The 238,212-nt window shown below is 43.3% G+C and overlaps 1 protein-coding gene and 3 long non-coding RNA genes across 5 annotated transcripts; 2 read left to right on the top strand and 2 right to left on the bottom strand.

The window, feature by feature from the left end:
- Window positions 1-13,640: 13,640 nt before the first annotated feature.
- SH3RF3 (SH3 domain containing ring finger 3) lies at window positions 13,641-220,945 on the top strand. 2 transcript variants are annotated; one of them, XM_081907377.1, is made up of 10 exons: window positions 13,650-14,388; window positions 146,530-146,802; window positions 155,081-155,176; window positions 172,323-172,676; window positions 183,440-183,540; window positions 188,698-188,868; window positions 191,549-191,796; window positions 193,514-193,848; window positions 213,621-213,958; window positions 219,489-220,944. In XM_081907377.1, exons 1-10 carry the CDS (start codon window positions 13,714-13,716, stop codon window positions 219,655-219,657), a joined length of 2,760 nt encoding a protein of 919 aa, XP_081763503.1. In that variant the 5' UTR covers window positions 13,650-13,713; the 3' UTR covers window positions 219,658-220,944. The 2 variants fall into 2 exon arrangements, with proteins under 2 accessions (XP_081763504.1, XP_081763503.1); XM_081907378.1 differs by lacking the exon at window positions 172,323-172,676 and having other exon boundaries at window positions 13,641-14,388; window positions 219,489-220,945.
- Window positions 147,930-160,550, bottom strand: LOC309367868. The gene is made up of 3 exons (XR_014167402.1): window positions 159,905-160,550; window positions 157,870-157,969; window positions 147,930-148,636 (listed from the first exon to the last, which is right to left on the bottom strand). It is a non-coding gene; the product is annotated as an uncharacterized lncRNA (long non-coding RNA).
- Window positions 193,701-230,262, bottom strand: LOC309367866. Its single transcript, XR_014167400.1, has 5 exons — window positions 228,705-230,262; window positions 208,263-208,373; window positions 205,096-205,360; window positions 198,367-198,508; window positions 193,701-193,817 (listed from the first exon to the last, which is right to left on the bottom strand). It is a non-coding gene; the product is annotated as an uncharacterized lncRNA (long non-coding RNA).
- LOC309367870 lies at window positions 224,479-226,295 on the top strand. The gene is made up of 2 exons (XR_014167404.1): window positions 224,479-224,727; window positions 224,802-226,295. It is a non-coding gene; the product is annotated as an uncharacterized lncRNA (long non-coding RNA).
- Window positions 230,263-238,212: the final 7,950 nt, after the last annotated feature.

Raw genomic sequence — 238,212 nt, 5'->3', positions numbered from 1 at the left:
CTAATTGTCCTAAACAACAGATGAGGTGGTGGACCTGATTGTACCATTTCGGGTACAATAGGTTGTACCACTTCAAACTGCAGGTGGAGATTAAGACAAGTGACTGCTTTCTTTCTTTATAAAAAAAATCCATGTAGAATTATGTATCAGAGAGAAAGCAAGGCCCATTCTCTCAATGATGTTTGTGAGTGGGTTTTTAAATTTTATTTTTGCTTCCAATGAGGATTAAATCCTGTGAGGTCCTACCTATCACCTGAATTAGCACAAACAATTGTAGAAAGCAGCCTTCCATGGTTATATGGCTAGGTATATCAGTGGATGAAACATGAAACCGCAAGCATCTAGTTGTTTTCTGACTGGAATTAAGTTTTGTATTTTTGCCTTTTCGATAATGAATTGAATTGCTATAAAAAGATCTGTTTGTGCTTTATACCTACATTAATGAGTCTGTTGTTAGCTGCACAGTAGTCAGACTAATTGCCCAAATGAATGCTTTGCCCCTGGCTCTAAACTAACTAGTAAAAAAAAACACCTTCCAGTGGGGGTACTGATAAATGTTTCATGCTCACATACTACAAGGAATCTAACAGGACAATTAAGTGCAAATCAGTTCACTTAATTCCCCTGGTGTACATAATGCTATCGCATGTTCCTGGCATCTTCTTCACAGTAAGAATTTACCTTCTGAGTTTTTCATTCCCAATGAAAATAAAGATCTGCCCAAAACACCATTCACATTCCACCTTTGGCACATTCACCAAAGTGTACTCCCATCTTTTCAGTGCCTCATAATCTAGTCTGACAGAATCTCAGTGTGTTGACCTGCAAGATCTGTCAGGGATGCCCTAAATGGTTTGGGATGAAGTTCTTTTCAGAACCACCTTCTCCTGCATAAACTGCCCCCCCACTGGATTCATAACCAGAGGTCTTGTTCCATATCTTGTTGCCATCGAAGTACCAATTGGCTGGGTGCTCATATTGTGGAATTTCCTTTCCTAGGAGGCCTGATTAGCCTTCTCATTACTGGTGCTTAGATAAGCTTTTAAGACCCTTTTCTTCCATTGCACCTTCAGTTTGTTGGTTATTTATAATTCAGCTGATACTTTGCCCTTCCTGTGGGATGCCCTGAAGGTTTTTGAATGGATAAAAGGTAAAGGTAAAGGACCCCTGACAATGGATAAAAGGTAAAGGGACCCCTGACCATTAGGTCCAGTCGTGACCGACTCTGGGGTTGCTGCCCTCATCTCGCTTTACTGGCCGAGGGAGCCGGCGTACAGCTTCCGGGTCATGTGGCAAGCATGACTAAGCCGCTTCTGGCAAACCAGAGCAGCACATGGAAACGCCGTTTACCTTCCCGCTGGAGCGGTACCTATTTATCTACTTGCACTTTGATGTGCTTTTGAACTGCTAGGGGATAGGGGATTCAAACCACCGACCTTCTGATTGGCAAGCCCTAGACTCTGTGGTTTAAACCACAGTGCCACCCGCGTAGACAGCCTTTAAAAAAGAAGTTTTTTAATGAATAGATGAATGTAGATCCCTGCATATGCTGCGCTGCTCTGTTCTCTTTTATAAAATGAAGGTCACAACCGACATTGCTGCACTGGCAGAATTTCTATGTTATTTATTCATTTATTTACTACATTTATATCCCTGCTTTCCTCCAAGAATCAAGGTGGCATGCCCAGTTCCCCCTCCCATTTTATCTTCACAACGACCTTGTGAGGTAGCTTAGGCTACGAGACTGCGTCTGGCCCAAGGTCACCTCATGAGTTTCATGGCTGTGTGCGGATTCAAACTCGAGTCCAACTTTCTACTCACTGACTCTAGCTTTCAAAAATATCAGGAACTTTCTTCACAGGTAATGCTATGACCAGTAGTGCTGTGCCAAATTCGCCGGGCTTGTTCTTTTCTTCTTCTTTTGCTGCAAAATGTTTGTGTGTGAAAACGTTTGCAAAACCTCCTACTTCCCACTCTCTTTTTTTTCACATTTTGTACCCCTTGTTTCCTTTCGAAGCCGGTGTTCCCTTTCTTTATTATGAACGTATAAATTTCATTAAGTGCCACTCCATTAAAAAGCACTCAAAGCAATTTACAAAGCGCAGTCCCACTCGCACATACAAAAATAACTTTCTCAAGCTGGTAATGGGCCGTCTCCATTTTACACTTTGCAGATCTTGACTTTTAAGCCTTTATTTCAGAAAAATCTTCAGAAATCCTGCAGACCTGAAAATTATACAACAGTGTATTCATTAATTTGTAAAAAGGTAGTTCTGAATTACATGAAAAGGAACTGGCTGGGTTTGTATGTGTCTTCATTTAATGTATTTTATGCTTGCTTTCCTTCGTTCTTCATGTTTGAGGTATATAGCAAATTGATTTTTAAATTGTACGTAGCAAATTCGTGAGGGAGCTAACCAGATTCAGAATGGTAAAGCTCTGGGTCCAGACTCAAATAAAACTCATAACTGATTTCCCTACAGAAATGTATGCATTTCAGAACACTGGCTATAGTAGCTCTTGTTTGATGAGTCAGTCGGTCACGGAAAGATTTGATTTGAATTTTAAATGTTTTGTATGGCATAATGAGACATTTTGTCATTTATTAGATGAAGAAACAAGTTTCTTTCCTGTAGAGGAAATAGAGGCCATAATTTGCCTTGCCTTAATTAATGGGGCTAATTTTGCTTTCAAAACTTAAGTCAAAACCAATTACAGCAACAACTTTATAGGAAACACAGATAATTATTTAAATTAGAAAACATACTTAAACTTGATAATTTTGATCTTTCCACTGCTTGTACGATAAAACATTTATCACCCACTACAATTCAATTAATAATCAGCAGGAATGCTAAAAACGGGTGCATTAAGGCATTGAAATATGACTGCGTTTCTGGTTTTAATGTTTAATGCGTCATAAATGTTGCACACGGAACTGGTGTGTACTAGAAATTACCTTATTTTTCTCTCGGAATAATTGAGCAGAAAATGGCAAATCACATTTTACTAATGTAGTTTAAACAGGAATATTTACAGATTATCAGGAAGTTTAAGATTATAGCTCTGCTTCAAATGGTGTCGTGTAAACAACCATGTATGCATACTGTTTAATGCTCCCCAGTTCCCTGAGCAAATCACAGGGCCAACTTTGACAAGGTCACTTCCTTTCTGCATAGAGTATCCTGAAGATGTATAGTGCCCTTTACAATAAAGTGCTTATTTACAAAAGTTCTGGTTTGGCAGATCAGAACAGTGGCGTAGCGTGGGTTGTCAGCACCCAGGGCAAGGCAAGTAATTTGTGCCCCCTAACCCGTGGATCTGCGCCCCCTAACCCGTGGATTTGCGCCCCCTAACCCTAACTCCCAGATGTTGCGCCCGGTGCGGCCGGCCCCCCCTGCACCCCCCACGCTACGCCACTGGATCGGAAGGAAACCTTTAAGCAGGCATCACTTGTCCACAAGTAATAGTACAAGATGAGTTCTTTAAAAGAGGCCCCGTGGATAGAGAGTACACATGTTCCATGGGGCCTCTTTTAAAAGACTCACCCTGTGACTTACGATCTGTGTGTGTGGTTTTAGAGCTGCATGGTCAGAGAAAAAACAATTCTGTCCAGGGCTGTGAAGACTGCGGAGAGAATAATTGGGTGCACTCTTCCCACTTTGGATCAAATCTATGCTTCCAGGTGCCATAAGAAAGCTGCAGAGATAGTGCAGGATAGTGCGCACCCCGGAAATGATCTCTTTCAGCTTCTGCCTTCTGGAAGAAGGTACAGGGTTATAAAGATTAGGACTAGCCGCCTGAGAAATACCGTAGTTTCTATCCAAATGTGGTTTTGATGTTAAACGCTGTGTAAGGAGTCTCTATGGAAGTATATTGTATTTAAAAACGGGGTATCAGAGTTTTTAGGGGGCTAACCAGGTTGGGATAGCTGGGATGGCAGGCTTGTTGGTTTTTTAATGTCTGATGTAGATTTTTCTCAGTTTCATTGTTCTATATGGGACAATGACAATAAAGAGTATCATATCATCGTATCGTAGTACAGTACAGCTGTTTTAGTATCAGTACCTCCAAATGCAGACTGTTTGTTCTAAGTGCAATATTGCTTTTTTCCCCTCCTTAGGACAAGCACATCTTAGGTATCTCAGCCCCCGTTACAGGTACTCCCACCTTAGTTAGGAGAGTACCAATGGGAATAATATTCTCTATTTTTGCAATACCATGGTCTATGCAGGCTTAATTGGTTTGCCTTAACCACAGTTATCAACAAGAGGAAGGCAATATGTCCATGAAAAATGTGGTCTATGAGTGTTTTGTTTTTGTTTGTTTTTTTACAATCATGTGGTATATAAATTTCATAAAATAAAATACGGTGAGTGCCATCATCTCCCTAACTGAACCCATATTTTTAATTGTAACAGGGAAGATTTCTTTTTCTTTTGTTTTGTTTAAATTTTTATTTATTGACACTTATTCAAAGTTATACAGAGACACATACCCATTAAAAAGTGTCTTTTGATAATATACTGAGATAAAACAGCTACTTAATCTTAAAAAAGAGCAAACTCAGAAGGAAGAAGACAAAAGAAAAGGAGAAATCTAAAGAAGAAAGCAAAAGGAAAGGAAAAGAAAGAAAAACTAAAAGAAGAGAGAGTAAAATAAAAGGACTTCTGGCTCTCTGCAGTTACATATAATATTCATTCCTTAAGATCCAACCATTCTATCTTCTATAAACCAGTATTTTTTCAATATTCAAATCTTGATATTACAAGTTCATTTTCTCTTTCATGCAAAAAGTCCGTAAGAAATTTCCAGTCCTTGACAAATGTTAGTAATGATTTTTCTCTAATTACACAGGTTAGCTTAGCCATCTCAGCCAAGGCTTTGTTTTTCTGATCCAAGAATGCCCACAACCTGAAAGCAGATTCTGAAGCAAGCATACACTTTAACCATATGAATATTAAGAAGAACCAACCACCTGATACTGAGATACCTGTTCTACATCCAAATTAAAGTTCAGGTGATTGGTTCTACGTAGTATCAAGATGTTCATAACAGCACCTAAGAATTAATCATAGGTTTAAGTGATTGTTTAGTAACATTCCATCACAGGGATGAAAGAACAAGACAGCAGGGTTTTGCTTTGCTTTCAAAGCAGCAATTGTTTCTACTACTTGATATAAAATTGCTTTTTTTTTCATTCAGGAGCCGTGATCATCATTTGTGCATTTAAAGCAGCTTACAGGTTCTGAAGTGCTCTACAAATTTTAATTGGTTGTTAATCGTGGCTGCAGAATAACACTTTCTTATAATTGTGTGCAGTGGTTTCTGTCTCCAAAGGGCTTACAGGAAATAATGCTTTTAGTAAACAATATGTACCAGATATATTGTATTGAACACAGATAAACAACCTAGCTCACCACCCAAAGGCAGCAAAAAATTAATGCTATTATTTTAAAAACTCATTTTCTTCAACATAAAATATAATAACATATGAAGATCAAATAATATTAAAACAACATTTTTGGACGTTGTAGGTCGTAACAATGCCGTATATGGCTTAACATTTTTGTATGCTCAATTTCTCTTTAAACCTTTAATCCCAGAATATCCATATTTCTATTAAAGGAATGTGTAGCGTACATGTTAATGATTGGAGGCCTTTGAAATAGCTTGGAAGCATGGACCGATGTGGGAAGGTGCTCAAAATGTGTGAGCATCTCTTTTCAAGGACCTGTTACTCACATTACTTAAATAGTTTGCAAATAATTACTTAACACTTTGGTAATTTGACTCTGGGTGTTTTGCCAACTGAGACAGAGAAAGTGTCCTATTTAAAATAAGCATTTTCAGTAATCCCATTTCCTCCAAATATTATGAGACCAGCAGTTTGTTTACTTCTCTTTCTGACATCCTCTAAGCTCGTCTGGGCCTTCTTGCCTTAAGCCAGATTTTCTAAACATTTGAAACTCAACTCTCCCATGTCCATTTACTGTACCTTTTGGATCTCTCCAATTTAGCACCAGCAATTTGTTCCAACCTGGATGCTCCAGGATCTCTCTGGGACTGTGCTTTGGTTTGGACTTCGGAAACTGGACGTGTGGACTGACCCTGGACTGCAGACCAGATACTGACCTGCTGCCAGGTAGGTCAGAAGTTCAGGACACCTTGGCTACAAGAAATATTTTCTCTGCTGCTTTAACCCCACTCCCTTTCTTTTGAAACCAGCCATTTGCCCCTGTAAATTAAAGGTCCCATGCCAACTCTGCAAAATAGTGTGAGCGATCCGTTTCGATTTTGGAGGGACTCAGCTGTAACTTGTCCTGCCCATGTGCAGCTGGTAGCTGGCAGTGAAAGAGAAAACGCAAAAGAACTGAAGTCACGAGAGCTTTAGTCAGCCTTGCCAGGAAGGAGAGGACCTTGCAAGGATTTTATTTCCCACAGTCTTAGTTACACAGTCGTTACTTTGTCCCTGAAGGCTTCTCCGCCTGAAGGGAACTGGGGGTGCAGGCGTCAACTGTTTCCAAGGCCCCTGTGAACAATCACATCTGCTCTGTGAATTTGAACTGTACCAGCATGCTTATAGCATGTATGGGTGAATATTGCTGTTTTCAGGGCTGCTACACACAATGTGAGATGCTTGTCACATTTACTTAGAAGAGTTTGGATTTGATATCCCGCCTTTCACTCCCTTTAAGGAGTCTCAAAGCAGCTAACATTCTCCTTTCCCTTCCTTCCCCACAACAAACACTCTGTGAGGTGAGTGGGGCTGAGAGACTTCAGAGAAGTGTGACTAGCCCAAGGTCACCCAGCAGCTGCATGTGGAGGAGCGGGGAAGCGAACCCGGTTCACCAGATTACGAGTCCACCGCTCTTAATCACTACACCACACTGGTGGTGTGGTGGCTGTTTTTCTTGCACATTAAAACATTTATGGCTGGAGCAGCCAACATGGTTGGACTCCAACTTCCATCATCCCTGATTATTTACCATGCTGGGTGGAGCTGAGGGGAGCTGGTGTCCAACAACATATCGGAGGGCACCATGTTGACTACCCCTGATTTATGGTCTCAAATTGGGCTGGGGGGAAACTGCAAAACCTGTTTATTACATCATGCAACCCGTCTCTACTTTGAGGGAGAAACTAACAGAAAGTGGAAGGGAATTGTGAATGAATCAGAGTAGGCAAAATGTCCATTTTGAAGATGAAAATGCCCTTCGTTTTCTCTTTGGCATGAAATGTATTTCTTGTTTTCCATTATAACCCCTGCTCCGGAAAACTGCTGCTACCGAACAAACTGCCTTGCACCTGCAATAACACAGGATGCAAGAGGAAAAGCCTTGCTCAGATCTGCAACATTGAAGAGGATCAGATATGCCTCTCCTGTTGTTAGTTTTCATTGCTAATGAGCTGGCACAAAGAAGCAGTGGGGACGTTTACTTTAAAAGTACATTCCATATTAGTTTGTAGTGGAGCAAAAAAAGGGGGGGAGCAGTACCATAACTTGGTTTAAAGGTGGGGAGGGGAATCCTGGTTCCAAGGAATGTTTGCTGAATTCTGCTCACTGAGCACAGTAAAGTTTTTTTTCTTGACTTTCAGGCTTGGTGGGGCAAATAGATGTTTGTTCACTTGCCAACACACCCAACACCATAAGGTTGGCAATAGAATCGATGGAGTAGATTGTATTAACCAATCCTTGACAAAGGACTATTTCATCATTAGCACTAACACAGTATATTACTTATCTCCAAAATGCCTACTTCGAAATTAGATCTGGGCTGGATCTACACTGATTTTTAAAAGCACTAAAAAAAAGTAGTTATATAGCTCTCAAGGCAATTTTCCATTGACAGCTGTACAGCACCCCCCGGTGTCACATTTTAATAACATTTTTATAACACATTCATAACATTATAACTCATTAGTCCCTGGTGCTGTGATTGCTGGGACAGTTTTGAATTCTGAGAATTCTTGCATTCACTTAGTCACAACTTTGACATGAAAGGCAGTCTTAAACTCAGATTGCAGCATCATTTTACATTTAGCAATTGGGAAGGGCAATCTTTAGCCCAGTTGCTAGGTAACACGCTTCCATTTTATGTCCACTGTGAAGTCGTCTAAGGTGAACAGCAAGTGCTATTCCTTGCCCTTCCTACTTGGACTTGGTTGTTTGTGGAAGGCACACTTTCACCAAAATCCCACATCACCAGAGTCACTCCCTGCTCTTGTGCATCCATAGTTCTAAAGATACGGGGGCAGAGTAATGTAGTTCCATGTCGTGAGTATTCACATTTGAGCTATGCTCCCTTCCTGGGGTTTAGACAACCCAGACGCTCTGCTGTGATTGGTTAACTGGGATCCTAACCTCAAGTATATCTGAGCAGCACAAAGTTGCGGGCAACTGTCGTGAGCTCTGCATTGATCTGCATGGTATTTGGTTTTGACAGCTCTTTTTGTGGGCATAATTTTACCTAGCCCTGTGAGAGGGTGGGACGCTAGCTAAATTAATTAATCATTTGCTGTTTCCCTGCTATTTCCCCTTACATGCTTGTTTCCCTGTTTATGTAATCGGTTATGATGGCATCCTATATATCTGCTCCAGAGGACGTCTAATGTCACATAATCAGGACTCCTATCTGTGCAAAAGAACTTTCTGTTCCTCTTCTCGCTGAAGCCTCTATGCTTCCAAAATGCTTTGCAGCAGATCAGGGGGGGGGGGGGCATGGAATATTGTAGGAGGGGAGAAGAGCTGTCTGAGCAAACAGTGAACCCTGTTGAATGTTGCTCTATGATGCAATCATATATTCATTCTGCTAGTATAACGTAGGTCACAACGTTGCCCTTCTGCAGTCAGCGTGACTCAATGATAGGATAGAGATAGGATAGGATAGAGACTCTTCATTAACAGCAGAACTGGGAGTCTAGTGACTTTGACAACCTTTAGCATTTGCATCTTTGAGGGAAATGAACTGAAATGCAAGTTCTCACATTTTGTTACACTCATCTCTAGTGCTCTAATCTCCCTCCCCTTTTGGAAACAGCACGTATCATTATCCTTATATGTTCTCCAGAGCTTTTGTTCCTGAGATTGACAGTTTTACTGAGATAGCACCTAAGTCCTTGATACTTGTATTTCACATTTCTCTGTACATCAGTATTATTTATAGTTTATCTTATTGGATAGTTTGGCCTCTTTCTGCAAGGACATTGCTGAACACTAGTCAGCAACAAAGGATCATCTGACTGTTAAAAGAGAAGCAGCCCTGGTGCTAGCTGGATCCCATACCTGAAGGCAGTGAAATCTACTCCAGCAAATGTGGTTTGAGGAGCAGACAGTTTCATGTTCCTTCAGCTCTGTACTTAATTGTCGTCTCAGAAACAATATCTTACTGTGATTACCATTGCACTGCGTGCCAAGGCGGGGGCTTATCGATATTAAACGAGAGACAAGCAGACAATGCGACTGTGTGTGGCCATTATTGCACGCAGACGTCGTTAGTGGATGATTTATTAGGAGTGCTACTCAAGGGAGGAGTAGAAGGGTGACTAAAAACCACCAAATGTTTTCTGTGCACAGGAAGATTGGATGACATAAAGCAGTGATTCGCAAGACGATAAAGACCTGAAAATGTGGTTTTGGAATATCCTCTATTCCAATAATATTTTTGCTACTAAATAAATCATGGGTTTCGAGAGAGGGCTGCCCTCTGTCTATTCCATGTCTCCTTCATCCACCTTCCCTGCTTCCTCTATATTTTTTCGCATACGAAAAGGTCTTCCATGATTTTCCCCGAACTCCTGGCAGTGATAAAAAACTCTGGGTCACACCACCCTTCCTCAACCTTTCCAGACAAGATGGTGTGGGTGGTGTTAGAATGAAACACACTGCTCGGACAAGTCCAATAGTTTCCAAGTCTGGTTCTTGTTAATAGTATGTAAAATAAATATGAGAATATTGAAATGCATCAAACTGTGTTTTGCTTCTGTTTTTCTTGGCAGAAGGACTTGTGTGCTAAACAAGAAAAGGATTTAAAAGCGGGGCTATAATGTTGTTGTTGTTTAGTCGTGTCCGACTCTTTGTGACCCCATGGACCAGAGCACGCCAGGCACTCCTGTCTTCCACTGCCTCCCGCAGTTTGGTCAAATTCATGTTCGTAGCTTTGAAAACACTGTCCAGCCATCTCATCCTCTGTCATCCCCTTCTCCTTGTGCCCTCAATCTTTCCCAACATCAGGGTATTTTCCAGGGGGTCTTCTCTTCTCATAAGGTGGCCTAAGTATTGGAGCCTCAGCTTCAGGATCTGGCCTTCCAGTGAGCACTCAGGGCTGATCTCCTTAAGAAAGGATAGGTTTGATCTTCTCCTCCAGCACCATAATTCAAAAGCATCAATTCTTTGGCGATCAGCCTTCTTTATGGTCCAGCTCTCACTTCCATACATCACTATTGGGAAAACCATAGCTTTAACTATACGGACCTTTGTTGGCAAGGTGATGTCTCTGCTATAATATATTTTAATAAAAGAAATAAATAAACACGGATTGTATTTATATAGTCTGCGGGACTAAATGTTACTATTCAGCGAATAAATCAGAATTGGATTATTATTATTTCTAAATACATTGCAGAAATATTTCAGTCAGATTTCAGGACTTCTCAAACGTAATTACTTTGCAGGCCAAGGCCAGTGTTTTTGCATTAACTTGATCATAAGTATATCACTAAAGATTGCAAGGATATGCAACACCACAGTCTGTTTAGCTGAAGCCAGCTAATTAGGTGGAAATCAGCATTAATTTTTAATAAATAATACTGCAAGGATGGTTAGCAGTATCAGGCAGTTCGCTAAGACAGTGTTTCCCAACCGGTGTTCCGCGGCACACTAGTGTGCCGCGAGACGTTGCCTGGTGTGCCGTGGGAGTCACTAAGGCTTGTGCGGGCAGACACGTCTCTGGCCGCGGGCGTGTTTTGTGTGTGCGCTCGTGGGGACGCCGGAGCCGCCTTGCTTGTGGGTCGGGAGCTCCGTCGGAAGAGCGCACTCCTCGGTGTCTCTCTCTCTCTCTCTGCCTCCGCCCCGCGGAAAGCCTCTGCCTAACTTGGGTCTCCTCGCTGGCGCTGGCCACACACACTCACTCCGAAGTAGGACACGGCGCCATCTCCCCCCCCCGTCGAACTGCAAAGGAGAGAAGAGGCTGGGCTGGGAAGCGGAGTAGCCCTCTGGATCCGCGTGAGGAGGAGGAGAACGCAATCTGCACGGACGCTTAGAAAACAAAACAAAAAAATATGGGGGGGGACATGCTCGTTCTTAAGCTGGGCGGGGGAGTGGAGTGTCTGTGGATCGCGGCGCCCGCCCGCAGGAATCTCTGCGCGCGGTGCATAATTCATGGGCAGAAGGTTACCTATTCCTTCCCAGGCGGCGGGAGCAGCAGAGCGAGCGAGAGAGAGAGAAGCAGGGAAGCACCTCCACCCACCCCGCGCCCTCCTTCCCCCCCGTGTGCACGCTTGGGCTCCGATCACGGGAACGGACGGGGTGGGGGGATGGACGGTGGCGCTTAGCCGCCTCGGAGCCAAAGGGGGCAGCCGCCCGCCCGCCTGCCTCCCTCCGCCGTGCGTGCATGCGTGATGACTGCCAGCTTCCAGGGGCTGCCGTTTTGTCACTGGTGTCACTGACGCGGGAGGGGGAGAGGCGCGCCGTTTAGATGGGCAAAACAGCCAGGAAAAGGAGGTTTGCACAAGCATTACGGAAGTTGCACCCAAGGTGATTGCGGGGCGGGGTGTAGTTTGAAGGACGATCTTGCTTTCGGGGGCCCAGGAATTTCCCATCTGCTTGCTGTTGGCGGGAAGGGGGGGGGGGCTTTTTGGAATCAGCCAGCCATTTTAAAGTGCTTCCCGACAGAGACAATTTTTGGGTCGGGAGGAAGGGGGGGCTGTGGCCCAGGTTGCGCACTGAATAAAGTATTTTATAATTTTTCATATTTCTGTTTACTTACTATTTCATAATAAAGTAATTATAAAATACTTTCTTTGTGTTTATTTGATTCCTATTAAAGAGAGTTACTTTATATATAGTCAGTATAGGCACAGAGTTAATTTTTTAAACATTTTCTAATGGTGGTGTGCCTCGAGATTTTTTTCATGAAACAAGTGTGCCTTTGCCCAAAAAAGGTTGGGAAACACTGCGCTAAGAAATGGGAGGGGTGGAGAGGAGTAGGGAAATCTTTTCCATCAGCAACAACACCAAATGCTGTTTACGCAGAGCTCCACCAGGGGGAGGCCCACTGAAAGGAATCTGTTTTCCTCGTCCGATCTGAACAAACTTCTGCAAACTTCCCCATCTTCTCAGATTGCTTCAGGGGTACGTATTTCCGTTGTTCTGACGCTTGGCCTGAGATCGGGCTCGAAGAGGGGGAAAGCGCCTCCTCCTCCTCCCCACACCCCGGATCACGATGACCGAGGGAACACGACGCAGTGGCGCAGCACTGTAGTTACTGCACGAAGTTGGAATTTTACAGCTTGTCATCCTCCGGATCGGGTTCCCGAAACCTCCTGCGGGAGCTGAAGGCGTTTGAGAGCGGGACCCAGCAGAGAGCAGTAGCTGGCTGGCGCTGCGTCTTCCTAGACGAGAGACGTTTCTGGTGGTGCCGGAACCCCATTGCGCAGCAGCAGCAGCAGCAGACTTTTCTCCAGGAGCCGCTTAGCTGATTCACACCGCTCACAGCCTCCTTCGATTAGCAGCAGCAGCAGCAGCATCCCTTGGGGGATAATAGCACCACCGGCCATCGTGGGAGGAGGAGGAGGAGAGGGCGGGGACTGGGCGGCTGCCCTGCTGCTGCTGGCGAGTGTTACCAACAGGCCAGCTGCAGCAGCAGGCGCCAGGAGCTCTCAACAATGCAGCGCAGGCAGCCCTCGGATCTCGGAGCAGCAGCAGCCGGGGAACGCGCCCGCTGCTTCTGATCCTCACGACCGAGTCTGATCCAACTCGTCCTCGCGGCGATCGCGCTCGGAAACAAGAGGAGCTGGAAGTTGGAGAAGGGGGCTCTGCCGTGGGCGCGCGCGCACGGGTGGCTGGGTGCCTCCCTCCGTTTCTCCCCAAGGCTGTTCTTGCTCGCCTCCCCTTGCTGTCCCTCGGGATATTTGGGCAAGAGGCGAGCCCGCGAGAAGGAGTGATGGAGGCCGCCGTTGCCATCGGGTTGCGATGATGGGAGAGCGACGGAGGCCGAGCTGGGCTGCAAGGGAGACGGCGGGACGGGGGCAGCGCACCAAGCCTTGAAGGAGGAGAAGCAGAGAGCAGCTTTTCTCCGGAGCCCGGGAGGAGCGCCTTTGCGCGCCAGCACTTCGCCCTGAGCAGCAGCGCCCAGAAAGCGCCTCTTCCTCCGGCCGCTTCTGACCCAGCCTGGAAGGGAGAGAGGCGGGAGCCCTGAAGGGAACAGGTGCCGCCAGCCGCGCCGCCCCGAGAAGGGAGCCCCCGTCGCGGCAGAGGGCGGAGGCGACGACGGAGCAGCGCGTGGCTCCCTGGAATTATTATTATTATTACCACCCGCCTGCTTGGAGAGGGGTCAGAAAATAGGTCTCCCAGTCCCCGCCCTCTGGTCCTTCTGACAGCCCCCCCCCCCCGCGGGCTGGGCTTTGGGCTCGCCGCCGGCCCGCTTCTTGCTCCTCCTCAGCTGCCATGTGTTGTGGCTGCCGCCTGTCGCGCGGCCTCCGCTGCTGGTCTCCATGCTCCTAGGGGCGTCCTGGCTGTGCTCCTCCAAGGCCGCCGCCGCCGCCGCCGCCGAGAAGCGGGCAGCCGAGGAGAGGCGGAGGCGGCGCGCTGCTGGAGGAGGTGGCGGCGGCGGCAGTAACGGCGAGGGGCCCCCAGCCGCCGCCGCCGCCGCCTGCGGAGGGGCCATGGACGAGTCTTCGCTGCTGGACTTGCTGGAGTGCTCCGTGTGCCTGGAGCGCCTGGACACGACGGCCAAGGTGCTGCCGTGCCAGCACACTTTCTGCCGCCGCTGCCTCGAGAGCATCGTCAGCTCCCGCCACGAGCTGCGCTGCCCCGAGTGCCGCATCCTGGTGGGCTGCGGGGTCGACGAGCTGCCCGCCAATATCCTGCTCGTCCGCTTGCTCGACGGCATCCGGCAGAGACCCCGCGCCGCCGCCGGCAACGGAGCCCCGGGGAGCCCCACAGCCCCGGGCAACGCGCCTGCTCCCTGTGCGGGCAACCCCGCTGCAGCAGCAGCGGGAGGAGGAAACAACCCTGTTCCCGCCACTAACCCCGGCTGTCACCCCGTGGCGGCGGCTGCTACAGCGGCCTCCCCAGGCTCCCCTAGCAGTGCCGCCGCTGCAGCCGCAGCCTCGGCCGCCGCCAGCCTGAGGGAACTGGCCGCCGCTAGCCGGAGCGCCCTGCTGAAGGTAAGCCTTTCCTTTTCCCGCCTTTTTTGGTCCTCGGTCTCCGCCCCGCGCCAGCCAACAAGCTGCCTGTTCACACGTGGCTCAGTTGTGCTTATATAGTATATACACAGCCATGGGGGCCAACTTGAAAATATGTATATATTTTGGGGGGGGAGGTAAGCCCAGCCCTGCATAATTGTTCACAAGACACACAACCACTTGAATGGCAATGACTTTCAACTGGGGGGGGCTCAAATATTTTATTGGGGGGGCACAAAGGGACCTCGGCCCCTAGGAATTGGCTGCTATGGCTTTTATATGTACAGCTCCTTCTTTCCACACCTTTCGTCCAGGACTTTGATGTGTCCTTAATAGAAACAACAACATAACAATGACACTGCTACCAACTATACATGTTGGGCTGCCCCCTTTGGCTTAGCTAGAAAGCAGGTCTAGTATGTTGGTTAGCTAGCACTCCTATTGAACTTTGAACATCTGGGGATGAATGATTTTAAGAGGCGTCGGGGGTGCCAACTTGACTAAAATATTGGGGGGAGCAGGGCAGTTAAGCACCGCCCTGCATAATTGATCACATGATGTGGCACATGCGCACCCTTGAACTTTGGGGTGGACCCCCTCAGATATTTTACTGAAGAGCTGAAGGGACCTGGGCCCCTAGAAGTTGGCTTCTCTGAGTTTTTGTCAACACAGGGTAAGGGCATCTGTGGCGTCTAGGTTGTAGGGGAAATATGATGTCCCAAAATTCCTTACCACTAGGCAAAAGGGCAAGCGGATGCACTGGGAGACTTTGGCTCTGGTCACTTTTAAGAGTTGCCGTTGCCACTTGAAGAAGCTCTGTAAGCTCTCCTCTTGGTCCGAATAAAGATACCGTTTGGCTGCCTTGGTGGATTTTGTGTGCGGTTGTTTCTTTTAAAGCAGGACCTACATTTCATACGATACGGAGCTGCAGAGCCAAGACAAGCTGCACCTGACAAAATTCTTTTCTGTGCAATTATGATATATATATAGCAGCCTTGCCGTGTCTTATATCTGTGCCACTTCATCCGACTTGCCCGTTGCCTAGTTATGGATGCTTTGTTCAAATCGTGCATTAGTTACCAATGGCCTTTTTCAAATAACAGAGGGCATGCCTGCACGCTGCTCTGCCAGTGATATAGCAAAATAGCATTGTTATCGGAATTTGCATCACATACTCTTTCAGAATTTACTGCCTTTCTCCCATATTCCTTTTTCTTTTGCTCTAGTGCGTATGCAGTTCTGTGGACTAGCCCTGAGGGAACGTTATGCCTTTGTTGCAATGTGCTATACTGAGATATTCCTCAGGTTTCAGTAAGATGGGTGGCCAAAGCCTACATTAATTTGTATTTGTGTAGGAGTGGGGGCTGCAAGAATGTGGCACCATTTCCAGTGTGTTAACCTGAGGCAAGCGCTCTCCTTAAGAGTGATTAAAGACAGGTGTTTATCTTGTACATCGCTTGCCCCTCAAAATGAGGGTGGCTGAAACAAGTTCATGTTACTCTCCTGTTCTTTTAAAATAAAAATCAGGGTGCCAAAATTCAGGATGTTGAGTGATGGCGTTGTACTTCGTTAATTGATGGTCAAAACTGTACCTCTGTTGTAAAGAGCATGTGCTTTGCATCTAGAAACTTCAGTTCCTGACACCCCTGCTTGAAAGGTTCAGGTAGCAGGGGCTGCAGGCAATGCACAAATAGACAGCAGGTACACACCGGGGAAGCCTTTTTGCTGTCCGAGACCCTGGAGAACCCTGCCAGTCAGAGTAGACAGTTCTGGGTGGGATAGACAAATAGTCTAGTCTTCAGCTTCCTACGTTGCTGTGAAGCAACAATACAACTGCGACATCACGTGCCAGACTTCTCACAGCTCGACTTAATTTCCTTCCTTCACTGAGTAGGGTTCCATGTTAACTTGACATAGCCATACCACATTGTGTGGGACTGCCCTGGCTGTAGAATGCAGTGACAGTCACTGCAAATCGAAAGTTGAAGGGTATTGGGTATACATGGGTGGATGAAAAGAGCTGCTACTGAAGGAATACTTGGACATACCGGCTAAAAGTGCACATTTCGAAGAAGTTTGCTTTCTACCTTGTTGTGTGTGTATATTTTATATACATATAAACTATTTTTTATCATCCACATTGTTAGAATAATATTGTAAAGAGCTTTTAAAAAATAATAATAATAATGAAAGTTTTGCAGAAAGCTCTTTGTGATGCTGTGCGTACATCATTGCCTGACCAACCCATGCTTTGTTCGATGGAACATCTTGCCTGGCTTTTAAAGTCACTGCTTGGCTGCCGTGATTGATGGTTGCATTTTAATTCCCTTGCTTGGGATAATGAGTGCATGAACACAAAAGGTTCCATGGAACTGTTTGTTTAGCCTTTGGAATGACCTCACAGCTTTATCTTTGAAATTGATGCAGTTCTCAATCCTTACAAGGTTCATTACACTGAAAGAAATCTGAACTAATCTGGTGTGTGTTTTTAAAGGAGAAATCAGCAGGCGATAGTAATCTTCCTTACAGCTGCTTTAATACAGATGGTTAGCAACCTTTTCTGAAAACTAGATGGAGCACCTCTGTATGTATTAAGCAACACAAAAATACAAAGATAACTTGACAGCAGAAGGCAATTATTTGCCAATTCATAGCCTTTATCTTGGCCAGTATTTCAAAATAGTTCCCCCCCCCCACTCTTCTTTATAATTTGCAGGAAATAAATAATGATTGCTCTTCTTAAAGATGGAATTAAGAAAGCTCATTCACTTATTTGACAGAAAAATGAATAGGAGTTGTAGGTGTTGCACTATGACACTTAATTGAAGTCCAAGGTCAAATGGTTTTGACCCTTTACCTTCTTTGCCATTTGTTGACCTTTGAATTCCTACCATTCTCACCTGTCTTTAGGAGTATTTGGGTGTAGAAACAGTTAAAAAGGGGAGAAGAAGGCGGTTATCCACTGGAGGGTTTTATATCACATCCAATCAGCATTTGCTATGGATGTTTAAGTTGGGAGTCTCAGAGCAGGAAGCTGTACTAAATGCCCTTCATGGTGCCCTGTAGTTTCATGCATCTATGAAAAGCAAGGAAATGACTCCTAACTACAAGACAAACTTTCTAAACTAGCACAGTGCATAACTGTGAATATTGGGAATATTTGCCAGCCATCTGCTGTACAGATGACAGCTATAGTGAAGGGTTTTGTGTGTGTGTGTTTTGCATTTTGCTTCTTTCAGATTGGGGGTTGGGCTCATCCACTTCTGTCATTCTTTCTTTGTTCGTCTTAGAGCTTACAGTGAGCAAAATCATATATTTATCATTGATGTAGTTAAGGAAATCCAGATTCTTATCACTGAGATTTGCAGTTGATGTATAAAAATGCTTTTGTGTTTCTTAACTATTTGTTGTTTTGCTTGGGCTACTAATATTGCGGGTTTAACATTCAAACATTCTTTTTTATCGTTTGGCAAATCTTTGTACTTGCTGAAGCAATAACTTTCCATACTTAGCCAAGACCACAATAACAGGCCTTCCTTTCTACCTGATAATGTGTATATTAGCTTCAAAGTTTTCTTGTTTAGCATTCATCTGATGAAATACGTTAAAAGAAGCAGCAGCAGCCCTGGACTTTTATTTGCACTTTTATTATTTATTTTCATTAAAGGGTTCACTGGGAAATGGAGACGTGTGCTTGGAAGATGTGTAACACATTAAGTTGTTAGATCTGCAAGAAGAGCATTCTTACATTGCTAACTTTCTGTCCATTGAGTCTTGCTCCCCTCCTCCCCGCCATATTGCTCTACTTTACTGATATGTCTTTGATCTTTGTGTGGGAGATGAAAGACTTCCTTCATCATATACCTGCAGTGCCGTGCAAAGGTGCGTGCTGCTATTCCTGTGTGTTGTTTTAGCAATTCTTTGAACCCCAGCATTTATTCTTATTTCAACTTTCATCTTACTTCAGCCATGAACTCACAAAATGGCCTTAGGCAAGTCAATATCTCACAGGCTCAGTTTCCCATCTGCAGTATGGGGCTGACCTACCTGTAAGACTCTTGCATAGATCATTGAGAGGACATGTATGAACAGGTCTGTTTCTCCTTCTCCCAAAACAATATGGCGCCCCATGAAACAAAATGCAGCCTGGGAAATATGCAGTATGACCTGCCACCTGTTTGATAGCCCCTCTCCTTTTTCTGTAATCCATGCATATCACAAGAACAGAAAAGTGATCAAAATGTATGGTGTAAGTGACGAGAGATTTCAACTTAGTTGGCCACAAATTCAAGAGGATGTGATAGCAAGCCTGCATATTCTACTTCTTTTGGTGCCAGGGTGCTAATATTTAGGAATACCAGCTTACTACATGTTCTTAAGACGGGGGCTCTACATGCTTGTGGGCAGATTGAAATAGTGTTCATTAATACCAGATTCAGTTGCAGTCCCACAGGGCAAACTTTTCATTTCTCCTCTTTATCGTGATTTAACAGATAATTTCTAGAGTTGCTCTGGCTGTTGGCTGACTTTCCAACAGATCACACTAGACAAGATGTTTTGAGTTGTAATGGAAGAGTTCCGAGAGTGTGCAGGTGAGATGAATCTAAGAGGCTCTGGTAAATCTTGTGAGACTTATCCCACAATCCATTTAGTCCATTGATCAGGACTGTCAATTTCAGTCAGAATAGAGAAACCTATGTGATGATTCTGTGTTCTGTTTAGATCAAGACACAAGAGGAGTAGAAGGCTGCTTATAGGGGGAGTCTCTCTAGTTAGTCATTTGTTATTTTTTTTATAAAGTTCATTTTAACGTTTTCTGGTACATGTTATCCAGGGATTGCTGGCAAACAATGAGTCTTCAGCTGAGGTTGCAGCTGATTTGTTTTTGGGTGAGACTGATATAATTATTACTCATTGTTTGTTTACACCATAAATGTGCACTGTACTCTGCAGAATAACAATAGGAAGAAAGGGGTTCAATAATTTTACATTTGCAGCACCTTAAAGGTAAAGGTACCCCTGCCCGTACGGGCCAGTCTTGACAGACTCTAGGGTTGTGCGCCCATCTCACTTAAGAGGCCGGGGGCCAGCGCTGTCCGAAGACACTTCTGGGTCACGTGGCCAGCGTGACATCGCTGCTCTGGCGAGCCAGCGCAGCACTCGGAAACGCCGTTTACCTTCCCGCCAGTAAGCGGTCCCTATTTATCTACATGCACCCGGGGGTGCTTTCAAACTGCTAGGTTGGCAGGCGCTGGGACCAAGCAACGGGAGCGCACCCCGCCGTGGGGATTCGAACCGCCGACCTTTCGATCGGCAAGCCCTAGGCGCTGAGGCTTTTACCCACAGCACCACCCGCATCCCATTGCAGCACCTTAGAGAGTGGCTAACATTTTAAACCTCTACAATCAAAGCACAATTTCATCTTTTATCTTTGTTGACTTCCCACCCACCCCTTTCCATTGAGTAATTGTTTCTCTCCTGCTCCTGCACCTTACCTTCTCTTGGTCAAATTATAACCACAATATTATAATCTAATTACTTCTGTTGTGCCACTTCCTTTTTTAAAAAATTCCATTACTGATTAGGTGATATTTTTGCTCATATAATCTCTTCCTTCTCACGCATACAGTAGCCCCTTCATGGCATCCCATAACATGGGGGGGGGGGTTGTCTTCTGGTGCTATCATTCTTTTTAAAATAGTATTGTAGGGATTTCCGAAGGAGTTCCTGGAATACAGTACCATGTCCGTTTTGTAAGTTTGCTTTTTGGACCATGTACTCCCCAAAGGTGCAATTTGTGGGACGTTGAATTGTCTTTTTGAAACCACTTGAAGTGTTAATTATCCCATGCTAATTGGAGATACAGTTGTACCTTGGATCCCGAACGCCTTGCAAGTTGAACATTTTGGCTGCTGAACGCCACAAACCTGGAAGTGAGTGTTTTGGTTTGCGAACATTCTTTGGAACCCAAACGTCCGATGGGGCTTCTGCGGCTTCTGATTGGCTGCAGCCAATCGGAAGACACACTTCGGTTTGTGAACGTTTTGGAAGTCAAATGGACTTCCGAAATGAATTCCGTTTGACTTCCAAGGTACGACTGTGCATACTTATGCTGCCATTTAGCTCCTCGGCTAGCTACACCCCTCCCCCAATAGATTCTCCTGCTTATATTTAAATGTTTTAATGGGATTTTAAAAACTGTGTGTTGTAATAAATTCGTGCATTCGGTTTTTATATTCTGTAAACTACCGTACTTATAGGTCTGTTTGCCATTTAGCCATAAAGAAATTTAATAATATAATAACAATAACAATAATGGTTGCAGATGGGAAAGACAGTGCACATTCCTACACAGCTATGACTGCCTTTTTACATTTTCTGTCTTTTGGCGCTGTAACACATTTGTTATCATGGACCTCAACAACGCTAACCCTTGGAAGAGAAGCTATTGCTTTCCCTTCTCTCTGCTGAAATATGATAAGGTTTCCAGAAGAAGCTGGGAGCAACTGCGGCCGCAGAAGCAGCTGTAGCAGGAGCAATTGGTTCCAAAGGGAGCATGCCATGAAGCAAGGATTATCTCCAGAATTGGTGACTTTTCCAAGTTTGACTGGGAATGGGTCTACAGTTGCCAAAGTGGTTTAGAAGATTTACAAGCCAATGCTGGCAATAAATTATCACAATCATTTCCCCCCCTCTGTAGATAGCTGATATGGCTTTGCTCATGCTCTACCTCATGTGAAGAAAATTATGGGCTATGAAATGGACAAGAAGCAACTAGCTGGAAAATACTTCTGCATCATTATGTAGAAAGAACAATGGTGGCAGCCTTAGGTAACACTATTCTGTGTTTAGGTTTATAGTGGAGAGGTTGTTGATAATCAGGAGGAAGCTGGGTTGGTAGAGATCAGTTTGGGATCAAGGTTGTTGTTGTTTGAATGGGGGAGGCTTGATGTGATAATGTTCTCAGCAATTTGTCTAAAGTTGTTGGTTACAGCCTGGATCTACATAATAAGTAGCCAAATATTTTGTTTTCATAAACACATTTCTCTGCCTATCTGCTTGTTCTTTATTCTAGTTGAAACTCTTAACTGCTGGCCTTCCCCCTGCTGATTGGAACATGCAGATAAAAGTGCAATAATAATAATATGTATCTCAGTAATGTGAATTGGGAGGAAAAACACATAAGCCAACTGCAGAATAATATGGTATGTTAATTTGTTTGTTTGTAGAAACCATTTTCTGCAAAGTCACTAAAATATCAGACAAAATGATCTCTTAAACTGACTAGCCAACAAACTTCTGTTCTGCTAATTTTGATGGAGAGATTGTATAGCTCAGGGGTGGCTAACATGTAGTTCTTCAGCTATTGCTAGACTATAGCTCCAGAATCTCTGCCAATCTGTCATGCTGATTTAGGATAAAAATAGGGGTAGGCCCGCTACAGTCAGATGATTCTGTAAAATATGGTCTGGAGAATCAGGAATAAGCAACAATGAGCCTTGGGCTCATGTGTCCCATCCCTCCTCAGCTTCCTTAATGTGTGAAGGAAGAGATTAGAAGCTTCCACTTCCAGAAAGCAGCAAACCACATTTTAGCTTGGAATCCTGGTTTGTGCACACTCTATGGTTTGTGCAAACCAAACTGTAGTTTGTAGCATTGGGATGAAATGGCAGAAATAGAAGCTTCTAATCTCCTTTCCTTATGCGCAGGAAAAGAAAATGAGTCCAATCTTTCTGCTACTGTTCCCAGTCTGCATGTGGTTTGGAGGACCATCTGAACTGAGCCTTATTTTAATAGCTTTGCTGGTATATTTACATGGAGGTATATTTAGTTATGAGTGAATTATAGCCACAGACCAATGAAAGTTGATACAAACAGAATAAATTGCACAATAAGATTATGGTTGGATATAACCCTCAGCTTCTTTTGACATAGGTTGCTGCCCAATCTTTTTGAGGTAATGCACCAATTAATAACAGACTGCAAAGATGGATCATTATTGACATTCACTACATTAGGATTAACCCACAGGTGAATAGTGCAATTCTTCTGGATTCCAGAACCAAGTTCACTTAATAAAGACAAAACGCATCTTCTGTTTCAGCATTAGCTACCAACACTGAATCTGGGTGGTCAAAGATACATAAAGGTTTCTAGTAATAGAATTCAAGAATTCTTTCTTGTGTCTAGGAAAGTGTAGCACAAAAATGCCCTTAAGCTATATTCTATAGCAGTTGTAAGCAAAGTAGCTTGAAGACAAGAAAATGATCATGAGGCGAAGCCTGAATTTTGGTGCCACTGTCAACCTGCTTAAATGCTTTGCCAGTATGACAGCAGCAGGATAAAAAATGTAGGGCAGCATTGATGAGGCTTGGGAAGGGAAAGTCGCTTCTGGGTGTATTGTTGATATATACATCAGCATTTACACACGCACCCCTCTCCATTCAGGTTGCTCAAAATGCTTTATAGGTGCCCCTCCCCCCAGTGATTTTAGTATGTTATCTGCTCTGGAAATACTTATATTGAAAAACGGTCTCTTTATGTGAAAATAAAGCAAATATTGTTTTCAGGTGGTCTTTCTTCTAGGCAACTTAGAGGACCAAAACTTCTCAGCACTTTAAGCTTGTCTTCTGGGTTAGATAGGTGTGTGTGTGTGTGATTAATGGTTTCTTAGCCATTTGCAACTGCAGTGTGTGAATTCCAAAACACATTGGCAACTCCACAATTTAGCACGTTTAACCAGAGGTTTGTGTGATTTAGCATGCTTTATTATCTTCTGCTGGAATCAATGGAATGTATTTTTTTAAATGTTCAATTTTACCAGGATTTTCTTGTTATCCCAAAATTAATCTATTTTGTGGGGAGGGAGTAGGAAGAGGGAGAAACCAAGAGTATACCTGCTTTGTTTTGTCCTCCCATCCCACCCCCATCTCTCTTCCTACTTAGTTGAATGAATCTGATCTTTATCATATTCATTTTCCCCCTGCTGTATAGCTTCAAAACTGAGATAAGATTGAGATGTAAGATTGAATAAGTGCTCGCCTGCTGCCTTCATCACATATATTTAGGCGGCAGGTGGAAATGTTTCTTTTCAACCAAGTCTTCAGCTAATTAAACAATCTATGGCCTTTTAAATGTGTTGGGGAGATTTATATCGTCAACTTCCCGTGATTTTTGACTGAAGGGCAGTATATAAAAATTATTATTATTATTATTAGTTCTGCTGTCAAATCATCCATAAGGAATGCATTAAGAATATAAATTGCATTATTTTTTTAAGATTAGGACTCGCATTTCTCAGTCTGAAGGTGGATTACAAGCCTGAGCCATTGTTTTTTTGTGAGCCCTTTGTGGAGTCATATGCGGATACACCACTGAGGGCCCGATCGGCATCACCTGTGCCAAACATAAGACCCATTGCTTCATCTATATAGGTTTCACTAATATACACTAGGTCAACCCTTTCATCCTGGTTGCATGTTTTTTCTTATTTATATTTAATTCTATAAAATTATCCGACACAAGTTTGCTGGGTAAAACGTAAACATTTGCTGCTATAAAATAGAACCGGGCCAGGTCTGCAGCTTGTTAAACTTAGGTTTGAGAAGGATTTGATTTCATAGAAGTCAGTTTATTACAGCTTTGTTGCATTGTGGATTGTGTTGTAACGCTGTTAAGGATTGAACAGCTTTGTTCATGAAAGATGGGTAAAAAACTTTGTTCCATTTCCTCTGCTATCTGTAAATATAAAGAAGGGGATAAAGCGATACACCAAAAACAGTTGTTTCTCGGCAAAATTAAACTGTGAATGATGTACAATACAGTGGTACCTCGGGTTAAGTACTTAATTCGTTCCGGAGGTCCGTTCTTAACCTGAAATTGTTCTTAACCTGAAGCACCACTTTAGCTAATGGGGCCTCCTGCTGCTGCTGTGCCGCCGGAGCACGATTTCTGTTCTCATCCTGAAGCAAAGTTCTTAACCCGAGGTACTATTTCTGGGTTGGCAGAGTCTGTAACCTGAAGCGTATGTAACCTGAAGTGTATGTAACCTGAGGTACCACTGTACAACCCTCTGCATGTCTACACAGAAATAAGTTTTATTGACTTCGGTGGGACTTCCTGCCACCGTACAGCACTGAAATGTTAGTGAGTTTATGCCTTAGAAATATAGTTTCATACAAAACCTGTGCTAGCGTTGGTGGCTGCTGTCCATTGGGTGGGGCAGAATGCAGGGAGAACAACAGCAGGTTCAGCCAGGGCCAATGACAGAGGGGTGCGCGTGGCGCTGTGGTCTAAACCACTGAGCCTCTTGGGATTGCCGATCGGAAGGTTGGCGGTTTGAATCCTCGTGACGGAGTGAGCTCCCATTGCTCTGCCCCAGCTCCTGCCAACCTAGCAGTTCGAAAGCATACAAGTGCAAGTAGATAAATAGGTACTGCTGTGGCGGACGGGTAAACTGCTTTTCTGTGCGCTCTGGCTCCCATCACGGTGTTCCATTGTGGCAGAAATGGTTTAGTCATGCTGACCACAGGACCCGGAAAGCTGTCTGTGGACAAACACCAGCTCCCTTGGCCTGAAAGCGAGATGAGCGCCGTACCCCATAGTCGCCTTTGACTGGAATTAACCGTCCAGGGGTCCTTTACCTTTTTACCTTTTACCTAATGACAAATTAGTAAAAAAATTCTAGTTTTGTAAGCAGGGAGACAGGCAGATGGGGGTTGTCTGAGGGCAGACTGAGGATGGTGGGTGGACCTCATTTGCCCTTATGAACCAGTCTCCACTAACTATGGTATTTTACTTTATTGATTTGCCACAAAAATTACAATAAACTATCTTCATTTTCCCCACCCACACCCGCCTGGTTTGTCCACTTTTGCCATGGATTCTGGCCCACATTGTTTTGGGCAGGAAGCATAAGGAGGAACTGCCTGCCAAGTCAAAATAACATATGTTCCAGATTTCTTCTCCACACTAAGTTTTGATCAGCTAAATATTTATAATTCTGAGCAATTGTTGATATACGTTCCCCCCTTATTTAAGAAGAACACATTTGTTTAAAAGGTAGAAGTATAAAATACAAACATAAACCTCTAACGTCAATAAATATACATCTTTCACTACCACCAACTTGCCCCAGAATTCCAGTGTAAAGGCTGGCAAATTCAGTACAGCACTAACATTCAGTGTGGGCATGTCAGGAATTGCTTCATTTGGCATCAGGTCTCTAAGCATCCCCTGGTAAATGAAAGCAGGAAGAGATTGCTGGCAAGATTGTCATATCTCCTTTTCAGAGTGCTCTGGTTGTTCCTTACCAACACTGCTTCTTGCTCTGTCCTGACCTTCCCTGAATTTATATCCGCTCTAAATTCTGCCATACTGTTTGCTTGTTCCCTGCCCATTCGTCTTTCACTTTTCCTTATCTTTCTCTATATGTACTGCTTCAGACCCCAGCAAATGTGAATTACAGCAGGTGATATTTATAACCCGGCTTTCTTTCTTGACAGGACAATCCACTGCACAGCATCTTTCTGTTCATTGTATTTGGGTTTCCTTGAGACTCCTATATGTGCTTCATTTAAATGAATTGTAGTTGCATAGCAGTACTTAACAGTTGAGAATGTTTTTAAAGGTGGCATTGGAAGCTGATTAGCATTCCAATATATTTGAGTTCATATATCAGGTGGTATAAATGGGTGTCATATAATAAGTTCAATTTAGGAGTTCTGTATACAGTGGTACCTCGGGTTACATACGCTTCAGGTTACATACGCTTCAGGTTACAGACTCCACTAACCCAGAAATAGTACCTCGGGTTAAGAACTTTGCTTCAGGATGAGAATAGAAATCGTGCCCCGGCGGCGCGGCGGCAGCGGGAGGCCCCATTAGCTAAAGTGGTGCTTCAGGTTAAGAACAGTTTCAGGTTAAGAACGGACCTCCTGAACGAATTAAGTACTTAACCCGAGGGACCACTGTACAAATTAAAGTCTTATATCAGCAATATGAATTGTAGAAAAATGCTAAATTAAATTATTAAAACAGTAATTGCATATTTACCTGGAAATAAGTTCACTTGGACACAGTAGGATTGACTTCTGAATAGATGGAGTTAGGATCGCACTGTAAACTTGCAACCCTGTGTACACTTACTTGAGAGGAAGACCCATTGAATACAGTAGGACTTCCTTCCAAACAAACGTGTGTAGGATTGTCTTGGGAGTTTCATTTTGTCTCCATTGTTTCTTTTATTCTACGTATTTATCGCAAGAGTTTACATCTGCTTGCTTATCCTTGGCTGTACTAGGCTGTACTTTACTAGGATATGTAAAGGAACCTCACAGGTTAATTACCAAAGAAAGGGGATCATCTGATGTAAACACAAACTTTTTTTTCAACAGTGGTTCACACATTTAGCTATTCAATAATATTGGATTGGAAAATCACATATGTAATTTTAATACAGTATGGTCCTGTTCTGTGCTTTCCTTTATTTGGGGGGGGGGGACATTTCTCCTGAAAATTTGCTTTGAAGCCAGTTGGACTTGTGGTTGGGTATAATTGTAATTTTGGCTTGATAAGGGTCTGGAGTGGAGTAATTCAATAGGTGCAATAGTCTTTCATTGAACTTGTCAGGCTTCAGCAAAGATAACAGTCGTTCCTGAATTGGTATTGTAGGGAAGAAAACACAAACAACAAAAAGGTCAGAAAGCTGAGCTTCGTTTAGAAGCAGAGCACGCAGAGCAGCTTATGGGCTCACATATGGTTCGTCTCTGCTTTTCCTATCTATAGTTTTATAATTCTTGTTTCTCTTACACTAAGGATTTCCTTGAAATATACAGTGACACCAGGGCGTAAAAGAGCATAGAAGCAAGAACAAGACTGTCTGTAGGCATTTTTTGAGGCTAAGCATGGCTTGATTTTTGTTTGTTCACAGTGCAGAGATAACACAATGAAAGCTCATTTTCAAAATCAGATTAGCAGACCTATTGTGAATCTTGATTACAGCTCTACCCGAGGGCTCCTATTGTGCAATGAAAATAGACTATATTTGGGAAAGATATAGCCTCTTTTCTCAGCCTTTCTTCTTAAGTGTTCAGCATGGGAGCACAAAGTCACCCTGTTATCAGTTTCCAAAAGCGCTCACTAAAATTGCACATTCACACATATCACTAATTTGTTAAAAATATGTTTCTTAGTGTTTCCTCTAGTTCTATTCTTAAGAAAGCTAACCTAACACTTTGAATTGATCAAAGTATTAAGCATAAGAGGCGAGGGGGGGGGTCTTTATAATATCATGAAGTATGTAACCAAGGATATTCTTATATCCTGCGCAAAGTGGAAGAAGGACAGTTTGAATGTGGGAGAGCCTCATATTCCGGGCTGTGTGCGTATGCTGAAATTTAACAGGAGCACAGATAAACTGCATGGTGTACCCACACAGAATTCAGCTGCCTGAGATTTCATTGAAAAACAGTAGATTTTTAAGCACGTATAGCTGTGTACGTGGATCATGCCTGCTGAAGCAGCTAGAGAACGTGCTGAGTAAGATTTTCAGTGGGTAGGGGTGAGGCATCTATAATATATACCGTATATGTGACTAGCAAAACAAGAACAGTGTTTGTTAAACAGAGGAACTGAGGAGAAAAAAATGAGCAACAATATCATCAATTTTCCACACAGTTACCTAGGAGCAAGCCCCATTAAACTCAGTGGGAATGACCTCTGATAGGATTCTGCTGTAAGAGTCCTGATACAACCTTAATTCCATACTGAGCAATAAATAAAAGGAGAAGTACACTAGTGGAGAAATTCTGATGGGCAAAGCTTTTCTTCATTTACATCATACTTTCAATATTGATCCAATATGTGAGTTCAAACTTTGTCCATCCAAATAACTGCCTTTATGGGAATTTTCCTCAGTATGGAACATTTTTGCTCTGTCTTGTCCCCTGTCTTCCTCCAACACTCATGGTAAATTTCAGGTTTACTGTTCTGTTGTCACCAAGCATGGAACAGGCATAAAGAGGCAGAGAGCAGCGTGTATAATAGTTTGCATGGTTTAATTGTGTATTGATTGCTTTCTAGAATATTCATGAGATGTTGGTAAGATATGACTGTCATTGCTATAAAGAATACAAGTTTGTTTTTCATGTCAGCAGTTGTTTGCCAATCAGATGCTCAGCCACAAAGTTTACTTTGCATTGGATAGGCGAAGCCTGTCTCAAATTTGCCTTACTTCTGCTTTGTTATTTGCTATTTGCTGAACAATATTAATACATCTTTCTGTTGAATGTACATGCAGTGTCTGCAGAATGGAGACACTCACAAGCAGTCTTTAGTTTTTTCTAGTGAAACGATATAGATACAATTGATTGTAACCTGTAGTTCTGTCCTCAGCAGGTGGAAAATGCTGGATGAAAGTTAGGGTATTTCTCCACAAGAGCTTCCTATACTTCTGGCACTTCAGAGCTAAACAAGAGGTTCAGCCAATCCCAGAAAACAGAAGGTAAATTGTGACATACAGGCCCAGTTCTCACATCACACTAAATCATAATTTTAAACAAACTGTGGCTCAGTGTGGATGGATGAGCAATGTGGTGCTCTGTGCTATTAAAAAGTTCTCATGTACTTCTCCCCTGCTACTGTTGTGCCACATGTGAAACAAGCCAATCTCTGACTTTTTGTGTCGTTCAAACATGGGCTCATCATGGTTTGTTTTCCCTTAATAACTTGGTTCCCACTTATGGTTTGTTTGGAATGAAACAAACCATGAGCCCCAGTTCATATGACAGGGCAAGCCACACCCAGGCTTATTTTGGGACCAGGGTGGGACCACTGTTGGATTTTTTTGCACAGCATAGAGCAGCCTTCTGTTCCTTCACATTAAACCATAATTTGTTTTAAACTATGGTTTAATCGTGACATGCAAACCAGGGCACAGTTTACCATATTGACATCAAGTTCTCTTCACCTGTGTAGATTGCACTGAACACACTCTGCTGATATGATGAACAGAGTGGTGAGCTCGTGTGGTAGTAGTTTAAGTGTTAGAGTAGGGTTGGGGAGTTCTGGGTTCAAATCCCCACTCAGCCATGAAGCTCACTGGACCAGTCGCCATCTCAACCTAGCCTACCTTACAGAGTTGTTGTGAACATGAAACATGGAGGTGAGAACTTGAGTCTTGAGCTCGTTGGAGAAAAAGCACATTTAAGAATGATTAATTTGATGTATCAGCCCTCCACACAAATCTGGGTGAGAAATGTATGTTGGCCAAAGACAGGCACCAATTAGAAAGCTGCTGATAGTTTCAGGTGCTTTTATTGTGGCATAAAGGTCAGGTGTGTGTCAGCATTGACTACTAAACATCTAGTTAAAGGCAAGACCTGTAACAAGGTAAGAAAAAATATTTTAACTTGACTTACTTATTGTCCTCTTTAATATCATAATTCACTTAACAATAAAACGGAGCAGTACAAAGGGAATTATCATTGTCGATATCTTTCAGGGGCTCCAGAATGACTTTCACTAGTTTAAAAAATGATGATTTTAAAATTCTGACTTCTGTGCATGAAACCAGTAATCATGAAGAAATACTGTGTGCTCAGTTGCCACAGAACTATCTGCCACAGAGCTATCTGATCTGCCCAAGTACTCCTTTCATGTTCTGGAATTAGCATTGAACATTTCTGCTGCCATGGCATATGCACAGAATTCGCATGCTCATAATTCCAGTCTTTCCTCATCAGCATATATAGCAGTGGTGATGTGCTATTAGAATTTGCAAAAAGAAAAAAAAAAAGGAGGAAAGAAAGGAAAATCACTACACAGCTGTGGAATTTTTAGGCATGGATGATTTTACAGTAAAGTACAGTCAAGCGAGTGTCTTTAAGTGGCTTCTCATAGCTATCTTTCCAGTACTTTAACCAAACAATTTCCGGTCCATGAATAAAATCAAGACTTTGCAGGGTTGTTTAGTCTGGGCATTTGGGAGTTTGGAGCAGTTAATGTGTTCCAGAAGGTTAACCACTAAGAACTCCCTTGTCTGGACAGCTTCCTCCCACCCTGCTACTTTCAGATGGGCTGAAACTCATACAGGCAGGTAACACAAGTCTTTGGTGCTCTTCAACATAACATGAAAGAGACCAGTCTTTGGCAGTGTGAAAGCTAGAGCATATTTCCTGTCTGTACTGTTACCTGGAAGGGAATAAAAGAGAGCGACTGTTTCACAGTTATGATTTATTTTCACATCATAAGGACATTATATGACTCCGAGTATGTGGAAGGCTCATTTTTGTTTCCATAAAACATTAATCTGCAGGGCACAAATATATATATAGCTGACCCCTTTAGGAAGGATAACGGCATTAATTTTCAGCTGTTCATGTGAAGTGCTAATTTTCTCTCGCTAATAAAAAGCAGAAATGAGATTAGCACTCTTACAAACTGCAAATAGGAGATAATAGTGAACATCCGTGCCCATAAGGACTCAGCTGCACGAAATAGCACTGTGGTACTGAGTCTACTGCAGCCATGTTGTTGCTTAGGATTTCATTAACACCATGTATCAGGGATACAGTTTTCTCATTCCACCAAGAATTCATCTCTGCACACTTTGCAGGCTTCAGTGTGTCGATTGACCTGCAGCTCAGCACCTGTGCAGGCAAAAGAATGCTAAACAGTTAAAAATTGTTCCTAGGCTGCATGGTAGCCCATGGTGAAATGGGTCCGTGTGGGTCCCTTTATGGCAGCGGTAAGGAATGCCATGCTCTCCAAATTCTGCAGGGCTCAACCGCCAGCAGCCCCAGCCAGCATGACCAGTGATTGGCGATTATGGGAGTGGCATCCCAGCAACTTCTGGAGGGCTCCAGGTTCCCACCCCTGCTTTACAAGATAGTCAGCTCCTGACAGTGTTGACAGTCTGATATGTAGGTGTGCAGATCCTCATAAGCAACAGAGTGAGTGCCGCTTGGTGCTAAATGCAAGGCTCTTCCCTGTTCATTGTGAGGGATGATAAGGATGATGATTATTGGCACCACTGGACCCAAGTTGTGAACAGCGTACATCTATCCATTGCTATCTTTTGGAGTGACACCAAGAACTTACTTGTGTGCTGACATAGCAGATCTAGAACTGGGTTGTAAGTTCCTAATCAGGTGTGTAAGAAGACCTGTCAACATTTGCCATTAGCGATGGTTCCACTGGGAGCAGTGGTTCATTTTTAAACAGCATCTTCCCTTGTACTTTTTCTTTGTTAACCTCATTTCTGGGCTTCCAAAGAGTTGCGTCCCCGCCCCCCATTTGCTTGTTTTGCAGTTGGCTGGTGCATATTATTTAGCGAATGAAGCATGACATAAAACAGAATATTTATATTTTTTAATAAAAGATTCATTTTCCGTTTTGTGTGGCATTGCTTCTTGGTCTCTTGTGATCTGCCCACAGTGTAGCTCCTGAATAATTAAATACAAGAACTTACGGGGGCCTAGTGTCACTTTGCTGGAGCAGCTATGTTCCAGTCTCACATGCTACCAAGCTCACTAATATGAATTTTCAAGCTAACGTTAATATTTTATGGTATACCAATGCAATTTTATTCAGGTTATCCTAAAACGCCGTGCACTTGACGTTGAACCCTGAGCGCTGAGATGATTACACTTCGTAAAGCCTTCATGCTTCACTTACATGATCCTCCATGTTTTATTACACGCAAAGTTATTTGCCACAATTAAGAATGGATAAAGCTGTCATTCTCCTACCCCAGTTTCTCATTTGTCTAATCTTTTCTAATTCAGTTCTTCACAGTTCTCCATCAGTTTGTGTTTTGTTTTATTTTTTGGAAAGGTCCAAAAAAATCTAGCGCAGGCTGACTGCTGAGGTCCTGGTGTGGCCAGTTTTATATGGCCAGGGAACGGACCAGAGGGAAGAGGTTCTCCCTCAGGTCCGCTCCCAAGCCCCATCCCTTGCACACCCACGATTGGCCAGAGGGTCATCCAGGAGCATCCTGGGCTGTTGGTGTCACAAAAGAAGGCAGAACTGCCTTCTCCCATCATACCAAAGCCAAAGCAGGGAACCTCGTCCCGCCATGGCCATACTGGAACCACAGTGGCCACTCCCAGTGAGGGCGTGGTGGGAACAGGCATTCTTGCACACATTTGGCTGGGGAATTGCATGACAAAATTTATGTTTCAGTTTGTGCATTGTTCTGGCAAGTGCAAATTAGGCAATGAAGTTAGAACTGAGTTAAATATCTCCCCCACACCTAGCCACAATGATTTTAAAAATGTATAAAGTACAACAAAGACTATTGCTGCAAGAGTCTTAACATGATCATCCCTGTGGAACCTGCCTATACCTGGAATTTGTCATGTTTAATGTGATGTTATAAATAAAAAATGAGATTACTCGGCAAGTGGTGACAGATACCATTTCGTTCCAAATCACGATTGTCTTCGTAGAAACTTTGTGAAAATTATTGCACACAGAGAACACTGGTAACAGTTTATTGGCTAGACTTTATTGGTATGGAAATTGTTGTGTCACAGGGTTCATAACAAAAATGCAGAAATGCAAAAAAAAAAGTGTTGGTTGACGTAGTTGAGATATGTTAAGCTAGAGGTTTTATTACATACTTATTCCTCAGAACTAGATTTAGAGGAAGGGAAAACATTTCATAAAATAGATGATTTAGAGCAGTGTACTCTAGTAAAAATCTGCAGCTCCATTGTTGTCGTTTTTTTACGGTTGCCGAACTGTGGAAGAGAGACCGGATTTCTGGCTTGCAATCTAGCAACCTCATGAGATTGTAACATCTTAAGTACAGCTAGTGTTCCAGATTGGAGGTAGTTTTTGTAGGATTTTTGGAAAGGGAGAAATGTCAGTGGTGCTACCTTGAGACTGAACTGGACATTCATTCCCTATCATTTCTGTATTTTGGCCATAATGAGATGACACTGTAGTTAAGTAAAGCCATTTGCTTTCTAATTGGTCTTTTCTTTCACACTTTTCTTCTTTGTTCCTGTCTAATGGAGCTAACTTATCTTTTGGGGCAGGGGCTTGGGTAGAATTATGGATATAAGAAGCAGAGAGAGCAGCTTAACAATAATGTCTTGGACATCATTGGCCGCTCTACCGGGATATACAGAAATTGTAGCTCTGAGCTTTGCATGCAGAAGGTTCAAAGTTCAATCGCTTGGCATCTTTGGTTGTATCATAAAATAGGAGATGGTAAGCAAGACCTCTCCTAGACAGTTGCTTCAGAAGAGTGAAAATTACCAGAAAAATAAGAAATCAAGATAACAAACCTTTATGGTTTATTGAATATGTAAATAAATTGAAAACAGATGAGGACACTGGCAGGATTATTGTAATAACCTGCAGTTTTATAAGAGTAAATAATTAAAGTAGGCGAATAAAAGAATACGTTGAGTTAATTTAGAATATGCAGGAAAGGATAAAAACAAATCTAAGGAACCGTAGAATGGAGGAGGAAGGAAGGCAAATTTTGAAATGTTAAAATGACTGTAAAACTATTCAAATGTATATAACTGAAAATCATATACAGTGGTACCTCGGGTTACATACGCTTCAGGTTACAGCTAACCCAGAAATAGTAACTCGGGTTAAGAACTTTGCTTCAGGATGAGAACAGAAATTGTGCTCCAGCGGCACGGCAGCAGCAGGAGACCCATTAGCTAAAGTGGTGCTTCAGGTTAAGAACAGTTTCAGGTTAAGAACGGACCTCCGGAACGAATTAAGTACTTAACCTGAGGTACCACTGTGTGTGTGTGTGTGTGTGTGTGTGTGTGAATGAGAGTCTATAGACTTGATGGACAAATAGATTGAACCTATTTACCGAAAGTACAGCTTTTCTACTTTTGGGCAAAATTTCAAGATGGTAGTGTAAAATTCCAATTGTAAAATTACCATTGCAAAAGGTAACATGAGATTCCCAGATTTAGTAGTTAAGAAAACTGCGTAACCACTTCCTCAGTATTCGTAGCTAATAAAATCATAAATTCAATGGCAGTCCCCAAATTTAGATCTCCCTCTTGATTGTCAGCAGAGAATTCGGTTACTGTGCTGCCATCTGTGAAAAATAACTCTTACTACTGCCTGCAGGTTGGCTTTTTATTGCACATGCCATCTGGCCTGCTACTGATGTTGATCTTGAATGTTTGAAATGTTTTGGTTCATTGTTCTCTGAGCATTCTCCCTTCCCAGTTTTGCCACATAAAACTGAAGTAAGGCTCTAGTGAATCCTCTTGCAAAAGTGGGCTGTAAATCACCTGCAGAATGTGTATCAGCAACTGGTAATTTGGGGAATTGCCAAGCGTAAACAAGGGAAAGATCTTGTCTTATACCCTTGCAAGGTGCATATTTATGACAAGAGTTCAAAATCTTATATAGTAGAAGTGCATTGATATTCAAAAGGGATATGCAATGGTGGCGTTTCAAAGCACTAAGTAAGTAGGGGATGCTCTTAAATAGAATGACATTTCATAGAATTTTCATTGATAAAACCACATTCAACCCATACTGTGAAGAGCGTATTTAGTTGAACATTCGCTCTCCACAGCCTGTTCACTACATGCAGTAGAAACAGGAGTGGGCTTACTTATATTCTTCTCAGGTGTAAGATCAAAATCTTTCCAGCCTCTAACTGAAATACACATTAGAGTTGTTCAGTGGAATCCCTGATCTGCAGCTTGTGTAGAAATTAATTCTCTCCACTTCAAAGCTTTACTGCAGGACAGTCTTAAATACTAAGATAAATGTTACAAATGAACAAAGTAACACATTGGAAGTAAGCAATGAGTTACAGTCCTTTATGCAGTTCAATAAACTTTCCTCTCTTTTGACCCAGAGGGAGATCCTAAGCTTGTTACTCATTGCAGAACTACTTTGCAACCTGCTGCTGCTACTAGTAATCTCCAAATACACACAGAGGCTCCTCAAGTTTCATCTTCCTTCTGTGAGAGCTCTGCAGCTTGTGTTTCCTGAGATGAATCATCAGGTAGCTTATCTCTCTCTAATGGAAAAATACCAGCCTCCCCTGACGCTTTTGCCAGAGTGGAAACTTTTCCCCCCAACTTCCCATTACAGTGGACGCTCGGGTTGCGAACGTGATCCATGCGGGAGGCACATTCGCAACGCGTAGCGCCGCATCTGTGCATGCACAGGTTGCAATTCAGCGCTTCTGCACATGCGCAAAGCATGATTTAGCAGTTCTGCACATGCGTGAGCGCTGAAACCCGGAAGTAACCTGTTCCAGTACTTCTGGGTTTCAGTGTGTCGGTATCCCGAAAACGCACAACCTGCTTTCTTCTGAGAGTTTTATAGGCAAACAATATTGGAAGGAGGAGGAAGAATGATAAATTCTTTATATTATTTCTAATAGCAGTTGGTGCTGTCTTTGTTTATATACCACCTTTTATCACTTTAAAGAGTCTCAAGGTAGTTCACAATATAAATGTAAGACAAACAAAATATTAAACCAGCTCTACACTAAGAAAAGATGCAAATAAAAACAACAATAACAACATCACAGCATCAAAAGCAAACAGATGAAATTCATGGATTGTAAGACTACCAGTGGCTGCTAGTCAGAATGGCTGTGTTGTGCCTCTGTTGTCGGAGGCAATATGCCTTTGAGTACCAGTTACTAGCAATCTCATGTGAGGAAAATGCACTCAGGTCCTGCTTGCGGACTTCCCATTGGTTGGTCATCATGAGAACATGATTCTGGGCTTTGGCTTGATCCAGCACGGCTCTTCTTGTCTTATGTTCTTGCATCAGAACACCTCTAGAAGCCCCGTGGAATAAAAAGGACTGACCTGCCTTTATAAAAACTTGACAGGGTGAGTTTCGTTCCTAGAGGGCAGCCACAGCAGAAAATTGCTTTGCTCCTTGCTACTATCAACATGGCGTCAGAAGTACAGTGGTACCTCGGGTTACATACGCTTCAGGTTACATACGCTTCAGGTTACAGACTCCACTAACCCAGAAATAGTGCTTCAGGTTAAGAACTTTGCTTCAGGATGAGAACAGAAATCGTGCTCCAGCAGCGTGGCAGCAGCAGGAGGCCCCATTAGCTAAAGTTGTGCTTCAGGTTAAGAACAGTTTCAGGTTAAGTACGGACCTCTGGAACGAATTAAGTACTTAGCCCGAGGTACCACTGTAGTTGGTCCTGAAGAACTGCAACACTTCTGAAGATAGTATTTTAATTTGACTGTTTTCTACCTTGGGGTATGACTTTGGATTCTTTCTTTTTCTTTAGTAACACAAAACTTTCCATAAGTATGCTTTATTATTTATAATATACCTCTTACATGTCAAAATGGCTTCTAAGCGGCGTACAAGTATAAAATAAATTAGCACTGGTGTGATATGTGCCCACTGACCCCTCAAGACGCAGCATTTTGCATTAGCTATAGCTCCCGCATAACAGAATATGGCCCAACCAAAAGTATCACCCTAATCCTAAGTATGCTTAGTGCAATACAGTAGTCAGCAGATTTTTGTTTTTATTTATTTACTACAGCTTGTTGTTGTTTAGTCATTTAGTCGTGTCCGACTCTTCGTGACCCCATGGACCAGAGCATGCCAGGTACTCCTGTCTTCCACTGCCTCCCGCAGTTTGGTCAAACTCATGCTGGTAGCTTCAAGAACACTGTCCAACCATCTCGTCCTCTGTCGTCCCCTTCTCCTTGTGCCCTCCATCTTTCCCAACATCAGGGTCTTTTCCAGGGAGTCTTCACTTCTCATGAGGTGGCTAAAGTATTGGAGTCTCAGCTTCATGATCTGTCCTTCCAGTGAGCCCTCAGGGCTGATTTCCTTCAGAATGGATAGGTTTGATCTTCTTGCAGTCCATGGGACTCTCAAGAGTCTCCTCCAGCACCATAATTCAAAAGCATCAATTCTTCAGCGATCAGCCTTCTTTATGGTTCAGCTCTCACTTCCATACATCCCTACTGGGAAAACTATACGGACCTTTGTCGGCAAGGTGATTTTTACAGCTAAAGACAGGCAAATCAGCAGATAATATCACGCTGTTGTTAGAGATACAGCTGGAGAGTCCAGCTGAAAAATTGATGTCCTGAGCTCCTAACACGCTTATGCAGACAATTTTATTAAACTGGGGCTTGCTATAGAGTAAACTTAATTGAATAGAACTTACTCTTAGGAAGTAAGTGTGCTTAAGAGGTCAGACTTTGTGAGCTTAAACATTTCTCTCCTTCATCATGAATCACCCTTGGACTTAATATAACTCATATTCAAACTCACTATCATGCTTCGGTTATGTCGAATAAATGTTCATTAAAAATGAGCTCAGTGAAGTGAAAGCTGGCTGGTTGGAGATCAAAGTAAAGTGAATGAGATGATTATGCCAGGATACCAATACTCTCTGAGACTCTCGCCATTAATTCTGGCAAGGCTCCCACTTTGGCAGCAAGTAGTGCTATGGTCTCTGAGCTGAGATGAGAGAGAAAATTCAAGTTTTCAATTTGGCACAATGACAGCCACAGAAATTACTGGATGTTGAATGAAGCTTCCTGCTGAGCACAGTGTCGTATCACATTTCCAAAGATGTACTGCAGCATGAATTGAATTGTGCTGTTGGGAGAAGGTATAAATTAAACACTGGTCTATTTCAATTTCATACTGTTCTGCTCCTCGGAGCATAAATTCTACCAACACATCGATGTCTATATGAACTTATGTACAAGATTACTTAATTTATACTATTCGTATTTGAACAGTAAATTTGGAGGTGAGATGGCCCATGTATAAACGGTGGGAAAGCACCAGTTTGACAAAGTCCAGTCCACAATCCTGGGCACGTGTAACTGAACACAGTAAGATTTACTTAGGTGTAAGGAGGCGCAGGACTTGGCTGTAAAAATCTCTTTACGATACTCATAGTAAGAATATCGTCTGAGATTGAGAATGTGTGTAAAATGAAAGAAATGTGAATTTGCTACATATTTATTTGAAAGCGGGAGAGGGAGGAGATCCCCTTTGTAATTTTAAAAACTGTTATTCAATGTAATATTTATTTAGTTTTTTAGTTTTTCTGTGAACATTCTCGTGGTTAAACATAGAAACTGAGGTGCTGGCTTACACTTGGAGCTTTCTGCATATGAAGTATCTTCTCTGCCACTGAGCTGTGGTGCCTCCTCAATTTATTCCCAAGTTTTGGAGTAGGGTTTCCTTTTTAGGGGAATGGGTTGCGTGCGAGGATTCTTTTGACTGTGATTCTAGTGCTTAGCAATTCATAACAGTAGATAATTCTGGAAAAGATAAATTCTTAGTTGAAGGTTCCCTATATATAATAACCTGGGGACGCGGGTGGCGCTGTGGGTAAAACCTCAGTGCCTAGGACTTGCCGATCGCATGGTCGGCGGTTCAAATCCCTGCGGCGGGGTGAGCTCCTGTCGTTCGGTCCCAGCTCCTGCCCACCTAGCAGTTCGAAAGCACTCTTAAGTGCAAGTAGATAAATGGGTACCACTTTATAGCGGGAAGGTAAACGGCGTTTCGGTGTGTGCTGCGCTGGTGCAGGCTCGCCAGAGCAGCTTCGTCACGCTGGCCACGTGACCCGGAAGTGTCTGCGGACAGCGCTGGCCCCCGGCCTCTTAAGTGAGATGGGCGCACAACCCTAGAGTCAGACACGACTGGCCCGTACGGGCAGGGGTACCTTTACCTTATATATAATAACAACAAAAACAAGCATAAGCATTTTTTTTCTTTTGCCTGGATGCTGTCACCCAAATGTGGTAGACAGGTTGTGGTTATGCAGCGACTGGCACCACACAGGATTGGATCCTCTTGCTTACCAGCTGGTAAGCAAAGAATCCGATTCTGTGTGGTGCTCCTTTGCGAGCGGCTTGCCTGCAAGAAAGCCACTCGCGAAACAGTGTCTGCACCCCACAGGATCAATGCGACTTTTCAGTGTTGATTCTGCAGTCGGGCATAAAAGAGAGCCATAGCATTGGGCTTATTTTCTTCCAGGAAGACACAGTCACTAGTCAAGCGGTTCTCAGACCTTTTGCATGGTTTCCCTCCCTGCCTGCCTCTGCTTCCTACCCCCTGTCAGCCATAGATTGCTCTGACCTTTCCAATGCCCAAATCCTTCAATTTACCTGATTTGGCTCAGGCTTCAGGCCTCTTTTTTTTTTTTTTAAAAAAAGATAAGTACAGAGGCCACAGAAAGGTTAATTCCTCTACTTCTACAGCTTAACATGTTTAGATAGGTAGTTATAGATATACATATATAAATGCATACGTTGGTTTGGCCCTTTATTTAACAAAAGTATTAATTCAAACACTCAGTGACAAATCTGGAATCCACTTTCAGTTCTTATTTCATCTGGTTCTACTTAGTGGAGCATTTAGAAAACGAAGAGGAAAAATAATATCCAACTCACACAGGGGGAAACCGCTTTGCTGTCATGGGGCTTCTTAAAACCAGTAAGTGCAGAAGGAAGAAAGATTCAGCACGCAAGACCTCTGGTAGGGTTAACAGAATTCATCTGTCTGCAATGCTAATGACCCAGAAGACAACACAGGGTGCTGACATGCAAACGAGAATGGCAATGATGAATGTGGAGAGTGATCACCTCTCCTAACAAATAGCCATATCCATGAACATAGCTCTGTGCTTTCCTGACCACAGCTGGAGCCAACGTGGGGAGTCTCTATGGGTATTTTGTGGCACATTAAGAGGCTTTTAGATCTCTGTTACTAAAACTCTCCCCCACCCCAAATAAATAAATAAATAACTTTATGATTTAGAATATCCACAAAAAGTCTTGCAGAATGGACTAGAAACGTATTTTAAATTCTTAATCGCTTGGTCGCAAGTGGCCAGTAGCCGGGTGCAAAATGCTCCTAGCGCCTGGTGAATTTTGAACAGTGCTGCTGGCCCCACCTTAAATGTTGTGCAGTTTCCCTAGCCTAGCTGTGGCACATACACATTGCACATAGATGTCTGAAGCAGGTAAGCCTATGGACATAGACCTCTAAGTGCATAAGGTAGCACACATTCTGAAAACCCAATTGCACAGGCTTCTGGGGTGTATGAAACCTTATGCGGTAGCTCTCATAGAGTGAGTAGTATTAAAAATCCATGTAAAACTCTCTAGGTTGCCTAGATATTTGGGGTTTGTTGTCATTGATTGGTGTATGACACTCTATTTTAATCTTCTATTTTAATCTTACCCAGGTGAACCCTGGGTGAAGTGTCCTTCACCAAATCATTTGGTGAGCCAGCTGCAACCTTCCCTGGGAAAGGTTTATCTGCAGTTTAAAAGGGTAAAGGTAAAGGACCCCAATAGTTAAGTCCAGTCACAGACGACTCTGGGGTTGCAGTGTTCATCTCGCTTTACAGGCCGAGGGAGCCGGCGTTTGTCCGCAGACAGTTTTCCCTGGTCATGTGGCCAGCATGACTGAACTGCTTCTGGCAAAACCAGAGCAGGGCACGGAAATGCCACTTACCTTCCCGCCGGAGCGGTACCTATTTATCTACTTGCATTTTTGGCATGCTTTCGAACTGCTAGGTTGGCAGGAGCTGGGACCGAGCAATGGGAGCTCACCCCGTTGCAGGAATTTGAACCGCTGACCTTCTGATCGGCAAGCCCAAGAGGCTCAGTGGTTTAGACTGTTGGAATTCTCTGCCCGTCCTGAGGTATGTGCCTATCTGTTCAGGCACCGGCTGAATTCCTTAGACCTCCCTCCGGCGACTCCCGGCAGGATAAAAACATACACGAGGTCCGTTCCGGCGATTTTCCTCAGGCTGTGAGGAAAACACACCAACTGCTCCTCTCTCCCCTTTGGTGTCCCCAGGGAGGGGAAAGAAGCAGACAGAAATCTATTTACATCTTTTATTCCTGTCTTTTACTTCAGTACAGAGAAAACATGTCTGCACTCATCAGCAGTTAGAATAAACTCTACCCATGTCCTTCCAGCACAGGTCATATGACAAACCCACTGAGCTAACATCCGGTGCTCAGTACAGAATGGACTGCCCCTTTGTTCCCATGGCAACAGTCACAAACTTCCTGTTTGGCTTTCCAGCCACAAGCAGCAGTCTTGGCTGCTATAGCCTTTGCTTGCTGCCGCATTGCTGCTTTAGAATAACATACTCCCCCTAAAGTATCAATGCGTGCTGCGAGCAAAGCGTCATCCAGAGAAGAAAACAAACAGTTGTTATACTTATAACATTCCCCTGTTGTTTCAGTTCCACCCTTGGAACTACCCGCCACTGGTTTTACCAATGTACCTCTCTGGTTGTGTGACTTCCAAGGAATGAGTGCTTCTGCATTACCTTGGTTAGCAACTCTCTGTTGTGCCTTTGTCTCTGACTCAGACACAGCTTCAATTTGACCTTGGTCGTTTACAACAGCAACACATAAGTTAGCAAACTCTTGTGAATACCTCTTGGGTGGTACACCCTTCGTTGCTCTCTCAGACCTACGTAAGAGGTGCTGTTCTTCTTTGATTTCTGGTTCAGCCTCTGAACTCTCTGGAGAACCAGTACTAAGCTTAATCAGTGGTTCATCCTCCTCTTCTGAGGGTCTAGTCATTATCTGAGATTTCCTCTCAATGACCGTGACAACTGAGCTGTCTGAGCTATCGCTGTCATCATCAGTACTACTGAACTCAATAAGATCAAACTCATCATCATCATCATCAGAATCATCATCACCTGTGGGAAATGTGTGAACAATCACTCTCTCCTGTTCAGGAGCACTCTCTAGAAATTTTGTGAGAATCACCTTTCCAGATTCAGACAAAATTACTCTGTAGAGACCCTTTTCATAACCCACAAAAATGCCTCTGGCATTCTTTACTCCACCTGGAGCTTCTGTTCTCACATGAGACCCAAAAACCTTGAAATGGGCAACAGAAGGTTTTCTGTGGAACAGTTTCTCAAAAGGAGAACTTCCCAACTCTTTTGAAACCTTTCTCAACCACGTGTAAGTGAATGACATTAGCGATTCAGCCCAGTACTCATGTGGCAGATGTGAACTTAGCAATTGCGCATGCATTCCCTTTTGCAATTCTTTGTTCACTCTACTACAGACACATTTGTTCCAAGCTTGTTCGGAACTAGCAGTTTTGTGTCTAATCCCTTTCTTCTTCAGGAACCTCTGGAACTCCTGTAAAAGAAAAATTGGCTTCTCATCTGTGCAAAGACAATCTATGTCAGCATCATGCATATTTTTAACCTTGTCACAAAACTCTTTAAACCTTTCTAAGGCTTCTTTCGGTCTCTCCAAAAGATAAATCCAGACAAAACCTGTGAAAGAATCAACACATATTAGGTAATACTTTGCATTGCCTCTAGATGGTGCTAAAGGACCAATCACATCAGCATACACCCGCTGAAAAGCCTTGTCGACCCTCGAGGTCACCTGCTTGGTGTTCTTCTTGGCTACACCTGTAAAAGAGATCATGTTAGAATCACAAGAATTACATTTCATGTAATCACTTTGATCAAAAGTCAACAAATACAGTCCATCTTTCTCTTTGGCAGAAAGATACAACTCTCCATCTTTGTAGATCTCGCAGTTCTGATCATCATAGGACAGTTTTAGTCCCTTCTTGGCAATCTGCGAAACACTGAGCAGATTGTACTTCAAATCTGGAACCAAATAAACACTGCTTATAGTCAAGTTCAGACTTTCAAGATACACAGTTCCAATTCCGGTTGCTTCAAGCCCTTGACCGTTGGCTAGTTGCACAGCGAAGCTTTGCTTCTCAAACGTAGAAAATAGTCCTCTGTGTCCTGTCATGTGAACTGTGGCTCCAGTGTCTAGGACAAAGAAGTTTCCCACCTCTGGTGTGGCTTTTAGCGACATCAAAGCCTTTGCAGTCTTTGCCTTTGGCTTGGTGTGACCTTTGTCTGACGCTTCTGACTTTGTGGAGCTCGCCTTAGCTCCTCTGTTCTTACGTGGCTTCTTACAGTACCGCTGAAGATGCCCAATCTGGTCACAATTGTAGCATCGGACAACGTTTAAAGCTACGGCGTCTCCTCCAGTAGCAACAGCAGTAGGGGCGTTAGAACTCCGTTCTTGTCTCCCCCTGTCCTTCACTTCCAGGGCGGCAAGTCTGTCCTGTTCATTCAGAACCACGGCAAAGACCCTCTCCGAAGTCAAATCCGCTGCTGGGAGAGACCCCAGCTGACTGGCAACTGTTTTGTAAGTCCGATTCAGGCTGTTGATCACCATGAAGCAAAACACTTCCTCCTGCAGACGGAAGTTGCGTTCCACCATCTGTTGACGCAGAAATTTCATTTCCGTCAGGTGCGCTTGAACATCTCCATCAGGCGCAAGCCTCAGGTTGGTCAGCTTCTCAAAATACAGCAACGCTGAAGAACCTGCATCTCTCTGATGTGTCCGTCTCAGCGTGTCCCAAACATCTCTCGCGTGGCCTAAATCTTGTATGTGGATCAGCTCCGAATCTGACACGCACAGAATTATAGCAGTTCTGGCCTTCACATCCTGTGACTCCCAAGCACGCGTTGGTGCTGCTGGAATGGGGTTTTCAATCACCCCAAACAGTCTCTGATTCTGCAGCAGGGCCTTCATCTTAATAGACCAGGATGCATAATTGTCACTGGTCAAAAGGTCTGGAGTAGGCAGGCCTCCCCCCCTCTTGGCATCCATTTTGAGTCCTTGCATTGACTCTCAAACACAAGCCTCTAAAATCCAAAAGCTGGCTTGTTTACACTCTGTGCACCTGGCAGCTCTCAACGCTGGCTGCGTTGGAATATTCCAAGAGCTCTTTAGACTGTGTAGTCAAAACATTCCATTTTAACTTTCACTTCTCCTCTCTGAGGCATGGCCTTCACTGAAGGGCGTCGCTTAGCAACAGTGCATTCCATCCCTTGGACAGGATTAACCACAGGAATGTTTGGAATGCGGTTTCTCTTTTGACTGGAGCTGTTTTGCCAAACGTTTCTCCCTCGAAGCAGAGAATAACTCAATCTGCATTCACACTTCTAAGCCCGAAAAACTCATACCTGGGCTCCGTTGCTTGGCTTTCAGATTCTTCTGGTCAGCTTCTGGCTGCAGAGAATCAGCCTTCTCACCTCAGGCTTCCATGGAGGCCACTTCTTGATGCAGAGGTCGATGAAAACAGCAACCGGCGTCTGCTACCACTGTTGGAATTCTCTGCCCGTCCTGAGGTATGTGCCTATCTGTTCAGGCACCGGCTGAATTCCTTAGACCTCCCTCCGGCGACTCCCGGCAGGATAAAAACATACACGAGGTCCGTTCCGGCGATTTTCCTCAGGCTGTGAGGAAAACACACCAACTGCTCCTCTCTCCCCTTTGGTGTCCCCAGGGAGGGGAAAGGAGCAGACAGAAATCTATTTACATCTTTTATTCCTGTCTTTTACTTCAGTACAGAGAAAACATGTCTGCACTCATCAGCAGTTAGAATAAACTCTACCCATGTCCTTCCAGCACAGGTCATATGACAAACCCACTGAGCTAACATCCGGTGCTCAGTACAGAATGGACTGCCCCTTTGTTCCCATGGCAACAGTCACAAACTTCCTGTTTGGCTTTCCAGCCACAAGCAGCAGTCTTGGCTGCTATAGCCTTTGCTTGCTGCCGCATTGCTGCTTTAGAATAACAAGCACCACCCGCATCCCTTACCTGCAGTTACCTGTGCATTAATAATACCCATGCCTGACTGCTGCAATACGTTTTACGTGGGGCTGCTTTTGAGAACATCAGCCCATTCACAATATGGTGCCCAGGTTGATAATGGGAACTAGCTTTAGTTTGTATGTCCTAGTTGTTCGCAAAAACCAAGATCAAAAGGACCCCAGGGTATAACCTGAAGCAACATGAGACCCACCACCAAGTTGCAGTTAAGCAACTCTGGGTAATGGTAGTTCCTTGATGGAAACCATCTCAGAACTTGAAGAATGATAGGTTATAAATGTAAGAAGAAAAATAAATTACAAATAGTTATTGGCAATCCTCACTTGGAGACATTGCTCAAACAATGGTTTCCTAGTTTGGATGTCACAGAGAACTGCTGTTGGAGCAAACTAGGAAGTTACTGTTTAGGTAAAAGAAAAGAGAAGAAGGGAGTACCTGAGCTCATTGATTGTTTAACAGCCTCCATCACATAGTTGGAAATATTAGAGATGTTACATCTCAGTGCAGCTAGTGTGTGTGTTTTCTAGAAACACGTGGTCTGAAGTGAACTACTAATAGCAATTATTCCTTTCTTTTTTTCTTCTTGAAAGTCTTTATTTACTGTTTTAAATGCATGACATATAAATAATCTGCATAATATCACTTGTTAAACGTGATCTCAGCTTGGAAATGATTTTTAGAGTCAGGATGAAAATGTCCCTAATTGAAATTTGGGCAATGCATTGATGGTACTTGCTAATTGGTTGTCATTTTAGCTATGCTCTGGGGGCCTATGAGCATCATACTGAAGTTTTGGAATCTATGTGTTTACGAAAAGTGCCAGAAAGCTATTTGTGGGAAGCTTTGTTAAACAATCAACAGCCTTTATAACAACATTTTGAATAGTCTTTTTACAATATACCAATGCACAATTAAATTTAATTGTCATGATTAACATTACTAAGCAAAAGTGCTAATGAGTCTGGGAAGCATCTGTATAGGTTTCTGATTGCTGATGCATCACAAAACATTTTGCACTGTGTATGCACCTTCTGGGGGCCACAGGAAGACAAGGAACCTGCTTTAGCAACAGAAATACCTATTACTGGCTGTTGCTGGGCTAACAAAGCTTGTGTTTAATTTCATGTCAACAATTTTTTATATATATAGTTGCTTTAAAATTGAATTGCAAAGCAAAAGCTTTTTATTGTGCCAGCATCAATTATAATTGCCACATACAGTGGTACCTCTAGATGCGAACAGGATCCATTCCGGAGCCCCGTTTGCATCCTGAGCAGAATGCAACCTGTGTGTGCGTGGGGCGCGATTCACCACTTCTGCGCATGCACGTGACGTCATTTTGAGTGCATGCATGAGCGGCGAAACCCGGAAGTAACCCGTTCCGTTACTTCCGGGTCACCACGGAACGCAACCTGGAAACGTTCAACCTGAAGAGTCTTTAACCCGAGGTATGACTGTGTAATAAGTGTATGCTTTATAAATTTATGTCAAATGCTCCCCATTTCCCCAATTCATGGGAATCTCAAGGACATTTATAAAGGGTGATTTGGATGTTGAGAACACTATATTTGTGTAATACCTGTTTTACATACAGGCAGAACATGCACATAAGCTAATAAAAGCAGAACACAACACAAGCAAATTAAAAGCAAACAACAAAACTGCCAATCTTGCATCAGGTTCCCAAAGCAACAACGTGCTGCTAACAGTCCGGATGAATTTATAGCTCTAGATCAATCTTTCTTCAAACTATTTATCTTCTCCTCCCATTAGCTGTTATTGGCATTATATTCTAGCAGTGGAATAGAGAGCCCCCATCCATTAAGAGAAACACATCTGGTCAGTAAGGAAAATTAACACCTCTTATTCATGTGCGTGGACTGACCATGTGTCTGTTTGATGAAACCTTAGTGATACGCCCATTTGTGCTGATCGAGACTGCAAAATTCATAAGCATGGTTTCCAAGTAGAGTTGTCTGAGAAACAGAATTCTGTTGTTTGGGTTCATGGGGCCAGTGAGTGGATACCTTGGCACTCTCTTTGGCCCTGCAACCCCGCAGCTGGTGTTTGATTGGCAGAGCCCACCGCTGCTGAAGAATCCAGGGAGTCTTCCCCTCCTGCGGCAACTAGGTCACCTCCTCTGCTTTCCCAGAACACACAGTTAAATGAAGAAGGCAGAGCAACAAGAGACAAAATGGCAGAGCCTTAAACTACTGAGGAAAGAACCAAGGGAGGAGCCTTAGAGAGTGGCGGGAAGGCAGGGACCTTCAGTCCTTGCAACGGCCTCATTGCGGCAAGACCAGCTGGGAAGAGTTGCTGTGTTCACCAAGCCTACCTACGCTGTTTTGGTTTCTTCAAATAGTTAACTTCACTATTCACTATGGCGGTGAAGGTCCTGTGTAAGTGTCTGGAGGCGGTTGGAGGATGGATGGCGGCTAAAAGATTGAGGTTGAATCCTGACAAGACAGAAGTACTGTTTCTGGGGGACAGGAGGTGGGCAGGTGTGGAGGACTCCCTGGTCCTGAATGGGGTAACTGTGCCCCTGAAGGACCAGGTGCACAGCCTGGGAGTCATTCTGGACTCACAGCTGTCCATGGAGGCACAGGTCAATTCAGTGCCCAGGGCAGCTGTTTATCAGCTCCATCTGGTACGCAGGCTGAGACCCTACCTGCCTGCAGATTGTCTCACCAGAATGGTACATGCTCTGGTTATCTCTCACTTGGACTACTGCAATGCGCTCTATGTGGGGCTACCTTTGAAGGTCACCCAGAAACTACAACTAATCTAGAATGCGGCCGCCAAGACCATATAACACCGGTCTTGAAAGACCTACACTGGCTCCCAGTACGTTTCCGAGCACAATTCAAAGTGTTGGTGCTGACCTTTAAAGCCCTAAACGACCTCGGTCCAGTATACCTGAAGGAGCGTCTCCCCCTCCATCGTTCTGCCCGGACACTGAGGTCCAGCGCCAAGGGCCTTCTGGCAGTTCCCTCGCTGCGAGAAGCCAAGTTACAGGGAACCAGGCAGAGGGCCTTCTCGGTAGTGGCACCTGCCCTGTGGAACACCCTCCCACCAGAAGTCAAAGAGAAAAGTATCTACAAAACCTTTAGACATCTAAAGGCAGCCCTGTTTAGGGAAGCTTTTAAAGTTTCATAGGTTATTGTATTTTAGTGTTTTGTTTGAAGCCGCCCAGAGTGGCTGGGGAAACCCAGCCAGATGGGCGGGGTATAAATAATAAATAATAAATTTGTTGTTGTTGTTGTTGTTGTTATTCACTGACACTGGTGAGTTGTTTTTTTTTTATTGCTTACCTACTCATGACTCCAGAGCATCTCACCCATGCTCCCTGTCAAACCTGGCAATGCCTTTGAGTGCAGCAACCATGCTCATGCTGGCCACAGCAGAAGGTGCTGGTGGGCAGCTAATGTTTGTTGCTTCAGGCTGGCACAGCAGAGAGGCTTGTCTGGCTACTGGACTGGCTTGGGATCCCACAGACCTGTGAGTTACCCAGCTATACCGCTCCCCGCTTTGCCCTATGGAACTGTTGGTGGGCACAGCAGGGCCCTCTGGTGGCAGAAGCTCCCCCCCCCACATCCCAAACAGCAGCACAAATCAAGGATTGGGGTTGCTCTGCCCTTTTGCCTAGTATTGTGCAGTCCTCGAAACCAGGCAAGCTTGTGTTAAGCTGTTTTTCAGAGTGGTTTTATAGATAGGACCTCGTACTAAAGCTTTATGATTTGTTGATCAATCTTTGTTGATTACTTTGACTATTTCAACACCTTGTCCTCGATCAATAAAAACATAGCCAGAGGCATTTCTGCTTAATCTTCCTTTTTCCACATAATATCTGATTTCTTCCCTTTCATAATGAATTATGCATGCCTGAATTGTCCTCGGTGTACTGGCGTTTTGTTTCCACCCGTTGCTCATCATAGTAATTGAGGAGATTTGTAGTACGTATACAACCAGAATGAGCTCATCTGTGCTTGCATTATATGTGTTCCTGAGCATATGTGGCTACTAGTCTTTTGGCATGAATACTTGACTACCAAAAAGATTTTTATTTTATTTTTTAATTAAACAGGCTTGTCTCTTTGAATATGTAAGAGAAGTACAAATGCAACTATGCATGTTCTGGCCTGTTCCTCCATTTCTGCCTATTTTGTGGCAGAATTGGAATTCTGTCTGCTGCAGTGGATGGGCAGTGGCATCTGAGCAGGGGTGCCAATGGAAACGCAGAACAGGAGGAGCCATGGCTACATCATCTTTTCACAGCCTTGTCACTTTTAAAGGGAAATGCAGTCTTATCTAGATTGTAACCTAGCAACACTGCTCCTGCGGGGAGGCCAGAGGCATGTGGTATGGGATGCTGCAGTGGATAACTGGGTTGAGTGAAATCCTGGCAGGCAAGGGAACAAGCTGATTATTGCCATTTGATTTGAACTATGGTCTGTTGGAACAAGCCAGGGTCGGAAACCAGTTTGAATTAACCATAGTTTGTCGTTCATAATGGCAAACCATGGTTGCTTTAAAACAAGACACGAATGCTTCCAATATATTCCTGAGGTGTGTCCTGTAGGAAGAGGGGAAGGCTGAGGCTTGAGCAGACTTCGTGGCACCAAACTATGGTTTAACATGTTAGAACCAGGCCAAGATAGTGTCACAAGTCCCCTTACCACTTCAGACAGCTTGTTTCTCCTCTGTAAAGTGTTGTTTTTATGTTTGCAAGCTGTGTAATTTCCCTACCTGGACTGCAGATCTCCTCCCAGTGTTTGATAAGACCTGGTATGTTGGGGTATGACAGACAGGATGTCTTTCCTGAAACAATTCTATCTGTATCCTTTATGTGAGTATGGGATATAATTCTGCTGGTTGTAAAGTGGTGCTGGAGCAATGCAGAGGAGCAAAATGAATGTTTTATCATTTATGTAAGGCCTCAGAAATGATATGATTAAAGGTAGAGAAACCAAATATTGCAAAATAAATTTAGCTTGGGATATTGTACAAAAATAGCTAGGGGGAAATGCAGTCTGAAGCAGAAATTGAGTTGCACTCCAAGGGAGAGGTGTTGGACATGTAACTTTCCCATTTATTCAGTTTTGAAGAATGAATCCATAGCGGAACAAGTACATTTTTTGTTGTCTTGAGAGAAATTGATAGCTGCAGGTAAGTGGCGGAATTTAATTTTGCGAGAAAAATATAAACTACTGTAAAAAGAAGAGAAGATAAATTATATACAGTGATGCGCCCACTTAAAAAAGAATCACAATCCATCAAAAGAGAGAGAGAAATCAATCCATACTTTCAGATACTGTTTCGTTTTAACTTGAATTGCACTAGCAGGCTTTATCTAAATGTCTTCCGTGAACATACCACCTGTTCAAGATGACCCTTATTTGTTGCTTTTCCAGTTGCTATCTTTTTATAGGGGATCAATATTACTTTTGATTCAATTTTTGCAGGGACAATTTGCTTCAGCTGTTATTAACAGTTCATTTGGCTCAAAGATTTTTTTTGTCTCCGGTTAGCTGAAATTTTAGGACGCACACTACATGTTTATTTTATTCTGATCTTGTAGTCTGGATTTGCATGGATAGCTATATTACAAGTGCATAATGCAAGTGTTATGCTTAAGCTATCTTGTACAAATCATGGTTTCATTATAGTTATAGCTGTTCTAGAGGCCTGGGAAATGGTGCGCTTTGAATACCTTCTCATAAGGAATGAGGTTATATCATTCCAACTACTGCTGCTGCCACTGTTAGTACTTTAATATTTGAATCACTTTCTGATTTTTGAGTATGAAGGAAATGTTGCAGCAGTTTTTTGTGTGTGCTCGCTTTCCCATGTATATAGACTTCCAGAGGTCACCTTTTCAAGGGCTTGCTCAGATAGACACTTATTAAGTTTCAGCACTGCTGCTACATCAGATGCTTCTAGCACTAAAGACTTTGTTACAGGTTCTCATGAGCAATATGTGCAGTATGGTCAAATCCTTGGCTTATTTTTTTTAACAGGGAACGAAAGGGTTCCAAACTACTTGCCCGACTGAATTTATTCATACAGTAAGTCAAGAATGTTCTGATGCATTTGATGGTTGCTTGTTCACATTGCCTCTGACTTAGGGGCCAGAACTTCAAACAGATATCATTTCTTTCTAACCATATTGACCCAAGAGCAGATAATTATTCTCGACAGCTAGAACAACTGTAGCTAGGAACCACAAAAAAGATGTTCAACTAATGCTCCTCTGCTGGGCCGTCCAATGCTCTGTGCAGAGACTGAATTCTCTGTTCTGCAGTAATAAGGGTAAGGACTAGTGTATAACTCATAATTCATTTATTTGAAATATGAATTATCTGACAAGTTTCAACAGAAACCAACTTACTGCAAAGCATACTTGTGTTTCTGAAGGAAATAATCAGAATCGGACTGAATAGGCATTATTTGCTCTACAGAATCACACTTAGAGGCTGTGCTAACCAGAGAGCAATGTGTTGTTGGATAAACAGATTCTCACGTTTATCTATATATTTTAGAAAGTTGGTTGTTTGCCTGCTTGCTATGCATTTGGATACATCTTAAGATATTGTAACTGAATTTTGCATGATCGTTCCTGAAATCAAGTAGCAGGTAGTTTCTTTGGGTCTATTTTGGATACATTTTGGTGCCTTTTTGAGCAAGATGAGTAACTGAACATTTCAAAATGCTGGGTATGAGACTCCTAGTATACTGTAACTTAATGCTGCGTTATTTCTGATTCACCAATTTGAACAAAATTGTATTAGTTTTGCTATGTCCTGATGGTTATTGGCTTGTAGGAACATGGAGGTGCATCAGTTTCTTCTCTTTTTGTCTTCCAAATCTTTGTCGATGTTTACAGCTTTTTACATTAGTATTCATCTAAAATTTTGCATCCAGTGCTAGACCACAACATTTGAAAATGTCCTGTAGTTTCAGTGAAACAACTTCTTTGTAATGTTCTCACTAGACTCTAAGCCTATTGAAATCTCTGGGCTTAACACTGCATTGGGTTGCAGCCAATGTGTTTTTCATTCTATCATGTGTCTTCTGGAAGATGTTTATGTATTCTCATGGAGTTGAGAGGCCAGTGATCTTAGATACGGTTACGGTTCTGAAAAACACACACACATAAAACTAGAGAGAAAATCAAGCTTGTTTCCCTCTATCCCAAAATGAGAGAAAGGGGTTGAATACTTTTCTTTCTCCCGTTTTCTTTCTATAGCTTTGGAATCCTGCTTTGTGCACAAGCCAAGATTTTGTGGGTTTTGGCAAGCCGCTCATACCTTGTTCTCCTTGGATGTTTATAAGTACATCTCAGTATAGGTTACATTTAGATGGAATAAGCATGAAGTATAAAGGACCCTCTGAAAAAGATATTTGCGGTGCTAAGACATTTCTTGACAAGGGAGTAGGTAGGAAGGAGGGATTCAAGCACAGTATCACATTTTCATGTTGTTATTTCTTTGTCCCATAATGACATGAATGCATTGATTTAAGCTAGCGTATTAGACTTCATCATTTTGTGAGGCCCATTTACCTTGCGGTTTCCTTCAGTTCATTTGCAAGGCATCATTAGCCTGGAATTAGTAGGAAACGGAATTGCATGTGGCTTGTATGAGTTATTGGATTGTTCAGGTACCTTAAACCACAAACTAGCTTGTGGGATATAATATACAGAGGCAACCAAGATTCAATTTAATAGAAAGATTAAACAAAATAATCCTTTATATCTGAATTTCCTCTTAACCTGAAAGTCTGCTTTCCCCTAGAGACCTTTAAATTGTTTCTTGTAGTTTGGCATCTGTGCTGCACCCAAACTGGATTGTAGATGTTCAAAAGTTAACATTTCTACTGTAAACCACCTAAGCATACAGACTTGGAAGTAAATCCTTCAGAAATCAATGGGATTTACTTCCGTGTACCTAAGCACGGTTAAGATCAAGCTTTGAGAAATACAGTGCCCACTATTTTCTCGGGGCACATTTGGGCTAGAGAAGGGCTAAGATGATGGCAAACAAATGAAATCACGCAAACTTGGTGTCAAATTGCTTTCCACAGACATAGTAAACACCTGGTTCTGAAAAGCATATTGTGTCTCATTTTGTGAGACTCCTGTGGTTTCCGCCAGTTGTTTTGTAAGAAATCATTAGCCTTGAATTAGTAGGAAACTGAACTGTATGCGGCCACTTCAGATATAAAGGCAGCCAGAGACTCACATGACCATATGGTCTTCCTTTTATATGAAATTCCTCTACATAGAATGCAAGTAAGCCAGGAATAGAACCTAGATCAGAACTCTTCATGACACCTGGTTTTCCATATGAGTTAAAATTTGTTTTTTGATGGGGAGGAGAATCCTGTTGTGCGAGCCTTCATCTAAAACAGGAAGTGGTGCAGCTTGAAAATAGGTTTGTTAGCTAGGTAAGAACTAGGTCATGGTATTAGTCAGTGGTGGCAAATGTTTTTGGTCAGAATGTCATGTCAGATCTAATGCATGAGGCGGTTACCCGGTTCATACATCACAGTAAATTGTGGATCATGGTGATCCACAGTGCTGAAATCACAGTTGCTCTGCTCCCCCCGCCCTGCTGCCCCCATGCTGCCAGTGAATAAGCCATGGTGTGGCTTGCTGTGTTGTCTGAACTCCTGGCTCATGGTTAGTTTTCCTTCAAACAAACCACAAGTGGTAACCAAGGTTAGTTCTCAACTTACTGCTCATGGTTTGGTGGGGGGAAATGAATCACTAGAACAAGTTTGGATGCTACAAAAAGCAAGACTATGGTTTGTTTGTTGGCAATGCAGCAGCAGCAGTAGGAGAGGAGCAAAGTGCCTGTGATTTCAGCTGTGTGCACCAGCACTCTGTTCATTCACATTCATCTCTGATTCAATGTGATGTGTGGACCAGGACATAACCAGCCTAGCATGTACAACATTTCATTTGAAGGTCTGCATTTGATTTTGACTGCAGTTCTTTCTACTGACAAGGCACAAATCTGAGCATGAAAACAGCACAACTTGTGTATAGGCCTGATTATAGTGTTAGCATGTGTCCTCCTTTACACTTGTATATTGCTACACAAGTAAACCCAAGGAACAGGTGTTGCGGTTTTAAACTAGAACCATGGTACACCATGGCAAAACAGGTATTTCAGAGAAAACGAGTGAGTAACTGATGGTTGCAGTTAATTGTTTCCTGCAGTTATGTGGGAGTAGTGATAGGACAGAAAAACACACCCCTCCTTAGTTCCCTCCCTGTCATAGTTTGCGAGCCTTTAGTTAGTTAAAATTTAAAACAGGATATGATTCTTAGTTAGGCACTTCATAATACATAACATCACATATCAATATTTCTTCAGAAGTGTTTTGATGGTTCGTGTTTGGGAATTACCTTTGTGAAGAAATCAAGGGAAAGCTTTCTGTACAGCGCTCCCTTTTGTAGTTTAGAAGCTCAGATTTAAGACTAGTTTTTCATTAGCAAAGCCATTTAAAACAAAAAAACCCTGTTGATTCCCACTCCCCTAAACGAACTTGAAGTGCTTGAACACTTGCAAAAATCACATCAAAAGGCACATAGAGGACTGAGAAAACAAGTCCATAAATTGTTCTCATGCTTCTCTGCACATAGTTGCACATACCCAAAGAAATTGTGTTAACATGAAACGAATATATTGTGGCACACCACCCAAACTCCGAGTGGTGTGAGATTCTAGACCCTTGCCCAGGGTTCAGTTTCCTCAGACTGAGGGACAGCAGAGACTGTGGTGTTTTTAGGATATATAGTTTATTTACATATCTATACAGTCAGAGCCTATGATGGAGGGGCTCCCAGCATTAACACCCCAATCAAATCCCCGCGACGGGGTGAGCTCCCGTTGGTCGGTCTCTGTTCCTGCCAACTTAGCAGTTTGAAAGCATGCCAGTGCAAGTAGATAAATAGGTACCGCTCTGGTGGGAAGGTAAACAACGTTTCCGTGCGCTGCTCTGGTTTCACCAGATGTGGCTTAATCATGCCGGCCACATGACCTGGAAGCTGTACGCCGGCTCCCTCGGCCAATAAAGCGAGATGAGCGCCGTAACCCCAGAGTCGGTCACGACTGGACATAATAGTCAGGGGTCCCTTTACCTTTAGGGTCTTGCTACTCCCATAGCCAAAAACCTTGCATTCCAATGGAAATCAGGCATGGCTATGTCTGTCCCAGCTGCCCAGCCTGCAATCTTGCTTCTGTCTTCTAGCTCACACACACCACTCCCAACTCTGGCTTTCCCACCACCACTACCAGGAAGTTGAGGGAAGGGACCCCACCCATTTTCTGCATGGCATGGAGCCACGTCCTTTGTTACCTTCATGGTCCATACATAGAGGGCCATTACCAAGAAACTCGTCTGGCTTTTTCAACAATTTGAATCCTTGCTTAGATTTGAATACTTGCTGTATTCAGGGATTAGAAGGGCCTCAGGCCTATAGGCTACTGCCCCCACCCCCCACTCCACAACTCATAACAATATTTTATTCTTCATTATATTTGTATCATTCCCTTCCACCAGCATCTTCAAGGTATTGTACAAGGCAAGGTAATTTGCACATATGGAGCAGATTTTTTTTTTTTTTTAAAAAATAACCTCATACAACATTCCTCGCAAGCTGCTTTCACAGGTGGAAGGTTATTTTTGAGTGTAAAATAGCTTCTCTGGAGGAGGGCCATTTCAACACTATCTCCAAAGAACCATTTCAAGGCAAGGCCAAATCAATAGCAAGCCAACTAGGAGAGTCTGACTAAAGACACAGCTTGACCTCAGTAATCCAAAACCCAAATTATAGGGTCTAATCATAGCAATAGTCTTTCCTGTCATGTATCTCTGGAATTAAACAAAGGTATCACTAAGTGGAATCTTTGCATACTGTTCTCACGTTTAATTCAGTACTATATACCATAAGGGATAAGTCTCAAATCAGATGTAATCTGATAAAAGGGGGAAATGGGATCTGTTTGAATACCATATTTTATTTTATTTTTGCAGAAGGATCAAGGATGTTCCCTTGTTCTTGTTTTTAGAGCAAATGGTGTTGAAGGCTTGAGATAAATACACAAAGCTAATTATGTTTCCCAGACTTACACTATAATTCTTGTCTTGTCAGAAGAATTGTCTGCATATATAAAATGGGACTGGAAAAGAGCATGTTGTTGGCATAACTGGTTATTATATTGTTTTCATAAAAAGCATATCCCCACAGTATTTTCATTATTTCTGGCTCTACACATTTAGCTTGCAGCTGTGATTTTTTTTTAGCCAGTATGTCCATCCATGAGAAACTTGACTTAAATGACTGTGTCTGCTCCTTTCATCATTGTACAGCATTTACCCTAGTTGGCCCATACATTTCTGTAGAGTTTCTACAGAGTAGTGAATCTGTCAGCCATAATTCATCAGCTGTGGAAAATAGTTTTGCTTGCCTATCTTCTGTGGGACAACCAGTGTCATATAACAAAAACGCTTAAGTCTAATTAACACATGAAGGGGTTAAGACCATAGAGTCACCTGTCCTGCCAGGCTTAGCTGGGTCACTCCCCCTCACCTTGGGAGGAAGGTAATCAAGCCTATTGTTCTCTTCACAGTCTACATGAGAAGCTCAGCATGTAAAGAGGTCTGAGCTGGTTGCTCTAAGCTCAGACCACATGGCCCGAACAAGTCATTCTCGTGTTTATATAACAATAAGTTAGGAGCTTTCACCACTGTAACTAAGCCAGGTTTTACTGCCTATGTTTTCTGGCTGATGTATGGAAAAGTACACGGACCTGACGTTTTAAACATTATTTTAACATTTCTTATGTACCTGGGAGTAATTCCTCAAGCCTTCACTTACAAGGTCCATTGAACAAGAAGGTTATTCCTGTTTCCCACTCACCACCACAGTATCTGTTAGATTTGTGGGTGGGGTGGGGAGAACAGGAGAAGTCACTTGCCCACAGAAAGAAGGAAGGAAAACAACAAGGGAACATATGAATATATAAAGTTGACTTACACCGGGTGAAACTATTGGCCCATGTAGCCCAGTACAGTCTAATTGACTGACAACAGCTCTCCACTGCCCCAGGCAGAGTACTCTACTAGCATTGTTACATGAGATCCTTAAAAACTGTGGCGCTACCACTGAGCTGTGCCTGCTTTCTTCCTCCAATAAAAACATTATTACTGTGAGGATGAGTAGGAAACAGCGATAGTGTTAGCAAAGGCTAAGGGAAGGTTGAATGGAGACACTTCCTCCACAGTGTCTTTCAGACATAGTGGCTTTCAGAATTAGTAGCCACTACAGAGGCTTGGAGGCTTCTATAGATGTAGTGTCTCATTAAAAGGCTTACATGAGAATCAGAGATGGGGGCTTCTGTGGCCCTTCAAATATTGCTGGAGTCCACCTCCCATTAGATCCAGCCACATAGGTGCCAACTCCCTGGAGTCCTGAGTGCCCCAGCACCCACAAAATTCCCCATAAGGGGGCTGGGCACCCACAAATTTTGATACCCGGGGCCATGCACACTGTATGGCACCCACGGCCCTGGGCACCCATGGTCACAGGCTCTCCTGTCCAGCCAGCAAGGCTAGTGATCAGGGATGATGGTAGTCATAGTACAACATCGTCTGGGGGACGACATGTTTTCCCACCCTTGATGTGAAGCAGTCCTAAAAGTATGGAGTTCCCCGCAAACCATTTTGATAAATAAAGACTTTGTCCTGTATACTGAGCCTTTTGCCGTTTGTGAAGCTGTTAATGTTATTTCTTGAGCCAAATCCCTGGGCACATCAAGCTGAGGTTTGAACTTTGTGCCTCAGAGCCCTCTCCACCAGTTATGCATGATTATGCAGGTCTATTCTCCAGGGGTTTTGCTGAGTTTATGAATATGAAGGTACAATAGAATATATCAACTTTAGAGCTTATTTTATTATTCTGTTAAAGTCTTGATGAATATTTCCTTCTAAAGCATGTGCCTAAATAGTAATTCTTTTTTCTCAGTAAAAATAACATTACATTAATTCTTGCCATGGGAATATGTTAGCGAACATGTTTGCTGTAGGTAATCTAGTTATGGATACGGATTTCTGGGCAAGTAGCAGCACATGGCATAGAAAAGGTCAAAATCATTTGAGGTATAAAAGTTGTGTTTAACTGAGCAATGCAGAAATGAGATTCATTACTTGCAATTAATCCTCAAGGTTCCTGAATGTCAACTTACAAAGTCAGCCGTAGATGCGGTTCATGGGAGGTAATTAATATTTGTTATTGCACTCTTTTTAAAAGACTGCAGTTGAAAGGACTAGCCTGTGTCTGTTTACGACCAAGGCAATTTATTTTTGTGATAGTATTCTCTACAAACCCATAAAAAACATTTTCCTGATAAAGGTGCCTACAGTTTGGTAGCAATTATGGTCTCCCTTTGTTGTTTTCTTATGATTAGTACATGCTCTTTTAATTAAATGGTATTAATTCATAAATATAAATCAACATATATACCAGGTCAGGGCAAAACCTGGCAGATCAGATTGGAGCATGGAGGATATTGAGGTAAAACAAATGTCAAAATCTCTGTCAGGCCAGAATGAAGCTTGTTGGCTTTTCAGACCTTGATAGCTAGGTGCCCACTGCAATGCCTTTTCATTGTTGTGGGTAGTAAAATATAATGGTTGGCCAGTCCCTATAAAAGAAATATCTCTGGCTAAGAGAAGGCCCAGTGCATATAGAATATATGGGACAAATTCTTAAAGTTGTGTGTGTGCATGTCAGTTATTCAGACTAAAAAACCGAAAATAGTTAAGGAGTACCCTATCAGTGTTGCTATTTTTGTCGTCATTAGGTTCATATTAGCAACATGATGTAGTGATAGTTTATGTTGGTGTAGTTCTGAATCCAAAGGTTCCTCATGCAACTGGAAATGCACTTCCATTCACACAGGCAAAGGTAAAGGACCCCTGACAGTTAAGTCCAGTTGCAGACAACTCTGGGGTTGCTGTGCTCATCTCGCTTTACAGACCGAGTGAGCCGGCGTTTGTCCACAGACAGTTTTTCCAGGTCATGTGGCCAGCATGACTAAGCCGTTTCTGCCACAACGGAACAACAAAACCAGAGCAGCACACAGAAACACCGTTTACCTTCCCGCCAGAGCAGTACCTATTTGTCTACTTGCATTTTTGGCGTGTATTCAAACTGCTAGGTTGGCAGGAGCTGGGACCAAGCAACGGGAGCTCATCCCGTCGCAGGGATTTGAACCGCCAACCTTCTGATCGGCAAGCCCAAGAGGCTCTGTGGTTTAAACCACAACACCAAAGCAGTCCCCAATTCTCTCCTCCTGCTGAAGCTTTCTATGTCACATTCCACTCTGTTCTGGATGGTTTAATTTGGGAGTGGAGAGTCTGTAGGAAGGTGGAGGGGATAGGAAAGTTCTGCTGCATGGGTGTTCACTCGTGCATCTTTGGATCCAAGCCACTGAATTCATATCTGAAAGAAAAAGGGGGAAAGCGAGTTCTGTAGAGTGCCATCTCATTCCCTAGTTCCTCTTGTTGTTTGGGAGGCCTGATTGGTAGAGCACATGCTTTACATTCAGAAAGCCCCTGGTTAGTTTCCATTTGAAAGTGTCTCAGCCAGTTGCAGGGCTAGCGGAGGCCAGTGCCTGAGATCTTAGAAAGGCGCTGCCAGCCTGAACAGTTGCGCAACGGACTAGGTTGACCAATGGTCTGACTCCATATAAAGCAGCTTGATAAGGTCGATTCAGGATGAACAGAAATCTGAGCTGAACTGAAATGTTGATGATTATCAAGAACTTTATTGGGGTGGAGAAAATGGAAAAACCTACCACCAGTGAGGTTTTGTCTCCCCACATTTCCTTTCACACACACACACACACACACACACACACAAGCACACCATTGGAGCAATTCTGCGGCTGTTTCTCTCTCTCAGATTTATGGCTGCAGCATGTGTTAGGGAGGGCAGTTTTAGCTGAGGATGCTGAGACATTATCTTTCAAATTTCTACCTGGTAATCATCCTCCATGTCTTTGTATTCCCGAAAGTGATGCTGTGGCAGTGACTTCCTTTGAAGGTTTCCATGGCCTTTTCTCATTTTCTCACAGCGTTCTTAAGTCACGTGAAGGCAAAATGCATAACGAAGAAAGCAGCACTTCATCCAAAAAGCATACTGAGCAGTTAGGGCGAGCATGGAAACACTGAATGAATTTGTCACAGCTAGCAGTGTAAAATGAAAACTCTTGTGGCAACTGTTCTTACCAAATAAGGAACAACTGGGCTGGATAATATTTCTTCACTAAATATGGAAAGAACCCCTCCCCAAACCAACCCCCTCCATATACATATACTGAGATGAGATTTCATAGGAAAGCTGGAAAAAGACTTTGTGGTTAACCTTTTTAAAAAAGGGGGGGGGGGAGAGAACCCAGTGGTTTGATGTTTTCCATTATCTTCTGACAAAAGAGAAATAATAAACTTTCTTTTTTAAAGAAAAAAGCAACATTCAGTGAAGTAAACAAATCTTCTCTTTCAGTGGTACAAAAGCATATGTGGCCTTGTTTGCTATTTAATCTCAGCGAATTCACTGTCAAGTTTTTTCCCTCCCCCCTCCTCATCTTGCTACAGGGAAATAAGAAGTGGGAAGAATAGAAAAATAGAAGAAACAGGAAAGAATAAAGTGATAGGATTAGAGTTGTGTGTCAGCTGGGCAAGAAACTGTTTAGATTTGGTGGGAAGCATTCTTGCTTGTGGTTGAATCAATTAAAATCATGAGCCCATTTACCGGCAGAATTTACAACTTTTTATAAACCCCTTTTAAGGGAAGTTGCCTTTTAGCCACATGATCAGAAAGAAATGAGTACTGTCTGTATAGATAAGATTATTTTTACATACTCAGTCATTGTACCTGCTGTACACCTGGACCCTTGTCCGGTTCATACGTTGCTAAAAGGGCAGGCCATTTTAAATTTCATTTAGCATGGAGACCCTTTCTCCTTTTAGATAGGTTACACTATCCTAAATGAATCTATGCTTCATGTAGATGTTTCTGGGTGACATGGATTCCCTACACTACAGCCTTTCCAATCTGGCTTGAGACCTGGATATAGCTTTTGGACTTGGCCACCCTGATTGATTTCCTTTATAGGAAGAGAGATAGAAGGAGGGTTTATTGTCCTTGACATCTCTGCAGCTTTCGACACCCTGTTACCCTCCTGGTGTGACTGTGAGTTGGGTGTTGTTTTGAAGTGGTTCTTGTTACCACAGAATAGCATTGGGAAACTCTTGTTTGGCCCCATGTCATTTATGAGGTTGGGTCCTGCAGAGTTCAGTTTTCTCTCCCCATTCAGTTTGACATATATATTAAATCACGGATAGGTTTGGAGGACAGTATACTGTTGACACCTAGCTCCATTCAGTTTGAATGAGAAGATGCTGTGCAAGTACTTCACCAGTGATGGTCTGGCTAAAGGCTAATAACCTGAAGCTCACAAGGTGATGGTTCTGTGTGTTGGCATCCTTTTACTTCATAGCTTTCTCCATAGGGTCGACTCAGAGCTAGCGCAGCTACTCCAGTATGATTAAAAGGCCCATCTAAAATCTGCCAAACATTTCAGTAAATCAGCTCTGCCTCCTGGTGTACTTGTTCATCCAATGCTGTGCGAGTGACAATTACAAAGGAAATTTGGGGGAAGGAAAGGGATGCAAGCTTGCAAATTCTATCTACACAAGTATCTGCATAATGTGATGTAGGGATGTTATATATTTTTTATTGCAGAACTATACAGTATCTCCCTGTGTTATTGTAGTCACTTTTCAAAATTATTCATTTCAAAGGTAACTCAAGCTGCCCCCACCTCCAAGAATGTAACCAACTTGGTGCTCCTGCGGGTATGAAAGAGGTTTTGAACTGTCAATGGAAGAGGAAGTGAGGCAGCTTTTGCCCAATTCCATTTCCCCTTGCACCACCTTCCATGCTTTTCTGGAACTCTCTGGAACTTATTTTAGAGTTGCCTGGGGCTTCAAATAATAATACACAGCATTGAAACTGCTTTGCAACCTGATATACATCAAAATCATTTAGCATTCTACTCTGTATTTTGTTGATGTTAGAAGCATCTGGTGGAAAAAATGGGGTATAAACTAAAGAAAACAACACTGGGTTTTGTTGTAGGAGAAGCTGATACTGTGAAAAGCAAAGGTGGCATAGAATAGACCTTATATTTCTCAGCATAGGGTAGACATGTGTACATTGTTTACAAGCTACAGGCACAGCTGATCTGGTGCTTGTCCAGGGATCCACGAATTTGGCTGGTCTTCATAGCTAGCTGTTACTTGTGGCTGCTCCCATCTCTACCTCTTCCCTGAATCCTCTGGTATGTGTACAGGATGTGTCCCTTTGTGAAGGGAGGGGTCAGCTTTGCAGAAAACTCAGAAACAGCAATATTTTCTACCCTCCTTGAGTGCTGCAGCCTCCCCCTCCATAGTTGATAAGTGGCAATTAGGCTAACCAACTAATTGGTTTTTTTCTTTGTTGTTGTTTAGTCGTGTCCGACTCTTCGTGACTCCATGGGCCAGAGCACGCCAGGCACTTCTGTCTTCCACTGCCTCCCGCAGTTTAGTCAAACTCATACTGGTAGCTTCGAGAACATTATCCAACCATCTCGCCCTCTGTCGTCCCCTTCTCCTTGTGCCCTCTATCTTTCCCAACATCAGGGTCTTTTCCAGGGAGTCTTCTCTTCTCATGAGGTGGCCAAAGTATTGGAGCCTCAGCTTCACGATCTGTCCTTCCAGTGAGCACTCAGGGCTGATTTCCTTAAGAATGGATAGGTTTGATCTTGCAGTCCATGGGACTCTCGAGAGTCTCCTCCAGCACCATAATTCAAAAGCATCAATTCTTCTGCGATCAGCCTTCTTTATGGTCCAGCTTTCACTTCCGGTTTTTTTCTAGGAGACAGAAATGGAAAAAAGAGAGAGCAAAGGAAGGAAGGAGTGAAGAAGATGAGAAAGAGAAAAGTATATTGGCAGGGAATTAGAAAAGGAGTGGCTCTGCTCTCTGGTAGTTTTGGCCTTCTGATAGCTGACTCCATCCCTGCCCACGCCTGATTTTTCACCCCTGTAAAAAGATTACATCCAAGGGATTTCTGCCCTAAACATAAAAAAGATTCCCTTATACATTCAGTACAATCCTGTGCTTCAGGAAAATCAATATATGATTGTAATCCTGTTTCTTTCCTGGGGGGGGGGGGGAGGGAACCCAGTGCAATTGAAGCATGCATTGGAATGAAATATTCAGATATGGTGCTTACATTTCTAAATACCATTAGCCGCTTCGAAGCAGGAAATTCTTTTCAACGCATATGTATAACAAGCGCTTTCTTGCTTCATGCAATTAAAAAATGTATGCCATTTTTTCTTGGGGGGGAGGATAGGTATTAATTGTGATGCGGCTTTGAAAGAAAGAAAGGAAATTGCTAAGTATGGGGTGTTATTTCTGTCACTGAATACGCCTTAAGTGAATGAATGACTAGCGCGGCAGTTTTTTCTGGCAGCTGGAATTTCAAAAGAAATTGAGGGGAAGAAAGGTTAGCGATTAGAAAAGAAAGGCCTGACCTCTATTCCAGACTTAAGTAAAAAAGTATGAGAAATACTCCCCTGAACTGCCAAAGCCACCTGTGGATTAGAGGCAGTGGTAGCAGTTAAGCTGTCATTCACGGAAATGGAGGGAAGGCAAGAAAGGTAGCTGTTTGCTTTAAACGTCTTTGGGAGAGGAGGAGGAGGATTTCCATGACAACACATAGCTCAAAAGCATGCAAGCCTCGCAGCCAACTGTAACAAAATAAAATAAAAATGCCTGTTTCTGGAATTCTTGTCAATCTTGGTGAGCTGGGCTTTTCAGCTCAGGTACTGAAATTTTCCTGTTACATTACCAAGCAAGAAGTGCAGTGGAAGATATTACAAAGTATAGCCAAACCATCATTTCCAGCCTCGTTTGATCCAGTGTTTGGACAGTATGGCTTAATCCAGACGTCATGGAAGGTCAGTCTCAACAAAAACAGGAGCATGCTGCAGACTCATGCGTGTAACCTTCTAGTAAAGGTAAAGGGATCCCTGACCATTAGCTTCAGTCGTGACCGACTCTGGGGTTGCAGCGCTCATCTCACTGTATTGGCCAAAGGAGCTGGCGTACAGCTTCCGGGTCATGTGGCCAGCATGACTAAGCTGCTTCTGGCAAACCAGAGCAGCGCACGGAAACGCCGTTTACCTTCCCGCTGGAGCGGTACCTATTTATCTACTTGCACTAAGACGTGCTTTCGAACTGCTAGGTTGGCAGGATCAGGGACCGAGCAACGGGAGCTCACCCCGTCGCAGGGATTCGAACCACCGACCTTCTGATCAGCAATTCCTAGGCTGTGTGGTTTAACCCACAGCGCCACCCGCGTCCCTATAACCCTCTAATAGATGTGTGCTTTTTGTAAAGTCCAGTGCTGCCAATAACTTCTTTACCATGTTGGGTGTTGTATAAAACCAAATTCAGAAATGTATCCCATCTTCCTGACAATACAATAATGTGGGTACCCATTATTATAGAAGTCTCCATTGTTCAAGGCAAAGTCACGGCTGATTCCAACCTTCCTCCAAGCTTTGTGCCCTTCAGCAGAGCCATTAGGTGCACTGAGGTGATTGCCACTGCTGAAGAAGTGATGCTGGGTAGAAGGTGGCCATTGTGGCTCTGGACTCTTGCCGCTGCCACAGCAGCAAAGAGGTGGTGGCAGCTGCAGTGTGCAACATCTGAAGAGCAGGGGCAGCCCATCCCATTTCCCCCCGACAGAAAATGCGAAGATGCTTAGGGTGGGGGAAGGCAGCTGCTATAGGAGTCGCTCGCTCAGTGTGGCAGAGTCACAGCGGTAAACTAGCAGCAGCAGCAGCAATGCCGCCACTTACTGGGAAGGGGAGGGTCAAGATTGTGGTGGGATTGGGGCTACATGGTGCATGGGTAGAACCAATTCAATCTTTCCACTGGCATGTTGTACAGTCATAATGTTGCTGCAACCTCACCCCTCCTCTTCCCTGCCAAGAGACTTTGGATTCATCTGCTGGACCTACCACTACTGGGCTACAACTCCCATCATCTCTGGCCATTGGCCACCTTGACTGGGGCTGATAGAAGGTGGAACCATAGAATTGTAGGGTTGGAAGGGACCGTAAGGCTCATCTAGTCCAACACCTGTGATGCAGGAATATGCACACGAGGATCAAACCTGCAACCTTGGCGTTATCAGCACCATGTTCTTACCAGCTGAGCTATCCATACCAATAATATTTGGAGGGTGCCAGACTAGAGAAGGCTTACTTATTCACTCTTTACCTCTAGGATCCATACTCTTATTTTCTTCTCATGGCCTTGGATATGCTAACTAGGGGGAGATAGAAAGGGAGAGAGATCCACATTATCACTCTGTTCATTCACTTACCAGCTGCTCATGCTCCCACACTGTATATTGACATTTTCCCTCCTCTCTTGTCTCCTTCCTTTTGGATTAAATTTATCTGGTTTAGCTAGCCAAGGTGCTCATTGTTCGTTGAAATACCATTTTCATTAAATAGCAAGTCTGGAAGCAGTCTATTCAGCTTGACATTGGTAGATGCTTCCCAGATTTTACAGTATACAGATAAGAATTAGGCCACACATACCCCTAATGCCGGAATCTGTTTTGTGAGCACAAATGCAAGTTACAATCCTTAATTTTTCTTCTTCTTTTCTCTTAGGGTGTTTTGTGGGTTTCTATTTTCTTTTCTTTAGAAAGCATCCTAACAAAAACTTGCAATGATTTATGTTTTCGTTTCTTTGAAAGGACACTGGTTCCGTTTTTATACTATCTAGATGGCCATCAAGCATGGGGATATTTCTCATATAAATTATTCTGTAATGTCATAGCACAGCACAGAGAATAGCACTCCCATATCTTAACAACGCCTCATCTTTTAATGTACAGGGTAATAAAAAGTGGAAAGATACTGCTATGCATCCTTGGATTTAGTAACTTGCCTTAGGGCAGTGAAAGTTTTTTCCCCCCTGGGAGAACAGAACAATTTCGCCTCCCCCTTAAATCATTTTGTGACAGATAAATATATGCAGGTTGATGCACCAATAATTTTTTCCCTTTTGATACTTATCTGTAAAGTAATTATAGCAGCTGCACAAAGCAAAATGACTGCAAAAAATGCCATGTGAAGCCTCCATTTACTGTTTGATGTCTCTTATATATAATTGAGTTTTCATTTTTCTACATTTCAAATTAAACATTTACAAACTTTGAAATATCCAATGACTTCCCTCCTTCTCCTTCCGGTGTTCATATTACATATCATACTTTCCTGCATATTCTACTGTAACCATTCAAATCAATTTTCCACTTTTACATCAATCCAATATTGTTTACTCTGTTGAATTTATATTAATGCGGCCAGAGTTTTCAGCTGTGTACAGTTATTTTTCATATACAGTGGTACCTCATTTTCCGAACATCTCTGTTGATGAACATTTCAGTTTTCGAACACTGTAAACCTGGAAGTAAATGCTTCCATTTTTGGACATGCCTTGGCAGTTGAACATGCCACGCAGCTTCCACTAAGTGCAAGATCCTGAGGCCTAGCTGTCAGCTATCAAGTTTTTGGTTTTTGAATGTTTCAGAACTCGGAACGGTCTTCCGAAACGGATTACGTTGAAAAACTGAGGTACAACTGTTTTTGAATGTTTCAGAACTCGAACGGTCTTCCAGAACGGATTACGTTCAAAAACCGAGGTACCACTGTATTCAATAAATATTTTCCACTCTTCTTTAAATATACGTTCTTCTTGCTCTCTTATTCTCAGTGTTAAACCTGCAAGCTCTGCATATTCTAACATCTTAAATTGCCAATCCTCTTTACAACAAAAAGGGCTGGGTTTTTATTGGGGGGGCATTTTTTTCAACTCATTATAAATCATTTCCCAATATTATTTCACCTTTCTACATGGCCACCACATATGAAAAAAGTTCCTCCCATTTCTTTACATTTCCAACATGTATCCGATTCTGCTTCATATATCTTAGCCAATCTACTGGGAGTTAAATACCATCTATGAATCATTTTGAGGTAGTTCTCTTTTCAGAGAATAACACACAGTAAATTTCAAATCACTTCTCCAGAGTTTCTCCCAGAGGTTTAGGTCTATATCGTGTCCTATATCTATTGCCCATTGTGTCACAGGTGCTTTAACTAGCTCGTCTTTTGTTTCTCAGTATAATACAGTGGTACCTCAGGTTACATACGCTTCAGGTTACATACGCTTCAGGTTACAGACTCCGCTAACCCAGAAATAGTGCTTCAGGTTAAGAACTTTGCTTCAGGATGAGAACAGAAATCGTGCTCTGGCGGCGCAGCAGCAGGAGAAGGCCCCATTAGCTAGAGTGGTGCTTCAGGTTAAGAACAGTTTCAGCTTAAGTACAGACCTCCGGAACGAATTAAGTACTTAACCTGAGGTCACACTGTAATGTCTTATATTTTAACTCTCGTTTTGGCTTGTCATACATTTCAGTACCTAACAAAGCCCGGCATTTAGATTTTCCACAGAACATTGCCTATATTAACCATCACTTGCTTGATTTGGACCATCAACCGGGATCAAGTGCTAAGACTGATCCATCATCCCTCCCCTCTCTTCCCTTCCCCCAGGAGCAGGCTGACGCCAGCACAAAGATCTTGGTTTGTTTAACTTAGAGCAGAGGCAGCCAATGTGGTGCCTTTCAGATCAGCTTCAGCTTCAGCCACTATGGCCATTGATCAGAAATTATCACAGTTATAGTCCAAAACATATGGCAGGCACCACGTTGGCTACCGTGACCTAGGGTTTCATGCTGCATCTGAACCAAGGAACTCTGGTTTAATATTAGTTAGCAGACTATTGGTTAACAAACCAGGAAAATCACATCATGTTTTGGCTTATGTTTCTGGTTTGTTAACCAACATCAAACCAGAGTTCTTTGGTTTGGATTTAAACAGATGCTGTCGCTTAGTATTTCAGCAACTTTGTGCAGAAGCTGGCATGTGATGGGAGGGGGGAGAAAGGAGGAGAGCTCGGTCCTGATAATGGTTTTTATTTTATTTATTATGAATTAAATTTCTATAGCGGAGAGATGGGAAATGAAATGGCATATCCTGGAAGAGGTCATGGCTAGCTGGCTGGAACCTTGGACAGAAATTGTCCACATTGCAAACATTTTGTTGCGGGTCCAACTTGTAAAGCCCTATTTCTAACAGGGGAAGAATATTCGAGCCTGAGACATAGCCTCAGTCTCATGCCAGGCACCATAATGTAGGATTGTATTGCCTCAATAGGATTATAGATGGCTAATTGCATAACATCTAATTTATCGAGACACATACAGTATATTAATCAGCAGGGATATTACAGATTAATATTTGTGGCTATCAAAACTGGAGAGAAGCTTTTCCTTTCCATTCTTTAGCCAATATGCTGCTGTGCTTTTCCTCTTTGTGATTAACCCTTGCTATGGATTAAAAAATAATGGTTTCTAATTCAGTGTATAAACACAGTCGTATTTGTGGCTAGGATACTTGATTTCACAATCAAGCATTAAGCTTAAACAATGCTATGAAAAATGTAATTTAAAAATGCTTAGATGAATGGTGTAATATGTGAGCCTTCGGTGCTATTAAAGAAAAGCATATTGTTATATATTTAATAATATTTAAGAGAGCCATTGCTGTTGCAGTTAAGACGATGAATACTTTCATTTTGTTCTGATCCTTTGATGTCCATTAAACCAAATGCTGCAACTAAGAGTGAAAATTAAATTTACCACAACTCAAAGCAGCACAAGACCATGTCTTTAGGAAGAAGCTAATGTACTAATTTTAATATTTGATAGGGAGATTAGGCTGAACAAATTCAAATAAAGCTGCCAGTTAGTAAAGTGAGATATCAATTCTGATAAGTAAACCAAAAGAACAGTTAAGTGAATAGAGTCCATCTCTGCACTGCCAATTAAACCTGTTCTCCATGTTATGAAAGACACATTTTAAAAAAAGCAGAATTGTTCATTGTGTGTCGATCCTTATGTAGCCAAAACCAGTAGGTGAAATAATTCAATGGCAGACCCTGGTAATAGTAGTGCTTTAAAATGGAACGGTTTGTTCCAGGTCTCACTTGAAGCAGTAGCACAGCCAGAGAGGTGCTATGGGTGGGACTGGCTTCCCAACACAGCAGGTTGAGAGGGGGACCGATGGGGTGAGTGGGTTCGGGTTGGTGCAGTGCATGGTGCTGGAGCCAATCCAATGTTCCATGCACAGCGCCAAGTTTCCCATGTCTTGTTGCCCCCTCTCTCAGTTAGTGGCACCAACCTGTGGTGCTGGGAAGCTGGGAGAGCATTTGAACCCCACCTAAACTGCCTTACCACCCACTACTGACTGTAAGGGGGTTTTATGGTGGCCATGAAGCCTCTGGCAGTGGTTGGCTGAGATTCCCTAAAGTTCCTCTTGGAGGGTCTCTGGTTGCTATTGCCTAAGCTGCTTCAGTCCTAGAAAGGACATTGGGTAGTTAGAAAGAGTAAAAGGTAAAGGTAAAGGTAAAGGGACCCCTAACTATGAGGTCCAGTCATGGTCGACTCTGGGGTTGCGGCGCTCATCTTGCTTTATTGGCCGAGGGAGCCGGCATACAGCTTCCGGGTCATGTGGCCACCATGACTAAGCCTCTTCTGGTGAACTAGAGCAGTGCACAGAAACGCCGTTTACCTTCCCGCCGGAACGGTACCTATTTATCTACTTGCACTTTGACGTGCTTTCGAACTGCTAGGTTGGCAGGAGCAGGGACCGAGCAACGGGAGCTCACCACGTTGCGGGAATTCAAACCGCCGACCTTCTGATCGGCAAGCCCTAGGCTCTGTGGTTTAACCCACAGCGCCACCTGCGTCCCTCCTAGTTAGAAAGGGAAGAAGCAGCAAACCAAGGCAAATGGAAATGACCCTTTGGGTCCCTTCCAATTCTACAATTCTATGATGCTGTGGCTGTCTTACGCTGTCAATATGCCACAAATTTCCTATACAGGTTGCACAGTCTAGTAAAAAAACCGTTGTGGACTTGTACCTTTCGTGGGCATAGTTGCTGAATGTTGTTGCCCATGTTGAGATGTTAACATGGGCAAACACTGAAGAAAGAGGATATCTTAATCATGCAAAGATATCTTAATAGTTTGTTCTCTCCTTTTGATATTATCTCATGAATATTTTGAACAAAGAACACAAACCTTCTCAAAGTCTGTGTAATGAACTTGTTTCTAAATTCACAAAGACCTTCTGCTGTGAAAGCAATTGCCAAGATATACCTCTGCAGTGTTCACAGCAGATGGGAAAGAGTGGTTTCCTAGCCTAGCTAACCATCGGGAGGGACTCTGTGCCAAGCCATAATTGTGCTGATTTGTGTACAGATTCCAAAACCTGTGTTTGATATGCAGACTGTGACGGCATGAAGGGTTAGAGTTTTGGCAGTGTCAGGAATGCTCCCAATACATATGGCAAACAATGCACTTATTGAAAAGAAGAATTGGTATACGTGGCTGAGAATTTAATGTCATACTTAATCCATCACCCTGCTTCTTATCTTCTAAACACTTGTGTATACATTGCCATCTGTCTTTGTGTTTTAATCACAGTTGCTATTGTGAATGGGTGTTTTCTCCGCCTCTGCATTGTTTAGCCGAGTAAATAAAATCATATGAAATTTAACTGTTTCCTATACCGGGGTGGGCAGGCTTCTGGCGTCTCAGAGCTATTTTGGTTTTTTTACTAGATGCCTAAGATCTACCAGCCAGTGCGAAGTGCAAAAGACATATACAGTGGTACCTTGGTTCTCAAACGCCTTGGTACTCAAACGCCTTGGTTCCCACATGCCGAAAACCCGGAAGTAAGTGTTCTGGTTTTCGAACGTTTTTCGGAAGCCAAATGTCCAATGCGGGTGTCAGTTAGTGTTTCTGGGGCGCCTGCACCAGTCAGAAGCTGCGCCTTGGTTTACAAATATTTCAGAAGTTAAACGAACTTCCGGAATGGATTAAGTTTGGTGCTTTTGTTTTTGCTATTCATTTTGCGTTTTTGTTTTTGAGGCTTTTTCGGTTAATTTGTTTTTGTGACTGCGTGGAACCCAGTTCAAATACAGATTGATTGATTGATTGATTGATTGTGTGACTGCAGAAATGGATAAAAGCCCCCCATCCAAACAATGACCATCATCGAGCACAATTGTTTCCGAGCACAATTCAAAGTGTTGGTGCTGACCTTTAAAGCCCTAAACGGCCTCAGTCCTGTATACCTGAAGGAGCGTCTCCACCCCCATCCTTCAGCCCGGACACTGAGGTCCAGCGCCGAGGGTCTTCTGGCTGTTCCCTCATTGCGAGAAGTGAGGTTACAGGGAACCAGGCAGAGGGCCTTCTCGGTAGTGGCGCCCACCCTGTGGAACACCCTCCCTTCAGATGTGAAGGAAATAAGCAGTTATCCTATCTTTAAAAGACATCTGAAGGCAGCCCTGTTTAGGGAAGTTTTTAATATTTAATGCTGTATTGTTTTTAACATGTGATTGGGAGCCGCCCAGAGTGGCTGGGGAGACTCAGCCAAATGGGCGGGGTATAAATAATAAATTATTATTATTATTATTATTATTATTGGTTCAGGTAAGAAAAAATAATAATTTTAATTTTTATCATCTACAATACTGTCTTCTTTATTTTATAGTACAGTACATTGACTACTGCTTTCATTTTATGGATCAATGGTCTTGTTAGATCGTAAAATTCATGTTAAATTGCTGTTTTAGGGGTTGTTCTTAAAAGTCTGGAACGGATTAATCCGTTCTGCATTACTTTCTATGGGAAAGCACACCTTGGTTTTGGAATGCTTTGGTTTTGGTACGGACTTCTGGAACGGATTAAGTTTGAGAACCAAAGTACCACTGTACTTAGAGATAAAAACAGGGTGCCTCTGAACATATAAATTTATATTAAGTAATATAATATAATCTCACTGTCATTTCCTTGGAAAGTTCACACCTCTAAGCTTTCTTCATTTCATCTGTTGCTGGTCATTCAATGGTAGTGGGGCTAGGGAAGGGTGGAGCAGCCTATCTAGTACTGTATGCCCAGCTCTGCCAGTTTATGCCAGCCATGATGCAAAGGTGGAAGGTTTGTTTATTTGTTTTGGTTTTCCCTTTTTGCTACACCAGCTCTAAACTGGCATAACAACCACCACCACCACATTGGGAATTGGCCCATTAGATCAAGGGTCAGCAAACTTTTTAAGCAGGGGGCTGGTCCACTGTCCCTCAGACCTTGTGGGGGGCCGAACTATAATATTTTTTGGGGGGATGAACGAATACCTATGCCCCACAAATAACCCAGAGATGCATTTTAAATAAAAGCACATGTTCTACTCATGTAGAAACACCAGGCAGGCCCCACAAATAACCCAGAGGTGCATTTTAAGTAAAAGGACACATTCTACTCCTGTAAAAATATTCTGATTCCCAGACCATCCTCAGGCCGGATTTAGGAGGCGATTGGGCTGGATCCGGCCCCTGGGCCTTTGTTTGCCTATCCATGCATTAGATTAAGTGTAATCAAGCAGCTGTTTGAGTTATGTTTATTGGAAAATACAAAGGGAACACAGGTCTGTAATTGTTTAATAGTCCTAAATATATGAAATATATATGACATCTGAGTGGCTCATCAGAGTTTGAACTGTGGTCAGGGCGCTGGAGTAGACTTTATAACTCAACTGCTTAGTAGATAAAGTCCAGGCACTTTATATTTAGAAAACTTTGAAACTAAAAGGGCTATTGTGGCAGCAAACAAAGCCTATCTATTTGCAGATCTAAAATTTCACAAAATAAAGAGTTATGTTTGTTTTTTGTTGTCAGACATTCCAGATATAACCACCACTTGAAAACAAAAATGTAAATTTATTCTTATCCATCATCCCTACTCAAAATAGTCATGTACCTCTGATCCTGTTGTTCATTTGTTAATTAGAAGGGTTTATTTGAAGGAAAGGATTCATTTTCTCCCCTGTTATTTATATATTTGGTTGTTTTAACAACAGTGATATGTTTTGTAAAGTCAGTTAGAACTAGGGTTAAGGATAATTGTTTTGCAATAAGAAGAAATAGTCTTGAGTACTTTTTGTCATTTTTATTCAGTCAGACCAAATTGACAGATTCTTGGTGCAGATGGTTAAAATTAACACAGTAGACCTCTTTTGATTTTTAATAAGGACATCTTGACAGAAGACTTTGAATTGAATGGTACAAGAGGTGGCAGCAATTGCATTAAATTTGCATTTTCCCCCCCTGTCCAAGCTGCTAGACTTAAAGAAACAAAAGCACTCAAACTGTTGTGGTATAATCTTTTTAGAAACAACCCTAACGGCAAAAATCCAATTAATGAGCAGTCGCAAAATTTTGGTTATCGCCAGATTAGAAACAACCCCCTTAGATCACATTTGAATTGAGCAATACATCTTTCCCCTCTTCCAATTTCTGAGGCTTATTGTCCACTTGGGACTGATGTCACACATTTATATGGAAATTGTGTTCCTATTTATGACACATGGAATTTATGCAGCTAGGGTTTACTGCATATAGCAGAACTATAAATAAATTCTCTGCGTGAGATAACATTAAAGCGGGGGGGGGGACATTTCTCACAAAATGTTAATTGAAATATATGGCTTTTGACTGATTACCTGCGGAAAACATTGATGATCATTTTTATTGTTTATAATTTTAAACTGAGGAATAGAATGCTTCTAAATGCTCCTTTACAATATGCCACTTAACACAGCAAAGAGTTTGACTGGCAGGTTCAGCTGGCAGCTGTGACCTATCCGGAATAGCTATATGTCTCCCTATTAATCTCTCTGGAAACTCTACTTTGCTTAGTCTCTACATTTAAGCCTAATTAAAGCTCTCAACTTCCCACTTGGTCTATCTGAAATTCTAGTCATTTTATTAGACCTACATTGTCAGAATTTAAACACGCAAACTTCAAGCAATAAATTAGAGCGCACTAATACACCCAGCATTGCATTTTTGTCACTAAGAACAAAAGCTTTTGCTGCATATTTTGAAGGAAAATGGGGAAGGGAAATGACAGAGGAGTTAATAATGTATCATCTTTTGTTAGGTTATAATCACCATTAATTGCATCCCACCTTTCACCCAAGGGAGCATGCATAGTTCTTTCCTTCTTGGTTTATGTTATGTACTGAAGTTCTCACCCTGGGTCAGCAGGGGGATACTGTAGATAGTTTTCACTCAGATCCACATATGCAAATAAAGGATCGAAAATGGCGTTCAGTGATTGGATAGTTACAGAAAATGGTTACTGTTGTGTTCTAGTGGAGCTCTATATAAACAGGCTGGCTGACCCTTCAGTTCAGTTCTGTTCTGGCCTGTGAATAAACAAGAGCTGTTTGAAGAATCGCTGTGTCATCTGATATGTTCACCCACAACTTAACAGTTTATCCTCACACCAACTTGTGAGGTAGGTTAGGATAAGAGACCGTGACTGGCTGAAGCTCCTCTTGTAGGTTTAATGGATAAATGAATTGTAAACTGACACAGTAGCCTCTATACCAAATTGGCCAAGGCCATACCTGGTTTTTGCAATTTGGCTTCTTTGTTGTTGCTGTTTGGTAATGAAAGAGCAGTGGTGTTACTAATCTGCCCTGTATCTTAGGAAGCAGCACACCTCCAGACTGTCTGTATTTTGTGGGAGGGGTTCAAGCACATACCAAGAAATTAAGGTTTGATCAGTTAAAATGGATTAAAGCAGCCTGTTGCCCTAGTGCAACAAATCCACTTGAACAAATAAAGTGTCTTTTTGCATCATTAGGAAGATGATGGGGAAAACGCAGTGTAAACTCTGAAATGAATAAATTATTAACAGGAAGATGTCTAAAACCCCACAAACAAACTGGGGTAAATGCAGAACCAGCGCTTATCTCCCCACAAACAAACCAGAATATAATCTGGGTTCAATGTAAACTTTGTGTAAGCAAATCAGGATGAATGTTCAATAAATAGGTTGTTTGGAGAAGCAATGAAACAAGAATCATCACTCTTGATGACTACACTCATCTTATGGCACCTCAAAATCTTCCAAACCACATTGACCAGAGACAACAGTGGATTCAAGTGCCTTGGATAACAATAATTTCAATTCCACACCTTCTGAAAAAAGTACTTCTTTTTGGTTGCTTTTGTATTCATCATCCTATCCTAAAAGTAGAAAGTATGTAGATGAGAAGTGCTGATGAGTGGTGTTCTCCTAGTAACTATCTAGTTGTTGTTGTTTAGTTGTTTAGTCGTTTCTGACTCTTCGTGACCCCATGGACCAAAGCATGCCAGGCAGAGGGCATCAAAAGTGCATATTATTTTTGCAGATGGCCACAATGTTCTCTCTGTCTCCACTACGCCCTAGTACTGTGCCTTCCTCTTCAGTGATTTTTAACAGGTGAATTTGACAAGGAAGCAAAGATGGCATTCCATAAAATTCATGTAGCACCTTGCCATTGCGTTGTGCTTTTACCTCAGGAATTTGCCATTCTGCTTAGCTACACAGCTCCAGACACACAAATAAAATAAATGATCTTTATGTTTCAGGACCAAGGGACAGAGCAGTGGATCAAGTGTACTTGAATAGGAAGAACCGGGTTCAAAATTCTATTTGGGCGCAATGGACCAGATGGCAAAAATAATAATAATACATAGGAACTTTTAAAATTGCAAAAGAAATCATTTATTGGGACAGCATTCAGATTGGCAGAAGTTGGGGGATGGGGCATACTAAAAGTTGCAGCAGCCAACTCAATACATCCCCCGTACTCAAGCTGATCTTACTGGAGGACAAACCACTCTGGGCACCACATGCCACTCTCCTGTAGGATCTTCAGAGGCCCATATAGCTGCTGAGACTTTTCTTCAGGCTTTGAGAATGGAAAGAACCATGTTCCAGCCCAATAGGAAGTGACCCATTAATTGTGCAAGACACTCTGATGACAGTATGGAAAGGCTACTGTTACTGTTACTTTTTAGTATGTGACTTCAGTGAGAAGAAACCTATAGTGTTTTTAAAGAACAATGGTGCTTAAATCTTCATTACAGCTTTTCATCACTATCTGAATATGTGGTAGGTGTTCAGAGCAGAGTTCTGCGATTGTAGCATTCCACAATTTCTTCAGAGAAACTTTTTGGCTAGTTTGCCCTTATTTTTCATTAGCGTGTTGTCTGAGTTCCTGTCGGAGGCCGTTAAGCTACTTTAAGATTACTGTATGGAAGAGCAAAAAGATGAAAAGGTCAGTGGGATTAGAGTACTATGTTCCAATACCGTAGCAGCCGTTAAATTTCTATATGCAAAATTCAGCAAGAGTTGGCTTTCAAAATGTCTTAAGAAAATAGGGCAACAAATTGGATTGACAAGAACAACATGCTGAATGCAACAGATTGCATTTTAGACAGCTTGTTGAATAAAGCTAACCCTTTTAATAGTTGAGTCTCTAAGGAAACTTGGCAAATCGTGGGCTGCCATTGAAAATTATTTTTAGTGCTGATGTAAAAGCATTCTCACTTCTTTGAACCATGCTATCCTCTTCAGTCTTTTACAAAACCAGTAGAGTAGCTTAACTATAGATAGTGAATAACTGAGTAAGCTGCAGTGATGTGTTTTTCATTGACTAGGAAAATGATGACTTCGTTGAGGTTGTACACACTTCGGAATGAGTCCCATTGAGCTCGGTGTGGTTTACTTCTGAATAAGATTGCACTTTGAGTCATCTTCACTATATCAGCTGAATTCAGGGATGGGGCATTAGTTCTTCCCAGCATAATATCATGCCCAAAGTCACAGAAGAAATGGGAGAGGGGTTAGTGAATGAAGTGATGATAAGAGATGGAGAGAGGAATCCTTCTGCAGGCAGGGCCAGTCCATGCCATTTTGCCAGCCAAACCCCACTACTGACATTGTGCCCCATATGCTGCTACCTGCTTGGACACCATGCCACTCTATACAGCCCCCTCAGTGCAAAGCGCTCACCATTGTTTTACATGGTATGTTCCATAAATTATTGCTGAATGCATAGAAGTAAATAAAATAGAAATACTTTTTTTAACCTATTTAAATTAATGGAAGACCAAACTAAGCCCCTGGTCATCAGCAGCAGGAATTAACAGAGTGGCCTAGCCGCTACCACGCTCACTGGAAGGACAGATCGTGAAGCTGAGGCTCCAATACTTTGGCCACCTCATGAGAAGAGAAGACTCCCTGGAAAAGACCCTGATGTTGGGAAAGATAGAGGGCACAAGGAGAAGGGGATGACAGAGGATGAGATGGTTGGACAGTGTTCTCGAAGCTACCAGCATGAGTTTGACCAAACTGCAGGAGGCAGTGGAAGACAGGAGTGCCTGGCGTGCTCTGGTCCATGGGGTCACAAAGAGTCGGACACGACTAAACGACTAAACAACAACAAAAAGCCACTACCACATCCATGCCCTCTCTGCTTGCACCAGTCAGGAGAGAAGGTCAGGGGCAGGAAAATACTGACCTTACCCTATGCCAGTTCCCAGGTTGCAGGGATGGTTCTGGATCTGGTTAATACCTTCCTGGCACAGCCCTGCCACCTCCCTGCTTGAACATTTGCTGATGCATTTATAGGATGAAAAAGAAAACAAAAGCTGTGTTGCAGATTCAGTAGACCAGGATCTTAGTCTCGTATTTTGATAACAAAAATTCTGCATTGCCGCGATATCAGGCATGAGGCATTAAATCCTCATAACACTCAAACTTTTATGGGAAATGTTTGTTTACAGTAAGAAGCAATAAACATTTGCTTTTCTCTCTAAGGAAAGAATGACAAATGGGATGGGAACAAAGGAGGCACTAGTGACTACAGGCAACAGCCGTGCTAGTAATCAAGATTTGTTTAGTGCAAAATGTATTGAAAGTCATATAATCTACTAAGCAGATCTAAAAGAAAGCAGGATAGCCGTTGCTCAAACAGGATGGTTATTAAGACCGATGGAGAAGCAAAGATCCTTAATTCCTTTGTAGTCAGGCACAATGAAAACTTTAAACGTCTGCAGTAAAAACAAAATGTATCACCAGTCAATTGATGTTCTGCCTTCAATATATAAATACAAATAAATTTAAAAAAATTGTCTAGTAGCACCTTAGAGACCAGCTAAGTTTGTTCTGGGTATAAGCGTTCGTGTGCATGCACACTTCTTCAGATACACTGAAACAGAAGTCAACAGACCCTTATATATAGTGGGAGGGTGGGGTGGGGTTTTTCTCAGAAGGGTAGTAGGAGATGGGTGATATGACACAGTTGAAACAATAAAATATGAATGGCTTCATTTAAAAAAAGGGGATGAAAACAAGCTGCACTGCAACCAAGGTTTATTAAGCTTTCGATAGACTGGGACAGACATATAGGTAAAGGGATTCCTGACCATTAGGTCCAGTCGTGGCCGACTCTGGGGTTGCGGCGCTCATCTCGCTTTATTGACCGAGGGAGCTGGCATACAGCTTCCGGGTCTTGTGGCCAGTATGACTAAGCTGCTTCTGGTGAACCAGAGCAGTGCACGGAAACGCCGTTTACCTTCCCACTGGAGTGGTACCTATTTATCTACTTGCACTTTGACATGCTTTCAAACTGCTAGGTTGGCAGAAGCAGGGACTGAACAACGGGAGCTCACCCCGTCGCGGGGATTCGAACCGCCGACCTTCTGATCTGATCGGCAAATCCTAGGCTCTGTGATTTAACCCACAGCGCCACCCGCGTCCCAGGGACAGACATATAGTAAAAAAAAAAAAAAGAAGAATAGGGACTGTTGACTTGGTGGTTTTTTTTAATAATCAAGTGTGATTGTGGTCCCGTTTAGATGTTCTCTCACACAGTGAAGGGCAGAGTGAGATGCTCCAGCCTTCCCTAATGTATGTCCCCATTGCCCTCCAAGTGTTGGAAGGTGAATATCTGTAGTGGGGAGCCCGCTGTACTCAGGGGTCCCTATGTGATTTAGAATTGTAAATGACCAGGACTGGGCACAGAGATTTGCTGGAGGGAGCAGGGCCAGCAAGCATGTGCCTTTACAGAGTTTTAAGAACTCTGCCAATATCTATGTTGCAGCAAATATCAAAAAACACATTATTGGAAGGGAACCAGTTTTTGTACTAGCCCTTTAAAAATGTAATAACTGAAAGTTTCCCTTTAAGCACTGGACTCCCAAAATATGAATGAAACTTGAGCAACAATTTATGCAGATTTTTGAAGAGTGAAAAAAATAGTAACTGTTAATGAAGCACGGATTCCCAAACTGTGGTCTTCATTCAGGTAGACCATGACTCTGTGAGTAGCGACTGTGAATCGTGGGCGAAGCATATAAAATGCATGCAGGTCTCACTTTCTGAACCCTTGTTATGTGAAAAGTCATTGATCTGAACACAAGGAATTAGCATCCAAACCTTGCTATACAAACCATAGATTCAAGCATCCACACAGCTGGAGTTTTGCCACTTCCTTCTTTATACTTGCTGGCCTTCTGCAGCCATTTTCGGGCAGAAATCATGCGGGGGGGGGGGAAGGGTGAGAGATTGGACAAATAATAGATTAAAAATGCTCCCATTGAAAATAATGGAAATTGTCAGGTCGTTATGCAAATGCTCACCTAGCAAGTAATTTCCTGGGATCGCATTGTGCTTTGAAAGTGGGATCTCCATGTATTCATATTGTTTTAATTGTATTTCAAGTGGGAAAGCTTGGAAACCATTGGAATACAGCTATCATCTCCCCTTTACTCTAGTATCTGTATTCTCCTGCTCTGCTTAACAGCTAATTGTCTAAAGGTTTAAAGTTACTGATTTTAACTCAATTTAAATGAAAAGTTCTAGCCACAGTCACACAGGCAATATCCTGGTCTACTTTGCCCAGCATGCCTTGCTCTGAAGGACCCCCCGCCCCGCCCCCATCTTTCCTCAGGGTGAGGTGGGGAGCCCAAAGAATTGCCAGCATAGCAGCCACATGAGCAACAACAAAGCAATTAACAGAGAAGTAGTGGCAGAAAGGAGGAAGGCAGGCGATGACACTGAAGAGTCATATCCTACCTGCATGACTGGTGGGCGAGGGTTGGCTTGTTGGCTCTGCAGACTAGTGAGCAAAGTGGGGGCGGGGGCGGGGACTGGAGGCACATATTTGACACTACCCCTGCAAACCACCTGAGGGAAATGCCTCATTTTGCTTAGGACTCCTAAAGGGTAATTAGAGTATTTTGTCCTTTGTGTCATTCTTCCAGGTAAACAGCTAGCTGTTCAGTAGTCAACACTCTCCCTTGAGACCCATTTTATCTTCCTTCAGAACTTTGCAAGTCTTAACCCAATACCTTTTGTTCTAGAAGTCTTACCTCCCACTGCCTCAGTCCATGTGTCTTGCTGAGCTGTTGAGAGAACTTGATGTTTTGAATCTCATTGAATGTGCCTTGTTTGAATTGCCACCACTTGGAATACCACTGGTGTGGGCCAGCCGTAGATCCCCCACATTTCTTGTTTAGTGGGCATCAAACTTCATTTGTTCACTTTTTTTTGGCCTAGATAACACTTAACTTGCTGTGTGCAAGGGAGAAATAGGATTTCCCTTAGCCTGCTATAAAAAGAATTTCTTAATTAGTAGGTCTTGGTGTGCTGATGTTTGAACACATGCAAATCTGTTGGGACAGAAGAGAGGAATCTTCTGATGGAAATAACTTTCACATATATTTTCATCTTGTATTCCTTTGTGTATTCACTGTGATTTGAAATACTGAAGAAGAAAAACGCTAAGAAAGGGAAGGTATAACAGTTCTGCTTTATCTTCCAGGTTCCATCTGTATGCAAATTAACTCCCTCACTCATGCCCACCATATTTTTAAAACACACGTCTTGCTCGTGTTAACCTTTCTCAGAATGTGTATTACAGTGGTACCTCGGGTTACATACGCTTCAGGTTACATACGCTTCAGGTTACAGACTCCGCTAACCCAGAAATAGAGCTTCAGGTTAAGAACTTTGCTTCAGGATGAGAAGAGAAATCGTGTTCTGGTGGCGCAGCAGCAGCAGCAGGAGGAGGCCCCATTAGCTAAAGTGGTGCTTCAGGTTAAGAACAGCTTCAGGTTAAGTACGGACCTTCGGAACGAATTAAGTACTTAGGCCAAGGTACCACTGTATTTAAAATATTTTTAAGTCTAGAAGTAGAAAACTTTCATATATAACTCTTGACATGACTTGGGGCTCAAAGAAGCTTCGATTGCTGCTTCCAGGGTCTTGAGTTGGGGGTGATTAGTGTTTGTTGATGATACCAACTTGTTCAGGGTGGTGAAACAGAAAAGGGATTGTGAGAAGCTCCTAATGCACCTCTCCAAATTGGGTGAACCAGCCCTAAAATAGTAAATACAAGCAAGAGTAAAGTGGGGCAAAAAATAATAATCTAAACTTCACTTACACATTTATGGGGTGTGAAGTAGCAGCGATTACTATGTGGTGATAGTAGATAACTTGATGAAAATGTCAACACAGTTTGTGGCAGTTGTGAAAAAGGCAAGTTTCACTCTTTGAATCATTAGGAAAGGGATTGGAAATAAACCTACCACTATCGTAATGCTGTTATATAAATATTTGTTGTGACCACATTTGATGTACTGTGTACAATTCTGGCCACCCCACATGGAAAAGGATATTATAGAGTTGGAAAGGATTCAGAAAAAGGAAACCCTCAAATCATCAAAAGGCTGCAGCAACTCACCTATGAGGAAAGGTTACAACATTTGGGGAATTTTAGTTTACAAAAAAAAAAAAAAAGATGTCCAAGGGGAAATAAGATAGCTGTGTGGAATATTATGCATGGAGAAACTAGATAGCGATTGTTCGTAGGCTTCACAGTAGCTCGTGGCTACTGTGAAAACAGGATGCTGGAGTAGATGGGTCTGATCTAGCAGAGATCTTCTTATGTTCTTATGTTCTTAGTGAAGTTGCTGTTGTTTAAAAGCTAGGATGTGACCAGAGGAGGACAACAACAATTTCCAGGTGCGGACCCTGCTAATCGAGTCATATGAAGAAAGGTTGAAGGAACTGGATATGATTAAGATCATATCACCAATAGGCATCTTCAGATGAAGGTTTGTCACATAGATGACAGAGCTTTTTGTTTGTTTGTTTTTTGCAGCTCCAGAGGGTAGGACTAATGGATTCGAATTACAGGAGATGGATTTGCACCAAACATTAGGAAGAACTTATTGACAATGAAAGCCGTTCAACAGCAGAACAGACCTTTCTTAGAAGGCTTCTCCTTCCTTAGAGGTTTAAAGTAAGGTTGGATGGCAAAAACATTTTCTGCACCGGGAGAGGAGTTGGAATAGATGGCCTTAGACATCCCTTCCCACTCTGTGATTCTAAACAACCCAACTTTGGGATTAGACTCGCAGTGTTTCCCAACCTTGTGCCTCCAGCTGTTTTTGAACTACAATTCCCATCATCCCTGACCACTGGTCTTGCTAGCTAGGGATGATGGGAGTTGTAGGCCAAAAACATCTGGAGGCACAAGGTTGGGAAACACTGGATTAGAGACACCTTTTTTTGCTTTGATAAACTAACATTTTCCTTCAACACCCAACACACTGCCAATGAAGTAAGGGAAAGAGGTTTGCAGTAGCAACTCTTGTGCAAAGTGACTTGCAGGCTAAACTAGACATGACAACAGAGATGCTTGAATGATCTTTAAAAATAGCGGCTGCAGGTATCCCCATTCTAGATTAAAGTGCTATGCACACAGTTAACTCTGTTCCCGTCTGAACTGCTGGAAATGCCTATTCTCCATCCCCAACTGCTTGGTTGAACTCTTACATTTCCGCCTGGGTAGAAGCAGGCTTGTGGCAAATTGTCCCCTACATTGTTTGCCACCCAATACTTCGCAACTTCAATTTTGGTATGACAGCCCACATTTTCTAAATATGGGTTAAGCCATGCTGTGCAGAATTGCCCACTTCCGCAGGGTTAAAGAGTTGGCCAATATACCGGTACATCTTTTTCTCTCCAGATATCCATCTCAGGATATTAACAACTTAATAGGACTCACTTAGCTTCATTAAAACCAATTACCATTTGTATGCTTATCCATCAAACTTTATATCTTCCTTTTCTCAGTCTCCTGTTGATGTTTTTAGTTTGCACAGTTTTATTTCCTCAAGCAGACATCAATTTAATTTATTTTTATTTTTCCTTTCATCATTGTTATGGCTGAAATTGTGAACCTATGAAATTAGAAGCCTGTAGCTTGCTACAGTAGAATGAATAATGTTTTTGTGAAATCTCACAGATTCTGTATAACAAGTTGATGGGAGATATTAGAAACAGTGGATATTTGTTTGTGTAATATAGCAATAAAAAAAAAAATCACGGACCTGAGTATTTGCATTTTCAGTCCTCTAAAATACACCAAAATATAGGATGGATTGTTAGTGGGGGGGAGCTAATGCTATTCTAGGATGCATCAACAGAAGTATAGTGTCCAGGTCAAGGGAAGTAATAGTACCACTCTGTTCTGCCTTAGTCAGACCACACTTGGAATACTGTGTCCAAGGCTGGGCACCACGATTTAAGAAGGATGTTGACAAGCTGGAACAGAAGAGAGCAACCAAGATGAGCAAGGGTCTGGAAACAGCCTTATGAGAAGTGCTTGAAGGAGCTGGGTGTGTTTAGCCTGGAAAAGAGACTGAGAGGAGATATGATAGCCATCTTCAAATATCTTAAGGGCTGTCACATGGAGGAGGGAGCATGCTTGTTTTCTCCTGCTCTGGAGGGTAGGACTCGGACCAATGGTTTCAAGTTACAAGAAAGGAGATTCTGACTAAACATTTGGAAAAACATTCTGACAGTCAGAGCTGTTCAGCAGTGGAACAGACTCCCACGAGAGGTGGTGGACTCTCCTTCTTTGGAGGTTTCTAAACCGAGTTTGGATGGTCATCTGGCATGGATGCTTTAGCTGGGATTCTTGCATTGCAGGCAGTTCTATTATTCTATGATACTGAGTAGTTTGCTAAGCGGCAACTTTCCTTCTAAACACTGCAATTACTTTTTAAAACTGATTGTTCCTTTCCTCATTTTTAATTTATAAGTAAAACAATATAGGTAAAGGTAAAGAGACCCCTGACCATTAGGTCCAGTCGTGACCGACTCTGGGGTTGCACGCTCATCTCGTTCTATAGGCCGAGGGAGCTGGCGTTTGTCCACAGACAGCTTACAGGTCATGTGTCCAGCATGACTAAGCTGCTTCTGGTGAACTAGAGCAGCACACGGAAACGCTGTTTACCTTCCCGCCGGAGCGGTACCTATTTATCTACTTGCACTTAGACATGCTTTCGAACTGCTAGGTTGGCAGGAGCAGGGACCGAGGAACGGGAGCTCACCCCGTCGCGGGGATTCGAACCGCCGACCCTCTGATCGGCAAGTCCTAGGCTCTGTGGTTTAACCCACAGCATGTGTGCATAAAACAATAATAGTTTATTAGTTTGATGTACAGTGGTACCTCGGGTTAAGTACCTAATTTGTTCCAGAGGTCCGTTCTTAACCTGAAACTGTTCTTAACCTGAAGCACCACTTTTGCTAACTTGGCCTCCTGCTCCTGCCATGCCGCCGGAACACGATTTCTGTTCTCATCCTGAAGCAAAGTTCTTAACCTGAGGTAATATTTCTGGGTTAGCGGAGTCTGTAACCTGAAGCGTATGTAATCTGAAGCGTATGTAATCCGAGATACCACTGTATGTCCTCTTGTCCTTTCTCAGGCAGCTTTGTGGCCAAACAGACATACATCAAACTAAGATGTATGCCCTCTTCTTCAAACTATCCACCTCCTCAGCCATCCTGTGCCTGTTACGTGTTATCAGTATTATGTCCAAGTATGATATGATTACTTAAACCAGCATTAAAGGGATATTTTTCCTTACATAACAACGGTACTTTGCGGCAGTTCCATTTTCTGTGCCCAATTGATTCTTGCCTGAAACATAAGCTCTCATTCGACTCAGTGTGTTGAGACTACCTTTAAGAAACCCAGAGGTATATCACAGACATACATATTTATGAAAGTGAAAATATTTTAATGTTCTTTTCAGTTTTGAAGGAATTGGAAGAGTATGGCCTTAAAGCAAAATTCATAGTTTGGATTAAAGTGATTTAGCCAAGTCCTCAAGTCCTTCTAACGATCGATGAGGACAGATCACAATCCTTCATGCTAAACAGGCGGGTGAGACAGATTTATGCTGCTTAGCTATATCAGTTCAGATATTGTCTTTTTCATTGCAGGTAACTTCCATAACTGTCCCATTAAAAAAAAAACAACAACCTTCAGATTGTCTTGTGTATCTCAGACAATTGAAGGTCCATCCCATTTGATAGAGAATTAATCCAGGGAATTGAGATCACAGCAGGGGGCTACACAGGAACGCTGCTGCTGCATCTACCTCCCTTGCCAAGCTCCTTCCTCTGTGCCTCCCTAACATGATTAGCGCTGTCAGTTTTGACAGAACTCATCGCCTGCTATGTGGTTGAAAAGGGAGATGAATTGAATGCCTGGATAAAGTCTTGTGCCTCCTTCCCTTAACAGGTAATGGGTGCACCCCAGGTAATGTGTCCACGTTCCCAACATGAACCTTTTGTACAGGTGGTGGTGAAACTCTCTTAGTGCGAACCAGTTTTTACATATAGATTGCTTTTGCTGGATTAGGATGATAGAATGGTATCACAGAAAGCGGCACAGATTTTCTAAGTTCAGAGCAGATGGAAAAGCTAGTTGGTATCAGTTTGCATAACCACTTAAAACTGAATGCGTTTTCATAGTGGTTTTCTTAGAACACTTCAAATTATTATTATTATTTATTAAAATGTGCTGCGGACCTGATGCTATCAGCTTGAAAGTAGTTGCAGAAATGCAAGGCACCACATTTGTCGTTGCATCCTTTCATGCCGTGACAATTACACAGCAATCCCTAAAGGTCATATCAGAGCTTGGAGAACATTTGGCTGGCCTTCCATGCCTCTATTGGACTTTGAGTGCTCATTGGGTATTATGGTCAGGGAGTTCCTGGTGTACTACTCTTGCAGTGCTGGACATGTTTGTGCCTCTATGGTCCATTTCATGCATTAGCCACATAAAATGGACTCCATGGGATGATCAGGAAGAAAGGTAACACTCCTGCTCCTCACATCAGGCATACCACTGGCTGAACCATTTCCATGCACTTGTGTGGATCTAGACAGTAGACGATATCATTTACTTTGGCTCCACTGCTGTTTGAAGCTGATGTGAGAAACAATCCATATCTATCCTGTATTTACTTAAGAAACACTGCTGTTTAATGCATTTTCCTTCAAACCAGCTTCTATCTGATTTAAAAATGGAAGCCACATTCTCCTAGTAGTTAAACAAAGGTGTGTACATTTGAGAATAGGCGTTCAGGGGAATTGCAAGTAGGGGGGAACCAAACAGGTAATGTCATTGGGTGAAGACATGCCAGCCTCCTCTCTGATGTATACAGCAAACTTGAAACACAGTGGGGGAAACAACCTCTCTGCAATCTAGGCTGCTGGTGTGTACATAGCCAAGTCTACAAGTGAGCAGCTCTTAATGTGTAGGCATCATTCCTTCAGATGCCCATGGCAACACATGGATGTTTAGGGCTATGTCCCCATCATTGCATGGGTTCTCCTTCACATGGGTACTGTGATTGGGCAGTGTGTGTGTGCGTGGGAGAGAGAGAAGCTACCTTCTTAAATAGTAGCACCAAATTGTCAGACTGGGAAAAGCTATTAGCACTGGTTTAATTCCATTAGTTTTAATGTCACATTGGTGTTATGACCCTTATTATATCTGACTGTATGGCTTCAGCAGCAGAATTTGAAGTCTGGGAATCAGGAAATACACTTTTCGTCCACTCATTTGGAATACTATAAAATTATTGATTGCATCAAATATACCATGGCTGGGTTAGTTGCATGTTTCCTGAGTTTGAAGCTAAAGTTGCCTCTTTGTATGAGAGAACCACAGGAAGAGATGGAACTTCCATTGTTAGGTGATACTCAAGTGGTGAATTTATTACATACAAGGAGGAGAACATCCCAGGCAATAAAGTTCAGCAGAATTTTAGAGACTCATAATTGGTTCTTAGGACAACTTCATTTTTAGCAGTAGTTACCCATCTCCATAATTTCCCAATGCTAATTTCCCAGTTGGTGTACACAGAATCATCACAGGGACTGGTGAAAAATTCAACCTCTCAAATGTATATTAGATAATTTTCTGGTACCAACAGCTGTGTAATTATTTGATAAATACAAGATTTATAAAGGATAACCTAATCTGCATGCATCATTAAAAAAAATTTTTTTTAATAGAATATGTGATGGATTGCTTGGCTTGAGTTAGGAAATATATGAAGGCAAGTGGAACCTGAAACAAAATGTTGCAGAATGGAGTGCTTCTGTTCAGCTTCTAGTCTCTCCATTTCATTTATCACCACCCAACCCAGTTATTCATACCGAACCCCCCCCCCCCGCATCAGGGCCTGTGAGCATGCACCTTGAACTATTTTGAGGTGTTCCCCCCCCCCAATCCTAAACGTTTTCTCCACTTTTGCAAAACCTAGGGTTCCTCCCAGATCCTATTACCTCATAGTTCCATAAGGGCTTGAAGAATTGAGATTGCTGCTTGAGGTGGGTGGCCTGCAACAAAATGTGTGTGAGAGAGACAGGGCTGTTTTAATTATATGTGGTGCCGGGGTGTAAAGATTTGCCCAGTGTCCTGTCCCCCCAGTTTGCCCAGTCCCGGGTGTGCAGGAGGTGGAGCCGGTTGGCCGCCTCAACATCTCGCTGGCTTGGTTGCCCCCGAACTTGTGGAGCAGAGCCGCCCACAGCAGAAGAGCCCGCTGCGGCGCTCTTACTGACTGGTGGGCTCTTCCCCGGACTCTTGGCCTGTCGCCCCTGAGAGCCTGGCGCCTATGGGTAAGACGGCCCTGGTGAGAGAGAGAGCCTTCAAAGTTCCCTCTGATCAGGCAGGAAGCTGCCCAGAGCCAATGGATACAGTGGTACCTCTGGTTACGTACTTAATTCATTCTGGAGATCCATTCTTAACCTGAAACTGTTCTTAACCTGAAGCACCACTTTAGCTAATGGGGCCTCCCGCTGCTGTCACGCCACTGACGCGCGACTTCTGCTTCATCCTGAAGCAAAGTTCTTAACCCGAGGTATTATTTCTGGGTTAGCGGAGTCTGTAAGCTGAAGCGTATGTAATCTGAAGCGTATGTAACCCGAGGTACCACTGTAGTTAAATGCTTATATCTATGCGTCTTTTCCTCTCTCCTGCTTTCCCAGCTACTTCATTCAAGCCTTCCTCCCATCTGGTTTTCACTTCAACAGCCAACCAGCATTTTGTGAGCAATGAGCATGCTCAGGTCCCATTGGACTGCCTTATGGGGTTCCTCTGCCTGGTGCCCCCCCAAAAAAGAGATTTGTTCTTGTGCTTCTGTGAATGTTGGTGTTACTTCCAAGTCTGCTGATGCCTCTTCCTTGTGTGGGATGCTACCATAATTGTGTGTGCAGTTGTATAGGCAACACTTACTCAATATAATTTTTCAAAATGTGTTTGTTTACTCATTCACTTGAGGCATTTATGTACTGCTTAATCATTAACATACAAGCAATGTACAGTGGTACCTCGGGTTAAGTACTTAATTCGTTCTGGAGGTCCGTTCTTAACCTGAAACTGTTCTTAACCTGAAGCACCACTTTAGCTAATGGGGCCTCCTGCTGCCGCCGTGCCGCCGGAGCACGATTTCTGTTCTTATCCTGAAGCAAAGTTCTTAACCTGAAGCACTGTTTCTGGGTTAGTGGAGTTTGTAACCTGAATCGTATGTAACCTGAAGTGTATGTAACCCAAGGTACCAGTGTATTCTGTTTCAAACATCCAGATTAAAAAACAAAAAACCGGTTAAGATGGTGCCCTTAGATTTGAGCCAGTTTACTCTTACCAGTGTCAGTGAAAGCAGTGAAGTTGACAGTCCTGATCGTTTCCATCATACTGTTGGAGCTCAGCAGATTAGTAAGGACATTGCCACATACGCAACCCTGACATCACAGTGACCAGGGAGGGGCACACAGATCATTGTGCCTGGGCTGGTGTAGGTCCCAGGCCAGCTCAGCCCTGACCTCAAAAGCTTAGTTTTGGTGCTTTCCAGTGACTATGTTCAATGGAAATCCCATTCAGCAGGCAGAAGGCAGAGCTTCAATTCAGTGGAACGACACTGGTATCAACTTCGCAGGCAGCAGGAGGTCAACAGAGGAGTAGGACTGGGCAGGCAGATACCTCTACTCAAACTAACTGTGCGCCCCAGTCCAACGAAAAGAGGGTTACATTGCTCTGTCCATCACCTAAATTATAAGTGATTCCATTTGAGTGGATTGCCTGGTTTTAGGTTCAAAGCAAGAAATCTTTAAAATCCTATGTGCCGTTCAAGTGTTTTATTGAATTCTTATTTTATTTTATTGCCATTCATTATGTAATATTTGGAATACCTTAGTCTAAATTTGAACAGACATTCCTAACTTAACAGAGATTGTATATCAAAAAAGCCTGTTTCAGTAATCTTGGCTATTTGACTGATAATGTCAGTTTTACATTTCCACTATATTCTCAAACTCTGATAGAATTATTGGCATATGTGAATAAAAATGACAGATGTATACTTTCTAGCATAAAAACCCAAATGATTTATTATTATAATTTTGACTATGGGCTTTTTAAATCCGCAGAAATAAAGCTTGATATTAGGAAAGAGATATAAATCTTTCGTGTGACAGGTTGAAACGGCATAAAACATAACTCACATACCAATAATAGCAGTTCTTTTTTAAAATCCCCATTCAAAATATGTATTTCTGTACAGCAGCAAACACAGAACGTCTCACCTTTGCCTCAAAAGACACTTCAATTCATCGTCTTTTGTATTGCTTTGTTGAAATCCCCTTTCTGTGTTTTTACTGAAGGTAATCGTTTCACCCAGAGCACATCAATTATAAATGTGCATGCATCACTTGAAGTTGATTTGCATGGTTATTGCGGTGAATAGACAAAAGAACAAGCTACCGTGGAAGGCTTATAATGATGAAGGCCCCACTTGGACCCTACCTTGATTTATGCTGTGGAGTTCGGGAGGCAGGATTTCACAGTGAAGCTTTTGTGGCAACATTAAATGGAATGACACAACCTTTGTACTGTTTTATGTGCTCAGATGCAAAGTAATGAGACTTCATCCAAAGTCACAGTGACTGTTAAGGAGCTGTTTGTATAAAAACTACATGCCCAGAGTGTGGAACACCATTTTTTTTTTTTTTATTAGAACCAAATGATGAGATATATATATAAATAGTTAGTTAGTTAGATAGATAGATATAGATATAGAGAGAGAGAGATAGATGATTGATAGATAGATAGATAGATAGATAGATAGATAGATAGATAGATAGATAGATAGATTAACAAAGGTAGTGTTTCTTGAAAGCATAAATCTTGGGCCGTTCTTGGTTGCTTGCTTCTCGCCCAATAAATACATTGGGGTTTATAAAGATAATATATTTGATAATATATTTTACACAACCTATGATAGTGTCCAGAATTATTGCTTATTAGAATGCAGCTTGTCTTCGGGACACTACTTCATTGCATGCAGCATCTACATGACAGAATTTGTTTCAATGCGGGCAGCTCAATAGAATGTGAATTAAGTGACAGTGATGGATTTATTGAAAGACCTATGTTGCTATGGTAATATAAGCAAGGCCTGTTACACTGTTATTAGTCATTTGAGTAGTCCTGGACAGTTTGTATGGACAAGGTTAGGTCTTAGTCTTGACATCAGAGTTAATTTTAGTTGGTTTGCCAGTTTCCACTATCTTTTTCATTGTGTGTGTGTGTGTGTGTGTATGGACCCCTGACCATCAGGTCCAGTCACGGACGACTCTGGGGGTGCGGCACTCATCTTGCTTTATTGGCCGAGGGAGCCGGCGTACAGCTCCCAGGTCATGTGGCCAGCATGACTAAGCCGCTTCTGGCGAACCAGAGCAGCGCACAGAAATGCTGCTTACCTTCCTGCCGGAGCGGTACCTATTTATCTACTTGCACTTTGACGTGCTTTCGAACCGCTAGGTTGGCAGGAGCAGGGACCGAGCAATGGGAGCTCACCCCGTCGCGAGGATTCGAACCGCTAACCTTCTGATCGGCAAGCCCTAGGCTCTGTGGTTTAGACTACAGTGTCACCCGTGTCCCATAGATACATATATACATACATACACACACACACACACACACACACACACACACACACACACAGAGCCTTTTCAATGTTTCCTTCCTTTTAATCCAGTGCTAGTTTACTATTGTACCAATTGCAGCATTTCTGAAACCAATAAAGCAATTTCTGGCTTTGAAAATAAAGCACAATTCAGTAAACATCTGCTGCTCTCAGTATGCATTGTTTCAATAGCTCTGCAACAGGTGGCTCCAGAAATGCAGTTAGATTCCTCTTATCTCATAATTGCAGCTAGATTAAAGCAGGGCACAGAAGTAATTCATCACTGTAACATGAAAGGATGTGAGTGGAGAGGAGGTGCTTCTGTGAAGTCTTGCAAAATCAATAAAGCTATCCATTCTGACCACAGAAACGTGCCCTTCTCCTGCTATGGGTGAGCTTTATGTGTGGGTAAGTGGCAACATTTCCCTCTTTTTCACAGCTTGCTACTGTGTGCAAATTGAAGCCTACAGGAAATAGCTAAAATAAAGTGTTAATAGCCAGTGCCTGTCTTAAATATTTTTAAACATCTGATGTAAAAAACACGATTTCTTTCCCGATTTCTGTTTTAATGACACATTAGGGGCCTTCTTCATACAAGTTTTCTACTCATAGTTTTTTGTACTCTATATAATACAACTCTGTGTGTGGCATGTAGTGCACATTTCTTGCCTTTTTTAAAAGTTACGCATAAGCCGTGATGAGAAAATAACTCGGCTTCTGCTGGCATGTATTTTAAAGGAAAATGTGTACTGAGGGTCTGAATTTGGTGCCAGAGTTTTCAGACAACCATTAGCACTCAAGGATTAGAATGAAACCTGATGTGTTAAGGCAAATTCTCACATAAACAACAGTGGTCTCCATTATCTAAGACAGAGCTTCTGCTCTCAGTGAAGCTACAGGTGTGCTTTCCTTAGGAGCAAAGAAGGGAACTTTCACAAAAATATTATACAGTGGTACCTCGGGTTACATACGCTTCAGGTTACATACGCTTCAGGTTACAGACTCCGCTAACCCAGAAATAGTACCTCGGGTTAAGAACTTTGCTTCAGGATGAGAACAGAAATCGTGCTCCAGCGGCGCGGCAGCAGCAGGAGGCCCCATTAGCTAAAGTGGTGCTTCAGGTTAAGAACAGTTTCAGGTTAAGAACGGACCTCCAGAACGAATTAAGTACTTAACCCGAGGTACCACTGTAGAAGCCTAGCACTATGTCCTTTATGTGGGGTGAATGAGGAGAATTTTTCCAGTGTTCCAACTTCTGAACAAGGAGTTACTATTTTTCTTGTCTTGAATTTGATAGTTCAAACCCAACCATGAGGGTTATAGAATAAGGTAATAAGACTCCTCTCTGTTTTATTTCTAGTCAGAAATCCAATTTGTCATGGTTGAAATCCTTTTCAAATTATTTAACGTGTGTTGTTTGAATAAAACTGATTTTTTTAAACAAGCAATTAGCCAATTGCCATATGCTCTGTCTCAAATCCTATAATTTCTTAAATATAATTTCTTTGATGAACATGGACATTGCGCAGTTGTGGGTTGCTGTTACACAATGGCCTTGCATCGCCATCTGAAAGAAATATCAGCTTGGATATACACATATAGGCAATGCAAAGAGTGTAGAATTCTTCCATGCGTGCACACACAGGAGAGCAATATTTTCTTCTAATGACAACATCTCACACTACATTGGGTGCCTCTGTAAAAGGGCTCTCAACCCAGGGAAGCAGGGAGGGTTTAAAGAGCCTGGGGATGGGTGGAAAGGATTTATGGCTCTGTTGGGTTTACTTTGCAATAATAGGTTTAGGATCACAGCATTAGTGTTGTTAATGGCATCCATTTGTGGTATTTAAGCTACTTTTAGAACCACTATTTAATTTCTATTAGTATTTATCCTGCACTGTAAACAGACCAGCTGTTTATTGTTCTTACAAAAATTACTGAAACTGCAGCTTTCCAAGATGCCTGGCAGTTGATACCAAATAGTGAAGAATTCATCTGATTAATGGGCAATTCTACAACCCCCACGAACATTCATCCGTGTGGATGAATCCACCTGGGGCTATCTTGACTGCTTTTGTGCCATTTGGGTGCTAGGAGAGCATACAAACTATCACATGCATTCATTTTTTTCCTGCCCCATTATGGTCACTGGTCAATTGGGTTTTGCAGACTCTTGCATTGTTTCAAAAAGCAGCACAGCTTGTCTGGACAGAGAGTGTAGCGAGACAGAAATATGTACGGTGACCAGGTACAAGGAAAGGCGTTCCTGTATCTTCAATTGCTGCATAGAAGACTGGTTTTTAACATGTTCAGTTTGTCCTATAGGGATGAGAAAAACTTCAGAGGTTGAAATTCATAAATTGTAGCATTGGAAGGGACCCTGAAGAGTCCAATCCCTGCAATGGAGGAATCTCAAAGCTTCCATAACATGTGGCTATCCAGCCTCTGCTTAAAAACCTCCAAGGAAAGAGAGTCCACAACCTCCCAAGGTAGTCTTTGGGTTTGGACAGTCAACCAGCTACAAACCCAGCCCACATTTTACCAGTTTCTTCGCAAGAATATCATGGGGGGACTTTGTCAAAAGCCTTAGGGAAATCAAGATGCGCTATGTCCATAACACTCCCTGATCCAGCAACCTTGTAACTCTATAAAAAAAGAAAGAAAGGAGATTAGTCTGCCATGACTTGTTTTTGAGAAACCCATGCTGGGTCTTAGTAATCACAGCATCCTTTTCTAAGTGGTCACAGACCAACTGTTTAATTATCTGTTCAAGGTCCTTTAGTACCCTTGGGGTGCCACACATCAGGCCTTGGATATCTGAATTCATTTAAAGTGGCTAAGTGTTCACTTACCACCTCGTTAACTATATGGGGATGTAGCTCCCTCCTTGCGTTGTTCTGTTATTGGCCAGTTATGGGCACTGCTTTACTTTTGGGTGAAGACAGGTGCAAAGTAGGTGTTAAGCACCCAATAACATTTTTCCGTCTTCTTCACTCAGATGACTTACTATATGCTTGTTCTTCCTTTTGCTTTGAACATAGCCAAATAAACCTTTGACAAATGGTTTTTAACCTTTCTTGCATGCCGGAACTCATTCTGAGCTTTGGCCCACATGACCGTCACCCTGCAACTACTGGCTACTCTTCTTTCATTTCTTATAAATGCCTTTCTTAAATCTCAGCTCATCTGTAAGCTCCTTATGCAGTCACACTGGTTTTCTTAGATGCCCCCCTCCTTTTTCTTGTTGGAATTGCCTGCACTTATACCTTCAATGTTTCATCTTTAAGAAACTCTCATCCATATCCTGGACTCCCTACTCATTTTCTCCAGCTGCTTCCTACTTTCTTGCCCTTTAGCAGGGTCCTGGAGCAACACCTCCTAAAACCCTGCAAGAATAGCCTGTGCTGCTGCTGAGAAATTACTAAGCCTTCTTTCCCACTCGCAGGCTGATCAAATGTTTTCAGGAAGTTGCTGAGAGTTAAGATAGAGTGAGCCCAGCTCTGTTCACTGTAGCCTGGACAAAGCCAGCTCCAGCCATATCCCATCGGTAAAAGAGAGGCTTCATTTCTTTCTCTTCCACCCCTTCAACTACTCCAGTGCGTCGGGGTTGTTCTCCCCATCAGCTTCCTGATAACTCCTCCCCCAACTCACTTTCTCATTCAGCCTGGGTTCCTCTTAGCAGTACCCCACTCCCCTCAGACCATGTGTTATAGCAGAGCTCATGGCCACACCCACAAACAAACTCACCATGAAGCCTCCACACTGCTAAGAAAAGCAACTAAGGTTGCCATATTTCAAAAAGTAAAATTTCTGACACTCACAAAGTTGTTTTTAATAGAAAACCACCCAAACTGTTAAGCCTTTGTAAAGGTGAAGGTAAAGGGACCCCTGACCATTAGGTCCAGTTGTGGCTGACTCTGGGGTTGCGGCGCTCATCTTGCTTTATTGGCCGAGAGAGCTGGCGTACAGCTTCCGGGTCATGTGGCCAGCATGACTAAGCGGCTTCTGGCGAACCAGAGCAGTGCACAGAAACGCCGTTTACCTTCCCGCTGGAGTGGTACCTATTTATCTACTTGGACTTCGTGCTTTCGAACTGCTAGGTTGGCAGGAGCTGGGGCCAAGCAACGGGAGCTCACCCCGTCGCGGGGCCATACATCTGGGTTTTCCCTGAAATTTTGCCAATTCGGCAACATTCCCTCCCCGATGCCATTTTAACACCCCAAAACCAGGACATGTCAGGAAGCCTACAAGGAACCAGCCTCAATCCTAAAGACACAAGTTCACTCTCTTCAGTCTCTCCCACCAATCCCTTGCTAAACGCCCCTGTTTACAAGTCCTGTTCATGAGCTTCCAGAGACTTCAGTCAGCTAAATAGAACTGCCAATTCCTTCTACTATGCAATTGCTTCATTCCTGGCTTGTTAAATAACCACTGTTAGAACCAACCACAGTTCCCTTAATTCAGATGTAATAGGAAATCTAGCATTAAAATTGAAGCTTTCCTTCTCCCCTCCTTACATCTGAAGGGGTGACTTTTCATGCAGGCCTGTAATTGAGAGCCATGTTCTCCATACCTACAGACACACCCACAAATATTATCTCTCATTCACACACCACAAGATCTTGCACTAAGCTGTCAGGCCCCTTGCTAGTTTATGCTGCTTATTTTCATGCTTTCATTTCCAGATAATCTAAGATTTACACAATTTTTGCCTCTGGAGAAATCAGGCAAAGCTCAACAAGTTTTAGAGGGCTGGAAAGGGTTTGTTTGTTTCTTTGTTTTAACATTTTCCCAGCCATATGCTCAGAATGAAAAATAAATAAATAAACTAATAAACTAAGCTAGTATTTCTTCAGTGAGAAGAGTTACTGTGTTCCTGTTCCAAAAATAAAATGATCGGAGCCAACGTGTATGTAAACCTACTCCACATTCTCATGTGCAGTAAATTTGGCATAGTGGAACTCAATGGACCTGAAACAATATAGTACAGTTGTTCATCACCATAATCTTATGGTGGGGAGACCGAAGGGAAACACAGCCCACACCTGTTTGCAGAGATGACTTTGGCTGTATAAATAAGCATACCAGCTGGTTCCTAATCAGCTGTGATCACTCTGACATATAATGTAGATTGTTCACGAGCTTGAAAATGAATTTTGCGACTAGCCAAGCTTCATTTTATACTACACTGTGGAAACATGCGTGAGAAATGGGCAGCAGCGGTGTGGCACAGATGCTCAAATTCAGCTTGCTGCAGTGATATCTTTACTCAAATCAGCATTATTACCATGTTGTTGTTTTAAAATGTGAGTCATCTATATTTTGATGCCTCCTCTTCCCACCCACACAAAAAATGCTTCTTGTTTGAGTCTTAAAGAACTAATTTGCATTAATTGTCATGCTTTAGGAAGCAGTTGGTGTTAGTCAAGTTGTGTATCTCTCACAATGATATATTCACTATAATTGCACATGTTGGTGGTTTTATGCCACTGTACTCGCTATCATTTCATCCAGGAAATCCAGAAAACTGTAGAATGGTGAGGGTGCTGATAATTCATTCCTAGCACAGCACAGAATTAAAGTGACCAGAGTTTTCTTTATGCTGTGTCTGTAGTGCAGATATGCCTTAGGTGTATAGTACCTCGGTAAAAAGAAATGCCAATATTGGTTTGAAAAGGCTGTGGGAATTTGCAGTCAAAATAACTTTTCGCCTTTTGCTAAATAAGGGTATGAAGGGGTTAAAACCCACAGAGTTCCTGATTACTAGAGAGGGTGCTGTGTGACATCACTTCCCTTGAGTTCTGTGGTGGGGAAAATACAAAAGGGTGAGCTTCTCTCCGATTCTGCACATCTGTGTAGTCTCACTAAGCCAAAGTTTGGCTTGGTATGTTGTGTGAACTAGTTAAGCCAGTTCACAGTAGAGAGGAGATTCAAACTGGGAGCTTCCAGATGTGTAGTCCAGTCACTTAGCCACTATGTTACACCACACCAGTTCTCATATTACACTGTTTGTGTCTGAAATGACTGCTAGATTACTGTACACGACTTGCGAGTTAGCTGGACCGAAGTTAGCGACTACTGTTGCAACCAAGATGGTGTATCTGAGAACAGTACCTTTTTCTGTGCTCTTTCTTTTTTGGCAAAGAAATCCCAGAGGATCGTGCCTTGGCACACTTATCATTTAAAAGTATGAATTCACTTCCCAGCCCCCAATAATAAACATTAAGGCTGGAAAATACTGTTAGGATTTATCTGCCTTTAAGCCAGGAATAGATAAGAGTTCCCTAGATAAGAATCGCTGTCAATATATTCATCATGGCAAACTATATGGATGGATTTTTAATCAGTGTTCTGAAGGTATTTTTGTGCTGCACATTTCTGTTCCAAGACAGGGAGGCCTAACCTGTGTTGTTGAAATCACTCTGGTTTCGTCTTTCTCCCTCAACATTTCTTAAAGCTTTGTTATAGTTAGATGCATCAACGATGCTGAAAGTTGAAGAGTTCAGCTACAATACTGAGTGTTGTTGTTTTCTAAGAAAGAGGCTTCATTTTTCTGTCTTTTGCCTTTTGGACAGTTTGATGCTTTTTTAAAAAAAAACAAAAAAACAAATGTTGATTGTTCCTGGATCATCTGGTCAGAGCTACTTCCAGTGTTAACATAAAATAAATCTTTTAAAGCCTATGGAGTTTACAGTGGATTTGCAACCACAGCTGAGATCGGGATCAGGCTCTAAAGCTCTTCCAACCCATGCACTAACATTTTCACAGCAGTTAATCACCTTGAGGTAAAGAGCTTAAGTACACATTTTACGAGTGCTAAGTAAGGACTTGTTTGGCTGTTTAGTCTATTATTATTTTGCTGTTCATCTGTGTAAATTTGATTTAGAACAGATCTGTGGGTACCACTGTTCCGTAGTACTTGGATTTGTTTGTTTAGCAGATGTTCTTCGATAAAGGTGTGTGTTTTTGTACACCTGTGCAAGCACCCTTTAACTTGCATCCTCCGTAAAGAACTTGGGGAAACGCGAAGAAGAGCTGAGAAGAATAATGGATGACTTAATAGTTAGGAATACATTTCAAATGTCAGATGCAAGGTAAATCTCTCTCTCGCTCCCTCCCTTTCTCCCACTTCTTCTTTAGTGAGGAGTTTCAAATAATATAGTGCTACATCATTCCTTTGAGGCTAAGACTAAATGAGAGCTTGAAATACTCCCTGAAGAAAGGTTAGGCTTCCCTATTAGTTGAACTCATTTGTATGCGCAGAGTTGTCAAATTTCCATCGTGCGCTCGCTCACTTTGATTCACTTTTCCCGTTCTCGTGTATCTGAGTGGCAACATACTAAAAGAGCAAGAGTGTCACAGATGATTAGAAAGAACAAATATTCCAGGCAACATCCTAAATTATCTTTTAGCAGGAGCAGTGCTTGCTGGAGGTTCTCTCTGGGGCTGTGAAGATGATTCAGTGAGCTCTAATTGAAACAAATATGTGGGGAAGAAAAATACACTTTCTGGATTAATGGTGCACAGAGTTATATCCTCAACCTGGTTTCCTTCGGGCTTTCGTTTTAAGCGTATGCACACACACAGCTGACGACGATTCTGCAAAGCAATTTCCCACATTCTCTCATGAATTAACAGACATGATCAGCCACAGAGGTATTTGCCAGAAAAGAGGATGATTAAGATAATGTTTATCTCATGCAGTTCATTACCTGCATTACATTTTTTAAAGTAGTCATTACAAGATAATTTTCGTAACGTGGTATTATATGCGCAGCTGGGAAATGTTTTTTAAGGGGTCCAAACTGCGCATATAACGTGCAGCCTTTTAAAAAGCTGCACATTTTTGGGAGGGGTGAATGGTGGCAGCAGGTGATGGGGCAGTTTAACCCTTTCCTACTCTAAACAGCTTTTTGCACATCAGGGGAAAGATACAAGCACCCTATCGTTTCTCACTGTTGGGCAAAAAGCATGGGAGGGAGGGCAGTCAAACTTGAGCAGAGCATAAATATGAAGGGAAAGGGTTAAGCCGCTTTCCCTCCCTTCTGTTATTCCAATGAAACCCACAGTCTCCAGAGGCTGCTTTTATTTATTTATTTTAAAAGAAACACCAGGATAGAAAGGCACATGGCTCCATATAATGCATAGTTGGACTGCAGTAAAATGTATTGAACAATCAGCTGTGTTTTCCCCAGTGTAAAAATAGCTTTTTGTGGAGAGAAAGCCCATAGAATTTAATGAGATTTTTTTTTTGAAGAGTGAACCCATGCACTTTGTTTTGTCTTTCATTATTTGCTTAGGGAATGTTCTGTATTCCCATTGACCCAAATAATGAATGAGATCATTCCTTGAAAACTTGGTATTAGAATATGGCTTGCATTTGAGTTCTACACAGATGCACATTTGAAATCTTCTGGTTCCTTTAAGAGACTGCCAGTAATTGCACCAGCAAATCAGTGCTCAGAATGCAATATTAGGTGCTTGAAGAATAAAAATAAGAATGGATGTCATAATTATTTCAGCCATTATACTGGACTTGCAGGGTGACCTAGGATATTATGCCCAGTGTAGGAGCATTTTCAGATATCCAAAGGTAGGACAGAATGGGGATTGCAGTTATGTAGGGTTGTGTATGGAAACTAGGAGAGGATATATTAGTTAGATATTATCCTTACTTATCTCATTTGTGAGTATAGCAGAGTACCTCCCTTTGCAGCAAAACAGAAAGCTTTTGATTCAGCTGGTTACAGCCTTTTTGATGAAGCAATGCATTGGTGCAGCCTGGATTCTTCTTGGTATTTCCCCCTTTTATCCCACTTAAAACAACAATAGCACAAAAACAGTATTCTTAGAATAAAATAATAGTGTATCACAGTTCACTTTCAGTAGCAATCTGTAGGCAGGCTTAGGTTGCAGTTACAGGTACATATATATATATATAAGGACAATAGAGTCTGAATCTTTTGACCTCAGGCTCAAGAACTAGCTATCTCTGTAGAGATGTAGTGGCAGCAAGGTGGAGAGAGAGAGAGAGAGAGATGGCCTTGTTAGTAGCCTTTTACATAAGTTATGCCCATCTCTACCTGGCCGCACCCAGGGGGAAGTGGTTCCCGCAGGTTTGACAGGAAGTCCTCCCTGTTGGAGCCACATTCCGCTGAGTGCCCCTTCTAGCAAACAGGAAATATTGGACTTGATTGCTCTTTCTGGATATCCCACAAGTTACCCACCATCTAGACAGGATGGAGTTGGTGAAGCTGTTGTAACGCCCCTAAGCTATATTGGTGGGATTGTAATTGTTACATAGTTTAGTAGTTTGGACAGTACCCATTTGTCTTGTAGAAAAGGCCGTCATGACTTCCTTGATGCGTGCCGTGGTGCACTCCATTGCAGTTGTTTTTGTCTAAAATATCAGGACATTTCCGTCCACCTAATGCTTAGGAAACGCCGTGTACCTTCCCGTCGGAGCGGTACCTATTTATCTACTTGCACTTTGATGTGCTTTCGAACTGCTAGGTTAGCAGGAGCTGGGACCGAGCAACGGGAGCTCACCCTGTCACGGGGATTCGAACCGCTGACCTTCTGATCAGCAAGTCCTGGGCTCTGCGGTTTAACCCACAGCGCCACCCGCGTTTCTGTGCACTGCTCAGGTTTGCCAGAAGCGGCTTAGTCATGCTGGCCACATAACCTGAAGCTGTATGCCGGCTCCCTCGGCCAGTAAAGCGAGATGAGCGCAGCAACCCCAGAGTCTGCCACGACTGAACCTAATGGTCAGGGGTCCCTTTACCTTTACCTAATGCTTAGGAATGGCTGCTGCATCTGTGTATGTCTAGGATTACAGAACAGCAAATCATTACTCAAACACGCACACTGCTTAAACATAGACACACACACACACACACACACACACACACACACTGCTTAAATACCTTCTTTCTAAAATATTGTCTGTGTGTGCAGTTCCTTGACCCCTCCACTCATCAAAGACAACGTGTTTTGTATAACAGGTACATTTGGAATTTGGGGTGGGGATAAAATGAATAGATCATTAATATACCAACATTTAAGAAGGATGCCAAGACGCTGGCTCGAATTCAGATGAGATGAAGGTGAGAAAATGTCTTGAATGCAAAATCCTAAAGTTGCAAACTGGGTTTGTTTAGGTTGAGGCAGACAACATTAAGGGAAGCCTATGATGTCAGTGTTCAGATATTTCAAGGGTTCTGAAATAGAAAAGGGGGGACAACAATTTTCTTATCAAAGCAGGGCAAGAAGCAATGTTGTTAACCTATGTAGGGGCTATAGGTCAAGATGTCCAGGGAGGATGTGGGGTGCACTTTTAAGGTAACATTGGATTGGCTTCAGGGATATTTGTGTGTATAAGATGACTTGCTTAGTGACAGGGTGTTGCAGTAAATGATCCAATGGCTCCCTTCCAGTCATGCAATTTTATAATTCCCTGACTTGTCTATATACTGACAGAGTTTGAAAATATCCATTCAAACTTTAAAAAAAAACTTAAGATGTGTTCTAGGCTAGGATCAAGTTGGAGGAAGAGAAACTGGGTCATGTTAGAATAAATTGTATTCTGCTCTGATTCCGCTGTCCCTTTGCATAATATAACAAACAAAGCAATAATACTGATGGAATGTAGGAGAGCATCCTGTTGTTCCTATTGACACATCATAAATATAATCAGTAGATCATTTTTGTTTCATTCTTCTACCCACCTATTCTTAATTCTACTTCTTACCCAAACTCATTGGGAAAAACAAAATGAGTGCATGCATACTTTTTTTATGTCTGTCTGGTCGGGAGGAAAGGCATCTATGGGGCGAAGAAGCAACCAGAAATTTATCAAATGCACTCATTCTGTTAGCACAAGGATTTCTCTGCTTGCATGTGCCTCATGCACTCTCCCCAAATCTGCTATGGAGGGTTGGGGCATCCCCAGAACAGACTTAGAGTCCTCAGGAGGGCACACAGGTAGAAGAGAGGAAGAGGAATTCCATTGCACAGCCAATATATTGTGCACAGACATTCTGTCCGTTTGTTGAATGCTGCCCTATTAGTGGAAGTGTAGAAACTCGTACCTACTTGGATATAAATAAAGAGGTGGCTTCCCAAATACAGGATAGCTTGTGAGTGTTCAAATTACCCCAGAGGGTCTCTGATAAAAGCAAAAGTGTGGAGTCAATAAAAGCATTCCCAATAAAAGCTCCAGTGGCATGCTCTAAACACAGTTACTATAATAAACCTTTTAGCACCAAGCTATCCCAATTAACTGTAATATCTTCCACCATTCGAAACCACTCCCTTACGATCTTCTAAAAGGTTTAGGAAGGTGAGAGTACTGTGCCCTCTCATTTACCCAATTGCCACATGGCTATAATAGATTTTTTTTTTGTTTCAAATTCAGCACTTCCTAAAAGTAATGACCCTTGGTAGCAAGACTGCAGAATGATTTTCTACTTTATTAGAGATTTAAGTCAATGCAAACATCCCTTTTGATTGATGAGCTGTATTAGAGTGGGTGATTCTCCTCTGCACCTTTTTGCATGACTTGATTTTTTAATATAGCACTAACTTCAGATGGACTATGACTTTCTAATGAATGGAGCAAGCTGTAGAATAAATCATATCCTTAGCAAAATGTACTTTGCTAACACGTGCACTCCTCAGTTTTACCCCACTAGTATGCAATTTCTTCCTTTCAATATTTGTGCTTCAAAGTCTTGAGCGTTGTTATGAATTATGGATCCGGGACTGTTTGATTTAATGGGAAGAATTTATTAAAATCAACTGTTCTTGGCCTAGGGTAGCTTCATTCTCCTCTTAAGTATGGAAAAACCATGCCATTGTTCATTCATAGATATTTGAATTACGTTGCCTACCTGTTCCTTGAAACTTTGCAGATATAAGGAAGTTAAAGAAATGATTATGGTTTTTAATTTTCCCGTTTTAACAAATAGTAACATATAGTTATACAATTTCACATCTAGTTGGCATCCGACTGTGTCAGGAGACAATGGAGGAGTGCACCTTTGGAGTGAAGTCAAACTGTTGGAGAGTTACAGCACCTGTTGTGGCTGTGGAGACTGATATGGGAGAGACATGTTTTGTTGCAGCTGAGGCAGATGAAGGTATCTGGTTGTGCTGCTGCAGATGCACCATAGCATTTCTTCTCTCTGCACTTCTTGCGGTGGTCATTCCTCCTCTGGCCACTGCTACAGATACACAACGTGACTGTTTCCAGGTGCTGCGGTCATCTTCAATTTTTAAACTTCTACTAGTACTTTTCAAACTGGACTATTCCCACCTCACATTCTTAGCAGGGCCAGAACTGAATTACACTCAGGTCCTGCTTTTGAGGTTCACATAGCCATCTGGTGGGCCACTGTGAGAACAGAATGAGTCATTAGCCTGATCCAGCAAGATTTTCTCATGTTCTTATGGTGGTCATAGTCCTGGTGTGAATGCAACCTGGTTGCACCACAACCATTTGCACTTTAAGACCCAGTAAAGACCAGTCTATTGCCCAACCTGGTGCCCTCCAGATACCGTATCCTACAACTCACAGGAGCCTCATCCGGCATATCTGCGGTTAATGGAAGTTGCTGGCCAAAACATCTGGAGTGTCCCTGCTTGGGGACTGCTGATCTACATTAAGAGTAAAAAATGGATGTGGTTATTAATATCAGATATGAGTTCATGCTGTAATTTGACATACAAAAGCACTTGCCGGTAATAAATGCACACAGACTACTCAGTCAACCACTCCAGGATAATGAGGATTGACTGAGTGGCCGGAATGTCTTCATTAAGTGGTAAGTTATTTTATCAGAATAAAATATGCTGCCACAATCAACATCATGTTCGCTCTCAGGTTAGATAACTTGGGCTGATCTTCCACCCTCAGATATAACAAGCCGATTATGCCTCTTGCCCTTTATCATGCTGGTTATAGATCAATGTGCAGACAGGAATTTAAAAGATGCCTTCTAATCTTAATTTGCATAAGTATCTCTGTGATTGTACTCTGTTTGTCACGTCTGGGTTCGCGTTCAAATGCAAATAAACCAAACACATTCTTTCAGGCGTAATGCGGCTTTCTCACCAGACTGACTCCTCAGAAGGCATGCAGGGACCAGGGTGCTCAAGATCATTCAGGCTCTAGGCCGTCAAGTTCTGAGGCCCAGGGAGGGATGCAAAGGAGGCACCTACGTAGTAGAAACCATGTGCATACTCAGTAAAAGAAAGAAAACCCAAGCTGTATTAGAGGATCCAAGGGACTATTGTTGTTGTTGTTGTTTAGTCGTTTAGTCGTGTCTGACTCTTCGTGACCCCATGGACCAGAGCACGCCAGGCACTCCTGTCTTCCACTGCCTCCCACAGTTTGGTCAAACTCATGCTGGTAGCTTCGAGAACACTGTCCCACCATCTCCTCCTCTGCCGTCCCCTTCTCCTTGTGCCACCCATCTTTCCCAACATCAGGGTCTTTTCCAGGGAGTCTTCTCTTCTCATGAGGTGGCCAAAGTACTGGAGCCTCAGCTTCATGATCTGTCCTTCCAGTGAGCACTCAGGGCTGATTTCCTTAAGAATGGAGAGGTTTGATCTTCTCGCAGTCCATGGGACTCTCAAGAGCCTCCTACAGCACCACAATTCAAAAGCATCAATTCTTCGGCGATCAGCCTTCTTTATGGTCCAGCTCTCACTTCCATACTATGGGACTATACTAGGGACTATAAGCAGGGGCATAGTCACAGGTGGTCTTTATGTGTGCCATGAGCTAAAGACCCAAGTAGGGAAAAGGGATCAGGGCCTGCATTTTATTATGTGCAGAATGACAACGATTGTCAGAGAACCACAACAACATGGAGGTATAGGTAAGTGAGTGGACCCAGAGGCTACATACCCACTTTGGCACAACTCATCAGCATAATTTATACAAACACTTTAATAAATACATAATAAACCATAAAAAGGCAAGCAAGGACTTATTTGGGGACAGGGCAGATTGCTCAGACTGAAGAGGAAGTTCCAAAGGCAGGATCATGCTCAGGCAGGCTGGCACTTCAGTCTATACGTCACTAGTGATACAGGATGAGGTAAGGCAACAGAGCCTGACTGATGAAAGCTCTGTTTCCACCTTCCACTCCATGCTTTACATCTCTTGCTTAATAGCAAGCAACCCAGTGGCCAAATCTCCCTAATATGTAAACCGTTCCATGTCAAGGCCAGTTTTGATATAGGACTGTTTTCATGCAAAGTATTCCCCACATGCATTGTGTAGGTGATATAGCCCTACAAGAAAAGTTTATCGTATCACAAACAAACATTTGAACCCATTATTATTATTATTATTATTATTATTATTATTAGTGCTTTTTTCTAAAAAAAAAAAATGTTTAGGGTACTCTCATTTTCTTATGCATATTGAAATATTGCCCTTCAACGAGGCCAATCTTAGATTCACAAAATGTTTAGGGGTATGTGTACCCCCAGAAAAAAGCACTGGTTATATTTCCAAAATTTCATATATACGCTCCAAAACATATGTTTTTCATTGTTTTTCCCCAACTTCCCCTCCCATTTTCCATGTTGTTCTTAATTTCTTCCCCTTGCTGTACCCTATCTTATTTTATCTCTCTTATATATAATAAACACCATGCAATAATCTCTCATTCCTTCTGTTGCTCATAGTTCAAATCCTGCTCGCGAATTCATCGTACTGTAATATTTCTTTAAATATTCCGAAAAAGGCTTCCATACGTCCCCAAAACAATCCTCATTAGGTTCTCTTATTTTTGCTGTGGACCAACTTCTAATTTCAGTTTATGAGACCTGGTGATGCGGACAGGACTCCTGCAGTGATGCAACTGGCTTCCTGCTGTCTTGACTGCTGCCAATCCTGGCTGGTGAAAGCCACTCAGGTGGGGATGACTGGATGGGTCCAAGGTGTGGTGAATGACAGAGTGGTGTCTGCTGCCCTTAAAAGGCATTAGTGAGAATGGTTTGCATTAAGATAGAGATTTTATGCGGTGTCCCATCGTAAGCAGCATTTAATGATTCAAATTTAAGTCGCCTCACTTTTCTCAGCAAAACGTTCTTGGTGGAAAGCCATATATTTTGAGGACGGTGCTTCTGAGAGGGCAGGTCATCTGGGCTGAATGTCTTTCACGTGGAAATTAATCTTCCTGCCAAGAGCACAAGGTGTATGATAACCTAACCTGTGACAATTCCAACAATGTAATAAATGGCACTTCACTTTTATTTACTGATACTTCGCTCTGATATGAATAGAATCCAACCAAAGAAATGTTAAATTAGCTCCATCATGCCCTTCTCTGTCAGCAGGCAGTGAATTATTAGCAATAAATAACTTCTGAAGGGAGGAGGCTTGCAGAACCGCCTGCGCTATAGCTCTGTTAATATAAATGAAGGGATTCTGTTTAAGCTGCCCATTTTGAAATCTGGGAGGCTACTATGGGGAAATGGCTCTTTAGAAGATGGGAATAGCATCTCTACAAAATTTTACTTAGTTTTGCCTCACCCATAGAAGTATAAAGTGGTACCTCGGGTTAGATACGCTTCAGGTTACAGACTCCGCTAACCCAGAAATAGTGCTTCAGGTTAAGAACTTTGCTTCAGGATGAGAACAGAAATCGTGCTCCAGCAGCGTGGCGGCAGTAGGAGGCCCGATTAGCTAAAGTGGTGCTTCAGGTTAAGAACAGTTTCAGGTTAAGAACAGACCTCGGGAACAAATTAAGTACTTAACCTGAGGTGCCACTGTATGTGAGAATCACCTTCCTGGATATGACCAAGATCTGTTGAACCCAGCATTGTTTTCAGCCAAATGCCTCTGGGGGGCTCTCACAAATAGGACTTTCCATGACCCACTCCTAGCAGATTTCCCCTCCTTTCTTTTGGCCAACAATTCAAGCTGCTGCCTATGTTCATTATCTGCAAGGCTTTGCCCTGATTCTTTCCTTACTCAGTTTCTGAGGGGCAATGGAGAAACTCAGTGCCCCGTGTGAACTTGACTGTGTCCCCTGCAGTATGCCTGAGAACCATCGGCAATGTTTTTGAGAGCCATTGATGTGTAAAGCCTAAAATATTAAGGGTTGTGTTCAGCTAAGTTTCACTTAGTGTGAATGAACCTGTTTAAATCAATGGAGATAATTTAGGGAGCGGTTCTATACACAAGAAGCTGGCACAAAGCAAGCAGGTGTAAACTGAGCCAAGGCGAAGTTACACCAAATCCAAACTCTGTTCCAGAAGCATGGCTACCATTGGTTGAGCTGGCCTAAGTTTGGCAGGAGGAAAGCAAGACTTGAGTTGTACCGTTCTTTTCGCTGGCTTAACTTATGCTGGGTTGCCCGTTGACATGACCAAGCTGAATCGACATAGGATCCATCTCAAGCCCCTATCCTTGGTCCTGTCCCCAGAATGTTCTTTTTTCAGGTTCTATGCAGGATTAAGATCCATCAGGCCAGCTGGGTCCCATTTGAGACAGGATGGGGGAGATACACCAGCATATTTCCACTTGAGCTGAGGGTGAGGGAGTTAAGCTGGCACAGTGTTGCTGTGCCAGGAACCTGTCAGCTTAGCTGGAGATCTGCAAGATCCTAACCCCCACATCCTGACAGACCTTATTACAGGATTTCTCCCCAAGTCATGTTCATTAATTTCACTGGTTCTGCTCTGAATAAAATGTCACTGGAGGCCAAAATATCCCATCACTGCATGAAAAAACTGAATGATTAGAAGGCAAATAACTCAGCTTGGGTTAGAATGATAGAATCGCAGCTGAAGGCAAACTCAATGCTTTTGAGAGGGTGCCCTAGAATGGGGAGCCTTTGGCCATCCAGATGTTGTTGAACTCCAGCTCCCATGTCTATAACTGTTGGATGTACTCTCTAGAGCTGATGACAATGGAAGTCCAATCTAAAACTGACTCTGCCCTAGACTATACCCAATACTGTTCCTCAGGCACACACCGCTGAAGAAGATCAGGGACCTTGACACTGAGGAACATTGGAAAACAGTGCCTCAAAGTTTGGAAATGTGTGAATTTCAAAGGATTGCTGCATTTTGGTTCACACATTTGAAGTGTGAAGTAGATTCACATTAAAACGCAAACCAAACTGAATTTCTCCTCCATCCCTGGGGGGCAACCAATATAGAAAAAGCTGAAACCCATGGGCATTGCTAGAGAGTAGCACCAGAGGCCAGAGGCCTGGATCTCCTGCCACTTAACTTAACCCAATAATTGGGGGGGGGCATTCTAAAGGAGAAAGAAGGTACTGAGGAACACTTAAGAGGAGAACTTCTCAGGGTGGGATGGTTCATAAAGGTACTTGGTCCAAATTCTTTTCCATAAAACATTGCATAAATGAAAACTGTTTGCAGACCTAGAAGAGGTTTTCAGAGTACTATCTCCTCTCTCACTTATTATTCTTTTAAAAACAAACCCTATAAATTCTTGGGGAACTTTCAGGTCTAAATTGCATCTTACCCGTAAAAGGAAAAGTTCAAACATAAAAGCCACATACATGAAAGTGCTGGAAGAAGCACCAGAAATGACAGCATACTTCTGGAACAGAATACAGACAATGTGTTCATTAGACTGAAATAGGCAAGACTTGCCAATCATAAGTAATTTTACTGAACTAAAGAGGGAGAAAGAATAATCTTGGGTGTGTGTTTTTTTTCTTCCCCTCGAATCCTAAAACACATAAGTATTAATGTATGTTAATTATTTCCTTGCTTATTCCACAAAATGAAGCTGGCATAAGGAGGAAAGAGAAAGTTTTCAACAACCATTAGCATAAATCAGGAATTCAAATCTGGGTGGTTCCCAAGTGACCCAATTAAAATATTATTCCATCTTGCCTTGTTGAAATTGTTTTAGAACTTGAGCAGATTATTTTCTTGGCTTCCACTTCGATAGCAAAAATGATTACAGTTGCAGTCTCAACCAAAACTGAATTTCTTGGCCTTTGTGGTCCAAGATCCCTGAGTTATGTTGTCCTTCATAACAAGCTGTTCCTTACTTGCAGATAACTTTGAACAGAAGCAGAACATGTCATGATATTGGTTGACTGATGGAAATACAGCCAATGCCACAATAGGCTTTATTTTTAGATAACAATTTCTAATACATTTCTAAAATCTGTCCCGGGTATCTTCTTACTCTGTTAGAATTTAAACCCATGCTCCCAACCTCAAAGTAATTTAGTTGGTACAGCATCAGCACAATAAAGGAAAATTAATTCACATTAATTTTCTCGGAGAGTATTTGCACAGGAGTTACGCTTTCTCTTGGAAAAATTAATGATGAGTTACTCTGGGAATGGGGATGGAAGGTTTCCTCTGAGTATTTTGAGCTTGCACACCCCCGTCCACACTTACTCACCTTTTGGAAGCCTCAACCTCACTCTGGTACTATTTGTTTCTAAGCAGAAAATCCAGGGTTTCTTGCATGCAGTAATCTTCATATAGCCCATTGCTATATATAAGAAATCTGTTGATTGGGGCACTAATTCATCACTAGGACTAGGGTGAGCTCCCGTTGCTCTGTCCCAGCTTCTGCCAACCTAGCAGTTCAAAAGCACGCCAGTGCAAGTAGATAAAAAGGTACTGCTGTGGCGGAAAGGTAAACGGCGTTTCCGTGCACTCTGGCTTCCGTCACGGTGTTCCGTTGCACCAGTAGCGGTTTAGTCATGCCGGCCACATGAACTGGAAACCTGTCTGTGGACAAACGCCTGCTCCCTCGGCCTGAAAGCGAGATGAGCGCCGAAACCCCATAGTCGCCTTTGACTGGACTTAACCATCCAGGGGTCCTTTACCTACCTTTTACTATAGAAGAAAATATTGCTGACCTCTCCAAAAACGCACACACAGGGAAACACCATTAGAACAAAGCAATGACTCTTCCCAAAATGGTTGGAATTATGAGACTACTATTTCCTTCTACAAATCAAATGTGAAGCAATAAGTGTTCTTCTCTAGGGAGCATTCCACTCACCTATATGGATTGCCCCACAATTTGATAACCATTGTTTTAGGTATGGGGATTTTGCAGGTATTAGGAGCAGAAAAGCCCGAGAAATTTAGTTCAGTTCAGAATGGTAAATTGCCCTTGGGATTTTCTTCACCAAAATTTAGCTCCAGAAACACGCTAAAATGTCTTGCAAATGCATATTTTAGGATAATATAATGTAAAATAATGTATATCTGTGATACGATACATATTCAAACAAAATTTCCATGTGTATGTGGCTTTTTAAAAATAACTGATTAATGCAGAAACGAGATGCAATGGACTTATGAATAAACACATGCCAAATTGACGTAGAATGGAAATACAATGATCCTTAATTAGGAAACACGAGAGAGTCTCCAAGGAATCCTAATCCTCCCTGGAATTTTCATCCTTCCATTCCAGGTGTTTTATGCCCTTGTAGAGGTAGTTCCATCTTCAAGGAAAAGGCTTTTCTCTGATTTGGACTGGAAAACCTCCAGTGCTTATAGAGACTCCAGTGCTTATAGAGAACTCCCCTGCATGTAAAAGCTTCTCCATTCACTTGTACAGATAGGATTGGTCCATCGCTCATGAATGAAGAAAACGGGTCATCATTCTTTACTCTTATGCACCTCCATTGTAATTATTTATACTTAGGAGCTGCAACTATGTCCCACCTCTTCTTAAATTGCTTCCTGGTAGAGTTGGCACTTCTTTTTCTGCCCCTGCTCTCGTACACATAACAGCCACCATACAGGAAAAGAATTATCTGGGTGAATAATTGTTTCAACACGTAATGACTGCATCGACTGCCAGCATTAAACATGAAAAGCACTTTTCTTTCTAACATTTCCAATCATAATAAGGTTCTCTAGATTATAAGTTCCCATGATGTAATTCTGTTTGCAACACATGCTCAGAGATGGGGCAGAGGGAAGGATGGACAACCAAGGGTGCATAGAGAAGAATATGGGCAATGGAGTCACATGTGAGAAAAGCTTGCTTGCCACTGGGAATGAGGATTGGCCAAAAGCCACATGGAAAAGGTGGGCTTTGAGGAGGGATTTGTGGAAGGGAGAGAGGTGCTACCATATACATGTTCAGGGGGACAGTAAGCCATGGGGTTGTGCTCCTGGTCCCCATTGGATATAAATCCAGTTGTCCCCATAGCCAGATTAAAGCATTTTGCAACTCTCTTCTTAATGTCTTCAAAGTGTTTCCTTGTAAGTACCCTATTTTTCACCAGGCTATTTCCAGCATGTATCTTGACTTGTGAATTGATCAAAAACATTGAGAAATTGATCGGAGCAGTGTGAAAATTGCCTTATATGATCCGTCGGGGGAACAGTAAAACAGCTGCTGCTTAACACTCCTGAAGGATAATGATATATTTTTTTCCACACTAGGGGATACTTAATGTTGGTAAAGTGCTCAGTAATGGGCATGATCCAGCCAACACAAAGCTCTAAAATGGGGACTGAGGCTGAAGCAGCCTAGGATCTGTTGGATCCTGAACTAGCCCCACAGCTGTCATGTGATGGCATTGGCCTGATCACTGCAACAACTCCAGGCTAGTGCAGTAGTTTGCCACCCTCAACCTTTTGCTTCGCCCAGCATGGCAGGGCTGTGGCTGTGGTAGTAGCCCCACTGCTCTGTTATGCCCCACTGGGCGGTTCCAGGGTTTGGATTAGACCCTAAAACACCATTACTTAAAAGAAGAAACAGAGCAACGATACCCAGCAGTCAGAACCATGGTTTGCACCTGTTCATCGGTAGCTGGGCATTAAAGCTTTCTTCTGGGGGCAAAGACTGTAGAGAGGAATAGTAGTAGTTTGCTGCTGAAGTTGCTGCTGGAATAAACTACTGATAGTTGAAAAGATACGTGTGTGTGTGTGTGTGTGTGTGTGTGTGTGTGTGTGTGTGTGTGTTAATAATGATTTGGGCGAGAATATCCTTCCTTCTAATGTACCCTGCAGCTACTAGTAACTAGGGATCTATTTGGTGTCAAGGAAAGCCAGTAATGTGAATTGGCCCTTAAAAAGTGCAACCTGCCCTATTCACCTCACATCATGCCGTGTGGTGACTAATTATGTTGTCAAAAAGCCTGACATTTTCCCAAGACTGCTGCAAAATGGGTTCTTGACATACAAGCTGCAATTCTCAATGGGATGAGAGACGTGTGCTGGAGCAATCGTGGCCACTGAATCTTACTGTGTGTGAGTGAGAGAGAGAGAGAGAGATAGTTGTGAGGAGAGAATAATTTTTGAAAAACTTTACTTAAATGCAAAGGTCACGGTGCGAAATACAGTTCAGTTAAAGTTGCAGGAATAAATGGAGAAGTGAGTGGTTTATTTCTCCTGGCAGTGTTGTTTTATTAGACTTGAGAACTGTGTAGTCCCCACTTACACAATTATGGAGCTTGGTGTTGGACTGAGAATTAAGCAATCTAAGACTCTTCACCACATGTGTTTTTGTATGTGTATATTCTAGTATGAGAAGCAAAGGCCTGGGCTAGAAATAGTGGCTGGGTAAGTATGGCTAGGGACGCAGGTGGCACTGTGGGTTAAACCACAGAGCCTAGGGCTTGCCGATCAGAAGGTTAGCAGTTCGAATCCCCGCGGCGGGGTGAGCTCCCGTTGCTCGGTCCCTGCTCCTGCCAACCTAGCAGTTCGAAAGCACGTCAAAGTGCAAGTAGATAAATAGGTACCGCTCCAGCGGGAAGGTAAACGGCGTTTCCGTGCGCTGCTCTGGTTCGCCAGAAGCAGCTTAGTCATGCTGGCCACATGACCCGGAAGCTGTACACTGGCTCCTTCGGCCCATAAAGCAAGATGAGCGCCGCAACACCTGAGTCGGCCACGACTGGACCTAATGGTCAGGGGTCCCTTTACCTTTTTAAGTATGGCTTGAGTCAGCAGAAGGTAAATCAGAATCTACTGGTAGATAACTCAGTGATTAGAAGTAGATCAAAAAGGATTTCTGACTCCCAATTGTTGTTTTTTTAAATAATGACAAGAACAAAATGATTCTTCCCCTGTCTCTCATTCAGAGATTTCCTGGAAGCAAAAAAACCCACAACTGTGATGTATGTACCTTCTTGTATGTTTTGCTTATGTGAATATTAGGGTATTTAGTTCTTAAGCTTAGAAGTATCAATGTTGTGACTATTTTGTCATGTAAAACTGAAAAAAGAGAAAATAGTGTGTGTAAAGATTTTCTTTAGCCAATATGATAACTCGAAAACTCCTTATTTCTCACTTCTACTAGATATTGTTTCTACTGCAGTTGAATTGAGCCTAGCTGTTATGACATCATTATCTAACTCGTTTTCCATTGATTATTTCACAGCATCATGTCCTTGATGGACAGCTGACATTTTATAAGAGTTACCTATTCAGCCTTAGGGACTCAGCAGAACTACAATGGAACACAAGCACTGCATAGGGTGCAAGTTGGTTTTCTTTCTTCTTCTTTTTTTGCAAGACTGAGCAAAGCTGAATGCAAATTATACTGAACTATTTAAACTTTTATGTCTATGTTTAGTTTCCAGGCCAATTCTATGTAGACATTTCCATCAATGATTGTCTGCCTGCTCAAAAACTAATTAAGTACATTAACAATTGTATATAAACACAGAAATTAGTCAAAATAAACTTAAAATAACTTCCCCACCCCCGCTAATCTACGTGTTACTTTATTATTTGCATCTTATTTTTCTTTATGTATAAAGCTGTGGCCTTTGATTTAGAAGTCCCAGTTGATATTAAAGCTGTTCCTAGTCTATTGCCCTTTAACAAATGTTCAGTTTGTTTTTTGACGTGTTTCCTGAAGTATGATTACATCTAACTTCTCTTTATATAACCTAAGGGAAAAAAACTGTTAACAGTGTTACTCAGCCCTTTCACAGTCACAGATCCTATTTAGATGCTGTTTATCTTGGGGGGGGGGGATTCAAGTACTTTATTAATTCACAGATTAATATTATGAATACTTTCAGATCAGAACATTTTATGAATTAAAATTGCAAAATAATGGCAATATTTCCACCAAGTGAAGTTTGGGGTTTGCTCTGCTCATTTTTACACCAGTCCTTACACCAGTCTATTGTCCCACCCTGCCTGAAGTCGTCAACTATTGTTCCTCTGCCTAAAAAATCCACAATCAGTAGTTTGAATGACTACAGACCAGTTGCACTGACTCCAATCATCATGAAGTGTTTTGAGAAACTGGTGCGCCGTCACATTATTTCCTGTCTTCCATCAACTTTTGACAACTACCAGTTTGCATACAGGGCAAATAGATCCACAGAAGACGCTATCACCACCACTCTCCATGCTGCTCTGTCCCATCTGGAGCAGCCGGGGAGTTATGTGAGGCTGCTGTTTGTGGATTTTAGCTCTGCTTTTAACACTATCCTCCCCCATAGACTGGTGTCCAAGCTAGAGGCGATTGGACTCTCCAACTCCACCTGTCTCTGGGTTTTGGATTTTTTGTCAGAGCGTTCTCAGAGGGTTAGAGTAGGGTCACATATGTCCACAGCCCTTAGCCTTAACACCGGCTCACCACAGGGTTGTGTGTTGAGTCCCCTGCTCTATACTCTCTATACGTATGACTGTACAGCCATCTATTCCAGCAACAAAATCATCAAGTTTGCTGATGACACTACGGTGGTGGGGCTCATTTCAGGAGGGGATGAGTCCGCCTATCGGGACGAGGTGGAGCGGCTCTGTGTTTGGTGTGGAGAGAACAATCTGGCTCTTAATATGGCTAAGACCAAGGAATTGGTGGTGGATTACAGGGAAAAAAAGGCGGACATTCAGCCCTTGTATATCAACGGGGAACGGGTGGAGAGGGTGGCGGAATTCAGGTTTTTGGGAGTGACTATCGATCAGGGCATGACTTGGAGCGCAAATACCACTGCTCTGGTGAAGAAGGCCCAGCAGAGAATTTATTTCCTCAGACTTTTAAAGAAGAACAATCTGAGTGAGAGACTGCTGGTGTCCTTCTACCGAGGCTCCATAGAGAGCATTCTCACATACTGTATTTGTGCTTGGTTCTCCAGTTGTACAGCTAGGGAGAGGAAGGTGCTCCAGAAGGTCATAACCACAGCCCAAAGGATTATTGGTCATCCTCTCCCATCTTTGGAAGAACTGTACGGTTCCCGTTGTCTTAGGAAAGCAAACAACATCCTGCAGGATTCATCTCACCCGGGATACAGTCTGTTTGCACTACTGCCTTCTGGCAGGAGATATAGAAACATCAAGTCAAGGACAAATAGACTGAAAAATAGTTTCTACCCAAGAGCTGTGGCCTTTTTGAATGCTGTAACTCGATAGTGTGACCTGGGAGTTTGATGGGTGTGGGTGTGGGTGTGGCTGGAATGTGGTTTGTTTGGTTGTTGTTGTTGTTTTGCTTTTGTTGTTTTTAAGGGATGGCATCCAATTTCGTTGCACTTGTGCAATGTTGCACTTGTGTAATGACAATAAAGAATCTATCTATCTATCTATCATCTATCTATCTATCTATCTATCTATCTATCTATCTATCTATTTTTAAAAAAATGATAAACTGCTTTATACAGCAGACTTACTCATCTTGTGGTTTTGCTAAGCATACCAATGGCTTCTCTTTTGGAGCTAGCACTTTCATGGCATAGTTGAAATTCTATGCCGTCTCAGAAGCAGAGCAAAAAGCAATGAATACCATTAGAAGCAAGAGACAATACTTAGATTAATTTCCTGGCAACTCCTGTGTTCTCCCAGGCCAAGGACATAGCCTTTCCACCTTCCTTTGCTGTGAGGGCAGGTCCCCAGTGCCGTTCCTATCTCTTTCACCTCAGAGAAGCAGTGGCTACAGAACCAGACAAGTGCCCTTTAAGGAGCACTGCCAATTTCCTCCGGTAGGTTGGGCAAACTGGAGAACAGCCTTCAGGTGGCTATAACTCAGAGACAGGGAAACTGTGGCCCTGCAGATTTTTGGGATGCAAAAGTCAACATGGCTGACTGCCAGAATTGATAGGAGTTGTCGTCAAACAGCACCTACAACAGGTGTGTGGGGGGGGGGAACCTCTTTGTCTACACAGGCAACATGCTTATCAAAATTCCACTCATAGTCCAAATTTGACAGATGGATGGAGCCTCCCACATGTCAGTCACATGCCACTTGGGAACCTGCAATAGCTTCAAAACCCTTTCACTGTTTCCAAAGGGCTGTAACATAGTGCCTGCACTCCTGTGTGAGCCTCCAGAGCATCAAATAGGAGTGGGGTTGTCTGCCTGAAAGCCCTTTGCAAAAGCTGTCTTTGAATATTGCTTGAGCTATGTTTAAAGGTGGGGAGTCTGCTTCAAACAGCAATTTTGCTAGGCTCCCTGTGCTCTTGCCTGAGGCTACAGAAGTGCTCTTTGAAGCAGCATGAGTGATGTTAAAAGGAGGGGGACATTGCATCAAAGGACCCTCTGTCAGAAGCACTGGGACTATCTTAAAGTGCTTGGCAAAAGCTCTCTTTGAAGCAGCTCCGCACATTTCCTTTAAGTGGGCAGGGGAGAAGAGAAAGAAGCCTCCATTCTACAGGCTTCTTTGTCCTCTCCCCTACTTGCTCGCTTAAAGGAGAAGGCTCTGCCCATCAGTCGGTGTCACTAGTTACAGCTGGTGGTTAGGTAGGTGTGATTTGGGCGAAATGTCCTCATGGACACCTGGCAGACCAAGACTGGCCTGTGGGTGAGAGGTTCCCTACCTTTGACCCAGAAGGGTCACAGGTTCCCCATTCCTGCTTTAGTCCTTTGCTGAGACAACACATCTCTTTTGCCTGCAATAGGGAGAGAGCTGTATCTATCAGATATCACTAGGAACTCTCCATGGTCCTGACAGCTTTCATGAAACTGGACATATTTGGCCAACATTCTTTGGAACCTGGCATTCTTTGGAACCTCTCCTTCTAAATGTAACATACTAGGAAAGGCAAGAGTTGAACAAGCACCTAGTAGTAGGTCACACTCTTCCAAGCACAGTGTGCAGATCCTCCGTCTGCAAGAACTGAAATTCATGCCATGATCCCAAACTAGATGATACTCTGGACATATCCCTAGTCTGAACTATTGAACTTGTGGGGTTATGGTTGAGATGGATACAAGCAACATAATCTGAAGAGTGATTAGCGAACATGTCTCAATGGGCTTCTGTCTTCTTACCAAATACTTCCCTTCCTCTGCAATGTACCCAACATCACCCTGGTTTTCCCACTGCGCCATCAGAGCCTTCACTGGTTGGTACACTTCCACAATGGAATAAATTCACTATGCCAGTGTGCCATTACATTCTACTAGTCCAAGGGCATTTAATCCCAATTCTATCCCACCAAGTAGGCATAACTTAATGATAGGATTGCACTGCAAACTATGGCAATTAGCTGTGATTCTTTAGTGCATGTTACTGTGTATCCTTGGTGCTGAACAACTTGTCCAGTATTGTCCTGTATATTCATTGGCCATGGACACATTCTGTTTCCTTGGGAAGTAATTCAAAAAGAGATCACAGAGTTTTATCTCATTTTGTGTTTGCTTTTGCTAAACGTAAAAATCAGTGTCTAAATTAGACTAGATATGTGGCCTGATTAAAACAAAGAATAGAGGTGAACTCCAAGACATAGTACGAAATATTTTTCTTACTGAGATCATATATGCTATTTTTAAGTTCCTCTTTTTTTTGGAAACTGTAGCCGTAAATCTGAACATGATTTATTTTTGGAACAAGAGTCAGTACAGCTTTATTGAAAGGGGGATATGTTGCTGATAGTTTTATTATAATCAGCAATAAATTAGGTTAGCTCTGTCACTCTTGTTTTAAATTCTTCAATCACATGTCTATAATCATTCATTCCCCTCCATTGTCTGCGTGTGACCTGTGAGGCAACTTCCTCTGGCGCTTGAACTGGATTTCTTTGCTGTGTGCAAGATTTATGATGGATTTAATGAAGTTAGTTCTGGCATGACTTCCCCACTGAGGAAATATATGAGCAGACTGATTCACACATTTTCAAAGAACATTATCGGAACTGAAGCTGAGTTTGATTTAAAGAAAGGCTAGATTTGGGGCGATGGAAAAGAGACAGAGAGAGTACAACTAAGAGCCAGACATAAGCTAGGAAGTGGATTTCTTGAATTCTTTGCCAAATGTTCGTGCATCTGGCTCCTGAAAAAAAAAATCTAAATAAAAGTAAATGCTATATTTTGACAATCTCTACGTATCTGGTCATGCAACTCTGTGTACACACATTCTGAGAGCCTTTGATGTACACAGAGGGATAGGAAAATCTGTCAATTTTTATTTCACTCAGTTGCTCAATTTTTTCAGTCCTTTGCATCTCCATGCCAGTTTTTGATTTTTTAAAAAAGACCTCATGAAAATTCATAAACATGTTACTGCATGTTTCTCTTGATGTTCACAGCTTTTGCAAATAACCCCCCCCCCAAAAAAATGCATTTTTGTATTTTCACGTCTTTTCTGTAGACTTTCACCTAATACACATACGATTGTGCATGTTATTTGGCTGTAGACTTGCATTGTGAAATTCAGGGAAGTACAAATTTTGAACTATCGTTTTGTTTTGGTTTGCATATTGTTTTGGGAAGTGCAACTTAGGTTTGCGTTTAAATCACTGATTTCACCACACCTCTCCCTTATCCCTGTGACACACACACATCTTATTACCCTAACACAACACCCAATATCTCATACTGTGTTTATTTTAGCATTAGAATACGGAGCATTGGAGCATATCAACCAATTGCAAATTTGTTTACCTTGGCCAGGAACTATTTTTGCAGTCGATTGGTTGCAACTTATAGAAACAGAAGTGGAACCTAGAATGGGATCTGGTATTAATATTAAGACACCTTGGACTGTGTGTTCCATATTGTGGGCACCAGAACCCCATCACTCCTTTCTTGGGGGATGGGATTAGTGCAGAAGTTGCTCAGCTAGGTGGAGAGGAGCTGCTACACAATAATAATAATAATAATGATGATGATGATGATAATAATAATACAGGTAATAATTTATTTATACCCCGCCAATCTAGCTTTCCAGCAGTTGGCTTGCAGTTGTTTAACAGAGTGTGAAGGTAGTGGAAAGGTTGGCTTGGAACAGATTTGGAGCAGATATACCAATGTAGCCAACCCATAGCTCCTACTGGTGTGTTTACACTCCTTGCCTCCTTCCTAGCCTGGTAAGCAACAACAAAACTATAGTCGTGGCTTTGCCCCATCCAGCAAGCCACTTCTGGATCAATGAACACTGTTTTACCTTTGTGTAAACTGTTCTTGTTGTTGTTGTTGTTTTTTACTGGGTAAACCTAGGGTTCCTTGGAGGTTTCTCAACAAAAAAATCGGTAATGGCAGACAAGTTATCCTGAACAGCTACTTACTACTACAGTGAATGAATGAATGAATGAATGAATGAATGAATGAATTTATTACGGTCATAGACCAGAAAAAACATAAAAACAACAATAGTTTACAAAGGGAATAATGGTGTCAATTAAAAATTGTAAAATTATACATAAAAGCAATACACATATGCACACACACCCACACCCACACCCACACATACACATACAGTGGTGCCCCGCTAGACGAATGCCTCGCAAGACGAAAAACCCGCAAGACGAAAGGGTTTTTCGGTTTTTGCGACGCTTCGCTAGACGATTTTCCCTATGGGCTTGCATCGCAAGACGAAAGCCCATAGGGAAATCTCGGGGACCTTTTTTTAAATGCTGGGGGTGGGGAGCAAAGCCTTCTCCCCCCCTCCGGACTTCAGAAGAGGTCCAGGAAGGCCGGCGGGGGCGAAAGGCTTTGCTCCCCACCGCCAGCATTTTAAAAGCGGTCCGGGATAGCAGGGAAGCGCTTCCCGCTATCCCGGACGGCTTTTGAAGGCAGGCAGGGGGGGCAAAGACTTTTGCCCCCCCTGCCTGCCTAACCGGGGGCTTTTAAATCGCCCCGGGACTGTCCGGGGCGATTTAAAAGCCCCCGGACGGCTTTTGAAGCCTCCCCCCGCCGCCCGGCTTCGGGGCATCGTCCCGATGCCGGGCGGTGGGGCAGGAACGCCTCCCCCAGCCGCCCGGCATCGGAACGATGTCCCGAAGCCGGGCGGCCGGGCGGGAAAGCCTCCCCCCGCCGCCCGGCTTCGGGGCATCGTCCCGATGCCGGGAAGTGGGGCAGGAACGCCTCCCCCAGCCGCCCGGCTTCGGGGCATCGTCCCGATGCCGGGCGGTGGGGCAGGAACGCCTCCCCCAGCCGCCCGGCATCGGAACGATGTCCCGAAGCCGGGCGGCCGGGCGAGAAAGCCTCCCCCCGCCGCCCGGCTTCGGGGCATCGTCCCGATGCCGGGAAGTGGGGCAGGAACGCCTCCCCCAGCCGCCCGGCTTCGGGGCATCGTCCCGATGCCGGGCGGTGGGGCAGGAACGCCTCCCCCCGCCGCCCGGCATCGGGGCATCGTCCCGATGCCGGGCGGTGGGGCAAGAACGCCTCCCCCAGCCGCCCGGCTTCGGGGCATCGTCCCGATGCCGGGCGGTGGGGCAGGAACGCCTCCCCCAGCCGCCCGGCATCGGAACGATGTCCCGAAGCCGGGCGGCCGGGCGGGAAAGCCTCCCCCAGCCGCCCGGCTTCGGGGCATCGTCCCGATGCCGGGCGGTGGGGCAGGAACGCCTCCCCCAGCCGCCCGGCATCGGAACGATGTCCCGAAGCCGGGCGGCCGGGCGGGAAAGCCTCCCCCCGCCGCCCGGCTTCGGGGCATCGTCCCGATGCCGGGAAGTGGGGCAGGAACGCCTCCCCCAGCCGCCCGGCTTCGGGGCATCGTCCCGATGCCGGGCGGTGGGGCAGGAACGCCTCCCCCAGCCGCCCGGCTTCGGGGCATCGTCCCGATGCCGGGCGGTGGGGCAGGAACGCCTCCCCCAGCCGCCCGGCTTCGGGGCATCGTCCCGATGCCGGGCGGTGGGGCAGGAACGCCTCCCCCAGCCGCCCGGCTTCGGGGCATCGTCCCGATGCCGGGCGGTGGGGCAGGAACGCCTCCCCCAGCCGCCCGGCTTCGGGGCATCGTCCCGATGCCGGGCGGTGGGGCAGGAACGCCTCCCCCAGCCGCCCGGCATCGGAACGATGTCCCGAAGCCGAGCGGCGGGGCGAGAAAGCCTTTGTCCCCCCTGCCTGCCTTCCCAGGGGCTTTTAAATTGCCCCGGACAGCGGAGAAGTCCTCCGCTGTCCCGGGCGATTTTAAAATGCCGCCCGCCAGAAGAGGTCGGGGGAAGGCGTTTTCCATAGGAACGCATTAATTGATTTTCAATGCATTCCTATGGAAAACCGTGCATCGCAAGACGAAAAACTCGCAAGACGAAGAGACTTGCGGAACGAATTAATTTCGTCTTGCGAGGCACCACTGTATATGCACTACAGTATATGTATAGACTTAAAAAAAGGGGGGGCTTGTCCAGGGGTCAAGTCTTTTACTTTTTTACAGCTAATGCCCTCCGCTTGATCGCAGCCGCAGAAAATTTGGCCACTTTCAGTGTTACTTCTGGGTTTTTATCTCCTAGTAGGATTTTCAGCCGCTGAGATTCAGATCGACCTGGAAATTTCTGAACGATAGGGGAGATAAACAGTGACCTAATATCCCCGTAAAGGTCGCAGTGTAACAACACATGTGAAGCCGTTTCCACCTCTTTCAGACCACATGGGCAAACTCGTTCAGCATAGGGTGTGCCCTCGTATCTGCCCTTTAGTAAGGCAGATGGCAGTACATCAAATCTGGAAAGGGTAAACGCCCGCCTGTATTTTGCGATTTGTAGATCCAGCAAATATGGTGTTAGATTAAACCCTTTTCCATGATCTTGGATAGCTGGATATTTATCTAACTTGCTCATATGGTCCTGAAGCTCTACATCTCCTATTCGCTGGCTCACCATCCTTTTAGCCTTTTCAAAACCTGAGGCTATAAGTTCTTGTGGGGAAAGCCCCAGGCCCTTCAATTTTTCATAAAGCGACAATCTCCATTTAGACTGGAACGGGTCTAGTAGAGTCAATGGAGCCACTCCCACTGGGAAAAATATGAGTTTTAGCCAGAAGTGAATCTTCAGGATCCATATCCTGGCATTAATAGGGAGTTGACCTACCTCCAGCCTGATGGCTGTGTTGGAGACACAGGTAGGTAACCCTAGTAGGGAGCGGTAAAATTTAGTTTGTACAGATTCCAGGGACTTGAGTTTTTGACAATTAAATATCTGGGTGCCATACATCAATTGTGGAAGTATTTTTGCAACAAAGACCTGGGAGGCAGCAGGAACATATTGACCTCCTTTTCTGTAAAAGAATCTTATGATAGCTCTGGAAGATCTTTGCGCATTTACAATGGAATTCTTAATCTGATGGCACCAAGATCCCTTTTCATCAAAAATTATTCCAAGATATCTAAAAGATGTTACTTGCTCAATAGGTTGGTTATTAATTTTCCATTTATGTCTACTACTACAGTGGTACCTCAGGTTACAGACGCTTCAGGTTACAGATGCTTCAGGTTACAGACTCCACTAACCCAGAAATAGTACCTGGGGTTAAGAACTTTGCTTCAGGATGAGAACAGAAATCGTGCGGCGGCAGCAGGAGGCCCCATTAGCTAAAGTGGTACCTCAGGTTAAGAACAGTTTCAGGTTAAGAATGGACCTCCAGAACGAATTCAGTTCTTAACTCAAGGTACCACTGTATTGATCTTCCCTTTCAACATGCATCTACAGTGAAGAGTTGATTGGGGGGGGATGTTCTAGGGGTGCATTGTGTTTGTACCCTAAAACTTGCCCAGAATAATCTGCAGTACGTGGGAGTTTGTGACGGATGCTCAGGGATTCCTAGACAGAATAAGTTTTCCCCTTCTTTTATGAATCACCCCCTATGAAACATCCCAAAGCAATTTAACAAGACAAACATCAACAATAACAACATATCAATGCAATTTCTAGGCCAAGTTTGAAAAGAGCTATACATTTATCTCTTTTACTACTTCTCAAAGATCCTCTGGTTTTAAGTTGGAGGTGTATGAGTTTTCAAAGGCTTTGACATCCTGTTGTAATTGATTACCAATAACCCTACAAGCAGTCTTAGTTCGCTACCCTATGCAAAGGCAAGGCAATACACGACAGAGTAAAGTTCTTACAAATTTTAACGTAAGACAAAGAACATTGTCAGTCTGATGCCATTTACCTGGATAAGCAAGAACTTCACAACTGTTTCTTTTAAAAATCTTTTCTCAATTGCTCAAATACTTTAAAAAGAAACAAAAAAAGCCACCCCACCAAAACAAGAGTAGTGCAGTGAGTGTACTTAACATGGTTTTTCCTTCTTAATCTTTAGCAGTAATTCGGTATAGAAGGCCGATATTTTTAACCTCATCTTGGCCATCTGTGGAAGCCCTGCTCCATGTTCTCTCTCCAGTGCAAATGCATGGATTAGCACTATTACTTTCATCATCATCATCATCATTTATTATTTATACCCCGCCCATCTGGCTGGGCTTCCCCAGCCACTCTGGGCATCTTCCAACAAAATATTAAAATACAGTAATGCATCAAACATTAAAAGCTTCCCTAAACAGGGCTACCTTCAGATGTCTTCTAAAAGTCTCGTGGTTGTTGATCTCTTTGACATCTGGTGGGAGGGCATTCCACAGAGCAGGTGTCACTCCTGAAAAGGCCCTCTGCCTGGTTCCCTGTAACTTGGCTTCTCACAGTGAGGGAACCGCCAGAAGGCCCTCGGCGCTGGGCATCAGTGTCCGGGTAGAACGATGGGGGTGGAGACGCTCCTTTTGAAATCATAGGAGCAAACTCCTAGGGGCCATGGGGGCTTCGGCCCCTACAATAAAATATTTGAGGGGGCCAGACCCTCACAAAGTTGGCGGCACTCCCATTTAAATGGTGTGTGTGCACAGTGTTGTGTGATTGATTATGCAGGGCAGGACTTACCTGGGCCCCCACAATATTTTCTTCAAGTTCGCGCCCCTGCTTGAAATATTTACTGGGGACAATTGTGTGTGCACAGATAGAATTGCACTAGTTTTGTTAACCTCGCTTAACTTGTGGGAATTTAGCATGGACCAATAATACTGTGTTTGGTTTTCGCTGGGAGCTTGTAAGTGCCACGGTAACTCTATGAAAACAAATGTGTCTGTACTATAAGCTAATGTTTTCAAATTTATCTGCTGGAAACAGGCCACCTAAGAGCATTTGAAAGTAGCTTGCTTACTTTTCTTTCTCACTAACGCAACATAAAAGAAACCAAGTTGATCCTTTTACCTATTTTGAATATTGTAGGGACACGTGCGTGAACACTTTGAATTAGCATGATGCACAACAGGATATGGACTTTCCTTCTAGTACATAGCATATTCTCTGGCCTAAATATGTGCCTGTTAGTGAGATCCCCTGGAGTGTGAAGCGCCAGGTTCATTATCTCTTGTTATATAACCCAGGAACTTACTCCAGATATCCAGTAATAAATGGCTGTTGCATTAAATTTATACTCTACGCTACTGTAGTCAAAAAGGGCACAATCACAGTAGATACCACATACCGGCTGAATTATGGCAAGTGAACTGTTAGAAAATCATTGCTATTATAGAAAGCTGATTGCACTCAGTAATATGAAACTAAGCTTTTGGTGAGAATAAGCATGAAAATAAAAAGGGGATTTTTTTAGTTGTGTGTTCTTTTTTTAAAAAAATAGAGTTTACGCTATGCTATTGTGGTTGCTTTGTAATGGGGGTCTTTCATTTTTATTGATTTTCTTCCCTCTGAGAAAAGAGAACTGCTGCTTTTGATCTTTGTGGTCAATTTATAAGCTTTTATTTCCATCTTGCTCATTTTCTTTGAAATTGCACGTCAGTCCAGGAGATTTGTGAGTTTTCCTCGCCATATTTGGGTTTCCTTTGTGGAAAATAGGGGACTGCACACATAACGGTGTGTGGTGTGTTTTGCTTATGACATTGTTTTTCTGCTGCTTTCTCCTCCTCCATGAAACAGAATGTCACACAGCTCTCCTCAAACCCAGTATTCTGAAAGAGGAGAGACCACAGGAATTTGCAATCTTTGTGAAAAATCTGCTCATTTGCATATTTAGTGGCTGAGGAGAAATGGTTGGGAAGCCGCAGTTAGCAGAGAAATTATTTGCCCCAAGACACAATCAGTGTAGGCTTCACAGTCAAGTGAGCACAGAATGGGTGCTTTTGCTTCTATTCAGCTTTGGCATCTAGCATCCAAGTTAGCCAGTACTAGACTATAGATTTCAGGCCAGGCTTGGGATGGAAGGAGCTGTCACTTTTGGTTCTCTTGCTTCTGCACATTTCTGAAGCAATTTGTAAATTTATTTGTTTTTTAAATCTGCATTTTAGTGCCATTTTTCTCCTAATAAACAAATTTTTGTATGTGGTTTTGACCACACAAATGCAAACTATTTCTTCCAATAGAAAGCATTTTAGTATGTTATTATCACCAATATATTCATTTTTATGCACGGTGTTAACTGCTGTATACATTTTTGCAAACACTGGTTGTGCGTAAAACTCCACTGTAAAATTCATATAAGTGTGAGTTTTCAACGATGGCTATGCTTTGGTTCTCATATTGTTTTAGAAAGTGAGAATTTGATAAATTTGGCTCTGTATGTGAACTGAATCGCATTTCTCCACGGTTTGTAGTCCTGGCCAAAACCCGGATACGTGTACCACAGTCTTGCAGGGCTGCCCTGTGTGAGCAAAAGCCAGCATCCACATTTGGGTCTAAGGCAATGTGTCTGAAATGTTTGAAAGCTAACACTGTATTTGAAGGCATGCTTCACTCTTGTGTCCCAAAAGACATTGCCTGAGGATAGTTAGTTTTATGCAGTGGGTGTGATTGGAACATTTGATTACACCAGCTTGCCCTCCAGATGTTTTGGACTACAATTCCTATCAACCCCAGCCAGGACATGATGTTGCAGAAGGCTTGATTACACCAAGGCAGACAGAGCAGAATTATCTGCCCTAGAAAGAGGCTGTTTGGAAGGAGCCTCACAGGAGTCTTTAATTATCTCATTCATTCCTCACACACCCCTAGTGATTCTCTCAAGTCACGCTAATGTGCTGACAAACAGTTTGGGAATGACTGCTCCACAAGAATGATAGTTTCTTAGCTGAAAATTGTGGCTGTGCTTTTTAAGAGCACCTCCATTTGCTGAGCGTAGAAGAGGTGAGATGCTGGGAAGTGTGCAAGATCTGAGGCAGAATAACAACTATCTGAAAACAACAACAACTTTATTATTTGCACCCTGCCGCCCATCTGACTGGGTTTCCCCAGCCACTCTGGGAGGCTTCCAACATATATAAAAACACAATAAAACATCTAATATTTAAAAAGTCCCTAAACAGGGCTGCCTTCAGATGTCTTCTAAAAGTCAGATAGTTTTTTATTTCCTTGACATCTGGTGGGAGGGCGTTCCACAGGGCAGGCGCCACCACCGAGAAGGTCCTCTGCCTGGTTCCCTGTAACCTTACTTCTCACAGTGAGGGAACCACCAGAAGGCCCTCAGAGCTGGACCTCAGTGTCCTGGCAGAACGATGGGGGTGGAGACGCTCCTTCAAGTATACAGGGCCGAAGCCATTTAGGGTTTTGAAGGTCAGCACTAACACTTTGAATTGTGCTCAGAAACAAGCTGTTACATTGTCCTTGTAGCTGCTCCCAGTCACCAATCCGGCAGTCACATTCTGGATTAGTTGCAGTTTCCAAGTCACCTTCAAAGGTAGCCCCATAGAGAATGCTTTTTAAATGGTACCCAGTAAAAGTAAAGCTTCCCCTTAAGGGTGCAGTTGCAGTAATCATTGGGAAAAGTCCAACTCTTAAAACCAACTGCTCTTTTGTCAGGATGACGATGAGGGAGGAGACAGAAGAAGGAAACGTCCTTCTTTCTGTTACCTCCACCCCCCAGCTGTAAGTAAGGAGAAGGATGAGGTGGGTGCTTTGGAGACTGATGAGAGGGAGACCATGGCCTCTTATGTTGCACAGATATTGATCTGATCTGGAAAAGTGTTTGGTGACAATATTCAAAGAAGCTTGTATTTTCTTGGATACACCCTTTCAAAGACCCGACAGGTGTGGCATTTTCTGCTAAAGGAAAAGGTTCCATGCCATTCTGTGCTTCTGTGTTGCTTTCTTCCACTTTCCTAAGATAAATGTGCAATTAAGCTGGTTTATTGTCAACATAATTAGCATGTGTAAAAGATATAAATGTTTCCTTTCCTTTCCTTTAAGCTATCTTTGAGATTGTCCTAGTGTAACCTCCAAAACTGCTGATTACTACAAAGGGAAGTAACTTTTAATGTACAAATTGGCTGTTTGTTAATAGGTCATGTTATAATCCATTATTATGTTGAATAGAACTGAATCTATAGCTAACAGAAAAGGAGCTGTTAGCATGATAGCATGACCCCAGCCCCAGTCCAGCTTCTGTTAAATGTCTGTTCCCAGCAAGATGAATATCCCCCTGCTATAGCTTTTTCATGTAGCAAATCTTCAAAAATAACTTCGTTTGATCTCTTTTTAAGCAGCATTGTTCCATTTCCTCTGGACATCATTAAACTCAATTGTTTTCTGAGCAGTCCACACGAACATTCCTTTGTAGTCAGCAGATCTCAGGTTTAATTGAAATGAATTCTGAATCTTTGCAAACTCTCTGGCTGTGATCCAGACAAGGAAACAGCAAGCTCCACAAATGCAGTGGAGATTCTTAATCTCTTCCCACCCCATTTATTCCCTTGGCAGCAGCTTCTGGCACTATTTGATAAGCTGTGTTTGAGACTTGGAGAGCAGGTATTAAATGTGACTTGTGATGAATGGCGCTGCTTGGTGGAATGGGGGAGGGAGTGGAGATTAAAACGCCCTGCTGCGTTTCCACAAGGCAATGCCCAAAAAACTATCATATTTGCAGCCTCTGGTGCCTTCTTTTTCTGGGGTTTTTATTTGCGTACTGTGGTGTCTAACCTAGTAATGTCTTACAATATAAATCCAGCTTATATGCTACAGTTGCTTTGATTATAACTAGAATGATAGCAATGCATTGTTTTGTGTACTGTGTACAAGTTTGGGGACTGGGTTAGCTAATAGCAGTGCTTTTTTTTCCTAGATAAAAAGGTACTGGAACACACTTCCCTTAGAAGACCCACCCCAGAGCCCAAAGAAGATCTCTTTGGGCTGGGGGGGGTCTCATCACCAGCTAGAGGCTTGTTGAGGCTGCTCAGCTGAGGCAAGGGGAGCCTTCCTCACCTCAGCTGAGCAGCTTAATGAGCCATAGCAGCGATAAGACTTGCTCAGCTGAAGCATGGCTTTCCCCATGCGTCAGCTGTTGGCTAGGAGGCTGAAGAGCCTCAACTGCTGTACCTCTAGCTTGCCAGGAGACCCTCTCCGGAGCCCATGGAGGATGTACCTTTTAGGCTCTGGGGAAGGTCTCCTCATGAGCCAAAGGAGCACCAGGGCTTTGCTGAGGCTGGTCAGGTCTCTCCCTCCACTTCCAGGGCCCCCCGAGAGGTTCCGGAACATTGTTCCAGCAGGTTCCAACTGTGGAAAAAAGCCCTGCCTTATAGCTTATTCTGAGTTTGTTCATAATCTGTGGTACTTTGATATTTTTGGACATGCTCATAATGTTGTGGACAAACGCCGGCTCCCTCAGCCTGAAGCGAGATGAGCACCCCGCACCCCATAGTCGCCTTTGACTGGACTTAACTGTCCAGGGGTCCTTTACCTTTTTACCTTTACTGCTCTTTAGTATGGCTAGGGGAGAAATTAGTTTCTGTTTCTGTTTTAATATGAAACTAACTAATTCACCGTTTCGAAAACAATACATGAAACGAAAGAGCTATACTTCTAAATGCACCCTTCCCTGAATTTTGTGGGACGGTTGCCCAAAAGTGTGTATATTGGGAGAAATTGTTCATAAATTAGTGTATAAATTAGTGGAAATAACATACCAAAATGCATTATTTTAGAGGAAATTGCTTTCCCACCCACCCACACATTTGCACTAAAAATGCTGATTGTTTTTTGTGTGTACTGAAAATTGCAAAAATCAACTGAACGAGAAATATGGAGAACTGAACTTAAGAATGGAAAAAGGAGACATTCAAATTGACAGATCCATCCATTCCTGCTCTTGAGCTATTGCCAAACCAAATACCCCATGTTAAGTTCCACCATGCACTAGTGATGGCCACTAACCTTAAGTGACTTCCTATGTTAAACAAATTCATGGATAATAAGTTTATCAATGGTTATTAGACATGATAACTAAATGGAATGTCTTATTCATGGATAATAAGTTTATCAATGGTTATTAGACACGATAACTAAATGGAATGTCTTATTCAGAGCCCATTGGCCATGGAATACCAGTTTCCAGGGAACAATAACAAGAGAGGACTATTGCCTTCAAACTCCCTTCTGATGGGCTTCCTGGAGGCATCTGATTGGCTGCTGTGGGAAACAGAATTCTAGAATAGATGGATAGTTGGCCTTATTACAGCCAAAGTCCTCTTAGTGGGACTTACAAGTTCCAAAGCTACATTTTCCTATAATGTGAGGGTTTCCCCCCACTGCTTTATATGCACCTTAAATGCTGTTTTCCAGTTTTCTTTAATTGTGTGTCAAAGCAAGATAGTGAAACTGGAAAGAAAAAACTAGTGTGATGTGGTGATTACATTCTCTTTTTTGCCCTCCCTTTATGATTCAGCACCTTAGCAGCACAAATCTCTGTAGTGCATGGAGCCAAGTTTCATAAATCTGTCAGCTGATGCCACATCAAACTAGGTATCTTTTCAGGCCCAGAGCTGCCTTTGCTTCCATTCTTGGCACACTAGGAACTCTGATAATGAGGTGTTTCACAGCTTACTTCACATATTCTGATTGAGCAGGATGAGACTCAGAAGAGATGCCTAAAGCATTAAGCAGTTTGGTGTATTTGTTACAGTTTAATACCTCAAGGACTGCCTCTCCCCATATGAACTGACCCACACCCTGCAATCGTCCTCTTAGGCCCTTCTTTGTGTGCCCCCTCCAAGAGAGATCCAGAGGATAGCAACACAAGAACGAGACTTTTCTTTGGTGGCTCCCCCCTTGTGGAATTCTCTCTCAAAGGAGGCTCGCCTAGCGCCTTTATTTAATATATTTAGATGCTAGGCAAAATATTCCTCTTTTTCCAGGCCTATGGGTAATTAGCCAATCTATGGTCTTTTAAACTCTGGGGGTATTGACAAGCTTGAATGTGTGTGGAGGAGAGCGACCAGGATGATAAAGCGTCTGGAAACCGTGTCTTATGAGGAACGAGTTGGGTATGTTTAGCCTAGTAAAGAGGAGACTGTGAGGAGATATGATAGCCATCTTCAGATATCTAAAGAGCTGTCACATGGATGATAGCCCAAGCTTGTTTTCTCCTGCTCTGGAGGCTAGGACCCGAACCAAGGGAATCAAGTTATGAGAAAGGTGATTCCAACTAAACATCAAGAAGAACTTTTTGATGGTAAGAGCTGTGCGACAGCAGAACAGACTCCCTTGGGAGATGGTGAGCTCTTCTTCCTTGGAGGTTTTCAAGCAGAGGTTTGATGGCCATCTGTCATATATGAACTAGTTGAGATTCCTGCATTGCAGGGGACTGTGCTGGATGAACCCCAAGGTCCCTTCCAATGCTGTGATTCTTTGGTTCTATAAAAGGCACCAGTCATGATCAGAAACCAGTTGAATTGGAGCCTTGGTGAAGTCTTGATGAGTTACAAGGGTATATGAATACTAATCCAAGAGTATAACAAAGCAAAGGATTGCTAGCCATTTTTACTCTGAGCAATATCCTTCTGAGACAGAAGTCACCTTCAGTTTTTTCCTTAAAATTGTTAAAACTGTTCACAGTGAGGTAGCAGACACCATCTCATGATAAAGAATTGGTTAATAGCATATGAGGTGTTTATATTATTGCTCTTGCAGATAGGTGGCGTGATCACTCTGTAATTTGCAGCAAAGGCCCTGGACTATGTTAGCTGGAATTAAACTGATGAGTTTAAGGTGTATCTTTGAGCCACAAATGATAGATAATCAACTTTTATCTATCGTAAAGTGATGCTGCCGAGTGACATGAAAGGCTCGTTTGCATTCTGAGCGTATGCATCTCCCTGGTGCTTTCCCCCCATCCGGTACTCTTAAGTACTGTTGCTTTATACGATCAGAAAATATAATGATGGTGGGGTTTATTCTCACTGAAGTAACAAGAAAGCAGAATAGATGTTAATGGGAGCCTTTATCTGCAAAGAGCTCTCATCTTTTAAAGAAGAAGACAATTTCAAATGTGAGAGTGCTTGACTTTTTCAGTATTCAGAGCTTGTTGAAGGCACAGGTCAATGTTGTAGCAAGCTGTCTCCTCGACCTACTCAACACTTATCAAAGGCTGAGCTGATTAAAGACCCTCTGGCAGCAGGCAGACTACCGTGGGTGTATGAGAATGTGCCAATCTGTACTGTCAGCAGGATTTAGACTTTCAAGAGGCTCTTAATCGTCTTTATGAAGAGTGTGTGCCAATGAATTGCGTTTAATGAGTCGCTACATGCAATGGATCTGGGTGAAAGGATAAAAACTCTGAAGCGCTGGGAATGCCACTTCAGGGAGGGTGAGGGGCCCAATCCAGGCACAACCAGAACATAAAAGTGATATGCCGCTTGTATGGAAATATTGCTGATCCTGTAATTTAAACATCATTAAAGTCCATTGGACTTGGCCCTTATATATTTAACATTTGAATTGTTGTGACTAGAAACATTTTAATAATAAAAAAAAGCATCTGTGCCAGCTAAGAAATACTGATGACGTGCTGAATTTCTAATGCCCTTTTCTTTTTAGATTTTGACAAATAATGCAAGAAATGTTTTAGCTGCACCTTTAAAACAAGGAGCATCTTTTAACTCAAATCAGGTTTAATCAGAATCAAGTCCCACTTTGTACAATAGGCATGCTGATCTGTCAACATCTACTCATCATAGTTACTAAATGGGAAATCTTCAGCTCAGAAACTGTAGGTGGGTACCATTTGATGGAAGGAGGGAGTGGGAAGATAAGGCTAACCAGCTGGTTGGTGGAGAGTGGAGACCAGCAAGAGAGCAAGGTTAGTGAAGGACCAGCATGGTCAAGAGGTCCAGGCTACATTTCTACCTGAGGTTGGGTGCACTCCTTGTGCAAGTAGCAGAAACCATGGCAGGATGGTTAGTGAGGAAATCAACAAAGTCACATCGTGGGACAGGCGGCTCTCAGGCACAGAAAGGCCTTGGGTGAGCTGAAGTAAGGCACGTTTTTCTCCTGCTTTCTTCACTGGGAATGGACAACAGCAGGAGATTACCAACTCCTTGCCCTGATGGTGAGCTTCTAGACATCTGGCCTGACCCCACTGTAAACAGACTGCTAGGCTTGATAGGATTTTCTCCGATCAAGCAAAGGAATCCTTGTGTTCCACGCCATTACATTTTCTGTGATGTGAGTGAATAAAGTATTGTCTCGTTGACCGAACCAAGAATCCTTTTACTGGCGAGCCAGGATTGCATTAGAAGACATTAATGGTTAGTCCTGTAAAAAGAGAGGTGTTGCTCCCCCCTTCCCCATTCTGAATTTGAGTAGACTATTCCTTTGACTGCTATGTTCAACCCAGTTGTAAATATTAACTCAGCGGCACAGGAATTTATACCCTTAGTGGAGCTTTGTAACAAAACCCTGAAGTAAATAAAAAAATTGGCTCTACAATAGAAGCCAGCCTCTTCACTGAGGCTATCAGACATTCTGGCAGCTTTAGCTAGTGCTCTTTTTTGCTAATCTGATCTCAAGGAAACCATTAATACTGCTTTATAGAATGCCCAGAGGGTACTTTAGGAAGGTGCCTCATGAATTTCTGGGCAAGAAGACAATGGTGCATATGAGCGCGAAGCTGGATTTGTTTCATGATCATGAGCTGTGAAGGTAATAAAAAAGTCACCTCCTGGGAACCATAATAATTTATTTCAAAGCACAAGATAAAACACTCCAATAAAATCACAAGAATCCCACAGTGTGCCAAATTACAGAATTCGAACACTTGGCTTATCAGCCTGACTGACTGAACTCTATAACGCTTCGTATTTTGCCCTACAGTCTATTATTTTATAATGCTGAATGATAGGTGATTGTGGGGAAGTGCAAAGACCCTGATCCTTTTTCTGCTTCTACTCTGGCAGTTTAGTATTTAGATGGGGCATAGTGATAGAGCACTACTGGTGCAATATATCCTGTGACATCATGGCAGTAAATATGATGATGTCAGAGCAGACAATTGTCCTTGGCAACCGCACTATTGAGTGCTGCCACCTGGCTGAAGAAGAGGTGTGGAAATGGTTATAGGTAATCAGGACTCACAATACTTGATTTTTTTAATACCTGGGATGCCTTTGGATTATGGTGGGTGCCATTATATTGGTATAGCCTTTGCACTTGATATATAACAGAAACTTGTTCAAATGGCACACCGTCTGCGGTGTACTACTTAATGAGATGGTAAACTTGTGTCTAGACTGATAAATTCAGGCTGTAGATGACACTCATGTGACTGAGTGTCATCACATAGTAAAATTCCCTTGACACAGAAAACTAGATGTAAAGGAGAAGGACCACTGGGCTGATTCAGCAGAGCTTTTTCTATTCTCATAGATCTTAGAACTGGAAGAGACCCAAGAGTCATCTGGTCCAATGTATCCATGACAAATGGCCATCCAACCTCTACTTAAAAACCTCCAAGGAAGGAGAGTCCACAACCTCCCAAGGGAGACTCTTGTGGGAGAGCCAGTGTGGTGTAGTGGTTAAGAGTGGTAGACTCATAATCTGGTGAACTGGGTTCACTTCCCCGCTTCTCCACAAGCAGCTGCTGGGTGACCTTGGGCCAGTCACGCTTCTCTGAAGTCTCTCAGCCCCACTCACCTCACAGAGTGTTTGTTGTGGGGGAGGAAGGGAAAGGAGAATGTTAGCTGCTTTGAGACTCCTTAGGGTAGTGATAAAGCGGGATATCAAATCCAAACTCCTCCTCCTCTTCTTCTTCTTCTTCTTAAATTGTGTGTTGTTTTTATTTTAAAAAACACTTTAATAAGAGTTTGGACACAAGCAAGGAGTCACAATCAGTAAATTCTAGATATATTTATTTGTTCAAGTCTTTACATTTAATCGCTGTTCAAACATGAATATATCATGTTTAGCATCTCTTAACACAAACTTTCTTGACAATTGTCAATTGAACATTATCAGATGAGCAGAACAATCAGTTCACTTGTGGCCTTGAATGTTAATTGACCATCCAATAACCTTTACATAAAGCTCCGACCCTGAAAACTACAGTTATATATACAGTGGTACCTCGCAAGACGAATGCCTCGCAAGACGAAAAACACGCAAGACGAAAGAGTTTTCCGTTTTTTGAGTCGTTCCGCAAGACGAATTTCCCTATGGGCTTGCTTCACAAGACGAAACGTCTTGCGAGTTCTTGCGAGTTTCTTTCCTTTTTCTTAAAGCCGCTAAGCTGTTAATAGCCGCTAAGCCGTTAATAGCCGCTAAGCCGCTAATAGCCGTGCTTCACAAGACGAAAAAACCGCAAGACAAAGAGACTCGCGGAACGGGTTAATTTCGTCTTGTGAGGCACCACTGTACCTAAATTACACATCCATTCCCCTTTCTAAAGAGGACTAACTTCAACAATCTCTGACCCTTGATTATGTAGGAGAAGGAGAAGCACGTAGTTAAACAATGCCATTCTTAATAGCGTGTAGCACATAATGCTCTGTCAGTGATCCAACCATCATCACCTCCGCTTTCTGAAAGCATAACTAGGGGCTGATTCAGGAAGTAGTAGAAATAAAGGTGCTATGCACATTCATAGCACATGTACAAAAGCAAAAGACTGGTGCTATAGGGAGGGAATCCAGTTCTTACTCAGATTCCATAACAACGTGCAAAACATTTTGCTATTACATAAGTAGTTTTGATAACAAAGCGAAAACTTACAGGCCATTTTTGGAATTAAAAAAGAGCTTCCCAAGATATTCTGTTTTGTTTTGCCCTGCAGCATAATATGATGCATAAAATCCCGAGTTTATAATATTGTCATGAAATAGTCTAGGGAGGGAAAACACTGTCAAAAACAAATCAGGGGAGGGGGGGAGTTTTCATTTTATTTAGCTATGCTGCTAATGCTCGCCAGATGAAATTGAAATGAACCCCCAAAAGTGCAACATTTGTAGATCTGGGTGGAATACTGCCATTTGAGGAATTATTAATGAGAGATTTTATGTGTGTTGAAGGAATTAATACTCCACTTGGAGAGCAAAACACACAGCAACTCTAAACATTTTGCTACTTGAGCACCTCCATAACAGAGTTTAATTCTGTTGTTTGTTGCAGTTTTATGGAGCCCTAAGGGTACTTGTGTTGGTACTGCAGAATATCTGTTTGCACACATATGGCGGGGTGGACCTGTAGTACTTTCACATATCTGCAATATCAGCCAAACATGAAGCAGCTTTGAGCGGATTTGATGCCTTCTGCAATCACTTCTCCCTTGGTAAACATTCAGAATCCACCTAATCAAGCTGGAGCTTTTTCATCCAAACGTGCGGGAAAGCTGCTTCTCTTCACTATAGGGTTTTCAGAGAACATTAAAATAAAATAAAAAACAGCTCTGCTTTTAGCAAGATGATGCAGCCCTACACAACATGTGGTCCACGAAGACAAGTGCAGCAAAGCAGCTATTTGTTATGGGCCAGGTTGTTGACAACACCACCCCACCTTGATTTTTGCATCTTTGTGCATTACAAGTTGTATGGATAAAGGTGGTCCTCGTCAATTCTGCCACCATTTTCCTCTGATCTAATGCTAGAATCATTGCAGCGCAGTTCCCTGGTTTAATAAACAAGTTAACTGCTTTGATAGCAGTCTTTATCCATCCCATTCTTTTCTTGGAACTGTTAGCATAAAAAAACAATAATAGCACTGGGTTAAGAGTGTCAGCTATCTCCCAGTGGGGAACACAGAGCCAGGCTCCAGCTATATCACTGCACAAATATGCAGTTGTTCCGAAGATAATACTCAACCGTTTCTGAAAAATCAAAAAGCTCATTTGACTCCAAACGCCCACAGCGTTTATATCACATATTAAACAGATGGAAGATGGGCAGTTGAACATGGAAGACAGCAATTCTCTGCCTTGAGTCAGTCTAGAGCAGTGTTTCTCAAACTTGGGTCTCCAGCTGTTTCTGGACTACAACTCCCATCTTCCCTGGCAAGCAGGACCAGTGGTCAGGGATGATGGGAATTGTAGTCCAAATACAGCTGGAGACCCAAGCTTGGGAAACTCTGGTCTAGAACATGGTGATTTCTTCATCCATTAAGGGCATGTGAGAAATCAGCCATAAGTAGAAGTGTCATATGCCTTTCATATTTTTTGAGCTGTATGAATTATAATTCTTGACAGTAGTTCTTTAGGGTATCTCAAAGTTATTTCTCTAGCCACCACACCTAGGAATTTTATTTTTCTTCTGTTGTATCTGTAATGGACATTTTCAGTTTATAAAAGCTTGTGGACTCCAACAAAGTAGTTTGGTGGGATGGGGGACAGGGAGAGTTATATTTAGCCAATGTGCCCACTCCTCTGTTTAACCAGATGTCTTGTATTACATATTTTCTATGGAAAGAGATCCTTGTAAATTCATGGTTAGAAAAAGTAGAAAAGTAGCCAAAACTGAAGGAGAATAACATGCATATAACATTTGAGCTTGAAAAATGCAACATTGGCACAGGAGTAACCTTGAATGTATAAATACCAATAGGTATGTTGAAAGGATATTAAGTTGCACAAAGTTTTAAGATGCTTTGATACCGCTGAAAGGAACCAAAATTAAAATTCCATGAAAGAACATGTGCATTGTGTTACACAAGGAACTATGTTCTGTGGCGCTTTAAGAACTAAGGTTGCAATTCTACACACACGTGCATTGCACTAATCCCCTCATTTTACTCAGTGGGACTTACTTCTGAATAGACATGCAAGGAATTGTGATGTAAGAATGTTACTGTGAAATCAACTTCTGTATGCCAGTGCAAGTTTGGCAAGTTCAGGAAGTGATCACTCCAGTTGGCAGGTAGGTAAATGGGTACAGAGTGTGTTTGGGTGGGGGCGGAGGGTATACAGTGATGTAAAAAGGATCAAGAAAACTTGACATTGATCATTTCCCATGTTAGATATTCTATATTGTAGACACCAGAGCACCAAAGCGACTCTCATGTAAATATGCTCTGACAGTTCATAGGATTTGACATAGCATTTCCAGTATTTATCTAGATCCCTTTTTAACTGAAACCCCCAGAATCCTACTGGATTAAACCACAGGCTTCCCATGTTTCTCTTAACAGAGCTGAACCAAAGCAAATTCTGGCGCAAGAGTGCCAACATCTATACCAAATCACTACACCGCATTATTTCTTGACCTTTCCATCAAGTTGCCGAACAAAGTTGCGCATTGTTCTGCTAAACAAGCGGGTGTGTAACTTAATCTGTCGATTTAGATCTGCTTTATCTGCGGAGGCGTTTATCAGTCCCTTCCATCTTTTTGAATTCCTAGCGCGGTTTCTTCTTCTTCTTCCCATAAGTAACTGAACAGTTATCACATGATTGTGCCTTTTAGTTACAGTCAAACCGCTTCAAATTATTGCTCCGGGCGTGAAAGGCTACATATCATGGCGTGAATGCTCCAATTCATCAAGTTTCTCTTCCCTGCTGTTTCCCTCTCCACCCCACCCCGACTTCCGCCTGTTGGAATTATTTTAATATATATATATTTCAGTGAGAAAGCTCCTCTCCCTTCTGGATACAGCTGATGCGATTTCCCATAAGCTGTTATGCATGACAGAAACCATATGCTGAATCCTTGTCCTGGCTGCCTGCGTGAAGCATCCATCAGCACTCACAGAAGCTCCTCTGAGTTCTGCCACACGTCTTGCACAGAGTGAGAAATCGGTGCGATGCTCTCCGAGTAATGAGCCGCAAAATTAGCATTATGGGTTTTAATTGTTATTAATGTCTTGTACCGGCCATTTGTTGTTTCAGTGCCGAATGGCCCTCATGTGGGTGTCTTTTTTCCTTCTTCCTTCCTTTTTGTCTCATGTCTACATTTTTCTAAACTGGCTGCTGGTGGTTGTTTCAATGGAGCTTAATTCTTGGCCACAGAACCTGTGGTATGTTAGCTCCAGAACCTGTTCCCTCCTTCGAAGTGTAGTTGTTGTGAGGATAATCATGGAGGAAGAAGCACAGTGTGTTTAACTATGCTGCCCTGGTCTTCCTTGAGGACAGCAGGGTGAAAATAAATGCATAAAATAAAAGGTCTGGAACTTGTAAGATAATAAAAATTGATTCTGAGCTCATAGAGAATGACACCTTTGCAGGACAGTGCCAGCCCAGGATCTGGCAAACATGCTGGAGGTGAGAGGTGTTTCCAGGCCTGCATGAACCATCTCCACACAGGCCTGGGAAGTGGATTGACCAATGGCAAGACGGGCTGACTGAGGTTCCCTAATGGACCTGTCTGCATTGGATGCTGGTGGCAGGGAGGGTGGCTCTGTCCCACCACACAGGATGGAAAAATAGTGGACTGATCTGGATGCAGCTTGCAAGAAGGGACTTGTGAGAAAGCTCACATTTCACAACTATAAACAATGCCTGCTATTGTCCAGGGGTGTCGTAAAAAGTAACAGCAAAAGAACTGCCTGTGTCCCAAAAAACACAAGTACTGTCCACAACAATCTTGCATACCAGAACATAATTGTGTAAGAAAGTAACAGTGGAGATGTTTAGGAGCACTGTAGATTAATTTTTGGCTTTCCCATGAAGTGTGGTTTGGCTCTGCTAGAGTAGTTTGAAATTCTCTTCTTCCCTCTTCTTCCTTTCCAGAGCTCTGAATGGTGTAGATCTGCACACTTAAAATAGCAATCTTGTAAATAAGCCTGTTTAAGGCCTAGCCTGCTAAGAAGCTAGTATCTGGCATTTAGGTGCCAGCCATGGAGGAGAAGTTGTCGTTTAGTCATGTCTGACTCTTTGTGACCCCATGGACCAGAGCACGCCAGGCACTCCTGTCTTCCACTGCCTCCCGCAGTTTGGTCAAACTCATGTTCGTAGCTTTGAGAACACTTTCCAACCATCTCGTCCTCTGTCGTCCCCTTTTCCTTGTACCCTCAATCTTTCCCAACGTCAGGGTCTTTTCCAGGGAGTCTTCTTGTCTCATGATGAGGAGAAGTACCCTCCTAATAATAATTTATTATTTATACCCCGCCCATCTGGCTGGATTTCCCAAACAACTCTGGGCAGCTCCCAACAGATTAAAAACAGAATACAACATCAAACCTTTAAAAACTTCCCTAAACAGGGCTTCCTTCAGATGTCAGACATCTGATGGGAGGGCGTTCCACAGGGCAGGTGCCACCACCGAGAAGGCCCTCTGCCCGGTTCCCTGTAACCTCACACCTTGCAGTGAGGGAGCCGCCAGAAGACCCTGGACCTCAGTGTCCAGGCAGAACGATGGGGGGTGGAGACGCTCCTTCAGGTAGCATCCCTAATGGAAACTCAGAATACTAACCTTTTCGTAGCCTAGCAAAAAAAGAGGAGAAGAGGCACCTTCTGCCAAACAGATTAGTGAGAAGTGATGGATCTGACAGATTGGCTTCCCTCCAACCTAGTATGGACACCAAACAGATGGGCAGGAAGTGGACAGGAAGATCCATCTTTTCTTCACCAAGCTGCATAGGATTCCTTGTTAAGTGCAAAGCTGCAGTAAAAAGCCCTGCTTTTGTACTATTCAAGTCATGTGTGAAGGTTGTTAATATTGGATTTTCTAAAAAAGGAAATCTAATGCACTTTCTAGCAACTCGAATCCAGCCAATGTAAGTTTTTAATGACTTTACAGAAGCTGTCAAATCCAAAAGTGGTATGTGTCTCTAAATGCTCTAACTCAGGCTTAAACCTCTTTATTACTGGAAAGAACTCGTGGAATCTTAGTTCCGCTCTGTTCAGAATCCTTCCTTTCCTTTCGAAACCACAATTCCCAGTGTTCTGGGTTAGGGAGATGCTTTGAACCTGTGTACATTTGTAATGCTGACATTTCCTAAGGCTAGAATTCAAAGAGAAAAGTTAAGTATGCCCCTAGAGTATGGTTCATGCTCAGTATTTTGTTTGATGACCTCTCTGCATCCCCTTTGAATAGATTCTTTTCTTTCCAAAGTCCCTTCAGTTTCAAAGGGGTTTGCCATGTGACGTGGGGTGGGGAGCTGTCTAATGTCCAAACACACACACCCAGAATCCCCTTGGGTGGCTAGAACTGTTTGCATGGTCCTTTGTGTCTCGGCCTTAATTGTTTGAGCTGTGTCTTAAAATATTTGCTTCAAATTCCTGACTGGTGTTGGTTTTTTTAAGGCAATAAGATCACCTTTTGTAAGCACTTGCATTGAAATATTAAGAAATGTGCTCAATAGATCTTGGGGTTTTCCGGCAGAGATCATCTTCATTGCTTGCCGGAGCTAAGATAACCTTTGACATCCTTTCATTATTTCAACTTTGAAGCTAACTCACAAAATAACTTTATTCTATTACTCAGGAAATATTCATTTTAAAGTATGGTAATTATAGGACAAAATCTTCCTCTAGTAGAATTACAGTGGTACCTTGGTTCCCGGACAGCTTAGTTGTCGAACAAATCGGCTCCCGAATGCCGCAAACCCAGAAGTAAGTGTTCTGGTTTGCAAACGTTTTTTGGAAGCTGAACATCTGACGTGGCTTCCGCAGCTTCCGTTTGAGTGCAGGAAGCTCCTGCAGCCAATTGGAAGCCTCGCCTTGGTTTTTGAACGGTTTCGGGAGTCGAACGGACTCCCGGAACGGATTAAGTTCAAGAACCAAGGTACCACTGTATTGGCAGCTTTCCCCTTCTCTTGTTCTCTAATCTCCGTAAGGAAAGATCTTGCAGTATCTATATATATTAAAATGAAGCCTCTGGTTCTGATTGGTTCATTATCATTCCAACTACTCAGGAAAGAAAGATGTTTGCAGTGGAGTTTCTATGAAAGGAAGGGAAGCTTATGCAGTTGCTAAAAAAAGAAGGTTGAGGACTGGAAAGAGGTACCAGAATGTAGAGAAGCTCAGAAGCATGGAGCCCAAAGACAAGGTGGTTGACTAAAGGAAGGCTGCAGCATATGCAATGGACTGTTAACAGGAAGAGGGAAGGTGGAGTGGAAGAAAAGAAAGATGAATGCTGAAGAGACCTAGAACAGAGTCAAGAAAAAGTCAATGCAAAATCTTGCAGCAGAGCTTGTGAGGGCCATTGGGGGGCTGACACCACACACACGGTGTCAGGATGTTGGGAGGAGCTGGGGGTGGAGCTGAATGTGGCGGCCGCGTGGCTCAATGGCTGGTGGCTGCTCCTTTGCCTCCTCTTGGTGCCGCCACAGTCGGGAGGCTGCTTTGATCCTCCTTCCCCTCTACAGCAGGAGGAGGAGCAGAAGCCTCTGCGCTTTATGGATATGGGGAGGGGCGGACTGTAGCCCTTGCCCCCCCAAAGGGCTCAGGCCCCAGGAGCCAATGCCCTTGCCTCACAGTAGACTGTGGCTTAGCATAAACGTGTGGGCATGTGGATTCCCATATCAAAGATTGTTTTGGTCTTCTGCTCCTGTGCTTTGCTGAGTTAAGTCTTAGTATTCAAACACAGACTTGTGGTTTGGCTCTCCTGGGCAAACTACAAGTCATAATCAACCATAGAACAAGCCATGGTTATAGTTCATGGTTGGTCTGGGACATGCAAGCCCAGACAGTTAACCATCACCTAGTGCAGCAGAGCAAAGCAGCTGCAATCTCCTTGTCTGAAGCCCATAATACCAGCCCATAATACCAGGAAGACACAAGATTTGCCCACCTTGGAAGAATGGCAGACGCAAGTAATAGACTATATGGAGTTGGCAGAAATGACTGGCAGAATCCGAGACCTGGGAGAAGAATCAGTGGAAGAGGACTGGAAGAAGTTTAAAGACTATTTGCAGAAATACTGCAAAGTTTATGAATGTTAAAACGATGTTGGATATGAAAATAATTTGGCATTAGTGATACAGTTTAAAAAGGTATGCAAAAATGTAACAGAAAAGGGTGAAAGACTAAAGTTATATTATGTCGAAAGTAAATAATAGTTTAAAGGTGTTTAAGTATAAGGAGGAAAGATTGGAGACATAATAGAATGAATCAAACAATTAGAAATGAGCTCTGAAAGAGGGCAAGGATTTGCTGTATCTGATTGGGTAAAGAGGAACACAAAAAAGGGAGGCGCGAGGAAGTCAAGAAAGAAAGTTAATTAAGTATGATTTTAAAAGCTGGAATTTCTATTTTTTTAATTTGTTTGGTGGAATATTATTTTTCTGTATTTTGTTTTTCTGATCTGTTCTATATCTTTATTTTTTTTTCCTATTCTGTGGTTGTTATGTGTTTTTCCTTTTGCAAAAACCATATATATATATATATATATATATATATATATATATACACATACATACATGATACCAGCTTGTGCAGTTGTGCTAAGCCATGGTTTGGCTTGGCATGGCAACCAAACCAGCATTTAAAGGCGGAAGTTGCTGTATACGGAATTGAAAATAGAAACAGGCACGCTTTAGGATGGTGGCCAAAACAACAAGACCAAAGGAATTGGGACAAAAGGGGAGGCTGGCAGAAGAAGTAACTTTAGGTAATGGAGACATGGAGTTGGGGGAGAAGGAGAAGCCAAGGAGAAAGTAGCACTGACATCAGGTCAAGGAACAAGAGGAGTTGGGCACTGTTGCACAGTAGAAGATGGATAAGCCAGAGAGTTTTTGAGGTCTGACCAGTGTGGACTTAGGCTGCCAAAGAGGCAGAGGACAGCAGATAGTGGAGAGTGAGATTTCATATATTGATTTAAACTAACCACCCTATTCACTGGTTGCAGGCTTCTAGTTACCATTTAATTGCCTTGTGATTGTTGTTTGTCAATTTGCCAGCAGGTAGTTTCTTAAGTGCTACTGTTTGATTTGGCTGAAACATAAATGCAGAATGATTGAGTTTCCAGCATATCATTAGGACCTCGCTAAAATACTTCTCTCTTTCTCTTTCTCTATTAATGCTTCGGGCTTTCTTGTCAGCACTGATTGATTGAAACAGTAAAGAAACCTTCTGCAGAATCCAGCGCTGTGCAGGAAAACATTGACATACATGGAGTAGTGACTTTTCTATGCTCCCTTGCCCTCCAACTCTTGCCATTTTTGTGACAGACTTAAATCCATAGTAGATGGGCATTCTTGTTTTATTTCTTGTTAATGTAAGAAATGCATGGGGCAATCAATAAGACTAATCAATTCCCCTTGTCCTCTCCTCCCCCTCTCCTTTAGGTGGAGGAGGTGCTTTATTGTGAAGCTACATTTTCTGGAAAACTTTTTTTAAAAAACAATAAATCAGGGCAGGTACAGGAAATAAGATTGTCAGTGGTGACATGAGTTGCCATGATGCTCGTTTAGTAATGGAATTCTGCTGCTTCCTTTATTCAGGGTCCTTTCACACATTGGACTTTCCTTCCTTGGAGGTTTTTAAGCAGAGGTTGGATGGCCCTCTGTCATGGATGCTTTAGCTGAGATTCCTGCATTGCAGGGGGGTGGACTAGATGACTCTTAGGGTTCCTTCCAACTCTACAATTCTATGATTCTGTGATTCCACATCATATACCAGAGTTTGCCACAGTTTACACTTGAGATGCAGACAAGAGTACCTGCCTGATTGTGAACACCTTGTCCATTGCATGTACATACATACACATTCGTAGGTATACATTTGAGATGTGCACCTAAAATGTAACATGTGAAATGGACATCAGCTATGAGCAAAGATTATTTGCCTCTTTTCGCTATCCTGGCAGGCATTTCTATTCCAGCACATCAATCCTGCACTGGATAGTTCCCCTTTTGTTGATGTATTCCATTGTTGAGGAAGTGCAAGAATTAGATCAAGAGACTGGCTACAGCATAAAAGTGGAGCTGGATTTAGGTGAAAAGGGGGTGTTTTACGTTTTGGTTTTGCTTGCTTTTTAATGAGTATTCCACTGACTCTTAGGGACAATCCATATGAACATTATTGCATCTTGTTTTATCGTTACAAGCGTTCAGTGTTGTTGTTTTTAATTTTATCTGTAATGAATTTTACATTGCCTTGGATCGCTTTCTAGGCAGAAAAGCGATTAATGCATTTTATGGATAATTGATAAATTAATATTGAATACACTACACAGAGAATTTTGGTGTGCTGAAACAGACTTTAAGAATTGAGTTTATACAAGTCCTGGTTATGACGCTCATTTGCACATTATACCAAACCATAGACCATTTTCCACAAGGAAATCTTACCCACATTTTTCCTCCCCGCCAGTTCATGGAGGAAATAAACACCACCCCTGGCTTCGAGTTACATCAAGACCAGTGTTTGCTCAAAAAAAACATGATTGGTAAACCAAGAGCAAACCTTCATGGCTTGTTTGAAATGAAGTAATCCACGGCCCCAGGTTTGAACGTAATTCTAAGACAGTTATTATATTTTCTTTCCTCCCAGCATGGAGTGGGAGCAAGGTGGGCTAGAAGCCATGGTTTATGGTTTACTGTGATGTGCAGTTTAAAAAAATGATTTGTACCAGGACAAATCGAATCAAAATCTTTCAAGGCTCTTATTGAAACCAATAAACTATTCCAAAATACCAAGGCCAGCTTATCTGGTCTTCATTATTTGAATGCTTGGTGGGTGAAACAAATCAGGGACAGATTAGGGAGGAAAATAAAAGGATTTGAAACAAGTATCTGCATTTCTTTAGTCATCACTGAAGCTATCCATGCTGTCATTTTCCAGATTGTGAATTGGCTATTCATTTTCCAGATTGTGAATTGGCTATATAGGTAGTGGTCCTAACTGAAATCCTTCATATTGTTTTAAAAAACAATTCTGTATCTCTGTTAGTCATAGAAAAATGAATGTGCTAAAGATGATACTTTTCATTAGGCTAATTCTGTGATTGAAAAGGGGTGCAAGCTGAAAAGTTATCATCCAGACCAAAGCAAAACAGTGTTAACTGTTGACTTTTTAATCAATGAGGATTAGTTTAAACAAAGTCCAGGTACCTATGTTGTGTCTCTATAGGATAATTCCCCACCCTCAGAAATCTGCAAGGGGGCCAATATGTTATTTCACATGAGAAGTGTATATTAACCTGTGACATGAGGATGACATAACAACATTTGGGAACATTTGTGTGCCATTTACATGAATATTTTATCATTTATTGAGCAATATTATGAAGAGAAAGGGAAAGTACTTGGAAATCAAAAGTTACAAAACTAGAAGATAGAATTGTTTAAATATTTTAGTAACACTAAGCAGCCAAGAAAAGTAACTACTGCTGATGGAAAGGTCAGTCTTCTTCTGTGAGAGTTGTTTCTTCCCATGGGTCAACTAACTTATACTCAGAGTAGACCCATTGAAATTAGTGGTCATGATTAAGTTATGTTCATTCATTTCAATAAGTATTTTCTGAATGAGAGTTAGTTGAATACAACCCCATGTGCTTTGGGTTTGGCAGTGAGCAGATCAGCCATATATGACCGTCAAAGGACAACAAAACTTGAAACTAATAATGCTGAAATATGCTTGGTGTATAAATCAAGTTATAATAATAAAAATGTAAAAGAGTATATGCTGGTATGAGAATTGATTGCATCATATCCTCCTTTTGTTGTTGCTGCAGAACTCTCAACTTCCCTACGGAAAAGCTCTCTATGCTTACGAAGGCAAGGAACCTGGTGACCTCAAGTTTAACAAAGGAGACATTATTATACTGCGACGAAAAGTAGACGAGAATTGGTATCACGGGGAACTGAATGGAAATCATGGCTTTTTCCCAGCAAGCTATATCCAGTGTGTCAAGCCCCTCCCACCAGCTCCACCTCAGGGCAAAGCACTTTATGACTTTGAAATAAAGGACAAGGATCAAGACAAGGACTGTTTGACCTTCACCAAGGTAGTGTGAAATCTTGCTTCCCCTCCTAATGAGCATCTCTGTGATTCAGACCATGTTTGTTCCAAAGGAAACCACAGGAAAAGAGTCAAAACCTTTGGCCATGCTTGTTTTATCTATTATATCAGCACATCTCAGTGTTTACAGTGAAGAAGGAGAAATACTTCCCATATATTATTATTATTTGTGGATCCTCTGAAATTCTGTGACATGGCCAAGCTGGTTTTAGGCCTGTCAGATTCCCATGCATGAGAGTTAAGGTGCTTAAATTCAAGTATGTTCATAAGACAGGATGGGATTAACTTAGAATCCCAGAAGAGGGAGTAAAGGCCCATCAAGCTGAACTCCCTGCTATATGGCAGCGCTGTCAGTCCGTAGCCCCTCAGAGAGCAACTTCTGCATCCAGGCCACAGAGGATGTGCACTGAGGGGAAAGGTTCTTCACCAGCAAACAGGAAATTCCTTCTCAATTCAGAGCTTACCCTTCAGCTTTTGTTGAATATAGGTTACTTAATGAAACTGAAAATGGATTGGTCATAAGAGTGGCTGTTGCATTAGCCCTTACTGTCCATAGGGAAAAGCCTAGAAAACATTGTTATGGAAACAACTGACACCATCTTAGTTACTGTATGTAAGAACAGCAAGTTAGAGGTGTGTCAGGCAGGGCTTTTTCTCAACCAGAACTCAGTTCCGGCACCTCTCAGGTGGGTTCTGGCACCTCTCTAAGAGAATGAAGGGGCATTCATTGTGTGTTCTGGCACCTCTTTTTCTAGAAAAATGGCGCTGCTGTTAGGAATTGTATGGGACTAGATGAATGGATTAATGTTCACCTAGCTCTTTACCGCAGCAGTCTAATGCTATATGATACAGCTGAAGTTTGGGGTTGGGTGAACAGAGACTTATTAACATTTTCCCAGGATATGGTTAAACACTGATATAATCATAAGTTGATGCATTCATAGGATTCATCAAAGGTCTGTGAATATCACTCTGACCAAAGGAACCTTAGCACTTTTAATCCTAATCCCTCTGTGCTCCAACTACTTAGAGGGGTTGGCAGCTCTCTAAATAATAACCAATCACTTATGCATATTGTTGCTTCTCTATGGTAGCCATAATGGAAATGGCATATTTTCATAAACACGTTCCTGCATTTTACTTTCCTGGAGTAACTTTTTGACATTAGTTGACGAACGACTTGCTGCTGTTTCCACCAGTGCGTTACAGCTGTCCTACTCCTTTGTGTATATGTGGTGTCATTTTCAAATACAAGGTTTTCCCCTCCAAGTAAGCATTTATAACGGCTTCCTCATCCATCTTTGATCGTGTTGCCATCCTCCTTTACCAGTTGCTGCTTTGTTTTGCCTCGGGGACTTTGATTGCTTCTCCACAGCATTTCTTTTATTATTATTCCTACAGCTTCTTTCCTACTATGCACCCTGTCACCCTAGTAACTGTGTTTTTGTCTCCTGTCTTCTCTGACAGCCGGATAATCTATTTCTCATCTCGGGACTTCACTCTGTCTTTATTTCATCAGGCTTTTCTATGCTAATTGTAGCTGTCACCTTGCTGATGAAGCTCTTCCTGTTTAGATGGATTTCAGATTCCACACACTGCTGAAGTCAGTTAGCTCAGCTCCTGCGTGAATGGCACAAGCTCTGTGTTGTTACTGATATGGTTCTGTCAGTCAGAGGAATTTTAGGCTTCACGTTTTCATTTTGATGTGGCTGGGAAAGAGAGGGGGCCTTATATGCATCCTGGAGACCCTGGGCTGGATTTCAATCTCATTTCCATTAATGACTCTGCAGTGAAGTCTGTAGGGTTGCATGTGTCAAACCCTGCATAAATAAGAACAGTATGAGGAGTGTTTGGCCTTCTGTTAAATCACAATCTGATTCACTTAAAGCGTTATGTGGGATATTTAGAAGTGACTACATTAATGAATGCATTCCAGAGTCCAGTCTTTCAAATTCACTAGCGAAACATATTACTATAAAATAATGTGGTGTGTCGTTGCAACTATTTCTTTTACAGTAGGATTCAGGTCAGCCCTTCCAATCCAGAAACTCAGAAGCCGCTCCAGATTTTCTTTCCCATCCCCATTTGTCATGTTTCTATGTTGTCCCCCACAACATAGAAAAGCTACAAAGCAAAGCTACCAGGCAGAGGGCCTTCTTGGTATTGGCACCCGCCCTGTGGAACATCCTCCCATCAGATGTCAAAGAGATAAACAACTACCTGACATTTAGAAGACATCTGAAGGCAGCCATGTTCAGGGAAATTTTTAATGTGTGACATTTTAATGTATTTGTAATCTTTGTTGGAAGCCGCCCAGAGTGGCTGAGGAGACCCAGCCAGATGGGCGGGGTACAAATAAAATATATTATAATATTATTATTATTCTTCCAGTAATTAAGCAAATAGCAATCTGTTGACCTTTGAATTAAAAAATGCTTCCTAGCTCTCATTATCAGCTTTTGTTTTCAAAAATCCTGCTCCTTCAGATCACCTCTGAGCATATGTAGAGTCTCCTTCCTCATCCCCCCCCCCAAAAAAAAGGAACGAGGAAGAGATGGCCTGGGCCATGATAGCAGGCAATTACTCAATTAAAGAGCAGGAGCTTGTATTCTTCTATGGCATAGCTGGTTTGTCTGTATAGCAGCAATTGGGGAAATATTGTAAAAACAAGCATAAGCACCATGCAAAATGCACCTCTCACCTGACTCTCCATATGCTGTCTGACCATCCGTAGCTGTTGACTCTGCTGCCTAGGGCTGTCAAATTCCTTTCCTATACATTGATTCCCATAAAGAGATATTTCCCAGGCCTTTCTGAGCTTTTAAGGTAAAGGTAAACGGACCCCTGACCATTAGGTCCAGTCGTGACCGACTCTGGGGTTGTGGCGCTCATCTCGCTTTATTGGCTGAGGGAGCTGGCATACAGCTTCCAGGTCATGGGGCCAGCATGACTAAGCCACTTCTGGCGAACCAGAGCAGTGCACGGAAACGCCGTTTACCTTCCCGCCGGAGCGGTACCTATTTATTTACTTGCACTTTGGCTTGCTTTCAAACTGCTAGGTTGGCAGGAGCAGGGACCGAGCAACGGGAGCTCACCCCGTTGCGGGGATTCAAACCGCCGACCATCTGATCTGCAAGCCCTAGGCACTGTGGTTTAACCCACAGTGCCACCCACGTTTCTGAGCTTTTAGCTGGTGACAAATGGCATGGCCAGGCATGCACTCCTAACACTGATTTCTCATTCACAGTTCAGAGCATTACTCAACAATTAAAGTTAGAACTAACTCACTTAATATAATATATAGAAGGCCTGTTGTGCAAGTGATCAATTTTAGAGCTGGGAGAAAGGGGAGTGAATGACCATGCGTAGTATTCAACTATTATTATGCTGAATGCCACCCTGAATCCCCACTTTATCAAGCTAGAATTATTTTTCTATTGGTAATAACTGTGCACAATGAGAATACCAGCATTATATCCTTAGCAATCAATCCTGAAAAGAGTGTTTTCTTTTTGTATGGCTATAAATGGGCGCAAGCATTTATTACCAGCTGGCAAATATTGACAATAGTGACAGCAGAACACTGCATGCTGTGATGCCATTCTGCCGTCATTCAAATTTTTCCATTAATCATTTTGGTTGTGCTTTCTCAATAAAATGACCTTAATTCATGCCATGCCATGTGGTATATCTGGGTTTGAGACATAATTTCATGTATTCCCCCCCCCCACCCACCCAACGAAGAGATGATCCCACCTTTTCTTTTGTAAATCAATCTTGATTGAAATTATGGATCTTCGGCATAGCTTCTGGCAGTAGTTATAAAATGGAATTGCTCATCTTAACAATACCTTTGGGAGGAGATAGTCAGAGAGTGACTAATTCTGAAGCCTTTTGGCTACAATAAACAGAAGAAAGAACATAAAGTGTCACTGCAAAACAATGGAAGGTGCGTTTGAAATAACAAGTTTCCCATCTTTTGCTGCATGGAAATCAATATGCTGTGTGGTTTAGCAAGTAGTGAAGAAAAGATGCACTTCATTAGGTCTGTAGAGTAAACACAGGTAAACATGTGGATTTTCCTGAAGTGGATGGAAGGGGTCTTTGGGTGGTTTGTATCTCGCACTCACTCCACTAGGCAGACCACATGCAAATAGGGACTCTCTCTTTCTCCCCCAGTGTTCCCAACCCTTTGTTGTTTTGTTTCTTTAGTTGGGAACCTGACGGATTCCCCAGCCTTGTGCTTTTCCTTCAAGACATCTCTTTTGTTCACCAATTAGCAGGGTTTGGGGAGGAGGCAATTTTGTGTTTCTTTGGAGCCTTCACCATCTAGGACTCAAGGGAGCCTAAAAGACTTGCCCGCGTTGGTTCCTCGCTGTTGCATGGGAATGGAAGCCACCCACCGAGGTGCAGCTCCCAAAGGTTCCCTTCTCTCTGAAACTGGCAAAAATATGTGCTTTCAGTCTTCCTCTGTAACTTCCCTAGTAGCCTGTCCAAACTCTCTATCCTGCCACTCACATTGCCCAAATCCCATGCCACTTATATCTCAACACAGGTTCACCCTGTTACATCAAGGTCTGTCATGCAGCTTGCCAGATCCCCAGTGCCCTTCTCTCTTCTTACTTGGCAACAGTAATTCCCTTGTCTCTCTCTCCCTCTCTGTATAACTACTATATAACTAGAAGAAGAAGAAGAATTTGGATTTGATATCCCGCTTTATCACAACCCGAAGGAGTCTCAAAGCGGCTAACATTCTCCTATCTCTTCCTCCCCCACAACAAACACTCTGTGAGGTGAGTGAGGCTGAGAGACTTCAGAGAAGTGTGACTAGCCCAAGGTCACCCAGCAGCTGCATGTGGAGGAGCGGGGAAGCGAACCCGGTTCACCAGATTACGAGTCCACCGCTCTTAACCACTACATCACACTGGCTCTACTGGGTATACTAAAACAGCTATTGGTCCAAGCTACCCTCTGCCTGCACAGTACTGATATTTCCTTCTACTGACCATGCATCCTTATTAGACTTCCATATTTTGTGGTCATTTGTTGTTTTCATGCAAACTTTCATGTGTTGCCTGATTGTAATTCTGTGTCATATCAGTGTAACTCTTCCTCTGACATGCCATGACTCTGAGCTGAAGATATTTATAAGGTACATTGATTGGATACACGTCTACACTTCGTTGTGTGTATATGTGACCAACGGCGCATGTTAACAAATAGACATATTCTTCATGAATTTGTCTAATCTTTTTTAAAAGTAAAAATGAACATAAAGAGCCAGTCAGAACGGACAGAAATCAACCCATGGCTTGAGATAAACTCTGGGAACCTGTGGAAACTGATCACAGTCAGGGATGGGATGGGTGTGTGCTGTAATTCCACAACAAACACAAAATGTGGCATTGGGCAAGCGTTCTGGCTTCCCGAGAATCTTCGTCTTTCTTTGTTATTTTGACTTTTCTAGCACTCAGAACAGCTATAAATATGTGCTTGAAATTTTGTGGGCAACCCCTGCTATGATCTCAGAAGCTAGAGAGAAGGCTGAGAAAGATTCCCAGTGGTTAGGGTGGTACTGCCCTACGTTCAGTGCTCCATGAGTAGCAGAACCAGAACAGATTGTGCCAAATCATCACATTTGCAAAATAAGGGGATGTTGCAAAGTTAAAGGGTGGGGGTCAGGATTGTGCTGAATTTTCTAGGAAGGAGTTTGGTAAAAACCTGTGCTTTTCTTTGGAATGCTCCACAGTATCAAATATGGATTGACAGATGCAGATTTTTAGTTTCTGTGAGTGTGAATTGCACATAGCTTGGAGACCCATAAATCAATAATTTGCATGTTACTTTATTAGTGGGGAAGTACAGAGACAAATGTTCTCACATCTGCTGTTTGCACATATAATGTGACATCCAAATCTGCTCTCAGTCAGAAAAGGACATGGAGTGATCCATAGAATTTCTCAATGTGATGCTCAAATCAATCTTACAACCCTGGCAACAGCTGTGCTTTTCTCCAGTGAGTGTCAGTGAGTGTCATCCCACTGACTTCTCTCCAGGCATATATGCAAATTCCGCAGCTGCAGTGGAAGTAGGATTTGGGCAGGTACAGCTTAGTCGGTGGCCTTTGAAGGGGTGGGAGGGAAATAAACCGGGAAATGTGTCTCCCTTTTTCAATATATTCAGTCATCGGAGTACAGTCTTCTGAAAGACTGCATGAACTAAACAAATGTAACAAGTGGAAAGAGATTTTGGGTCAACACTTTGAACCAATATATTCTTATAGATTTCAGTTTTCTATTTCCTGAGCTGCAGGCTGCTTACACATCATGCGTTTAAAGCACATGACTTTCGCCCAAGGAATCCTGGGATCCAATATGTTAAGGGTGATGGAAATCATAGCTTTGTGAGGGCTAAACTACAGTTCCCAGGATTCTGGTGGGCGGGGAGCTATGTTATTGAAATGTGTGGAGTGTATGCAGCCACAAATTCATTTTTATCTTGGGAAACAAGTAATAACAGGGATATTTAGATATAGATTATTTATATAATGTAATTCTTTTACACTTTCAAGTAGTTGGAAAGTCTTTGTTCATACTAGAAAGATAGATATAGACTTTATTTGCGTAGCCGACAGGCCATAGCATCAAAGGACAAACACCAACAAAAATACATTACGAATATAGTTACCATAAAATCTTATGACCTTTGTTCATACTAGAAACTGTAGTATTGGTGCAGGATCAAGTTACAGTGCTCTTGCTTCATGTATAACCTGGCATATGGTTCCTTTCTTAGATGTCAACTCTATGGGGCCCTGGTCCCTTCGGGGGGGGGGGCAATAATTTCTGCAAGTTTGTACTTTCCTCCCTCCTTCCATCCCTTTTCTGCAATGGCTCCCCGTTTGTGGAATGCGTTCCCCAGGGAGGTTCGCCCGGCGCCTTCATTATACAGTGGTACCTCGGGTTACATACCCTTCAGGTTACAGACTCCGCTAACCCAGAAATATTACCTTGGGTTAAGAACTTTGCTTCAGGATGAGAACAGAACTCGAGTTCCGGCGTCGCAGCAGCAGCAGGAGGCCCCATTAGCTAAAGTGGTGCTTCAGGTTAAGAACAGTTTCAGGTTAAGAACAGACCTCCAGAACAAATTAAGTACTTAACCCGAGGTACCATTGTACATCTTTAGGTGCCAGCCAAAAGCATTCCTCTTCTCCCAAGCCTTTGGCTAATTAAACAATATATGGCCTTTTAAACTGTGGTGTTTGTTTGTTTGTTACTATGTTATGCATTTTTTGTGTTTTTATATTGTAAAGCGTCCCATGATCCTCAAATGAAGGGCAGTAAATGAATGAATGAATGAATGAATGAATGAATGAATGAATGAATGAATGTCTGGAGTGTCACAGGTTCCCCACCACTACATTAACCCCTTGGTTGGTGTACATGGTGATCCATTCTTTTTCTATCAAGTGAGACACATCACCAACATTCAGTAAAATAAATGGCAAGGAGGGAGAACCTATGACCCTCCAGTTGCAGTTGGACCACACCCTCCCATTATCCTTGGCTAATGGCCATACTGGCTGATGTTCATGGTGTTTGGTAATTTGATTGATTGATTGAATTTATATACCGCCCTATACCTGGAGGTATCTCTATCCCTGCTAGAAAACTCTACAAACACATTGTTACGAACCTCTTTGAGCGGTGTATAAATTGTTTTAAATAAACAAACACGTTAAGGTGACTAATATTGTATATCTTACAGAAATTCCTGTTCCTATTTTACAGTGGCTAAATACAGTGGTACCTCGGGTTACATACGCTTCAGGTTACAGACTCCGCTATCCCAGAAATATTACCTCGGGTTAAGAACTTTGCTCCAGGATGAGAACAGAAATCGTGCTCTGGTGGCGCGGCAGCAGCAGGAGGCCCCATTAGCTAAAGTGGTGCTTCAGGTTAAGAACAGTTTCAGGTTAAGAACGGACCTCCGGAACGAATGAAGTACTTAACCCGAGGTACCATTGTAATGCTAATAATTGGTCTATAGTCTTCCCATTGCATTAACAGCTGGAAAAGTAGGTTGAAAAGCATAACTAACTATGACTTCCCTTTATGGAAGACTTGGTTGCTACTTGGAGAGCTTGCTTCTGTTTTGCTTTGTGGGTGATTTTTAGGGCACATTCTCTCCCCCCCCCCCCAGAAACAAAGTGTGAAAACCTGCCTATTTGTATATTATGTTGTGATCTCTGTCATTTCTTTTAGGATGAAATTTTGACTGTCATCAGGAGAGTAGATGATAATTGGGCGGAAGGAATGCTGGGAGATAAGATTGGAATATTTCCTATCCTCTATGTAGAGGTAAGATCAGATTGTCATGTGGTTGATTACTGAGAAACAAAGCTGTTTACTGTAATATTGGCGTTTCTAAAAGAAAAAAAAGTGAAATGCAAAGCCCTTAGGGTGTGTGTGTTTTTTTTTGGGGGGGGGGACAAAGCATCGAATTAGAATGAAGCTCTGATATCGATCCTCTGCTGAAAAAAGAAAATATTGCTCAGTGTAACTGAAATCCATGCAGCCAGTATGCTCATGAAAATTGTCAGAGGCTTTTCTGTTTATAGTATTTATAGCTTAATCTCAGTTGATACATGTGGGAAATGGGAGACTACAATCACAGCAAAAACTTGGTTTGATTTGCAGCCACTGTAGAATGGAAATGCATGTTGCCCCCAAATTAACCCATTGCCTTCCATTTGCACGAGTCTCTCACATACTGTTAAATCATCTCCTGAACCAAGTGGTGGCTTCTGTGCAATATTGGAATTCTTGCTAGCCAAGCTAGTCCTCTAATTTTATGGGTTATTAGAAATGCTGTTGCCTAGGAACTGTTTGCTTACATAGCAGGAACACAAGTGGAAGGCATGGCCTGTGGCAACCCATTGTCACACTACTGGGGCTTCTACTTGGCTTGGTAATGTATGCAACTAGTGATGACATGGTTTGGCCAAGTTATGTGTTTGATTCCCAGAAGGATGCATTGACAAATTGTAAGGAATATTGACAAATTAGGCTTCTGAATGGGGGTTTCATATTATAATATGATATTGCAAACAAGTCGTTGGCAACCATTTTCTTTAACTTACCAGATTTTTTCTTTTTTTCTGAACGGTAATTCCATATTAAGAGAGGGTAGGAATGCCAACACATCATATGGTTGCTACAAAAACACACACAAACATCCTTCATGCATCCATATTACGTATTATCATTATCATAAAATAACTGGAGATGTTACCTATAGTATATATTACAATGAAATAATTGAAATGCAGTTTTGGTATGGGAACTACCAACACAATTCATCCAAACCATGTTGTTCTGGCTTGCAGACATTACTGCTTTAGCATGCAGTCCTGACCATATGGATTGGCCGCTTCATGTTGCCAAGATCACACAGGCATGGAGCCCAAATGAGCATCTGGTGGGTGTGGCTTTAGTCAAGTAAGTCCTACAGGGACTTGGATGGGATGACCTCTGAGGCTCCCTGCAGCTCTCTGCCTTTACTCTTCAACCCTTCACTGTAGGCTTGCAACAGTGCGGAATTACAGCTTAATGGTATTTCAGTGAGGAATGTTTAATGCCTCGCATCTTTCAGTTTTCTGTGGTGGTTCCCACCGACCCCCCGAAACAAAGGATGCAAGTTAATGTTCAAGGAAGTTCATTTTGTAAAATATTCAGTGTAAAACCGGTGGTATGGACTGCTTGTTTGTACAGCTTGCCTGGAGGAAGTATGCATGAGCGCACACATCCATGCAAAGCATCGGTAGGGAGCGTGTGAGCCTCTAGATGTCATCATTCTTGACCCTTGGCCTGGCTGGGGCTGACGGGAGCTGAAGCTGCAACATAGCTCAGTCAGTAGATTAGGTAAAGGGAACCCTGACCATTAGGTCCAGTCGTGACCGACTCTGGGGTTGCGGCACTCATCTTGCTTTATTGGCCGAGGGAGTCAGCGTACAGGTTCCAGGTCATGTGGCCAGCATGACTAAGCCGCTTCTGGCGAACCAGAGCAGCGCACAGAAACGCCGTTTACCTTCCCGCCGGAGCGGTACCTATTTATCTACTTGCACTTTAACGTGCTTTAGAACTGCTAGGTGGGCAGGAGCAGGGACCGAACAGTGGGAGCTCACCCTGTCGCGGGGATTCGAACTGCCGACCTTCTGATCGGCAAGTCCTAAACTCTGTGGTTTAACCCACAGCGCCACCCGCATCCCTAGTCAGTAGATTATGATACTCTTAATCTCAGGGCGGTGGGTTCAAGCCCCATGTTGGGTGAAAGATTACTGCATTGCAGGAAATTGGACTAGTCAACCCTTGGAATCCCTTCCAAGTCTACAATTCTATGAAAAAGCACATCTCAGTACAAAAGGATTGTATGACCCCTCTGTTATGGGCCTGTTTCTGACTTGAACCACTACTACCCTTTCTGATTTATGCTGGTTGTACCAAAATGAGGGTCATGTCCCTAATGGGCCAATCCCTCAGAAATACGGCTTTTCCAGTGTCACAGACCTCTCCAAAAAGCCAGGAAGGAGAGAAAAAAGTAGTTTACCAGCTGTATGATTATTAACTGCAGGAGTAGCCAATCTTAAGTAAAGCACTGCGAAAATAAATTCCTCAACTGACAAGAGGTATAATTTTAAAATAAGGATTTAGTAACTGCTGTTGAAACATCAACTGCTTATGGAAGCTTAATGGTTGGTGATGTTCCCTTCTCCTGATGCTAGATGCAGGCAGATTATCTGATTAAATGATACACAGTAGGATTCCCTTAGCTGCTGCGTTTATTATTCATTCAGTGCACCAGGACTAAACTTATTACTAGTGTAAAACAATCTTGAGAGGAATTTGCAGTCAAAAGCATTCTGGCAACTGAAGGCATAAGGTCTGCTTACCCATCTTAACTCATTTTGACACTGACTAATGCAATCATGATCATAAGGCCTCCGTCTTTAGTGGTACTTTTAGCATTTTGAAGCAAGATGTGTACAACTCACATCTGGGAAATAGAGAGATTTTTTTTCAGGGCACATTTTTCTCCAGACTCTTATCCTCAGCCCTCCTGTACTGTCAGCCTCTCTTTCCCGAAGAGATGTCCTGAGACAAAGAAGAAAAGATAACAGAGTTTGTCACTTTCTTATAGAAACAGAGTTGGAAGGGACCACAAGGGTCATCTAGTCCAACCCCCTGAAATGTAGGAAACTTTTACCCAATGGTGGAACTTGAACCCACAACCCTGAGATTTAAGAGTCTTACACTGTACCAACTGAGCTATCCACGGGGTTGTAGGGCAGACAAGTGTGAATTGGGGAGACACAGATCTAAGACAGCAAAGCACCCTTAACAGGAGCAGTAGGAGCCGCTGGGCGGGGGCACAGAGCCACCCTCCCAATAGTCCCACTGCAGGCAGCAGCAAGATCCGGGCTACATAGGAGCATCAGACTGCCTGTGCCTTTGCCACCACCCACTCCCACAATGCCCTGGTTAGTGCAATGCCATCTCACTGTGCCAGCTGCTCCTGGTTCTTAATCTGCATGCTGTGATCTCATGAGGGGAGCCACGGGGACAGGGACAGTCCATGGAAAACCTGGATTGATGTTTGCTCTGATTGAGCATTAAAGAGTAGTTTTTGGGCGGGGCAAAAAGGAGCCCCAAACCACTCAGGCAAAGAGCTTTTAAGCACGGGTCTGTGCCTGGGAAGAGCAGAGCAAAAGGGTAAGTCTATATCAGCCCTAATTCTTCCTCTTCATTGCCTTCCTCATTGTTCTCCAGGAGTCAGAGAGCAGCTTTGTGAAGCAGGGAGACTTTCCCACACATGGAGGCTCTGCACTTTTATTTTTAGTTTCTGAACTGTGCAGGGAACACCTGCAAGTACAAGAGGTTCCTCGCCACACATTTGCTCTCTAACCCCCGTTTATGTGGTAATAACCAATTTGTCCTGTGTCCCAACACCTACTGAAATCTTTGAATGCCATGCAATGAGGAGGGAGAAGGGGAAAAAGGAGTATCTTAGATTCCCTACTTCTCTGCGTCACTAATATCTATAACTTAATATTTTAAATGTCCCCAACATTCAAAATACAGTGGTACCTCGGGTTACATATGCTTCAGGTTACAGACTCCGCCAACCCAGAAATAGTTGTTGTGGTTGTTGTTGTTGTTTAGTCGTGTCCGACTCTTTGTGACCCCATGGACCAGAGCACGCCAGGCACTCCTGTCTTCCACTGTCTCCCGCAGTTCGATCAGACTCATGTTTGTAGCTTCGAGAACACTGTCCATCTCATCGTCTGTCGTTCCCTTCTCCTTCTCCAGTGTGCGTGTTGGGAAATAGTACCTCGGGTTAAGAACTTTGCTTCAGGATGAGAACAGAAATCGTGCTCCATTGGCGCAGTGGCAGCGGGAGGCCCCATTAGCTAAAGTGGTGCTTCAGGTTAAGAACAGTTTCAGGTTAAGAAGGGACCTCCGAAACGAATTAAGTATTTAACCCGAGGTACCACTGTATTAATGTTGCATCTCTCCAACAGGTGAGGTATAGCTGAACTCTTCTGGACTTTGTAACAAGGTAGAACAACAAGAAATATGGGGCATTAATGTAGGGGTGCGGAACCTGTGACCCTCAACCTAAGATTCAAAAGCAATCCTTTGTAAGGGCTTCCTAGACATGAGTAGTCAGGCATCCTTGGAAGGATGACGGCCAATGTGTTTGCATTTGAAGAGGTACTCTGGGAAGAATGATCTCACTGAAACTAAGCTTTGAATCTGTTTTCATGCAAATTAGCTCCTAAGTAGGCAGAGTGCCAAACCCAAAGTTTGCAAAGGGACAAGAATATTTATCCAATTACCTGTGGGAAGAAACAACATTTTGTCACACCTGACATTCAATAGGGCCGCAAGGGAATGGGACTTCAGTCGACAAGTATATACAAGACTGCCAATTCTCCATTAGTCAATTTCAAATCCTCCCTCTACCCACCTGCCTTGCAATGTGGTGTGTTGTTACATTAATCCCATTATCTAAATCGGTGCAGGTACCTGCTCACCACAGTGATTTACAGAGCTAGGATTCCCAATTGGCAAGTCACTTCTGCTTTTCCATCTTCTTCAGTGTGTGCTTGTATTATGATTTGTTCTGTCATGGCTGGCATTAATTAATGGGCAGTAACTCATCACACCTCAGAAAGCAACAGTTGGCTTCCACATTTTCCCTATGCTGGCAGCAGAACGAATGAAAGTCACTCCTGCTTTCCCCCACCACCACCGCTGCTGCTGCTTCTCCTTCCATTTTGCTCCATTGTGATCACAACCACCATGCAACTGAGGAAATGCAGACTCACAGTTAAAATTCCTAGATTGTCCACTGCCAGCACACCAGGAAGAAGACAACCAAATGTGGATAAATAGGTTATATAGTTATTAAATTTAACAACTTGAGGATATGCAAAACAAATTAGTCAGATTCACCCAATGTAACCAAATCAGATAAAGTCTGGACAGGTGTTCATTAATAGATGGGAGGGGTTAATTTCTACCCCCATCACCTGGGCAAGTTAACAACCACACATTGTGCAAAGTTTCCTAAGATTCCTCCCTCCCTGCTGCGTGGACCTTGGGTGTAAGATCCCAAGAGGCACACTGTGGCCCCGTTGGTCAGTGTTCACCCCAATGTGTCTGTCAGGCCAAAGGGTGAGCAGGTGGTGAGCAGGTCCCAGCACCCACAGGCCATGCCTGACAACAATGACTAGGGGACACCCACGACCCTCAGGTAAAAGCTTTCCATTCTTTCTGGAATCTTCCCATCTTCCCAGACTACATTCCAACCAGCCAAATTAGAGTAACACCACTCCAACAAACATTGCCCAACAGTGTGGAGTAGACAAAAAAGAGAAGACCCGGAGCCAATTAGGGTCTCCCCCTCAACCCCTGGAAACAGACAACTAGCCTGTAGGCCCACACTACTAAAGGGTGGGTGCTGAATAAAGAAGAGAGAAGCATGCGGGGCAGAAAAAGCTTAAATGGCCTGTAACCACCTCTTCCCATTGGGTAAAATCACTCTCAGGTCATAATGTCTTTCCTTAGGGAGATATCCTCTCCGCTCTTTTTCCTGGGGAGGAGATGTGTGGCAAATTTGCCTCCCACTAAATGGGGCAAATGGCATTCTGACTGCTGTAGAGCTTGGCACCCACAACTGAAATTCTGACAGAATAACTCTATAAATAAAAAAGTAGAATGTGTATCATCGGGCTCCGTTAGGGAGCCTTTAACAGAACTAGATTGTCTTCCTTGTCAGCAACTCACAGCCGAGGAAGAGACAGGATGTGGTTTGATGTGGAGTTATGAGGTGAAGGGATTAAAATGTCTACGCAAGGATTCCAGCCCTACCATGACTCCAAACTGTCAAATTTGGAATTAAATGTGTCTTTTTAATACTCTGCATTCAGAGCATGTAGCATTCCTGATAACGGTTATGAACATGGAAGATTCCCTCCCACCCGCAAGGATTTTTTTGGCTCAGATACAAGTGTTAACGTTTTCTATCCAAATACTTTAGTTGCTGGGGAGAGAAGAATTCCCAGTCCGCTAGCCAGAGATTAATACTTATTGTTGCTGCATGCATCATTTGTTTTCATTTTGCAAGCTCATGATGACATGCTGTTCTAAGCACACCCTATTCTAATACACAGCATTCCTTTTAACCTTCGCAAATCTTGGAAACAAATAACGCTTGCTGGCAAGTAATAAAGATACTGTTTAAACTCTGCTGGTAAATAAGTGTTCCTTGAATGTTGCAAAAAAAGGGGGGATGTCGCGAATTCCTTGCAGCGCTTTTAGCAGAAACGCTCAGAGTCCCAGGTTTTTCTATTGCAGTCTTTTTAATGTGAGCTATATACAGGTATTTACAAAAACAGTCCATACAGAGTACCTGCTCCTTAAGGCAAACAAATACTCTCCACCACAGCACCACCATACCACAGCACAACCACACCAACCACATCTACTGTTGAACAGGCTTTCCTTTTTAAAACAGGTGATAGCCAATCACACTAATCACACTCCTGCTGAGTCACTCTGACCCAGCACTTCATAGAGTATTGCATCATCCTGTTGAAGCCTGCAGACTTACTCAGTATCCTGCGAATCCCAACAGGGGAAATACTGAAAAGGGGGGAATAATGGTTCAGTTAGAATCTCTACAAGTATTCAAGGGTGCATTAATCACTGCCAAGATGGGAGCAATCCTCTACACAAGAAATTGGTGGAAAGCATGGGTTTATAATAGAGCTGGACTTACACTAGGCTTTTTCCAGGTCACAGACTGAGCTGAACAGAGTTAGGGTCCACCTTAGGTCCACCTGACCAATCCCACCCCTGCCACCTCCCCAGAACACCCCTTTGGGGGGTACTTACACCATCCTCAGCACAGTTAACTGAGCCCCAACTTAGACAGCATGAGCAAATTACACTGGTGTATCTTTGGCTAAGGGACGCGGGTGGCGCTGTGAGTTAAACCACAGAGCCTAGGACTTGCCGATCAGAAGGTCGGCGGTTCGAATCCCCGCAACGGGGTGAGCTGTCGTTGCTCGGTCCCTGCTCCTGCCAACCTAGCAGTTCGAAAGCACAAAGCGCAAGTAGATAAATAGGTACCACTCCGGCAGGAAGATAAACGGCATTTCCGTGCGCTGTTCTGGTTCGCCAGAAGCGGCTTAGTTATGCTGGCCACATGACCCGGAAAAACTGTCTGCGGACAAACGTCTGCTCCGTCAACCAATAAAGTGAGATGAGTGCCGCAACCCCAGTGTCGGCCACAACTGACTTAATGGTCAGGAGTCCCTTTACCTTTATCTTTGGCTAAGCCATGATAGGTAAGTTACATCTTCAGCTGAGTCGGAATTGGAGACTTAATGCTGGCTCAGCCAGGGATCTGCTGCATCCTAAACTTGCTATAGGATGCCCCCTAACATCTGAATAGTTACATGTTTGCAAACTTATCTCCCTCTTTATGAGCTTTGGTATATTTTAGCAGTCCGTTATAGCAGAAGGGATATATGCACCTCGAGTATGGAGTGAATAGGTCTAAACTTTCATGCTTTGGGTGAGCAAAAAAGAAGTCTGTTTTAATCTGTTGCTACAGGAAATTAAGCACACTTAAGCCCATTGATTTACACTTGAATGCAACCTATATGCTTGTGTGAACAGCCATTAGATACTTAGAAGTCTGCATAGGGTAAATCTTCTTCACAATCACATCAGGGATTGTGGGAGACAGTCTTCCAAGGTGGATGAACCATTTCTAGAAAAAAATGTGCTCTGTGTTCGCCAGTCCCTGCCCAGACATAAATTAGCAACTGTACAACAATACAGTGATCAATGTTGAGAGCTATTGTGTAGCACTTAATTTTTCATAACAATTTTTTGCTGTTTGTAGAATCTCCATGGGAGTCCCATTTGTCCAAATAGCTGGCAGGAAGAGGAGAGGCCAATTTTTTAAAAAAAGTTCAGGATTATATATATGCGAATAAAACAGATGCCGTATTCTCTTAGGGATACTGTGAAGTGGATACACAGTGAATCTGGAGTTTTGTTTAATCAGTCACCTGGTAGTGGGGATACATTCTAAATATTCTTCCCGGTGCAGAGATCAGCATAGCTTGGCTTCTCCCTTCATTAAGGGAGCAGAACCATATTTGCGGAGGAATGTGGATTGCATTTTCTTCCTCTCTTGAAATTATTAGGGAGGCTGTTGCTGCTGGGAGAGCTCTTTTGTATGCATCAGTGCTCCAGTGGACATTACTTCTAAAAAAAAATCACTGGACAAGTCCAGAATAATTTATAGATTTAATAAAAAGCATTTAAGCTGTTGGCACACGAGATGCAGGGTTTCTTGTACAGAAAGAATCCTTCATCTACGAAACAGTTTATAAAGCAGAACAAGCACAATTCATATACCGTATCAGCTTACAAAATCTTTTTTCTTTTAATCTTGTACATACAAGAGTCGTACTTTTTCAGAATTGCATTTTGTTGTTTAGTCGTGGCCAACTCTTCGTGACCCCATGGACCAGAGCACGCCAGGCACTCCTGTCTTCCACTGCCTCCCGCAGTTTGGTCAAACTCATGCTGGTAGCTTCGAGAACACTGTCCAATCATCTTGCCCTCTGTCGTCCCCTTCTCCTTGTACCCTCCATCTTTCCCAACATCAGGGTCTTTTCCAGAGAGTCTTCTCTTCACATGAGGTGGCCAAAGTATTGGAGCCTCAGCTTCACGATCTGTCCTTCCAGTGAGCCCTCAGGGCTGATTTCCTTAAGAATGGATCGGTTTGATCTTCTTGCAGCACCATAATTCAAAAGCATCAATTCTTCGGCGATCAGTCTTCTTTATGGTCCAGCTCTCACTACATTAGCTCTATTCATTATCTGTTAAAAGCATGCAAGTGCTGTTTCTAATAGCTAGGATCTTTCATTTTCTAGCAGCAACTTTATTATTATTATTATTATTAATAATAATAATAATAATAATAATAATACAGTAATAAAGATTTCCCCACTTTCACAACCACTATACTTCCTCTTGCCTAATCAGTTTCACTGAAGGAGTGTGATTGGGCTCTATAGAACAAAACAAATGTTGGGATTTAAAGTGTTAGCCTTGGCTGTGTGAGTTAATCAGCCTGATATAATCCACATGCTTAAGCCTCTGTTCCCTCAGTCTACCTGAGAAGATCAGTGTGTGAAGAGGCTAAGCTGGTTGCCTCAGTTTAGCTGCATGGGTCCAACAAACCACTCTTGAGTTCCTATACCAATGATTAAGGAACTTCCTACACTGTAACTAAGCCAAGTTTTGCTGCCTGTGCAACTTTTCTGACTGATATATGGAAAATCATATGATTACATGAAACTGACCTTTGAAGAGTTTGGTAAGTTAAAAAAAATGGTTTACTTACAAACATGTGGTCTTCTCCTATGCTGGGGGAAGAGGGGAGATTTGGAACTCACAAGGGCATATTTTAAAGGTGTAACAGCCTGTATTTACCATGCTTTATTTGTGGTTTTAAATCTCTGCTGGGCTTTTCTCACCAAAGAGTACTTGCCCCAAACTAGGTGTTCTCCTATCTATATCTATATCTATATCTATGTGCAGCAGGTTATGTACACATTGCTGTTTACTCTGGCTCGACTGTGCTCTCGCTGCTGGTCTTTGAAGCTATATACCCTTGACATTGGCCACAATCCATCTCTGTCGGGTGATAGAGAAAGACTGCTGTTTGATGTGTTTCCCTCAAACCAGCTTCCTTCTCATTTGAAAACATAAGGCTCATTTCCACCACAGTTAAGCTGAGATGCATGCAAAAGAAACAGACGCTGCATGTGCACAGATGATAGCGCAGGCAACAGCTTCATGAATAGGAGCTGGGGGTTGTTGGTATGGCAGAACCAAACAGGCAACGTGTATCAAGTGAATATATGGCTGCTCCCTCTCTGGTGTGTTCAGCAATGGGCCCATGCAACTTGGAATGCAACTTCCTTGAGTTTTAAACCACAAATGTGTTCATATTTTCTTTCTTTTAGAGTGAAATAGCCCAGTTTTGCTATAATGGAAAGGAAAGGAAAAACCCCCAACTTCTCTGGGGAGCCAAAGCTGGCTTTCTAATAGACCATTCATCAATGATCAGGCAGAACCTATAAACAGGATGCTTTTACTTCACATTGCAGGGGATCTTTGACGAACAAATGAGTAAACATAGGAGTGTAGCTATTAGGTAGAGCAGTGCTGGATAACAAAACACTTTAATTAGTGCTGTGTAGAATCTCCGTTTTCACTTAATTGCAGAGAAGCAGAGCCTCAACAGCACTAAAATGCTGTAGTTTGGAAGTAAGCCTAGTTTCATGTATTTTTGCCCTACATTTCTTTGAAAAATGTTTTTGATTTGTTATTTATGTTCAATTATTTATCGTTATATTTATTTAGGATTCCTATGATTAGCTTTCAGAGTCGTCCTGCATTGTTGAAGTATCTCTTGGTAATGAATATATGATCCCTAATGAGTAGAACTTGCAGTGTCTGAGAACAATCAACAGGATAGAATCTAAGAAGCACTATATATCACTAATTGTTTTTCTATTAGGGTGTAGGACGTGCGTAGTGAAGCTCTGGTTCAAATCACTAGCTATGAAGGTTGCTTTTTCATCTGGACCTAGTCATAGGGTTGTTGTGATGATCAAATCCTTTGTAGACTGTGCTGAGTTGCTTGGGGGAAGAAAGTGATAGAAATGTACCAAAGAAATTATTACTGTTATAAACTTAGTCATGAGCATTTCAGTTTTACTTAAAACCACACAGGACAGAACATTGCGGGCAGCTTTACATTCCAGTTTCCAAATTGTTTGCAGATATTATTATTTCTCTCATAGGGGCATTAGGAAAACCTCTTTATTCTTAGCTTCTTCAGTACTGTTTTGAACTCTTGGAAGTACAGACACCGAAATGTTCAAATACAGTGTTGTTCCCACTCCCCACAAGATTAATTTTCATTAATTGCTGTTCTTCCCCATCCCTGTCCTTAAGAGGCCTTAAAGAAACATATTTTGTTTTATGCCTACATCAAATTAATTACGACTGTCTCTTACATTACCATCATTTGCTGCTGTTGCTACAGAAACGGCAAAAATAACACGAAACACAAAGACTGTTTTCTTGATGATCTTGCATAACTTTCCATCAATTTCATAATAGTCTTTGTTCAAATATGTGTAGATTTGTAAGCTGAGGAGTCAACCCTACAGAAATTCAGACTAAACCAGCATACATCTTAAGCCTCTTTACCAAGCTTAACCTAGATTAAGATCTAAAAGAAAAATACCTCACATTTAAAAAAAAAATACCTTCAACACGGTTTATGTAGCAGGAGATGCTACCACCACTGGGCTCCCCATTTCTTTCTCCTGCTGTAAAGTAGAGTCTCACTTCCATGTCTGACTTCTGGTTTCAGCAGGCCCCTTAGCAGTGTGGATCCCTGTCATTTCCTTTTCCTCCCTGAACCAGACTCCCCACCCCCACCCCACCCCCACCCCGCTTGGTCACATCTCAAAGTAAAAGAGTTTTGACTAACCTGTTAATACCCCTATTGTCAAAGAAAGATTAGCAGCACTTCCCAGCAGAAACATTAAGACTGCAACCCTATATCCACTTCCCTGAGAGCAATCGCCACTGAACTTGATGGGATAGGGACGCGGGTGGTGCTGTGGGTTAAACCACAGAGCCTAAGACTTGCCGATCAGAAGGTCAGCGGTTCAAATCCCCGTGACGGGGTGAGCTCCCGTTCCTCTGCCCCAGCTCCTGCCAACCTAGCAGTTCGAAAGCACGTCAAAGTGCAAGAAGATAAATAGGTACTGCTCCAGCGGGAAGGTAAATGGCGTTTCCGTGTGCTGCTCTGGTTCATCAGAAGCAGCTTAGTCATGCTGGCCACATGACCTGGAAGCTGTACGCCGGCTCCCTCAGCCAATAAAGTGAGATGAGTGCCGCAACCCCAGAGTCGTCCGCGACTGGACCTTTTACCTTTACACATGTACAGGATTGCATTGAAACGTAACTGGAAAACTTCCCTGTCCCTCAGAGCCACTTTGACAGGTGGTCCAGGGCATTCACCTGCCAATCCTCTGAAGCCATCCTGATGTTCAAATGCACTCTTAAGTGGTCTGCGCATGGATCAGTTGCAGAGGACTTTACCCCTCTCCTTCCAGCTTCTCTGCCCCCTTCCTCCACGTACATGTTTCCCCCAACTCTCTCCCCTTCTCTACCACCTGCCCCGCCATCCACATGAAATTAGGGAGAGGGCCATAGGCTACAGACTACCCATTGCTGGGAAAGAGCATCATAGATACCTAAACATGCTGTTGTATTTTATTGATTTTTAAAAAAGCAAAACACTTATTGTACTTCGGAACTGCAGGTGTAGACATTTCCCCTGCTTGGTTTTGAGTTGCTTAACTTTATTCCTTCCGATTGGCAGTGATTTCATCAATTGTACCGAGTGGGCTTCATGTATTTAAAACATACAAAGCTGGGTGTAGTAGGAACTTGGCTGTAGTGTGCTTATCTGCTTCTCTCTATCTTTTTTTAATAATAAAAAAAAAATATCTCAAAAGTACCCAAAGTCGAAGGCAAGCTTCTATAAGAATACATAAGCATTTGCTGGGAAAAATGGGAACTGATTCCCATTCAAAGCGCTCCGTGGCTTCAGAGAAGCTATGACTACAAGCTCCTCTCCTCACTTCTTTTTTTGGGGACGCGGGTGGCGCTGTGGGTAATACCTCAGCGCCTAGGACTTGCCGATTGTCAGGTCGGCGGTTCGAATCCCCGCGGCGGGGTGCGCTCCCGTTGCTCGGTCCCAGCGCCTGCCAACCTAGCAGTTCGAAAGCACCCCTGGGTGCAAGTAGATAAATAGGAACCGCTTACCAGCGGGAAGGTAAACGGCGTTCCGTGTGCTGCGCTGGCTCGCCAGATGCAGCTTGTCACGCTGGCCACGTGACCCGGAAGTGTCTGCGGACAGCGCTGGCTCCCGGCCTCTTAAGTGAGATGGGCGCACAACCCTAGAGTCGGACACGACTGGCCCGTACGGGCAGGGGTACCTTTACCTTTACCTTTAAGGAAAAAAAGACACAGCTCCAGCTAAAGACAGGCACAGAACTTGTGGGGCTCCGTGCAAATGGAAAGTGAGCAGGGCTTCTCTTCTGCGACTCCTCCTACTGTCTCCTCTCTGTTCTGGCATCATTGATTGTTTTTGGTCCAGGAAAATGACTTTCTTAGGGCTCTAATGAGATTGCACCAGGAGAGAGAGGAAAAAGGGGCTTCAAGGAGAAGAGTATTGATTTGGGAGTTGCTCCTACCCATTGTGTTAGCTGCAGAGAAGAGTATTGATTTGGGAGTTGCTCCTACCATTGTGTTAGCTGCAGAAGGAAAGATAGCAGTGGCAAGCAGAAGAAAGTAGCAAGTGGGGGCCAATTGTGAGCCCCAGGAAAGTATTTGCAGCTGAGATGTAGGGCTCATGCAAGTATGAACCTCAGCCTAGAGCAGAACCTACTCTCCCCCTAGATACTTTTGCCTTTCCTATTGGACAGCAGCCAATAGTATACAGTGGTACCTCAGGTTACATACGCTTCAGGTTACATATGTTTCAGGTTACAGACTCCGCTAACCCAGAAATAGTACTTCAGGTTAAGAACTGTGCTTCAGGATGAGAACAGAAATCGTGCTCCAGCGGCGCGGCAGCAGCAGGAGGCCCCATTAGCTAAAGTGGTGCTTCAGGTTAAGAACAGTTTCAGGTTAAGTATGGACCTCTGGAACAAATTAAGTACTTAACCTGAAGTACCACTGTACTGTAGTATACTATTGCAATCCTATGCATGTTCTGTAAGTAGCACATTTAGTTCAATGGCGCTTACTCCTAAGTAAGCATTGCTTTAGGATTGCAGCCTTAGAGAAGGTTGTTCAAGTATCCTTATATAGAACCCATCCTGCAATTTTAAGGGGGGCAGAGGAAATATGAAATTATTTTCAGAGGATGCCTGTCCTCAGAACTGTGTAGTGGCCCACGAGATTTTTACAAAAACAGAAGGGTTGTCTGGCAGACGTGGGCTGTGTTTAGCTTGGTGAGTTACAAATTGTACAAATCTGTTCTATAGTTATATCAACAGCTTCTATATTGTTACTGTAGTGTGCCTATCAAAATAAAGCTTCCGCTACTCATTGGCGGAGCAGATCTGATTGTGCCGAGTGTTTAGTTCCTTGGGGAACAAAAACAGTTTGAAGCCCAGCTTCTGTGAGGAAGGGGAAGTAGTTTTGTTGGGGTGGAAACCTTGGGGAGAGCTGGAAATAAGTACAAAGATTTATATTGCAGAGAGCAAAACAAGGTGGTTGAATGTTCAGGTCAGAGCTTTCCAAACTGCGTGTCAGCTTCAGTGTCTACATGTGTCATGTGAGCGCTCCCCACGCTTCTCCAGGGGCTGGAATGAGGCTGGTTTAACCTCCGGTTTGCTAGTAACACTGAATTGCTGTGTCACGAAGTGAAGCATGTCTAAAAAGCGTGTCACCAACATGAAAAGTTTAGAAAGCTCTGGTTTAGGTGGCGGAAAGGGGTGTACTACTTCACACTGCAGGTTGGTTGAAAAACCCTTTGAGTGCATTGCCACCTAACAGATCTCCGAAAACAGAAAACTAACATGTCATAGAGGAATATCTGAGGTGCTCGTTTTCCTTTTGCGGTACAGTCATACCTCATGTTACATCCGCTTCATGTTACGTTCTTCCAGGTTATGTCCTATGGCAACCCGGAAGTACTGGAAAGGGTTACTTCCAGGTTTTGCCGCTCACACAGAAGCACAAAATGATGTCACGCGCATTCGCAGAAGCGCCAAATTGCAACCTGCGCATGCACAGACGCGACATTGCGGGTTGCGCTCTTTTCATGTTGCGAACAGGCCTCCGGAACAGATCCCATTCGCAACCAGAGGTACCACTGTAATGTGACGCCGCACTGCACCCATTTGCAGCATACATAGCACAGGTCAATGTATGCATCTGTCGTGCGGCCTATTCACAGCTCGGGCTGTGCAGGACCTTACATCTTATCTGACATTTGTACTAGGGCACACACAACCATGCAGCATAGCCTGAGAGCACCTTGCAGTGCTCCATGCCCAGTGCTCCCCCCCCCCTTTAGAAAAACAGGTGCCGGTACTCACCATGAAGTTGGTACAGTAAGTGCCACACTTTTTAACAACAACAAAAAGAGGTGCCCGTACTGCATACACTTGAGCACCCTCTGGAAAAAAAAAAGCACTGCCCATAACTGTTATGCTATAGCACATTTCCAAGAAGGTGTGAAATACCCCCAAGAGATGCAGGTATGTTTTTCCTAAGGGTGCCCCTATGGCCACAGCTGGAAACCAAGAGAGTTCAGTTCATTTTCACCTGTCAGTCCTTCACCACAGCAGGGAATGAGGAAATAGCGAAGTGCTCAGCATTTCTGTACACATTCTTAGGCTTAGAAGAATGCAGATTTGTGTGTCACCCCGAGTCAACATGCAGCCTTCTGAGAAAGGATAATACATGCTGGTGTTATATTACTCCAGGAGGTTCCTCACCCTTGCGCCATTCAAGAGAGCATCCAGTGGGCTGGTGGCACACATTCATGCATGGAAGTCACTTGATAAGCTCGCCCTCTGTGTGCCAAACATCACTTTCCCAGTTTAATTCAGAAGTACGGAGGTTGCCAACTTTTGTGGACCAGTGGGCATACCTGGAATTTTCCATAAGTGTCGTGGGCACCAGTCACAAAATGGCAGCCATATCTGCAAATTAGAACAGAGGCAGGAACACAGAATAGTTTAGGCATGCCCTGCCCCTGCCCTCGCCAGTAGGAGAAAAGGCATTTAAATCAATCACTTCTATGCTCACTCACATGTAGAAACTCTTTGCACCACTCTTCCATTCTAAATGGAAGATCATCTGGGTGTCCAGTCCTGGCATTCAGTGAAATATGGGCATGTTTAAGCAATGTGTTCAATGTAGTAGAGGCCAAGCTACCAGAAGCAGGAACTGGGCAAGAAGAGCATTGTGCTCTGTGGATTTTTGAGGGAATATTTCCAGGTTGCCATAGGAGGCACTGTGGGGGCACTGTCGCCTGTGGGTAATGCATTGACAGATCCTGCCAGTGTTGCAGTCTACTGGAGTCCTTTTTTTATTTTAAAGTAAAGGGAGTCTTCTACTGTTTATTATTAAAGAAGATATAATTTGCGAAACGTAGAATCTGAACTGTACGAGGTTACAATGTTGTAATGCCCTTCTACGAACGAATAAATAATGCATATGACTTGGCTCCGCAGCAGATCTCTGAATTGTCATTGGGATTCCACACTCTTGCATTTCACAGAGCCATCAGTAGGCTAGCTCCGTGCATTGCTCTCGTGTGCCCCATGGGAGGGACTTGTTGCAGCCATATCTGTAAAAAAAAGCATTTCATTTGGTTATACCGCTATTGCCCACTCCTGTGTTTTTGCCTACTTATTTTAAAAAGAGGGTGAAATGCAATGCTGACATTCCATTTGTGGAGCAGCTTTTGAGTCCATAGAAGCATCTGCTAATATAAGAACAGTGTGGAAAGTGGTGTGATGTGTGGAGGGGCTGCAGGGCAAGGGTGAAACCAGGGAACATTGCCTCCCCATCTCACACTAACAGGCGTCTCCACTGGCTCATAATCCGCTCCACAAGCAGGATGGCTGCACTGGATTTCACCAAATGTCTACTTAGCATACGGTTCTGTTTATTTTGGGGGCTTGTAAAAGCGGAGAACAGAACAACCGTCACCTTGAGTGCAGAATTTGAACTCTGGAACTATACAGTTCTGTAATGCCCACTTTTTCCCTTCTTTTTTTTCCTTTCATTTCTTCGTTTTTAGCTCAACGACTCAGCTAAACACCTTATTGAGATGGACAAGACCAATCTAACTTCCGCATCTGGCAGTGATGTCCCTTTGCCAGCTGACACTAACCTGGCCGTAAACACGGTCCAGTGCTGTACATTGAACAGTGCCGGAGCAGTCAGTGCCATTCAGAGGCACATTGATGGCAAGAAGAATGCCAAGAAGCGCCACTCCTTCACTGCTCTCAGTATGACACACAAATCTTCTCAGGCCATGAATAACAGGCATTCCATGGAAATTAGCGCCCCTGTCCTCATCAGCTCAAGTGACCCCCGTGCTGCTGCCAGAATTGGAGATGTGACTCATCTCTCATCCAGCGCTCCAGTCCAGGTAAACTATGGATGAATTAAACCACAATGCTAAGCCAGGTCCCCATAACACCTTCCTTTGATTTGGCCTTCTAGCCAAATGGTGGGTTGCGAAACAAGTTCCCAAGAGATAGTCGCTGCCTAAGCATCCACCAGATGGAGCCAATGAGGCAAAATTCCCTCGATGGGTGCTCACCCTCATGCAAATTAATGGTAAATAAGTGAATATCTGAAAGAACCACATCCCTCTCACATTTTCCTGCCCATGTTTTATAATTTGTAGGGAAGCCCTGTTTGTGGTGCCACACCCCAATGGGACTTGTGGCCAGGCCTTCTCAGTGGTGGCCCCTTGCCTGTGGAATGACCTTCCCTCTGGCGTGCATCGCACCATAACATCATTGTCATTGCATTGTGAAGGTGCACCTCTTTGCTCAGACTTTTGGGTAAGGGAGAGAGGTACATTGGGTTGGGTTTTTGTTGCTGCTTCTGTTTTATTTGTATGAAATTTATATTGTTCTGTTTTTTTATATTATTGCTTTTAAGTTTTGTGTATTTACACCATGGGACCTTTGAGTGCAGGGTGGTGTATATGTTTGGTAGGTGAACAAACATATGTACATACATGTGTGATGAGATCTTCAGTTCAGAGTCATGGTGCACCATATGATATTACATTTTATAGTAAGTCTAAACCACTGAGCCTCTTGGGCTTGCTGATTGGAAGGTTGGTGGTTCGAATCCATGCAACAGGCTGAGCTCCCGTTGCTCTGCCCCAGCTTCTGCCAGTGTAGAAGTTCAAAAGCACACCAGTGCAAGTAGATAAATAGGTACTGCTGCAGGAGGCAGGTAAATGGCGTTTTCATGTGCTCTGGCACTCATCACAGTGTCCCACTGTTCCAGAAGTGGTTAATCATGTTGGCCACATGACCCGGAAAACTGTCTGCAGGCAAACGCCGGCTCCCTCGGCCGCACCCCATAGTCAAGTTTGACTGGACTTAACTATCCAGGGGTCCTTTACCTTTATCTTAAATTCTGTACTACCATACATGGAAGAATTAGCATTCAGAAAACTGTCCAGAGCTCAGAATGAAAGGATATGCAATTTTATTGCAAAGTATTGTACTAATAATGCAGGTTACAGAACTAAAAAGGTTTATAGTAATTGTGAGTGGGTACTAATTTGGGAGGTGGCTGTGTGGGGAAACGATGCACAATAGTGAGCAAGATGGTTTAATGTCTGTTGGTATATAGGGCTTCTGGTCTGACACTGAAGCTAAGAAATAGGCTACAAGCAAAATACAAATTACCAGGATTCAGGCTTCCATAACCTGGTACCTTTCAAATATTCTGGACTATAACTCTCATTGTTGCTGGCTGGGGTGAAGGGAGTCATAGTCCAAACATCTGAATGGACGAGGTTGGGAAGGCTGTATACAAAAAAAATGGCAACTGGTCACAATACCCAACATATACAGTCTCTAACATGGCCTATTTATTTACAGTGTCATTGGCCACCTTTCAGTAAATATGCTTTTGAAAGCCTTTAATGAAAACCTAGCAGTGTGTGATGAGCAGTAATGTTCTTGCCAGCCTGCAGCATATTTGAAAGATTAGCTACCAAAGTGGGAATTCGCCAGGAAGAATAGAATTCTTTCCATGCCCTGTCCCTTCACTCATTGCTGGGGTTTTTAAAAGGCAGATGGATAACCCAGAGGTTTTGAAGTACAGTAGAAAAGCATGGACTTGCATGTCCCATTTATTCATGGGACGTATTCAGAATAGTACTGCAATGAATCATAGAACCCAACCCCTAAAGTGCAGGAATATGCAGTTGTCCCATAAGGGGATCAAACCTGCAACCTGGGCATTATCAGCACCATGCTCTACCCAACTCAGCTATCCTGCTCATGAAGATGAGCACATACATACTGCAATCCACAGAGTCCTTTTAGGCAAGCCGGAGGACTTGTCTAGCCAAAATTGACTTTAAACATCCCTACTTGCAGCAATCTCAACATGCTATTTTGCAAAATGCTGTTTTACAGTGCCACCAAGTTTTAAACGAAAGTTGTGATGTGGTTTGGGGGGGGGGGTGTTGCAGGAAATTAAAGGGAGCAGGATTTCATTTACACAAACAAATGACGCTTTATTTTCTTTATGCAGCTGTATATACTTAGGTGTATGTCCATGAGAAGAAATGTTAATACAAGTTTATGTTAGACATTTGGTGAAGGTGGGGGTTCAGGAAAAGTGGGCATGATTGCCGCTGTCCCTGTGTAAGTAGTTTTCATGTATATGACTTACACATTTACATTTAGAAAAATAACCACATGTCATTTGTGTTCACCCAGCCTTTAGCCTCAACAGGTCTTTGGATTACTGAGAAGCTGAGATCAGTAATTCTCTTCCTGACTGTTTCACAGAACAAGAAGCAGAGGTCCTATAGTAGTTCAAGAACTGCTTTCTTGTGGCAAGATCTCACGTTGCTACGACATTTGTTTGAATACTGGAACCATGTGGACAGGACAAACTGTATTGGAAAGGTCCACATGATTCCTGGATTCACATACCAGCAGTAATGTGTGAGCTCATCGTGAAAAAGAAGGGCCAACTATGCTAAAAAATATACATGAATGCAGTCTTAATTACTAAGAGTGTATGTGGGAGGACTAGTGAGTGAAATTACAGTGATGGGAGAAATAGGACTTGAGTGACTAGTTGAAGGCAGTCAGCCAAGAGCAAACCTTGGCTACATCTCTTAGTGCAAACCATGAGTCTGGGTTTAGATGTAGTACTAAGCCAAAGATGACTTAGCTTTGGGTAGAGCAGCGGCAGCTGGACTTGGGGAGGTGTGAAGGCAGCCATTGTTTTTCCTGGTGAGTACCCATATACTTCCTCGTACACATTTAGCCATGGCTGGGTTTCGTGCTATGTGCAAACCAGACCGCTATGTGCCAGAACCTGTAAATATATCAAAACAGCGGGAAATTGTTTGGTTGATCTTCACTTGATTACAAGGCTCTGTATTCAGTGAGAGATTGTGTATGTTCCAAGTAGAGAAAAACACTTTTTCTCTAATAGACGAAGCTATATCAGTTATATCTCTCTTACCCTCAAGACTCTTCATCCGAAGCTAGTTTCTTCATTGAAAATGAAACATTTTCTCAATCTGTAAAGAAAAGGAAATGCAGGAGTTTTGTCTGTGCTAAAATGCATACAGTCGTCTCTATCTGTACAATAATCTATCAGTTACTAAACTAGGTGTCTCATCAGTATCCTTGTCTTCTTATGTGTATACAAAATCCCAATGAATTCATATTTGTTAATTAAGGCATGGCACACTTGCTGACAGCATTGCAAAGCCATTTAAATAAATACTATTCTCTAAAAGATGCTTTCATCAGGTCATAAACATTACTGGACATTAAAATAAAAAAAATTAATCCACAGCGTTAAGGTTACCTTGCTGCATACTTAAAACTTCCTTCGCCCCACATTCAAACCAGTACACTCCTATAAAATGAACTTTAAGAATATGTTCAGCAATGAAAACAAATCACCGCAGTATAGCATAAAATCCCCCACAGAAACTGCACTTGAAGATACTGTTGTACTAACTATCCAATATTTATTTTGCCTTTCTTGTTTCTTTTTTGCCCATTAACAATAAGCATGTAGAAGTCTTATATAGCTTTGAATGTATTTGAAAATAAGTGGTGGTCTTAAAAAGAAGAAGTTTTCATTGTTTTTGAAAGCTTGGAAGTAATAAATAAAGCGTTGGGTTCTGGCCACAACAATCAGGAAAAATCTATCACACTCATAACTTCCAGAGGAATAGTGAAGGAGCTAGGAAGCAAAAGGTTGGGAGAGAATGAGTGTGTGTGTGTGTCTAAGCAAGTATTGACTCGATCGCTATTGTGTTCCCTTTCAATAGACTATGCATCTAGCATATTCGATGCTGGCACGTTGAGTGCAACACATTAAACATAAAGAATGGCCTCCTAAATTATTGTGTCTGTCACGCAGAGGGTTCTTACTGGCTAGTTAAATTGATTGGCACTGAGAGAATGTAGTACAGCTGCGAGCCAATGATAAAACTAAGCAGGAGTGAGGTTAGTTGTTAGGTTAGCAGGGGTGTTGTCCACAAGCGAAGTGCCCTGCGCTGCAGTTGGTCCCACTTGGCTCACTAATCTTGTCTAGGCCTCAGATGGCTCATCTTCCCTCCATTTGCACCCCTTATGAATTATTCTTCCTTGCTATTTAGAGAGGTCACAGGTCATCCTGCTCCAAATCCCCTGGTTTTTCTGACCAGAGATACATCTCATAAATAATGAAGTATGGCTGGCTGCACCCCCAGTGTAACAGTCCAAGCAGAGAAGGAAGAAGGCAAAGGCATTGCTTGCAAACAAATCCGAGCCTTGAATAGAGAGTCAACTGGTGCACATGATTCCCAGCTCAAGGGCACACACATTTTGAATAGGACAACAAACACCCTGTGTGTAGGTTCATCTGCTGCATTAAGATAGCAACACAAGCAAACTGAGCTCAGCAGAATGGTTTTCCTAATATAAAGGGAAGTGGGGCAGGGGAGGTCTGATTTGCAGTCAAGAAAAGAGTGGGGGGAAATATAAAGTTTCAAACTATAGTATCGCATTGGGAGGCTTGAGATAAGAAGCAGACGGGTTATATTTAAAATGGAGAGGAGCCAATGGGAAAAGGTTTACCTCTACATCTGTGCATGGGAGACTGGGAAGGAAACAAATCAAATCCCTTCTGGTTTCGGATTTGGACAGAGTTTATATCCTGCACACGAACCATTCTTTGTTTTGCTCCAAAAGAAATATTACTTTTATGGATAATGATAGTTGTACTCAAAACATATCACATTAGCTCATGAGTTTGATTTGATTTCTATTTCTTTCTTTCTTTTTGCATAAATTTAGGCTTATTCCTTGGCCCAATACTTTAAGTTTGAGCTGTTGTAGCTTCCTGGAGACAAAACACTAGGATTACAAGCACATTTATTAGAAAATAGGGGGTGGGTTCACATGTAATATGCCTAAGGCTGTGTTAACGTCTTTCTACCCCCTGCCCCTTATCCCCTTACCCAAGGCCATGATGTGCAAGTAAAGTAGGGTCAGTTCTGCTCATTTCGGTTAAAACACATTCCAGTGAAAAGAACTAGTTGAAAAAATGCAGATTTCCCAACATCGGTCTATATGTTTAGTGAGGAAGAAGCCAGAATAAAAACATTATTGGCATGTATGTACAGGATGCCAACTAAATCAAGCTTCTGTGACATTTTAAATCATGTGATTTACTTCCAAGTAAATGCTTTTAGAATTATTCTGCATGCCTTCTTGAATCCAACTACTTGGGGTGGATCTACACACAGGGGGGGGGAAATGCTATGTCAGAAATTAAATGATTTATAACAAAAGGGGGGGGGGAGCTATGGAAAATCGCTTAGGATTTTCTTTTGCTCTCTGGCGCCATCTGGCGTTTCATGTTTATAACGCATTCAAAACGCTGTTTCTTGGCTAATGTAGCTGTGTCCCAAGTCTTAACCTGAACTGGGCTTTTAATCTGAATTTGCTCTGCATTCAGAGTGTAACCCACAAAAGATGTCAAATTGGAATCTTAGGAATTTCAAACACCTTAAATTCATATTTGAGTGGGGGGGGGGAAACAGTCTAATGCAAGGATTAGTGTTTAGCTGGTTATATTATGACCTTACCTATTGCATTAGTCCACCAAGTTTCACATCACCGGTATGGAGTACAGATTTAGGACAACCATGGTATTAAAATAACTTGTCTATGCCGTTGTCAGGAGCATGCAATACCTCCACGCTGCCCCCCAGGCAGACATTCACATGGAGAATGTACGGTATTGCCTTCCAGCCAGCCAAGGAAGCAGCTGAAGTTCCCATAGTTTCCCCTGTTGTTTCAGCACATGTTCCAGCTGCCACATTCATAAGAATTAGTTCTGAGTACTTGGATCGGCCAGGTCACACATTTCTTCTTCTTATGAATGCATCCCTTAAGACAGATGGGGGCAGGGGTGTCACAAGGATGAGTTTTTTTGAATGTCTGAATCAGCCCTAATGTTGCTGATTATAACTTGAGGCACCAATCTGGAAGTGAACAAGTAAATCCGTCAAATAGTCGTACAGCCCTCTGCCAAACAAATTAAATTTAAGGACATAGTGGCATTCTTTATACAGAAGGTGGGCACAATGGAAATTGCTCATAGGAGGATAGAACCATCGCTACTTTCAATGGATCACTGAAATGACAGCCTAATGCTTCTCTATCGGGGAAGCGTAGCATACAACCAGGAAAGTAGGGAACATCCAAATTAAAGGGAGGAATTCACAAGAAGGTGGAAACTTACATGGACAGTAGCAACTGCTTCAGTCCTTCACCAGGCCCTGTAGCCATGTGGGACTCTTATTTCATGGAACTGGTGTTCCTGAGTATTGCTGAGCCACTGTGATGTTCCTGTCCAGCTACAAGAAAACGCAGCTTATTCTCCAACCTCTTGTGCTGCCTGCTGGTGCAGGGGAGGCTTAGAAGTGCCGCAGATGGCTCAATAATTTATAGGCTAAATAAATCCATAGGAGAGATTGATGTTCATCACCTTCCGCAGCAGACAAGTAGATGGTGTGTGCCCATCTGCAGCTGTAATTATGTTTATCTGTATATATAGGGGTGTTTTTAAAATATATGGCACCATTAAATGGAAAGCTGTATTCTAGAGCTGTTGGATGTTTTACCTCCCACTTTGGTAATTAACATTTGATGAGAATACTTGATCTTGACTGTAGTTCTTTCTTGCCAATACTTGGTAACACAACTATGAATTAAGTGCTTTCACATTATTTCCAAGAACATTAAGGCCTGGAGTGATTGCATGACCCATTGTTTTATAGTCAGTGGATTTGACAGAAATGAGTAGCATGAATCTCAAGGACCATTAGCCTGTTTTCTACTTCAGCTATTCCCAGATGATGGCATATTATTAACTTGTATGTGTGTATCAGAGTGCATCTCTCTCTCTTCTTAAAAATAAGATACAGCTATATAATCCATACATTAAAAGATACATTCCTTTCATTAACGGATATGGGAAGGAGTTCCTTGCTGTGAAATTTTGTTAAATTTGTTTTGAAATCAGAATTGGAGTTGTTGGGTGGTATCTTCACTAATAGCATCAACAATAGCATTTCCCCCCCTCCCACTTTCAAAAATAATGACCTATACTGTGCTCAGCTCCCATGTGTCAACAAAAAGACTTGCTTTTCTAGCGATTCCCGCTCCACAAAATTGCAGAAAACAATTCAAAAAAGCAAAATTCAGGCTGGAAGTAAAACGTGTCTGAGCTCTGGCTCAGACATAACACTAAGCCAAAATATGTCTTAGCCCCAGGCAGCCCAACACTGCAGCTGCAATCTTAAGTCCAGAAACTTGCATGTTTTCTTCTTCTTCTTCATGCCAAAGCCATGGTTTGCCTTAGTATTACGTGCAAACAAGGCTCACCTTGAGCGCTTGCCATCAGATAGGAAGAGAAGTGTGAATAAATGAAAAGTACGTCAGGTAGCACCTCCAGCCTGTAAATCAAGCACACTGCAATTACCACTGAAATGGCCCATGCTCCCAAGGGTTCTGTTCTGTTCTGTTGGATGCAACATGGCACGAATATCCTGTTAGGGGCAACCTAGGTTCCCTTGACATGGGCTCAGTTCCGGCACTTGTGCAGACAGTTGTCTTCGTGTGTTGAAGGGCTGAACATATTTGCCTTCCTGCCATGGGAACACCACAAAGACCCACACATTGCAAAGTCTGATTGGTACAATCTTTCTCTACTTCCCCCTGCCCAGAGGGAACAGTTCCGCGGTGATGCATGTAGGCTTACGCATGAAGCAAACATGTCTCACTTTACATTACATATAAGGATAGGTGACGAGCGCGCACCTGCCTCCAGCACATGAAGACTGTTGCTGTTTCAGGTTACATTTTTTTTTGAGGGTTTTTGTTTGCTTGCTTGTTTTTTTAGGATAAGGTTGCCTTAGGCCCAATGTATCCCTCCCTCCGAAATCTTCTCTGCAAAGTTCTGTGCTCTTATGCACGGCCCACGTGCCTCTGATCTTAGGAGAACAATGCATACGGAATGAGAAGTCCGAGGCTCAGCATCAAAGGGATGCTTCTGCATCGTTGCCCTTGCGCCAGTTCCTGGTGCTAAGTAAATGACTGATAGGAGTTTTAAGATTATTAGACGGTGAGCTGGAAAGAAGCATTAAAAGTTTGTCACACTTCACAGCTTATGAAATGCGCCTCCAACTCGTGGATTTGAAAAATCCCACAAGACTTCATAAAGAAGAGGGGAGATTTATAAATATATTCCATCCAAGGTCTCTTTAATAGCTGAATAAGTGAACCCGCCACTTTCAAGTAGATACAAGACCTTGGAAACTTTTAATACCATAGGGCCAAATTCAACCTCAGATGATAGATTGAATTCTGATGAATGGAGCACAGGGTTTACTTTTAAGTACTTCCAGGGTTTTAAGTACTTTCAAATTTCTTCCTTCTGCTATACTCAGACAGGCTTTTACCTTCTTTCTTGTTGCAATAACAACAAAAATTATCCTGTGCCCTTGGGTAGCCTCATGCCACTATAATCCATAGAAAACTATACAGTGGTACCTCTAGATACTCCGTTCCGGAGCCCCGTTCGCATCTAGAAGCAAACATAACTAGCGACGGCACATCTGTGCACGTCTCTTTTTGCTGCTTCTGCGCATGCGCGTGACATCATTTTGAGCGTCTGCGCATGCGCAAGCGGCAAAACCCGGAAGTAACACACTCCGTTCCTTCCGGGTTGCCGCGGAGCGCAACTCGAACACGCTCAACCCGAGGTATGACTGTATCTCTATTTGTACCCAGTTGTAAGTTCTGTCTGGTTTCTCTTATGAAAATGCTTTATATGATCGGAATGGAAAGCAATATAAACTTCAATACAAACTGTATTATAATGACCATAATTATTTTTTCATTGTTCTGTGCTTCATCCCTTTTCACTAAAGAGATGAGCAGTCCCAGTTATTAAAAAAAAGTAATACCCAGAACAAAGCAAATGACAATAATCTATTTTTCAACAAACATGTAAAACATTATTATCACACAGAGCTAATAAGAAAACGATTTAGCAGGAAAACGATGCGACTTCTCAAATTAAATGCTGCTCCTGTGATAGAGATATTGAGCAGGTCCTTGAAAGCAGACGCAAAGATTTGCTTTCCAAGTTCCAAGACTGCCAAGATTGCTGGGCACGTTGCAGCTGAGCTATAATCGTTGTTGTGAACAATCAAGTCTTCCTTGTGCCAGAAATATATTCCTAGAATGTGTAAAGCTAAACAAACATGCCTTAAGGTAATAAAAAAAAGAGTTGCTGTAAAGCAAAATATGTATTGTTGAGTTGAATATACATCAGCCACAAGGCAAGATTCACCAGCACATCAATCTTTAGGAGGTGCATTGGCTGTTGCGTGTTCACAGGGGTTCCATGAGCACTCCCTTGCCACCACAGACTCATGATGTCCACAGCCAGTGGAGGGAAGACCAAGGAAATGAACATAGATTGGTACTGGGTTGGATTAGGCCACAATTTTATTGATTATAGATAAGAGTAGGTTTGGCTAAGGCATTGGGCATGTATGCAACATCAGGCAGCCTGCATCTTGTCTGATAGGAACCCAGTGGGGTCGACCCTGTGTTGAGGAGTTGCCCACGACGTGGACCACATGCCACGACACCACACAGGGTGCCATTGGGAGAGGCCCATCGGTCCCCATGTGGAATCCCGGACAGAGTCACCCCTCCTGAACCCCTTTAGCAGGGTACTTGCATGACTTAAGGATCCCAATGCATTATCCGTCAAAGTTGTGACGGTTGCTATGAGGTAGGTGAAAGCTTGCAAGCTGGCCAATTTGCATGCAGGAGAAAATTCCAGATATGGCGACTGAGTAACCATAGCAAGGTCCATATATTAACTTGCCCGCTCCTACACTGAACAGACACCTAACAGACTGGGTTGGTAGTAAGTCCTGCAACTGTCTGCAGGGATGTCAGCCTGCATGTAGGTCCAACACAGCCAGAGGAAGGTGGTGCCAAGTGATCCTCCCCTCCCCCAGCCATGCAGGAAGATGGCGGCCTCCTTGGACCAGCCATGGCCGCACCATGCAGTAAATGCTGCTCCCCCAGAGCCCCAGGTGAGCAGATCATTGCTGTTCTCCACAAGCCACCAAGAAAACAGCTACCAGCAGCAGCAAGACCTGAAACTGCAAAAAATAACTTGGTACATAAGTGCCAAGGTGTTGCTAGGAACATGAATGGCAGGGATCAACCAGAGAGGCCTTCAAAAAGTACTTACAGTAATTGTAAGGGGATTAGAGGTACTTTCACTGCCTTTGGAACAATAGTAGCTCTGCTTTTCAAGCCAAACCTTGAGTATGTGAGTCACCAGTTTGTGAGTGATTCGAAGCACGAATTATCTGAAATCTATTCATCTGGAAGCCTTGTATAAAGAGCTCTTTATTGATATTGGCCCATAACATTAAGCTAACATTGCAAGGATGTCAATGGTTAGGGCAGCCATGCCAATGAAAGTCTTTGGGATTCGGGGGGAGAGAGAGAGAGAGTGCAGCTCTAACTCCTGAACAAATCTTAAGTATGTTGTGAAATTATTTGTTTTCATTCCTTTCTATTTTTCTTTCGTTCCTAGGATTCTACTTTCGCTGGAACTGCAACCATGACTGGACCCAGAACAGGTGCAATCATTGGAGATCAGGGAACGCCATCAAAGGTCCAGCTGCCCCTCAACATGTAAGCCTCCATTTTGCATCGAACATTGTTTTAAGGATACGCAACACATTTTGTCTCTCATTGTTTGCCGTCTGAAATAATAGCTCTGCGACAGGAACCCTTCTCATGTAGTTATCATTGTCTTGAACATAACCCAGCCTTCTGCCAAAGCTGAAAAATGAACAGTGAAAGGCCAGGTCACCTTCTTTATATAGCCCATTTTTAGCTTCCAAGATATTTATTACAGATGTATGAATCATTGCATAGCAGGCTGAGTGTCTATCAGCTGCAGAAATCTGCTCCTGCAAATTAAACCATTACATTCCTGTACAATTGAACACCTGAGACCATCTTTGTTAGGAAGCACAGTTTCTAGAATGGAAAAAAAAACCACCCAGTTGTACACTGTAGAAAAAGAATAACGAAGACATAGCATGAACATCATATGTGCAAAAAGCTTCAGCTTAGGCAAAAGATGATTCAGGTTGATTAACTATTACTTAGAAGAAGAAGAGGTTGACTTTATCAGGGATAAGACTTTAAATGTCTTTAAATAAATCTCATAATGGATGTGTTTTATATTTGTATGTATTTGACATAAGTTATACTGCTGAAACAGAAACCCAAGTGTGGGCCGGATGTATATTTCCAAAAATAAATCTGAAATTAATAATCTGCTCTGCCCAAAGGAGAAATTCGGGAAACTAAATTACCTTGCTTTTAACTTCTCTTTTCAATGAGGGCACAATGTCTTTAGAATGTCCATAATCAGGAACATAGGAAGCTGCCTTATGCTGAGCTAAGCCATTGGCCCATCTAGCTGAGCATAATAATAATAATAATAATAATAATAATAATTTATTATTTATTATTTATTAATATCCTGCCCATCTGGCTGGGTTTCCCAATAGAATATTAAAAACACAATAAAACATCAAACATTAAAAACTTCCCTAAACAGGGCTGCCTTCAGGTGTCTTCTAAAAGTCAGAGAGTTGTTTATTTCCTTGACATCTGATGGGAGGGCGTTCCACAGGATGGGCACCACTACCGAGAAGGCCCTCTGCCTGGTTCCCTGTAACCTCACTTCTCACAGTGAGGGAACCACTAGAAAGCCCTCGGAGCTGGACCTCAGTGTCTGGGCTGAACAATGGAGGTGGAGACGCTCCTTCAGGTATACTGGGCCGAGGCCGTTTAGGGCTTTAAAGGTCAGCACCAACACTTTGAATTGTGCTACACTAGTGTTTCCCAAACTGTTTTTAGACTACAACTCCCATCATCCTTAGTTAGGTGGACCAATGGTCAGGGATGATGGGAATTGTAGTCCAAAAACAGCTGGAGACCCAAGTTTGGGAAACACTGATCCACACTGACTGGCAGTGTAAGAATTTTAAACAGGGTTCTCTGTCTCCCAGCCCTGCCTGGAGGTGCATTCAGACAGAGGCCATCTTCAGGTATCACACTTAACTGTTATTGCTTAGCCCACTGTGAATGAGCTGCAATGAACCTTCAATCAGTGTACTCAGCTTTCCTCCTCCCATGCAATTGCTTTTGCACCCAGTTCGGCTTAGCAGAGGTTAGATCATTTCATCTGAGCCAGCAAACTAACTGGTTTGTTTGGAACAAGGCTATTTGATGGAACCATGGCTCAGGATGAACATTGCACAAAGCTGTGTTTCAGCATGACTTCTGAGTGCAACCTTAATGTGTTTGTATAAGAAGTCTATCTGTTGGAGCATAGGAATCTGCCTTGTAGTCAGGCGATTGGTTCATCCTATTGCCCACACGGACTGGCAGTGGCTTACCAGGGTTTCAGACGAGGGATCCACCCACGACCAAGGAGTGAACCTGGGACCTTTTGCCTGCAAAGCAGACGTTCTAGCACTTAAGCTTCAGCTTTCGTAGTAATTCGCTGTGGTGGTGAAACTTCATTGATGGGCAAGGAAACACCACGCCAGATAAGATAATTGAATAGTAACAGTTGTACAGGTAACAGTATAATTGTGCAAATCATAGAATTGTAAATGTGTTTCAGTTTGCAGTATAAGCAGTTAATTCCCCATCTTTCATTGCTAAAAATATATATATAAGGCTGATCCTCTCTTCATTTTAGCAGTCAGTTGCCTACGCTATTTCACTTGACCAAGTTATAGAATATTTTATATAGAGAGGGGAAAGAAAAATAAGCACCTTCGTGCTCTTTGTGGCCGGGAGCCTGGCTTCACTTCAAAGCAATTGTGTCTCAAACTGATAATAGACCTACAGAGATGACATTAACCATAGCACCATGAATTCAACATTATAAATTCAGTCACAGTTGAGTCCCTCAGGCCCAAAGTTAAATCTGGAAATTCTGGCAGGCAACTTTTAGTGCTGAATATTGTAGATTAAAACTGTGTCAGTTAACTAGATCCAGCCCACCGTACTGTGAAATGTCATCTTATTGCCGCTTTGAAGGTGCTAGGGTGATTTTTTTCCTCTCTCTCTCTCTCTCTCTCTCTCTCTCTCTCTCTCTCTCTCTCTCTTTATAGTTTATCTCAGCCTCAAAGTGTATGCTAGTGGGTGATGAAAAGCAGTCATGTCCAGAGACTTCGTAGCTGGATAACGCTGTTAATCTCAATACTATGCCAAGAGCATGCTCCAAGGAAATATAAATACATTTCCCCCCCTTATCTAGGTCATTTCGGCACAAGAATGGCTTTTCCGTGCTTTTTTGCAACAGGTGTCAAGCAGGGCTCCCTTCCACCTCCATCCAGCAATCATATCCACGCCTAAGTTTTGCAAAGGTGGTTCTTATAAATGTTGGTACAGCCATCTTTGCTAAAAACAGGGATAGGGAACCTGCAGTCTTCCAGATATTGTTAGACGACAAATCCCACAATCCCATAATATCATAGGCCATGGTGGCTAGGGCTGATGGGAGATAGTGCCTTGCAACATCTGGGCAGCCACAGTTTCCCTACCAATGATTAAAAGTGTCAATCAATGGACAGACAAGACTGGGTACAGTTATGAACCCAGCAGCAAGTCTTATTGAAGGTGCTGAAAGAAAAGCAGCTGAAACTGGTAAATCAACAACATTTATCAGGTAACTTGCAGCCTCATCTAATTCAAGGTTTATTATATATGGCATTGCAAGTCTTTGTTCAGGCAAAAACAGTTAAATTGTCATCCTGTGGAAGACCAAAGCCACTTAGTTCTTATATAGTGGAGAGAGAATATTATCATAGTGCCTACCACCACAGCATGGTGCTAGGACCATAGCTGGGGATTGTACATTTGCTCTTCTGGTTTCAGTGCAAGTTCCACTGGGTGGCTTGGTAGCCCTTCTGTACCTTCTTCTAACCTCTTGACCTGCTCAAAGAAGCCCTTTAAACAACCCTCCTGTGCCATATTTGGTCTTTCCTCCAGTGACTTTGTGGGATGCGGGTGGCGCTGTGGGTTAAATCGCAGAGCCTAGGACTTGCCGATCAGAAGGTCGGTGGTTCGAATCCCCGTGACGGGGTGAGCTCCCGTTGCTTGGTCCCTGCTCCTGCCAACCTAGCAGTTCGAAAGCACGTCAAAGTGCAAGTAGATAAATAGGGGCCGCTCCGGCAGGAAGGTAAGCGGCATTTCCGTGCGCTGCTCTGGTTCGCCAGAAGCAGCTTAGTCATGCTGGCCACATGACCCGGAAGCTGTATGCTGGCTCCCTCGGCCAATAAAGCGAGATGAGTGCCGCAACCCCAGAGTCGGCCACGACTGGACCTAATGGTCAGGGGTCCCTTTACCTTTACCTTTTACCAGTGACATTGTAACTGCAGCTGCTGGTTTGCCTGCGTAAAGGTCAAGGCAAATTCCCAGTTTGTCCCTTTCTAGTGCCACTGGCCAGTTGCAGATAGTGTTAATATCTATGTCTGGTGTGTGCATCTCGCCCAGGAGTGGCAGACAGCATGGCCCATGGTAGAGTGGTCCATTGCACATGTATGGCCAATGAGGATGGCTGCAGTGCTTTCGCATGTTTACCATCAAATAAACACATAAAAGATCAGAACATTCCATACTGCAAGCACATGGTAAATTGAGCCCCAAAGTGCACATAGAGGACTTGTTAGAAAAATGTAAGTGTCCTAATAATTACTGCCATTTTTATTTCCTGCCTGCAAAACAGTGCAAAAGAATTCGTGGCACTGTAAAGGAAAAGGATAAAGAAAGAAAGCAGGATTTATTTTTCAAATTACATTTCCTGGAAAACAGAAGTTTTAAAAGCCATGCATCATATTTATTGGCTGCAGTCTATAGTCACAAGTAGTTCAGTGTTTCTTTTTTCATCTGTTCTGGGACTGAACTCCTCCTACTCCTGTTACTCCTATTGCTAGAAAAATCCACAAGGGTTTCAGTAGAAAAGGGCAGTTTTGTGCAATGCAGCAAACGTTCAGAACATTTTAAAGAGCATTTTCATAGCTGATAAACAGGGGGAATTGGGAATTGTTTTCTTTATTATTTCTAGTAATTGTTTTGTAGCATTTCTGGATTATTGCATCATTTTAATCATAGAATCTTACAGTTAGAAGGGACCCAATGGCCATCTAGTCAAGCCCCCTGCAATGAATTCTGATTCATTGTTCCTTTTCATCTCAGTCTGTCACATCCAGCTAAGATTGAGACTGTCCTTTGGACACCAGTGGAGGAAGTTATTTACAACTGACGTTAAGTCCAATTATTATTAGTGAGGCCTAGGTGCCATGCCTAACTTTACCGGGATGGAGCCATTTAGTACTCTTGCTTTTTACAGTGGTACCTCGGTTTAAGAACTTAATTCGTTCTGGAGGTCCATTCTTAACTTGAAACTGTTCTTAACCTGAGATACCACTTTAGCTAATGGGGCCTCCTGCTACTGCTGTGCCACGGCCACACAATTTCTTTTCTCATCCTGAAGCAAAGTTCTTAACACGAGGTACTATTTCTGCGTTTGTGGAGTCTGTAACCTGAAGCATCTGTAACCCAAGGTACCACTGTAGTTGGAATAATTTGCCATTCTTTACACTTTCAATAACTCCCTCTTACCTGTGTATTTAGGAAGCATCGTTTATGACAAACAGAGCTTTCTGATTGGGGGGAACTGAGATGCAGCCTGAATCAGGTCACATGTGTGTGTTTCAACTTCATACATTCCCTGTTTATGTCATTCCTTTTTTACAGCTACCTGGCATTATATGCATACAAGCCCCAGAAGACAGATGAACTGGAACTACGCAAGGGTGAAATGTATCGCGTTATTGAGAAGTGTCAGGATGGCTGGTTCAAAGGGACGTCTTTGAGAAACGGCATGTCTGGAGTCTTTCCCGGCAACTACGTAACTCCTGTTTCGAGGTGAGAAACAGTGGAAAGATGGGCACTGAGCAATCATACATATCCTGAGCAATGTTAGCATACAAATATATTTTTTTTCAGGTTGCACTAGGTTCCCCTAAAACAGAGAGAAAGAGAGAGGCCATAGTGTATATCACTCTGCTATCAGTCTTACTTTATGTACGTGTCAGAGACCCTAGATTTGTTGGCTACACTCAGGATAGATAGCACTTGACTAAAGGGTTTATTGGTCTTACTCAGTGACCCAGTTTAGAGGTAACATTCCTGGTCCAATAAGCCATGCTTTATTCAAGAGGGAATGAGCTCAGGTGCTCCCTTCTCTGTATCTCTACCTATAGAATTATAGACCTGTAGAATTGGGAAGGAGCCTAAAGGTCATTCTGCTCCAACCCCCAGCAATGCAAGAATCTCAACTAAAGCATCCATGGAAGATGGCCAACCAACTCTGCTTAAAAACTTCCATGGGCGTCCATCACCTGCCGAGGGAGTCTGTTCCACTGCCTAACAGCTCTAAGTCCCTGAGAGTTCTTCCTGACGTTTAGTCAGAATCTCCTTTCTTGTAACTTGAATCCCCCTGGAGTAAGAGAAAACAAGCTTGCTCCATCTTCCATGTGACAGCCCTCATATAGCTCTCATATCTCTTAACAATCTCCTCTTTCCCAAGCTAAACATACCCAACTCCCTCGACCATTCCTCATAAGGCTTGGTTTCCAGACCCTTGATAATCTTGCTTGCCCTCCTCTGCACACAATCCAGCTTGCCAATGTCCTCCTTAAATTGCGGCACCCAGAACTCACCACAGGATTCCATGTGTGGTCTGACCAAGGCACAATAGAGTGGTACTATTACTTCCCTTGACATGGACACTATACTTCTAGTATAGCCTGGAATAGCCTTAGCTTCTTTTGCTGCTTCATCACTGTCAAGGAATTGCCATCAGCTCAGAGGCGAGAGGTGGAAGAGCAGTTGTGTTACAGGGAGCCTCCGAAGATCTTGCGAAGCAGTTCTTCCTCTGGCGAGGAGGGAAGCCCCGCCTCCAATGGGGAAGGGACACAGGGATCAGAAGATGCTAGGGAGAGCCTCAACGCCGAGCCTGAGCAAAGGGGAGGGGAGGCAAGTCCTCCTTTGCCAGCGCCCACATTGCGCAGTAGGTTTGCGTGGTCACACGACTGTTATGCTGGGGAAGGTATAAGGACCACCCACTCCCAGATTCTGCTAGCGACTGAGCAGACATGGACTTGTGACGCTCTGCACTGTAAGATAGTTTGTACAGATAATAAAGCCTGGGAAAGACAGGCTCTCGAGCAACCACACCATCACCTGCCAATCACATTGTTGACTCATGTTAAACTTGTGGCCTTCTAAGATCCCTAGGTCCTTTTCAGATGTACTACTGGCAAGCCAGGTGTATCTTCAGAGAGACTTCCTGATTTCCAGTGACATCTGAACTGGAAGCTTATACTTGAAGCACTCTCTAGAAACCAGAATTGCAAACAATTTATATCTCAACAAGGCAGTGTAATATATCTTTGTAATATTTATCTCCATGATACTGTTTAAGCTAAGGTGCTGGAGTTAATTTTTTCTCCTTTTTTCCTTCACCTGGCTGGTTTCGAGCAGCCAGGTAAAGAAGAGTCTGATATTTAAATCATGATAAGTTAAGCTACCAAAAAAAAAAGGGATTGATTTAAATCTCTGACCTAAATCCCAACTTTCTAATTCATATATTTACAGAACAAGCATGCATATTAGTTGTTATAACAGTTAAAATGTATCTGTTTGCAATTAAGCAGGGACCTTATGTTACCCAGGAGAATAATCTAAGACCAAAGGTCATAAAGACAGCATTCCTTTAGCACTGCAAAAATTATTTCTGCTTAAGGGAGCAATTGTGAGATTAAGGATTTCTGTTTGGATCTTTCTGTTGCATATATAAAGACCCTAAGCAAGATAAATTACTAGAAGACTGTAAGGTTGCAGTGCAGTGCAGAGTTAGGTGTGCCTAACACTCATTGAATTCAATTTGTTAGCTGCTGGTGGTTTTTCACATGTTGTGCATTTTGCATTACATTTTGCTCCTGAAGCTACAGTCTCTCAGTGCGCTTACCCTGTAAAATTTAGAGACCCAACGACCTTCATTCCATCATGATTTCTGTAGCATGCAGTCATTCAGACTTCCTTGCAGTCCTTGGTGACGAACGTAGCCAAGCAAAGAGGCATGCCTACCCAGAGGTACTCAGGTGACTGGCTAGTCGATTAAAATTAATGATCCAAATACTGCTTTAGCTTCTGGGATGAAAAATATCGTAGACCGAATGGCCTGATGTTAACTCTTGTCTCTCCTCCACATATTCTTGCATCAGTCTTGTGTTACATTATTATTATTATTCCATTGCATTGTTGTGTTTTTGCAGCTTAATAATAATAATAATAATAATCTGCAGCAACCTGCAGGCTTTGCATAGGTGCATGAACTCTGATTTCACCAGAGAAACCTAGCAATGTGCCAGGGAAACCTATTGAGAGGTGCAACTGAGTGCCTTTGGTGCAGAGCAGGCTAACAAAGCTATCCCTCTGGAAACGATGATAAGAATATGCCTTTGATGTCTTCTTGTGTGCCTGCACAGAGCATTTGCTTTTGGTTTCCCCTCTCTATCTCTCTTTCTCTTTCTCTCTCTAGGGTTCCTGCTGGAGCTGGTCAGCCCAGGAATTTGGCAGGAGGGTCTCCCACAGCCAAAGGCTCTCCAGGAGCCGTCCACCCAGGAAGCCCAGCTCTTACAAACGCCGCTGCTGTTGTCAGGCCAGCTGTTCCAATCACCGCTCCGCCCACTCAGCCCCAGCTGCCAACAGCCTCTCCACAGATGAATAATTGCTCGAGGTATTCCTCTCAGCAGACGGGCATCCAGCCCCGCAGTTCTGTACAAATGGGTACGTATAGGTCCTTCATGTGTCTGAACAATCCATATTCCCCAAATCTGGTATTCTGTCTCAGATGCACAAACCCCTGGAAGCCTTTTGTCTCCGTAGGTTTCCTCTGAAAATATTCTGCTCTATTTGAAGCCCAGCATGCAATAAGGAAAGGTTTTTATGTGCCCTGTAGTGTTTAGGGTAGTATTTATTGATTGCTGGGAACTGAATTTTGTTTATCAGGTTGTCCACTTGCCACAGCTGAAATCAATTACGGTGCTTGCAAATATTTACACAAATACCTTTTGGAGCATAAAACACTCTGCATGCTGAGAAGGTTAATGCTTCTAAATCCACTTGACAAGCAGTGCATGACTTAACATTTTAAAAACATTTTATTAGGCTCTGAAAGATGAAATGTCTTTATTATGCAAGGCAAACACGAGCGATAAATCCTGAGGTCTTGGAATACAGCTACCTTTTATTGAAAATAAAATGTAAACAGAATACATGCATTCCGCAATGTACCTTTTCCCAGATGGCTTTCTTGATTCAAATAATAATTACCTGCGTGCAGATTCATTCTGCTTTTAACATTGACTATAATGCATAGTAAATTATAAAAAACAGTTAATTATATATCCCTGTGGCAATTCAAAGCCATTTCAGAAATACTTCCTGAGGCTGACAGATTGCTTTCTCATCCTGCAGAGCTATCTAATTTGTCCCGATAATTTTTTTAATTTGAAAACAGCAACACTCAACACCTGGCAATGGCGCCACAGTGTAGATTTGGGAGGTTAAATGACCGCCTCAATGCCAGGTCGAGCAGCTTGTGCTATTTCTGAATTTTCAGGGAAATTAGTAGACTACGGAGATCTTGTTCTGAGCAGAACGAATAAAAAATTGATACAAGCTATTTCTCAGAGAAGCAGAAGAGTGACAAAATAACTTACTGTATTTTTCGCCCCATAGGACGTACTTTTCCCCCTCTAAAAATGAAGGGGAAATGTGTGTGCGTCCTATGGGGCAAATGCAGGCTTCAGGAAGCTATCCGCAAGCCTCGGGAGCCCGCGGGAGTTCCCACGGGCTCCCTAGCCTGCATCTCGAAGCCTGGGGCACACTGAGCAGCGTGCCCCGGACTTCAGGCAGATATCCGCAAGCCTGGAGAGCCCGGCGAGAATTCCCGCCAGGCTCCCAAGGCTTGCGGATAGCAGCCTGTTCTGGGGGGTGGAGTCGGGGGAAGCTCGGGCTTCCCCAGCCCCACGCCTGGGGGGGATTTTTCTTTATTCCCCCCCCCCCAAAAACCACTAGGTGCGCCTTATGGGCCGGTGCTTTAGTACATGTCAATCCACACACTGGAATGTTGGCATGATCCAGACCACTTTACAACCTTTAAAAGTGACTACAGTCATACTTTGGATCCTGAACCCCTTTTGCACTCAGACGGTTTGGCTCCCAAACGCCACAAACCTGGAAGTGAGTGTTGCGAATGTTCTTTGGAAACCGAACATCTGATGGGGCTTCTGTGGCTTCTGATTGGCTGCAAGAGCTTCCTGCAGCCAATCAGAAGCTGTGCTTTGGTTTGCAAATGTTTTGGAAGTTGAACGGACTTCCGGAACGGATTCCGTTCGACTTCCAAGGTACAATTGTACTATATGGCCCTTCCTATTTTTGACCGTGTTTAGTGCCAGTCAAGTTATTTCCTTACTGTTCCCTTCTCTCTTTTTCTTTCCAGTTGTTCACCCTTCTGTGCAGGCACAGGACCGGCCCACAGCTACAGTCTCACCACTAAGAACCCAGAACTCCCCATCCCGCCTCCCAAGCACTGTGGTCAGGCCACACTCTGTGGTTTCTCCGCAACACATCCACCACTCCCCTGTGCACATCATCCCCGGAGCACAGTGTGCCAGGCCCATGATTCCCCTCACGTCGGCGGCGGCAGCAATTACTCCTCCCAACGTCACTGCAGTCAACCTGAATGGGGAAGCAGGAAACGGGCCCATCAGTAGCCTGGCAACTTGCAGCCCAACCAACACAGCCTGCAAAGCAGAAGAGAGGAAAAACGAAAAGGTAACAGACAGCTCTGGTGTAGCAGGGAAGATGCCCTTCTTAACAATTGTAAACACAGGGCCCACCGTATGATCCAGAATTGCTGGTGCTTATAGATATGATTAATAACCAGGATGGGACACCAGTCTAAGAGTAAGATGGCAGTGGCAGGGGTAAAGGTAAAGGGACCCCTGACCATTAGGTCCAGTTGTGGCCAACTCTGGGGTTGCAGCACTCATCTCACTTTATTGGCCGAAGGAGCCAGCGTAAAGCTTCCGGGTCATGTGGCCAGCATGACAAAGCCGCTTCTGGCGAACCAGAGCAGCGCACGGAAACGCCGCTTACCTTCCCGCCGGAGTGGTACCTATTTATCTACTTGCTCTTTGGCGTGCTTTCAAACTGCTAGGTTGGCAGGAGCAGGGACTGAGCAACGGGAGCTCATCCCATTGGGGGTTATTCAAACCGCCGACCTTCTGATCGACAAGCCCTAGGCTCTGTGGCTTAACCCACTGCGCCACCCGCGTCCCTTAGTGGCAGGGGAGTTATCATCAATTAACTCTATCCTCTTGTCAAAATGGCACCTTTCCTTACACATAGGATTGTATTATCTTACTTCTGTTAACTTTCAGACTATTTCTGGGTAATAAGCTTCCCTTGCCAGCATCTCTTTGTGGAGAAAATGGCAGCTCATCCAAAAGTCGTCTTGACCTTTTTTCAGTGGTTGAAAAGGGAGAGGCCTTCCAGTCTACAAGGTCTTCTGTGAATTAGTATAAGCAGTTCTTAATGCTAAGCACCTGTAGCCTAAAGCTGTTTGCACACTTGTTTCATTGATTCACTTTTGGAATGGTGATGGGTTAAGTGCCCAGCTGCATGAAACAGCACAGAAAGACACCAGAGAAGACACCAGTTCCATCACCATATGGCCAGGTTTGCAGGAAACTGCTTGCCTAGTTACAGTGGTGCCTCGCAAGACGAAATTAATTCGTTCCGCAAGTCTTTTCGTCTTGCGAGTTTTTCGTCTTGCAAAGCACGGTTTCCCATAGGAATGCATTGAAAATCAATCAATGCGTTCCTATGGAAACCACCTTCAGACCAGGTCCGGGGACAGTCTGTCCCCCGACCTCTTCTGAAGGCCGGCGGGGGGCAAAAGTCTTTGCTTCCACCCCACCTGCCTTCTCGGGACAGCGGAGACTTCTCCGCTGTCCCGGGCGATCTTAAAATGCTGGCGGGCGGCAGCGCTGCCGCCCGCCAGCATTTTAAAATCGCCCCGGGACAGCGGAGGACTGTCCCGGGGCGATTTTAAAGCCCCCGGGAAGGTAGGCAGGGGGGAGCAAAGACTTTTGCCCCCCGCCGGCCTTCAGAAGAGGTCCAGGACCTCTGCCTTCAAAAGCCGTCGGGGAGAGCGGAGAATCGCAGCGTGTTTCTCCGCTCTCCCAGGAAGGTAGGCAGGGGGGAGCAAAGACTTTCGCCCCCCCCCCCGCCGGCCATCAGAAGAGGTACAGGACCTCTTCTGAAGGCCGGCGGGGGGCAAAAGTTTTTGCTCCCCCCGTCTGCCTTCAAAAGCCATCCAGGATAGCGGGAAGCGCTTCCCTGCTATCCCGGACCGCTTTTAAAATGCTGGCGGTGGGGAGCAAAGCCTTTCGGCCCCCGCCGGCCTTCCTGGACCTCTTCTGAAGGCCGGAGGGGGGGAAAGGCTTTGCTCCCCACCGCCAGCATTTAAAAGAGGTTCCCGGAGATTTCCCTATGGGCTTTCTTCTTGCGAAGCAAGCCCATAGGGAAAATCGTCTAGCGAAGCGACGCAAAAACCGAAAAACCCTTTCGTCTTGCGAGGCATTCGTCTTGCGGGGCACCACTGTACATAGAAGATGTTATAAGAAGGTTCAGGCCTTGCGGGTCTGGAGTCAGAGGCACAATACAACACTGACTTGTAAATGGCTGAGGCTGTTTTTTAACGGCACTGTAAACATCTCCATTTCTTTCAGAAAATAGCCTTGCCATGCTTCAGTGAAACCAGGAGAGGGGATGGGATTAAATATGACTAGGTGCAATCTGCGACTGATACATTGCAGGTTTTTAGGATTCAGCCCTGGGAGCGATCGTTCCATGTCAACACATTTAAATGTGTTGCTAGTGCCAAGCTGCTTTAAACAGGCTTGGCCTGTTAAGCCCTTAACAAATGCAGAGTTTTGCTTTCATTCAGAATTTATGTATTGCTAATAATCCTCAAATATCAGTGATGAAGTCTGATTACACTCTACCTAGAAGTATCCCACCTACTGCAGATCTTTTACAGGATGAGACCTAGCCTCTTCTCCTGATTTGTGGATCTTATTGAGCTGTGTGTTGAGTGTGCTGAAAGACATCTATTGATTGGTGAGTTCCATAGTTGCTTGCTAAAGCTAAATACTGTGCATTTTTTTTTCTTATGTCTTGAACTTCTGTGGCCTTTCCATGCAACACACAACAGCAGCTCCTGGGCAAATTTGCCTATGTTCAAATGAGATGTTGAGAAAGTGGTGTCCTTGGTAACTGAACTTGAGAAGAGAACACTTAAAGGAGAAGTGTTTTTCTCCAAGTGGCCCCCAAGCAAACTAGTTGCTGACCGGGAACCTTAATTTGCATCTGTAAAGCGTTAGATTGAGACTGAAGGGTAGAGGTATCCTGTGCTTTATTCTGGCACGGAATATGCATAAAACATCTTTCTATCTGTCCCACCGCTCCCCCTCTCAGCTTAATTAATGTGCAACACAGTTCACATTGAATTGTTAAAGAGACGCAGCAATGATATCATGCTAATTCCATGAGACCAATATATATGTATATAATTCTGCCATGTGTTTGTAGCAGAGTACATCCTAGGTACCTAACACACCAACATGCGACTTGAAACATCAGACTTTGCCTTTGAAAAGAAAAATAACTTTCTTCTTTTCACTTGTTTTTAAAAGATCTTGACCATAATGTAGCCCCAGCCTGATTTTAAATGGAGAGTTTCTCCAAGTTGGCTAAAGTTTCACTGCTCACGTGGACTTAGTACACATTTGAGTTATATGACCTCATGCTCATACCTATGAACAGGATTTGGCTTCACTATCACTACCCGGTGTTTTTTACCTTTAGTAGGGGTTGCACTAAGCAAATATTCTTTGCCATATACCAGGAGTGAAGAACCTGAGGCCTGAGGCCCTCCAAGCCTCTAGTACAAAACCTGATTGCCCAGTTTTGCACCCTCCTTGAAAGTGTTTGCCTCAGTGGAATATGTCCTTGAACTCTGATAATGCCTCTTGCTTCCTTTGATGGAGGATAGAGAGGGAAGTGTGAGTGAGCATTAGTGAAATGTACATTCATTGCTCCAGCCACTATTGCCTCTTGTCCTGCCCACTACTGGTATATTGCCTCAGCTTTCCTGAATTTCTTTCTGACCCTCCCAATTCCGAGACTCAGAACCATTGGTACCTGGGAAACTGGGCCTGGCCAAACTAGAGACAGGTTGGGTTTTGTAAACCAGTAAAGGAATAACCTCAAAGACAGAAGAAAGGAGTTGCGAATGGCCTGGGGAAACTATGACCCTCCTGATAATGCTGGACTCCAACTCCCATCAGCCCCAGCCTTCAGGGATGATGGGAGTTGTAGTCCAAAGCATCGGGATGGGGAAGGCCGCACTGGGAGGGAGATGGGTGCAATTTCCATTCTAAAAACTATGCCCTTGTTGCATGCTTTTATCCATTCCTAGGAAACGGGTGGCGCTGTGGGTTAAACCAGAGTCTAAGACTTGCTGATCAGAAGGTCGGTGGTTCGAATCCCCATGACGGGGTGAGTTTCCGTTGCTCGGTACCTGCAAGTAGATAAATAGGTACCACTCCGGGGGGAAGGTAAACGGCGTTTCCGTGCGCTGCTCTGGTTCGCCAGAAGCGGCTTAGTTGTGCTGGCCACATGACCCGGAAGCTGTACGCCGGCTCCCTCGGCCAATAAAGCAAGATGAGCGCCGCAACCCCAGAGTCAGCCACGACTGGACCTAATGGTCAGGAGTCCCTTTACCTTTACCTTTAAGCTATCCCTATATTTATTATTTTCTGCCATTGTTTCCTCCAAATTCTCCCCCGTTTCTTCATGACCCATTGCTCCCTCTTGAAACTTCTCATTTATTGTCAAACTTTGATTTCAGGTAATGCTCTTCTTATCTAGCTCCTGGGGTGAGAAACCTGTGGCCCTCCAGATGTTAATGGACTAACCCTCCATCCATCCAAATTACAGTCTGAAACATCTGGCAGATGTCAAGTTGGGAAAGGCTTGCTTTAGTGGAGTTTAGTACTGTATGTCTATGGAACTACAGCCCATGACATATAAACTCAATCTGAGCCAACATGTATTATTTGTTAAAAGTCTCTGGATACAATTTTCTCTTCCAGCTAGCTTAAATATTGCCTGATAAGATAATTACAAAATGCCCAATGATTTCTTATGAGTTGATTACTCTTATGCCACTTTCCCTGGTAAATAATGTGGCTACTTTTTGCCATCTCATATAAAACTACTTACATGAATGAAGTGATGTGGCCTCAGTCGCTTAATCTGATGAAGTAAATCACACTGGGTGGTTGTTCTTTCTGAAGAACCCCCTCATTTGGTTTCTGATGAGAATTTTGATTAAACTTCTCGAAAACATCCGGCACGGTGGCTCCTAAAATGAAAGATAAGTTGTTGCTTCTGGGAACAGTTTGTTAATTTATCATCAGCCGCAGTGCATCTTTATTGCTTTTTGATGCCTGGAATGCATCCCAAAATATTTGAAAACCAACTATCTGAAACTATCATTTGTTCTACGTTAGCAGTGAAATCTGCCCAAAAAGCTTAACGTAGAGTCAAATTACCATATGGCCTTAAAGATGTATTGATCCATGTGAGGCTGAGACTGTGTCTGGCTCTCAGTCACTCTTCTGATGCAAGTTTTTCTGTCTCTCGGCCTGGGTCACAACTTCTGTAGTGACCCTCCTTGTTACTAAATAGGAGAAGCAAGTAAAGGTAAAGGGACCCCTGACCATTAGGTCCAGTCGTGACCAACTCTGGGGTTGCGGCGCTCATCTCGCTTTATTGGCCGAGGGAGCCGGCGTACAGCTTCCGGGTCGTGGCCAGCATGACTAAGCCACTTCTGGCGAACCAGAGGAGTGCACGAAAACGCCATTTACCTTCTTGCTGGAGCGGTACCTATTTATCTGCTTGCACTTTGACATGCTTTCGAACTGCTAGGTTGGCAGGAGCTGGGACTGAGCAACGGGAGCTCACCCCGTCGCGGGGATTCGAACCAGCGACCTTCTGATCAGCAAGTCCTAGGCTCTGTGGTTTAACCCACAGCCCCATCCGCTAGGAGAAGTACAGGGGCTTATATTGTGTAAGCCCCTAAAAATGATCTGCAATGCATGTGACATGTTCAGTTGCTGAAGGGAAGATCTCCCTACTCCAGTGGATCGTATTAAATACCCGTAATAATGCATCTTGCCCAGTGTATGGAAAACAAGGTATGGATGACGAGCATGTTTTAAAATTTGAGAATGGGTGCACTGGTTGTTGTTTTTCCCAGGATTCGGGGAGGGAGTTCAACTCTCACCACCCATACAATATTTATTCATTTGTATAGCTATAAAATAAAGTTATTGGGGAGGCAGGACATAAAGGCCTTGGGTGAAAAGCACAGGGTTTGGGTCAGTTCATATGGGGAGAGGCGGTCCTTAAGGTATTGAGTTCCTGAGCCATGTAAGGCTTTAACTTTTAGCCTGGTAGTCATAGGTGGGGATCAAATGTTTTTAATGGTTTTAAATGTTTTAATCGCTTTTAATTTGCAGCATTTTAAATGGTGGTTGTTGTTTTTTAGAATATTATATTATTTCATTATTTTATTTTTGCTTGGGGTGGGATAAGCACTGAGTCAGCAGTATTGTTCCTTGCTTTGTTTTGTTTTGTTTTGTTTTGTTCTGTTTTGTTTTATTATTATTATTATTCTGTTAAATTATTATATAGTTTGTATTTTGCCTTTTAAGGGGAGGGGTCATGGCTGCCTGGGAGTGGGCCTCAGCCAATAGATTGGGTGGGGCAGGTTCCACAGGGGGGGATGTATTGGGACACCCGATCTCAGTGATCACGGGCAGGAGGAGGAGTTATGCTAAGACCAGACCATGTCATTACCGAGGAGGCAGGTTTAGTCGTTGTTTGAGGACTATCCCTGCCTCCAGGTCTGGTCCTGACCGGAAGGATACAGTAATCAGCAAGGGAAACCCACATGACCTGAAAGTGTTGCTGTGCAATGCCAGGTCAATGATGAATAAAACCACTGCCATCCACGACCTGATTGTGGATGGAGGATTTGACCTGGCATGTGTGACAGAGACCTGGTTGGGTGAAGCAGATGGGCCTGTCCTTGCCGCTGCTTGCCCACCAGGTTTCTCTTACGCACAGCAACCCAGGTCATGTGGGCGGGGAGGGGGGGTTGCAGTGATTTTTAGGAAGTCATTAGTCTGCACCAGGCGTCCTATTGGGAAGACCCAGTTTTCTGAGTGCATGTTCTGGAAGTTGGGCAATAGGGGCAGTACAGGATTCCTACTGGTGTACCGACCTCCCCGCTGCACCAAGGATTCCCTGCCCGAGCTGCTTCAGGTCGTGGCGGATATGCTCCTGGAGACACCTAGCTTGGTTGTCCTGGGGGATTTTAACATCCATGCCGACACGACCTTACAAGGAGCCGCTCGGGACTTCGTGGAAAGCATGGCCTCCATGGGGCTGTCCCTGAATAAGTCTGGCCCAACTCATAGCCACGGACATGCCTTAGACTTGGTGTTTACCTCTACGGATGTTGGTGATCTGACATTAACTAAAAGCGAAACAAAAGAAGTGCCATGGTCAGATCACTTCCTGGTGCAACTGGACTTCTCTGCAACCCTTCCCCTCCGCAGGGAGGTGGGACCGATTCGGATGGTCCGCCCCCGCCACTTAATGGATCCAATCGGCTTCCAGAGAGTGGTAGGGGATGCTTTATCCCAAGTTGATGGCCTTTCAGCTGATTCCCTGGTGGCCCGCTGGAATGCGGAGTTAACCAGGGCAATTGACTGTCTGGCTCCGAAGCGCCCTCTCCGATTGCATGGAGCCCGGACAGCCCCGTGGTTTTCCCCGGAGCTGAGGGTGATGAAACAATCGTTGAGACGGCTAGAGCGCCGGTGGCGGAAAACTCATTCTGAATCAGACCGGACACGGGTTAGAGCTCAACGTCGAGCCTACCAAGTGGCAATGGCGATGGCGAAGAGGGCCTTCTTCGCCGCCTCCATTGCATCTGCAGAAAACAGCAGCAGGAGACTTTTTCAGGTGGTTCGTAGTTTATCGGAACCACCTGTACCACCGGGGCCTGGTAGGGACCCCAAGATCTCCTGCAATGCTTTTGCAAAGTTTTTTGCAGATAAAATCGCTCAGATTCAGAAGGAGGTAGACTCCACCGTGGGAGCAGGGCCAGGGCGGGAGAGTGCTAGAGTTCTGTCTGGTCCTGTTATATGGGATCAATTCCAATCTGTTACCTCCGAGGATGTGGACAGGCTGCTTGGACGAGTGAAACCGACCACCTGTCTCCTTGATCCTTGCCCATCCTGGCGGATAAAAGCGAGCCGGGAAGCGCTGGGCGATGGGCTCTGCGGGGTGGTGAATGCTTCCCTCTGTGAGGGAGCCTTCCCAGACCCGCTGAAAGAGGCGGTCATTAAACCGCTTCTTAAAAAAACATCTTTAGACCCGGCCAATTTGGCCAACTATCGCCCAGTCTCAAATCTGCCATTCCTGGGCAAGGTGATTGAGCGGGTGGTTGCTGAACAACTCCAAGCACGCCTGGAGGAAACGGACCATTTGGATCCCTTCCAATCGGGATTCAGGCCTCACCATGGGACTGAAACTGCCTTGGTCGCGCTGGTTGATGATCTCCGGCGGGCTAGGGACAAAGGTGAGAGCTGTTTCCTAGTTCTGCTGGATCTCTCAGCGGCCTTTGACACCATCGACCATAACATCCTTCTGGACCGTCTAGAGGGGCTGGGAGCTGGGGGCACTGTCATACAGTGGTTCCGCTCCTTCCTCCTGGGCCGTGTCCAGAAAGTGGTGGTGGGGGGTGAGTGTTCAGACCCCTGGGCTCTCACTTGTGGGGTGCCTCAGGGTTCTGTCCTCTCCCCCATGCTTTTTAATATCTATATGAAGCCGCTGGGAGAGATCATCAGGGGGTTTGGACTGGGTGTTCATCAGTATGCAGATGACACCCAGCTCTACCTCTCCTTTAAATCAGAACCAGTGAGGGCAGTGAAGGTCCTGTGTGAGTGCCTGGAGGCGGTTGGAGGTTGGATGGCGGCTAACAGATTGAGGTTGAATCCTGACAAGACAGAAGTACTGTTTTTGGGGGACAGGAGGCGGGCAGGTGTGGAGGATTCCCTGGTCCTGAATGGGGTAACTGTGCCCCTGAAGGACCAGGTGCGCAGCCTGGGAGTCATTTTGGACTCACAGCTGTCCATGGAGGCGCAGGTTAACTCTGTGTCCAGGGCAGCTGTCTACCAGCTCCACCTGGTACGCAGGCTAAGACCCTACCTCCCCGCGGACTGTCTCGCTAGAGTGGTGCATGCTCTAGTTATCTCACGCTTGGACTACTGCAACGCGCTCTACGTGGGGCTACCTTTGAAGGTGACCCGGAAACTGCAATTAATCCAGAATGCGGCAGCTAGACTGGTGACTGGGAGTGGCCGCCGGGACCACATAACACCGGTTCTGAGAGATCTGCACTGGCTCCCAGTACGTTTCCGAGCACGATTCAAAGTGTTGGTGCTGACCTTTAAAGCCCTAAACGGCCTCGGTCCTGTATACCTGAAGGAGCGTCTCCACCCCCATTGTTCAGCCCGGACACTGAGATCCAGTGCCGAGGGCCTTCTGGCGGTTCCGTCATTGCGAGAAGTGAGGCTACAGGGAACCAGACAGAGGGCCTTCTCGGTAGTGGCGCCCGCCCTGTGGAACGCCCTCCCATCAGATGTCAAAGAGATAAAGAATTACCTGACATTCAGAAAACATCTTAAGGCAGCCCTGTTCAGGGAAGTTTTTAATATGTAATGCTGTACTGTTTTTAACACTGATTGGGAGCCGCCCAGAGTGGCTGGGGAAACTCAGCCAGATGGGCGGGGTATAAATAATAAAAAATTATTATTATTATTATTATTATTATATTATTATCAAGAGGGAATTCAGTTCAGTTTGCGTTTACTTAATTCCATTTGAACTTACTTAATTTGCACTTCCCGAAGAAATCTGTGAACCAGAAAGCAGCTAGCCTTTAAAATGCACACTTCTCTGAATTTTGTAATGCAACTGTACTGTGAAGTAGTATACAAACATGTATTTTTACCAGGGTGAAATGTGAACAAGAGAGTACATATGTTGATGAAAATATTCAAAACTGCATTATTTTAGGGGGGGAAATGCCGTATGTTAAATAAAGATGTCTATATTTGGAGAAATTCACACTAAAATTCTGATGATTATTATTATTTTTTAAAAAGTAACAAACATGCAGATGCAACCATGCAGACAAGTGAGTGGGCTGATAGAGAATTGATGGATCTCTCCATTCCCCCTCTGACCCCCTGCTTTGTTTCTGCACTGGTTGCAGAGGAACAGAAGCCGGTCCCCTCACTTCTGCTCCACTTCTCCAGCCTACTAGATAGAAGACAATTACAGAGAGTGGGGGCAGGACTGCTAAAATGTGAGCATCCTTCATTTCTGTGCTAGCTCTGGAAGAGGAAGCTTCCCCTCTGCTGAAGCAAGCATGGAAACACAGGCTACTAGCTTATTTGCAAGCTGGTAAACAAAAAACACAACCAACCAACTTGTGGTCTAGTCATTCTTCTGGACTTATTTACAAGGCTTCAAAAAACCATACAGAAAATAAACTGCAGCCCTAGAGAGCATAAAAATCATGGGCAGTGCCTGCTGACATACATTTAAATTTAGCTGTCCTATTCCAGTATGAAATGGAATGTTGTCAGCTATCCGAGTATTCCTTACTGAATGCTCAAAGCTGTAACAGGGTTGTCTATAGAAAGTTATTTGATAATAAGCAGTAGTATGCTCAACCAGTTTTGCATTGTTTTCATTCGCTAGAATGAAATCAGTGGAAACATACAATCTATTTAGACACTTGTCTTGAACCTTTCTGCCGAAGCAAAATGTGAATTATTTTGAACTATTTCTTTCATCACAAAACATTTTTTTTAAAGTCATCCAAATTGCTCACTCAATCAAGAGACTTCTATGATCATTGAGTAACCCATAGTCTGTGCATTAGAAGAACAAATCATTCTGAAGACACAGTTGACTAAGTGTTAACATCTGTATTTCAACTATCACTTGCCTAAGCTTGTTCAAAAAGAAGGGAAGTGCTTTTATCTCTACATAACTGCTAGGGAGCGAGGAATTTCTATTTCTGAAATATTTGGCAATGGCCAACTCTTTTATGTAACGTGATTAGCATCTTAAACAGAAAAGCACATTAACTGTGAATTGTAAGCATACTACAAGGGATGCGGGTGGCGCTGTGGGTTAAAACACAGAGCCTAGGGCTTGCTGATCAGAAGGCTGGCAGTTCAAATCCCCGCAATGGGGTGAGCTCCCGTTGCTCGGTCCCTGCTCCTGCCAACGTAGCAGTTCGAAAGCACATTAAAGTGCAAGTAGATAAATAGGTACCGCTCCAGCGGGAAGGTAAACAGTGTTTCTGTGCGCTGCTCTGGTTCACCAGAAGCGGCTTAGTCATGCTGGCCACATGACCCAGAAGCTGTACGCCAGCTCCCTCAGCCAATAAAGCGAGATGAGCACCGCAAACCCAGAGTCGTCCGTGACTGGACCTAATGGTCAGGGGTCCCTTTACCTTTAAGCATACTACAAGTACCTTCAGTAGTACACTGCAGACTTCCTATTGAGCTGTCAGTCAGTAAATATTGGTAGGGGTTAAAACAAAAATGAGTACATAGTATGCACAACCTTGAATTGTTTCAAGCTGGATAGCACATTGATTAACATTCTTCCCTTTTTTGGAACTAGTACTTGTAGGAAGTCACAATATGGATTTTAAATCCAGAAGATTTTAAAATAAGCATAACAAAACAGTATGCAGCTGCTCTCACTGGCTCTTCTCATTTCTAATTTGTTCTAACTATAGAAATGCAACGCTGCCAAGTTTTGAATTGCAATGATAAAGGCTCAAGTATAACTTACGTGCTGCTAAAGTTCGATTTCCTTTCCGAACACATAGGATGTCTCCAGCACACAAGATCCACATCCTCCCCCACTCCATCTCGGCTGTGAAATGATCATGTAGTCTGTCAGAAGCCTGGCAGGTGTCTGGAAAATCGTCTCTCTTTCTTGTATTTGCTCTTTGGTTCCCAAGGATACTTCCAGAGAGTTGTTGACAAAACGCTTCTCATGCGTGCAAGTTCCTCATTTCCTCATTTAATCCAGATTTACTGTTTCTGGGGGAAATCTGATAAGTAAAAGAAAACCTGTTAGCAATATCAATCCATGTTTGATTGCACCCCACTATACAAAAATAAAATAAAATCTGATTATGTTCTTCTGGATCAGGCTTGGTTGAAAAAACTGACAAGGTTTCCTGAAAGTACATCTTTTGCTTAAAAAAAATGGAGAAGATGTCTTGTCTGGACTACAAATCCTACCTTCCTCCGGCAGCAAGGGCAATGACCAGGTGTTATGGGACTTGTAGTCTGCAATATGTGGACTTGGCTGCCCCTGGTCAAACTTTAGGGAACAAATTGCCATGCATGAACTTCCCTGATCTGTGTGGGAAGCTGTTCGCTGCATCCCACCTTCCCCTCCAGTTAGGGCACAGAGCCAGGCTTTCGTTTTGGTGTAACTCACACTGAGGGATGCACTTCCTCGGGGGAAAGTTCCTGGTTCCCTTCCTGATGGTTTTCTTCAGGGAATTTGCTATGGGCTGATTTTGCTTGGATTTAGCATGGGGAAACCCAGCCAGATGGGCAGGATATAAATAATAAAATTATTGTTATTATTATTATTTGTTTGATCTGTTTTTGCACTATGTTTTAGTAATGATTGTTTTAAGTCAGCTTTTAATATTGTGTGCTGTTCTGGCTGCAATATATATATATATATATATATATGCATGCGTGGCGCTCATCTCGCTTTATTGGCTGAGGGAGGCGGCGTACAGCTTCCGGGTCATGTGGCCAGCATGACTAAGGTGCTTCTGGCGATCCAGAGCAGGGCACGGAAACGCCGTTTACCTTCCCGCCGGAGCGGTACCTATTTATCTACTTGCACTTTGACGTGCTTTCGAACTGCTAGGTTGGCAGGAGCAGGGACCGAGCAATGGGAGCTCACCCTGTCGCGGGGATTCGAACCACCAACCTTCTGATCAGCAAGTCCTAGGCTCTGTGGTTTAACCCACAGTGCCACCCGCGTCTCATATATATTGGTGCATTAAGCAAGAAGTGCACGGGTTTGCGTAAGTCACCTATAGGACAGGGCTGAAAGTTGGACGTCTCCAACATTGGGGAGTGGGGGGGGTGAAGTGCCGGTACTGCATACTGCTGATTACTGCCAGACATATTTTCTGGTCTGCACTACATTTGGTGTACTTTATGTTGCAGACAAGGCAGGGCCAAGAACTGGCGAAAGTTGAGGGCTGGTTGGGTACGCACTGAAGGTTCATTCAAACTCCTCCAAGGGTGCATTTTTATAGGGAACAAGATGAAAACCTTGCCAAAGTGGGGCAGAGAGAGCCCACTAAATAAGAATAAGGAACCACCACATGCAGTTCCTCCAGGCCTCTATAACTGATCCTTAAGAGTCCCTCCAGGCCTACATCCATCACCTTCCTTGTTTTGCACCTTATTTTTGCCAAGCTGGAATCAGTCCTTGAACTCTGATAATGCTTCAACAATCCATATAGTTTGAAACACTTGACCTTAACGCCAATACTCCCATTTGGGTTGTGCGTAGAGCTGTCTCTTTTGTTCCATAGAGGTATCTGATAATAATAACTTATCTTATAGTATCTAGCTCATATTTAGCATCTTCCCCACCCTTTCCTCATTCTGCATTAGAGCATAAGGACAGAAAGCTGGCACTCAGCTAATGAATATTTCTCAGGCTGGCAATTAACCCAGCCAAACGCATTAACCCCAGCTGTCAAAGCATAGTTTGCTTCAGATTCTATAATAAAGCAGATTTCTCCCCTTTGTTGGTTTCAGCTCTTTTAGAAATGCAATATGGCATTGTTCAAAAAAGAACTTCCCTTAAACATTTATGTTGTTCAGCGGTGTATCCACACGCCACTTTGAATCAACTGCCAGGCAACGCTCAGAAAGTAAATGTTCAGAAGGTTCCTCCTAAGTGATCACACTGAAATTTTCCCAGTTTCCACCCAAAGTAGTCCAGCACATTCAAAAAACGAAGCTTAAAAAATGTGAAGCAAAAATATTTGGGGGTTGAGTTTGCTGTTATTAAGGCCAATTGGCATGTTACACAATTCCTACGTAGAAAGCTCTTCTAGGTAAGAATAAGCATTTGATCTGAATATACCGTATTTTTTGCTCTATAGGACACACTTTTTCCCCTCCAAAAATGAAGAGGATATGTGTGTGTGTCCTATGGAGCGAATGCAGGCTTTCACTGAAGCCTGACCCCTCTCGCTCTCCAGGCTTCTGGAAGCTATCCGCAAGCCTTCGGAGCCCGGCAGGAGTTCCCAAGGCTTGCGGACAGCAGCCTGTAGCCCAAAGCCCGGGGAGCACAGCGCTGCACACCCCGGGCTTCGGGCAGCTATCCGCAAGCCTTCAGAGCCCGGCGGGAGTTCGGAGCCCAGCAGGAGCTGCCTGCTGTCCCCGAAGCCAAAACAACAAGTCATTCTGTGTAACAATTACGTACACACATCTATTTCACTGCATGTACATTTGGACCACATTCTGTGTGGACAAGCTTAAATCGGTGTGAGCCAGTTTGGTACAGTGGTTATAGAGTGTTGGGTTCAAATCCCCACTTAGCCACAAAGCTCATTGGTTGGGCCAGTCACTGTCTCTTAGCCTAACCCTCACAGGGTCGTTGTGACGATGTATGCCAGTTTAAGCTCCTTGCAAGAAAGATGGGATATCACTTCAACAACAGTAACTAGGGACTAAGCCTATTGATTTCAGTGAACTTAAATTAACCTTACATTGTGGCCGTTGTTCACACGAGCCAAAAGATGTGCTCTGTTGCTGCTGCTTCCTAGCACACGTATCAAAACAGATGTATATATGCAGTGATCACATTAGCTTTTTCAAAGGTGAATGCAACTTCATTTTACAACTTAGCCAAATATTCTCCAAAATGTATTCAAATGTCTAATCAAAGAACTGGATACTTACCAGTAGATACTGCATCAACATCGTCGTCATCAGTGCAGAAATGTGGTCTAGATTAGTGATGAACATAGATCACAGACTTGCCTCCTGGGTTAGAGCAAGGAGTGCTGGTCCCTGAAATTTATGTACAACGTGTATTAATTATTTTATCAAACCTGGTGGCCTTGCTGTAAAACAAACATCATTTTTCTCTTTTCAATTTATTATTACATTTATAGCTCACCTTTCCTCCAGGAGACTCAAGGTGGCCTACATGGTTCCCCACTTTCCATTTTATCCTCATAACAACTCTGCAACTACCACAAACAAGACCCTGTCCCAAGCCACCACTTAATGAGTCTCCTTCTGCAGATCATAGGACCTGTGCAGACTGAGAGAGAGGTGCTCCCATCAAGCATTTAGGCCCCAGGCCATTTGCCACACCACTCAGCACCTTGATATCAAAATGAGAGCCCCATGGTATCATCACCATAATAATAATAATAATTTATTTCTTATACACCACCCATCTGATTGGATTGCCTCAACCACTCTGGGCAGCTTCCAACACAAATACAGCATCAAACATTAAAAGCTTCCCGAAACAAGAGCTGCCCTTCAGATGTCTACAAAAAATTATATAGCTGTTTAACTCTTTGACATCTGCCGGGAGGGCATTCCGCAGGGCGACTGCCAAAAATGCCTTCTGTCTGGTTCCCTGTAATTTCACTTCTCACAGTGAGGGAACTGCCAGAAGGCCCTTGGAGCTGGAATTCAGTGCCTGGACTGAACAATGGGGGCAGAGACACTCCTTCAGGTACACAGGGCCAAAGGCTTTAAAGGTCAACACCAACACTTGGAATTGTGCTCAGAAATATACTGGGAGCCAATGTAGATCTTTTAGGACCAATGTTCTGTGGTCGTGGCAGCCACTCCCAGTCACCAGTTTAGCAGCTGTGTTCTGGATTCATTATAGTTTCCAAGTCACATTCAAAGGTAGTCATGTTGTTGTATTCCTATCAAGAAACAGGGACTGGGCTGGACAAGGCCTCAGTTCCCCAAATGAATCAGAGCTCTATGAGAAAAGACAAATCTGGAGAGGCAGATCTTGCCTTGTGCTCATCCTTTCTCACCCTCCTTTGTTGCTCCTCACTGAAGAAGACAACTAGCAGATCTGGCAAGATGCATTAATTTGAAAACTGTAAGTAGAAATTGTGGTAGAGCTCACAGTTCTCTGTTTACTCCTGATTACATTCACACAGTGCACTGAAAAGCAATGTGACAAATGGGCTTGAAAAGATGCGTATTTTCATCTGAGAGCCAGGATCGGCTGAAGCGTCCTCTCAAGTGGACAGGGCCCGCTTTTGTTGTGCAACTGTTGTGCAAACATTTCTGTTGCATACTGGTTTGAAAAATGGTGGCAGTAGTGACAAATTGTCTGGCTTTTCAGTGATCTTCGAGCAGTTAGCTTGCTTATAAATCTCTCTGGAGTAACTCAGAAAACCTTGTTTCATTTACTTTTTCAGCAAAGCCAGACACACTTCATGCTCACTATAATATAGTTGAGGGTGATAGTTAAAGGGAATTTTGGTGCTGACTACCCAAGAAGAGTGTAGCCTGAAGCTTTGTGAATTTGTGAGAGTTGGTTAGGTGAGGAGCTTGAGGGGAAGAAAATGCTTGCTACTATTGCATTAGCCAAGCAAGTTTTTTTTAAAATAAAATGAAGACCACCTACAAAAATCTAGATCTTAGGTGTTTCTTTTTTTCTTTAGAATTACACATATCAAGTTTCTGTCACTTAAGGAGATTAAAGAATGTAAAGCTGCGTGGGTTTATCGGTTTTGTTTTTAAAAAAGAAAATCTGCCTCTGGTAAAAGCCAGGAAGTTGAGATAATGTAAGTGTAAAATAAAAGTATTATCAAGCTGCAAGCTGCATTTCGTCATTGAATATTTCATTAGATTTCCAGAATATTCAGCACATTAGCAAAAAAATTCCTTTCTGTGTGTGGGTGTTTAAATCCCAGCGGCTTCTTTTTCTCCATAAAGAAAATGTGAGAACTTGAGAGTGCTAGTCAATATTCTAACCCAGTGTTCATTTCATACAAGTTAGCTAGAAAACCTTATTTATTGAAGCAGGGCTGAAGCCCACTTGCGATAGCCTTTTCCTGCTTGCTTAAAACACATTCTTTCTTTTCCTGTTTCCTTGACTGCCTTTTAAAGTTCCATTAGTTTCTCAAGAAATTTCAAGTTAGCCTGGCACACCTCAGAATGTCTTCAGCGTTGAATACATCACACCCAGCCTTTAAAAACAGCAGCAGTGTTTCACACAGACTTCCTAATTAATGTAAAAATTGATTACATGGTTGCGCGAACCCTTTTGAAAACACGTCCTTGTGCCTGCTTGAAAACCATGCGTGGGATGAAAGCTATCCATAGGGGTGTGTTCTTAAAAGGCTGGAAGCCTTATCACACTAAATTGATCAGCATCATCTTTCTGTTTAAAAAATCTCTTTCAACATCTTCACAACTCCTGCAATGCCTTTTCTTTTTTTACCGCAAATGTTCTAATGGCATTTAGAAAGTGGGGGTACATGGGCCACACCATTTTCTCAAGATGGCGTCGCAAAATCATTTATGAAAGGTTGACATGCTCCCTTGTTATTCTGCTATAGCATGGGTAGGCAAACTAAGGCCCGGGGGCCAGATCCGGCCCACTTGCCTTCTAAATCCAGTCCACAGATGGTCTGGGAATCAGCGTGGTTTTACAAGAGTAGAATGTGTCCTTTTATTTAAACTGCATCTCTGGGTTATTTGTGGGGCATACAAATTCATTCATTTCCCCCCAAAAAAAATATAGTCCGACCCCCCACAAGGTCTGAGGGACAATGGACCGCCCCCTGCTGACCCTTGTTCTGTAGTAAGCATTCATTGAGAACATGCCCTAGAGGTGATCGTAATTGAAAGAGTAGGTTCTTTATCCTTGTTCCTAATATAAACTTGGGTCACTTCCAGGCAACCTGTTTAATGGGAATTCATCCTGACTTGCTTGCGAAAAGATTAGATAGCATCGAACATTTCATGAGCATTCATCCTGATTTGTCTGTGCGGTTATTAGAGGGTGCTAAATCAAGCCAATGTTATCCCATTGTTTCTAGTGCATTTCCCCCATCACCAAAAAGTCCAATATTTTGGTTCAACGGATTTGTTTCACAAGAGCTCCAAATTATCTTACACTGCACAGCCTGAATTTGCAAGGTTCTGCATTTATCCCACCCCAAAATAGTAATCTCCATGGCATGTGGGAGCATATTTGTAAGGATATTTTGACCCCTGGAGAAGTTCAAAATCACCCAGTGGTAAGAGCTCGTGGATATGGTGGCCCCCTGACTGATCAAAACATGGTACTTCAGATTCTAGCTGGGAACTGCTGGATCAGCTTGCACACCTATTGCAACTTTTCCAGAACACATCAGCAAAGCCAGGTGCTTTCTTGGCCTCAAGTAATGGTGTTTGTGCTGGGAGAGGGGATATTTTGTCAGCAGCCAGCAGCATGGCATTGCATCATTGCAGATCAGGCTCTAAGGGACCCCATAATTTTGGGGGGTGGAGCTGAAGTGCCGTGCTCAGCAGCTGATGCTATGCTTGCAAAATATCCCAGGTTCAATTACTCATCTCTGAAACTCTGGAGAGCAGCTGCCGGTTAATGCAGACCAGTGTTCATCAACATGCAGTCCCCAGATGCTGTGGGACTACAACTCCCAATATCCATAGCCAGCTTAGCCAATTGTCAGGGATGATGGGCGTTGTAGTACAACAGTGTCTGAAGTCCCAAGGCTGAAGAACACTGATGCAGACAACGCTAAGCTTGATGGTCTATGTTTCTTCCCATCACGTCTCTTCCTCTGTCCCCAGAATTGCCCTTACCTGCCCCACCTCTCTTTTTCCCCTTTCTTTCCCCTTTTGGGGGTTGATTTAAATGGTAATCTGAGTTAGGATGGGAAGAATGGGCACTACCTGTATGTACTAAGACACCTTAGTTTTCCTTCACTTATGCCTGTAAAATTTGCTTTAAAACCTCAACCCAATTAATGAAAGGCTAAAGCTCAGCTCTGTGTTATCGTTTTCCTGTCATCATCCAAGTGCATGGATTTAGACATGCACATCAAAAAATGGTATTACAAGCATTGTACAAAACAGGGACTTTCTTCATCAGTATTCTTTTTCCAAACACTGTTGTGCACCGAACCCCAAGGGAGCAATTTACCATTTACCCCCAAAAAAACTCTGTTCTGTTACGTGGCAGCTGCTTTTGTCGGAGTATTAAGATGCTGCTGTATTTCCTCCTCCTCCCCAGCGAAAGTTTCATTCATTTATCTATTTATATCATTAAGCCACTCTTTGCACATGCAGCAACATTCCACTTGCAGAAATATTGATCCTACAGAAAAGCTTTAGTTGCAAAACCGCAAGTGGTTGCCGCTGGTTCTAATGATGGCAATTGAAAGAAAGCCCATTCAGAGACTGAATTGCTGCCCTGACCAAAGGTTTTGGGACAGTAGCAGCACATGGGATAGGACAGAGCTGTCCTCATGACCCTGACATCTTACCTAAGGGCAGAGGTACACCTGAAGTACCTCATATGCTTGATTTGAGGATAAAACGGAGGGGAGTGGAATATGCACACCTTGAACTCTTGGAGGAAGGGCAAGAAGATGTGAAATAAACATCTATGTAAAATTCAGGCTAGCTGCAATCTGACAAGAGAGCATTATGCCTCACAAGAACATGGCTATGTACACACCATACATTAAAGAACATGACTTCCTCCAAAGAATTGTGGGAACTGCAGGTCATTCCTCAGAGAGCATCAAGTCTGGCACCTTTAACAAACCGCAGTTCCCAGAACTCTTTAACTCTTTGGTGAAAGCCACCTGCTTTAAATGTAAGCCATGTGCGCAGCCCATGTTGATTTCTTGTCCTGATAACACAAAGGTCTCCAACACTGGGATTTAATCAAATCAGCCAAAAGGAAGGAAGCAATTTATTGTCATACTGAGGTCCTCGAGAATTTATTTGCCAGCGTGTAATGACAAAACACTGCTTCTGTTTCCTCCAGGAGTAGAATCAAATAACACTGCCTTTTCAAATTCCAGCTGTTTAGAGGCTGACTTTTCCCTTACTGGATGAGTCAATCATGTTTGTCACAATAGAAGTTCAATATAACTTCCACTGTGCCTCACCTTTCACAACACAAAACTTCTCTTAGTAAAGATAAGTTGCAAACAACGCTCACTTCCCAGTGCGTACAAAATGGCTGGCATTCATCTAAAAACCTGTAATTGGAACATCTCACTTGTAATCTTCTGTTTGATTCCTATGCAGAAAGAAAAGAAAAGTGGTCTGCTGAAGCTTCTGGCAGGAGCATCCACAAAAAAGAAATCCCGCTCTCCTCCGTCCATGTCCCCAACACATGACCCTCTGGCAGTGATGGAAGGGATGCTGCGGGGGGCTATGGGACCTGAACTATCCTCTCTCTCTAGCCACGGGAGGGCAGGCTCATGCCCAATTGAAAGTGAAATGCAAGGAGCGATGGAGATGGAGCCGCTGCACAGAAAGACAGGCTCTTTGGATTTGAATTTTCCTATTCCTTCTCCCATAAGGCAGCTTCCGCCTTCAATGGCAGCCATCCGTCCAGAACCTAAGCCATTGTCCCGAGAAAGGTATGTCATCCAATTAAGCGTGTTTACTTGTATTTTGGGTTAGCTGCCATCCTATGCAGAGTATTTTGTACAGAACCATTTTCATGTCATTGCTGTAAACTGGGAAGATCAGCTAACTAGATCATGGAGTTGGCAGAGACCTCAAAGGTGACCTAGCCCAAACCACCTTCCAACACAGGACACCTGCTGCAACAGCATCCCTGAGTTGGCCATCCAACCTCTGCTAAAAAAAACCCTAATGGAATGCTCTCCCTATTGAGGTCTACCTGGCACCAACTTCATCATTGTTTTGGGGCCAGGCAAAGATATTTTTTGTTTTCCAGCACATTTGAGCAGCACCAATGACTGGATTTCTCCCCCACTTTGATTATGTTCTCATATATAAAATAAAAATGGAATAATGTCGTCATGCTGCAGTTCACATGGCTGCTGACAGGTGGCGTTTCAAACTGCAGCATGACAGCAAGCTGGGCTGTCAGAGCTGCTAGACTGCTGCAGCAGCACTGGAGGCCAGAAAGGATGGAGATGGAAAGGCAGGCAGGCAGCCCCGGCCAGCAAGTTTGTGAGTGGGTATACCAGACAACTGAGCATCCTAAGCAAGCAAGTTGGCAGCCCAGGCAAACTCTAGAGGTTTTGGAACATCTAAGGAGAGAGGGGAAGGTTGGTTTTGGTGAGATCAGGAGGAGGGGTGACTTTGGTGAGGGATGGGCTGGGTGCAGGCAGAGTCAGCAAGGGAAGAGAGCAGGGGCACAGCCCCTTGCTTTTAATATGTTTGTATATTTTTATTAGGGACATGGGCGGCGCTGTGGTCTAAACCACAGAGCCTAGGGCTTGCCGATCAGAAGGTCGATCGGCGGTTCGAATCCCCGTGACAGGGTGAGCTCCTGTTGCTCGGTCCCTTCTCCCAACCTAGCAGTTCAAAAGCACATCAAAGTGCAAGTAGTACCGCTCCGGCAGGAAGGTAGATGGTGTTTCCGTGCGCTGCTCTGGTTCGCCAGAAGCGGCTTAGTCATGCTGGCCACATAACCCGGAAGCTGTACGCCGGCTCCCTCAGCCAATAAAGCGAGATGAGCACAACAACCCCACAGTCGGCCACGACTGGACCTAATGGTCAGGGGTCCCTTTACCTTTACCTATATTTTTATTGCATCCCTGTATTTTATACTTGTACACCACATTGTGACATTCTATTATGGGAAGCAATTAATAAATTCAATCACTTCATTAACTCCCTGCCTGCTGTGATTCCAATTAGCCACTCCCCACTCCCAGGGCTGCTATTAGCATTTTTAAAAAGCATGCACATTATTAAGTGCAAAGACTCAGTTTTCAACCCTCAGAGATCATGAAAAAAACCCCACCCTATAGCAGACTTCTGAATAACCAAGCATATGTGGGAAATAAGAATTGTTTCCATTTTACAAAAAAAATTGGTTCTCTCTGTGTGTCATAATTCACGTCAGAATGTCTGGGCACGAGGGCTAGCAGATTTAGTAGCAAGGCTGCTTTATTTGGCTACTGGTAGGACAAGTCAGTAGGAACATTCCCAGACTTGAAAGCATTGAAGCCTGCTCCATGATGCCAACTGTTGTATTTCCACCAAAACCCAGAAAATTTAGCCTTACTCTTAATTTACATTTTTTCTTCTAACCAGGCATGATAAAAATACTGCTATTCTCTTAGCCCCAAGAATGGAAGTTAAGCAAGGGCAGTATTGTGAAGCTGTGGAATAGAAAATGCACAGAGCCAGGCGACCAGCCTGTGTTCTCATTGTTTGCACAATAAGCTGCAAATGGAGTTATACAGATGGGCCTCTTAAAACATTACAGATAGTGCTAATTGCACTTTGTAGTAGCTGAGAATTCAGATCCTGATTTTCAGGCGTTTTGATTCCCCGAGTCTTAAATCCGAGAATAACCTCTAATTGAAATAAGCTTAATTATACTCAGCAGGCAAGGTTTTCTAATTGATTTATGAATTAACTTCCATATCACTGGTTTATCTGCACCCCTTAACTGATCATATGGTTCTTTATGCCTATAAATGAGGAATATTAATTACCTTTGCACTCTAGGAAGGATAATGCCTAGCCCTGGATCATTTGAGCAGCTACATTAAACACTTGTCTGGAAGTTCATTCCACATCCAATTGTACTCATTAAGTCACCCAAGTGCTCAGTAGTACAATTTTAAAAATAAAATAAAATACATGTGTGAAGCTGCATTTCACATCTGGCAACACAGTGACGTTTTCATCCAGTGGCGTAGCGTGGGTTGTCAGCACCCGGGGCAAGGCAAGTAATTTGCGCCCCCTAACCCGTGGATTTGCGCCCCCTAACCCTAACCCCCAGATGTTGTGCCCGGTGCGGCCGGCCCCCCCTGCACCCCCCACGCTACGCCACTGTTTTCATCTTCACACTCAACATGTTTGCTTGTTTGTATTTTACTGTATACATAATTCGTTCAGTTCTATAGATGAAGTAAAGTGCATGGGTGGGTTCAGATGAACAGATTCATATTTTATGCAGCACTTGCGGCTTGACACCCACAAATATATAAAATACGGGAGAGTTAGGCAACTCTAATAAAACACAGCAGGCACAGCTTCATTAAATGTGAACCCCCAAAATTGGAATCCCCTCCAAACTGATGCTAGTATTTTTTACTTGTTTTGTACCCTGAGCCCCGCATTTTGTGCCCACCACCACCTAGCCCAGGCATAGGCAAACTCAGCCCTCCAGATGTTTTGGGACTACAACTCCCATCATCCCTAGCTAGCAGGATCGGTGGTCAGGGATGATGGGAATTGTAGTCGCAAAACAGCTGGAGGGCCGAGTTTGGCCATGCCTGACCTAGCCATTGCAAGAACACTCCTTGCAAGAAGGAAAACAATTGTTAATTACTGCAGTGCATTTTGTGGGGCTTCCTAAGCCTTGGGGGTCATTGCTTGTTGTCATTCCTACCTATTAATGGGCTAAATTTTAATTGCAATAAAAGGTAGAGGAATTAATCACACTGATTAATTGTTTGCAGCTTGGAGTGGAATTCAGAGCCGACTGTGCATTTTGTAAGACATTCTGTATGAAACTAATCAGATAATGAAGCCCGGGGAGGGAATGGCTCGGATTTTCCTTCACTGTAGCACATTCTAGCCTGAATTTATTCCAATTCTATTTTCTTAACACCTGCTTCCTTCCAGTGCTGTTTGCCTAAACATATAACTGCTGTAATCAGCACAACTGAGATAATCCAGTTTCATCACTGCGAGAGCTGTCAGGAAATGCCTAGGAGGTGCTGTTATGTGCTTAATATTCCTGGTCCTTATAATGCTGTATTTGCCTGGTCTGGCTGATCAATGGAGCAGGACACCCAAGACCCACCATTTGTGTTATATTTTGCAAAAAAAATCAAATATGTGAAAACGTTTTGGCAGATAGCAAATCCCTATGTGCCTATGTACACATAAGGTAAAGGTAAAGGGACCCCTGACCATTAGGTCCAGTTGTCTCCGACTCATCTCACTTTATTGGCCGAGGGAGCCGGCGTACAGCTTCCAGGTCATGTGGCCAGCATGACTAATCCGCTTCTGGCAAACCAGAGCAGCGCACGGAAACGCCATTTACCTTCCCACCGGAGCGGTACCTATTTATCTACTTGCACTTTGACGTGCTTTCGAACTGCTAGGTTGGCAGGAGCAGGGACCGAGCAACGGGAGCTCACCCCGTTGCAGGAATTCTAACCACCAACCTTCTGATTGGCAAGTCCTAGGCTCTGTGGTTTAACCCACAGCGCCACTATGTACACATAGTATCCCTTTAGATACTATGTAGAGTTTTGCCATTTGTAAATTGGGGTGGGGGAAGACACCAATTTATTGTGTTCTGAGCTCTGGTTTTCCACATCTGCTTTGAATTGCAGTTGGACAGTTTGAGCAGATACAGAATGCTTCTGCCACTACAATGCACCTAAATTTGAACAGTTTGAAGTAAAATAAAATGTTGCATTTCCATTCACCAGGAAGATGGGGTCCAACAAACTCTGCCCTATTTTGCTTATTCCATTATGCACATCCATACACAGTTGCAAGATTTGAAACCTGGGATCATTTTAGCTAAAATTACTCTAATTGAATAATGCAATTAGTCAGCACTGAAGCAGCATGTCTAAAATAATGTGAACATTCATTTGCATAATGGCTGAGATTGGCAGCGCTTTGCAAAGTGTAGCAGAACTGCCCATGGCAGTATGATAGACTTTCTCCATAGCTAGCCAGTAGTCCACATTTCAAACCCTATTACTTGCATTGGCACACCCGGAGGAAGTGACAGCCTGATTTACTGGTGAGGGGGAAAGATGACCAGCTTATTTTGGATCGCTCATGAGCAGGGATGTTGGAGAATTCTGTCAAAAATGGAAATGGGAGCAGCAATTGCCAATGTTTGCTTATTCTTCCCGTGTCCAGAACAGAAATCAATCCAGTGAATACAACTGGTATTCACTATTTCACTATTGGTATCCGCAAATTATATGTAATTGTGTGTGTGTGTGTGTGTGTGTGTGTGTGTGTGTGTGTGTGTGTTCCCCATTGGCATAGTTTCCTTCACAATGAAATGAATGGGGTGGAATAATTTAATAACAATGTAATTTGTGTCAATTGCACAAATTACATAATTTCATCACAGCAGACAGCATAACAAATAACATTTTCGGCAGAAAGTGAACTGCAGCAGAACAGAAACAGGGCTGCTTGCAACAAATACAAGACAACTGCCTCCTTACGTCCCGACTCATGAGTGCTATATTCTGCACAGTTGTGCAATCATGTCAAAATACACAGCTTTTCTCCAGGCATTTCAGATGCAATATGATGCTCAACAGTGTAATGGTGACCCCTCCTATGCTTAACCGATGATGTTACACTGTTAGTGAAGGGTCATGCATCTGATCCATGATCAAATGCTGGCAGCCACTCCACTAAAGGAACAGCGAAATGCAAGTATAATAAACAAAAGAAGCCAGTGACTTTTTAAATATATCCTCTTAGCTGAAAAGCAAGGTACAGAGATACTCTCTCAATAAATCAGCTTGTGTATTTGCCTGGCAGCTACAGATGACCAGGAATTCTATGCAAGCCTGTGAGCAAGAAACCAAGCAGGCTGCTGGAGCGAAGATGGTCTCTGAGCTGCATCCAGATAGCTATGTTATGGGGCAAAAATAAATGTAAATGCTAAATAAGTAAAATGCAGCAGCTGCTGAAGCAGGGACGTGCCTCTCTGTCCTTTTTCTGTTACCACCCCAGAGGCTGGTAAAGCATTCTGCAGCCTAGTAACTTTTGACAGCTTATTGATAAAACTGACATAAATATATGCATTGTGTAAGAGTTTCTGGCGTGGGAACTTTCCACATCATCATTCCCAGCCAACCTATGCGGTTGCTGGTTCCAAATGTAGATCTCTGACCCTTCCAGGGAGTAGAAGTAGAGCATATGAACCACCACCTGCAATAAGGTCTACCCTTCTGTCTCTTAAAGGTATCGTGTTGTGGTCCCCTATCCCCCACAAAGCGAAGCCGAGATTGAACTGAAAGAAGGCGACATCGTGTTTGTCCACAAGAAAAGGGAGGACGGTTGGTACAAAGGGACTTTGCAGAGAAACGGCAGGTCAGGCCTCTTTCCTGGGAGCTTTGTGGAGAGCTTCTGAGGGCTTGAGCTCCACGCTTTTTGGACTCGAAGGACCTTTCACAGGAAATTCCATAGCACAAAAAAAAAGAAACAGCGAAGGGAAACTTTCCTAATTTCCACTGCCATAACAAGAACTGTAATTATTATTTCCAAAGACTCCGCAGGCTCTTTGATATTCAGCCCAGGAGATGAGGTCTCTCGCTGTGCTTTCAAACCCACGTACGGTACATACAAGCAGAATTGCTGTAGTCGTGCCTTCCACTCGGAGTCGAAGACTGAGAGGACACACATTCGGGTTGTATCTTAAGCTAAAGTCCAGCCGCCACACTTTGTGTAAATGATAAAGTATGTTTTTAAAAAAAGAGGGGGGGAATTAAGAAACTTGTTATATTGCTGTAATTTATTTGTCTGAGCTGCAGTGTTCTTATTACTGGCCTATGCAAGAGGGACTTGAGTTTCAAGAGGAGTGCAAGGGGGACTCTTGAACTTGTCTGTTTTCCCAGGTGGGGGTAAAGGAAGCTCATGGACGGAACGCAACCCACTGAAATCTGCACATTGTTCGGCTAGACAGAATTTGGGAGTCCAAAACATTGCCAGCATTCCTTTCTAATAGATACCTCAAAATATTCTGCTTAAGAATACTAGTCAGGGCTTTTTCATACACCGTGCACCCCCAGAAAAATATTGAGAGTAGCGTTCCCAGTGTCAGGCGAGTCAACACTGGAAAAGTGCATTTTCCCACGACTTCCCAACCCATTCTGAAAGCCAAATCCTATGTGTGACAATGGACTGCATGACAAAGTCACGTTGAGCAGTGTGGACACCACATTGAGATTTTTTCTCTTGTCACTGCATCTCCTGTAGTTAGCTTAATAGCGCATCAAAGATTTCATACGAAGAGCCAACAATCTGATATGCTGGACTGACTATCATCAACTACATGACGTTTTGGTTAGCCATTACTTTTTCTTTCCTTTGCAGCATTTTAATTTTGATTGTTGCTTTAATGTATTTCAGATAAGAGAGCTTTTATACAATATACTTTTCTAATGCAAGAAATGTTATACATTGCAAACTCCATATAGATAAGGAAAGTCCTACTTCGCATACATAACGGCGCTACTTTTCATTTAAAAACCCAGTTAAGAAATACTTGATTTGGCATGTCAAATTAAAAAATTGTTCTCAAGTATGCAAAAGATCTTACTGTGGCCATACTTGCTACTGACACTGAAGCAACTGGGGCCAGGATACAGATAGGGCCACAAGCAGAAGAAATCCTTGTGAAACTCTCTGCATCAGGAGCTCCCAAACTGGTCTACAGTGGTACCTCGGGTTAAGTACTTAATTCGTTCCGGAGGTCCATTCTTAACCTGAAACTGTTCTTAACCTTAACTTTAGCTAATGGGGCCTCCCGCTGCTGCTGCGCCACTGAAGCACAATTTCTGTTCTCATCCTGAAGCAAAGTTCTTAACCTGAAGCACTATTTCTGGGTTAGCGGAGTCTGTAACCTGAAGCGTATGTAACCTGAAGCATATTGTAACCCGAGGTACCACTGTGTATACCTACCTGTGCTCCATGAGTTTCATTCAGTTGGTCCAGCACGTGTCTATGGATGAAGATGGGAGACCCCATATCCATTGCATCAAATAGACATATTTATTTTTAATTGTATTTTATTGCTCTTATGTCTTATATTCTGTGGAACTCAAATTGTAATACAAAATAAAAGAAGCAATAACAATGCAATTAAAAAAATCATACAGCATCTACGCACTACAATTGCTACAACAGGCAGAGAAACCGTCAAGTGGCCCCTAGCAATTTCAAGTTGTCCATGGGGGGACATTTGGGGGCCCCTGCTCTATGTGGAAGGCTTTGCACAAGCTATGCGTACAAGTAGCTTCGTGAAACAGGCTTCCACACGGGGAAAGTGTTCTCTGAATGCACCTCGCGTGAGCTGGTTTCACAAGGAATATTACCTTGATCTGCTTGTGAAAAGCAAATCTCTGGATTCTGGTCAGCAACTGCTATAGAGTGTGACAAAAAAGAAGAAGTAGTAAGAGATGGCAAATAGGCAAAGCGATTGAATTCGATCCAAAGACGCATGGGTGGAAGGGAAACAGCTTGCTAGTGGCATTCAGCAAACCCTTACGAAAGAGATCACACAGTGCTATAATAGGCATGCTCCACAGCAGCACTCGTGCTTTCAACTGCAGGAGAACATCTGTGGATTTATGCAAGGCTATTGCATGAGCTGTAAAGCAGCTGTGCTGTGAGAGGAAGCCCCGCTCCACACCCAGAAGGGCACCTTTGGATTCAACCCATTATTCATTGACTGAATGAAATTCCATTGGTTAGCTCAGATACCTACACATTCATTTATCATCTGTTGTATTAGAAGATACTCCTATGTGTATTTTTGTATCCTTTATTGTCGCTAATGTCAGGCTCCTAAAGATCAAAACCTTTCTATTGCTTGCTCCGAGCAACCAGAGGGGAGTCGGAATCTTAAGAATCACTTAAATATACAGTGGCCTGTTCCTTACACACAAATATATTGTGTCGGAAGCCTCTTCAAAGCATAGTACGCTGTCTAGACAGCGATAATTACTGGAGATTTGGGAGCTTTTCCAGGAGGATTCATTTTAATTGACTTCTACATGGCAATAAAAAGAACACTGCAGGTTCCCGCAAGCACAGAACGCTGGAATTCTTATTTCTCTCTGTCTCTGAACATCAGAGAGAAGATGGCTGTAATTACCACTATCAAAATGTGATTTGTTTCTGTAGAAATGTATAGTTCTGAACAGTGTTTGGTTTTCTAACCTGGGTCAAGCTACATAATAATAATAAAATATTCAGGCAATAGACGCTTCCGGCAACCAAGAACTTAAAGGTGCAATAAATAGGAAGCAAGAAAATAAACCTGTCATAAATCATCTGGTGACATCTGTTAAAAAAAAATTGTCAAAGAGACAGAAGGATATTTTTAGCAATGTCTTTTGCTCGGTTTAATTCAGGCAGTGTATACTGGAAACACCACCCCAAATCTTCCCATTGTTGTAATGTATTACTTTGTCCTGCATAAGCTACGCTCTTCTCATTCTAAGATATGAGCAGAAATCAAGAGACATAGCCCGTTGCTCCTTCAAAATGTAGGGTAATGTTTTTTTACTCTCTTAATTTTAACATGCCAGACTAACAGCCCAGTCCCAAAACTTGCTGAAACAATCATCAGTTACTTGGATAGATAAGACCCATTTCTGATGACACCAGCTCTGAGGGCAGATACTCATACACAAATAATTATGGGGTGCTAGCTATATTCTAGGAAGCCATATTCATTGATGGAAATATTCAGATAATCTCGTATATATAGAAAAGCTGGTACAACAATACAAACAACATGTATTTCATTCGCCAGGGCACACAAAGATTAAAGAGAGGATATGTGGAAGTAGTACAAGTGAGTTCAAAAACATTTCAGCTGTTACTCAGGTTACTTTCCATCTTCTGTGGGATACTCTAGGTAGAACGTCTAGCTTTAGCTAGAGCTACCCTAGAGCAGACATGCCTAAACTTATTTGGCTCAAAGATTGGAGTCGCCCTCAGCCAGCCCTGTGACACCCACAGGTCAGTGGTGTGGCCACCCCACACTCTCACACGGGCACACTGCCCCCTCCCACAGCAGATCAGCTGACAAGGGAGATATTGCCACCTTCCTGCTCATCAAATCATCCTTCTGATGACTGGACAGGGAGCCAATTTGCATCCCTGTCAGATTCGCTGGGCCTCATGCCTTACTAAATCTCTCCAACCCCTGCCAGGGCTGTGTCAACTTTTATGGTTGTTTCTTTTGCCACTGCTACCAAACTTGGAGGGGCTTGAGGGGGGGCCAGGGGAGACCCCCAGTTCTACAGGAGGCTAAGGCTCACCTGTGCCTTCCCCAAAGGGGAGTTTACCTGAGGATATCGGCATGCCCTAATTTCAGCTGTCACTCGTCTCTCAAGCCCGTTTCGATTATACCCCCAACACACACACACCAGGATCTGCCCTTCTTGTCTCTCCTGTAGATGGGAGTGATTTAGGCACTGGTCTGGCCAGAGTAAGCCTTCTCATGAATTGTCCTGAAGCACACACTTTGGCCAGCCCATTCTGTTCCCTCCTTCCCATCTACCTCTTCTCATCATTTAAAAACAAATGACACAATCAAGGCAAATCTTAACACTTTTAAATTTTGTTTTCCCTAGAAGATGTTTGGGTACGTGCTTAAGTTCCACCTTAAACTTCAAAATACTCGAGGGGGAGGGCAAACTGCTTATTGCACACTAAAACATGTAAGAGTGCCATGATGCCATTTGTTTATTTAAAAAAATGAAATAAAGCAAAACTAGCTGTTTCAGGAGGGGCAGTTAGAGGGAGGAAATAGGTAGGGTGTGCAACTTAACCCTTCCCTTGCCTGATGTTTTGTTCCCAATGGCTCCCTACCCAATACAGGATTCCAACCGTGTTTTTGCATGCATCTTTGACACATTCAGGGAAGAGCTGCTTGAGAATGTGATTTGGAGAGGGAATACAGTGGACAGCATAAGGATGGGATGGGTGCTCCCTTCTCTGCCACTTCATTGCTCGAAATCTCGGAAGTGGCTTTGCTGGTTTTTTAAAAAATGAACCACAGTACTTTTACATGTGTTAGCGTGTGATGTGTCTGTTACCCTTAAATATAGCTGTAGCATGCCCTGGTCAATTGTGACTTTTGACTTCCAAGTGTGAGAATATCTGTGGCCGGCAATGTAAAGTGTCATTTTCCCCCCTGGGGGAGGTAAAAGGGTGATGGAGTGTTTTCTTCACCAGCATCTGTATTCAGAACTGAGAAAAGATGGAAGGGGATGGGCAGAGGAAGATGGTTTCTCTTCTGATTTGCTTTGGAATTATTGCAACCAATTGTCTGGACCAAATCCATGTTGGTGCTTCCTTAGTTTGAGCAAGGAAACATTCCTCTCACAAGTAAACAGGGATTAAAGACATTGCGTTCTCCCACTTCCTATGATACATGGTTTTCTAAAAAATAAATAAATCTCAAGCAGTTCAGCACAGTGCACATAATTATATGCTTCCTATGATACATGGTTTTCTAAAAAATAAATAAATCTCAAGCAGTTCAGCACAGTGCACATAATTATATGCTTAATACTGAAGGCTCTCTACAGTGGACCAAAAATGGCGGCTGTTTGCCATAGTTGTGACAGCCTCTCTTACATAGTGTCAAAAGAGTTTTGCACGAGTAAGTCAGATGTGAGCATTGTGTACTTCAGCTGTAGATGGAAGGCCAGGATTCAAATAACCACACAACTAGTTCCACGTATCTAAGGCGGCTTCAGAGATGTTTCCTGAACAAATCTCCCCGCCCAGTGCTGTATGGTAAACCACTTTTGAAACCGAGGGGAGCATCAAAGGCAATTTATTGGGGTAGGGTTGCTGTTCAAAGAAAAAAGGCGCAAATCTTCCTAGGCACACAGATGTCCATGCATGCATCTAAAGTTGCTTGTTCTTTGATAAACAAGGCCACCCCTTATCTAGAATTGGTTTCTTTGCTGTGCTCAGAATATAGAGCAGTGAAGGGTCTTAGCTCTTGCACAGTGTATTCATCCAACCATTCACGCAACAACAGCACCAAGGAATCATCACCCTTTGGCAGGGATATTATTGCCAAAAAGCTTTTGCACATCTCTGTATGAAGGTGTTAATCCATATTCCACAAACTCCACTAGGCCAAAACGCAACAATTTGCAAACACATCTTTTCTGAATTCGGTATTTTTAAAGGTTGTGCCACCCACTGGCAGAGGAAGAGGAGGGTGGGGAGAGCGCACCACACCCGGCAGCACAATCCCAGTGGGGTGCCATCGCAGCTGCCCCCCTGCCCGCGCAGGGTACTATGCCCCCTCAGGCAGCACACCACGCCCCCAGGACATGCACCACGCCCCTGGGGTGCACGCCAGCCATGCCCACGCCTGCTCTCCACCACCCCCCCATGCTGGAGCATGAAGCTCTGCCACTGGTGCCCCCACATTCACTCCGATCCCAGCATTTGATGCTTAAAAACCCATCGCTCAAATTTCCTCTGAGGTAAGTATTTCTTTGACTGTTTGAAGCTCCAACAACATTTGAACAACAGATCTTAGTTCTCATCTATCATGGTAGCTTGGAGAACTCTCCTGTAGTGGATCAGTTTCACATATGTAGCACAAACACAGAATGCAAAAGACAAGGCAGGGATTCTGGATAGTGACCTCTGTGTGGAAAGTATTAGCTCTTCCGGTGGTCCATGTTGATAAACGGCATTCAAAGGACAGGAAGCATGGGGAGGGAGGGGGGAGTGTGTGCACACGCATGTGTGCGTTTCCTAAGACAGCAAATGAACAGAATTGTCCTGGCAGCCTTGTTTTGTAAAATGCCAGGTTTGTTGTACTGGAGAAGGTTTCTGCTAAGTGAACAAACCCTTTGTACTTTGCACAGTTCAGGAAAAAAATGGTTTTTGTTACACATGGATGTTAACATACAATTTTGAAAAAACATCAATGGTTATTATGAGTACAAGCGAACTGCAGTTACTGTGTTTCTCATCCTTTAAATAAAATAACCATTAATGTAACCCAAATGAATACGTGTGGTTCTTTTTTTAATTGGATGGAGAGCAATAGAGATTGAAAAAATAAGAGTCAAAGGCCCAATGGGTCAGCCTGTCATGCATGAAGCACCAAATCATTCTATGGTAATACGGGGCCAGGATTTTTGCTCACATGCTCCTCGGTTGCATTCCTGATTTGTGACAAACCATTGTTTGCCCTTACATTGGAACCAGCAAATTATGGTTTGCATAATCAAACCAAGGTTGTAAATCTGAATCAAACCCTGGTTTGATCTTTGTTTTCCGGGCAAACCCAAGCCATAGTTTCAGGACCGACTCTACCATTAGGCAGAATGAAAACACCACCTCAGGTGATAGATGCTAACAAGTGAGGAGTAGACAAGCCAAGTGTGCTGCCTGGTCTGTCTTGTGCCTCTTAAGCTAGTCTGCTGCCCTCAGATGCAGTGACATGCTGCCCTGTTACCAGTGTTGAAGTAAGATTCAACTACCAGTCAGGACAGACTTTGAAGATGTAATGGGAAGAGGCATGATCTTGTCCTTTACCTCAGGCAGCAAAATATTTTGGTCCAACCTGCAGAGTTTTCCAGTTTGGATGTACTGGCAAAATCATGCTTTGCTGCAAACCATCAAGTCACAAATTAAGAGGCAGGAGGAGAGAGAGGAAGCAAAAGTATATGAGCCCAGTGCTCAGCTATGTAGCACCAAATCATGGCTTGGTGCTATATGTGAACTTGATCCAGTTATTCCAAATGTAAGCCGCAAAAAAAATCCACACCCAAATTTTCTTGCAAAGGGTTGCATTCTGTAATACTTTGGTCTCATTGCTCTTGAAGTTTACTTGTTCAAATCATGGCATTGACCAGTCCAGCTCTTAATCTACACGAATGCAACCATCACCTGCTGCCTGATCCTTGGAACTGGAGGGACTGAACCTAGAACGTGTTGCATGCAAATCATGTGGCCTACCGCCGAGCTCTCTTTCCTCCCCAATTTCTTTCCAGATTTATTTGAATGGCGCACATAAGGCATATTTATGAATGCCTATCTTTTAAATTCTATTCATTTCTCTGCACATCTGGCCTGAGCCCCGTCAGTATCAGCCTGTTAAAATTGTTCCCGAGGATTAGACTGACATCCTAGGGCCACCATCAATGCTCCATTTAGCATCCATAGGAAGGTGTTTACACCGGGAAAATTCCCCTTGGTGCGATTTGCGAGAGCAGACTCTGTGAAGGGATACTGTCAACTTCATAGGATTCACTACAAGACACCAGCCATTTCACATGTCTGGACCTAGGGGGTCTATTCTAGGAAATGTCTTGGGAATGTTATGCATTGGAGAGAGAAACTAGGTCACACAGCAGTATGAAAAGTAAGAGGCTCTATGGTGTAGAGACTACACACAGAGACTGCAACAAGAAAACTGAAGCTGGATGCAGTTAGTTTGCAGAGCTTTGCTTCCAGGGACTGGAGAGCCTTGAAGTCTTCTTTTTATTTTTTCTCGGAACATTCCAGTTTGTTTTCAAAAAGAACACCATGCCTATTTCTAAACTTTCCTGGAAAAAAGATCCGGCATTTGTGGTTTTTTCACAGTTCCATGAGCCCTTCCTGACCTCAGCGGCTCTTTACAACATGGCAAAACTGGCAGAGGTAATGCTGGGTTACTCCGTGCCAAGTCAAATATATGATCTGTACACTAGCAAGAAAGCCAGTGCATGATAACAGTTTGAGGGGAAACCCCCATTCTTCACATTGCAGACATCCATCTAGATCCTTAAATTATTTTCAGAATATTTACAGATTGATTTGCAGCTCCTGCTTGGGGGAAACAAACCATCGGAAGTGTGAGGAAGGTGATTTGAACACATACACCAGTGCATTCCATGATGTGTTTTCAAGACCTACCTTATTCCCGTGAATGCAATATGTTTTAACTGTGTGGGTTTGTCACCCTGAGGCCAGCTGGTGAAGGGCAGGCAATTAAATTAATAATTCACAGGGCAGAAAATGTATGTTCATGACACTTTCCGTATCGGCCTGAATATAAGCCTCATCTTTTTCTTCCAAATTCCAACCATGAAAAGTTTAAAGTGCGGCTTAAATTCACGACCTTACAAAAATTGGCTTTTACGGCATCGCTGCTGAAACAGACATACGGTAAAACGGAACAGGTGTGAGTGCCTTCAGAATTTTAAGGGAGCAGCTTATATCCGGGTATTGTCTTTTTGTCTTTCTTTCCCCTTTGAATTTTAAAGGTGCGACTTATATTCAGGTCCGGCTTATATTCAGGTCAATATCATATAAGGTCTTATCACCCCTGCCTCCTGCTCACTGTGTACCCAATCTTGAGTCTGAGCCTCTTCCAGCTCCTCGCCTTAGGACCTTCACTCTCACCCTTTGACCTAGACTAACCTCTCTCAGCCTGTCTCTGTTTGCCTACCCAGTTCTCCTGCAGACTGACAACCTGCTCAGCTTTCTTTCCTGTGCACCATCACCGGTGTCTCCTCTAGATACTCCTTTCATTCAGAGGAGCCTCGTCTTTGTGACGGCCATTCCTGGGGCCGACGGTGATAAGAGCGACCCTTTATCGACTCCCGGGCACCATAAAAACTGCAGACAGAAAGCTGGTTTTTATAAGATTCTTTTTCTTCTTTTTTTTCCCTCCGATAATTGTCTGGGATCTACGTTAATGGAAATGTAAATCGACTGCCACTGTGCTAAATGACAATCAGGTTTTGTTTGACGGAGCTGAAAAGTATCTTATTGAGAACGTTGGCACCAAACAATCTAAATGCAAATTTAGGTGGGGTTGGGAGGAGGGTATTTTAACTTTTGATGAGGTTATTTGATAATGTGGGAAGGTGGAATTGGCTTCCAGTTCATAAAAATCATCAATGTGCATAGCAGTTCAATGACAGAGGTCAGGCTTTCTGTATTATTTTAAACGAACTGGACTAAATTATTCTGCTTTCATTTTCTATTACACATTTAAGAAGCAAAACAAGCATTGAGGAATATTACCCATATTCCAGCAATATGCAAACTTGAAAGGTAATCCCAGGAAATTACAATGTACCCACCTCTTTAATCCTGTTACTGTATTTCTAAATCCTGGTCTGTCATATCTGCTTTCTTTACACTAGGAGCACAGAGAAATCCTGTGCTTATGACATACTCGGCTTCTCAGATTAGCAGGTGCGTATTTTCAGACACGGTCAAATCAATTTGCAGAAACACATTTTGACTTGCCTCTTCCTATAGCGATAACAGGGTCACTTGCAGCTACCAGCTTAGTATCAGTCCTAAGGTAGGATCTCACCCCATCACACATAGAATAATAACAGAGTTATTTTCTACACTCCCCCCCCCCGTTAACTTCGTCTTTAAGGTTTCATAGGACTATCTGTTGCTTTTGCTGAAAAAGACTAACAGGGCTACCCCTCTGTTAATACATTAACTATGGGGGGAGAGTAATTCATTTGTAAACATTTGTTGATTGCATAGATACACACACCCATTGTGAGCTATGATACATGTAAAAAAAAGGGAGGGGGTATTTCCACATCACCGGGCAGCAAAACGGAATAGAGACGTGTGGCAGAAGGGAAAATACCTGATGAGAACGAATGTCAGAATGGGTTTAGGCACATGTGTGCATCCCTAGTATACAAGCAAATAACTTTGCCAAGCTTTCATCTAAATGCAAATGGCAGGTACAGTGGAGTCTTCTTCATCAGGACCACAGCAAGAAGGCTCTGTTTATATTTCTAATCCCTACCTGCTCTGATCCCAAACTCTAGCATCGCCCCTCCTCCACTGCTGTATTTCTTTAAAAAAACACCAAAATACTGGAATTGGGCCCTAAGTAAAGCATGCCATGTACACTCACACTACAAAGAGATCATAAGCCACCTATTCTCAGCAGCCAAGAGCACTCTAGCTAGATGCTGGAGGGATCTGTCAGCAGTGAACATGGACTACTAGTACCATGGATCTATCAGCAGTGAACATGGACTACTAGTACTAGTATGGGAAACAGCCTTACTAGACATAGCTGTCAACTTTCAGATTTGAAAATAAGGGATCAGCAGCCTCGAAAATAAGGGATCAGCAGCCTCACCAGTCCCAGGGACAGTCTACGGGATATCTAACAATCCGGGATAGCAGCAGGAAGCAGTGGGAAATGGTGCTGGAATAAGGGAATTTCCCGCAAAAAAAAGGGAAGGTTGACAGCTATGCTTACTAGGTAAGCTAACCAAGAAACTGAAACTGGCGCAGGAACAAATAAAAGAGGACACCTTCACCCTGGTGTGGCTCCCCTTTATTACACACACAGCCCAACAAGACAACAACAGGAACCCACCAACAGCATACAAATCAATATGGCTAACTTGACCCAACTACCTCTCCCCCCCTCTCTCACACGCAAACAAAACTCACTGCAGTCAGCTGAAGGCAACCAGCCAGGCCCCTGGGCCCCCCAATCTCTCTCACCGCCAATGAAAACTAATAAATGAATAGAAAGAGAACCTACCCACGTGACACCGATGCAAAAACCTTGCACATACACTTTGTAAGAGAATGAAAGTTTAATACCCGTCCACCTCTCTTCTCCCCTAACCTTATGCTGGCAACATTAATGTCTCACACTGAATATAACTGATCTGTAAAAAGGACTTTATAACCTGAAAACAGAGGTGATGTATGTACTTTTGTAAGCCACAGAAATCTCGAATAAAAACAATTTTTTAAAAGTAAAGCATGCCATCGAAGCCTAGGATGGAGGAATCACCAAGTCTTTAGATAAAATGCACAACGCTTTCTGTCTATCCCTCTTTTCTTTGGGAGTCTTTTAACCATTGGTCATCTGTATGTTTCCTTTATGTTTGGTTTGTCCTACCTAATCCTTCAGTGGCCTCTACTGCTGTTTGAGCATTTCCTATTCGCACATCCTTCGTGATCCCAAGGCAAGTGGTTGTTCTTTAAGGGCTCATCAAGACTTACTCTTTCCCCTGCTCTTCACCACTGAATCAGAGCAAATGTCAATCGGATTTTATCCAGACTGACACTTGCTCCAATTTAGCGCCGAAGAGCAGGTTTTCCCTGGGGAAAGTGGCAAGGAAAGGGCAAAACTACCCAGACCCATGCCCGGGACAAGTGGAAAACTACTTGGACCCGTGCTTTCTACGTCTGAGACATGCACAAGTCTGAATAAGCCCAAAATCAGGTGATTTTTTTAAAGCTGAATTAGCAAGGACACAGCTCTGCACCTCTATGTAAACCTATACCCAAAATTTTGCTGCGGTGCAAAAGAGAGGGTGTTCCTCCCTCTGGAAGTTAAGGACAGGTGCATGTCATGAGTTGCTTCGCCTCATTACTGAACCATGAACCCAGACAGACAACGCAATTTGAAATCCCAGTCAGCACAGACTCTTGTTTTGCCCTGAGCAGACCCATAAGAAATCTCCAAGGAAACAATTTCATCCTTCCTCTCACCCCAGTCACCTTTACAGCGTGGTGCAGAGGTTGTAAATAACAAACACGGACATTTCTAAAAATTATAGTGGCTACAAACTGTCCCTACTTTTTTTTTGTTTTGTTTTGTTCAGCAGAAACAAGTAAGTGAATGCTCAAGGTGTCATGAAATGGTAGGCAGGCAGAGAAAACGACCCACCCTTTCCAAATTAACAGGTTTACCATACCCATTGAGTCAATCTCCCATCTCCTACTACCCTTCTGAGGAAAAACCCCACCCCACCCTCCCACTATATATATATAAGGGTCTGGTGACTTCTGTTTCAGTGTATCTGAAAGCTTATACCCAGAACAAACTTAGACTCTAAGGTGCTACTGGACAATTTTTAATTTTTTTTTACTTATTTCCAAATTAACGTTGGTGCGGGGTTGTCTGTCTCTATTACAAATACTGACTCCTGGGGTATCACTGGGCTATTAATACTGCTATCACTGGGCTATTAATACTGCCTTCGTAGGGAAAGCCCATAGTATTATTACAGTCTTTTTTTCAAGGCAGCAGCAAGAACATTTAAAAATACCCGTGTAAATAAAGGTGCCACTCTCCAATATATAATATGGAACAGTGTTTCTGCTAAGGTGAGCCCGCCAACCCGTTGTTCTTTTGAGTTTACAGTTAACATGAAAAGCTCCTTTTTATTTATGTAAGAGCTTACTTATAACCAGTTTTAACTGGCAAAGGAATTTGAAACCTTTTTTGCACTGGGCGAGCATGGCAGGCGATTGGATTGTGCAGAGATGTCCCTGCCAATCTTTGCCTTCAGAGAGAGAGAGGCCATACGAGATTGTAGCCAGATTGTGGAGCACATGATCAATATCTGCACAGTAAGCAGTCTGGGCATTTTCCTCCACGGAGAAGCACATTATCTAGTACAGAATGTTGAGTCGCAACATACAGTTGTCTCTTTTGCACAAAATAACAGAAGGATCTAGTTGTCCATGCACAGACCTTCCGGGCAACATGCATTCCTCTGGGGGCTGGGTGTAAATTAAGGGAATGTATATGTCATAATTGGCATCCTGTCATGGATTTCCTTCCATTATGATGTACTCAGGCACAACCGTGGTGTTTGCGAACCATTGCTACAGCAAAGCCTACAATATCTCAGCAAAGGTCATCCCCCTCCCCCGCCCCACTCCCCAATTGTTCATTAGTCATAAAGTGCCATCACTAAATGGATACAAAGTGATTTATTTTGCCATTAGTCTTATCTGGCTTTCTAAAGCAGAGGCTTTAATGAATATGCAAAAACCACATATATTTTATAATCTCCTCCATTTGATGAATGAACCCCTCAAGACAGCTGCCTTTAGAAAATTATGCATGTTTTGGCTTATTTCACCTGTTTAAAACCCACCATTAGTATTTTCCCCTTTTCCTGACAACTCTGGTAACGACTGCATGCAATTCGGTCTTAAGTCAAAATCCAAGAGGCTAAACTCTCTTCCTAAACTCCCCCAAAAGTGCTTTGCGGGAAAGGGAGGAATAATGCAACGTTTGTTCCCGTATCAATAAAAGGCACACTACATTTTCCAAGGTAACAGCAAAGATAATAGAGGGTGTAATAAAAAGCTGCCATGCGGCTCCCAGCTACCCAGGGAGCCATCGGTTTCAATTAAGAATACAGACTGTGGCATACACTGAAGGGAACCAAAACTCAGTTTAGTGCCATTATGGCCCTGTCCAGATGAGCCTTTCCTTCCCATTTTCACATCAAGAGAACTTCTTGTCATCGTAAAAAGAGCAAGCTTTATGTGTTGTGCCTCAAATTCACCTCTCCCTGAACAGAGCAGGGAACCTCATTTCTGTTTTTCATCGTGTTCTGTAACATCAGCGCAAACAAAAACAAAAAAAAGGTGTTCGGGATTAGCTTGAAATAATCAGCATGGTCAGAAAAACTATCTGTCTATATTACATTGTTGTAGTGTTGTGGCCAGTGTGCAGGTCATCCTGACAGCAGACATGGTCCAAAAGGAATCCAAGAGTGCAGGGATCTGTGGTGATCGAAATAAGACACAAACACACGCACCCACTCCGAAGATCAGGCACAGTACGCAGCAAAATAACTGAATGGTATTTACTTTTGGATCACACAGGGTGGGATTCAACTGAGTTTTTACTCAGAGTAGACTCATTGAAATAAATGGATCTAACCGTTAGATCATGAACTGCAGTGGGTCCACTTTGAGTAAGTCTTAGCTGAATGCTACGCATATTTTTTTTAAAAAAATTAAAATCAGAATTCTGACAATGTTAGGTTTCTGTAAGGGGCGGGGGGAGGCCCAAATTCCTTTAACTCTTAGAAACTTGGAACTATATCAGTGCTCAGTCTCTATCTGTGAATTAAAATAAAATCAGGCTCTTTAGGCAAAACTATAGAAGCACAATTTGATGCATCTACATATATATATTTTGTTTTGGGGAAGATATAAATGGTTTTAGCTGAATACCACTCAAAGACCCAAATAGTAAAACACACTGAATTTGAAGAAAAGAGCCTCAGTCAGTTTAAATGCAAATTTAGCTTTTAAATAGAAGTGCAAACCATCTTGCAAAGAAGTGCTATCATTTAAACAGCTGGCGTGATAGCTCAGCTGGTAGAGCATGAGACTTTTAAATCCAGGATCATGGGTTCAAGTCCCACATGGGGCAAAAGATTCCAGAGTTGCAGCAGGTTGGACTAGATGACCCTTATGGTCCCTTCCAACTCTACAATTCTATGATTTGATGGAGCAGGAACTCCATCAAAGACAATGAAACACTGCATGATTATTTTCCTCCTTCTCTGGCCCCGTCTATCCTAATCTGCCTCAGAACAGACTTGAAGGCCTCATTATCACCTCATTTACTTGCCAGAAAGAACAAGGAGGGCCCATCAATTACCCAAGCAGTTTTGATGATGCCATCACTCCTCCTCTGGAAAAAGCTATTCTCCGTGGTGCTGTTCTTCCACTCCCCCATTGTATGGTGTGTAGACAGATAGCTTTCCCCACGTATGAACGTTCTCCACGCTCGTTACCAGCCTTGTTAAACACAACCAATCCTGTGTTTCCCTTCCTTCCTATAGTCCTTCCTGCATGTCAAGCAGCTGCACACAGTGGATTTTGTAAACAGAAGGAGGGCTTCCTGCCAGTGCTACCTTTCACTTAATAAAATTATGGCAAATCCAATATGCTACCCTGAACATTCTCCCCCCTCCCTTTAATGCCCTACTTAAATGTTCATCACAGCCTAATAAACATAATTCAATTTTACCATTTATTTTTAGAACGTACTCTAGGAAATCTATCTTGATATTATTACAAGGAGGGCAAGTTTAGACATCATACACCTAGGCTGTTGTTCATGACAGTCTCTTGCTTCTCTTCCATGTCTCTGCCTTGTGCTTTTCTTGCAGCCAGCAAGGGAAATATGGGTGAAGTTCCTAGCCCTCCAAAGGCATATACTCGCAATTTGATTTTTAAAATATTTAGCCCCAATGGAAGGGCCTTAGCTCAGTGGTGGAGCATCTGCTTTATATACCAAATGTCCCAGGTTCAATCCCCAGCATTTGCAGGTAGGGTTGGGGAAAATTTTAGCTGCCACCAATCAGTGTAGACAATCGTGAGCTTGATGGGCCAATGGTCTGATTCAGTGTAAGCAGGGCTGGCCCAATACATTTTGGCACCCGAGGCAAGCCACAAAAATGGTGCCCACCCCCCAGGGAAGAAGGGGGGAATCAAGATCTCTACATCGGGGGGGAGGGGGTATAAGATCAACATTGAGAACAGAGGGAATCAAATCAACCCTACCCATTGGTTGAACTAGTAAGCAAAGGCCTTCGCAGAGAGAAAGAGCCTGCTCTAAATTGTGGGGTGTGAAACATTAGTAGCAGTCAAGTACAACATTCTTTGTTTGCCTAGAGTGGACATACAAAGGGGATGTTTGTTCCAGCCAGTCAAAAACTTACTGTTTGCTCTGGGCTGGAGCATCTTTCCTTTTGCATGTGACTAGAGGTGGGCGTGACCTTACTTGTTCAGGTAACACAAATGGACGAGGCATGCAGCCATCTCTCTCTTTTTGGACCTCGCCGTTGGAGCAGCAGCTTTTTAGCCAGAGATGCTTTCAGCCAACAGAGGACAAAGAGACTACCTCCATATGGGATAGACCCACATGTATATATCTGTAACTAAGTCTGCCTTCAGGGATCCATCTGTGAACTGATGATGTGAGTAAACTACTTTTATATATCTTAAATAAGATTGTGGCGTGTTTATTCTTTTAAGAGGGATATAAGGGAACTTACCAGGAACCTAATAGTGAGAGGCTTACACAAGCCTGCAACCAGCTACCTGCTGTACATTTAAAAGGGGAATGTAAAACTCTGCTAAGTTATTGAACTTGCTAGCTCAAGTTAGGAAGGATATTATTAAACAATATATCCTCTCCTGCCTCCCTGAACATTCCCACATAAATCGCACCGGGTGGATGCCGAGGCCCAGAAGAGCCCAGAGGGCAAGTCCTGTCACTTCCTCACTGAGGGTGCAAGGACACCAGCAGAGCCTTCTTTTCAGCAAGAGGCTGCTGCGGAGACAGCATGGTGGAGTCCGAGGCAGCGGCAAATCCAGTCTCCAAGGAGCACACCACAGCCGCTGTGGCATGGTGGCAAGCGGCACGTTCCTTGGATGTGCCGCCCCTGTGGATCCTGCCGCCCAAGGCAGTCGTCTCACCTTGCCTCATGGGGAGGCCGGCCCTGAGTTTACAGCCACTTCCTATTTTCTGTGTTCTGTGATCAAGGAGAACCTGACTCACAGGGCGAGATTGCTTATTTGAATATATCCCTGCAACTGAGAATAATCACTGAGGGATAGGATTAGGCTTTCTATATTCTAAATCACTGCAGTAAAAACATGCAATTTTCTCACAGGCGACAACCAAACCGCTCGAATATTCACTTCAAATAAGCCATGAGCTGCATGCTGACCTAGATGGAAGGTCTTTAGCACTGGCCACTTATTGTGTTCACTCTGTAAGCCTCCACAACTCTCCACATTTCAGCCGGCCCGTTGCCCTTTCTTCCCTCATATTAATTTCTACTCCCTTTTCACTGGGCATGGGAGCACCGAGTCCCTTTTAAAACACAGAGTGTGGAAGTGTACGCTTAAGGCAATAGTCTGTGGCATCCAAAATATGTGCTCAGTCAGACGCCTGGAAACTAGAAGACCTATTGCTATTTCTGCCCTACACAGAGGGAGTCAACAAGTTGAGGAATGCCCAGCGGGTTGGAGGTAGCTATGAATGTTGGCTACACACATTTGGGAGGTAAAAAGTTGCTGGCTATAAATAAACATATAGATTTACCCCGGGGGGGGGGGGACTGCACATGTCCATCAGCCCTTCCCAAATAGAGATTTCATGGTATTTTTTTTTTTTTAAAAAAAAAGCACGACAGACCATGTACCAAGCAGAATATACTCTAGCTTGGTGGGCAGGGAGGAAATGCCGTTTTTTTCGCTCTATAAGACGCACCAGACCACAAGACGCACCTAGTTTTTGGAGGAGGAAAACAAGAAAAAAATTATTCTGAATCTTAGAAGCCAGAACAGCAAGAGGGATCGCTGCGCAGTGAAAGCAGCAATCCCTCTTGCTATTCTGGCTTCTGGGATAGCTGCACAGCCTGCATTCACTTCATAAGACGCATACACATTTCCCCTTTTTAGGAGGGAAAAAGTGAGTCTTATAGAGCAAAAAATACGGTAAGTAGTCCGTTTGGAGAAAATAAGTCTCCAAAAGATTATTTCTTTCAAAATGACAAAAGCCTGGGATGATTCAATGCCTTGGAGCGGCCTTTGCTAACTTGGTAGACTTTAGATATTTTGGGCTACAACTCTCATCTGTCCTAGTCAACCCAACGCATCTGGAGGTCAGCAAAAGCTGTCTTAAAACAACTTGTTCCTTTTTCAAGGAGACAACCTGGAGCTGTTATGAAAGGAAAAGCAGGAGCAACTTCAGAATGGTCCAAGGCGCCAGAACCTTAACTTCCTCCACCACTTGGCATTCTGAATCCATCCTTCCTTTGCATCGCTGGATACAGCATCCATCTTTCAGAGTTGTTTTATTACTGCCTTGCTCAGTTGGGAGGTGAAACAAAAAAGTCAATTAGATCAGCCATTGAACTGGGACATACTGTGTGAGTAATGGCCTGCATCGGCAGCATGCGCAGCCGAGATACTCACAAAACAGCACAGCTTGCCACTTCAGCTGGCCTGTGGCCCATCTATTAGCACCCATTCATCATCTCAGAGGGGTTGGGAGCAGGGAAATATGACGCTGGAAGAAAATAAAAACCTGAATGGCAAAAATGGTCAGGAGAATGTTAAGACTCTTAAAACACCTGAAGGGATG

Source organism: Podarcis melisellensis (genome assembly GCF_964234715.1).
Source record: "Podarcis melisellensis genome assembly, chromosome: 4".
NCBI classification, from domain to species: Eukaryota; Metazoa; Chordata; class Lepidosauria; order Squamata; family Lacertidae; genus Podarcis; species Podarcis melisellensis.
The sequence above is the reverse complement of the archived record's forward strand: the minus strand, read 5'-3'. Positions and strand labels throughout refer to the sequence as shown.

Excerpts from the sequence above, each read along its gene's own strand:
- SH3RF3 (XM_081907377.1), top strand. The coding sequence starts at position 13,714 with ATGCTCCTAGGGGCGTCCTGGCTGTGCTCCTCCAAGGCCGCCGCCGCC. Across the intron at positions 14,389-146,529 it reads GCCGGAGCGCCCTGCTGAAG|AACTCTCAACTTCCCTACGG; the intron begins GTAAGCCTTTCC and ends TTGTTGCTGCAG. Across the intron at positions 191,797-193,513 it reads CCGCAGTTCTGTACAAATGG|TTGTTCACCCTTCTGTGCAG; the intron begins GTACGTATAGGT and ends TTTTCTTTCCAG.